At 43.2% G+C, this 281,343-nt stretch overlaps 10 protein-coding genes and 3 long non-coding RNA genes across 37 annotated transcripts in view; 5 read left to right on the forward strand and 8 right to left on the reverse strand.

Moving 5' to 3' along the window:
* PIGV (phosphatidylinositol glycan anchor biosynthesis class V) overlaps positions 1 to 7,992 on the forward strand; it is a 13,752-nt gene extending 5,760 nt beyond the window's left edge. For 3 of the 4 annotated variants that reach the window (XM_058196395.1, XM_058196392.1, XM_058196396.1), the window contains exons 4-6: positions 1,095 to 1,255; positions 4,355 to 5,515; positions 7,642 to 7,992. In XM_058196395.1, the coding sequence (XP_058052378.1) occupies positions 1,169 to 1,255; positions 4,355 to 5,515; positions 7,642 to 7,944 (1,551 nt within the window). In that variant the 5' untranslated portion in view covers positions 1,095 to 1,168 and the 3' untranslated portion in view covers positions 7,945 to 7,992. The remainder of the gene's footprint in view (positions 1 to 1,094; positions 1,256 to 4,354; positions 5,516 to 7,641) is intronic. The other variant, XM_058196397.1, reaches the window with a different exon arrangement.
* A 3,308-nt stretch (positions 7,993 to 11,300) lies between these two features.
* ZDHHC18 (zinc finger DHHC-type palmitoyltransferase 18) lies at positions 11,301 to 67,120 on the forward strand. Of its 14 annotated transcripts, none has more exons than XR_009156643.1 (10): positions 11,319 to 12,244; positions 16,557 to 16,717; positions 17,558 to 17,707; positions 22,514 to 22,651; positions 23,453 to 23,501; positions 24,291 to 24,393; positions 25,135 to 25,244; positions 27,946 to 28,045; positions 31,362 to 31,457; positions 33,257 to 33,371. XR_009156643.1 is itself a non-coding variant. In XM_058196402.1 (10 exons), exons 1-9 carry the CDS (start codon positions 11,991 to 11,993, stop codon positions 37,745 to 37,747), a joined length of 1,107 nt encoding a protein of 368 aa, XP_058052385.1. In that variant the 5' UTR covers positions 11,319 to 11,990; the 3' UTR covers positions 37,748 to 37,792; positions 66,688 to 67,120. The 14 variants fall into 14 exon arrangements, 13 of the variants coding, with proteins under 13 accessions (XP_058052391.1, XP_058052381.1, XP_058052388.1 ...); XM_058196402.1 differs by lacking the exons at positions 31,362 to 31,457; positions 33,257 to 33,371 and adding exons at positions 37,706 to 37,792; positions 66,688 to 67,120; XM_058196401.1 differs by lacking the exons at positions 31,362 to 31,457; positions 33,257 to 33,371 and adding exons at positions 37,706 to 37,792; positions 48,771 to 49,197.
* SFN (stratifin) lies at positions 45,674 to 47,124 on the forward strand. The gene has a single exon (XM_058196415.1). The coding sequence runs from the start codon at positions 45,674 to 45,676 to the stop codon at positions 46,412 to 46,414; it is 741 nt and encodes a 246-aa protein (XP_058052398.1). The 3' UTR covers positions 46,415 to 47,124.
* On the reverse strand, positions 49,364 to 66,681 carry LOC131204816 (uncharacterized). The gene is made up of 3 exons (XR_009156644.1): positions 65,602 to 66,681; positions 57,151 to 57,401; positions 49,364 to 52,075 (listed from the first exon to the last, which is right to left on the reverse strand). It is a non-coding gene; the product is annotated as an uncharacterized LOC131204816 (long non-coding RNA).
* Positions 67,121 to 71,562: 4,442 nt separating the features above from the next.
* On the reverse strand, positions 71,563 to 81,818 carry GPN2 (GPN-loop GTPase 2). 3 transcript variants are annotated; one of them, XM_058196414.1, is made up of 6 exons: positions 81,091 to 81,251; positions 80,301 to 80,738; positions 78,289 to 78,445; positions 77,143 to 77,303; positions 76,409 to 76,539; positions 71,563 to 74,723 (listed from the first exon to the last, which is right to left on the reverse strand). In XM_058196414.1, exons 2-6 carry the CDS (start codon positions 80,715 to 80,717, stop codon positions 74,627 to 74,629), a joined length of 963 nt encoding a protein of 320 aa, XP_058052397.1. In that variant the 5' UTR covers positions 80,718 to 80,738; positions 81,091 to 81,251; the 3' UTR covers positions 71,563 to 74,626. The 3 variants fall into 3 exon arrangements, with proteins under 3 accessions (XP_058052397.1, XP_058052396.1, XP_058052395.1); XM_058196413.1 differs by lacking the exon at positions 81,091 to 81,251 and adding an exon at positions 81,673 to 81,818 and having other exon boundaries at positions 72,700 to 74,723; XM_058196412.1 differs by lacking the exon at positions 81,091 to 81,251 and adding an exon at positions 81,298 to 81,559 and having other exon boundaries at positions 72,703 to 74,723.
* A 1,812-nt stretch (positions 81,819 to 83,630) lies between these two features.
* Positions 83,631 to 100,346, reverse strand: GPATCH3 (G-patch domain containing 3). Its single transcript, XM_058196391.1, has 7 exons — positions 99,815 to 100,346; positions 97,404 to 97,837; positions 96,490 to 96,667; positions 95,427 to 95,486; positions 89,779 to 89,900; positions 85,818 to 85,945; positions 83,631 to 84,021 (listed from the first exon to the last, which is right to left on the reverse strand). The coding sequence occupies exons 1-7, from the start codon at positions 100,329 to 100,331 to the stop codon at positions 83,808 to 83,810; spliced, it is 1,653 nt and encodes a 550-aa protein (XP_058052374.1). The 5' UTR covers positions 100,332 to 100,346; the 3' UTR covers positions 83,631 to 83,807.
* Positions 100,347 to 103,117: 2,771 nt separating this feature from the next.
* Positions 103,118 to 107,626, reverse strand: NR0B2 (nuclear receptor subfamily 0 group B member 2). Its single transcript, XM_058195860.1, has 2 exons — positions 106,562 to 107,626; positions 103,118 to 104,440 (listed from the first exon to the last, which is right to left on the reverse strand). Exons 1-2 carry the CDS (start codon positions 107,283 to 107,285, stop codon positions 104,199 to 104,201), a joined length of 966 nt encoding a protein of 321 aa, XP_058051843.1. The 5' UTR covers positions 107,286 to 107,626; the 3' UTR covers positions 103,118 to 104,198.
* Positions 107,627 to 108,635: 1,009 nt separating this feature from the next.
* On the reverse strand, positions 108,636 to 123,683 carry NUDC (nuclear distribution C, dynein complex regulator). The gene is made up of 9 exons (XM_058196179.1): positions 123,480 to 123,683; positions 120,804 to 120,881; positions 118,737 to 118,940; positions 118,454 to 118,540; positions 117,955 to 118,068; positions 115,149 to 115,343; positions 114,804 to 114,887; positions 112,100 to 112,218; positions 108,636 to 110,019 (listed from the first exon to the last, which is right to left on the reverse strand). Exons 1-9 carry the CDS (start codon positions 123,573 to 123,575, stop codon positions 109,968 to 109,970), a joined length of 1,029 nt encoding a protein of 342 aa, XP_058052162.1. The 5' UTR covers positions 123,576 to 123,683; the 3' UTR covers positions 108,636 to 109,967.
* Positions 123,684 to 134,089: 10,406 nt separating this feature from the next.
* On the reverse strand, positions 134,090 to 159,387 carry KDF1 (keratinocyte differentiation factor 1). 3 transcript variants are annotated; one of them, XM_058195963.1, is made up of 6 exons: positions 159,005 to 159,387; positions 149,946 to 150,012; positions 148,072 to 149,164; positions 142,323 to 142,403; positions 138,434 to 138,461; positions 134,090 to 135,112 (listed from the first exon to the last, which is right to left on the reverse strand). In XM_058195963.1, exons 3-6 carry the CDS (start codon positions 149,141 to 149,143, stop codon positions 135,097 to 135,099), a joined length of 1,197 nt encoding a protein of 398 aa, XP_058051946.1. In that variant the 5' UTR covers positions 149,144 to 149,164; positions 149,946 to 150,012; positions 159,005 to 159,387; the 3' UTR covers positions 134,090 to 135,096. The 3 variants fall into 3 exon arrangements, with proteins under 3 accessions (XP_058051946.1, XP_058051945.1, XP_058051944.1); XM_058195962.1 differs by lacking the exon at positions 138,434 to 138,461 and having other exon boundaries at positions 134,098 to 135,112; positions 149,946 to 150,017; positions 159,005 to 159,383; XM_058195961.1 differs by lacking the exon at positions 138,434 to 138,461 and having other exon boundaries at positions 134,098 to 135,112; positions 159,005 to 159,382.
* Positions 159,388 to 183,946: 24,559 nt separating this feature from the next.
* Positions 183,947 to 186,027, forward strand: TRNP1 (TMF1 regulated nuclear protein 1). Its single transcript, XM_058195047.1, has one exon. It carries the CDS (start codon positions 184,325 to 184,327, stop codon positions 184,928 to 184,930), a length of 606 nt encoding a protein of 201 aa, XP_058051030.1. The 5' UTR covers positions 183,947 to 184,324; the 3' UTR covers positions 184,931 to 186,027.
* Positions 186,028 to 189,557: 3,530 nt separating this feature from the next.
* LOC131204147 (metal transporter CNNM4-like) lies at positions 189,558 to 209,947 on the forward strand. The gene is made up of 7 exons (XM_058195048.1): positions 189,558 to 193,340; positions 196,457 to 196,588; positions 199,237 to 199,365; positions 200,774 to 200,943; positions 201,603 to 201,702; positions 206,585 to 206,757; positions 208,468 to 209,947. Exons 1-7 carry the CDS (start codon positions 191,984 to 191,986, stop codon positions 208,627 to 208,629), a joined length of 2,223 nt encoding a protein of 740 aa, XP_058051031.1. The 5' UTR covers positions 189,558 to 191,983; the 3' UTR covers positions 208,630 to 209,947.
* LOC131204149 (uncharacterized) lies at positions 196,600 to 217,092 on the reverse strand. 3 transcript variants are annotated; one of them, XR_009156544.1, is made up of 4 exons: positions 216,933 to 217,092; positions 200,466 to 200,609; positions 197,421 to 199,248; positions 196,600 to 196,837 (listed from the first exon to the last, which is right to left on the reverse strand). It is a non-coding gene; the product is annotated as an uncharacterized LOC131204149 (long non-coding RNA). The 3 variants fall into 3 exon arrangements; XR_009156543.1 differs by lacking the exon at positions 216,933 to 217,092 and adding an exon at positions 209,939 to 209,990; XR_009156542.1 differs by lacking the exon at positions 216,933 to 217,092 and having other exon boundaries at positions 200,466 to 201,223.
* A 38,653-nt stretch (positions 217,093 to 255,745) lies between these two features.
* Positions 255,746 to 276,694, reverse strand: LOC131204148 (uncharacterized). Of its 3 annotated transcripts, XR_009156541.1 has the most exons (5): positions 276,541 to 276,694; positions 267,171 to 267,224; positions 264,719 to 264,783; positions 257,060 to 257,198; positions 255,746 to 256,032 (listed from the first exon to the last, which is right to left on the reverse strand). It is a non-coding gene; the product is annotated as an uncharacterized LOC131204148 (long non-coding RNA). The 3 variants fall into 3 exon arrangements; XR_009156540.1 differs by lacking the exons at positions 264,719 to 264,783; positions 267,171 to 267,224; positions 276,541 to 276,694 and adding an exon at positions 273,679 to 274,203; XR_009156539.1 differs by lacking the exons at positions 264,719 to 264,783; positions 267,171 to 267,224 and having other exon boundaries at positions 255,748 to 256,032.
* Positions 276,695 to 281,343: the final 4,649 nt, after the last annotated feature.

Raw genomic sequence — 281,343 nt, forward strand, 5'->3', positions numbered from 1 at the left:
AAGAGAATGGAGTATTAAAGTTACATTATTGTATATGATTTTTCTGAGGTTCATTCTTGATTTAGACACATCTACCAGAAATTATTGACTTAATTAAGATTGATTTCTGAGCTTCTTGAAAGCTAGCAATGTGCTTTTATTCACTCCTATTCTGTACTTATTTTAAATATTTTAACCCTGATTTTCAATATTTTCATCATCATAGATAACAGGATAATACAAACAACACAATCTTAACTAATAGCTTTTAAAAACTGTAGTATAATCACAAACCTAAAAAAACAAGCAATTTTATCCTATACCTATACCTAAAATCCAATCAATAGAATGTCAGAATGTATAAGAGTAAGAAATAAATGGAGAAGCTTCTCTTGTAGCTAGCAATTTTGTGCTGTAGCATTTAGTATTTACATTTTGATTGTCACAGCAGTACATTGCAGTGTTTCTCAACCTTGGCAGCTTAAAGATGTGTGGACTTCAACTCCCAGAATTCCTTAGGCTCACACAACTAGGTGGGGAATTCTGGGAACATCTTCAAGTTGCCAAGATGGAGAAACACCAATATACTGTTTGGAAAACTATGAACACAGTGAGCGTTTGCTTCCCTCTGGTGGTAGCCGGTTTAAAATGCAGGGAATTTCAAACCATTTAATCTTTCCATTTTAAAGGATTATTTTTCCCACTTAGCTCCTGATAATTGGGGCAATTTATTCTTAAAATCAAGAAAGTGGCTAGAAATAAGGAGCATATTGGCCTGGCTTACCTTTGTCTAAGGTTTTTTTCCCCCTTTTTCTTTTAAAGGAAAGGTTATCTAATCGTCAGTTTTTGAGAAATGCTTGCTTTTGTACTTCAGGTCTTTAATATTTTGTAAATGAGTTTTTATACAATTCTGTGAAAAAAATATACCAATCATAACTCTAGATCAGGATTCTCAAACACAAACCAGCCAGATCTGCAACAATGAAGTCGTGCCTCACACAAAGAAGTCATGTCTCCATCGCAGCCAAAATGAAATACCAGACACAAATGCCCAATTTGTAAATGTGGCAATTAATAATAGCCTTCGTATCATCGATTTTATTTTCTGGTTTTAGGCTTTCAACATTTCTTGCTGAAATTCCCTATATGGATGTTTACCATGATCTGATGAGGGAGCTTCAAGGCCAGGATGCCACTAAGGAATTGTAGAGATACACGTTGCCAAGAGGTGGTTTGCTTTGCAGTATTGTGCAGAATTGTTACACTTCTGCTTCAGGCAAGTCCCCAAATAATCAATTTAAAAAATCAATTATAAATCTATAATCGCATAATAGGTAGTAATATTATTGTAATATTATCTGTCCATCCACAGATCAGGATGTTCTTTAGATCTGAGGTCCCCAACCCATGGAGCCATGGCTGCAGTCTGTTCGGAACTGGGCTGCGGAAATGGCGGGAGAGCAAGCGTGCACAGTTCCACTTGTGCAAGTGGCTGGTGAGCACAAGTGCCCACCACTCATGCAAATGGAACTGCGTGTGTGCTCGCTGATCCCTCACACAAATAGAGCTGCGCCAGGGGTGAAATTCACTTAACCTTCGCTACCAGTTTGCAAACGTGAGCGCGCGCTTGTGCGCGCCTCCTCCACACATGCAGAGAGCCTTCTGTGCATGCGCAGAAGGTCAGATATGGGACATGATGATGTCTGGGCAGGTGGGCAGAGCCTCCCGCCGACAGCACTACTGGAGCGTGCAATCTGAATAGATCCAGCTGATTTCCCCATCCTCCCCCCGCCAGTCCGCAAAACCTTAAAGGTTAGAGACCACTTTAGACTCTGCTTAAAATATTGAGAAAAGAATCTACATGTTGTAAATTAAGAGGGGCCATAACTATAGTATTCAGCCAGCGAGTTTCCTAAAATTCCACATTGGCCAAACCAGGAAGAGCTATCCTATTAAAAGCTAGTATAGAGAGTCCTCGATTTATGACCATAATGGAGCCCCTAAGTCACGATGGTCATAAGGCATTCGTAAGACTGACCTGATTTTATGATTATTTTTTTTGTAATTGTTTTTTTTTGTCTGGAAAAGGCTGGAAAATGGCAAAAAAATATATATATCGTAAATTGTAATTATGTGAGTGGAATTGCAACTGCAACTGACCGTAAAAGTGAACCGGTTGGCAAGTGCCTAAAATGCTGGTCATGTGACTTCAGGTGTAAAGGGTTTCTTCTGTCAGAATTCAAGAACTATGTCATAAGTATCTTTGGGGGGTGGGGGTGTCTGCCATAATTTTAAATGGTCACTAAGCAACAGATCATTAAGTGAGGACTACCTGTACAGTGTAGTAGTTAATGAGTTGAAGTAGGAGACCAGATTCAATTCTAGCTTCAGCTGCAGAAGCTGACCTGGTGACCTCAGCCCCACCCTCTGTCTCTCCAGCCCAGGCTGCCTCAACATGGTTATTGCGGTGGAAATGTTGAGGTGGGATATTAACAAAAGCTCAAGTTATAAAGATCTGCCCACGGGCTCCTCCTCCTTTGGATAGTCACTATTCATCCTTAAAGTCACCGAAGCCAATAGCCGTCATTGCATCATCTTGCACTGAACTCCACAATTCACTTGTGCAAATGAAGGCAAGAAGCGTTTTCCTTTGTCCGCTTTACCTGAGAATAAGGCATACGGAGATCTAATTTGGATGATGCTTGATGGCTGTGACTCAAGGGATTAATTATGCATGAACCTAGCAGCTGATTTCACGATAAACTTCTCACTGTGAAAAATAGACATTTACTACTTTCGATACACTCACGCATGCTGAAGTGCGAAGATTTAACACATTCAGTTGAAAATGGCCAAATGATGAGCAAGCATGTCTATGCAGCCTTATAGTCATAAGATACTGTTTTAACAGTCTCTCCGTATACAATTCAGATAAAGGTAGTCCTTGACTTACGACCACAATTGGGACCAGCCTTTCCATTGCTAAGCAAGGTGGTTGTTAAGTGATTCATCACTAAATTTACAACCTTCATTGCCACAGTTGCTGAGTGGTGCGGTGGCCTAGAAGTGGAGCTCTCGACTTACAATCAGGAGGCTGTAAGTTCGATCCTAGGTAGAGGCAGATATTTCTCTCTCTGGGCACACTGAGAATATATCTGCTGAACAAAACTCCACATTGGCGACAGGAAGGGCATCTGGCCATTAAAACACTCTGCTAGCTCCATTCAGTTGCCCAGATTCCACTCTGCAAGGGATTATGGGGGGGTCGTTAAGGGAAGATGATGATGATGATGATTCCCCCACTGACTTTACTTGTCAGAAACTGGCTGGGAAATTTGTTGCAGATGACAATCACATGATCTTGGAAGACTGCAACCATCACAAATACCTGTCAGTTGCGAAGCGCCTGAACTTTGAATGTATGTTTGTAGGATGCTGCGATGGTTGTGAGAGGACTGGTTATAGGTCACTTTTTTCAGTACTGTTGTAGCTTCGTTCGGTCACTAAACAAACGGTTGAAGTTGAGGACTACCTGTTTGGCTGGGTGCCTGCCTTATTTCAATCAAATAGGGTCTGAACGCAGTGAGATCTAAACTATGTAAAATGTCACTTTCGCACTATCTGCGATATACATCTCCGTTTATTGCTTTATTTATGGCTATGAACATCACTGAACTTAAATGGTTTGAAAAGAAAATAGAAATAGAATAGAAATAATCGCATTACTCCAACATACACACACACACACACATAAACACATTATAATATTCATTGTTCTTATCTACACATTTATGATGCAATTGTCCTACTATCCTACTATTGAGTAGTAAATAGAAATGATAGAATAGAGAACTACAAAAGCAAAATACGTATGTCGATACGGAATGCTGTAAAATTACCATTACTGTTATGTAATGTTCAATACCTTATGTCTTGACGTGTTTTGTTTTTATATGTGTGTGATTGTTTTTTGTGTTGTTTTTAAAGACAAACTAATAAAAATTATTTTTTAAAAAAGAAATAGAATAGGAATAGGAATAGGAATAGGAATAGAATAGAATAGAATAGAATAGAATAGAATAGAATAGAATAGAATAGAATAGAATAGAATAGAATAGAATAGAATACATTTGTCAAGAATCATAAGGTACCACACCTAATGTTAGTCATAGGGTAAAATAAGCAATCAAATCATACTAGGAAGCAATCAATATAAATCGTAAGGATACAGCAACAAGTTACAGTCATACAGTCGTAAGTGGGAGGAGATGGGTGATGGGAACGATGAGAATACTGTGGAACAAGAGAGATCTTTTCATGCCGCCTTTGCTTAGTTGCCATTTTCTGCTGCTGTTGTTTTTTCCCCCCCACCCAGGCCCTTTTCAATCTCCTGATTCCTGATCATGCCGCGGATGCCTTCTCTCCCCCACGCCTCTCTGACCCCGGGTTCTTGGACCAGTTGCTGGAATGGCTCCTGGGAGGCCTCTCCCGTTGGGATGCAGAGCACTTCTTGTTCATAGCCGAGCATGGTTACGTATACGAGCACAACTGCGCCTTCTTCCCCCTTTTCCCCCTGACCCTAAAAGCAGTCGCAGACATCATCTTCCGGCCGTTCCGAGGTTTTCTCTGTTTCCGGAGCTGCCTGCTTCTGTCTGCAGCTCTCCTCAATGCTCTTTTTTCTGTTTTAGCCTCTTGGACTCTGTACGAGCTCAGCTGTGCAGTCCTCCAGTGCCGGAGGAGGGCTTTCCTGTCGGCCATTCTCTTCTGCCTCACTCCAGCTAATGTCTTCATGGCAGCTGCTTACTCCGAAAGCATGTTTGCCTTCCTGGTGTTTGCTGCCTTGTGGAGGCTAGAGAAAGGGCGTCGGTGGGTTAGCCTCCTCCTCTTTTCGTTAGCCACCGGGGTACGTTCCAATGGGCTAATCAATGCAGGATTTCTCATTTACTCCCAGACAAAACTCTTTGCTTTCGGGTTTCAAGCAAGCGGAAATGCGTTGCGGAAGAAAGGCACGTTTCTAAAACTGGTGGCTGCTTTGGGGCTGATGTCTGCCTCTGTGGCTCTACCTTTTGCTTTGTTTCAGTACTACGCCTACCTTAAGTTCTGCCATCCCAGTATTGGCCTGGGATACCCTATTCCAAAGCCGCTGTTGCAGTTGGCCGAATCCAAGGGCTATCGTCTGGCAGCTGCAGAGGGTGGGATGCCCCCATGGTGCTCCTGGAACCTACCTGTGCTCTACACCTACATACAAGATACCTACTGGAATGTCGGCTTCCTCCGATACTTTGAACTCAAACAGATCCCAAACTTTCTGCTAGCTTCTCCCGTTATTGTGTTGGGCTCTTGGGCAATCTGGTGGTATGTCACTGCCAACCCCTGGCACTGCCTGACACTTGGTCTGGTGAGAAGGAAGAGCGCAGGCACACAAGACCAGGACTCATACAAGCCAGCAGGAGGTTTTGGTTCTCCTGATTTATTGGTCTACGTGGTTCATGCAGCAGCTCTGTTGGTGTTTGGGACCTTTTTCATGCATGTCCAGGTGAGTCTTGTTAAATATTGGAACACTGATCAAGTAATGGGCAATGGTATAACTCCTGAGCAGATATATTTATTCCTACTGTGATGTTGAAATTGGATGCTCCATGGCACCTTTTTTTTTGTTTTTAGCAGAATATCAGGGGACTATAGCCCTGACCAGCTGTAGATTACATTATATAATTATTTCATACACATATTAAGGTTTTTGTGTATATGTGTGAAAGCAAAAATATCTAGAGTAGGAGGATTTCTGGTAGTATCCTGAAATATAGGACATTTAGAGCATCTCCTAGATGGGAACGTGTAGGATAAGGAGGAAAATGACAAGATTCACTGCATGACAGCTCCTCAACCACTTTTGATCTTCAGTATGCAGCCACAGTTCCTGCTTTCATTCAGGCAGGACCAGTGACTTTTGCATGATGCAGATCACAGTGTTGGAATGATGGAGGGGCAAGTCCCTAGAACCATGATGGCGAACCTATGGCACGCGTGCCAGAGGTGGCACACGCTGTCCCTAGTTGCTCTTTTGGTTTCCGGCGTGCACATGCGCACCGGCCAGCTGGTTTTTGTGGGTGCCAGAGCACCAGAAAATGGCTTGAAAACGGCCTGAAAAACGGCCGAAAAACATACATGTGCACACTGATCTTCGGGTTACGGTGCTCCAGCGCACACACATGCGCATACTTTCTGGTTTTGGCACTTGCTGCCAAAAAGATTCGCCATCACTGCCCTAGAAGTAGCCATATTAATCAGTTTTGACACAAATCAAGAGAATCAAGGCATGTTAAATAGTCTGTGATAGCTTAAATGTTTGGATTTGTGCAGCTGAGGAAACTGATTAGTTCACTAAAGCTTTTCCCATAATAAATGCATTCATCTGTAAGTGTGCTACCTCGCTACTAGTTCATACATACAGCGGTGTATTGTAGAACACATCCATTGCAGTGTGCAGTTGTAAATCAATTTGGAAAGTGTTATCTGAAAGCAACAAGCTGGATTGTAGCTGTCCTGGGACTTGATACACCCAATTTTTAAAGTAAATTATAGATAATATCGGACTTGTCTGTTTTGGTTTTAACAATTAGATTATTTCTTAATCATCAGATACCACTTGGTTTTAACAATTAGGTTATTTCTTAATCATCAGATACTACTCTACATACTGGTGTTTTGGGATAAAATCATCATCGTATTTAATTTGGGAGTTTATGTTTCTGCTAAAGCCATCACATTATCTGTGTGCTTCTCCACGTTACTTGTATGCTTCTACTTAGTTACTTTCTTCCACGTGCATGTTGTATTATGTTCAGAATAACTGAACAATGCAAGTATTTACTCCATTTTATATGTTTATTGTTGTTTAAATAATTAGCATTGGTAGACATCAAAAGCGAGCAATCTTTTTAGGCTAAAAGTCACAGCCCTGAAATGACATGTCAAGTTAAGATTCTGAAAAGGAGTCAACTCCTGTGGTCTCCTTAGCCATCTTCATCACATAATTCTGGATAATGTTCTCAATGGCACGTGGTCAAATATGTTTAGGAGTCCAAAGTTCAGCCCATTAGACCAAGGGTCTGCAACCCTGGCAACTTTAAGACTTGTGGACTTCAACTCCCAGAGTTGAAAACTGGCTGAGGAACCTTGGGAGTTGAAGTCCACAAGTCTTAAAGTTGCCAAGGTTGGAGACCCCTGCATTAGACCATAATCGTTTTCAGCTACTCTAATAAGAATGGTTCGTGTTACTTTTTTAAGCCATTCAAATAATTTTATATGCATATCTCAGTCATTCTTATCCTCAGTTTCTGAAGTTAGGCTAATATTGGAGATTGGGAAGCTGACCTGGAGAATAAATCAAACCCACCCGACTGAAACAGTTCTAGGTATAGTACTGTGAGTAGGGTTAGAAACTGGCTGACGTTGACAAGGCAAGTAATTGATCAACACAAAAAAATTGTTAAATATAATAGAAATCTTATTACAGGAAAACCTGCTAACAAAGTTGCCTTTGCATTTTTTATGAAACATTTGGTAGCTGGAATGAAGGTCTGTTTCACAGAATTGTTTTGAAACGTCTTGATCACGTAGATATGGATGTAAATCTCTTCCTTTATCTTCCTTTAATAGGTACTTACCAGATTTCTGGGCTCTTCTTCTCCAGTCCTTTATTGGTTCTGTGCTCATCTGCTCTATGACAAGGAGCCTTTGCTACAGGATGGAAGGTCCCCATCCCAGCACAGAGAATCCCTTGCTGAGAAACCCTCGGTGGCTAATTTCTTTTCTACCTGCAGTGGACATGAAAACCCCGTATTGATGCTTCTGAGCAAATGGAAGCAGAACAGGATTCTCACAAAATGTATTTTGGGATATGTACTTTCGTACTGGCTGCTGGGGTTGGTCCTTCACTGTAATTTCTTTCCTTGGACGTAACCATTTTGAATCTATATAAATATACTGGCTGTACAGGCCGAAAATCTTTCAGAGATCCTACCGTCTGTAAACTTGCAAACAATTGAAGGTGCAGAATTGATTTATCTGAAAGTGGCAGTAAACTTAACCAGTGAGAATAGCAAAAAATATAATACCGGGTGGAATACTCACGTGTAACGTTGCAGTCAAAAAATATCCTTCCTCAAAATAATCTATTTCATTCAACAACAACAAAACCTTCCCCCTGCTTTTCTACATTCTACATTCTCTCCCAAGAGCCATTCTGCAACCTTCTACCAAGGGCTAAAACCCTAATCCTCTAAAACAGGGGTCCCCAGCCTTGGCAACTTTAAGCCTGGTGGACTCCAACTCCCAGAATTGGGAGTTGAAGTCCTCCAGGCTTAAAGTTGCCAAGGTAGGAGACCCCTGCTCTAAAAAGTGTACTTTTGCAAAATGTGAGTTTTCCACAAGTCGCTTTCCAATCTCCCTTTTCGGTGATGATAGGTCTGTCATTTGATACGTAGCAACAATCTGAACTGGTGTCTTGACACTGGATCAGAAATTGGCTTTGTTCTCTCTGGAGGCAGGTAATCCTCAATTTACAATCACAATTGGTACCAGAATTTTGGTTGCTAAGCAAGGCAGTTGTTAAATGAGCCATGCCCAATTTTATGATTTTTTTTTTTTTTGGCCTTGGTTGGTAAATCATTTTAACAGTTGTTAAGCAAATCCAACTTCCCACATTGAGTATGTTTTGTAGGGAGCCCAGCTCTGAAGGGAAGGTCACAGAAGACAAAACAGGTGACCTCAGGATGCTGCAATTGTCATAAATACATGCTAGTTGCCAAGTGCCCCTGATTTTGATCACGTGACCCTGAGGATGCTGCAATAATTATAAGTGTAAGGACTGGTTGTAATTTTACTTTTAAACAGTTGTAAGTTGAATGTCCGTATCATTATTTTAACCTTTATCTAATGGGTTTTTTTTCTTTTTGGGTCTAGTTCCATTGGTTCTTAGAAATCAATTTAGGTCCACTGAGATTTGTAGACTCTTCTTGCCTTAGCTAACAAACTTTCAGGCATAAATTTTCAGATCAACTTCAGTCTGGTTCCCAGCCTTGCAGCACTGATTTCTGTTTTTTGCAATTTGGTATGTTCCAACCTTCTTACCTTCTGTCACAGTTCTAAATTTCATCATTTTACTCTTGAGTGCCCTGGGGATGTTGATAAGCTGTGCTTTTGACCAGAATAGATTGATGGGAAAGCCACTTTTAAAAAAAATAAAAAATAGAGCAGGCATAATCTGCATATGTTAATGCACGCTGCAGTTAAAATCAGTATTGAGCTCAGTGTGCTGTAAAAGAGGTTGCATTTGAAAGCTATTTATACATCTGAGCCAGCCTGAAATGGAAGCTAATGCTACTGTTGATCTTGTCAAGTGAGCACATGAAACTTGCAGGAGCCTGAGGACGGCTTCAGAACCACCTCTTAAGGAATGCACACTAACTTTACATTTGTAAAGAACTTTGAGACTGTCTCCTATCTGAGACTGCCTGCTCACTAAGTGGCTTGGTGGGCGTGGCAGGGGAAGGATATTGCAAAATCTCCATTCCCATCTCACTCCAGGGGAAGGATACTGCAAAATCTCCATTCCCACCTCACTCCAGGGGAAGGATACTGCAAAATCTCCATTCCCACCCCACTCCAGGGGAAGGACACTGTAAAATCTCCATTCCCACTTCACTCCAGGGGAAGGATACTGCAAAATCTCCATTCCCTCCCCACTCCTGGGGGAAGGATATTGCAAAATCTCCATTCCCACCCCACTCGGGGGCCAGCCAGAGGTGGTATTTGCTCATTCTCTGAACTGCTCAAAATTTCCACTACTGGTTCTTCAGAACCTGCTGGATTTCATCCCTGATGTACCTTTGCTATGGAAAGTGATTGACTTCACTTCTTTCAGCAATTTTTCCCACTATTTTGTGAAGAAGTGACAGTGTCTTCTTGCCAGCAAGTATTTGATCCACTAAGCCAGGGGTGTCAAACTCAAGGCCCGCAGGCTGGATCCAGCCCACAGCTCTCTCTGCTGGCTGGAGAATTCTGGGAGTTGAAGTCCACAAGTTTTAAAGCTGCCAAGTTTGAAGACTTCTGACTTAGAATGCCCAGCTAGTTCTGACCTGTAGGGCCACCCTGGAAACAGTGAAGGACTGACCCGCGGTGCCTCTGCCAGCAAAAATGGAGCTTGGGGGCTGCGCGTGGCCCCCCAGGGCTCTGTTTTTGGCTGTGCCGGCTTCCTGCAGCCCTCTACCAATGAAAACAGTTCTGGGAGGGGTGCCCGTTTTCGCTGACAGAGCGCTGAAGGAGGCCATCCCAGCTGAAAATGGAGTGACATTGAGCTGGACACATCCACCTGGAAACGCCCCCACTCCCGGAGGTCAAACAAAACCCTGATGCGGCCCTCAAATTGAGTTTGACACCCCTGCACTAGACTAAATGTTTTATGAACAGTATGGTAGAATCAAATAGTGAAATACTGTTTATTATGTTTGGTGATTATCATTTCTTTATTACTTTTATTGCTTTAATGTTTAACCAAAACAGTCTTGAATATTCTTAAACAGAAAGATGGGGTAAGTTAGTATTTCAGCGTACATGAAAAGTAACCACAATTTGACTTTGTATATCCCTGCAAGTTGCTGTTCTTATATATCAGCAACATCATATAAAATACATAAAAACAGCATATCTCGTTACAACTTTCGTCAAAGATAAAAATGACAATAGAATTGGAAGAGTACACTTAAATTCAATCCCTGCTCATTATAGAATTTAAAATTAAAACAATCCTGACAGATTGTTGTCTAGCCTCTCCTTTTTTTCTCTTTAAAGTGCAAAGTGATAATTTTAACAAACACAAAACTTGTTTTCAATACTGCCTTATACAATAATGTGACAACTCCAAATATTGGAAATCGTTGGAGTAGTGTTTAAACAATAACAAAGGAGAACTTATACAGCACATGAACAGAACATATCTAAAAGTTTGATCATGTGACCTTGGGGACGCTGCAATGGTTGCAAGTGTGAAACACAGTCAAATGTCATTTTTTCAATGCCATTGTAACAGTCGAATAGTCACTAAAGAAACGGTTGTAAGCTGAATGCAACTGTAAGCTGCTTGGTTGTAAGCTATACAACGTACAGTGGTCTATGACAGGGCTCTCCAACCTTGACAACTTTAAGCCAGGCGGACTTCAACTCCCAGAATTCCCCAGCCAGCTCTGCTGGCTTTTGGTATTCTGGGAGTTGAAGTCCGCCAGGCTTAAAGTTGTCAAGGTTGGAGAGCCCAGGTCTATGAAACAAAGCAGTGAAATAATATGCATTAGGTGTGGTGCCTCATCTTTTTTTAATCTGGAAGCAATTTAAGAATATGGGGGGGGGATCTCCCATCTTCATGAAAAGCAACAAATTCTGCAAATGGCCCCCCGTTCCCTCCCAAGCCAATTTTTACTCTTTTATTCTCTCTTTATTTTCTCAACCAAGAGCTTAGAAAGTCCGGAAGGCCGAGAGGGCCCCGTCGGTCCTCCCGGCAAACGAGTTCCGATTATATCTCGGCGGCGTCCGCGAGGTACCTCAACGCTGGAGTCGTGGGGTGGGGGAGAGAAAAAGAAGCAGCAGCAGCCGCCTGCCAGTCGCTCTGGCCGGAGCGCGCGTGCGCGTGCATTCTCTGTGGCGCGCATCTTTCTCTCCCCTCTTTGAGGGGAATTGGCGGGAGCGGCCCGGTGAGGGTCGCGGCCCTGCAGTGCGGGCTCCCGGCCGGCTTGAGGGGGCGCTGCGCCGGGAGGCCCGCGTTGGGAAGGCGGGTGTGGGGAGCGCGTGTGCCTGGCTGCTGGTCCTCCCTCCCTCCCTCTCTCTCTCTCGAGCGGGCGGGCGCCGGAGAGGCAAAGCGGCCCGGTTTCTCCCATCCCGGCGCACCGGCAGCGCCGCCCGCGGGGGGTCCGGACGCGGGGAGGCCAGCCGCCGCGGACGCCATCACCATCACCGCCATGAAAGACTGCGAGTATCGTCAGATCCCGCCGGGTACCCCGGCTGCCCCCACCGCTTCTGGACCCCCGAGCTCCGTGGCCACCAGCACCGCCCCCGCGACTCTGGCTTCGCGGCCCCGCCGCAAGTGGGAGGTTTTCCCCGGGCGCAACCGGTTCTATTGTGGCGGGCGCCTCATGCTAGCGCGGCACAGCAGCGTCTTTCTCCTCACGGTCGGCCTCATTGTGGTCACCAGCGGCCTCTTCTTCGCCTTCGAGTGAGTCGTGGGGGGGGGCGCGCGTGAACCATCGCGTGGCTTTTATGGACGGTGATGCCTCCGTATCCCTCCCCGAGTTCGCGCCCTCCTCCTTTTTTCTGCCTTCCCCAATAAGGGGGGTCTCCAAACAGGTGGAGGGGGGGAAGGTTTGCAAGTCCCCGAAAAGGCTCCTGCGGTCGGGGATGCTGGCTGTTGTGGTCCCCACCCACCTGGAAGCCCACCAGGCCGACAAAGGGAGATGGATAGCAGCAGCAGCCGCCCACATTCTGAAATGTGTTACTGCAAGGAAAAGGTTTCCTGGCAAACCGGGTAAACTGCCTTGAATTCTCTGGGACTTCCTCCTAGGTAAACTCATACCAGAAGCGTAGTCGGATTGGCTGCAAATGTTTTACTCAGGACCCTGTTATGTCAATAGGGCTTGCTTTTTAAGTAAATGCATAGGTGCTAAGTTAGTGGAGGTTTTCAGTCAAGCTGCTTTTTTTCAAAAGGCAACTGGACTTTCTGGTTTTTCTTTTGAAGACGTTTCGCTTCTCCTCCAAGAAGTTTCTTCAGCTCTGTCTGGATGGCGGGGACGCTTTTGTGGACTAGAGCCTGTTGCTTCAAATCAGAATCTAGTCCTTGGTGATAAAACTGTTACGTTAGAATTGAATTGCAGTGGGGTTAGATTTGTTTCTTTGTTTTAGCCTTTCACCTATACCCTGTTTTCAGTCATCATAACCAATAATTTGAAGAGGAAGGAAATGCCAGTGTAGTAATTGGTACCTGCTACTGTGTAGCTGGTGTAGCTGCAAGGTGGAAAGCTGTACAGGTAGTCCTCATTTTACGACCACAATTGAGGCCAAAATTTATGTTGTTAAATGAGACATTTGTTAAGGGAGTTTTGCTTCATTTTACAACTTTTCTTGTTAAGCGAATCACTGAAGTTGTTACTAACACGGTTATTAAGTGAATCTGGCTTCCAAATTGTCTTTGCTTGTCAAAAGGTTGCAAAAGGTGATCACATGACCCCAGGACACTGCAATCTGTTGTCAAGCCTCCAAATGTAAATCACCTGACCATGGGGATGCTGCTACAATCATAAGTGAAAAATGGTCACAGGTCACTTTTTTCAGTGCCATTGTAACTTTGAACATTCACTAAATGACCTGTTGTAAGTCGAGAACTACTTGTAATATGGACTGCTTGGTCTTAGCTTACACACTTAATAAACTCAACCATTGTCTGTGGGCTGGTTTCATTTGGAGTTTCGGGGGGAGAGGGGGAGAGATGAAGCCCAATGCCATTGCAATACCCTCAGGGCTCAAGCCTCTCTTCTCCTCTCTCCTCTTTAATATTTACATGAAACCGCTGGGTGAGATCATTTGCTGGCAAGAGATGCTGCATCATCAGTACACTGATAATACCTAGTTATACATTTTCACCACTGGGCAGTTGACATCACAGCTAATCAAGTGCCTGGATGCTGTGATAGTTAGATGAGTAGGAACTAACTTCAACTACTTCAACTGGACTCTGGCAAGACAGAGTGACTTTGGGTTTTTGGTCCCCAAGGGTCCAGTTATATATCAATTGTTGATGAACTTACATTCTCCTGGACTTTTCTGGTACACAAATGGACTGATGGCTCCTGCTCAAAGAGCAGGTGGAAGTCCTGCCTAGAGGGACATTTACACAAACTTCTTTTGTATGCCAGTTGTATTCTTTACTGGACCAAAATGCCTTTGGTCACAGTCACTCACACCTTAGCAATTTCTGTTTTGTTTACTTCAATGTGCTCTACATGGCACTACCTTTGAAGACCACCCAGAATCCATAACTGAGCCAAAATGTAGAAGCATGCATAGCTTTCTATGCCCCTACATTTGCTTGCATTACTCCTCTGATGTGCAAGTTGCACTGGCTTCCAGTCTCCTTCCAGGTGCAATTCAAGGTGCAGATTATTACCTTTAAAGCCTTAAGTGGCATGGGACTAGGTTATTTGCTAGACTGTAACTGCCCTTCCCATTAGATCAGATAAGAGGCAGAATCCAGGTTCGCTCCATGAAATGCTGGCATCTATTGGTACTTAAGAACTATGCCCCTATTTTACGAAAAACTGCCCCCTCCCCAGTAATCCAGCAGGCCTCCACCCTTTTAGACTTCCTGTAAGCCATGAAAACCTGGCTCTTCAATCCAGGTAGAGTAATGGGAGTCTGTGGATGATTGCTGGGGCATCTTGTGAGGATGATTGAGGTGCTGGCTTTTTAGTTTGTTTTTTGTAATAATGTGGTTGTTGCAAGTTGTCCAGAAGTTTGCTTATAAAATGGACAGTTATACAAATTGTTTAAATAAACAAACCTGAAAGGAATATTCCTCCAATTAAGGATAATTTAATAGGAAAGTAGCTACTCTGTTCAGACAAAATAAGGCATCTTATCCTATTATATAGTTGTTTATGTGAAACAGTTGGAAGTGGACATGGTTAATCAAGAGGATCATTAAGTTACAGCAAATTATTGGCTAACAATATAGCATTAATTGTTCCAAAACTGTAGTGATATATTTTAGACACCTTTGATGTTAAGGTCTCTAAAATCGAGAATTTTAGTCATAGGTTCAGGTTAATCTTTCAGAAACAAAACTTCAAATGTTTATTGTGCAAGTATTTAATAGACAATAAAAAATAAATACAACCATTGATGCTAGGTTTTCTTTTACTCTAAAGGGTTTAAATAATTTATAACTAATTTAAAAAACAGCATCCAATTCTGATTTGACTAACTGGTTGAAGCAAATCTTTCTTGATTTGACTAACTGGTTGAAGCAAATCTTTCTTGATTTGAAGAAATGTATTTCAAAGTTCATAATGAAAGAATGGCAGCATACAATTGGGTGTAGCTGTGATTAATTTTATAATTTGGAGGATTGAGAAAGACTAGAATTTTCAGACAATATTTTTTAATTGTAGTTTATTTTAGTTGGATACAAGACTAGCCATTCAGAGCAACATTTAGCTGGAAATAACATTTTAACTTTGACATTTCTTCTTTGGTCATATCCTATAATTAAGTGGTTGGTAGAACTACAATTCTGTCTGTAACTTTGAGAATATATGACAGATTGGTAGCATTACAATCACATAAGAAAATCTTAAAACTGCATAAATAAATATTTAGAGTTTAAATTTTAAAGCTGGCATCTTCTAGTATTGTTTGGCCTCCTTAGAGCATGTCACCAAAATACCTAATGTTTCACTTCAAACATGGACAGAAAACAAGAAACAAATATTTTTTTCCCCTCTCGGGGAAAAAGCATTTGGAGAAAGATACTGTATCTGCTGTTGAAAAACTAAATTTTACAGTTTTAGAATGTTGTATAGTGAAGACACCTTGTATTGCAAGAAGGTTTCAGGTGTGGAGTCAACAACCTTGGGTAGGAAGAATTGGCAGTTGTCATTTGACATACTTGGGAAAGTTTAAGGGGCACTGCCCCACAGAACATTAGGCGTGAGACCCCTATTGTTAAATTGGGCTCTACATTTCAGTTGAATAAGCTTGTATTGCCTGAACTCCTTTACTCGGTGGATGGGCTAGTAGTAGAGTTCCTCAGATTTATGCACAAAATTTTTACATAGCCAATTCAAATAATGATATCTCTTATTAATACAGTCAGATCTAGCTTTATTTGTAAGAACCCAGTTGAAAAACCAATAGAACCCTAAATAATAATAATAATAATAATAATAATAATAATAATAATAATAATAATAATAATAATAATAATAATAATAATAATAATAATAATAATAATAATATCAGAGTTGGAAGGGACCTTGGAGGTCTTCTAGTCCAACCCTCTGCTCAGGCAGGAAACCCTACACCATTTCAGACAAATGGCTATCCAACATTTTCTTAAAAATTTCCAGTGTTGGAGCATTCACAACTTCTGCAGGCAAGTTGTTCCACTGATTAATTGTTCTTAATTAATTAATTGACTATGTGAACTGAAATTAAACTAGAAAGTGGGAGATTCTAGTTTAGGCACAGTCTTAAGGAGAAAAGTGCTATCTATAGTATTGCTTTTGAGAAAGACTTACATCATTGAACAAGTATATACTGAAAGCATTTGACAAGTTTCATCCCAGGAATATGCTATAAATCCTAGGTATCTTTGTATCTTTTCCCTAAAAGTTTTAAGAGAGCTAGGCAAGTTATGATACAATATTTGTTAGTTGAAGGAAGCAGCTTGGCTAGGAAAAGAAACCAAGCAATGACTGGAAAATTAGTGTGATGAATGGAAATTCAGTTTAAATAATGTTTTCTTTACTTTTCAGCTGTCCATTCCTGGCTCATAAATTGACCATGGCCATTCCTATCATTGCTGGCATCCTGTTCTTTTTTGTCATCAGCTGTTTGCTACAAACCAGCTTCAGAGATCCCGGTATTTTGCCCAGAGCCACCCCTAGTGAAGCTGCAGATCTGGAGAAATGGATTGGTGAGGCTTATTACATTTTTTAATGGAAAAATATATAAGGGATGCTATTAATGGTATTTATCCAGAATTGTCATTTTGGCATTTTCATTGAAATTATCTATAGAAAGTGCACATGTAGTGTCAGATCAGGGCCATTTTATCCTTTAGTCTTTGACTAATTCCAATAATTAGTCTTTGACCAGTTGATAGGAATCCATAATCTAATAGTTACACGTTTTACTTTTGAAATTTTTGTATATCCTGGTTCTTTCTTTCGCTTGAACTTTACAGCAGGTTTATATCACCATAGTATGTAGAACCTAGTGATATCATATTCACAAAATGACATATGATCAATCAACTTTTTCATATTTTTAAAGTGGTAGCTGTAGAAATATTAACAGAAACAATGAAGGAAAGTCTGTTTGGATTGTCCTTTTAATTTTTGAGGTAATGTAGTTTTTAAACATCCTTTTTCCTGGGCCTTTTTAAAATTGATTTACACCAACTTTAAGGGAATGATTCTGAATATGGATTGTTTGAAACATCCCACTATAGTGCATCTCAAAAATTATAATGACAGTGCTTAGATATGAGGATTAACATATTTTTATATATTAGTCACTGAAAGAATTACTTCAGGAGTGAATTCTATTTTTCATTTGTGGCCTGCTACTGTTCAGATAACATGCTATCATTTCAGAAAGACAGCAATGAATGATGTGGATCGGTTGTTTGGATCTTAGTTTAGATGGAGACTTGGTAGAAGATTATCAATATGCATTCAGTCTGGTATTGCTTTAGTTTGGTATTAGTCAAATCTTGGATGAGTCTAAGAGGTGAATATTTTTGATTTCACAGACAACCTCGGCACTTCCACTTATCGGCCACCTGCCCGAACCATGGAAGTTGTAATAAACAAGTATATGGTGAAATTGAAATATTGCTACACGTGTAAAATGTTCCGTCCACCCAGGACTTCCCATTGCAGTGTCTGTGACAACTGTGTTGGTAAGATCAGAGTGAGACTTTTATCCTGTGAACAATCAGGATTATCATTTCCATTAAAGTTATTTTTCTGCTTTTGTTGAATGCAGAAACATTTGAGTTCACATTTTATGTTGTATGTTATTTGTTTAAATTTGATTGTTCCTCAGAGGATAATTCTGAGTGTAATAGAGAGGGTTTCTTATTCTGCTTGTGTTTAGGTAGAAACTTCCCAAACTCACATACAGTGATTCAAAAAGAGGATTATCAAGGTTTTTTGTGATACTATCCAAAGGTGCCTGCTGTTCAAAAATATACCTGGATGCATGTGTGTAAAGTTGTAAAGTTTGAATCTTGCCTTCTTTGAGCTGCAAGAGAATATTTTAGAAAAGTCTGAGCAATGAAGAATAAAGGGCACTGAGTATGATTTTGCTTCAAGATCAACAAGATTCCAGACCTTGTTAATTCTTTTTTTTTCTTTCCCAATCATCATTCTTTCTACTTGCCTGTCAAACAAATTGCCACCCCAGTAAACATCCCTCTGAAAAAGAGTACCTACTTCAGATTGGAAAGCCTATGTTTCTCTGCTGAGGTGCTGTAACAGTGAAAGTACATGATGTAAGGTATATCTGGCCTTTCTATATGGTCACAATATGAATATATTATATTGATTAAAGAGCATCCGCTGGGAAGAAAAGGTGAATGGATGAATGAATGGCACTGATAACTGACTTTTTCAATATGCTAAGGTCTATTTGGTGGCTGCAAGCAAGGATAAGTGACAGGCAGGTATTAAGAATGATGAGAATTACTGAAAACTTAAAGAGCAAAGAAGTAGCAAGCCATTTCTATTTTAAGGAGATGTTGGCTCTTCATTTCTTTCATTCTTGAGGCATTTGTAGTACTGAAATATTCCTGTAGCACATGTTAGTTGGGAAAAATAGTTACAGGCATATCAAGACATGAACCAAAGCGTGGTCACACCCAAAAACCTAAACCTTGCCAGGATGTATCACTCTTTAGGGCAAGGGGAAGGTGTGGGTGAGGCAGTCTACTTTTGAAGTAGATCATTGCATTCTTGAATTGACATTTTTCCCTCTTTTTGAGGGCAGTGAGTTATCTTTAATGAATCCAATCTGAATACAAATCTACTTTATCAGCCAATTTCATGTATAGCCATGGTTTTAAACAATGGAGCGAACACGGTTACTGACTCAAGAGCTATATGACTACACCTATGTTAGATTAAATTGCATAGCAAGAGAAGACAGGCATATCTGACAAAGCCAACAAAAGGGTTTTGCTATGAGAAATGATAAAGTGTTTAGGCACTTGTATAATATCTTTCTTCAATGTACCTGAAGCAGATCGTGAAAAGGAAGAGATAGTATCCAAGGGAGCACACAATAAGTTGCAAATCGAGCGGATAAAATTAGAGTTTGGATGGCATTGGCATACAATTTGAATGGCATTGACATTTCTTGAATAAGTAAGATAGCTAATGTTTGTCTTTGAAACTTAATTTGCCTGGCTGTAATAAATGCTATATAATGAGGAATACACATTTTAACAGACTTGATAATACACAAATGTTGACTGATTTGAGATCAAGTTCCTAATAATATACCTGTTAAAAGGTGAAATTGTGGGAAGGAAATAGGACTTTGAATAATTATCTATGAGTTCATACTGGCTCTGCATATGCAAGTTACCATATTTTTCGGTGTATAAAATGCGCTCCCCCCCCCCAAAAAAATGGGTGGAAATGTCTGTGCGTCTTATAGAGTGAATGTTGCCAAAGTCCCGCCCACCCGCTGGCTCCTATCCTTTGACCTCTGCCTCCCAGCAATTTGCCTCCTTGCAGCAAACAGCCTGGTCAGCTTCAGCACAGCCTGATTTAGCATGAGCAGCTGATTGGTGGTTGGATTAGCCTCCTGGAATACCACCTAACAGCTGTTCCACGTTGCGGGGATCGCCACCGCCCATCGCAGCCTCTGCACGGCCCATTTTTGGCCTCCATGCAGCCCATTTTTGGCCCATTCCAGACAGCAGGGATAGGCAGTGCTAGGCAGTGCTGGCAATCCACGCTGCCTGGAATGGACCAAAAATGGGGCACATGGAGGCTAAAAATAGGGCACGTGGAGGTGGCAATGGGCAGCAGTGGCAATGGGCGGTGGTGATTGCTACAGTCTGGAACAACTGATAGGTGGTATTCCGGGAAGCCGATCCAACTGCCAATCAGCTGCTCACGCTAAATCAGGCCATGCTGAAGCTGGCCTGGCTATTTGCTGTTTGCTGCAAGGAGGCAAATTGTTCGGAGGCAGAGGTAGATTTTTTTTCTTGTTTTTCTCCCCAAAAGCTAGGTGCATCTTATAGTCCTGGGCATCTTATTAGTCTGAAAAACATGGTAATTGTTTTAATCCTTCATACGGGTCCATGATACCTGAGGAACTGTTTCACCCTGTTGGGACTAGCCATCCCACTCATTCCAGAAGAAAGGACTTACTTTGGATCACTTCAGCCAAAGAATTTTAGCTGGCAGAGTCCAGGCAATAAGCCTTTTCTGCTGTGACCCCCACCCTCTGGACTATTCTCCCACCTTGGGTAGGGTCTACTCCCATATTCCTGGCCTTCTGGAAGAGCCTAAAAATGTGACTCTGCTACTTGGCCTGGGGCCCTGATAGGGGCCTGCTGCATTGGGGTTGCTGATCAGGCAGAGAAGATCAGCTCCAGGCCACCTATCATCTTTTTAGTTTTTTTATTCCATTTTTCTAATTGTAATTGTTTTCTAGATTTTTTTTTCATTTATTATATTGTAAGCCTCCCCCCCATCCCAGTATCAATAAGATAGGTGGCAATAAATAAATAAATGTAATAAATGAATTAATATTCCCATCAAAATGTTGGCAGTTGTCAAGCAGATTGAAATTTCTAATGGTTTTATCACAGCATTTTGATTTTTCTAAATATGTGGATAGGAGTGTCAAGGGAAAGGGGATCTGTCAGGGACCTAAAAAAATCTATTTTTAAAAGTAGAATAATAACTGAGGTATAAATATATATCCTTTTCTTGATATTCATGAATTACTTTTCTTTGCTGTATCCCAGCATTGGATTGATTTGGATGTGTTCAAAATTGTTCTTTTCTGCATTTTTTCCAAAGTGATCCTCTGGGAAAAATTTCACTGTAATCCAAAGAACCACAATGCTTTTCTAGTTCCTAGTTTATTTACCTTTAGTTGCCAACTCATTCTTGACACTGTCATTTCACTATTTAGTGAAAAGAATTATTTCACTTTATAGTTTCAGCATCCTGAATGCTTCCATTTTACTAAAATGCTTAGTCCTTTTTTACTCCTAAGCCCCAAAGGTTTGCCAATGTATAGCTTTGTAAGCTGCAAATAATTAGTTTCCTACTTGTTTGCTACTTCAGCAAATCTGATGTACGTATCTGCGAATTGGGTTTCTGGAGAAACGCATATTAGAACTGATCCTCCTGCCTATTATCTTGTCTGTCCCCAGTGTCCTCTACAGTCTATTTCTGGCAGTTCAGTACTGGGGGGAAGCTAGTATTATGTGCATTACAAGTAAATCTGGCATCCTAATTTCTGAACAAACACGTTAACTCTGGTTGAACGACTTGTGTGAATGAACTTTTCATTCTCTTTTCATTCAGTTATGTGTCTCTCATTCTAATACAATGGTAACCAGTTCCCTAAAGCTAGTAGTCAGATCTCAATTCAGTAAACTTGCTGTTGATATTTCAGCAGAAAAGCTAATGTTGATTGCTTTCAGAGAAAAGAAAATTTAAAAGCCACAGGCTATTTCATATTTCTTTCTTTTTGTGTCTTTGAATGAGTGTTGACTTCTGGTGAATCCCTGGGCATGTCCCTTCAGTTTTCTTGGCAAGATTTTGGAAATGGTTTACCGTTGCCTACTTCTTAGGGCTAAAAGAGAATGATTGGCCCAAGGTCATCCAGCTAATTTTGTACCTAAGGTGGGCCTAGAACTTACAGTATCCCAGTTTCTAGCAAATTGGCTCATTTAATATTTTAGAACTCTCATTACATACACATTAGCAAAAGAGAGCCTGATCTTAATGTATTGTTTGTTTACAGTGCTTATATTTCATTTTTTCTAAGAATTCAAAAAAACATATACTAATTTTCCCCCTCCAATTTTATTTTAATAACAACTTTATGAACTAAGTAAGACAACAAGAGACTGTAACTGACTCTAAGTCCCCCAGTGAGTTTCATGACCGACTGACCGTAGACCTGATTGGGGTCTTTTGGAATCCATCACTAACCATAGGTTACACTCATCCTCTAAAATTGTTTTCTGCATCACTTGTAAGATACATGAGGGATGTGTACAAAGAGTGTCAATCTGGGAAAATATCACTTTGGGAATTCCAAAAGGTTTCATTTCGTTCCAGACCACAGTGAGAACCTCCTTTAGACCACACTGTTGCATTGGCAGTTGTATAATGCTTAAAATAAATTCTCTGGAGCAGAAGTGGTTCTCGATGTTCTGAATATAATTTTCTAAATAAAATTGGACCAAATAAAAGTGAGCCAAACTATCCTTGGCACATCTCAAACTATTACTGATCCAGAAAAGTTGCTTTCAGAGATTAACATACTATAAACCTGCAGTGCCATGATCTGGAGTGAATGAAGATGGAAATAAAACAGTCAAAGAGTTCTGAGTTCCTAGAACAATTTGTTCCCAGATTGGCATATTATGTACAGTCCACGTATATATCCTCTTTGAGCATGTGAAATGTCATTCCCTTTAATACTGTGTTTTTGTTCCTTTTCTCCTCAGAACGATTTGATCACCATTGCCCCTGGGTAGGCAACTGTGTGGGGAAGCGGAACTATCGATTCTTCTATGCCTTCATCCTCTCTCTCTCCTTCCTAACAGCCTTCATCTTTGCTTGTGTCATCACCCACCTTGCTCTGCGTAAGTATAGCCTGTTGTCAAAGTTGAATGTCACAGAGCTCTAGGAAAGCGTGAGGAAGTTCACTGTGTCTTAAGTCACAACTGAAGAAAGAATTATTTAGAATAGATGTGCATGAACTCTCATTCCAAATCTACATTGGCCCCTTCTAACCCTCAGATACAAACCCAGGAATCTCTTGAAAAACTGTCAAATAGTATTTTTAATGAGGGCATTTATTAAATATGTGGAAAGTAATAAATAATACCTATAATAAATAAATAAATTGAAAAATGAATGTGGGCCATACAGTAGCCAAACAAAGATGTTAATATAAACATCTGTAACAAAAATAACATTTGTTAATGATTTGTTAATGTACTAAAGTTGACCAGTCCTACCCTGTTTCCCCCAAAATAAGACATCCCCGGATAATAAGCCCCGGGTTTTGGAGCGCATGGCAGTAAGGCCAAGCGCTTATTTCAGGGTTCAAAAAAATATAAGATAGGGTCTTATTTTTGGGGAAACACAATATATATTAACCCTTTCCCAATCTAAGTATGTTGGATTACAACATCTTTAGTTCACAAAATCAGTTTCAAGAGGGAAACTGCATGGCTCAAAACCTCTTTTCTATCTGAGATGCTGGGAATCAGCACTGTTAAATCTTCTATATGTTTTTGTGGTTAGAGAAGGAAAATAGGAAAAGGAAGGAGTATCATATGATTCACTGCCTTGAGTTATTTATAACAATAATAAAGGCAAGATGAAAAAAAATCCAAAAAAAATTCCTTCCTTTATCTCAATGTCTGTTTGCTTTGCAGGCTCCCAGGGAAACGATTTCCTCACGGTTTTGAAAACCACACCAGCAAGATATCCTTTCAATATCTGTTTCTTTCCTCTCCCACTTAAAATCTTTGATAGTGTTTTTTGAATGTATTCAACAAGACTTGATCATAAATGGGAATTTGAGCAGTTCATGGGACTCACAGCCCTAACACATGTACAGAAGGTAAAGTGGGAGTTGGCTGACCTTGGGGAATGAAGAAGACTTTCTTCCAGACCTTTTGTCCCCCTTCTCTTTTGGCAGGTATTTCTATCTAACCTAAAATCTGGCATTCATTTGGTCCATGCAACTTGGTGACTCAAAAACTGTAAAAATAAAAATCCAGTGCCCTCTGTAGAGGTCATCCTTTGGTGATGATTAGCTGAGGCAGGCCTGTCTCAAATTTAATATCTCAAAGCCAGATGGGGACTTTTTGATTTCCCCAAAGGTTTTTTTCAATCTGTGTTTTGACTTGACTGTGTAGCTGTGCTATTTTGCGCTGTTTTCACTCTGTGGCTATCGTTTGCTTTATTGCTCATGGTTTAGCTTTGTCTGTAAATCCGTTTTGAAAATCTTTTAAATAGGATTAAATAGCAAAGTATTAAAACAGCTGGGGACTCTTCATCCTGAAGTGCAGAATACATTTTCCCCTGATGAATTTATTGTATCATTAATTATATCTTTGGGTTTATTTGTATATCATCTTTCCTTAAAAAATTATGCTGAAATGGCTCCGATGCATTTGGTGGATGGGGACTATCGGTAAAACTTTGGCAGAACTTCAGCAAAATGAATGCTCCTCAGTCACAAGTATTATTCCTTAATTCCTAATTTACTCTGTTGGAATTGGTGATTTGTTTTTTTTCAGTCTGGTCTATTTTTGGCCTCTCAGGGTTTCACACTTACTTAATTGCCTCCAATTTGACAACCAATGAGGATGTGAGTAAAAATACTGTTTTCATTGAATAGAAGTTTAACATTCCAAATAGTCACCATGACAGCTTTAAATCAATTTCTTGAAAGGCATAAGATTGTTTAAAATATTTTTCTTTTGTTTTGTTCTGAAGCACAGTGACTATAACATTTATCGTTCCAAATTAAGGAAAAGGGGCCTTTATTTCTAGTGAAAAATGTTCTAATTTTTAGATCAGCCAACTCATAGCGTCCCATAATGTCTAGATCAGGGGTCTCCAACCTTGGCAACTTTGAGACTTGTGGACTTCAACTCCCAGAATCCCTCAGCCAGCAAAGCTGGCTGAGGAATTCTGGGAGTTGAAGTCCACAAGTCTTAAAGTTGCCAAGATTGGAGACCCCCGGTCTAGATGGTACAGCCAATGATTTGGAACACTGGCCTTTAGTTAAATTAATAAATGTTTCAAGATATCTGCAGTCGGAAGGGGCAAGTGATACCACAACCCAGTCATTTGCGTGCCTGTATCTGATACCAGGATACAAATATGAGTTTGCATGTTTTGTCTTTCTTTTGGGAGGGGGGACCTTATAGCAGACACCTATGGCATCAGTTCTGTAACCTGAATTCCTACACATGCATGTGCAAATATATCATGGGGACTAGTTTTATCTGTTGCATAGTTAACTGTGACTCTCATCTAAATAAAGACAAACCAGCAAAAGATTTTCTGGATTTTTCCTAACCGATTAATCTCTTTTGGATTGTAGCTCAAGGGGGCCTGGTCAAATAAGAGAGGTTCTGAATTTGCCAACCCCTATAGCCATAAAAGTGTCCTAACCAACTGCTGTGCAGTGCTCTGTGGGCCGTTTTACCCCAGGTAAGGAAACATGTTCCTAGATGGGGTCTGTATTCAAATGCCTGAAGGATGATCCTGCAGCTGCCTCTTGTTCCTGTTCTGTGCAGCCATTCATGCAGGTAGAAAAAAAGAGAACAGCAGCCAGTGCTTCATGATCATGAGAACGATCCATCACTCACACAGTGAGAAATATATATGTATAGTTAAAAAAATGAAAGTTAAGTGGGGGAATTTGGTGTCTTGACTGTTACCATGGTAGTTCCCTTTGTGTAAAACATTAATGCAATGTATAGCTTTATGTAAATTATGGACTTAGAAAACAAAAACAGAAAGAAATGAAAAAGGGAGAAAGAAGAGAGCTAAGGAAGTGGAAACAGCAGAGCTAGAAATTAAGTTTTAAAACATACATAATACTGGGTGAAAGTGTTTTTCTGCCAGAAATAAAAGTTCTAAATTCACTCTCTTTTCCTTAACTAAAAAATATAATTTTCTACAGTTTAATGCCTGCTCGTGAGGCAACTATCTTTGTCAGCTTAATGGTTGTCCTAATCATTGAAATTGGTTAGGATACAATGTAATGATGTCAGTCTTCATTGGAAAACCTCATTCTGGCAAATGGCTTACATAGACTTTATAAAATCAAGCCATTTCTGCCTGTGAAGCTACAATTTAGACCGTAAGAAAGAAAAGGGATGAAGAGATACAACAAAAGCATCAGATCTTACAATAAAAGCAGGTGTGAAAAATGTTCTGTTTGGGATATAGAATATTCTGTTTTTCTCCAGACCGCTTTGATCTGGCTGTTCCTGGAGTTGTTTGGCCATTTCCCAAAGTTTATAATCCCCAGAATGGCAAAGGGATCTAGAATATTCCAGTACAATCTACCTCTGAAACAAAATATTTTCAGCACTCTTATAAAATAGCACAGGTAGTCCAACCACAATTGAGCCCAAAATTTATGTTGCTAAGCAAGACAGTTAAGTGAATCACTGCAGTTGTTAAGTTAGCAGCCCAGTTGTTACATGAATCTAGCTTCCCCATTGAGCTTGCTTGTCAGAAGTCACAAAAGGTGCGTTTACATGACCCCAGGACACTACAACCTTCATAAATACATGTTAGTTGCCAAGCATCCAAATTTTGATCATGTGAGCATAGGGATGCTGCAATGATCAGAATAGTGAAAAATGATCATAAATCACTTTTTTTTAGTGTCTTCAAACAATAACTTCAAACAATAACTAAACAAATGATTGTAAGGCAAGGACTACCTGTACTACCTGCTGGAATGGAGACAGTTCAGAAAGATCAGCTGTTTGGAACTAATCTTTGAATAGAGCTGAGGGAATATCCTATTTCCATCTTGTTCAGCTATAGCTTTTTAAATAAAATTGATATTTGACAATTTCAGTGAGGAATTTTCATTTAGGATACAATTTCCTTTAGATCAGATGCAGCATTAAACATAAATATTCTAGGATTTGATTGTGAATATCACCACAGCAGCTAGGATTGTATTTGCAAAAAATTGGAAAAGTGAAAAGTTACCTTTGCAAGATGAAATAATTAGAAAAATATTGGAATGTGCAGAGATGAGTAAATTAAGATTTGAAATTAGAGAACAAGAAGATAAACAATATTATAAAATATGGGATTTATTCTATAATTGGTTAAATGGAAAGATATGTTAGGAAAAATGAGTATAAGATATATGTATGGAAGAGATGATTATTTTGTGAATGCACAGGAACATATGTTAACACCCTTACAGCATGTTGTAATGGAATTGATTTGATGAGGTTTTTTTATTTTATGTTTAAAAATAAATAAATTTTTTCAAAAAAAACAACCCCATAAATATTCTAGATGATCCCATCATAAATCCTTGTTTAATGGCAAGGAGCAGAATTAGGCAAAACAAATGATTATTATTTCCACACTTATTTTGAGATAATACTAAAAATTATATGGAGAATATGTACAAAAAATCGTTGAGCAAGAGATTACCCATTTTATATTTTGGAATGAATATAATAGTTCGAATATTATAGTTTGAATGAGGTCTTACATTTCTGTCTGAATTTTTTTCTTGGTTGACCTTAATATATCATTTATTTCTAGAATTGTAATGGAGAATAAGTTATAATATTCTGATGGAACCCTGACTTTGCAAAATGTGTTCAGTATTTAGCAATTTTAAAGTAATTTCAGTAGCATTCTGTACTGTATAAATCAAGTGGGGCAGAGTTGAACCATATTCAATTTTTTTTTGCCTCTTAAATAAGGGATTGAAGGTATTTTATTAATTTTTTCACACGTTGGCTATTTATTTATTTATATGGCTACCCAGCTCACAATTTATCATTTTTTTCTGAAAAATGCCATGGGCATATGACAAGTTGAGTTTATTTGATAGCTTGTCTACTATAGTGTTTACTTTTAAAAGTTCAGATCAACAACCAGCTCAATCCGTACATGGACTACTGGTACTTGCCTTTGTACTTCTATGTAATTCCTTACTAAATTACATCAAATTTCTTGTTTGTGATTGAAAGCCCAGTTAGAATTCTCAACCGAGCCCTAATAATGAATATGAGTATTACTAAAGGTAAATGAGAGAAAGGTTGTTGCTTAATTGTTTTAGCATTATTTCTTATTTGCATAATTAATTAGTAATCTAACCTTTTCTCTCCTTTTTCTTTCCCTCCTTGTCTGAATTGTCTAGTTTAATAGATAGAAGAGGATTTGTCCAGGCAGATGCTGGGACTCCCTCTACTCCAAAGGGTGAAATCCCTTCCTTTGGAACAAAATCTGATGCCAGCATGGTATGAGCCAACACTTTAGCAACGCTGACATACATATTTTATGCCTACCTCCAGCTGGTGCCTCTCCTACCTTTTACCATTATCTGGGCTCAGGCAGACAGCCTCGTGGAGCAGAGTCTCCAGAATTCTTATTCAAACCACCTTCTCTTGCATTGATTTTCAATTGGTTTGATTTTTTAATATATATTTTGGAACTTAACCGGCCATTTTTCACTGCTGCAGTTAAGCTCTAGGTAGGACCTGCTGTCACCTTGAGGGTTAAAATACTTAGAGCAGAGGATGCAGCTGGTTGGGAGATTCCAGCTTCATGAGAAATATATTTTATCGGGGTTTTGTTGAAAAGATTGGTAGAAAAAGGCATAGTTACTTTGCATATGGAGCTGTTGTAACAGAATCGTCTCCTAAAGTATTCTGCGTGTTCGGACAATATTAATGTTACAGTGTTTGTCCTGCCATTCTGCCTGAATATTGCAAAGAAGAACTGATGAACTTTAACATGAATCATTTGAAGACCCAGCACTACCTTGCTTCACCAGCAAATATTGCTTGGTGAGGAAGTTAGTCTAAGTTGATCTTTTGGGTAGAGAGTAGAAGTTCCCTAGAAATGATCATAATCAGAAAATTGTTTCTCAGTCTGGGAATTGACTCAGGATTGTCCTTGTCTATTTCATCTGAATCAGGATCAGAACACTAAGGTTCTAGAGGTTATTTATTTAATAGTTGGAATGAAATTAAAGAGATCAGTTGGAAATCCTTAAATTATATCATTCCAGATGAGTTGTATTTACCTGGTGCCTCAGGACAGCTGAGCCACTTTTGTATTGGGTATGGAGATTTGTATAAGTAAGGCATGTGGACTAAAGGCCATTTCAGAAAAACCTTTATGTATACAAGCAGTATCCAAAACAGAGTTATTGTAAGAAGTCCATTCACTTGGATCTCTGATCATTTCTTTAAAGAAGAAGGGATCCTGCTTCCTCATGCTGAATTTTCTTACTGTCCCACAGTTCCCATCCCATGGCATGAGAGAGCCCTTGCCTGTAAATGGGGAAACTAGATACTTGAAATGTGTTTATTAAAGCTGCTGGGAATTTTTGCACAAATTTTATGGTTGTTTTTTTTTCTAGCAATGTTATTTTGTCTTCTAAAAAGATCATTTTTACTGTCTGTAAACCTGTGCCCAGAAGGTGTTTTTCTTTAAGTGTTCTATCTTATTTCTTGGATTTTACCAGCCAGTAGGAGGAAATGGGGAACCTGTAGAACTTGCCCATCCAAGGTGTTAGATTTCATTTCTTGTACTGTATTCGAAAACATCTAGAAACTACCTGGATGGGTTAATCAGCTATGCAACAGTAATATTCTCCCTGCTGACCTTTGACAACTGGGGTTTATGAGAAATTGAATAGGATTTTGTATTTCCAAGAAAACAAGAACAAGCACGTAAGTGTATTATCCATCCTACTTCTGCAGAGGAACTGAGAAGCACCCTTTTTGTGTAAAGAAAAAAAATGCAGTCGCTGTGGTCAGGAGTTTCCCATCATTCTCACTTTTCTGCCAATATATTCCCTTGACTGTTGTGGGCTGTGTTTTGAGTAGCTCCATCATATTCAGCAATGGTAACCACTGCTCTGGGCATCTGGCTGACTTTGATAGGAAGATCGAGTTGAGAAGCAAGTTGTCCAAATCCTTTAAGCTGAATCATGGCAACTGATCTGAAGTGAGGTCGCTCATCTGTAGGTATATTTTTGCACCCTTCCTAAAATGTTTGACATTACTAGAAGGAATAATGCTCTGCCTTCAGCATGTCTGTCCTGAGTTGGAGCACTTAATGAAGAACAAAGCCAATAACTGTTATGGCATTTCTTTGCCCATTTTATATTTTGGCTAGTTTTTCTGGACAAATTAAAGTTGCAAGAATGGATAATATATATATCACTGGTGCTCCCTTTCTGAAGTTTGAGTCTGATTTTAAAATCAGCTGAGGCATTAGGCAAGAGCCATTTAGATGTTCTGATGAGGTGCAGAAGCTTCCATAGCAGCTTCCAGCTGCTAAATGTGGCTGCTGTGATATGTGATATAATTGTATTTATATTCCGATGCATGCCACACCTAGGAAAGCCTCTGTATAACTCTCAGAATCTCTAGTATTGCTGATCTTAGCAATCCATTTTCTGATCACTGTAGAGAAGGGGTCTCCAACCTTCGCAACTTTAAGCCTGGTGGACTGCAACTCCCAGAATTCCTCCAAAATTGCCAAGGTTAGAGACCCCTGCTGTAGAGCATACTTCTCATTCTGGGACAGTTACAAAGGCTTTTCCAATGGTATGATGTATGGGAGAGTATTTTTATTCTGTGCCATTTAGATAAGTGCCAAGGCTGGGGTATTTTAATAATAGTAGGCTTAAACCTAAAGGTTGAGTCTGCTACATCATCGGTTCTGTCCTGTAAGATCCCTGGACTCAGTGGAGAAAATATCTGTCTCTACACTCCTGGTTTCCATCACCTTGCATGTCTCTGAACAGCTGAACTGCTCTTGTTCCCAGAGCAGCCACTTCCATGCCTCTCAACTGGTTGGTGCTTTTTTGGAGGTAGCCTTACCTGTAATCACTTATATGTGAGAAGTTGGCTAATGGAACCCAAATGGATCTTGGAGCTACAGTAGGTGCTCAAAATAATGTGGTTTTGATCTCAGAAGGCGGTTCATAACTTATTTCTTTCAGAAATTTAAATCAGAAGGGAGGGTGAGAAGATAATTCTGGAAGAGTTTTTCTTATTAGGAAAGAGAAGAGTTGTTCTTATTGAAGAAAAGTTTGTGTTGCTCTCTAAGGCATTACTTTATAACTTGGCGGGGAAAGAATCTGTAAGCAGTGTTCCATTTGTGTGGGAAACACTCTTACAATGACTAAATCTTTTGTAATAAAAATGTTTTTTTAAAGAGCTAATTGTTTTCATTTTTATGTTTCCATTTTCCTTATCTGCCAAATTAAGACAATTAGTGTTGGAATATCTTCTAGACCAAGAAGCTGAATTTGGGAAATTTCAGGGTTGCTGATCTTGCAACCCAGCAGGGATAGAAACAGATGCTAAACATATCCCTTATAATGAAAGGTGTAGATTGGAGAAAGAGGAATTGAAGTTTTGTTTTAGTGTATTGCTTCAGAGTTGCTGTAACTAAAGCTAGTCAGAAAGAATGCATTTAACTGCTCTCACACAGCAGCTGTGTGCTATGTCTGTCTTTTCTCACTTCCTTATCATCCTCAACCTGTTCCCCAAACCCAAGCCTGCCACAATACATAATCTCTGGTATCTTCTTCAGGAGGATGCCTGCCAGGACTTTGCGATATCTTGCACTGCCTGATGGGATAGTCCCTCCCCACAGGATGGGTTAGTACTGCTCCCTGAAGGTTAGCTGGTAAGAATTTTTTTCTTCCTCGCCATCACCCAGTGATTCATCTCATTCTCACCACATGAGTGTTCCAAGTCTCTGGTGTCCATGTAGCCCTCAAGTCTGAATTGTTCCCCATTGTTATGGGTCAATCATCCATCCATAGCTTAAGCTGCAAGCAGGGTACCGAGGTTTATAAAGCGCCAAAAAGGACTTGAGGGATAGACAAGGAACCTGTGGCGCAAGGCAGATAAAACACTATATAAGTAACTACACACCTGGATGAAGAGGTGGACATTGTGAAAGGCTGCACTCAACATTGGGAAGGCTTGAGCTAGGGTGAAAACATTAACTTTTAGCACAAGAGACATTTGTTGCATTTTGTCATTGGTGAGCCATGGCATATATTTGGCGATGGCTGTGCTGTTACTGTCTCCAAGAGATGAATTCCTGTAAGTTATTATCATTGGTGAGGAAGTACATGTCATCAGATCTGCCGCCTCTACTTTCCCCCCTTAAGAAAGAACAAAACTGGAGAATCTTTTTAGTTACTTTACTCATTAATCATCTTTCCTTGCCTTACATCCCTTATACCAGGGGTGAAATCCAGCAGGTTCTGACAGGTTCTAGAGAACTAGTAGTGGAAATTTTGAGTAGTTCGGAGAACCAGCAAATACCACCTCTGGCTGGCCCCAGAGTGGGGTGGAAATGGGGATTTTGCAGTATCTTTCCCCTGGAGTGGGGTGGGAAGGGAGTTTTTGCAGTTTCCTTCCCCTGCCATGCCCACCAAGCCACACCCACCAAGCCACACCATGCCCACCAAGCCACGCCCACATAACTGGTAGAAAAAAAAATTGGATTTCACCACAGCATTATACTCTTGCATAGAAAAAGCAATTGTTGCCTACTGGTATTTAAGTGAAGGCATCTAAAGGAGAAACAACTGGGATAACAAGCAATCTGCTGGACTGTGAAGCTAATTCTTTCTTTTTGGTGTCGTAAACAGATTTGCATAGGGCAAAGCAAAGGAAGAATTCTTGACCTTTAGCCATCAGCCTATATTCCCAGCTTGGGGGGGGGACCCCAGAAACACAGTAGAGGCTTCATTCCAAACATACAGAACTTGGTGCTATATGTTTTCATGTAACCTCAATGTACAACCAGTCCAGCATGTTTAAATATGTCATTGTGTGATTGGAGTAGTCTAAAGGGGGCTGTCATTTATAACTTCTTGCATGTCTAATGAAAGTTGACTATATGCATATCAAATCCCATTAGATCATCCACATATATAATTTAAGAGCCCCCCCCCATCAACTTCTGGGCATGATTTCTCATTTCTAATGTAGTAATAGAATTTATTGTTACAATGGATGCTATGGGTGGTCATGAAAAGGTTTGGGAGTATGTGTCGTATTTGGCATATATCTGAATTTTACTTTTTCATCACAGGGGAAGGTATTTTTTTTTTGTCTTTCATTCTCTTATATGTCCATGTAACATTCTTCAGGAACCTTTTATTTTGTTTTCTTCATCCTCCTTTTTTTTTTTGTGGGATGTATCTAATATTTCCCCTCCCAAGAGTTTTCTTCATCCAAGTGTTTTGGAGCAAAAGCTCCCTTTTTAAAAAGACATTTTCCAGATTTACCTATATTGTACTAACTTTCCTTTTCCTGTGCCTTCCTTTTCTCTAGCTTGCCTGTCAATGCTAGGCCTATGATGATCCTTCTTTTCACTGCTGCTTTCATTTACTAATCCTCTCTTTTCTTCTTCCTTTTCCCTCTCCCAATCTCCCCACCCCCACCCCACTTCTTGGGAACATCCAGTATATCCAGGGCACAAAAGATCTTTTGAGGACACTCTGCGCCTCGTGGCAAAACTCAAGGCGAACCCAAGAGGCCCCTGTCAAATATCTGAAAATACAGCCGTTGCCACCACCTGTGCCTCTCAACCCTCCAGGGCTATCTAATTTTTCTATTGCTGCATCACTTTCTTTGTCCCAGCAAAAATAGGGAGATGCCACCGTGCACAAGGAAAAAGCTATGCCAAGCCCTCAAGGCTGGAGTGGAGGTGCTCCTGCTACCCCTGGGGTTTGAAGCTTAAAGCCATACAAATCAGTTCATCTGCTGTGAGTGCAGTTAGAGGAAGTTCTTTTGGCTCCTGCATTTCAGACCTGGGACAGGGATGTCCCAAGCCTTCAGAATTCTCGGGCGATTTATACAGTTATCTAGGTTGGTACCTTGTACTAATCAATGACACCGATCCCAATCCAGTTCTGTTGTCTAGAATCAGTGTTTCCAAAGCACACTATGCTTGCGCCAAACGTGAGGCAGTTGGTCAACGTTAGCAACTTTTCAAAAACAACGCAATGCACTGTGAGCCAGTATTCAGGACTGTGTATGCGTGTGTTTGTGTGTCCGTACGTGTGTGGCTTGCATGATTCTATAGAAACGTAGACAAAATACGGGACAAGGGATCTAGAACTTTCCGGGAACTGTATGCTTTTTATTTTGCTTTTTCCCCCCCTCCAAGCGAATTCTAAACATTATTATTTGGAAGGTACGCTTACAAGTGTCTATGCAGTTTCTGCTGAAATCTCAGAAGTAAGATGAATCTAGATTTCCGGTGATTCAAGTGGAGATCTAGCACTCGCCATCTTTACAAAATGAGAATTATGCAACTTTATAAACTTATGTACAACTTGCCTCCTTTCTATTCTGCAAAATCTAGATGCAAAATTGTATGTGTGTGTTTGTGTGACATGTGTTTCCTTCTGTATTAAGCACAGTACGATTCACAGCTCTGCTACGTAAGTGTTTGGGTCTGTGGTGCCCTAAACTATCACGAGAGGATAGTTTGGGCTGGATCACATCAGTTATATCGATCTATCCTGCTGAAATTCAAGCTGCTATAGCCAGCAGGGCAAGATTGTGCAGAGTCTGGATTGAAAACTTTTTTAAAAACTCTACTATAGAGATGAGAAAGGGGTATGCGTACTCCTCTGAATATAGTTAATTTAGTGTTTATACTGGTAACTGAACTTGAGTTTTAGAAGTGGTTTAGATTTTTCTCTACCTTTTTCTTCTCTTCTGCTTCTCCCCTCCCCCAATCTATTGACAGTAGTGTTTTGTAGTATTAGGTAACAGTTTCTGATCAGAATTCTTTTCTTGCTTCACCTATTGCACATAATTTCTAGGACGGATAAGACGTAAATCAGAACAGGGGTTTATAGGAAAGCTTATTCCAGTCTTTCCTAACTTGAAATCCTCTGCAAAGTTGTTGGACTTCAGCTCTCATCATTCCATTCCTCATGTTGCTTGGGAAATAAGAGTTGAAACTCTAGCACCTTTGCGTAGGGCACAAACTTCCCCAGGTTAATTCCCTCTAGACAACAGAACCAAACTTGTTTGACCTCTTTGACCGTATTTTTCTGGAATTTGAAATCCATTTATGCCTTTCACTTTTGTAACAATAAAACTTCTCCTATCTTACTCCCTGACTCTCTGGTTTCTGTATCAAATCCATCGAAACATATTCTCCATATCCATCTACGCATGTCGTTTATTAGTTCCCCTTTTCATGCTGACATTGAAATGTAATAGTGTAATAGATGATTGCATGCCTGTCTCTATGTGATTTTTGCAGGTGCCAGTTTCCTGTGCATCATTCTAAAAATGAAATTGCTATGCACAAGGAGAAAGTATGGAGGTAGATGCATATTCTACTTATTCCTCTACGGGTATAATCTCATTGTTTTAACAAATAGAGTCTAGCCATCTAAAGTAGGAAATCTCTTTCATCTGTGTAAATCCTATGCAATTTAGAACTGAATTTGTCCTTTAGAAAGTTAGTGCTCACATTTGCAGGACAGGTTTGAGCTCTATAGTTTTACTTGTCATGTTGCCCAAATCTCAAAACTTTGTGAATAGCTATAAATTTAATTTAGATTATTTTATGATTGAGCAGCCCAGGCCTACAATGAGAGGCAAACTGGAACCACTCCTGTAGTGCTGTTCTACTTTTCTTTTTCATCCTTTGTGTCTACATTTGAAAGTAAAGGCCCTGGGGAAGGACTAAGTTTATTCATCCCTTATTCATCCCATGTACTGTATTTTTCAGAGTATAAGACATTCCGGATTATAAGACGCACCTACCTTTTTTGGTGAGGAAAACAAGAAAAAGAAATCTGCCTCTGCCTCCCAGTAATTTTGCCGGCAAATAGCCTGCTTTACTTTCATTTTCGTTTTCAGCATAGCTTGCTTAGGACAAGAAAAAAAAATCTGCTCCCAGCAATTTACCTCCTTGCAGCAAGCAGCAGACGCCCATGCAGCAACAGGCCATGGCAATCCCTGCAGCCTGAAACAGCTGAGAGTCGGGAGGCTGGCCCAAAGGACAGTCAACTTATGCTAATTAGGCTGTGCTGAAGCTGAAATCAGCTGTTTCTTCTTGCTGCTTGCTGCAAGGAGGTAAATTGCTGGGAGGCAGAGGCCATAATGTGAGGGGCAGTGGATGGGCAGAGCTACATTCGATGTATAAGACGCACCTAAATTTTCACCCACTTTTAGGGAGGGTAAAAGGTGTGTCTTATACTCCAAAAAATATGATACATCATCTCTAAATATGGATTTTTGTGGGCTTTGTGTGTATTTGCAAAGAAAAATGGAAAATCGGCAAATACATATAGTTCTTATAATCATCCATTTAATGACCATTTGAAGCTAAAATGGCACTTAAAAAGTAACTTATAACTATTTTTCACACAACCATTGTAGCAACCCCATGATTGCATGATCAGAATTCAGACGCTTGGCAACTGGCATGTGTTTATGATGGTTACAATATCCCTAGGCCAGTTAATCACTTTTTGTGACCACCTGACAAAGCAAAGTCAATGGAAAAGCTAGATTTACTTACTAATTGCGCTACTAACTTAACAACTTCATCGATTCACTTAACAATCGTGACAAGAAACAATGGAGCACAACTCACTTAACAACTGCTTTGCCTAGCAACAGAAACATTGGCCTCAATTGTGGTTGTGAGTCAAGAACTACTTGTAGTGGCTGTCATCAAAATGGAACAGTCAACAATAGTTCAAACCTATTATGGTATAAGATATGTGTGTTCTGGATGGCTGCTTCAACTATGATTAATTACAATTCACACTATGTCATGGAAATGTATAGTGGCCATCTGGAGAGGGATTGCTCATAAAGCAGCATTCATGCATTGGTTCCGGTTTAATGTTAACAGTTGTAAATTGAGAACTACCTGTATATCAATATGTTCCAATATATTCTATCAATATATTAACCACTAGGTGGCAGCAAATAATTTGTCATTTTTATACATAAAGGTATACATAAATGTATGCATAAAAGTTGTTACACAAGTGTTCTTGGAGCTGGAATTCAGGAAAAGGGCTTGCGTGCTGATAGAGAAATAGTCAGCTATGGAGTAGTCTCAGTACAACCACATAAATTTTCCAGAATTATTGTTGATCTGCTGACCAGTCAACTTACAGTAGTTCATCTTTAGGTGTCAACCAAGTTTTTCTTTTCTTTCTTGGCGTACAAGCTAATGAATTTGTATAACTAATTTGCAACTAATAGAAGAGAAAATTTGAAACTCAGGATTGACCCGTGAGGTCCTTGGTGCTCTCTGAGCTTGGTGGTTTTCTTTCAGATGTTTCATAACCCAGCTCGGTAGCATCATCAGTGCTTGCAAGTAGTAGATAAATGTTGAAGAGGTAGCTTTTGAGAAAACCCTTTGCTGAACTTATATACTGATTTGATTATTCAAATGATAGAAGAAGGAAAAAAGGTGGCTGTGTCTTGAAGCCTTATTTATACCAAGTCATATTCTACTGTACAATAAGAGACACTTTTAAAAAATATGTGAAGAGCCCATAGTGATTTTTCCAAAATAGTGGCCATTGCTGCACTGCTACAAATGTATAAGAGCCAAGTCCATTTGTATACATTGAGCCATAATTGTAATCCATTTCAATGCTACACATTTTATGGTTGGTCAATCCACTTAAAACAAAAAGGAACTACTATCGAAGCCAGTGTCCTGGTGTCTCTCACAGCCCAAACTGGAAGCAGGTGCTGGCTTAGAGCCCAAATGGCAGTGAGCTGTCTCACAGCACAGCTGCTAGGCCAGTTATAGCCAAGCAGATCATCACTTCCAAGCCAAGGCTATTATGTTCCACAGGTTGTTGAGATGGGAGGTTATCTTCTATTTTTCTCAGGAAAACACTGCTTTTTTGCTAGAAGAGCTTGGCTTGGCTCCACCCTGCCTCAGTAGATGCCTGACTCCAAGATAGAAGACCCATTGGGAGAACCTATCCTCAGCAAATGGTAAGTGGGACATTTTAGCACTGTAGTAAGTAGACTAGAAGGTTGACCTCACAAACAGAATTTCCAAAAGGCTCTGTACACATCATGCCAATGACCAGGCTATCATCTTAGTCAGGGGTCTCCAACCTTGGCAACTTTAAGACTTGTGGACTTCAACTCCCAGAGTTCCTCAGCCAGCTTTGTCCACAAGTCTTAAAACTTTGCTGGCTGAGGAACTCTGGGAGTTGAAGTCCACAAGTCTTAAAGTTGCCAAGGTTGGAGACCCCTGATCTTAAGTCACCTCTCTCTACTGGCTAGCAGCATAAAACTGGGAATAGCTGGGTTCATGTTTAGTGCTACTTTTAAAGTCTGCCTGGCCCAGCCCTAAAAGGAGGCTGTTACTTCCTGACTCGCTTTTTTTTTCCTTCCTTTTTTTTTTTTTAACTCCAAGCTAGAGAAAAAACTGTACGAAAAAAACCCTGAAGTATTCCAATTGCGAATTGTTGGGGTTTTTCTTGGGGGTGGGGAAAGGACAGATCCTGTCCAGCTTCCAGTCTCTTCTGCCCCTTTCTTTAGCTGCAGAAGGGAGAAACCAAACTAGCCAAGGAAACGGAGTACCTAAAGGCTTCACTTTAACAGCACATCGAGAGCCTCGCCTTGATCTCAGGAACGAAGATTAGATGGTACACTGGGCAGCAATTCCCATGTAGAGGTTGACTTGGGGGGGAACGTAAACAGGTAATTCTTGATTTACAATTCCAATTGGGCCAGAATTTCTAAGCAAGGCAGTTGTTAAGTGAGCCGCACCCGATAATATTTTTTGGCACTGCACTTGTCAAATGAAATGTCATTAAGTGAATCCTGCCTTGCCCACTGTGAGTTGCGGACTGCCCATATGCAAGCTTGACTGCTAGATGTTGTCATTTAGCAATATCTGGTGAGCCTCAGGATTCCCAGTGCTGTTGGTCCTCACAACCATATTAGGAAGCAACATTATAGGCCCTACTGTATTTATTTATTTATTTATTTATTTAATCATATTTATATACCGCCCTATCTCCCAAGGGACTCAGGGCGGTTTACAGGCACTAAAAACAGATAAATAGAATATAAATACAATATAAAACATTTAAAAAACTTATTCTAAAGCCCGTCCAATTAAAAATAGAAATAAAACCCAATTTAAAACCCAAAATTTAAAATCTAGCTCAGTCCTGCACAATTAAATAAGTATGTTTTAAGCCCGCGGCGGAAGGTCCGAAGGTCTGAAAGCTGACGAAGTCCGGGGGGTAGATCGTTCCAGAGGGTGGGAGCCCCCACAGAGAAGGCCCTTCCCCTGGGCGTCGCCAGACGACATTGCCTCGCTGACGGCACCCTGAGGAGACCCTCTCTGTGAGAGCGCACGGGACGGTGGGAGGTATTCGGTCGCAGTAGGCGGTCCCGTAAATAACCCGGCCCAATGCCATGGAGCGCTTTAAAGGTGGTCACCAAAACCTTGAAGCGCACCCGGAAGGCCACAGGAAGCCAGTGCAGTCTGCGCAGGATAGGTGTCATATGGGAGCCATGAGGGGCTCCATCTATCACCCGCGCAGCTGCATTCTGGACTAACTGTAGCCTCCGGATGCCCCTCAAGGGGAGCCCCATGTAGAGAGCATTGCAGTAATCCAGGCGAGACGTCACGAGTGCGTGAGTACTGTGCAGGGTGGTTGTTGTTTTCTTGCCAAGTTGCTGATGTTTCTGGATCACAGGCATAGCTTCATATAAACAATATTAAATATTTTTTTCCCAAATTGTAATTCGGGCACCAACAATTGGGCCTGCAATATTTTCAGGTGTTCCCCAGGACCAGAATGAAAATGCTGATGGGCTAAAACACGACTTTCCAGTGAAACCTATTTTTTCCACCATGTTGCTGAACCTGATAGGTTTGATGCAGATAAGGTGTTTTTTGTTTTTTTGTTTTTTTGGGTGGCTGCCATCAAGGACAAATAGCTGAGTGTCACCTTGAAATTTTATAAGCATCTTCCTGCATGATACAGATGAGAAAAGAGAGGGTATCATCAGCAGAGAAAATCAAGTTAGCGGTTCTAATACTGCAAAACTCTATGGCTTGCTTTGGAAAGCTGCTGTTGGGTTTTACTTGTCCCAAGATTTTTGCTGTCAGAAGAAAAGACTCAGCAGTATTAATACACATCCCTTGCAAGGTTGATAGCTGACAAAACAGCAGTTGACTCTTATTTTGGGACTAGTGATAGGACCATAACTTTAATGCACTTGATAGTAACTGGCTGATCTAGTGATCTCTGCCTGTATAGTCCTGTCCCCTCTCCTTCTCATCAATTGTTGCCTAGCTCTGCAGCCTTAACTGACTGCAATCATAGCTGTGGCTAGGCTACATAGCTGCTGCATCAACTCCAACTGAAAGCCAGCATTGTATGTCACACGTTGCCACAAAGGCTTTTAGTGAGTGTTGTGTTATAATATTGCTAATAGTAACACAACACCTATGTTGACAATATAGAAAGCTGACCATAATCACAATATAGGGACCATGTTGTTGTTAGTTGCAAAGTCGTGTCTGACCCATCGTGAACCCATGGACTACATTCCTCCAGGCCTTCCTGTCCTCTACCATCCTCTGAAGTCCATGTAAGCTCATGCCGACTGCTTCAGTGACTCCAACCAGCCACCTCGTTCTCTGTCGTTCCATTCTTCTTTTGCCCTCAATCTTTCCCAGCATTTGGCTCTTCTCCAGTGAGTCCTTTCTTGTTAGGTGGCCAAAGTATTTGAGTTTCATCTTCAGGATCTGGCCTTTTAAACAGCAGTCAGGGTTGATCTCCTCTAGGACTGACCGGTTGGATCGTCTTGCAGTCCAAGGGAATTTCAGGAATCTTCTCCAGCATCCTAGTTCAAAGGCCTCAGATCTTTGGCGCTCAACCTTTCTTATAGTCCAACTTTTACAGCCATACATTGCAACTGGGAAAACCATAGCCTTGACTATAGGCACTTTTGTTGTCAGGGTGATATCTCTGCTTTTTAGTAAGCTATCTAGATTTGCCATAGCTTTCCTCCCCAGGACCAAGTGTCTTTTAATTTCTTGGCTGCAGTCCCCACCTGCAGTGATCTTGGAGCCCAGGAAAATAAAATCTGTCACTACCTCCATTTCTTCCCCATCTGTTTGACATGAATTGAGAGGGCCGGACCATGAGTTGTCCATTTTATGGGCTTTGTCCTTCTGGAAATCTTTAACAGAAGGTATATAGCCATCCATGGGACGCTTACAGTTCAGATTTTTCAAGTTAAGCTGGAGAACCATTGTCTCACGGTCCCTCCGTTTCCATCCATCTGTGAATTTGGTCATTCCTTATAGAAAAGATGTTGGAAGTGGCCAGTTATATTAGAAGCCTTCAGCTCTTTCCTTCCAAAGGCCTTCTTCGTCCTCTGTCTCCTGATGCTCTGGTGGGAAAACTCATCAGAGCGCAGATCTCAATCACTTACTTAAGACACTAAGAATTACGATGCTGGGACCAGGTTTGCTCATCTTCCGGGTGTAGATCTGCCATGAGTCATTCTGATGGAACACTTTCCTCTCAAACTGGATCAGCTGAGTTATCGGCCTCGCCCATCCCTTGCACATAGAGATTTCACCTAAGGCTGTGCTTGGAAGCAGTTTGTCATAGTGTTACATTCTTCCCCAACCTCCTATCCCTTCCTTTATGGAAATCTCGGTAGAAATGAGAAGGAATTTTCCTTAGAAAGCAGCTTGAATTCTGAGCCCAAACTATTTTATTTTATTTTTTCCTTTCAAAGAAGGTGTTGAAAACATGGGTTAAAATATTTTGTACTGAAATGTCCATATAGGTATAGATAGATATGTCTATTATTTAAAAGCAGTGAATGCAAATAGTGGCCAATAGTTTAGCTTTGGACATTTGAGGGAAGAATGTTTGTTGTTAGTGGGGCATGAAGTGAAAAAAACATATTTCTTTGAGTAGCTGAGTAGTTAGGTAATTTAAACTCTGCCCCTTCTTATGGGGAGGCTTTTTAAGGGCCAAGACCTATTTATCTTGAAACTGAATACATTTTTTCATTCAGGTTTCTGTCCCACTTTAATTGCAATCAACTATACTAAGCCAACGCTGAATTTTTTGGAGGCCTTTTCATTTTTATTTCTTCTTGGGTGGTACCTTAGGCTTCTATCCCAAAGACACTACATCAGGGTATCAAATTCAAGGCCTGGGGACTGGATCCAGCCCATGGGGTGCTTAGATCTGCCCCGGGGGCTGCCCTAGAAACAACAACGGACCAGCCCTCAGTGTCTCTGCCAGTGAAAATGGAGCTCGGGAGGGCCACATGTTCACTGGCAGAGGGTTGCAGGAGGCCGTCACAGCTGAAAACAGAGCTCGGGTACCTGTTTTCGCTGGCAGAGTGCTTGAGCCACCACAGGTGCCCCCAACACGAGTGACATCACAACCACCCCAACCATGCCCCCCCGGTTCCCCCCACCCACCCGAGGTCAAACACAACCCTGATGCGGCCCTCAATGAAATCCAGTTTGACACCCCTACATAAAGGCCCTACTCTACGAATGATTAACCTCATTATGAATTAAACATCTTTGCTATTTTAAGATAGCACCCTTTGCCATCAGATCACTGATCTGTTTAGCTTCACATTGTTTTTTCCTGATGTAATGGAATGCTCAACAGACCTGAGGAATGTGGGCAGTTGGACACTTAAGGGAAGAAACAATTTCTGAATCCAGAGGTGAAAGGAGGTGTAAGAAGGAATCTCTCCAGCTTGATTACACCAGGTTTAAATTGTATAGGAGAATCACTTTGGTAAGCTTTCAAAATTCTGCTACGTCACCTTATTAGTGTTCTTTCTAGAAATCCAGGGGGTTCTTTTTTCTTCAACTTGCCAGCTTCATGATACATGATACTTGAGTGGTAGGGAATATCTCACTTTGTCCTACTGCTTCTTGAATTATGCGTGTATCCTTCCTGCTAAACTGAATATTCACAGAGGGAGGAAGGGACAGTCATGACTGCATAACAAAACCACTGTATTACAAGATAAGACCTTCAGGGCTGGAAATCCCTCCCTTTCAGATCTGGAAAATAGACCAATGTTTGCTAACCAGGCACCTTTCAGATGAGTTGGGGAATGCAGCTCCCAAAAATCCAGGCCACAGCCATTGTTGTCTGGACACATCTGGATGGTGCTGGGTTGGGGAAAGCATGAGAGTGAGTTATTGAACAAATAGCATGGCTTGGTGTGACTCACATTTTAACATTCAAATCCTTTAAATTGAGAAATAAGCTGCTGTTGAGTCAGGAAGGGCCGCAGTTCAATTCTGGAGCACATAGTTTGCACAGTCATCCCTTCTAATTGTTTTATTTAAACAATATCAGTGGTACCAATGTAATTCACTACTTACATATTTCAGTCTAAACCAGGGGTCTCCAACCTTGGCAACTTTAAGACTTGTAGACTTCAACTCCCAGAATCCCTCAGCCAGCAAGTCTTAAAGTTGCCAAGGTTGGAGACCCCTGGTCTAAGCTATTTAAACAAGCTACCTCCTAGAACAGGGTCTAGGTCTAGGTCAGGTTCTAGAACAGGGTTGCGGTGGCTCACTGACTAAGATGCTGAGCTTGTCGATCAAAAGGTTGCCAGTTCAGTGGTTCAAATCCCTAGTGCCGCGTAATAGGGTGAGTTCCCATTACTTGTCCCAGCTTTTGCCAACCTAGCAGTTTGAAAGCAAGTAAAAAATGCAAGTAGAAAAATAGGGACCACCTTTGGTGGGAAGGTAACAGCGTCCAATGCACCTTTGGCATTTAGTCATGCCAGCCACATGATCACGGAGACGTCTTCAGACAGCGCTGGCTCTTCGGCTTTGAAACGGAGTTGAGCACCGCCCCCTAGAGTCGGGAATGACTAGCACATATGTGCAAGGGGAACCTTTACCGTTACCTCCTAGAATACCAAAATGTAAAATTGGGGAAAAAAAGGAAAAGAGAAACAAACGGGAAAAACACACACACCAAAGAACAACAGCAATATTATTGGTATAGGACAATAAGCATTTCTTCCCTTATCAAATATACCAACATACGATTTTATATATGCAACTTATGGGTTTTTGAACAACAAATTAAACAGAGACTATACTGAATTGTATTTTTTGATCTTATCACTCCAAATCTCCAAAGTCAAAGGATCAGATAACAAATAATGTGAAAATGAGAGATTGCTGCAACCTAATTAGACTTGTGGAGTGGAAAGAGGCCACAAGAATCATCCCATCTAACTCTCTGTATTTTATGGGGAAATCAGTCCTTTCTTGAGAGGTATATTTAAACTTACGGTAGCTGCAACTTTGAGCATTTATTCATGACCCTAACTTCTGTGATAATAGAAATTAGTTCTTGACCATCTTACTGTGATACTCTAATATACTGGAATGATGACTTAATGTCGCCCCTTGAAGAGGACCAGCTATTTACAGTCGTCTGATGTTGTGTAAGATGATTTTCTATTAAATGAGATTTGCTCCATTTTATGACCTTTTACCACAGTTGTTAAGCAAATCACAGTGGCTGTTAAATGAATGTGGTTTCATTGACTTTGCTTGTCAGAAGCCACCTGGGAAGTTACAAATGGCAATCACATGACCCCAGGACAGTCATAAAGCAGTGGTCTCCAACCTTGGTCCCTTTAAGACTTGTGGACTTCAACTTCCAGAGTCCCTCAGCCAGCAAAGCTAGCTGAGGAACTCTGGAAGTTGAAGTCCACAAATCTTAAAGGGACCAAGGTTGGAGACCCCTGTCATAAGTAGTTGCTAGTTGCAAAGCCCCCGGAGTTTTGATCATATGGCCATGTGTGACTGATGTTGCAATGGTCATACGTATTCTTCACTTTTTTCGGTGTTATTATAACTTCAAATGGTCATTAAATGAAGGTGTGTAAATCAAGAAGTACCTATAAGTAGGAGAGATTTTGTATGTGATAAATTTGATCTGGATCTAGTTTTTCATATATATAGATCATCATTTGAGACTGCAAAGTGAGCAGGTACAGATGTTCATGCAACACAGAATATTCAAAAAAGTCCACTTCAAAGGATATTGTCTTCATTCTGGTGAAGTAATTGTTAGATATAGCACTGGGTGTTTGTTTTTTTTACATACTATTTTTCTGTTTTAAATTTGAGCCAATAATTTGAATTCATCCTTGAGGTTAAAAAATACTTGAGGTCTTTAATTGAACATCCCATTAACTGTATTTCTCTGAACTTTATGGTCTCTCATATTCCATTATATACATGGTTCCTTACGTTTTAGAAAGACAGCAGTTTCACAAGCAATATAATTTAAGATGAGTAATTTAATTAAGTTTGAGATTCCTTAGAATACTGGCACACACAAGGTGGAGGAGATGCAGAGACAGAAAAGAATCAGGACCACAGGTAGCTCAGGTTGAAGAAATACTGTATATGTGTGCTGCCCCCTGGAGGGGAAAAATAGTCCCATCATACTCTGATTCGTCACTCTGCCAAAGCTGCTACCTAGACAAGCAACCTCTTGCTCAAGACATTCCCAAAAGGCTGCATTTCCACATCCTAGGCAGGTATGCATTCACTCACTCACTCACTCATGCTCTGGCTCCAAGGTGAATCACTGCAACTCCTTTTAAGGAGAGGCTTCATGAAAGGAAGTGGGGGAAGGGTTCATGGAGAGCTTCTTCACCACGCCTTGTTCTTCCTTCAGGCTGAGACGCCAAGCCAAAAGCTGATCCCAGCAGCTAAACTCAGCAGAGATTCCGACAGCTTTGCTAGCAGCTGCCTGATTCCTCTCCAAGTCAGCCTCCTTGCCCAGCGCTCCCTATCACTGCCTATTCACAATGGCCAGGAACCACCTAGTACAGAAAGCCAAGCTAGCTGAACAGGCTGAGCGTTATGAGGATATGGCTGATTTCATGAAGGCTGTAGTAGAGGATGGAGCCGAACTTTCTAACGAAGAGCGCAATCTGCTCTCGGTTGCCTACAAAAATGTCGTTGGCTGTCAGAGATCGGCATGGCGGGTCGTCTCCAGCATTGAGCACAAGACGGAGGAAGGGGATGACAAAGCTCAGCTGGTCAATGAATATCGGGAGACGATTGAGAAAGAGCTGAAGAAGGTCTGCAATGTGGTCTTGGGGCTCTTAGACAAGCATCTCATTGAGAAAGCGGGCGACTCGGAAAGCAAAGTGTTCTATTTAAAAATGAAAGGCGATTACTTCCGTTACCTGGCTGAGGTGGCCATTGGGGATGACCGAAAGCAGATAATTGACAATGCCCGAAAAGCTTACCAAGAGGCAATGGACATCAGCAAGAAGGAGATGCAACCTACAAATCCTATCCGCCTGGGCCTTGCTCTCAACTTCTCCGTGTTCCATTATGAAATTGCCAATGCTCCAGAAGAGGCAATCAAGCTGGCCAAGACCACCTTCGATGAAGCCATGGGTGACCTCCACACGCTCAGTGAAGACTCCTACAAAGACAGCACTCTCATCATGCAGCTTCTCAGGGACAATCTCACATTATGGACAGCAGAGTGCTCAGGAGAAGAAGGCGGAGAAGCGGGCGAAGAGCCAAAGAACTGAACTTTTTAGACAATAGAATGATGGTAACATCTCCCTTCCTCCTGTTCTTTTTCCAACACGTATTTTTTTATAAGACGCATCTCCAGTTCCTGAAAGTTTCAACAGGATTTTGACAGCAAAAGGGGATGGATTCATAAAGGACTTAAGCATTTTATCTGCTCGTCCTCAATGTGAGAGCTTTGGGATTACCTTGGTCCTTGGGCCCCGTTCTTCCTGGTATGTGACATCTGCTAGACTCACTGCAGCCTGGAACTCCCTTGCTTGGTTTTTTTTTTTTTTCCTTCATAAACTCTTGTGTTTGGTACAGCATCTGGTTAATACAAGTGTTCTCCTGGTATGGGATGGATATATATATATATATATATATATATATATACATATATATAATTTGTATGTTTAACTGTGAACAAAACTAAAACCCAAAAGCTTAAACGTTATTTTGCATGGCAAAGGTACCAAAACAGTAGCTGAACCAAGTTAAAACAAGAATACCTGTCTTTGCTTTCTTCAGTGCTTTCGTTCTGTGGGGTTTTCTCACTCCGGGCCAGAAGTTGGAAACGGGGCCTTTTGTGTGAATGTGGGAGGGAGGATTTCTTCTAAGGGGTTAAAGCTAGCAATCTCAAGAGAGCCTCTTGTTACTGTGGTGTTTACTGTGGTGGTTTTGCTGCAATACTCTTCCCCAATAAATAAAAATTCACGTTTATGCCTGCCTTCTGTAGTTCTGGTCTTCAGTTCCACGTCTGGTTGTTTTCCAGGTAAGAGGGAGAACGTGGCCCTCTTAAGAGTCACTTCAGAGGTAGGAACACAAGTTCTAAGCAAAAGGTAACAATGGGCAGGTTGACGCCTGTTAGACATTTCCCTCTTCTTCCGAAAACCAAGTTTTCCTGCAGGCTTTGTGGGTGGAGGTTGGGAAAATGGCATGTCTAAAGCAAGGGCGGCATTGTGTAGGTTTCATCAATGAATGGAAAGGAGGCGGGCGGAGTTGCGTAGCAGCCTTGAGGAATGGCTTGAAGGGTGGGAATATTTTGATCTGAGCTGAAAAGGATGCATTCCCCCCTTCTCCAAGAGAACAGCAGCCCATGCTTGTATTTTCCAGGACAACAAATGCCGCTCCTTTATTTAGGAAGCGCCATGCATCAAATCCCACTCGTGGATGCTTTCTTTTACTATTTTTTTTTTTTTTTGGACTGGATGTGATTAGGTGGGTTGTTGTTTTTTTTACATCTTACACTGATGCAGATCGGCCCTTTGCACTAGAGAATATTGGGGTGCTACATGACGATGTGTGCTCTTTTGGCTCACATTGAGTCTATTTTAATAGGCACCAGGAAAGCGTATTGATCTTCCTAAAAACAAAAAACAAAGAACAACCTGTGACTAAGAATGTAATTAGTTTTCTTCTTGATTGTTCAGGAACTAGAACGTGTCAGAAAAGTCTATATAAAGGTAAAGGTTCTCCTCACACATACGTGCTAGTCGTTCCTGACTCTAGGGACGGTGCTCATCTCCGTTTCAAAGCCGAAGAGTCAGCGCTGTCCGAAGATGCCTCCATGGTCATGTGGCCGGCATGACTCAACGCCAAAGGTGCACGGAACGCTGTTACCTTCCCACCAAAGATGGTCCCTTTTTTTCTACTTGCATTTTTTACGTGCTACAAAGTCTATATGTCTCTTGCTTAATTTCCTTAGCACTTCCAGGTGGATTTCAAGATCTATTTGGGGCCTTGAAGAGCATCTACCTTTCATGCCAGAGAAAGGTGAACCACTGGCCTTCTTTGTTCCTAACTGGTGGGCTCTGGGAGGACACCTGTTTGCCATGCAAGACGTCCCATGTTCTGTCCTTCAACTTCTAGGTAGAGCTGGGAATAACTCCTCTATCAGTCCCTGGTGAATCAGCCAATGAAGCCAATCAGCCAATTAACCAGAAATCAAACAAGGATAAAGATCTAACAAGCAAGATAATATATATATAAAGCATAATAAAAATGCCCTCATCCCCAGGTGTCAATAGATCTAGATGGAGCAAACAGTCAGTTTCCAGTCTTTAAGATTATGGACTAACTCCTCTTAAGAAAAACTTTAGAATAGAATTAGATTAGATTAGATTAGATTAGAATAGAATAGAATAGAATAGAATAGAATAGAATAGAATAGAATAGAATAGAATAGAATAGAATAGAATAGAATTTTTTATTGGCCAAGTATGATTGGACACATAAGGAAATTGTCTTGGTGCAGATGCTCTCAGTGTACATAAAAGAAATTTGAGAATATTATTCCCCAACATCCGTACGGATGATCAAGGCTAGTTTTAATTTCACTGCTTTAAAAAAACACAGTTTTCACTTCATTCTTAGAAATCTTCCATTGGCACCTTCCGTTTTTGAACATCCACTCTCAGAACTACATGATGAAATCAGGCAAGTGTCTTTTTACTTCTGCTGCCCATACAAAGGCTAGGACTTTCTCTAGCAGACCAAGTGAAGAAAGCAGGTATTTCACCTGTCCTTGATGTCTCCATACTGCGTTTATTTTTGACGTCAAGAAAAATAAAAGACCGACCCAACTACCATGTGGTGAAGTACCAAAGTAGCCTCACATATTTATTTGGGAACTGGAACTCGGCTAGAAGTTAATTAGCTCAGGTGCTGAAGACCTTTCAGATGCTCGTGAACCTATGAGAAGAAAGCCCAATCCCAGATCAGTATCATGACCTAAGACAAGCTTGAAGAAACTTCACCGCTTCTATCCTAGGGCAAGGGATTTCCTCCCCCCACTCAGTTTGCAAGAGAAACTTCTGGAATGTTAATGTTCTCAATCTTTATTTCCTTTCTTTACACCAGGGGTCTCCAACTTTGAAACTTTAAGACTTGTGGACTTCAACTCCCAGAATTCCTACAGAATTCTGGGAGTTGAAGTCCACAAATCTTAAAGTTGCCAAGGTTGGAGACCAGATGTGGGTTTCAGCAGGTTCTGACCAGTTCTAGAGAACTGGTAGTGGAAATTTTGAGTAGTTCGGAGAACCGGTAGTAACAATTCTGACTGGCCCCGCCCCCATCTATTCTCTGCCTCTGGAGTCCCAGTTTATCGGGAGGGAATGGGGATTTTGCAGTAGCCTTCTGGAGTGGGGAGGGAATGGAGATTTGATAGTATCCTTCCCCTGCCATGCCCACCAAGCCACGCCCACCAAGCCTTGCCATGCCCACCAAGCCACACCCGCAGAACTGGTAGTAAAAATTTTTGAAACCCATCACTGTTGGAGACCCTTGCTTTACATGTTTGCTTTATAAAGCATACACACACACAGACAATAATGTTGGCAGCTTTGGCTTGTGTGAAACTGAAAAGGGTGTGCCTCACTTCAGGCAGTTAAGAACTGGGACATTTCATCTTGATGGCTCAGGATTACATGCATAAGCTCCCAAGTCTACTCCCTAACGTCTCCAGGCAGCCTGGGAGATTTCTTTTCCCCTTAAAAGCCTGCAAATGGTTTTGAATTGAGATCAGGGGGTCTCCAAACTTGGCAACTTTTAAGACTTGCAAACTCCAACTCCCAGAATTCCTCCGCCAACCTGGATTAGATGAGCCAATGGCCTGGCTCGATAGAAGAAAGCAGTCGATGTTCTGGTATTCTTCAGGCAGGCTGGAGAAGATGTCCGCCTGCTACTCTATTAAGAACAACCATAAAGGCAGGACAGGTGCTTGAGGATACGAGAAAGGAGATGGGGTGAGTTCTAGCAAGGTGCCCAGATGGGATAACGTGTTGCACATGTTTGTCTGGAAGCAACATACACATATATCAATTTATATAATCCTTGTAGCTGAAAAGATGGCTTACTTTTATGCTAGAACTTGGGGAAGCTGGTGTTTAATGGGTGCATATGTGCCAGGGAGGTCTTCTGCACAGAGGTGAAATTTACTTACCTTCCCTACCGGTTCGCCAATGTGTGCACGCCATCATCTGCACATGCGCAAAGCCTGTACATGCGCAGAGGCTTAAAATGTCGCAAAGCAACATGACATCCGCATGGGTGGACGGAGCCTTCTACAGCCACCGCTACCTGTTTGCCCGAGCCGGATAGAACCGGCTGGATTTCATCCCTGCTTCTGCTTAAACCTTACCAAAAAATGAAATGGGGGCTAGAAAACAGCATGACATTCTCAAATGATCCTTCCCTTATTTCATCTCTTACTCCCCTAACCTCTGTAGAACCACACAGTCACTGGCCATCTTCTCTCTACCTCTGAATTTCTGAAATTCACTATCATGCATGGGCTAACTATTCACTTTTCGGAAGTATCCGAATATCCAAAGATCTTGCAACTATCTTATATATTATTTTTTTCAAAAGAAGCTGTTGGAGAAGCTGATGCAATAGTCTCCTCACCCTACCTCCCAACCATCTCGTGGCCGATTGAAAAAAAATGCCTTTACTCACTAAAGATTCTTCACTGCAAAAGGGGAAAATTGGTAGGGGAAGTTTCACAAGGACGCAACTGCTGACTCAGTGCAGTAACTGTCCTTTATGCGGGCCTGTTATTCTATTGCAAAGGCTCCTGTTGGGCTGAACACAAAACATACGGACAAGATGAATGATCATCTTCGGTGTCGCAACCGAATCAGTAATAGCTCACAGGTGCAGGAGAGGAAGGAATCTACAAACTGTTGGTGTGTAGGATGATAAGCCAGCCGCTTATTCATTTAACTATAATCCTTAAGGTTCTGGGTGGTGCCCTGCTTAGTTCTCCCGGAGTCAACCTCTTCTCAAGTTAATTGAATGAAGTGGGTCTTGAGTTTATTCATAAACCAGGTGAGAAGAGGATAAAAAGACGCAGGGATTGCCGAAGGGCTCCCCTGGAGATACAGATCGAAATTTCAAGATTTCTCGGCTACATGTGTATTGCTGGACTGGGAAAATCGTGTTCTTATCTGCTTCGCAACCTGCGCAATTACCTAGATTAAAGCAATGTGTGTCCCCCACCTCTCCCATGGCGTTTTTAGATACGATAAGCTCCATCCAGTATCATCATCTTTTATTTCTCTGCCTGCGTCAGCTGGTTTACATACTGTTCTAAGCCAGCACATGGGCACATCTTGATGGGCAGGAATTAACGCTATTTGTGGCATGGGAAGGGCAACCCGTTGGCAAGTACGGAAGCCCAGTGGGCAGGGCCCAGAACGCACGGGAACAGGATGAGTTTTGCCATTTCTCGCTCCTGACTTTTGAGAGCAATTTGGTTTCATCCCAGGGATATATCTTCACGGTATGGTGCACGGTAAAGCCGAGGGCAGCTGCTGGGGTGGTCAAGGTCAGGAGGCAGCTGTTGGGGTGATCAACGCTCGGCTTGTTTTTCTACATGTAGCGAATGCTCACAAAGCAAGGAGAACTTCAACTGAGAGGTCCTTAGCTCTCTGGGCTGGGTGATTTTCTTGCAGACGTTTCATGGCCCAAAACTAGGTAAATAAATATATATAAATCCTGCTAGTCCTGATGATGTGACCTAGTTTGGGCCATGAAATATCTGCAAGAAAGCAGCCAAGCTCAGAGAGCACCAAGGACCCCTCGTGTCAACCCTCAGCTACGAATATGTCTCCGAGTTTCAATTAGCTGTTGAGGCCACCACCATCCTGAATTTTCGAACCACACCCCTGAGGATGTCCCTGGGAATTGGAGAGAGAAGAAGCAAACAGGTTAGACTCCTTTCAGTCAGGTTAGCCATGAGAAACTGCTTGGAGTGATGCTTGCAGCGTTATATTTCCAGAGAGGGATAGTGGTTAAGATCAGGGGTGAAATGTAAAATTTGTTACTACCGGTTCTGTGTGCGTGGCTTGGTGGGGAGGGGGTAATGTGACTGAGTGGGCGTGGCCAACTTTTTTTTTTTTCCTTTTAAAAGCATTTTTTCTACAACCTCTTCGGCTGAAGAGGTTGTAGAAAAAATGCTTTTATAAAAGGCTCTGACGATCAGAGGTTTTTTTTTACTTTTAAAAGCATTTTTTCGGCTGACGAAAAAATGCTTTTAAAAGTAAAAAAAAACCACCTCTGATGATTGCGCAACTCAGGCATGCGGGGTGGGGGGGCAGGGATTTTTGCTACCGGTTCTCTGAACCACCCGCTGCCATCGCTACTGGATCGCGTGATCCGGTCCGAACCGGGAGCATTTCACCCCTGGTTAAGATGGTACACTAGGACTGGGCCACAACCCATGGGCCCAGTCTCTTCTCAACCACAGACGCTTTCTTGGTGACTTTGGGCCAGCTCTGCTCTGTGGAGCCAATGTGGCGTGTATAAAATGGACATCCTCCTTATTAGCTACGTTGAGCTCTCAGAGAAAAGGGGAGATTAAAATCTAACAAATCCATTTAAAAATAATAATACCTGCTTTGGGGGGAATTGCTAATGAAAAGGACAATTTCTTAAAACTTTCAATTAAATAAGTTTCTTCCTACTGGTAGCCCTGAGCCAATGCTTTTAACAGCAATCTGTGAAGAAGATATTTAGCAGGCAAATTCTACTCCTTCCTTTACCATCTACTTCTATAAAAGGAAACATTTTAGCTACTAAAATTAAATGGAGAATGGGGGGAAGGTACGCTGGTATCACTGCAGAACACAGGCAGGTTTATCCTTATATTTCTTACGGTTATACTCTGTTGTAGGTTGTGTTGTGTATACTTTTTGTATTTGCTACCTAGTGAAGTGTTAGAAATCATGTAAATTGGTTTGGGATGGGTTTGACTGTCTTCATCAACAGAATAGCTCTTCAGAAACTGGAGAGGAAGGGATCCAGTTTGCACTAGAGGGAGAAATTGGTGAAAAAGCCATCCAGTTCAGAAATGGGTTGGCAGCAGTAGTGGGTTGCAAATCCCGTTGCTACCAGTTTGCTCGTGGGCGCTTGCTCATGCGCGCAATGCGTCTGTACATGCACAGAAGCGTCTGGGTGGGTGGGTAGAGCCTCCTGCCGCTACCGGTTCACCTGATCCGGGGCGAACCGGTAGCAAGCCATCACTGGTTGGCAGCTCTAGAGAAAAAAAAATCCAGAAAAATCTGCCCCCATCAGTGCTTCCTTTAGGGAAAGACAGTTGGGCAACAGCTTGTAACTTGCTGTCGTCTCCATTGTAATGGATCCTCCTTTCTGGTCGCATGACCCAGAGCAAAGGGGTTATTACCAATGGGAGAGGGGGGAGAAACACCCACAAAATTACTGACCTTATTTGGAATTCTTTCCCATCATTTCTCTTAGGGAACAGTTGGGTAGAGCATGATCTGCACACTTCAATATATTCTCCATATTAAGTGCGATAGAGGTCCATGGTTTATTCTTGCCATTTCAAAGAAATGTGTGGATTGAGAGATTGTACAAAACTGGACTATTTTGAAATAGCCCAACTGGGGTCATTAGGCTGGAGGAATTCTAGCTAGATATGTGGGCCAGCCAGGAGTGGGATTTGGGGGTTCTCCAAACTGCACAGAATCTTAGCTAGAGGTTCTCCCGAACCCCTGTGAAACCCCAGCAAGCCCACCCCTTCTACACATGCTTTTTAAAGGTTCTTCGCCGGTGAAAGACCGAACGGTCCTAAAATAGCTGAACCCAATTGGCTGGTTGAATTGTAGATACAGATCCATAGCCAACGCTATGAGCTCCACACTTCCTGTACGTGGGCTAAAGAGGCGCATCATATTGTCCTTTGATTCAGGCGATGAAAGCGCTACGAGCCTTTGAAGGCACAGGCGCTTCAGTTCGGAATTAAGAAATGACATCTATGCAAAGCAGCTGGCCTTTAACAGACTCCAAGATGCATCCCAAACAGGGGGAATGGAACAAAAACCAGGTTGATTAATGCAGTTCCAAGCAATAGCTAAAGCCTTGCGGCTCAGGGGGGGGAAAAAAAAACTTGAATCAAAATTTTTTAGCACATACCAAAAGGGCTCCACACCCACTTTCTGCTGTTTCTCTGGGAAATGGGATTGCTGAACACTTTCTGAACTGGCCCGTTTCCCATTTAATTTGTCTTAAAACCTGGGTGGAGCTCAACAGTTTCAACTGCGTTGGGATTTCTCACGAGTTTCAACTTGACCACTTAATTGGAGCAAAAATCCAGTCATCCACCTGCGGCTACAAACTCGTCTCAGCCAGCAAGAGAGGGAGGTGTGTCTGGCTACAGAGAGAGGCTTGAGGTTGCAGCGAAAAAATTAGGTGGGGGATTATGGAAAAGTTTCTCTGGCTTTAAATTAGTCCATCGCTTTCCTCTCAGACTTCCATCCGGCTCTGCCAATTCTCTAAAATTCATTCAGATGGCACAATTTTTCAGTGTTCAAGATGGATTTTGGGCACCTGGTGTCAAAAGTACCACACCCATAATTCTTCACTAAATTAGCCCCAGTTCTGTGCCAATGAAAATATTAATGCTGCAGCCTGTTTAGAATATTAATATTTTACAGGCTTTTGAAAAATGTTGCAGAATCTGTAATGCAAACATTAATATTAAACAATTATTTAACTTACTGTTGAACTGCTGCTACTTGTAGCAATAGAAGAACTAGTAGTTTAGCTTAGTTTAACTTACTTTTTAATACATTTTCAAGTTGGATTCTTGCAGTTGTGAAGGTTTACTGGGAGAACCAATATTGTGAACGTAGACAGTCCTAAGTTTAATTTGTAAAACACTCGCAGTTTTAATTTAATGAAGGATTTATCAACAGTAATATCAAAATACAAACGGCTAACCACAAATCCGCACCAGGCCCAGATGCAGTGATAGCTTAATCTGATAAAGGCAGCTTTACAAGTCTTTCCCATATTTTGGAGCAGAGTGTAAACCTGAGCTTTGTAGGGGGTAAGCACCAGCATCTATTTAGAGACTCTCCAAAGCCCCATTTGGATAATATTTGTATTTGTAGGAGCTTAGGAGATTTTAAGGACAAGGTAAGATATACTAAGCCTTGCAGAGATTTTACTTGATTCTTTATATCAGAAATCAAAAAAGAACGATCCATTTTTTTTTTTTACTAGCAAAATAGTAAATTAGATTCTTTTGCCCAATACAGGGGTGAAATGCTCCCGGTTCGGACCGGATCGCCCAATCTGGTAGCGATGGCAGCGGGTGGTTCGGACAATCGGTAGCAAAAATCCCTGCCCCCCCCAAGCCTAGTTGAGCCGCATGATCATCAGAAGGTGTTTTTTTTTACTTTTAAAAGCATTTTTTTCCCCTTGGCTGAAAAAATGCTTTTAAAAGTTAAAAAAAAAAAGCCTCTGACGATCGCACGGCTCAGCTTCGGCCAAAGAGGTTGTAAAAAAATGCTTTTAAAAGGCTCCTCTGACGATCCCAGCTGAGTTGCCTGATCGTCAGAGGCTTTTTTTTTCTTTTAAAGGTAAAAATAATGCTTTTAAAAGAAAACAAACACCTCTGACGATCAGGCAACTCAGCTGGGATCGTCAGAGCCTTTTAAAAGCATTTTTTAACAACCTCTTCGGTCGAAGAGGTTGTAGAAAAAATGCTCTTAAAAGTTAACCAAAAAAAAGTTGCCCACGCCCATCAAGTCACATTACCCCCCCAAGCCACACCCACAGAACCGGTAGTAACAAATTTTACATTTCACCCCTGGCCCAATATTTTTGTTTTCATTACAACCTGACAGACTGTTGCCTCTTTCATGTTATTGGGGAAATGCCTTCTCATATGCGAGCTTTCACAGCAATGCAGATGCTTTTTGGTTCCCTGGCACTACCCCAGCACTCAATTTTCTTTTCTCTTGGAAAATTCCAGTGTCCACAACAGATGTGCATAAGAATAACTGTCACATTATTACATATCTTCCCTAGCCTATGAAAAGACACCTGTAACACATTGTCACCAAGCTCAAGGACCCCGCAGCTCAACCCTGAGCTGCAAATAGTCTCTCCTATTGTTACGTCATCACTTGGTCCATCCTTGATTAGGAATTATGGGAGCTGAATTCCCAGACCTGGGAAGGTGTAAGAATGAGGAAAGCTAGACTAGACTCACTTATTTCTCTCTGAGCTCTTTTCTTGCTTCAGAATCAGTCTGCGAGATAGGAAGGGATGTGGCAACTGATGCAGATATGGTGATGCAGATAGATCAAGATCTCAATCACTGTAGTTTACTCAGGGTGACTGTATAGGCACAAGAGAGCCTGAGTAATGTGGTGGGGGGGAAGGTGGGGCTGATGCAATCTGGGCCAAAGATTGGCACAAATGAATTGCAACTGAATACTGGACAAGAAAGAACTGTTTTCAGCGCAGCGGGCTTCAAGTTGCTGCATCAAACACTTTTCCATTGTAAAAAATGTGCCAAATGTTCTTACCAGGAGTGAAATGCTCCCAGTTCGGACCAGATCACTCGATCTGGTAGCTATGGCGGTGGGTGGTTCGGAGAACCGGTAGCAAAAATCCCTGCCCCCACCCATGTCCAGCTGAGCCCCGCGATCTTCAGAGGTTTTATTTTTTTTTTACTTTTAAAAGCATTTTTTCTTCGGCCAAAAAATGTTTTTAAAAGTAAAAAAAAAAAAGCCTCTGATGATCGCGCGGCTCAGCTGGGATCGTCAGAGGAGCCTTTTAAAAGCATTTTTTCTACAACCTCTTTGGCTTTTAGAAGAAAAAATGCTTTTAAAAGTTAAAAAAAAAAAGTTGGCCACGCCCACCCAGTCACATTACACCTCCCAAGCCACGCCCACAGAACCGGTAGTAATAAATTTTACATTTCACCGCTGGTTCTTACCCCAGAGAATGTCCTTAATTCCAAAGTCTCAACAGGAGTAAAATTGGTTAGATTTGGCACCTGTGATCCAGGAAGGATATCCAAGCACCGGCTAGAAGTGAGATAAGGATAGGCAATGCCAAGAGCCAATGTTGGTGTCATTTACTACTAATTCAAGGAGAGGTATACAGAAGAGCAGGGTTTCTTGGCCATTTTCAAACACGTAGACGTCAGTTCTCAGAATTTTCCAGCCAACATGGGAAACCCCAACCCTGCAATAGAAAAAAAAGGAATTTAGAGTTGACCTTCAGGATAAGGAAGGGTGAGCTTGAAGAAAATATTATTTACTCTTGAGAAAAAGGAGAGTAGGACAAAACCTGTCAGAAGAATAATCTGAGATTCCAACTCAAGATGAGGTTGTGCAGGAACAAATAAAAATGATATCCAGGCAGCTGTGGGGAAAGAAGAAATGTTTATTCCTAAAAGCAACGAGTTTGCCTTTACGGGCATCTGCAGAGAAAGGGTGAAAGAAGAGAAAGACCACAGTTAATAGGGGAGCTTGTCCTGGATGTCTATTCGGTGATTCTAGGGTCACACTTGAGGGGTGTGTGCAGTGGGTATGTTTATTCTTGTGAACATGCAGTTTTGGTGGGAGACCTAATTTAATTCACTCTTGTGTTTACAAACCTTATCCTTTGATATGTGGATTAGGTCAGAGTAACTTATTTGGGGGGTTTTGAAGAAGTTTGAAAGTGAAAAACTTTCCCCCCCTCATTTCCTATTTTCACTTGATTAACTTAGTTTCAGCTTGACTGTCAGTTATCCAGCACAGGGGTCTCCAACCTTGGCAACTTTAAAACTTGTGGACTTCAACTCCCAGAGCTTTGCTGGCTGAGGACCTCTGGGAGTTGAAATCCACAAGTCTTAAAGTTGCCAAGGTTGGAGACCCCTAATCTAGCGGAGACACTGATTTTCAGTCCATTATGGAATCTGTTTGGGTTTTAAGGGAAGATGGAAACAGTATAAAGAATAAAATACATTTTGATATAAAACTCAGGACAACTTGATTGGCCTAAGATGGGTCATAGGAAAAATATATATCAAAAAAGCTTTCAAGACTCTGTTATTACACCACCCTACAAGAAAGACCACCCCTAGCGAGAGAAGATTGATAAATGTATTGACAGTAAAGCAAGAAATGTGGGAGAAATGTTACCATAAATGAAATGATGATATTATGAAATGATTAACATTAGAGGAACAAGAAGAAGACACAAAAGATGCATTCAGATGATACACTGAATGATTGATTGTGTATTGTATGTTTGTTTGTCTAGAAAATAACAAAAATATTTTTTTTCTTTTAAAAAAAGGAAAGACTATCCTAGAATCCCTTCCATGCCTGTTTCCTGATCTGGCCTATCTCGAAGGACTAGCAAACAGAACCTCAAGACCAATCTTTTTTTAATCTAGAAACAGGGCAGAAATTATTCAGCAGGCTATTGTTTGGCTTGGCCCTGGTGTCCCCTGGAACTCTTCAAAGCGTCCCACGGGAGCATCCCCTACACTAGGGGTCTCCAACCTTGGCAACTTTAAGATTCGTGGACTTCAACTCCCAGAGTTCCTCAGCCAGCAAAGCTGGCTGAGAAACTCTGGGAGTTGAAGTCCACGAATCTTAAAGTTGCCAAGGTTGGAGACCCCTGCCCTACACTCTCTGTGGGACATAACTGCAAGCCGTGCAAGAAGACGATATACATTCGTCGGAAGAGAGCAAACAAGTGCAGGCTTGCGTTCTCCTTCCAACCAAGCAAGGAGGCATCCTGCCACTCTGAGACCTTGGGAAAGCAACCAAACCCGGCCCAGACAATTAGGTTGCATGGCTGCAGGCAGCGGTGATGGGAGTGGAGGGTGGGGACCTCACACTAGCTTTCCGTCCGGTCGACAATCTTGTGGACAATCAGAAAGGCAATATAACTGAAGCTTCAGGAGGCCATCCTTATTTCCACCCAGACATTCATTTGGCTGCCAGGCAACGGATGCTGTTCCCCCCCCCACCACCACCACCACATGCTTCAGTATGGGCCAGGTGTGCCACAGCCTTTTTTCCTTGGCAAACATTTCAAAGCGCAGTGCAGCCCTCATCCTGACTTTTGACTTCCCCCCCCACCCCAATGGAGGAGGGTTCCCATTATGCTTTTCCAGCCTGAGCAACCAGTGGTACTTGTTCCAGCCCTTAGTATCTGCTTTACAACAGCTCTTTGAAATTGCTCTGGCCAAGAGATTCACCCGAAAAGCCCGCATAAGAGCCAGCGGCGGGAACAAGGTGTGCTTGGGGCCTAATTTGCAGGTTCCTGGCAGAGGAACAGACGGGAGACAGCAGCCCCCCTGGGGGGGATTTTGAACAAGGAACAGAGCCTGCCCGAGATGAAGATGGCTCCCTTTCCTTCTCGATTTCTTCCGAATAGATTTTTCTGCTGTGACAACAAAATGAAAGAACCGACTTCCAGGCCATCTTTTAACTGCTTCCAGCTGCAGGTCTAAAGGAGCAACTGCAGAGTCATGGGCGTTTATGTCTAATCCCTGAGTTCTCATTTTGGCAAAATCCTGGTGGTAGAACCAGTGTGGCTAATCAGCTAGCTGGAATTGCTATCTCTTGGGAAAATCAGGAGCTGCCTTAACGCTGGTTTGAGCTGAGCTGTTTCACTGGTCCCAGGCAAGGGAGGATGTTTCCCGTCTGTTAGAGCAGGGGTCTACAAGTCTTAAAGGGACCAAGGTTGGAGACCCCTGTGTTAGAGGCACCAAGGATCCAAGCCTTGATCTTTCAGATGTCTGTGGTGGAGCTGGAGCTAGTAAATCTGGCAACAATTTTTTTCCACATAGTGGGACCAGGGACCGGGAACCTTTTCCTGCTGTGTAACTGAGCAAGGCCCTTTCCTGCAGTAGATTTAGTTAGTTAGTTAGTTTATCCTAATGTAAGCCGCCCTGAGTCTTCGGAGAAGGGCGGGATATAAATTCAAATAAAAAAAAAAAAATCAAACATGTTAAAGATAACCGGTATAAGTATAAACATAAATATGAACATAAAAAATGTTTACAAATAAATGGGGGCAGTAGGACAGGGACAGTAGGCACGCTGGTGCGCTTTTGCACGCCCCTTACAGCTCTCTTAGGAACGGGGTGAGATCAATAGTAGATAGTCTTTGGTTAAAGCTTTGGGGGTTTGGAGAAGAAACCACAAAGTCAGGTAGTGCATTCCAGGCATTGACCACTCTGTTACTGAAGTCGTATTTTCTGCAATCGAGTATGGAGCGGTTTACCTTGACTTTGCATCTATTGTGTGCTCGTATATTATTGTGGTTGAAGCTGAAGTTGTCGTTGACAGGTAGGATGTTGTAGCAGATAATTTTGTGTATTACACTTAGGTCAGACCATAGGCGGCGTAGTTCTAGGTTGTCCAAGCCTAAAATTTCAAGCCTGGTGGCATAAGGGATTCTGTTGCGAGTAGAGGAGTGGAGGACTCTTCTTGTGAAATACCTCTGGACTCGTTCAATTGTATTAATATCCGATATACAGTGCGGATTCCAGGCAGACAAGCTGTATTCGAGAATTGGTCCAGCAAAGGTTTTGTATGCCCTAGTTTGCAGTACAATGTTACCGGAGAAGAAGCTTCGCAAGATTAGGTTGACAACTCTTAATACCTTTTTGGCAATGCTGTTACAGTGAGCCTTTTATTTGTGAACAATGCATGAATCGTGGTAGGACCCCCACAGCACGTATTCATGTCTGTTAGAAGGGCTCAGAAAATAAAGGCCATTTATGGCACAGCTTTGGAGATCCCTAACGAATACCCATATCTAGCATGTGGTTAATAGAAACAAAACATGGATTTAAGAGTAGGGCTAGAAGATTTCCTATAAATCAGACACATCTGATTGTCGGTGCAGACAAAGACCTTCCTCAGGAACACAGGGCAGGAGACTTTCTGGATCTGTCCAGGGTTCGAGATCCATCATCCTTAACTGATGTGCCAAAAAACACAGTCCTCTTTGCTCCGGCATCCCTGAAGATGCTCCCATTTGTTCCTTCTTTCTTGCCAGGACCTCCCAGCCACAATCACACCCTAACTGGAAAAAATGACCTCAGTGCTTGCTCCAGATTGCTGAGGTGTCTCTTGAGTGATGTAAGTGCGGGGAGACTCTTGCCATTTTTCTGAAACTCTCTCTCCTGGGAGTACACCCTGGTCTCCCTTTGTCTGATGTAATGTCGTGGGAGGCAGGGCTGCTCAAGCCGAAACCTGTTCACCCTGTTTGCAACACTCGAGGCACGGCGCATCCTAGTCTCCATCCCGGCGGTTGTCAGTGTTGACCTCGAAGCTTAATCACCACGTAAGCCGTTAGGTCCTCTGCTTTCAGAGGGAGTTCCAACCCTCCTGGTGGAATCTGGTGGGCAAGTGAAGCAGGCGATTTTTTTTACTACCGGTTCTGTGGGTGTGGCGTGGCTTGGTGGGTGTGGCTTGATGGGCGTGGCAGGGGAAGGATACTGTAAAATCTCCGTTCCCACCCCACTCCAGGGGAAGGATACTGCAAAATCCCCATTTCCTCCCAATCAGCTGGGACTTGGCAGGCAGAGAATAGAAGGAGGCTGGGCCAGTCAGAATTTTTACTACCGGTTCTCCGAACTACTCAAAATTTCCGCTACCGGTTCTCCAGAACTGGTCAGAACCTGCTGAAACCCACCTCTGAAGCAGGGGTGGGATTGAAAATTTTTTGCAACTGTTTCTCGGCCTGGTTGCTGGGTGGGTGTGGCCATGGGGGCGTGGCCTACTTGGCCTCCTGCACCACGGGGGGGGGGCTTTCCTGGAGACTCCAGGAGGGTGAAAATGGCCTCCTACAGGCTCCGGAGGCCAGAAACAGGCCAATTTCCGGACTTCCGGGAGGTCCGTTTTTCGTCCTCCCAGAGTTTCCGCGCGCACCCTGCACTTACCTGGCATCCGAAACGGGCCATGTGGAGACTCCTGGGAGGGGAGGGTCAGGGTGGGGGTGGGGGTCAGCCAGTCCTTGCAACTACCGGTTCAGCGAGCTGGATGTAAAATGAATATCCGGTTCTTCCGAACCGGCTGTATCCCACCTCTGAAGTGAAGCCATTTTGACAACTTTCACTCATCTGTATCTGATCTGATCACGCTGGTTCGGAACTATCCAATTGCTAGGCAAGTGTTCCGTCTTCTCAGCCAAGGTAAAACTTCCCCTATAGACCAGGGGTCTCCAACCTTGGCAACTTTGAGCCTGGAGGACTTCAACTCCCAGAATTCCCCAGGCAGCTTTGCTGCCTGGGGAATTCTGGGAGTTGAAGTCCTCTAGGCTTAAAGTTGCCAAGGTTGGAGACCCCTGCTATAGACAATGCAGTTGTGAGCTAAGACATTGAAGGTAGGACTATGGATGGGGTGTTCGAATTATGCCCTACGCTAGAGAGTAGTTCTCGCAGAGGGTCTGCAAAGGTTTGAAGAAATGTGATGATTTCAAATCTCGAGTTAAGTCTTGGTGTTCCCTGGCCGTGACCCATGGCCACAAAAAGTTCGTGGTGAAGAACAGGTAGAGAATTACTGTCCTACAAAGCACTTTGAAATGACTTAAGGCAGTGGCCCCCAACCTTTTGAGCCACTGAACCACGGTGGCACAGTGATTAGAGTGCAGTACTTGCAGGCTCCTTCTGCTGACTGCCGTCTGCCTGCAATCTGGCAGTCCAAATCTCAACAGGCTCAAGGTTGACTCTGCCTTCCATCCTTCCGAGGTTTGTAAAATGAGGACCCAGATTGTTGGGGCCAAGAGGCTGACTCTGTAAACCGCTTAGAGAGGGCTGTAAAGCACTGTAAAGCGGTATATAAATCTAAGTGCTATTGCTATTTTGGGCACCAGGGACCGGTTCCATGGAGAAAAGTTTTCCCGTGGACTGGAATGGGCGTGGTTTTGCATGCTGCCTGCATACCACGGATGGGGCGGTTGCTGTCATGCCACGGATTGGCGCTGGTTCACGGATCAGGGGTTGAGAACCCTTAAGATACTCAAGTTAATTTTGCTTCATGAAACTTCTGCACTTCCACTCCAAGACCTGCTGTAATGACACTTATAAGAAAATGTAAAAACTATTCCATTCTTAATTCACAAATTGTGACGGCATTTCTCCTGATCAGGAGACCAGGGGTGCTATTCAGCAAGTTCTGACCAGTTCTGGAGAACTGGTAGCAGAAATTTTGAGTAGTTCGGAGAACCAGTAAATACCACCTCTGACTGGCCACACCCCCATCTATTCTCTGCCTCCCGAGTCCCAGCTGATTGGGAGGAAATGGAGATTTTACAGTATCCTTCTCCTGCCATGCCCACCAAGCCACGTCCACCAAGCCATGCCCACAGAACTGATAGTAAAAATTTTTAAAGGAGATACTGAAAAACAGGGATAGAAGATTAAATCAATTAGTCACTTAAGCTAATTATGACCCATGCTTGGTATCTGCACTCATAATGGCAGGTAAAGCAGAGCATTTTGGAAACAGGGCTGATATTTCAAAGAGGATTGAGGATTTAGATTAATCAATTATATTAATCTCATACTTTCAGGTTACTATTATTTTATCCATATATCATTTGGTTTGGCGTGATTAATTTTTGATAAACCAATAGCTACTAGGAATGGGCAAAGCTAGATCTATATTGTGAAGAGGAAGGGTTATTCCCCTACTGTACTGCTAATAGTCATTCTATCCCATGTGCTATTTGCCCTTTTTGGCCCTTGCACTATGACTGTGTTTGTTAAATCACAGTGCATTTATGCTACGCTGAATATGTTTGAGTTTGTGATTTCTGTGATTTCTCAGTGTTGTCCACACCGATGTTATTTGCCCTAAACAATTCAACTGTCTCAAAATGGCCCTTGACATTTTCAGTAACAAAAAAGCCCCAGACTCCTTCACCAGCCTCTCTATTCTGATATACTGCCTTCTTTTCAAAACAGGAGTGACCACTTTAAGTAAAAGTGCACTTTCCCCCCACAAAAAAAAGCCAAAAAAAAAAAAAAGCCACTATGTACATCAAATTGAAGTGTACAGATGAAGTATAATAGATGGGCTCAGAAATGCATTTGAAAACGCGCCCAAAATCAGAGATGAAATCCAATTTTTTTTTACTACTGATTCTGTGGGCGTGGCTTGATGGGCATGGCTTAGTGGGCGTGGCAGGGGAAAGATCCTGCAAAATCTCCATTCCCTCCGCACTCCAGGGGAAGGATACTGCAAAATCCCCATTCCCTCCCCACTCCTGGGGGAAGGATATTGCAAGATCTCCATTTCCCACCCCACTCTGGGGCCAGCCAGAGGTGGTATTTGCCGGTTCTCTGAACTACTCCAAATTTCTGCTGCCGGTTCTCCAGAACCTGTCAGAATCTGCTGAATAGCACCCCTGCCCAAAATAGAAGTACTGTAAAGAAAATTAACCAGAATTCCTAGCTGTCATGATTGTCGGGGTTTAAGAAACATCAAGAGTGTCTACCAAGGTTTGTTTGTGTCAAAAAAAAATCACCCACCCAGAAATGCTCTTGGTCCAGTAGAGCCTTTTGAAGACTGAAATCTTTTGGAGAGTCTTTGAGGAATTAGTGGCCATCAGCGTTCCAATTCTTTTCTAGTTGTTTTGTGTTCTTTTGGTTTTGGTGGTTCACCACTTTAAATGCGGATGACACCTATAGCCACAACATGCAGATCAGAAGGTGGCATCTTTGATTTATTGAATGTAGGCATAGAAGCCTTTCTAGCTGGGGAATTTGTAAGCTGAGATTCCCAAAGATGCTTTTTTCAGGAGGCAACTGGACTTTCTGGTTTTTCTTTGAAAAGTTTCACTTCTCCCCCAAGAAGCTTCTTCAGTTCTGACTGGCTGATGACTGAATCCTTCCATTCCCCATCATCCAGTCAGAGCTGAAGAAGCTTCTTGGATGAGAAGCGAAACGTCTTCAAAGTAAAACCAGAAAGTCCAGTTGCCTCTTGAAAAAAAAATACCTTTGGGACAACCATGACCTGGATGACCGAGAATCTCCATAGACACTTGTAAGCCTTTTTTAAAAGAAGCAATATACAGATAGTCCTCGACTTACAACATTTCATTTAGTGACCATTCAAAATTACGACGACATTGAAAAAGTGACTTTATGACCGTTTTTTCACAATTACTTTTCCAGCATCCCCGTGATCGTGTGATCAAAATTCAGATGCTTGGCAACTGGTTCATATTTATGACCGTTGCTGTGTCCCAAAAGTCACGTGACCCTCTTTTGCGACCTTCTGACAAGCAAAGTCCATGGGGAAGCCAGATTCACTTAACAACCGGGTGACTAACTTATCAACTGCAGAGATTCACTTAACAACTGAGGCAAGAAATGTCGTAACATGGGGCAAAACTCACTTAAGAAGCATTTCCCTTAACGTCATACCTTTTGGGCTCAACTGCGGTCGTACATCGAGGGGTACCTGTATACATTTACACAGCTGCAAAGCTAAGAGGCGTTGAAGAGTTAGCAGGGAGTAGTGTGGGGTTGACTTGCCAAATTTTGAAAAAGAAAGAGGGCGGGGGGGGGAAACCCACAGCAGCTCATCAAGATTGTCAGTCCAAGAAGCTCAAAGCGAGCTCCCCGGCTGCTTGGTTTTTCTCGAGACGACGGAAGAGGGACTTGGCCACAATGGGAAAAGCCATTGCTCAGCAATTTGGGCAGGGTGGAGGAACAAGGGTGGGGATTCTTGTCCCACAAGCCACCGAGCAGCTGCAGCTTTGCTAACACAGCTGTTTGTGCCAAGAGCTGCCTGCGTGGATTGGGTGGAGAAGGAGGGCCGGGGAAGAGAAGATTTGAGCAGGTGTGTCTGGATGGTGGGAGCTCCACCTTGTCTGAGAAAACTTCCCATCAGGGTTAACAGCCATGGGTGCCTTTGAATGTCTCACCAACACCCAGATCCCATTCCCAAGACATTCTAGGTGTGTTTCTGATCCACCCAGGAAGAGGTGAACTGGCAGATCCCATCAGGCCGGCCAAGGCTAATATTTGGGGAGGGTTTCTTAAGGCAATAGTCATTTTCCCTGCAGTTTTCGGTTCAGAGCAGTCTTACGTGGCCTTATTTGGAATTGTTTCTCAGCACTTTCGTGTGAGAATGGTTGTGGAACTCAACACTTTCTCGCCCCAGAGCCACTAATTACACATCATGCGACACACATGACTAACCGTGACGTGGCGAAGAGATGAGAGGCATCAAAAGGCATTGAACGAGTCCTTTGTGCAGCGATAGGCTTCCCGATTAGTAATGGCTGGTCTTGCGCTTGCTAAAAGCTAAAAAATGAATAGCAGAAAAAGCAAAGCTAGGAGGAACCCCTGAAAGGGTGGAACTGTAAGAGATTAAGAGCTTCCAGTGCCAAGATAAGCATTACAATTCATCTGTTTCTGGGTGTTGGATCTCAGAAACCTGTTCCGTGCATCTAAATTGTCCAATATCTAAATCTCCCGTATTCAGCATCCTTTCATTATCTGCAGGTTGGCTAGCAAAGAGAGAAGCGCAGGGGATTTCCCCCACTCTCCGTAGCCCCAGAAGTCATAGCCGGCTTCCCTCGAGATGACCCAGGAAACGTCTGCCTTCAGAAATCCTTTTCACCCAACCTAAGTCATCCCTTCTCTTTGCTGTTGAGCGGAACGTGCCTTGACAGTAGCCTGCTGATGCCTTGCCCGCCCCAGCTGCGGCTGAACTCAGTGCCTGCCCCGCAGGCTGCAACAGAACCTGATGGGTGTGAAAAAGAAAGAAAGAAAGAAAAGAACGATAAAGCAGCCCAGAGCCTGAGGCCTACTAGGGCTCAGCCCTGCCCCACCTCACTGCTGAAGCGGCGCTGAAGTTGCTGAGGCTGGCAAGAGCGGCAGCTGTGAGACGGGCCGGCCTACTGGTGCTTTGCAAGGAAACAGATGTGTCACCCGAGACCAGGGGTCCACAAACTTGGCTCTTTTAAGACTTGTGGACTTCAACTCCCAGAGTTCCTCAGCCAGCTTTGCTGGCTGAGGGACTCTGGGAGTTGAAGTCCACAAGTCTTAAAAGAGCCAAGTTTGCAGACCCCTGCCCTAGACGAAGGTGCAAAGCTCTCCCAACAATGGAAGGGGGGGCAGGCAAGGGGAGGCAATCGATGGCAAACATTTTCAGGAGCCAAAGAACAGACTCTCCTGTCCCTTCTAGGCAGCATCTAATCCTCCAGGATTAGGGACCATCGTTCTGCTAAGGATGCCTCAGGTATTCAAGGGCTGCCACACTTCAAGAGTAGGGGCCCGTTAAGTAGACTTTTACAATCATGGCCATGCCAATAACCTGGATTGTCTTAAAGGAAGACTTGGGCTTTGGGATGAGCACACTGTCATGCCAGAAACTATGCAAGGTATAGTTCGGTTCAGCCAGTAGGCCCAGAACATCAGCGCTGCTGGGTAAGTGCTGAGAAGAGAAAAATCCCACACTGAAGACAACTTCTTCTTGTCTTGATTCTCTTTCTCTCTCTCCCTCCCTCCCTCTCCCGTCTTCCTCTGTCCCTCCCTTTCTGCCTCTCCCCTCCCCCACTCTGCCTCCCACTCTTTCTCTCTCCCTCTTTTTCTTTCTCCCTCCCTCTCCTTCCGTCTCTCCCTCTCCCGGTCTCCGGCCCTCCCTCCCCTTTCTCTTTTCTCTCTCTCCTCCCTCCTCTCCCTCTGTCTCTCCATCTGCCTCCCTCTCCCTCCCTTTCTGCCTCTCCCCTCCCCCACTCTGCCTCCCACTCTTTCTCTCTCCCTCTTTTTCTTTCTCCCTCCCTCTCCTTCCGTCTCTCCCTCTCCCGGTCTCCGGCCCTCCCTCCCCTTTCTCTCTTTCTCCCTCCCTCTGTCTCTCCTTCTTCCTGTCTTTCTCCCCTTTCTCTCTTTTTCTCCCTCCCCTTCCCTGTCTCTCCATCTGCCTCCCCTCTCCCTCTCCCCGTCTCCCTCCCTCCTTCTCTCCCTCTTTCTTTCTCCTCCTCCCTCCTCTCTCCTCTCCATCTGCCTCCCCCTTTCCCTCTCTCCGTCTCCCTTCCTCCCTCCTTCCCTTTTTCTCCCTCCCACTCCCTCTCTTCCCCTCCATCTGCCTCCCCGCTCTCCCTTTCTCCCTGCCTCCTTCCCTTTCTCTCTCCCTCCATCTCCCTGTTTTTCTGTCTCTCCCTCGCCCCATCTCCCTCTCTTTCTCTTTCTGTCTCTCCACCTCTCCCTCTGTCTCCTTCTCTCTTTCTTCCCCCCCCCTTCCTCTCTCTCTTTCTCCTTCAGTTATCCTGAATAGGGATTCAGGATAACTCCCAATAACACTGAGACTGTGGGAACAAGCTTAAGGCCATCTTTGTCCACCGTCAAAGAAGATCCACCCAGTAACATTTTGCCTCTTTCTTGCATTAAGAGCCACCCCTTGTGGCTCCGATGGAATCGTTCTTAATGGGAAAATATAGTGCGGAAGAACTGTTTTTAGCTGCCCTGCTGATGTATTAGCAGCACCTCATGGTGGCAACTGGAAAAAAAAAAACCCGATCAGGTCTACTTTCCCTTTGCCAGGTGGCCAATTTTAGCCATCCTCTTAAGCCCCAGATTCCTGGTACAGATCTCAGAGATCTTCCAGATACACAGCGGACACAAGAGCAGACAGCCTCAGTTAGCGAAGCTGTTCAAGCCAGAATGCAAAGCAACTATTTTAGTGGATCACAGTCACGTTCCTTAGCAACACCAAGCAAGAACACTGGGATTGACCTGTGGAAAGAACATACCGTAATTTCATCTATTTCTTTGCATTCAGTAACATTCCTCCCACACTTCTTTCCGGTGAAATGCAAAACTTTCTTTCTCCGCATATGTAAGTCATGTTCCAGTCTTCCCAACCTAGTACACTCAGTGTCTAGATTCTAGGCATTAAAGCCTGCGCAAAACCCGATTGAGAAAGGTTGCTGTATGTGCTAGAACGGGGGTCTCCAACCTTGGCAACTTTAAGACAAGTCTTAACTCCCAGAATTCCTTTTTGCTTTGCTGGCTGAGGAATTCTGGGAACTGAAGTCCACAAATCTTAAAGCTGCCAAGATTGGAGACCCCTCTGCTAGAATATTCTTGCTGTTTTAATGGGACACCTGCAGGAACCAAGTTCCCACCAGAGGCGTGCCATCCTATAAATCTAAATGTAACTCAGGTCATGAACGCCTGCAAGTTTATTGCATTTCATCATAGATTGATCTGATTCCATCTTTGTTTTCCTGCTTGGTGACCATACCTTTCAGGATGGAGAACTGCATTGTGTGCAGGTAAAATTCTAGGGCGGGGTGGGTGGGGGAAAATCGGTTTTCCTTATGGAGCATCTTTGCTCGCGAGCATATACAAAAAACTGCCATCATCTTTGTCATAAAATGCACCTTGCATTGCTGAGCTGGTAAATATATCTCCTCACCAAGACATTTCTTTCTTTTTTCTTTTTGGAAATTTTAAAAAAATTTTTTAAAGACATACAAACATAAAAACCATCTTTCATTCAAATTTCAATCACCGAGACATTTCTATCCTTCCTGAAATGTTTCGCTATTTCTTGCCAGCCGAATAGGTTTCTTCCTAGTGATTATCCCTCCATCTTCCAAATGGTGCATCTTCCTGGTGGGCCAGTGACTTGGACTACAGATCCATAACTTTTAGCTGGTATTGGGGCCCTCAGTCAGTGCTGCTGATCCCTACCTTAAGGGCTGGGATTTTAGACACTTTCACTACCTACCTACCCTCCTTTGAACTTCTTTCAAAAGAGATAATGAAACATGGAGAGAAGAATTTTATTAAGCAACTCAGTGAGGTTTGCATGGTTAAAAAGAAATCCATCATAAAAATACCTGTAGATTTATTATCCAGTATACAAGCAATTTAAATTCCCTTTCATGATAAAATGCCAAGAGCTGTGCACCAATTTTCATAAGTTATAGTTACACAAACAAAACACCAGAAGGTGTTTCTTCCTTCTATCAATTTGGTATAAATTACATGCAGTTCTATCCTTTAATCTTCTTCGCTGCAATGATAGAATGCTTGTTTCATTATTTAAAAGCATGATATTTCTATTGCATTCTTTCTTTTATAACTCTATTTGAACTTGATATTTGTAATTTTCCTCTCCACATCTGTTAGCATACCGGTCTCCTTAGATGGCACTTCATATATGTACAGGTGCGTAATAATTACCCAGTTTGTGCTTTAATAACACTTGTTAACCTTTAAAGAATGACATACTGTAGGAGTTTAGTACCCTACCAAGAAAAGTTACAAATGTTTTAGAGCTATTTTATTTAGAAATAAATGGCAAGAGAAGGAGGGACATGGTGATACACAGAGAATGTTTCATGGGAAGAAAGTAATTCAAATTACGGTATTTTCATTTTCTTACAAAATGAGAACCTAGCGATATTTAGTGGCAGTGAAAGATTTGAGATGTATTAAAGAAATGCTTCTCCACATCTGTGCATAAAATCAGTGGGCCTAACAATGGCAGGTTTTAAACAAATTATACAAATCCAGCAGAGTGAAAGCTTCAAACTCTACTGCAGGAAGAGGTTACATACAATGCGGACTTTTTAAAGCAAGGTTTTTCAAACTTGGACACTTCGATGTGTTGACTTCAACTCAACTATTGGTATGGCACTATCTTGAAAAGTTAATGCCTTGACTTTGCCAGTAGCTGTTGACTTCCAAGTTTCCACCAACTTGGAAAACACAGCAATAACCATGTGTATTTGATGTTTTTGGCCTGATTCAGTCTCGTTGTTTTACACTGAAGTCTTAAAACATCTGCAAATATTTTCTCTTCTACTCCATATACTGCAGAGGGGCAAAGTCACACTGCTCCAAGCTTGTCTGTCTGTATAAAGCAGGGGTCTCCAGCCTTGGCAACTTTAAGTCTTGTGGACTTCAACTCCCAGAGTTCCTCAGCCAGCAAAGCTGGCAGAGGAATTCTGGGAGTTGAAGTCCACAAGACTTAAAGTTGCCAAGGTTGGAGACCCCTGGTATAAAGTATCACACAAACGCACCAAAGTTGGACAAAGAAAGTTCAAAAGCTTCTTTATTTAGCATTCCTCTCTCCAAAATCCAAAATCTTTGGCAACACTAAAAAAACAACAACAACCCTCAAAAGATACCCTTCTCAACAATATCCAGACTCCATGCTTTTCCTCAGTATCACAACTCAAAGCGGCCAGAAGCAGGTCACACCACCAAACAGATCACAAAAAGAAATGAATAAATAATTTGAAATGAAATCGGGGCTGCTCAGCTGCCATTTCAGAAGGGAATGGAAAGGGAGAGGAGAGAGTGAAGGAAGAAAGTAGGTAGGAAAGAGAGAGGTAGAAAAGGGGAAAGGAGAGAAGAATTTTATTAAGCAACTCAGTGAGGTTTGCATGGTTAAAAAGAAATCCATCATAAAAATACCTGTAGATTTATTATCCAGTATACAAGCAATTTAAATTCCCTTTCATGATAAAATGCCAAGAGCTGTGCACCAATTTTCATAAGTTATAGTTACACAAACAAAACACCAGAAGGTGTTTCTTCCTTCTATCAATTTGGTATAAATTACATGCAGTTCTATCCTTTAATCTTCGCTGCAATGATAGAATGCTTGTTTCATTATTTAAAAGCATGATATTTCTATTGCATTCTTTCTTTTATAATTCTATTTGAACTTGATATTTGTAATTTTCCTCTCCACATCTGTTAGCATACCGGTCTCCTTAGATGGCACTTCATATATGTACAGGTGCGTAATAATTACCCAGTTTGTGCTTTAATAACACTTGTTAACCTTTAAAGAATGACATACTGTAGGAGTTTAGTACCCTACCAAGAAAAGTTACAAATGTTTTAGAGCTATTTTATTTAGAAATAAATGGCAAGAAAAGGAGGGACATGGTGATACACAGACAATGTTTCATGGGAAGAAAGTAATTCAAATTACGGTATTTTCATTTTCTTGCAAAATGAGAACCTAGCGATGTTCAGTGGCAGTGAAAGATTTGAGATGTATTAAAGAAATGCTTCTCCACATCTGTACATAAAATCAGTGGGCCTAACAATGGCAGGTTTTAAACAAATTATACAAACCCAGCAGAGTGAAAGCTTCAAACTCTACTGCAGGAAGAGCTTACATACAATGCGGACTTTTTAAAGCAAGGTTTTTCAAACTTGGACACTTCGATGTGTTGACTTCAACTCACTATTGGTATGGCACTATCTTGAAAAGTTAATGCCTTGACTTTGCCAGTAGCTGTTGACTTCCAAGTTTCCACCAACTTGGAAAACACAGCAATAACCATGTGTATTTGATGTTTTTGGCCTGATTCAGTCTCGCTGTTTTACACTGAAGTCTTAAAACATCTGCAAATATTTTCTCTTCTACTTGATATACTGCAGAGGGGCAAAGTCACACTGCTCCAAGCTTGTCTGTCTGTATAAAGCAGGGGTCTCCAACCTTGGCAACTTTAAGTCTTGTGGACTTCAACTCTCAGAGTTCCTCAGCCAGCAAAGCTGGCTGAGGAATTCTGGGAGTTGAAGTCCACAAGACTTAAAGTTGCCAAGGTTGGAGACCCCTGGTATAAAGTATCACACAAACGCACCAAAGTTGGACAAAGAAAGTTCAAAAGCTTCTTTATTTAGCATTCCTCTCTCCAAAATCCAAAATCTTTGGCAACACTAAAAAAAAAAAAAAAACCCTCAAAAGATACCCTTCTCAACAATATCCAGACTCCATGCTTTTCCTCAGTAACACAACTCAAAGCGGCCAGAAGCAGGTCACACCACCAAACAGATCACAAAAAGAAGTGAATAAAAATTTGAAATGAAATCGGGGCTGCTCAGCTGCCATTTCAGAAGGGAATGGAAAGGGTGAGGAGAGAGTGAAGGAAGAAAGTAGGTAGGAAAGAGAGAGGTAGAAAAGGGGGAAAGGAGAGGAAGAAGAAAGGGGAAAGAGAGAGGGTTAGAAAGGGTGGAAGAGAAGAGTAGGGAAGGAGGAGAGGATGTAGAAAAGCGAAGGAGAGGAAGGATGAAGAAAGTAGAAGAAAGTAGAGAAGGGAGGAGGAAAGGTTTGTTAAGGAAGGAAGTGGTAGCTGGGCAGGTCCGAATAAGTAACAAATGAAAGTTAATGACTAATGTTGATTAAGAGACTGTATATTGAATAGGTTGTTGGAAAATGGAAATAAAACTTTTTTACTAAAAAAAAAAAAGAAATGATCTGTGAGGACAAAAGCAGCTTTTCCCGCCAATACCCTTTGAGATGATGGCCCAGACATATCATTGGCAAGAGCCCCCCACCCCCCCCACAAAAAAAAACACCATTTGGAAGGCATCCAAATTGTGGAATGGTAGCAGAAACAATTCTCAAAAGCTTCTCAGCGAAATAAAGCAGGATAACGCTCTGAACCAAGGCGTTAAAAGAAAAAGAAGAGTCGGACTATTACATAAAAGTAAAGGTTCCCCTCGCACATACGTGCTAGTCGTTCCCAACTCTAGGGGGCGGTGCTCATCTCCGTTTCAAAGCCGAAGAGCCAGCGCTGTCCAAAGACGTCTCCGTAGTCATGTGGCCGGCATGACTGAACTCCAAAGGCGCACGGAACGCTGTTACCTTCCCACCAAAGGTGGTCCCTATTTTTTCTACTTGCATTTTTACATGCTTTCGAAACTGCTAGGTTGGCAGAAGCTGTAAGTAATGGGAGCTCACCCTGTTACACGGCAGCACTAAGGATTCAAACCGCTGAGCTGCCGACCTTTCGATCGACAAGCTCAACGTCCTAGCCCCTCAGCCACCGCGGCCCCTACTATTACATAGCATGGAACAAATTGTATAATTGGCTAGAGACTAGAAATACTAAGATGACGAAAAAAGATGAAAAGCTTATATATACATGTATATAAAATGGCAATGCATGAAAGAAAATGAATAGCTAGAAGGATAGAAGATAAAAAAAAATAAGAGAGAACGGGACAAAGAAGAAAAGTATAATTAAACGAAACGAGAGAGGGACTAAGGATGTAAATATGAGAAGAATAAGGAAACGAAGCTGATGTAAAGAAGGAATATATGTTTTATGTCAATGTATGTTATGTATTGTTCCTTTTTGTTAAAAAAAACAACACCAGGGTAACGCCCTGAAGGAGACACATTAGGCGACAACTTTGCTAGCACTAAACGGTCATCTCTGACAGCTAACAGGTGCCAGATCGTAACACTTTGCCAACTGCTCTTTGGTCATCAACTGTACCAGTTTCTTAACAGAAACATTTGGCTCCTTATTCCACCACAAATAGAAGGAACTCAGTGATGGTGACCTGTTTGTTCCTGCGCCAAGCCCGGGAATACCTCGGAGGGAGCAGGCGCAAGCCCCCTCCCCTCCCCCCCCGCTGCTCTTCCTGAGAGACCATTTTGGGCAGGCCGATCTACCCTCCTTCAGTGACTGCTGTAACTGGCATGTTCCATGTCTAAAGTTTCCTCTTCCACCGTTTTCTCCTGTGGCTGCACATACTTCTCCTGGACTGCCAGGGTGCTGATGAGTGAGAGTTAAGGAGAAAGGAAGCCCAACAGCATGAAAGAGAGCCAGGCTAGACTCGCTTAAATTTTAAATTATCAAATTGATTTTATGGGTTTTAAATGTTTTGTAAATTTTAGAGGGTAATATTTTATCTATAAGTAGCCATATCGAATAGGTTTTTTAAGGGTTGTTTTTAGTTTTGTATTGTTGTTTTCTTGTATTTTATTCCTGGCTGTACACCGCCCTGAGTCCTTCGGGAGAAGGGCGGTCTATAAATAAAAATATTCTATTCTATCTGCTTCTGTTGACTGGCAGGAGAAACATCTGCATATACAGGGAGTCCTCAATTTACGGCCATTCATTTAGTGACCGTTACGACCATTCATTTAGTGACAGTGGTGCTGAAAAAAAGTGACTTATGACCATTTTTCACACTGATGACCACTGCCGCATCTCCAGGGTCACCTGACCTTGGCAATTGAGTCCTATTTAATGACGGTTGCACAGTGTCCTGGGGTTTGCATGATCATCTTTTTGTGACTTTCTGACAAGAGTCAATGGGGAAGCCAGATTCACTTAACAACCGTGTTACTAACTTAACAACTGCAGTGATTCTCTTTTAACAACTGGATCAAGAAAGGTCATAAAATGGGGCAGATTCACTTAACAAATATCTCACTTAGCAGCATAAACCTGGGCCTCAATTGTGCTCGTAAATCGAGGACTACTTGCGCTATCCAAAATGGTGGGTGGGATAAAAAGGAATCATTTATTCCATGGAGCAAAAGTGGGAAAAAGTAATCGGGCAACTTGGTAGGGTAGGGCTAGGTGCGCAGCACATAAGATACCATATTTTTCGGAGTATAAGACGCAACTTTTTCCCCCAAAAAAGAGGGTGAAAATCTGGCTGTGTCTTATACTCTGAATGTAGCCCCGCCCAGCTTCTCAAAGGGAGGTTTCAGAGGCTGAAAAAAGTATCAAAAACGAAGCTTCAGAAAAGAAGCCCCCAAACAGAGCTTCAGAGGCTTTTTTTCTGAAGCAGTTTTGGAGGCTTTCAGAGGCAGAATTTTTTTTTTTTTCTGAAACACAAAGCCAAAAAAACCAAGGCACAGAGCTCACAACCAAGGAACCTGTTGCTAAAATTCACCTCTGGGAACAGCAAATTGGGGGTATTATGGCAGGCCGATCCACCTGTCAATCAGCTTTTTTCTTATTTTCCTCCCCAAAAACTAAGGTGCGTCTTATACTCTGGTGCACTTTATATTCTGAAAAATACACTAATCCTCCCACTGCTACCACTGGTCTAAAATGCTCTTTAAATGACATCATCATGATAAGCAGATTTCCCAAACCTCAGCATTTCCTAAGGTCGCGATGGCGAACCTATGGCACGCATGCCCAAAGTGGCACACGAAGCCATTTGCCCAGCACCCGTGACCTTGCCTGTTTATCTTCTGGGTTTCTGGCATGCATGCGCGCGCGACGATCAGCTGTGCCAAAAACTGGCCTGCACTTGCATGCCAGCAGCTGATCATCAGGTGCGCATGTGCGCTAGAACCCGGAAGTTTGGCTTTTCCAGAGCACGGCCCCGACGAGCCCGCTTTTCCACACAACCTTTTTGGCACTCGGTACCGAAAAGGTTCGCCATCAATCCCAAGGCACAGAAGTACCAATGAGGAAGGAGAGAGCAGAAAGGATACGATGTGAATTGAAAATCAGCTCCCATCGCTGCAGACATCAAGACGTTGAGGTTTCTGTGTTCAGAGTCCCCAAAACAGTAACCATTGGCTTTGTCCACTGCCTGCATCACACACCGCATACTTTCCTTGTCCTGAAACAAGGAACCATTAGAAACATGTCACGCCCAAAATTGATTTCTCTGCCTTATTTCATCCTGTTACTCACTGTCCTGATTACTGGCAGGGAAGTCCCAGCAACAGATTAACCTTTTTTTTTTAATAAAATGAATCCTCTGAGCAATCTTACTTTCAAATCTGAAAGTTTTCTTTAGGAAGAACAGATTGCAAAAGTGTCCATACACACAATCACATTGCCATAGGATTAGAGTTATCAAACGCTAGAATAAACAAATAATCAGCCAGTTTATATTCTCATTCTGTTAACTTCAAACTATTCTCCATTCCTTAATCATTCTGTTCCATAACAGCATTTATTTAGTCAGATGCACAGCCACTGGGCACAGGGCCTTTCAACTCTGTTTTGACCAGTTGTGAGCTACTGTCCTGGCAACTGGACAGTTTCAGAATTAGTTATTTGCATTTGTGAATCGGTTTACCTCTTAATTTCATTCGCCCTGCACTAACAAATGCATGCCACACTTGTCTCAAGCATAGTAATTTGCAGTTCAAGCGTAGGTAAAAATCGTGGAAGGAAATTGATGGGCTTCATCTATTCCACTCCTTGACTGTCTTACCTGGACATTGAGGGGAACAAAAGAGACCAAACTGTAGTCTTCAATCACTCCCACCAGCTTCTTGTTCAGGCGTTGGTAGTTCTTGAAGAATGGATCTAAGGCCAAATGGTCCACTAAGTAGGACAGATCAAGAACTTCTGTGTAATAATCTAGATTAAATGCTGTAAGGCAAGTGAAAGAGGGAAAGAAAGCTTCAGTAAATCCATAGAATAAGGAACAAGCTAATCTGTAATATTTCTTGTTCGATAGCAGTCTTTTTTCTGGAATGCAAAATGCTCCAATGATTGAATTGTTGCAATTAAAAGATGGAGAGACAGTTTGGTGTAGTGGTTATGGCTAGTTCCTGACTTGGGTATAAAGACAACTGGAGGATTTTGGACCAGTCAATTTTCTTTTAGCTCCAGGAAGGAGAAAATGGCAAAGTACTTCTGAAAAACTTTGCCAAGAAAATTTCAGGGATTGTCCAACAGTCTCTGAGAATAGTAGTCCTGCTTTCAAAACAAGTATAATTCTGCTATAAAGGCTTGACTTAGACTGTGGTAGTAATTTATCTAGGCAGTTGTATGACTGACAAGATCTTGGATAAACTTCTCTGGCAACCACCCAACTACAAATGAACTATGGCTACCTTCAGCTGACCCAAGTGGATTACATACACCCAGAGGTGGGTTTCAGCAGGTTCTGACCAGTTCTGGAGAACTGGTAGCAGAAATTTTGAGTAGTTTGGAGCACCGGTAGTAAAAATTCTGACTGGCCCCCCATATCTTCTCTGTCTCCCGAGTTCCAGCTGATCAGGAGGAAATGGGGATTTTGCAGTAACCTTCCCCTGGATTTGGGAGGGAATGGAGATTTTACAGTGTCCTTCTCCTGGAGTGAGGTGGGAATGGAGATTTTACAGTATCCTTCCCCTGCCATGCCCACCAAGCCACACCCACAGAACCGGTAGTAAAAATTTTTGAAACCCACCACTGCATACACCGATGTGTAATGGGCCCTTAGTAGTTACTTTAATCAGTCCCACAGTTCTCTAAGGTAAGGGTCTCCAATCCTGGCAACTTTTAAGACTTGTGGACTTCAACTCCCACAATTCCTCAGCCAGCAAAGCCAAGATTGGAGACCCCTGCTCTAAGGATTGCCTGCTCTCACCTAACTTCCCATACTGCTCAATGAGGTCCATTTTGGAGAGGATGTTGACGTGGGGCAACTCCACATGCAGCATTGTGGCGAGGGAAGTGCAGAGGACAGAGATGAATTTGCCAGGATCTGTGCAGTAATGAGAATCTACCAGATGAACAGCAGCCAACTACAAAGAACAAACAAAAGGATAGAGAAATTAGCATGTTGCCTGAGGAATTCTGGGACTTGAAGTCCACACATGTTAAAAGTTGCTAAGGTTGAGAAATCCTGGTTTAATATATGCAGAGAAGTCATCTATACAATAAACGAGACTCCTGTCAGGAATGGGAATAGAAATTTGTAGTCCTTCAGGTGACCCTGAACTAAAAGCACTCCTTTTATACTGTTCACACCATGGTTAAGCAATAATTAGAGAGCACAAACTCTACGTTACACCTCTTACTAAAAGAGATGTAAGTTTCTAGTAGCATTTTAACAATATTTTGATGTGAAGTGGAAATAAAGTTAATGAAAGATTTTCAAATTCAAACTGAGGTGTAGAACCCCAAAGCCTCCTGGACTCTGGTGATAACACAAATTAACACATTAAATTAGACATATCAATAGCATCAGCGATGGATGATAGAGACCGACAGTTAAATACAGGCTAGCAAATCGGCCTTCAGGTTTCTCTTTCTTTTTGCTGCCATCTAGTGGTTGTTTAAGGGTGGCTCAGGGGCTAGGACGTTGAGCTTGTAGAATCGAAAGGTCAGCAGCTCGACGGTTCAAATCCCTAGTGCTGCTGTGTAACGGGGTGAGCTCCCATTATTAGTCCCAGCTTCTGCCAACCTAGCAGTTTCGAAAGCATGTAAAAATGCAAGTAGAAAAACTAGGGACCACCTTTGGTGGGAAGGTAACAGCATTCCGTGCGCCTTTGGCATTGAGTCATGCTGGCCACATGACCACGGAGACGTCTTTGGACAGCACTGGCTCTTCGGCTTTGAAATGGAGATGAGCACCGCCCCCCAGAGTCGGCAACGACTAGCACGTATGTGCGAGGGGAAACTTTACCTTTATCTTTAGTGGTTGTTTGGATTTTTAAAGATCAGATCAGCTCTCTAGTTGAATACATCTTCTTTTCAAGCTCAGGCAATTTCTACCAAACATTAAAAGGTAAAGGTTCCCCTCACACAGAGGGGAAATCCAGCAGGTTCTGACCGGTACTGGAGAACCGGTAGCGGAAATTTTGAGCAGTTCGGAGAACTGGCAAATACCACCTCTGGCTGGCCCCAGAGTGGGGTGGGAATGAGGATTTTGCAATATCCTTCCTCCAGGAGTGGGGAGGGATTGGAGCTTTTGCAGTATCCTTCCCCTGCCACGCCCACCAAGCCACAGCATGCCCACCAAGCCATACCCACAGAACCAGTAGTAAAAAATTTTGGATTTTACCACTGCCCTCTCACATATGTGCTAGTCGTTCCCGACTCTAGGGGGCACTACTCCTCTCCGTTTCAAATCCAAAGAGCCAGCGCTGTCCAAAGACGTCTCCGTGGTCATGTGGCCGGCATGACTAAACACCAAGGCGCACAGAAAGCTGTTACCTTCCCACCAAAGGTGGTCCCTATTTTTCTATTTGCATTTTTTACGTGCTTTCGAACTGCTAGGTTGGCAGAAGCTGGGACAAGTATTGGGAGCTCACCCCGTTACGCGGCACTAGGGATTCGAACCGCTGAACTGCCGACCTTTCGATCGACAAGCTCAGCATCTTAGTCACTGAGCCACCATATCCCTCTTTACCAAACATTACAAACACATAAAATGCACCATATTTTACAACAGCTTCATGGTTTTGTCACTGGGAACTAGTTTGAAAAGGCAGCTGTTCTCACATACAGTCACTGTGAATTGGGACAGACTGAGGTTGAGGTTTGGCCTTCAGGAATGCCCTCGTTTCCTCTGGACCAGTAGTCTCCAACCTTGGCAACTTTAAGTATGGCTTAAAGCCGCCAAGGTTGGAGACCCTTGTTCTGGACCAAACATACCCTGAAATTCCACTTAGCAAGTTGAGCGAAGATGTTTCTCAATGAACTATGATGGGTGCAGAGCTCCACTTGTCCGGGACAATCAAACAAAAAGTAATGTCCTTTCAGGTGGTCCAGTTTCTCCTGCAGCCAGTCAAAATTTGCCTCTAGGTACTCCATGCAGTAGATTAAGCCACCGTTGGGGCCAAGTTTCAAATTCTCCATCACATCAGCCAAGGTGATCAGTTCAGAGATATCCACCGCACACTGGAACGGAATCCTTTCGTTGGCTGGGTCCAAATTCACCACAGCTACCTTGCGCCCGATTGCAGAGAGGAATTCCTGCATGCCATGACAATAGGTGGTCTTCCCGGAGCCCGGAGGCCCAATCACTACCTGGCCAAAGGCAAGCGACGGCAGCTTGTCGTTTCTCGACATGCTGCGAAAGGTTTCTCGCTCCTAAAAAACAGACATGAGAAAGAATAAGGCCTTTATTATACTTAACAGAGTTGTTAATGCTTGGAATAAACTACCTGACTCTGTGATCTCTTCCCAAAATCCCAAAAGCTTCAACCAAAAACTTCTACTATTGACCTCACCCATTCCTAAGAGGTCTGTAAGGGGTGTGCATAAGAGCACAAACGTGCCTACCGTTCCTGTCCTATTGTTTCCTTTCGTTATATCCAATTAATATAGTTATTACATACTCATATATATGCTTATATATTGTATAATTATTTCATGCTTATGCTTATACATACTATGTGACAAAATAAATAAATAAATAAAATAAATACTTAATAATACCTACATAATTGCTACCCACATAAAAACAATTCACACCATGCACAACAAGCACGCTTGTAGGATAAGCTCGTATAACATTCCCACATTACAAAACCTTTTTGCAAAAAAAAAGAGTGGATTGGAGGGAGCCGGGAAGGGCAAGAACCCGAGTCGCCCCCCCCCCTTTTTTTTCCTTTTCTTTCAAGAGGGAAGAAATCGCCTTCTAGGTTACCCTTCGGCTCAATGCGCCGCGCCGGGCTTGAAAGGAGAAAAGCGGGACTGGCTGCAACCGCCACGCCGTGCAAATTGGAGGCGGACGGTGCAAAAGAACCTCTCGGCCCCTTCGATAGACGAGCGGAGCAAACGACGGAGCCGGCGTGGCCTCCGATAGTCCTCCTACGTCAGCAGATCCTCCCGACGACCCTTTGGGATCCGCGAATCCTAAAGCCCCATAAAGCAGGGGTCTCCAACCATGGCAACTTTAAGACTGGTGAACTTCAACTCCCAGAATCCCTCAGCCAGCTTTGCTGGCTGAGGGATTCTGGGAGTTGAAGTCCACCAGTCTTAAAGTTGCCATGGTTGGAGACCCCTGCTATAAAGGATTCACCTGAGATTTCGCTACTGGTTCCTTCTACGCTGGGAGATGCATCACCTCCGGGCGTGAAAGAGGGCTTGTCTACACTTTCTTTCTTCTACAGTCCAAACGCAAAACCTGCCGCTCTATCTCGATGGTCAGTGGCGTCTAACCAAGCAGGACGCCGGAAGGCGTGATGTAGTCATTTGTAGAACTAGAAGCGAACGACCGGCGCCCCCTGCAGGATGGGATGTGCTGAGAGCGATGGCCTAAGGAATTGGAGACTATCGTTTTGTTGTTGTTCGCTAAGCGCCCTCCAGGGGTAGCCAAGGGCATAGCAACGAGCAGACAAGAAGAAATACAGTAATAAAAAACGAAGGAAGGACAAGTTGAAGATACTGCAGCAGCAGGAGTCTCTCTCTCTCTTTGCAAGTCACGAAAGAAAGGTGTGTGTTGGTAGTTTGCCACAGCCAATAATGGTTTAAAACAGTGTTTGTTTCTCAACTTGGGTGACTTTTAAGATGAGAAGATCAATTGGTTGGAGAATTCTGGGAACTGATGTCCGCTCATTGTAAAGTCACCCAAGTCAAAAAACACTGGGCTAAACAATTATTATAGTGCAATTCTGGTAATCATTTCCTATCAGTTTTGTTTCTGATTAGGTTGTTGGTTTTCTATGATTGATTGATTGATTGATTGATTGATTTATATTATAAAACAATACAATATACAAATTAAAACAGAGACTTAAAATAACATATTCCATAAATGACCGAAAATTTAAAACCATCAAATTTAAAACCCATAAAATTCATAAATAATACCCCAATTAAAATTATTTAGAATTTTAAAAAGTTTAAAAGATTTAGGCCCGTCCCGCTTGAATAAATAAATGCGTTTTCAATTCACGGCGAAATGTTAAACAATGTTTAATGTTATGTAATTAGCTATTGCTAATTAACTGTAAAGCAGTCAGGTCCTTTGACTGTCCCTGCTCTGCCCATAGGTCATCAATCAAAAATCAGAAATCCAATGTAAATAAGCGCACGCCATGTATCTAATATAATTGTCTTGCTTTTATTTTGAAGGCAATTTTTATTTCAATTTATGTATATGCAGCATGGGACGCGGTGGCTCAGTGGCTAAGACGGTGAACTTGTCGATCGAAAGGTCGGCAGTTCAGCAGTTTGAATCCCTAGTGCCGTATAACGGGGTGAGCTCCTGTTACTTGTCCCAGCTTCTGCCAACCTAGCAGTTCAAAAACACATAAAAAATTCAAGTAGAAAAATAGGATCCACCTTTGGTGGGAAGGGAAGAGTGTTCTGTGCGCCTTTGGCATTTAGTCATGCCGGCCACATGACCACGGAGACATCTTCAGACAGCGCTGGCTCTTTGGCTTTGAAACCAAGATGAGCACCGCCCCCTAGACTTGGGAACGACTAGCACGTATGTGCGAGGGGAACCTTTACCTTTACCTTATGTATATGCATGGGTGCATGCCTATGCACCTTCAAAGCCCTACTGATTTGGCCCTCGACAACAGCTCGACAAGTCTCATGTGGCCTCAAGTGTGGCCTCTTGGGAAAATTAACTGCCCACCCCTGGGCTAGAGAGACAGAATGTAAGAGCAGCATTGCAAAGCAAAAACATAGAAACCACCTGTATCCATTTGATTTTACTTCTGTGTTGTCTCTTTTAAAATTTTGCTGGTCATTGACCAAATAAACATTGCTGTTAATGTATAACTGCTGGAGTTCAATCTTGTTGGTCAAGTTTACTCCTCTTTTAGTCAGAGTATAACCATTGCTCTTTAATTACACCATACGCTGGGCCAAACACCCTTCACTGCAAAAAAAAAGGTGTATGCAGGACACACCTTAAATCAAGGATGAAAATGCCAGCTTTCATACAGACTGATTACAGGGCAGTTATGTGAACTGTAGACATGCAGAGGTGGGATCAGCAATTACCCTTCAATTAATTTTATAGTAAAGAATCAAGAAGCAGAACCAGGTAGTTTTTCTTTTAATATAAATAATTAAAACCTGCTCTGGCTTGGCTATAATACATGTTTTGTTCAATAACAAACGGTAATAATTGTATATTTAAAAAATTGACCATTGAAAAAGCTGACACGATCTGAAAGTCCTCCCTTCCTGGCCAGTCCTTCATGGAGAACTGGAATTCTTCTGTATGCCGTGCTTGGCATGGACAAAAGACACATCTTGCCGGTACTTCATACTGATTGGCAGCTGACGCCGAAGTAGCTGATCTTCTGAGTCCACAGGATGAGGGTCATCGTAGATGGTAGAAATGAAGCCATAGCCGTCCCTACGTGGATTCTTGGCTTTGGTGAAAGTCTGGAGTTTTTCACCATGATACCTAAAGAAGAGCAGAGAATGAGTCGGTCTTCAGAGACAAATCAGAGATATTCTGTTTTCAGCTCTGTACAATATAAAAAGTATATTAAGTGGGAGGGGAATCCCAAATCTAGCAAATAACAAAGAATACAACTGATGCAATCCTTCTGTGAGCCTCATGAATATTTTATAAGGCTGCTGTTCTGAAATCTGGCAGAAACGTTTTTGCTTATTAGCATGCATATATCATATTTTTTGGAGTATGAGACGCACCTTTTCCCCCAAAAAAGAGGGTGAAAATCTGGGTGCGTCTTATACTCCAAATGTAGCCTCGTCCAGAGCTTAAGAGGCTTTTTTTCTGAAGTTCTGTTTTGGAGGCTTTCAGAGGCAGAAAAAAGATTTTTCTGAAATGGAGTTTCAGAGGCAGAAAAAAAAAAGCATTAAAAAGCAAGGCACAGAGCTCACAACCAAGGAACGTTGCTAAAATTCACCTCTGGGAACAGCTGATTGGGGGTATTCCAGGAGGAATCAGCTTTTTTCTTATTTTCCTCCCCAAAAACTAAGGTTATACTTAGTTATACTCTGGTGTGTATTATACTCCGAAAAATACGGTATGTTTAGTGTGTGAATATTTTCAGAAAATGACATGAAGTGACAAGGATACTTGTTGTATGTTTTGGTTAGGTTTATTTGGGAGAGAAGAAAAAATATTTGTTGCATTTAATGACTCAAACAAACTCTATTTAGAACCACTACAAGAATGATTAAAAGGTCCATGGAAATAAGGCATTCCAAATATTACAAGCATCTTTGGTGCCAATAGTTAAAACATCCACACACACACAAAAGCCAATAATAAGACATTCACAGTATAAAGACTTTCATCCTAACAGCCTGTACCAAACTATGATATCTAAATCACACGGACAACAATCACAGCCAAAGGGATAGTCATCCATCAAAAGTCCTATAGAATAGTTTGGGATTAACAATCTTCCAAAAAGCCTGCAGTGTGCCGGCCAATCTAATATCATGAATTATTCCACATTGTTGGGATCCTAATGGAGAAACAGCATCTTCAGCTTCCTTCACTTACGGTAGTCAGGAGTCTCTCCTTGGAAGCTTTCCTTCTTGGCCAGTCCTTCATGGGGCTGGAGGAGGAGGATCTGAAGATATCTTATGCCAAGCCATCCAGGATTTTATAGGTCAACTTTTTAATTCATCTTTTAGTTTGTATTAGTTTTCATATTTACTGAAATTATTTTCAGTAAAATCTCTCTACATAAAAAAAGCTGTGTGTGTGTGCTTGTGCATGTACCAGCATAACTCTGGAATGCCTAGAGCAATTTCAACCAAACTTGGTACACAGATGATTTTCTCTCTGGAAAAAAAATAGTGTGGGGGTAAGACACCTGTAACACCTCTCGGAGTGTGTGTTCTGTTGAGATGCAGCCTGTTGTGCCTTAAAATGGCTTCTATGTACTGCCTTAAAATGGCTTCTACTGTGCAGCACAGTGGAGTTGCCATGGTAACAGCTTCACAATACTCCACAAGGGGGCTCCCTCTGGTAAGGGGGAAAGTCCAACATTAGAAATTACGTTTGGTCCGGACATTTTCAACAAGGCTTTGATTATTCCTGAGAACAAATGTATGGCCATGATCAATAAAACTTTACTGCAACCTGGCCTGCCTGTACCGCTACTAGACCGAGACGACGTACTTCACGCAGATTACATACGAGAAAAGAACTACGTCAAACAGCTTAGTGCATATACCGCACTAGCTGCACTTACTCAGAAAGAGACCCGTATCACTCACCCCAAACCTCTCTTGCATCGGGGATTCCGTCCCTCATTGTCCAAGGCTTCAGCCATTCCTGAACTGCTGCTTCCCAAGCCAAGACCTTCGCTCCAGCCCTGTTTCTCCATCACTTTTCGGCCAATGCCCTGGGGCACAGAAAGAAAATCATTCTAAAGCAACAAAGCACTGAAGCCAGAATAAAGTGAGGAACCAGGTTTTTAATTAAAGAAACAGTGTCCTCATCATCAGAAGCATACAGGAAGTTCTCAACTTACCACAATTGAGCCCAAAATTTCCATTGCTAAGCAAGGCAGTTTAGTAAGTTTTGCTCCATTTTATGGAGACGCTTGTTAAGCAAATCACTGTGGTTGTTAAGTGAGCAATGTGGGTCATTAAGCATATCTGGCTTTTCCCATTGAGTTTGCTTGTCAGAAACCAGCTTGGAAAGGCTACAAATCAGAGGTCTCCAACCTTGGTCCCTTTAAGACTTGTGGACTTCAACTCCCAGAGTCCCTCAGCCAGCAAAGCTGGTTGAGGAACTCTGGGAGTTGAAGTCCACGAGTCTTAAAGGGACCAAGATTGGAGACCCCTGCTACAAATGGTAATCTGATGACCCTGGGACAGTGCAACTCCAGTAATGGATTTCAATTTAGTTTGCTACCAGTTCACTCGTGCGTGCGTGACGCTTCTGCATATGCACAGAAGCATCCAGGCAGGTGGGCGGAGCCTCCCTCCGCCACCGCTACTGGTTCGCCCAATCCGGTGCCCAAATTCTGATTGTGTGACCACAGGGATGCTGCAGTGGTTGTAAGTGTGAAAACCAATCACAAATCACTTTTTTTCATTGCTGTTTTAATTTCAAATGGTCACCAAACTAATGGTTCTATGTTGAACCATTAGTTTGGTTCAACATAGTTGGGGTGTCAGTTTTGGAAGGCAATTTTCTTTTTTTGCTTCTTAACTGCCACATATTTTAGCTGGGGAAGTTGGGAGGGGGTTGTTGTTGGAGCAGTAGAAAGTTAGTCATAACAACATTCTGTATTCAAAGACTTTTGCCTGCGTCTGATGGAGACTGCCTGAAGACTATCCAATTGAGTGTGAAGAGTTGATTGGACAATGTGACGAACTTGTGGGTGTGGGGCAGGGCTGTGAACTGTCAAGTGGGTGTGGAAAACCTGGAAGCTTTTAGGTTTTCCCTGCTGTGCCAACATGACATCTCTAATAAATTGGAACTTTGAGGAACCTCAAGCCTCGGAGCTTTATTTTGTTGGGAGTGTTCCTTGGAACCCTGACATGGGGGAATTTAGCATCACACAACAGCCGTCATTCTCCTTGCCTCTTGTGCTATAACCATACATTTCATTAACATCTGCAGCAAAATTCTTATCTCAACTAATGGCTTTTCAATATCTGATCTATTTTATTTCAGACAAGTAGTATGAGACAGTGGTGGGTTTCTACAGTTTCACCCCAGTTCGGGCAAACCAGTACTGGCAGCAACAGACTCCTCCCATTGGTCTGGACATCATCACGGATGCTCTGTGCATGCACAGAAATTCCACATGCGAGCAAAGCAAGTGTGCACATGCACTCACGGTTCCAAACCCTTCATTTAAACCCTGAGCTACCAGTATTCTCCTTTATTGGTCACAAGTAGTCTGTTGTGTCTTGTCCGCTCTCACCGCAGCCGGGGTCTGCTTATCTGCTCCCGAACACGGAGGAATGTATGCCTCCCGGCCCCAGTTCTGGCTCCATGCCCAGACAAACTGCAGAGGAGGGGGCACCTCCCGGTCCCAGCCCTGGCTCCATGCCCAAGCAGGCTGCAGAGGAGGGAGCACCCCCCGGCCCCAGCCCTGGCTCCATGCCCCGGCAAGCGAGCAGCTCCACCCCTCCCCTTCCTCCACAGCATGTGAGCCTGAGGAAAGTTTACTTCCAACAGCTGCTGATTGGAGTGACCCTCGCATCAGAAGATTGGATAGGCGGAGGCAACAGAAGGAAGGGACGGGCAGGCCTTAATGAGTGCTGAGTCATGGAGCCACACCCCATGGCCTATATAGTAAGTTTTTTAGATGAATGTTTTACTTTGTATATTTATGTGTTATTATATGGCTGTACACCGCCCTGAGTCCCTAGGGAGATAGGGCGGTATAAAAGTATGAATAAATAAATAAATAAATAAATAAATAAATAAATAAATAAATAAATGTAGTGCCCCCGATTCCAGTTGCTTGATTCGAGAATCCTGACTAGAGATAAGGATGCCATCTTTCCTCCAGAGTCTTAAAGGGACCAAGGTTGGAGACCCCTGCTACAAATGGTAATCTGATGACCCTGGGACAGTGCAACTCCAGTAGTGGATTTCAATTTAGTTTGCTACCAGTTCACTCGTGCGTGCGTGACGCTTCTGCATATGCACAGAAGCATCCAGGCAGGTGGGCGAAGCCTCCCTCCGCCACCACTACTGGTTCGCCCAATCCGGTATCCAAATTCTGATTGTGTGACCACAGGGATGCTGCAGTGGTTGTAAGTGTGAAAACCAATCACAAATCACTTTTTTTCATTGCTGTTTTAATTTCAAATGGTCACCAAACTAATGGTTCTATGTTGAACCATTAGTTTGGTTCAACATAGTTGGGGTGTCAGTTTTGGAAGGCAATTTTCTTTTTTTTGCTTCTTAACTGCCACATATTTTAGCTGGGGAAGTTGGGAGGGGGTTGTTGTTGGAGCAGTAGAAAGTTAGTCATAATAACATTCTGTATTCAAAGACTTTTGCCTGCGTCTGATGGAGACTGCCTGAAGACTGTATCCAGTTGAGTGTGAAGAGTTGATTGGACAATGTGATGAACTTGTGGGTGTGAGGCAGGGCTGTGAACTGCCAAGTGGGTGTGGAAAACCTGGAAGCTTTTAGGTTTTCCCAGCTGTGCCAACATGACATCTCTAATAAATTGGAACTTTGAGGAACCTCAAGCCTCGGAGCTTTATTTTGTTGGGAGTGTTCCTTGGAACCCTGACGTGGGGGAATTTAGCATCACACAACAGCCGTCATTCTCCTTGCCTCTTGTGCTATAACCATACATTTCATTAACATCTGCAGCAAAATTCTTATCTCAACTAATGGCTTTTCAATCTCTGACCTATTTTATTTCAGACAAGTAGTATGAGACAGTGGTGGGTTTCTACAGTTTCAACCCAGTTCGGGCAAACCAGTAGTGGCAGCGGCAGACTCCTCCCATTGGTCCGGACATCATCACGGATGCTCTGTGCATGCGCAGAAGTGCCACACGCGAGCAAAGCAAGTGTGCACATGCGCTCACGGTTCCAAACCCTTCATTTAAACCCTGAGCTACCAGTATTCTCCTTTATTGGTCACAAGTAGTCTGTTGTGTCTTGTCCGCTCTCACCGCAGCCGGGGTCTGCTTATCTGCTCCCGAACACGGAGGAATGTATGCCTCCCGGCCCCAGTTCTGGCTCCATGCCCAGACAAACTGCAGAGGAGGGGGCACCTCCCGGTCCCAGCCCTGGCTCCATGCCCAAGCAGGCTGCAGAGGAGGGAGCACCCCCCGGCCCCAGCCCTGGCTCCATGCCCAGGCAAACGGAGCAGCTACACCCCTCCCCTTCCTCCACAGCATGTGAGCCTGAGGAAAGTTTACTTCCAACAGCTGCTGATTGGAGTGACCCTCGCATCAGAAGATTGGATAGGCGGAGGCAACAGAAGGAAGGGACGGGCAGGCCTTAATGAGTGCTGAGTCATGGAGCCACACCCCATGGCCTATATAAAGGATCTGCTTTCTGGCAGTCTCTGAGTCAGGCAAAGTCGAACTTATCTTGCTGAAGTCACTTACTGGTCTCCTGCCTGCTCTGAGGACTTTGCTAGGACTTTGGGCAGAGCTGCAGAGGCAAGCCTGATTCGGATTTCCCTGACCCGGCCGTCAGCGGAGGAGTGGGACACGACATAGTCTATTCCAACTTCAGTTCTTACCTTGGTATATTTTTCAAAGTTCCCAATTCGTTGACCCAGGATAGACCCATCTTCTAAACCATCCCGAAGTCTCTGTTCAAACCGCATCTGTACCAAATCTTTAGCATCTTTGTCACCGCCATCTAGAACAAATGGAAATCCCATATAAATTTTCTGCCACAAGAAAAGAGAAAGATCCAATAGGATTTACAGGAGGGAGGCTTTGTCTACATACGGGGCATATGAATATAGAAGGCCCGGGTGCTGCTTCTGGTGAAATGAGACCAGGCAGAAAAATGGGGGAAAATGTCCACCAAGACTTTGGACAGTTAGTGAAGGAGGTAGGTAAAGGCAGCTTTAGATGGTCAGCACTTGAGTTCAAAGGATGGCTTTCCAAAAACATCCAATAAGTGTCAGATCCCTAACATGATGCTGCCAATCTTCAAGGGAAAGGGGGGACCCCTGGATATATTATTTAGTTTATTACTTTCTTCCATTTATCTTTCACAGTCTGTACCCTACTGATTTACAACCTTTATCCTGGCGCCCATGCGCCCTGAGATTTTCTCACCTTTTGGGGAATGTAAGGGGAGGGACGGCCATGTGGGTTGAATCACACTGAAAGCTGGCAGAGGATGACCCTGAGAAAGTTCCTTTATCAAGTTCTCAGGAGCATGAGTTACAACTGCACACCTGTGGATTGGCTGAATCTACATTGGAACTGTAGGGAGGGGTTTCTAATTCCTTTATCCTAACTGTATTGCCCGAGGGAATTCAGAGTCTGCTTTTCTTTCATCTTGCTATCACTCCAGCTCAATAAAAGGTTCCTTTTGAAATGCCAAAGTTTCAAAAGTCTTTACTTTCTTGAACAAGGAGGAGAGGCTGGACCTTACATAAAGCTCTTTTCACCAATCCTGTTTTGCTGGCTGAAGTGGCTTCAATTTAATTAGGGCTGATTTTACATTCAATGCCTTAAGAAATGGATTGACAGCAAAAACTGCCTTTAATTAACCGATTAGATCTTCAAACATTCTGTTTGTTTGTTCCATTGAACAATATATATATATAAGGAAGTATCTCACTTATTTAAGGGAGAAGAATCATTCTAGTGAGGAATTTATCAGCAGCAGCAGCAGCAGCAGTTAGGGATGAACTCATTTTTGTGCCAAGTTCTGCCCGATACGAGATATGAGATATTCTTCGTTGGAACTCCGTCGCCTGCGAGGTTCCTCCGCCTCGCAGGAATGGCCCTCTACGTTATCGGGGGCCTATCTCAATGATGGGTTTTGGGACCCAGAGAGATGGCATGCGTCAAGAAAGAACCTTTGGGGATTTTTAGATAAAAGGTTTTTAAGGGGAGGGAGGGTAAAGTCGGGTAACGGGGGAAACCCATCGGGGAGGGAGCCAGTCCTTGCGAGTGCTCGTGGCGATATTTTATTAGGTTCGGAGGTGAAGGGGGAGGCTCATTTTTCTACTCTAGAGGGTTGTTCCATCAGCACGGTAAGTGGGAGGGGCAGATATGGCAGGAGCGGGGGGCCCCATCATGTTCAGGGGGTGCGCACTCGCTGTTTAAGAGCGATTGCGCGCTCCGGCCCCTCAGACTCTTCCCGTTCCCCGAGTGGTCAGCATCCCCAGGGCTTGGACCTTCGGCTGATGTTATGCAATGCAAGGTCCGTAGTGAACAAAGCCCCCCTGATTTATGATCTTATACGGGGGGGAGCTGCGGACCTTATGGGCATTTCGGAGACTTGGTTGGGCACTGAAGGGGGGGTTCCCCTTGTAGATATGTGCCCACCGGGTTTCCGAGCATTTCATCAGCCGAGGGCCCAAGGTAGGGGTGGGGGGGTGGCGGTTGTTATTAAGGAGAGTCTGGAGCCAAGGGAGGCCACTGTACCTCAGATAGCCGGGTGTGAATCCCTTTACGTGAAGTGGGGGCGTAGGATGCAGGTGGGCTTCTTGATCACGTACCTGGCTCCTTGCTACGTGTCAACAGCCCTGCCCGAGCTGCTTGAGGTGATAGTCGGGATGGCAGTTGATACCTCTAGGCTTATAGTCATGGGGGACTTCAACTTGCCGTTGGCCGGCGTAGCATCAATGGCAGCCCGGGAGTTCATGGCCTCCATGACGGCCATGGACCTGACCCAATTAGTTGATGGCCCCACCCACATTGGGGGAAGCACACTGGACCTGATTTTTGTCTCTGGACAGTGGCTGAATGATCTGGAATTAGGAGAATTAGTCATTGAACCTTTGTCATGGTCAGATCATTCTCACCTTCGCCTGGACTTTCGGACCGCCACTCAACACCGCAAGGAGATGGGACCAATGCGTTGGTTTCGTTCCAGGCGACTGATGGACCTGGAGAGGTTCCTGACGGAGCTTGGGCCGTTCCCTGGTGATCTGGCCCACGGCTCGGCCGAGGAGCTCGTCACGACCTGGGAACGGGCCGCGGCGGGCGCTTTGGACCATGTCGTGCCTTTGCGGCCTCTGATCCGGCGTAGGTCTCAACCGACTTCCTGGTTTTCCGAGGAGCTGAGGGAGATGAAACGCCGGAAAAGATGCCTAGAGAGTGTCTGGAGGTCCAGCCATTCGGAAGCTGACCGAACACTAGTTAGGTCCTATATTCAGACCTACCTAGTGGCATTGAGGGAGGCCAAGCGTGCCTACGTTTCCACCCTCATTGCGTCGGCAGATAACCGCCCAGCCTCCCAGTTTAGGGTGACTCGCTCTCTCCTTCATCAGGAGGTGCGCGATGATCCCTTACAGGGGTGTGCCGAGGATTTTAGTAAGTATCTGTACGATAAAATCGCTCAGCTTCGGGACGGTTTGGACCAAAATTGGGTAGATTCAGGCGAGATGACGGAGGCTAGTCTTGTCGAGACCATCTGGGAGGAGTTTGACCCTGTGGCTCCTGAGGACATGGACAGGCTGCTGGGACGACTGAATGCCACCACATGTTTATTGGACCCGTGTCCCTCCTGGTTGGTACTGGCCACTCAGGAGGTTACACGAGGCTGGCTCCAGGGAATTGTTAACACTTCTCTGAGGGAGGGTGTTGTTCCCACCATCTTGAAAGAGGCGGTGGTGAGGCCCCTCCTCAAGAAGCCCTCCCTGGACCCAGCTGTTTTGGGAAACTATCGTCCAGTCTCCAACCTTCGCTTTGTGGCGAAGGTTGTTGAGAGTGTGGTGGCATATCAGTTACCCCAGTACCTGGATGAATCTGTCTATCTAGACCCGTTCCAGTCCGGTTTTCGGCCCGGGTACAGCACGGAGACAGCTTTGGTCACGTTGGTAGATGATCTCTGGAGGGCTCGGGACAGGGGTTATTCCTCTGCCCTGGTCTTCTTAGATCTCTCAGCTGCTTTTGATACCATCGACCACGGTATCCTGCTGTGACGGTTGGGGAGTTTGGGAGTGGGGGGCACCGTTTTTCGGTGGTTCTCATCCTACCTCTCCAACCGATCGCAGACAGTGTTGGCAGGGGGGCAGAGATCGACCGCAAGGCGCCTCATGTGTGGGGTGCCGCAGGGGTCGGTTCTCTCGCCTCTCCTGTTCAATATCTATATGAAGCCGCTGGGTGAGGTCATCAGTGGTTTTGGGGTGAGATACCAACTGTACGCTGATGATACTCAGCTGTACATTTCCAACCCGGACCACCCCAATGAAGCTGTCGAAGTGTTGTCTCGGTGTCTGGAGGCCGTGCGGGTCTGGATGGGGAGAAACAGGCTCAAGCTCAACCCCTCCAAGACTGAGTGGCTGTGGATGCCGGCATCCTGGTACAGTCAGCTGCAACCGCTGCTGACTGTTGGGGGCGAATCATTGGCCCCAATGAAGAGGGTGCGCAATCTAGGCGTTCTCCTGGATGGACGGTTGTCTTTTGAGGAACATCTGGCGACCGTCTCCAGGAGGGCTTTTTACCAGGTCTGCCTGGTCCGCCAGTTACGCCCCTTTCTAGATCGGGATTCCCTATGCACAGTCACTCATGCCCTCGTCACTTCTCGCCTGGACTACTGCAATGCTCTCTACATGGGGCTTCCCTTGAAGAGCACCCGGAGGCTCCAGTTGGTCCAGAATGGAGCTACGCGGGTGATAGAGGGAGCCCCTCGGGGCTCCCATATAACACCTATCCTGCGCAGGCTGCACTGGCTTCCTGTGGTCTTCCGAGTGTACTTCAAGGTGTTGATTACCACCTTTAAAGCGCTCCATGGCTTAGGACCGGGATATTTACGGGACTGCCTTCTGCTACCAGTTGTCTCCCATCGACCAGTGCGCTCCCATAGAGAGGGTCTCCTCAGGGTGCCGTCAGTCAAACAATGTCGGCTGGTGACCCCCAGGGGGAGAGCCTTCTCTGTGGGAGCACCTACCCTCTGGAATGAGCTTCCTCCAGGACTTCGTCAACTCCCTGACCTCCGGACCGTTCGCCGCGAGCTGAAGACGTATTTATTTTTTCACGCAGGACTGGCATAAAAATGGGTTTTTAATAGGATTTTTAAATGGGATTTTAAATTGGGTTTTATTTTATGTATTGTATTTTAAATTATTGCCTAAATTTAATAAGTTTTTTAATTTCGGTTTTATTGTATTGTATGTTATTGTTATTTTATCTGGCTGTTAACCTCCCTGAGTCCTTCGGGAGAAGGGCGGTATAAAAATTAAATAATAATAATAATAATAATAATAATAATAATAATAATAATAATAATAATAATAATAATAATAATAATAATAATAATTTGCTGCCTTTGGGATTCTATATACAAATGTAACTCTATACTTAGTAATGAGACAGGATAGTTTAAGAAGAGATGAGATGGAACAAACTAGTTCTGTTTATATTGACAATCAGGAATAGATAAACCAAAACAGATAGAATTTTAAAGCTACATGCTACTGCAAGTGCAGATGCCACCAGGAAGATACAATAGAAGGGCACCTAGACTTGCAATCCTTTGAAATTTAGCCATATAGGTAGTCCTCAGTTACCCCAATTGGAACCAGCAACTCCATTGCTAATGGACACAGTCATTAAACGAGATATCAAGGGATTACAATTCATAATTTCACTGCTGGCTTCGCAACTGACTCTACTTGTTGAAAGCCAGCAGTGAAGTGTGCAAACAGCAATAGCACCTAGACTTATATACCGCTTTAAAGTGCTTTCCAGCCCTCTCTAGTTTACAGTTTACAGAGTCAGCCTATTGCCCCCAACAATCTGGGTCCATATTTTACTGACCTCAGAAGGATGGAGGACTGAGTCAACCTTGAGCTGGTCAGGATTGAACTGCTGGCAGTCAGCAGAATTAACCTGCAATACTGCATTCTAACCACTGTGCCACCATGTCTCTGGGATCGTGTGACTGCAAGATGCTGCAACAGTTATAAGTGTGAGGACTGGTCATAAAGTTACTTTTTCTGCACCATTGTAACTTCAAACGGTTGCTAAATAGGGCAGTCTTTAAGCAAGGATTTCCTGTAGCTTTGCATTGAAGAACAAAGTAACTTTCATATTTTCAATTTTGAATTGTGTTTGGACAGAACGTCAGGGCAAGATGAATGTACAGTAGTAGCTCACCCTGCCAGGAGAGAGCAAGTCCGATACTTGCTAAACTGAAGCTTCCAGTTACACTGGAATGCAGATTCTATTTACTCCTGTCAACATAGATCAATACCTTTGTCATAGTAGATACTCATGTCGACATCCCAATCGTCAGCTGTCTCTTCATCAAAATCTGCCAAAAGAAAAGTTCTGTGTGAAGAAAGCATATGCAACTCATTGCCACCACTCTTCCTGTGTTACTGTCCCCCTGCTTTACAAGATCCAAGTGCTTGATAAACGCTGCATGTATTGAAGCAAAGCCAGATTTTATATCCTGTCTTGTTCCTAGCCTTTTATAAAATGGGAACATAAAAAGGATATCCTCTCCACTATGAACTTGCCCTGTGCCAATAATATTTATTGAGTCCTTTGCTCTAATTGCCCTAATTCTACCCTAATCTTTGGGGAGGGGGCAAGGAAGAGGAGGAAGAGGAGGACAGAACTAAATTTAGAATAACTTTATTGTCACTTTGTACATTAATCGGCATACATTAAAATGAAATTTTGTTGCATACAGCTCTCAAAGGGTCACCACCTCCAATACACACTACATAAACACGACAAAATAAATAAATATCAAATTTTACATATACCCACATATATGATACAGAAAAACAACACAGTCTAGTTCGGATGTATACATGTACATGGCGAGAAAAACAAATCTTGCGAGTTTACCAGACGGATGCCATAGAGAACAAAGCTGTTACAGAATCTGGTAGTCCTGTTAGAAATATTTTGAAACCTCCTCCCAGAGGGGAGAAACAGAAACAGACCGTAAAATGAGTGTGTGGGGGTCTCTAACAATGCTTTGAGCTCTAAACACATAGTGCTTATAAGCAGCATCCTGAATAACAGGAAGCAAACGTTCTATCTCAGGCACTGCTGCCACCAAACCGAACAGTGATGCAGTTTGCTAAAATGCTGTCAACTGTGAAATAAAGGAAGATGTATGAATGCATGCCAGCAACTAACCCTGCTTGTGATATTTCTACGTACCTCAGGCATCAGCATTTCTATATGCTTCATTCATGAGAAAGGGCCAAGTATTTACAAAGAGGGTACAAAAGTGATCATTGAAAAAAAAGCATCCAGACTTTAGTAGCAACACAGAATTAAGACCTCTGTTAATTTACCTGCTCCCTCTTCTTGCCAATATTGTGCATCTGTGTAGAAGACCAACCCGGAGCCTCCTTTCTCCCACTTTAGCTCAATTTCCTCCTCATACAAACGTTCCTTTGTGCGTTCCTGGCTGGTGACATCTTCATGCAAGGCCTCATGTCGTTCCCACTCTTCACATCTATCATCATCCTCCTATAGCAGCAAGTCAGATGATCAGGAACAGAAGAATAATGCAGCTAAAATTTGGCCTTTTTTTTTTTAGCTGTGTATTTTGTGAAAAGAAAGGATCTTTCTATTAAAGTACACAGCTTCGAATGCATACCATTAAATTATCACAGGCAGTCCTGAGAATGCAAAAGCTAAAAAATATCAGGCCAAACACCAGAAAAGCAACTCCAGTTGCTTCGGCTAATCAGTTCTGACTTCAGATTCACAAGAACCTTTTCTAGCTTGTAAAAAGGTAAAAGTTTCCCTCGCACATATGTGCTAGTCATTCCCGACTCTAGGGGGCGGTGCTCATCTCCGTTTCAAAGCCGAAGAGCCAGCAATGTCCAAAGACGTCTCCGTAGTCATGTGGCCGGCATGACTAAACACCAAAGGCGCACGGAATGCTGTTCCCTTCCCACCAAAGGTGGTCCCTATTTTTCTACTTGCGTTTTTTATTGCTTTCGAACTGCTAGATTGGCAGAAGCTGGGACAAGGCACAGAAGCTCACTCCATTACGCGGCACTCGGGATTCAAACCACTGAACTGCCAACCTTTCGATCAATAAGCTCAGCGTCTTAGCCACTGCGCCCCTTTCTAGCTTGTACACATTAATAAATAATGTTCTTTTCCCCCTCAAAGAAATAAAGTAGCAACTTTAACTAGATACCAGTAATAACATATATAATAGCTCTGTGTTTGACAATTAGAAGAACCTACTTACGCAATCCGGTTCAGAGTCATCGGTTTCCTTCTTTTCTGGATCTTCGTGGTCTTCCTCTTCTGCATCACCATCTTGATTTCCTAACTCTACACTTGGCAAGTAATCGCCTTCTGTTATTTCTTCTCCTGTAGCTGTGTAAACTCGCTCTTCTTCTACAACAATATTAGTCCCCTCATATGAAAATGGTACATTCCCATACCTGCGAGATGAGCCAGATTTAGGGAACTGTAACTGCAGTTTTTTAATGACACGGCTGGGCATTCGGCAAGTTCTGATAAGCTCTAAGAAGACTTGCAACGGAGTTCCCACATTTCCATAAGGCATTACAGCGGGAGGATTCAGTTCAGGGAGTCGTTCAAAATCATCCTGAGTGAAAGTTTCTCTTGATATAGTATGATACTCCTTTTTGGTTTTATAACAAAATAAACCGGTCTCTGTGAATATACACATAAATGTATAGGTAAGAAAGAAAGCTAGTACAATAACAGTTTGCATTATTTTGGGCTACTGGATATGGGCTGCAAAAAAACACCAGATGATAATTGTCTTCTAGCTTTTTCAGCCCATATTTAGCAGCACTAGTATTTACTATGTTTGCACAGTGGTCTCACACTCTGCTTAACTTCTATCTGTTCAACTTCTATAGCTGCCCATCTCACATATATGACTTTGGACAACTCACAAAGTTAACAGAAAAATAACAACAGACACCCCACTCCCTAATCAAACATACAGAAACCATTACGAACACTAACATTATTATTAGAACCATAAAATAATCTGCATGGGTGTAATCCAATTTACGAACAATGTAGTCATTTAGCAGGTTCCACGTCACCGTTGCCAGATCCCCAACTATGACAGCAAAGTCAAGCTTTCAGGCTCTTTGTGAAGGTCAGAAGAGTCAGGCCAATTTAAGTTCTAGGTAACGATGCCCCAAAAGGGCAAGTGCCTGCCAGAGCAGGAAAGATTCTCTTCCTGGGTACTATCAGGTGACATCCCTTAATAGATGGTAGCCATAACAAGCCTATCCCAAGATGTGATGTCATAGCAGATATAAACAAAGAGAGACAATTCCTCCAATCCTTAAATCCTCTTCCTGCTCCTTTCTTCTAGACCATTGGTTCCTAAACATTGTCATCACACCTCCCTTTAGTGTAACAATGTACACAGCTCTCACCAAAACCCAATCCCAAACTGACACAAACGAACAATGAAAACAATACAGTGACAGTGTGCGAAAAGTGGGTTATTAACTCGCAGTTTGGGGATCCCTGTTCTAGATGCAAAGCGGAGAAACGATGACATGAAACCCGCTTCTGATGTGACGTTTGTCACAGAACCCAGGAAGGGCACCCCTTCTGTCTCTTTTAGAATAGAATTTTAGAATAGAATAGAATAGAATAGAACTCACAGTATCATCTATTGTAATGTCCTTCCTGTCAAAGACTACTTCAGCTTTAATTGCAATAATACTAGAGCAACTAATAGATTTAAACTTAATGTCAACCGCTTTAATCTAGATTGCAGAAAATATGACTTCTGTAACAGAATCATCAGTGCTTGGAATATTTTACCTGACTCTGTGGTCTCTTCTCATAATCCTAAAAGCTTTAAACAAAAACTTTCTACTAGTGACCTCACCCCATTCCTAAGAGGACCATAATGGGCGTGCATAAGAGCACAAACGTGCCTACCGTTCCTGTCCTATTGTTTTTCTTTTCTTCTTCCTATATATATATATGCTTATACCTCCTTATATTTACTCATATAAATGTTTATATACTATATAATCTTTTTGCATGATACCTACATATATTGTTGTGACAAAATAAATAAATAAATAAATAAATAAATAAATAAATAAATAAATAAATAAGTGTGATTGGACACACAAGGAATTTGTCTTTGGTGCATAAATTTGTATTTAAAAGTTTTAAGGCATCAACTGAATTTAATTGTCTATTCTTTTTGCTGTTTTATATGTATTATATGTTTTCTGTTGTTTTATTGGCTGTGAACCGCCCTGAGTCCTTCGGGAGATGGGCGGTATACAAATATAATAATTAATAATAATAATAATAATAATAATAATAATAATAATAATAATAATAATAATAATATGCTCTCAGTGTGGATAAAAGATATGTTCATCAAGAATCATTAGGTACAACACTTAATGATAATGAATAGAATAGAATAGAATAGAATAGAATAGAATAGAATAGAATAGATTCTTTTATTGGCCAAGCGTGATTGGACACACAAGGAAGTTGTCTTGGTGCAGATGCTCCCAGTGTACATAAAAGAAAAGATACCTTCATCAAGGTACAACACTTACAACACTTAATGATAGTCGTAGGGTACAAATTTAACACTTAATGATACGACACTTGCTAGTCATTTAATACCTCTGTCCGGGGAAATCCGGACTCTTCGTATGACGCACCGCTCAGGCAGCGTCTCCCCCTGCGCGTCGATCCACCGTTTGCCCGAATACATGCGAACCAAGCGGAGAGACCACCCGGGCTTCACCGCCACCAGGCAGCAGCAGGTCCGCCCTCCTGGCCTCGAAGGGCCGCCCATTTGCTCCTCCCGCTCAGGGCGATGCCGGTAATGGAAGCAAAGGAAGCCGCCGGCTTCGATGAACTGGCTGGAGGAGGGGCGGAGATCGGCAGAGCGCGGCTGGGCTGGAACGCAGCTCATCAGGCAGCAGCAGGTCCGCCCTCCTGGCCTCGAAGGGCCGCCCATTTGCTCCTCCCGCTCAGGGCGATGCCGGTAATGGAAGCAAAGGAAGCCGCCGGCTTCGATGAACTGGCTGAAGTAGGAGCGGAGATCGGCAGAGCGAAGCTGGGCTGGAACGCAGCTCACCAGGCAGTAGCGGTCGCCGCGTTCCGGGGAGGAAGAAGCCAGAGCTACCTCCGCCATCTTGCAACGCCTGGGATGCGTCACGTGACCTCGCGCGGGACCGGCTGCGCGACGCGGATTGATGGCGTCACTACTGAACGGAAACGGCCCCTATATCATGGCCATAGAGATAAGTTGAAGGCCAACTCGCAGAAAAGCCCATAGGCAAAAAAACCCACAGCAATGTTATGTTAAGTGTTTGTTTGGTTGCGAACATACTTCTGACTTACAGAAAACTCAAGCTTTAGAATAGATCCTCTTCGGTTGTGACGCTCAATAAATCAAGCTTTGCATACAGAAATGTCAGAAGGTGGAATTCAGAGTTGGGGGAAATATTCACTTAGCGACTGAATTTAGACTAGTGTTATTCAACTTCAGCAACCCTTACTCGCTGGGAGTTCTGAAGAGTTGAATCTATCTTAAATTTGCTGAATTGGGAAACACTGATTTAGACCAGGGGTCTCCAACCTTGGCATCTTTAAGACTTGTGGACTTCAACTCCCAGAGTTCTACAAAGTTGCCAAGGTTGGAGACCCCTCATTTAGACAACATGCTATACCTGGTTTCCTTGAATAATTAGGTATACCTATTATACCAGGGGTCTCCAACCTTGGTCCCTTTAAGACTTGTGGACTTCTACTCCCAGAGTTCCTCAGCCAGCTTTGCTGGCTGAGGGACTCTGGGAGTTGAAGTCCACAAGTCTTAAAGGAACCAAAGTTGGAGACCCCTGTATTATACCTTTGAATAATAATTGAATATTGAATAATAATATATTGAATGCACTTGCAGTCTCTTGTAGGAAGTTAGCACTCACCCTTCTTCCTTGGAAAATAAGATACTGGTATTTTAGGAAATATTAAGAGGGCAGAATATTTCCCCTAAAAGGGAGGCAGAAACTCAGCCCTCCACCTTTGTCAATGGGCCATTGAGGCCTGGGCCAGTCTATTCTACCTTAACGAAGATCTACCTCCTTCAAACAGAGACATAATAGAAATTGCCTAAAGCCCTTTCATTACATCATCACCCAGCAAGGCTCAACCAAGCTTGGGACTCATGAACACAACTTACAAAGTTGTCCTTGTATGGCTCCATGGGAGTCTGACAACCAACCAGAATACAAGCTCAAATTCAAAAGCCCAGAGACGGCATAAAAGCCGGCACTCTCAGCATCTCTTCCCTTTTTTCTCTTCATCCAAGATCTTCAAGGCAGGTGAGCCTGCCCACCATTAAAACCATCTTTCCAAGCAGCCACCATGTTTCCCGTGTCTTTCTCCCCCACTTGGAACTGAACCCAGATGGACATTTCTTCCAACACTCTGAACTGAGATGCATTACTTAGCCATTAAGATGCACCTGCCCGTCCAACAAATCCACTTGGGAATTGGTGAGGTGGGGGAACATAAATGTACTATGCTATTATTCCTCTTATCAGTAGGAATACCTCCTCTGGAGTAGGTAAGGAAACTGACAAAACTCTTGTCAGTTTCACCTGGCTTAAATAAATAGTCCATTGTGGAGGGGGGGAAATCCAATCCTTCATTACAGGTAGCCCTCAATTTATAGCAGTTCATTTAGTAACCATTTGAAGTTACTACCGGTATGGCACTGCAAAAAGTGACTTATGACCACTTTTCACATGACCACTGCAGCATCCTCAGTCATATGATGTTTAACAACTGACTTTTATGATGGTTGCAGTATCCTGGGGTCATGTGATCACTATTTGCAACCTTCTGATAAGCAAAGTTAATTGGGAAGCCAGGTTCATCTAACAATCATATTGTTATCATGTTACTATCTTTTAACAGCTGCAGTGATTCAGTTAACAGCTGTGGCAAGAAAGGTCATAAAATGGGGCAAAATTCACTTAATACATATCTCACTTACTAACAGAAATGTTGGGCTCCATTTGGTTGTAAGTCAAGGACTATCTTTATTCCTCTCTATCGCTTGCCCGGATAATTTAAGACCCATATGGTGAGTAGCTGATTTGCAGAAATGTGTATCCAAGATAAAGTCCAGCCAGGTGCACCTCCTTCAGTCCAGATGCAGCCCCCAGTTTTGCACAATAACCAGTAAGAATGCAGACTTTGCCACTGATTCCTGCCCTTTGAGAAAGCAGAGAAGAAATCTTGGCCTTCTTCTGAGAGGTCAAGTATCCCAAGATGATTTTTATGTTCCCATCAACCTTTTCTTCTCTCCTTCAGAATGGGCATCATCTCACTCTCGGACCTTTCATCATAGAACCTGTCTGCTGTACCACTGGTCTCTCTTTCAAAAACTACTGAAACAATGCCTGTTGATACCCAGAACTAGACACTTCATGTACATCTTGATCAGGGGTGAAATGTTCCCAGTTTGGACCGGATCACCCGATCCGGTAGCGATGGTGATGGGTGGTTTGGAGAACCGGTAGCAACAATCCCTGCCCCCTCCCCTATGCCCAGCTGAGCCGTGTAATCATCAGAGGTTTTTTTTTTTTACTTTTACTTTTAAAAGCATTTTTTTCTTTGGCTGAAAAAATGCTTTTAAAAGTAAAAAAAAAAAGTTGGCCATACTCACCCAGTCACATTACCCCCCCACCAAGCCACACCCACAGACCTGGCAGTAACAAATTTTACATTTCACCACTGGTCTTGATCCTGGCTTAGGGCAACCTTTGAATGAAGACATTGTGTGAAATTGGAGATAAGATAGATATATCTTTTCAGCGTTCATTAATAAATAGTCACGGAACAACCTGTGAATGCTTTTATTTCTTTTTTTTTCTTTAAAAAACAATAACTTAACTTTCTCGCCACGTACAAATCACAAGAAGCAACTGCTCACAAAATAACTAACATTGGAAATTTGTGCAAAGAGGGCAGAAACCAGCACCGAACAGAACAGCACAGCACTACAAACTGGAGAGGAGAAAAGCAGCTGCTTTAGGCAACCTATGGGAAGCAAGCTGGAGGGAAGAGAAACCCCAGTCAAGCAGAAAAATGATGAATAATGGAAACTGACATTTTCTGACCTTAGCTTTCCTCAATGCACAAAGCTATACAAAAGCCAGGATACCTTAAAGCAAAGTGTTTGCACTTGAAGGTTGCAATGTATGATCATGCAGGTCAATATTCTTATTTTAAAAATTGTTTAGAAAAATGAGTTGCATTTATATGCATGTCCTTTTTTTTTTTTTAAGGAACTGGGAGAGGGTTGGTTGCATTCTGAAAGACCTCCTGGCTCTTTTTTTAACTAGGAATCCTGGGGTTATATTTTGGAAGGGAGGCTGTGGTGGGATTTAAGTAATTTAACAACCGGTTCTCTGCCCTAATGATTTCTTCCAACAACCAGTTTGCCAAACTGCTCAGAAAGTTAACAACCGGTTCTCCCGAAGTGGTGCGAACTGGCTGAATCCCACCACTGGGCAAGACATCCCTATAGAAATTGAACTTTGAAACTGAAGCCAATATAAATGAAGCTTTTTTTAAAAAAAATCAATACTGTATGCCTCACTTTGGAGTTGCAGGCATGTTTGAACAAGTTTGGTTCAGGCAGGGCTTTTATTCCATAACTACAAATGATGACACTGAGCACCGAGGACTCGGCACGGTTTTGTGGTGCCAATTCATTTGCTACGAATGCTGCTATGCTAGCACAGGAATTACTTACTCTAAACACCTTGTTACAAGCACAATACTTCACAGGGCTTGGGTGCACGTTGCATTCTTGCATTGTTCAGGAAAAAAATACGAGTTCACCCCCTAGCACCTTCTTTGTCTGCAAAGATGTTATGCTTTGTCCATTGTGCATTCCCAAATTAACTGTGCATTCTCCTGGGATCGAATACCAAGCAAAGTATGGCTTGCCTGACCCAACAGCACGAGGATGTTACGGTTACTTCAACTATTTCATCATCAGCATTTCTATTAGAAGCTCAAGAATGTCTGTCTTCCCGATGATGGGTTCGAAGAAGAGATCTGTAATGAGACTTGGGGGAATGGATCTCAAGGAGGAGGAACTCAGCAGGACTCGGGCAAATCGACCTTGATCTTCCAAGTGGAGAACCCCTAGGACTTGTTGGAGTGCTTGCTGAGCTTCTCGCTGGAGGCTCTCAATGTACGAGGAAGCCCGGAGACCTGGAATGTCTGGAGGAGGGGGAGGAAGGGAGGGGGAGAGAGAGAAGAGAATCTGAAATCAATCACAGAATCCTTGAAAAGCTAACATTTCCTTCATTTGCCTGTGACAGAAGATTAAATTATGCAAAGTTAACCCATTAGATTTTGAGTGTGTTCAATTGCATTATTTATTCCTCATTATTTATTCTTGAACCTCTTCTATGAGGGGTACAGCTGATATTATCCTCCAGCTTATCATTCTTTTCAATTTCTCTGTCGTTTCCTTTGTTCCTCCCAGAAAAGAAAAATCTATTCAGGAAGAAACAGTGTCCTGCAAACATATATTTGATAGGGACAGTTTGAAAGAAGGGGCCCCACAAAATAGAAGTTTTTATATTAAACCTATCACAGTGCTGTCATGGTCCGCTTGCTGTTTTAACATCATTTTATGAAGCCATTGCACACTGATTAATTGTTAACAGGTAATTGTGTGACTCCATTTAATATTTCCATGTAGCAGTTTAAGGTCCTCCTAAAAAATGCCTGTATGTGGATCAACAATGAAGGATAAACTAAATAAATCAAAGCTGAATTCAAATGAAAGAGAAGTGCTTATAATTCTAGGAATGATTGATCTTCCAGAGTTGAAGGGAAGTTAGAGTCCAGAACAGGGGTCTCCAACTTTGGTAACTTTAAGCCTGGAGGACTTCCTCCCAGAATTCCCCAGCCAGCTGGCTGGGGAATTCTGGGTGTTGATGTCCTCCAGGCTTAAAGTTGCCAAGGTTGGAGACCCCTGGTCCAGAAGGATCAGGGGCCCATCTGAGAGAGGTTCTAGCATCTCTAATTTTAGTCAGGAAGTTCATGAGAGACGGTATTGCCTGCTCATACTCTGTCTCAGGGTAACCAATCTCCAAGGGATATTGTGAAGCAACTGAGCTTGAAGACAAGAGAAGAATGCTATTTGCCACCTCAGTCTGTTTTTGATTAGAGGTGCAGAATATTACAGCAATAAATACAAATGTCCACTAATGAAATTGCTTGATTGGGGGATACCTGGATCCAAGCTGAAAGAGCAAATGACTAAGATTTGCCATTCAGTGGGTGGACAGAATGAAAAGTTTGTTCCTAAAATAAATGGAAAAGTCCTCCAGATTTTTGAAGCCGACAGCTAAAAGGGTTGGGAGGCTGCATTTTTTTTGGGGGGGTGGTAGATACTGTGAACTGTTGCGTTCTGTATCTTTCTTTCTATATCTCCTTGAAAAATGCTCACAGATTTTCATATCCAAGATCTAATGCAGTACTTGGTTTCTCAGAAGAGAAAACTGATTCTAAAAGGCTGCCTCGGAATTTCCACCATACTATGAAAAGGAAACTACTGTATGGAACTTCCTAGGTAAAGGGGGTTTATTTGGGCTGCTCCTCAAAAACAAAAACAAAAAAAAACTTTTAAATGAGATCAAGAAATCTGCAGCTTTATTAATTTTATTTTTAAAAAATTCTAATCCTATAAAAAGATGTTCCTGATGTAATCAAGTGTTATAGTAATACTATCCCCGCTGAACACAGAATTAATAAGCAATTTCCTTTAGCAAGAAAAATGTCTTCTCCTAAGTTTGCTGTAAGTTTGCACATATTTTAATAAAAGCATAGAGTGCTTTTGTCCAGGAAAGCTCCCCTTCCTCAAAGCTCCAACACCACAAATTCATTAATTTAGAAATCGGTGAACGTACTCTTCTCCCGTTGGGCACTTTCAAGAGACTTCGTAGTTTTTCTCTGTGTTTTCAAAATGCGTAACGCTATGTATCTTTGTAGCAGAGAATGTATTAAATGTAAACTTCCCATCTCACTATCCAAAGCGACTCCGAATAGCAAAACAGCCTCAGCAGATGGATTAGGGTTCTAATGGCAATAGTTGATGCTGCTTTGGTTAGATAAAAAGTTTATAATCTTTGGATTAAAAAAAAACTCTAGCAGTATAATTTATGATGCCCTTCCCTTAAGTTTTTGTTTGACTCACTAAAAGGAATGAAACTAGCTAAGGCTGAGAATCTATAGAATATTGCTTGTTTTCCCGTCAGTTATGAGGAAAAAAACAATTGCACAGAGTGTGGCCCTCCGATGACCTTCCATGCAGGGGGACAAGGCACTTACCCGGGTTGAACAGAATTGCGCCTTTCAGATAAGCGTATTCTTTAGGACTCAAGTCTAGGCTCCAGAAAGAGTTTAAGCAGCACTGGAGGCGCTGCACGCTGGCCAAGGTGGGCTGCACCCGCTGCAACTCCTGTCTCTTGCACTGGCCGTCAAGAAGGATCCTCTCCAGCATGCTGGGTACAGGGGTCTCCGTAACCTCAAAGGTCACCATCTCCTGCACCAAGCCCAGAAGGAAAAGGGGAGCCCAGCAGCTGTCCAGCAGCAAGAGCTGGTCTTCCCAAGGCAGGAGCTGGAAAGAAGGCAGGTTTTTCATGAAGCTGATGGTCTTCACCAAGACGTCAGAAGCTGCCTGGCAGGTAGCTTGCGGGGTCTGAAGGCAAACGGTACGGCGCTTGTGGCACAAGCAGCGTTGTTGGGAAGAGCCCCGGCTGCCCTTGTGGTGAGTCAAGTTCTCACTCAGCAGGGTGTAGAGAATGGCATTCCCACTGTCGTGATGGCAAGGACACTTCTCACACTCCATATTCATGCGAGACAGCCACGCTGACTCACTCAGCACAATCAAAAGTAAGTGCTTTCCTCCCGCCTGCCTGCCTGCCTGCCTGCCTGCCTGCTGCTTCGGCAAGCGTCCAACCCCTTCAGCTACAGCTCTCGTTACTCTGTGGCTTCTTTCGCCGTCTCCTTGGCCGCTATCATCTCTGCTTATAAGGCTCCTGAACAGGCGCATAAATCCACCCACTTCAGCAGCCTTGACCTCCCGTTGATGAGCCGCAGCAGTTCATTGAAAAACAAGGGCTGCCCTGGGCTGATTGGTTAGAATGAAGTGAGGTCTCCACGTGGCTCAGAGGACCATTTTCTCAATGAAGGTGCCAGAAGACTTGGACCTGAACGGGATCACTGGTATCAGTGTAAACAAAGTCATTAACCCAGCCTGTACCATGGCACCAAGGCTGCAGTCTGTAATCAGGTTTCAGGAAATGATAGGGGTCACTGCCAAGGAGTTCACATAAAACACACACACACACCAAGTCCAACAAAGAGAGTCCTATGCAAACAGTTCATAAAGGTTTAGCCTTGGAATAAGCAACCTGGAAGTCATGTAATCTGAAGATTGTTTAACTCAGACAGCTGCTCTTGGTTAATAATGAAGAGGCAAGGGACAAAAAAAGAACTAACGGCCTCACCATGTCTAAAAGTGTGGTGTAGTTGTCTTATTCGGAGATACTGGAAGCACACTAGTTTTCTATTTAATACGAATTCAGGCTGAACCAGATGCGCCAGTAAGTCCAGAGCAGTAGTTGCCAAATTGTTTAAGCCTTACTTATGCTTTCTCAATGACGGCATTTCTAAACTTAATTGGGTGGAGTGGGGGGGGGGCAAAGTTACAGGCAGGGTTTCCCTTTCCCCACCTTTTTTTTTTGTTGGCTCCCTTGCAAGGCATGGAACAAGTGGCCAATGCTTCCATAGGAGAATCTAATGCTCCACAATCTTATTTTTCTACATGTAGCATTTGTACACATGACCATGTTGGGGAAAGCTGGCTAGGGTGGTCTAAAAAGCTGAGCAGATGAGAAGAATACAAGTGTGCAGAGGCAATTTAACACCATTGCCCCATGGTAGAAAATAAGGTGGTGTAGCAATCCAGATTCAAGAGAAAATGGGGATTTGGAGCATGCACACCATCAATAGATATGCCAATGAATCAAGCACATCCCCCCCCCCTCTGGTCATTGGTCTCCACAGCCTGAGAAGAAAGGAATGTGTAGTTTCTAGCAGGAAAGAAACACTGAAGTGTTTAAAACATCTGATGGTCTAGAGCTGATGGAAATTGACTATTTTTTCCAGATGTTTTCAATCTTCCAGATGTGGTATAACTGCAAGGTTCAGAGTTCCCAGCTTGAAATACTGGACTCTCTACTCCCAAAACTTCCAAAAGACATTACTATGGGAAACCCAAAGTATACTCCCCTTTTCCAGTTTATACATTGCTGGAGGCTATCTAGCATTCTGGAAGTAGCCTTGTATTCCGTTATTGTTCATTTTCTTCAGTCGAGTCAAACAACAACTGACAAACGTATTAAGAGAGCAGAAAGATACAGAAGTTTATTTAGAGCTGCTACTCATCTTGGATAGCTTGCTCCTGGGTCCCCCGATAATCATGAGTTTGACAATGCATGAAAGCATCACCTTTTTAATCGTGCATGCACAATACGAGCTATTTGTAGGCAACAAAACAGAACAAAATGTTCTTGACCGACATGTCCAATTCTGGGAAAAAAACAGATCTGACAAGGTGGGCAGCTCATTTTCAGCAAGCCAGAGACCTCCTGCTTCTTCTTCATTTCGTTCCCTTTAAGAGGGGAAGAGCCTCAGTTATTGTTGACATCTCATTTTCTCATGTCAACACAATTCGTGAGATTGACTTAAGATGAGCATAACTCCTTAGATTCCTTGGTGGAATCCAGTGATATAATAACCGTAATTTTCCTTGGATGTGGACCGGATTTGAAATTCCCCAACTTCAAGATTGCAACAGAAATAATGTGTCAATGTGCTGCCCAGTGAAGCATTTTGTAGCTTCCTAAACCTTGGAGTCTATTCCCATCGAAGCTCTGAGATAAGTTACAAAACAGCTTGGGGAAAACAGTGGAGGACAATAACATTGACAGGAATTAAAATAAGAACAAGGTATCACGTTAAAGAGCATAGCATTCTTGCAATCTATCCCAAATCCTGGACAAACGTACTCCAGGTTTCACTACTCATGATTGCCATGTTAATTCTGAAAATAATAAATAGTAATGAGTGTCAGATACATGGATCTGTGATGAAGCTGCTCCTCGCTGTAACCTCTATATAGCAGCCTGTATCTATCCATTCTTGCACTGCTACACCTTGGAGTGATCGCTCAAAGGGAACATGCCAAAGATATTTAAAGATGGTCAGCGCTTTGACTGATTCTGAAGCCGTTCCCAGTTATACAGAGTTATAAGTGTATAGTGGTTGCTTGGTTTTTGAAACAAAAGAGTGATGTTATTTTGAAGGTAGGACTTCCAGCTCTTTATTTAGGAGCAAAACTATAAAAAAATTTTTAAATGATATCTTCCCAGATTTTCCAAAACTAAGAGAAGCCCAAGGGAAAGCAATTATTGTGTAATACAGCTCCCATTTATTTCAATCCTTCGTCTCCCTAAAATATTTCCTTACAAAGATGAAGGACAGACTTCTGATAACTGATGCGGCTGTTGAAAATCCAGAAGTCTAAGCAGTATTCTATATGGAGTTACTAGTACAATTACTTTTTAACCCTAAAATGGAGTGAGTATATGCATTGTCCGAAAGGTATTTCTTGCTCTTCAAATTTTGAATGTTTGTCAGGATAGGAGAAAAAAAAATAGGGGAAACTGTATTAATTGAATTTTGCTTTTGAAAAATCCATTTCTGGATGCTGTTCCATGAACCTGCAAAAGGAGAGAAAGGAATATTAGTTGACAGGGTTAAAGAGTATCAGCATCTACGTCTCTCAGCCCCAGTTCCCTCTCCCAGCACTAAAGTGGAAAGAAACAGTTTCTAATTGTTGATAATAGGTAGTTTGACTGCTGCATATAAAACAAGGTCTCAGAAAAGATACCTTAGACCAGGGGTGTCTAACTCACGTTGTCACGGTGGTGTCACATGATATATCGGGACTTTTCACCCCTTCGCTAAACTGGACGTGGCCAGCATGTATCCAGCCCATGGGCCGGGAGTTTGACAGCCCTGCCTTAGAAGAATAATGCCCAAAACATCATTAGGTAGTAAGGGAAATCCAGTTTCAGACACAACTCTTTTTCTTTTTTTTAAATCAAAAAACACTAGTCTCTGGAAGGAATGTACCTTTCCAAAAAAGGGGAAGTGACCAGTCCAGGCAAAAGCAATAATAAATAATTTAATTATTATTTATAGTAATATATTATAGAAAAATAAAATACAGAAATTGCCATTTTGTAAGGTAACAAATTTCTAAGCTATCACTGTGGCATTACTGGCCATGACTTATGTAGAATCACATCAGCTCTGTCCTTCACACTATCAGTAAAACTGTCCTATTATGGAACCCAGTAGTTGTAAACCAGCAATGACAAATTAATCAGATATTGACCTTAGGAACAATTAGCTCCAATTAAATACAAATTTTCCAATGCAAGCAAATATTGTTTGTGCATCACTTGAACGGAACATTTTTTATTAGAGGTTTTGAAAATCATACTGTTCAGAAATAGCACTTTTGACATCCTTTTCCCATTACAATTGTCTCAGCAAATGCCAGTTAGCAGTGTTAGCTCATGTTTAGTACTTAGTATTATTTTCAAGCTTTAAACGCTTTTACATTCTTGAAGTCTATGTAGTTGGTGGAGTTCATACAATTACATTTATGTAAGACCAGGATAAAGCTCCCATTTTATAGAAGGAAGGCTTCTGCCCCCTAACTGTCCCACTGAAATACATAGGAACAGAGGCACGGAGTTACTTACAAACTCTTACAAAACTTACTGACTCTAACTTACTAAGCTCAGAGCACACACCGATCACCTGAAAGTGCACCATTCCCAACTCCCCTTAATTGTTTTATTTACTGATACGTTATTTATCCAACCTACTGGGAGAGGACACCTGTGACTATTTCATGGGGTCACTTTTTTCCACACTATCTGAAAACGTTACCCAGCAGAAGGGCAAAGGGTAAAGTTTTAGAGCTAACAGACAAATTAAGAATATCGTTGGGGCCGAATGGCACTTTTCCAAGACTTCTTAATGAGCCAATCTGTAAAACAGCTGAATTATTAACTAAGAACACCCTTAATGATCTCACACACAGTGGAAGAACTAAGACCCAAAGAAGAGACACAGTGGAGAGCTTGGAAGGAGGAGGAGGAGGAGGAGGAGGAAGGCAAACAGCTCGTAACTCGGTGGAGTGACAGGGCTAAACTGCAGTGCAACATCCAAAACAAAAATTATATATTTTCTGAAAAGCATTGCTTGTTTGAATACGCCACTACTGATACTAGAAAAAGGCCTCATATCCAAGCCGTGACACTGTGCCTATGGAGATTAGCCAGGGAAAGAGTCAGAAATTGCCCCCACTTCTGGCTTTATCCCTTTTCTCTGCTTGAGCTATTTAGAATGACTGATGAAAAATGTTTGACCTTTAGTTACCCAGCTTGCAACTTGATGCCATCACCCTATCTGGCCTTAAAAGGGGAATTACTCACAGAAGCTTCTACTGAGATCTCTGACAAGCAGGGCAATAAAACAATAAAACGCATGATTGTCTAGTGAGCGGTGTGTTATCTGATTTGGAGGCACATGGAGATTAGAGGCAGAGACACCACGTCATAGTTCAGGCCGAGATGGTACTGCCTGGCTTCGTAGTCTCTACATCGCACTTACTTGCTGGGCTGTCCTTATAAATGCTGCAGGGCCTTCTCCCCCTATTAGGAGGCAAGCCTGGAAAACAAGTTGTTGCTCCCTTCTTCACAGTGGGAAACTGGCCTTACTCACTTTTTCAGTATGTCCTGCTTCTTTTGCTCGTCCGATGTGGGAAGCCCCATTGATTTCTGCCGCTGATCATACATCATTTTCTCAACCATGCTGCGTGTTTCGCTATCCAAGTCTGATAACTTGGAAATTGAGAGAAATGTATTACAGAAATTCATGTTAATTCTTCACATTTGTGGCTCACTTTCTAGATACCACTTAATAAATTCACATTAATAATACTTGTATACATAGCAAGGAAAGACTGTTTCCCCCTCCCCCCCCTTTGGTTCCACAACCACCAAAACTGTCTTCTATTCTATTCCTTGGTTTTCACTGCTGTATATTTAGCAGCAGCAGCAGCAGCCCCTCGTCAAGGCCACTGAACAAGAACTCCAAAGAGACAGCCCTTGAAACTTATCTAAACGTTTGAAGGAGGAATTCTTTGCTTGCCAGGAACAGCATATAAAAAAGAAACTAAGACTTGCTTAGGAAAACACACATTAGATTGTACAGTAGTTTTTTTGTTGTTTTTTTAAAACCAGTTTGCCGCTCCTTTCTTCTTGGATGTTTGGAAACTATGCCCTGGAAAGGTTTCCCATCCAAGTACTAACTGTAAAGGAATTAAGAGCTGACCTTGAAAAAGATATGAGCAAGCTGTTAAGCTGCTATATTGGCTTTCAAACTGTTAATAAACCTTACAATAGCATAAAATTCCTGGAACCTCCCCAGTGTTTTTTTTCTTGCCCTGACCTACTTCAAAGGGCTAACAAAAAGGAATCCTGAAGATCGAGATGGTGTTAAACCAGAGAATTATAGGCCAATATCGCTTTTAAATACTGATTATAAGATATTTGCTAAGATATTAGCGAATAGATTGATGCCACCGATGACTCAAATAATACAAGATGATCAAACAGGATTTATTAAGGGAAGGCAGATGAGATATAATATGAGACAAATTGTAAATTTACTTGAATATTTGGAAAGAAACATTTTGAAAAAGAAGATCAAGTTTATTCCACAGTTCTTTTTATTAGGAATAATTCCAGATTGTACTGTTATAGAGACAAAACTGATTTTGAATTTAATAACTGCTGCAAGATTATTGATTGCACAATATTGGAAGAAAGAAGACTTACCTACAATTGGAGAATGGATTAGTAAAGTATCAAATTTAGCAGAAATGACAAAAATTTCTGCCTACTTGAAAGACTATACACAAGAAAAATATATTTTGGAATGGAGAAAGTGGATCGATTATATTCAAAATATAGTATCAGATTAAAAAATACCAATTAGTTTTTGAGTGAAGTTAGGAATTCCTATGTATTAGAGTTTAAGAAAGAAGGGAATTGATAATGTGATGGTGTGAAGTGGAATATGTTTTATGTTATATTTTAGATTATGTTTGTTAGTTACTATGCCCTGTATTCTGTTCTGGAAAGTTTCGGGGAGTGGGGAATTGGGAGGGGGAAGATTATAAATTGATGGATTGCCATTGTACAGGAATAATGGTAGAATTAAATAAGTTGGAATGGTGTAAGTCAGGGCTGCTCGGTAACCACTCCAGAAGGGAAAGGGTAAGGAAAGAGGAGTAAAGAAGGAAGAAAGTAGGTGGGCAGGTAGGTAGGTAGGAAAGAAGGGAGGGGGAAGAAAGGATAGGACGAGAAGAAGGAGGGGAAGATAGAGGGTTAGAAAGGATGGAAGTGAGAAGTGGGAAGGAGGAGGGGAAGTAGGAAAGTGAGGAGGAGGATGGTGGGGAAAGTAGAAGAAGGATGAGAAGGGTAGAAAAGATTAAGGAAGGGAGTGGTGACTGAGCAGGCCCGATTGAGCATAATTTGAGTATAGGACCGATTGTTGGATAAGTGATTGTACTGTACACTGGTCAAATTGTGGGAATTATTATGGAAAATAAAAAACTTTTTTAAAAAAAGGAATCCTGCCTGGGACTGTCAGTCAGATGCTGCCATTTGTTGAATCAGACTGTGGTTACAATTCAATAAAGTAACGGATTCCATCCTGCTGCTAACAATTAAATATTTCAACTGTGAAATGCAGTGACCCTGATCTTTCTCTATCACAGGAGGCTAAAGACAGTGTATGGCTGCCTACTCTCTGAATTGTATTTATTTATTTATTTATCAAATTTTTATACCGCCCTTCTCCCGAAGGACTCAGGGCGGTGTACAGCCTAAATAAAACACAATATATATACAATTAAAATCAAAATTTAAAATAAAACATATTACAAAAAGGCCAATGTTTAAAAATTTAAATTTTAAATTTTAAAAAATTTTAAACCCCACAATAATAAAACCCAATTAAGATGTTAAAAAACCATTATGCCAGTCCAGCTTGAATAAATATGTATGTTTTTAGCTCACGGCGAAAGGTCCGAAGATCAGGCACTTGGCGTAGGCCAATTGTGGGTGCATTTTAACCCATACCAGGTGAGCAGCAGGGATCTGCTCTGCCCTTATTCACGTTAGCAGTTAGGATAACTCCTACTTCCAGTAGCAATCACAGGAAGTGGGGGTGGGGGGTTTGGAGGAGATGGCAGAGTTAAAATTCTTTGCCATGCAATGATCCCTGTGTGTATGTGAAGAGTGTCCTGCCTGGGCCACATCCACATCCACTAATCCATTCCAGAAGTGAAATATGGGCCACAAACGGTCCAGCAAGACTCTTTTGAGCTAAAACAAAACCTGACCAAAGAATCACTTACTTTTGAATTCTCAGGGTTAATTTTCTTGGTGTTAATCTCTGGGTCCGTTTGGACTAACTTGTTCCACCATTCCATCTTGTTGATCTGCAGGGAAAAGAGAAATATTATTATGTAGAATATATCAGTTTTTTTGGATGTGGGATATGCCATAAGAATGTAACTTTTGTTATCTGTGGATCCTGAGGCATCTTATTCCTCTGTCTCATCACAATATTATTGCATACATCTTATTTGGGGTGTTAGCTATGCTAAACAGGTATTAAATATAAAACAATCAGCATATAATTTGCAAGAACTCTTGCAAAATCATCCTTTCACCAAAACCCAGAAACATTTGCTTTGTACCTTTTCCAAGTGCACTGTGACTATTTTTCCATCCTCAATCAGCCATGAGCTCTCCTCCACCTTCACCTCATTGTATAGGTCTCCATCAATCATGGGGGGATGGCCCTTTAAGCCCACCTTCAGGTGACGCCTCTGTATATCAACCACCATATCTTTTCCCTTCAGTTTGAAGCTCACATTGAATGGGATGGCCAACTAGAGAAAACAGGAAAAGAGAACAGTGAATTCTTCACGAAAACCTCAAGCAAGGAAAACATACAGATCGCTATTAATAGAATCCTAGGATTGCAAGGGACCTTGGAAGTCTTCTATCTATCCTCCTGCCCAGACCAGGAATCCTCAAACCAATGCAGATAAATGGCTTTATAGAATAGAATAGAATAGAATAGAATAGAATAGAATAGAATAGAATAGAATAGAATAGAATAGAATAGAATAGAATAGAATAGAATAGAATTTATTGGCCAAGTGTGATTGGACACACAAGGAATTTGTTTTGGTCCATATGCTCTCAGTGTACATATCTGAATACTTCCATCAATGAAGCACCCATGATTCACAAGACAAACTGTTCCACTGTTAATTACTTCTTGTGTTCAGGGAATTCTTCCTTATTTCAAGTTTCAATATTACTCTGTAAAGCTGCCATCCCCTGGTTCTTGTCCTACCTTCAAGCATCAGAGGATCTTTCCCTATAACAGCCCTTTAAGCACTAGAAAACTACTACAGTAGAATTTCTGGTCACTGATGCATCTGACCACGACCAAATCGGGTTACGACCAAAAAATACACAACATTTTTGAATCTGGTCACGAACACATACTCGGGTGGTGATCAAACATGGCCGCAGCCGATTTTCCCTGGATGCGCTTACTCTGCCCCACTGTCTGTTTTGGCTTGCGGTTGCAGAGCAAATTGTCGCTGGTCATCTTCTCCTCAGCCCACTCGCAGGTTTTACCCTTGGCCTGCATGTGGAGCGTGTTCCCTTCGCGTACCCGACTGCAGCGGCGGGTGCACAAGAGAGGCCAGCAGTCACTGCAGGAAGCAGGGATGCAGCATTTCCCTGTCCTCTACAAGACACGACATGTGGCGCCTGGCCGGGCTTCCCCAAAGCGGGGCGTGGAGCAGAATAGGAAGCAGCGCCTGTCCCAAGGCTGGAGGAAGAGGACTTTTGAGCCCCAGGCACTGGTTCGCTGTACTTTTCTCAGCGCAGTGAGCAACCCCAGCTTGGAAAAAAGTAAGCCTGCCAGCAAGTACCAGCTACAGCTTTGGGGTGCGGTGGGGGTAATAGACCCAGAGCCCCAGACTCTCCAAGGCTTGAAAACAGCAGCATTGGTCTCACTGGTGGTGGCAGGAATGCCGGCACCCTTTCCTTTTGTCCATGTGAATTGAGAGTGGCTCTGTTTGGGCTCTGGGGACCAAAGCAACCCTTGGGCAGATGATGTGAGTGCCAGAGGGAAGGGCGGCTTGCGAAGGGCGTTGTTCTGCTTAGAGCCGAGGAGAAAGCCGGTGCGGAGTGCTTGTTGCACCTGCCCATTCCAGATTCGGCTACATGGGGCAGATACTAATGCATGCCCGAGACAGAGATGCCCACAAGTATGCAGGAGAGAAAGGGAGGGGCTGGTGGCAGGCATCTCCAGGAACAGGAGGCACAGAGAGAGAGAGAGAGAGAGAGAGAGAGAGAGAGAGAGAGAGAGAGAGAGAGAGAGAGAGAATTAAATCTCTTGGAAACAGGATAGGAAGTGGTACCCATCCCAAGGCTGGAGGAAGAGGGCCTTTGAGCCCCAGGCGCTGCCCGAACCAGTCTCGTCTGCTCGCGTGGGGGGAAGCCCCGCTACTCCCAAGTTGCTCCTTTTGGGGAATTTGGCTCCAATCCTCAGCTTGGAACGGAGATGCAACCGGAGGGGGGGCCCTGCAAGTCAGAAGGCTGCCTTCAGTCCAGGGAAGGGACTGCAGCCTTGGGGGCTCCATCTGAAGGAGCTGCATTGGTCAGGCAGCGCTCCGAAATTAGGTTCGGGGTCACAACCAATTTGGGTTGCAACCAAAGTTATGGAACGAATTATGGTCGTGACCAGAGGTTCTACTGTACCTGTCAGGGTTCCAAGGAACACCCCCAACAAAATAAAGCTCTGAGGCTTGAGGTTCCTCAGAGTTCCAATTTATTAGACATGTCATGTTGGCACAGCTAGGAAAACCCGAATCTGAAAGCTTCCAGGTTTTCCACACCCAGTTGACAGTTCACAGCCCTGCCCCACATCCACAAGTTCATCACATTGTCCAACTCTTCACACTCAACTGGATACAATCTTCAGGCAGTCTCCATCAGACGCAGGCAAAAGTCCTTGAATACGGAATGTTATGACTAACTTTCTACCATTCCAACAACATCCCCCTCCCAACTTCCCCAGCTAAAATATGTGGCAGTTAAGAAGCAAAAAAGAAAATTGTCTTCCAAAACTGACAGTACCATGTCTTTCCTTAGCCTTCTCTTCTTTAGCCTAAACATACTCAGTTATTTAACTTTTTCACTGAAGGTAAACTCCTCACCATCTTTGTTGTTCTTCTCTACACTTATAACACTCTATTTCACTACAGTTCTGCTTACTGTAATATTCCTGACATAGAATAACATTCTGTGACCAATTCTAAAAGAAAGTGAAACAGCTATTCATTAATTTGTGGATTCTCATAGTCAGATTTAAGAGACTTATGAATCACAATTAAATATTTCTCAGATTCATTTTCCTCATAAGAAGCAGAGACTATTACGTAAAACATAGCATGTACTTCAAAATCTACAACTTACATCCAGTTCAGAAAGAGTTTGCGTCCACCTGTAATTTGGCAGGTCTGCTCCATTTCCAGAGTTTGGCTTAAGTTTGCCTTTGTCCTTCTCATCTTCCTCTTCTTCATCAGTATCCTTATATAATATAGGAATGTACATAAAATACATTTCAGAACTTTTTAACGACGGATATTTTCTGTTTACTGCATTATTTGTAGAGATGGCAATTCAGCTATTCTACATATATGGTTCAACTTTCTTAAAAGTCTTCTCTGCTTAAGCCAGGTTTTAAAAATACACTGCAAAGGTCCTTTTGCACAAAGTCAATCTGGAGATAGGGAGGGGATGGGGTGTCCTCTGGCATGTACCAGTACTTGAATAAATGCTAGAATTTCATGTTGTAGTTATAGTATTATGCCTAACATCTTCCTTATTTTCAACCATCTTAAAACAATGAAATAGCAAACAGATCAGCAACTGTCTTTTCTGCCAGCAGTTAAAATCTTGAAAAATGCATTACTTGCTTGCTGGATTCAGGAGATTCCACTTGATTTTCAGCAGACTTGACTGGTATGTTCGTTGCATCATTTTCTTTCTTCTCTTTGTTCTGTTTCAAAAGAGTAGCCTATTTTATTTGTGATATGCACATTTAAGCAGTTTAGCAATAGCAGTAATCCCACATCATCATGCATATCCAATACAAATGGTAGCACTGAATGGGCCATGTAAAAATTAAAAAGGGGATTTTCCAAATATATCGCAGTTGTATTATGCCCCACCAATAGAAGGAAGCAGATTCACACCTGGTCTATTTCCAGTTGCAATCTTTCTGCCTCCTCATCGGTCAGCTCCTTAATCCTTGGCTCACTGTCTTCTTGTTTAGTTTCTTTGGCACGTTTGGCGGCTTGTTCCGCTTTTTCCCGCTGTTCTGCTTCTTGTCGAGCTTTCTTCTCTTTCTGGGCTTTCAGAGCAAGTTTGTTGTGGCGACTGAAAGTCTCTGTGATTAACTGAGGTGAGAGAATAGAAAAGTAATATAATGGGCACGATCCTTCTCAATTACACAAGCACTAAAAATTATCTCAATTTAAGCTCCATAGCTGATGACTGCCTCCATGTGGTTTACTTGGCAGAGATAAAAAACAAATGGGGGAATCTCTTTCAAAAGATAGAATGTTCAGGACTGCTCCCGCCCCTCGCCCCCCAAATTTCTCCAATGAGGGAAATCAGGACTGAGACTTAAAAAATTAAAACTGTAGCCCACATTGTAAAACTATTCTTTCTCCTCTCCATTTGTTTTTACAGGGAGATAAGGGTGTCACACCTGTAAAGTTTATTTAAGGCAAAGATTCACAGTCACTACTCATTAAAATTTTGTTTTTCCTCCAAAAAGGAATGTAACAGGAAACTTATAGTTGTTGAAAGCTTTTTAGAATAATAAAACTGATCTGCTCCTTTCCAAAGAGTGTGCAGTAGGAAAGAACAGGGGCCACCTTTGTCCACAGTTTAGAGAAGTCCTGAGGGTCAGGGCTACAGTGTGTTTGCTCCAAGTGGTGACACAATCATTTGACTGCACAACCGGCTTAATTTCAAGGGTTCCCAGTGATGGGTGACCTTCACAGCTACTGCAACAGCCAAGGGTCGTGAACAGAAGTGCACTATAATCTATTTTGCCCTTTGGATGGTGACATGTTGGAGACGCATGCCAACTTCTGACCTTGTCTACTGCTAATTTGAAAAAAAAAGGGACAGAAGAAGCATTCTCTTTAAGTGGTGAACAACTGAACATTTTAGCCTTTATATAAGAGCTTAGTAATTGCTGGCTTCCTCATTTAACAAAATCTGAGTTTAGATTCTAATGGTTTTATTACTTTAATGGAATACTCATTTTACTAATTTAAGGAGCAAACAGTTTTAAACAGTACTGTTCTAGATACTTCTTCTATTGCAGCACAATAGAAAAGTATCCTCTATTCCCTAACTTCTGCTGTACTAAGGTACCTATATGTTTACTTAACTCCACAAGATTTAAATACTATATACATGTACACCTGTAAGAATTACTTTCCAATTTCCTATACTGTACCACCATTAAAAACAGACTTTGATTGATTTTTGAAGACAAAAGGTATGAGCCAACACTGTACATCTTTCAGGGAATGTGACAGCCACTTTTGAAAGGCTGTGTAAGTAGTTATAATATTTAGAAGAAATATATAAAATGGCGTGAGCATATTTTTAAAATCTAAATAGTTTCATAAATTAAATATTCTATTTAAACTGTTCACTCATACTGAATGGATTACAAATTATAAAAGTTCACAAAACATTGTTTGGAACACTTACAGAAGAGTTGTTAAAATAAAATTTAAAAAATGATGTCTCATACTGCCCCATCACTCTATCAGTGAAACAAAGAGTGATTTGGCATAAGAGTGGATCATGTAGAACATTTCACAAAATCAGGTTAGAGAAACTCTGCTCTTTGGGAACAAACCACTGTTGAAGAAGTGGACTTAGTACTTTCCAGGAGAGAACAAATAAAGTAAAATTGTATTATTGTTCCTCAGGTGTCTGAGTCAGACCAATACATTTTTGACATGCTAGCTTTTCAACCAGCCTTTGGTCAAAGCTTAATCAAACAAAATAACCCAAAACATCTATTATTGTCATACTCTGAAATAAACCTGCTCAATTAAGGTCAGACATAACATAATGTGGCCTCTCTAGTTTCTTTCCAGAGCCAGCAACTGAATGGGATGGAATCGCAATACAACAAAATCAAGCAAAAATGGGAGATTTAAAAGCACACTGTGGGAAATATTTCAATCTTCCTTAAACAGAAAAATATCTTTATAATCCAAATCATATACCTTCTCAGCAGCGCCTTCTTCTCCCCCCACAAAGAAATCAGTTTTGCGTCTCAGGAAACTGAAAAAGGTATTCACAAGCTGTAAGGAACAAAAGTACCATAATCAAGGATAAGTAGTTCACATTTCAACCTACATGATGAATATATTTTGTACATAAAAACATATAGAAGTGACCCACCTACCCAGGTTGCTTGTGGAGAGCCTGTTTAGTGTACTGGTTAAGGTGTTGGAATCAAAACTGAGTTTTTTGACAGTGAGTTTTAGTCCTCCCTTAGGCAGGAAAACTGACTAGTGACTTTGGACTAGCTAACCATTCTTTCTCAGCTCAGCTCACCTCACAGGGTTGTGCTGGAAAAAAAAATAGGAGGTAGGAGCATTATATATCCTGCCTCTCATGCATGCACTGCCCCCTGCACATGTGTGCGCAACCCCCCCTCCCCATGCTGCCCTGCGCATGCGACTCCCCCACCCATCCTGCGCAGGTGCGTGTGATACCACCACCCCATGCATTATATTTGTTAAATTTGTATTTTGCCTTTCACTCAGGAGGTGTACTTCATCTAATCCCATCCTCCCAAATGGTTAGGTTCAATAAGCCACCATTAAGCAAGCCATGGCCTAGCTTGATTCATAAATTCCATCTCTGGACTATACAGAGATCCAGTTCATTCATTTTCAACCAACAGCTCTGAATAGCAGTATTGTACAACTATGAGCCACTACACAATATGCCCATTTGGGCTATAACTGGTCCAGAATCAAAAAGAGCTGGAGATTACTGGTAGCCAGGATACAGACCCTCAAAGAGATCATTCATCAGGGGATATTTTCTGGAATGCATTAGAAATTACAGTGGCAACCAATCACAGAAGAAACAGTGCCAGTCTTAAAATGCCATAGAAGCCACTAAATCACAACAAAACATCCAGTAGCACAACTAAAAACCTTTGCTGGCTTAGGAATTCTGGGAGTTGAAGTCCACAAGTCTTAAAGTTGCCAAGGTTGGAGACCCCTGCTTTAGTGCCACCGTTCAACGTGGGAATCTTCACCTCATAAAGACTCAGATACAGGCTTACCTTCCTTGGCTTTCCCCGAAACAGATACAAGTTCCACATTTTAAAACCATTTTGGGGATTTTGTACAGATTTTTTCTTCGAGAATTGGGGGTGTGGTGTATTTATTGAATAGAATAAAATAACAGAGTTGGAAGGGACCTTGGAGGTCTTCTAGTCCAACCCCCTGCTTAGGCAGGAAACCCTGCACCACTTCAGACAAATGGTTATCCAATCTCCTCTTTAAAAACTTCCAGTGTTGGATAATTTCTGGAGGCAAGTTGTTCCACTGATTAATTGTTTTGTCAGGAAATTTCTCCTTATTTCTAGGTTGCTTCTCTCCTTGATTAGTTTCCGCCCATTCTTCTTGTCCTGCCCTCAGGTGCTTTGGAGAATAGCTTGACTCCCTCTTCTTTGTGGCAGCCCCTGAGATATTGGAACACAGCTATCATGTCTCCCCTGGTCCTTCTTTTCATTAAACTAGACCAGGTGTCAGCAACCTGCGGCTCCGGAGCCGCATGTGGCTCTTTAAGCCCTCTGCTGTGGCTCCCTGCCGGGTGATCCCATAACTGGCTGGCCCCTCCCCTCCCCTTCCAGTCACTCCTTACCTGGCCTGAGAAAGTAAGAGCTACAGTGGGGGCTGGGGAAGTGGCCAGGACAGAGACAGAGAAACAGAGAGGTGGTGGAAAGAGGGAGAGAGATGTCAAAAGGGTTTTGTGGTTCCTGGTGTTTTTTAACAACTGGTTCTCTGCCCTAATGACCAGCTAGGAAGATGTGACTAGGGGAAGTCATGTGACTAGTAGAAGTGAGTGACATTGAGCTGGCTACGCCCACCCAGGTTTTGTGGCTCCCGGTGTTTTCTTTTCTGTGGGAAACGGCTCTTCGAGTGTTTAAAGTTGCAGACCTCTGAACTAGACATACCCAGTTCCTGCAACCATTCTTCATATGTTTTAGCCTCCAGTGCCCTAATCATCTTTGTTGCTCTTCTCTGCACTCTTTCTAGAGTCTCAACATCTTTTTTATATCGTGGCGACCAAAATTGAATGCAATATTCCAAGTGTGGCCTTACCAAGGCATTATAAAGTGGTATTAACACTTCACGTGATCTTGATTCTATCCCTCTGTTTATGCAGCCCAGAACTGTGTTGGCTTTTTTGGCAGCTGCAGCACACTGCTGGCTCATATCTAAATGGTTGTCCACTAGGACTCCAAGATCCCTCTCACAGTTACTACTATTGAGCAAGGTACCACATATACGGTACCTGTGCAGTTTGGTTTTCTGGCCTAAATGTAGAACCTTCCTTTTTTCACCATTGAATTTCATTTTGTTAGATAGCGCCCAATGTTCAAGTCTGTCAAGGGCTCGTCTGGACTTTAACTTTGCCGGGCCTCTTTGCCGAAGAGAAGGACAGGCCTGCAATTGATGCCGGCTCAGACCAACCTTCTCCCTCTCCTCACGTGAAATGCTTCGGGGGGATGGGTTTCCCAAGTGGGACAACCGCCCCTCTCCCCCCCGCTGTGATTCCGTGAGGGAAGAAAACGCCTCGGAGGCGAAGGGGCTCCAAAATAAGGAAGGCCGTTAGGTAGAAAAGAAAGGACCGCCCGCTCCTGCCCTCCATTTTACCTCACGCACGCCACCCTGGTGCTGCTGGGCCATGGCGAGCAACATGCCGTCGAATCGCTCCTCGTTGTCGGCAGCCTCTTCCCCGCTGGCCCCCATGACGCCGGGATCGCTTGACTGAAGACGCTCCCTTTTCCCTCTTCAAGGGCCGCTCGGCTCACCTCAGCACACACACCGCGACGACGGTGACCGGAAACGGAAAAGAAAGCGCATTCTGCCCAACCCCTTCCGGAAAGCTTTTGGCCAACCGTCGAACTCGTCCGCCTTGATTGGCAGCCGGCTCTTTCAATCCGCGACGAGAAGAAGTCAAAGACGGCCCGTTAGCCCCGCCTCCTCGTGCTTGGCGTCGGTTGCTACGGTTACCGCTTCTGATGGGGGGGGTGGGATGGGAAATTCCATAATACAAGTTCGCGGCCGGCGTGGAGTGGCGCGCTGGTAGCTTCGCGGATGCTTTTCTCGTTTGCAATAAAATGTATTTGCAATAAAATGTGTGAAAATACCTGACTGAAGCTTTGAATTTATCACTTTTATTCCCCGCTTCTTTCCCCCATGTTAGGCCACCAACATCTCTGTAAAGTGATTAGAACTAGGGGTCTCCAGCCTTGGCAATTGTAAGACCTGTGGACTTCAATTCCCAATTCAATTCTGGGAATTGAAGTCCACAGGTCTTAAAGTTGCCAAGGATGGAGACCCCTAGATTAGAGGATGAGAGTCCATTGTTTGAAACTTCTAATGTTCTCACTTTGCATTTTAATCAGTGGTGAAATTCATTTTTTTTTTACTATTGGTTCTGTGGGCGTGGCTTGGTAGGTGTGGCAGGGAAGGATACTGCAAAATCTCCATTCCCACCCCACTCCTGGGGGAAGGATATTGCAAAATCTCCATTCTCACCCCCACTCTGGGGCCAGCCAGAGGTGGTATTTGCCGGTTCTCCGAAGTACTTAAAATTTCCGCTACTGCTTCGCTGGAACCTGTCAGAACCTGCTGGATTTCGCCCCTGGTTTTAATAATATTTAAAGAAATGTTCAATGCTTTTTATTGTAGAGCAATCCTTCGATGTTTATTTCTGTGGGTGGATGAACATGCAATTAAAAACAATGAAATTATTTCTTTGATATACCTTTTTTATATCCTTGTAAACCGCCTTGAGTAACCATGTGTGCATAGATGGCAATATTTATTTATTTATTTATTTATTTATTTATTTATTTTATTTATTTTTCGTATTTTTATACCGCCCTATCTCCCTAGGGACTCAGGGCGGTTCACAGCCAGATAAAATACATATAAATACAGGATAAAACATACATTAAAAAACTTATTCTAAATGGCCGAATAATTAAAATAGCAATACACATAATAAAATCCCCAATTAAAACCAATTCAAAATTTAAAAATCTAGTCCAGTTTCTAAATAAATAAATTGTCATAAAGATGAATCTGTGCAACAAATCCAGGAGGACCCCCCATTATGCACCATGTCTGTCTTGGTACCAGTGATGGGCTTCAAATTTTTTTGCTACCAGTTCTGTGGCTTGGTGGGCGTAGCATGCCTTGGTGGGCGTGGCTTGGTGGGCGTGGCAGTGGAAGGATCAGTTAAAAAAGGGCCGCGGTGTGGCTCAGGCTGTAAGATAGCCTGTTATTAAACACAGCTGCCTGCAATTACTGCAGGTTCAAGTCCCACCAGGCCCAAGGTTGACTCAGCCTTCCATCCTTTCTTTATAAGGCAGGTAAAATGAGGACCCGGAATGTTGGGGGCAATAAAATCTGTATATAATATACAAATGGATGAGACTATTGCTTAACACAATGTAAGCCACCCTGAGTCTTCGGAGAAGGGCGGGATATAAATTCAAATTAAAAAAAAATGTAAAATTTGTTACTACCGGTTCTGTGGGCATGGCTTGGTGGGGGGGGGGTAATGTGACTGGGTGGGCGTGACCACCTTTTTTTTTTTTACTTTTAAAAGCATTTTTTCTACGGAAGAGGTTGTAGAAAAAATGCTTTTAAAGGCCTCTGATGATCCCAGCTTTTAAACTTTTAAACTTTAACTTTTAAAAGCATTTTTTTGGTCCAAAAAAAAAAACTTCTGATGATCACACGGTTCAGCTGGGCATGTGGAGGCAGGGATTTTTGCTACCGCTTCTCCGAACCACCCATCATCGCTACCGGATTGGGCAATCCGGTGAGAATTGAGAACATTTCACCTCTGGGAAGGATACTGTAAAATCTCCATTCCCACCCCACTCCAGGGGAAGGTTACTGCAAAATCCCCATTCCCTCCCGATCAGCTGGGACTTGGGAGGCAGAGAATAGATGCGGGCAGGGCCAGTCAGAATTCTTACTACCGGTTCTCCGAACTACTCAAAATTTCCGCTACCGGTTCTTCAGAACTGGTCAGAACCTGCTGAAACCCACCTCTGAACTGTACCCAACTTTTAATATCCATAAACCAACATTTTAAAAAACTGAAGAAAGTAGTAATTCCTATCTCTTCAATTGTAATGTAGTGTAGTCAAGTTATTCATGGCAATACTTTATTTTTTAATAATGATAATAATTATTTATTAAATTTATAGGCTCCTTGACTCTCAGTAAGTCTGGGAAGTTTTAAAACATTTAAGAATGTTAACAAAGAAAGGGGGAAGAATATTTACAAACTCTCCAGAATTCTCCAGAACTGGTCAGAACCTGCTGAAACCCACCTCTGCTTGGTACCTCATCCAGAGTCAGAGGAGAACAATTGATGAATTGTCTTGCACATCCATAGGCTGCAGCACCTATACTTTGGAGACAACCGACTGCTGATGGAAAGATATGGCCAAGACAAAGTTTCCAATAAAGGGCATTAGGATCCATAAATCACAACCTTTGCCATAAACAAACAAAGTGCAAACTCATCAAAAAACCCTTTTCAGTTCAGTGGTGTTTATTGCCAGAGTAATTAGGCAAAGGAGTCCTTTATAACTTCACTTTTTCCTTAGCGCATATTGACAGAAGCTATAAGTGTCTCTTTGCAATTTGCGGTAGTTTTGTTCTGTCCATTCTGTTATTAGTACAATTTCCGAAAAATCCCCAAGAGCATAACAGTAAATATACAAGTAAGAGTTTTCCAGTGATTTTTTTTTAAAATGAAATAGTCCTCACCAGAGGAAGAGTTGTACAAGGCAAGGTCATTGGGGAGAAACATCTGGTCTTGTGACTTCATGAGATTAAAGTCCATGGTTTAAAACAAAACGGCAGCAGTGGTTTATAAGTGGTTATTCCCGCTGGTAAATCAGAATAGTATAGTAAGGAATGAAGAAGCAAAAAGTTGTTTTTCACGCTTTAATTGTACCAGTGGTGGGTTTCAAATTTTTTTACTACCGGTTCTGTGGGTGTGGCTTGGTAGGCTGGCAGGGGAAGGATACTGTAAAATCTCCATTCCGTCCCCAATCCAGGGGAAGGTTGCTACAAAATCCCCATTTCCTCCCAATCAGCTGGGACTCAGGAGGCAGAGAATAGATGGGGGCAGGGCCAGTCAGAATTTTTACTACCGGCTCTCCGAACTACTCAAAATTTCCGCTACTGGTTCTCCAGAACTGGTCAGAACCTGCTGAAACCCCCCTCTGAACTGTGACCAACTTTTAATATCCATAAACCAACATTTTAAAAAACTGAAGAAAGTAGTAATTCCTATCTCTTCAATTGTAATGTAGTGTAGTCAAGTATTCATGGCAATACTTTATTTTTTAATAATGATAATAATTATTTATTAAATTTATAGGCTCCCTGACTCTCAGTAAGTCTGGGAAGTTTTAAAACATATTTAAGAATGTAAACAAAGAAAGGGGGAAGAATATTTACAAACTATAAAATTATAATACAGTAATTTACTACATATATAAAAAAGGGAAAACATTCCTTATTCTAGCAGAAAAACTTTCTGTGAATAACATAAAATTTGAAGGGAACATAATCATAAATGAGTTTGGCACTTTTAAAAGTGTTCATAGTTTCTGACTGACAAAGACAGTCAGAATAATAATTAACAGTCAAAATAATTATAAGAATTTCTAACCTTTCTAAAGCAGACTATCCATAACTGTATGATCAATTAGACAAAACCTGTTGTTTTAAGACTCTTAAAGAGAAATCCAGATTTCAGATGTCTACATGCAGTATTATAGTCCACAAAGTTTTAAATTAAATTAAAATTTATTTAATTGGACCTACCACAAACCCAATGGTATTAAACAGCAGAAATATCTCTACCCTGCCACCTTGTGGCTATAGGCCATCATTGCCTTTTTTGTCTCTATCAAAAACCACAGTTAAGAATCCACAAGGCTTGCATCCAAACAATGTTAAGTTACCTTATCAGTAGTGGGTTTCAAAACCTGTCACTACTGGTTTGCTCGTGGGCGCATGCATACTCATGCACATGTGCAATGCTTCTGCGAATGCGCACGCCCAACACTTCTGCGCATGCACAGAAGCATCCAGGTGGGTGGGTGGAGCCTCCCACCGCTGCCACTATTGGTTCGCCTGATCGGGGCGAACCGGTAGCAACCCACCACTGTACCTTATCTTTTAACATGATTGCCTGGTTCACATAATACACAAAACATGAGGTGCTTTGTTTTGATTTAGCCACAATGGTGTGTAATTTAATTTAATTTAATTCTACAGAGGAATTATTGAGTCTGTCATTTGCACCTCTATAACTGTCTGGTTCGGTTCTGCAACCCAACAAGAAAAACACAGACTTCAGAGGATAATTAGAACTGCAGAAAAAATAATTGCTACCAACCTGCCTTCCATTGAGGACCTGTATACTGCACGAATCAAGAAGAGGGCCGTGAAAATATTTACAGACCCCTCGCATCCTGGACATAAACTGTTTCAACTCCTACCCTCAAAACGACGCTATAGAGCACTGCACACCAGAACAACTAGATACAAGAACAGTTTTTTCCCGAAGGCCATCACTCTGCTAAACAAATAATTCCATCAACACTGTCAGACTATTTACTGAATCTGCACTACTATTAATCTTCTCATAGTTCCCATCACCAATCTCTTTCCACTTATGACTGTATGACTATAACTTGTTGCTGGCAATCTTTATGATTTATATTGATATATTGACCATCAATTGTGTTGTAAATGTTGTACCTTGATGAACGTATCTTTTCTTTTATGTACACTGAGAGCATATGCACCAAGACAAATTCCTTGAGTGTCCAATCACACTTGGCCAATAAAATTCTATTCTATTCTATTCTATTCTAAAGTATGACTGTGAGATCAAGCTACAGATGAAAGACATTAGAAAGTATTAAAGTTCGTTACACTCTTCCCTTTAACAACCAATTAAATCCAGTGATGATCAGAAACATTGTCTCTTTCTGATGATTGGGAAATATTCACGAACCAAAAGAGTACTTCCTCAAAGGATATCCATGCTGAATCCATCTCTCCATGAAATGAGAAATTTTTTAAAAAAGAGGAACATTTTTTTAAAAAAGAGGAATTTCCTAGCCGGGGAACAATAATTTGAATGCAATTTTAAAAGGAACTCTAAGACACCCTCCAATAAATAGACCTTTAATGCATAAAGGCAAGAGCAGTAGCTGTTTTGAGCTATGCTACCTGGGAATTCTGGAAGTTATAGGTCTCAACAGATCTGGAGGAGGTTGGCTAATAGAGCTCACATCCTGGACATAAATTGTTTCAACTTCTACTCTCAAAACGATGCTATAGGGCAGTGATGGCTAACCTTTTTGCCATTGTGTGCCAAAAATCGGGGGAGCGCAGAGGGGTCGTGTGTGTGTGCCCACACCCATAATTCTATGCATCCTGCCCCCCTGCACATGCATGCACGACCTCCCCCTACTTTTGGCACACGATGGCGCAGTGGGCCCAGTAGCTCCGTTTTTTTGTCCTCCCCAGGCTCCAGAGCCTTTCTAGGAGCCTGGGGAGGGCAAAAACGGCCTTCCCCACTTCCCTGGAGGCCGGAGACGGCCAGTTTGCCGACTTTTTGTGAGAGTGGAAGGCCTGAAAATTAGCTGGCCAGCACGCACATGCGTGCCGGAGCCAAGCTCACATGCCCATCGATATGGGTTGCGTGCTACAGGTGGCATGCGTGCTATAGGTTCGCCATCATGGCTATAGGGCATGGCACACCAGAACAATACACACAGACAGTTTTTTCCCCGAATGCCATCACTCTGCTAAACAACTAATTCCTACAACGCTGTCAAATTAATTACTATCACTATTCTTCTTCTTCTCATCCTTACTAGTACCTATCTCTTCCCACTTATGACTATATCCACATTGCCTGTATCTTTACAAGCAATTTTTTATTGTTTTTATTGTTTCCTAGTATGATTTGATTGCTTATTATTATCCTATGACTACCCCTAAGTATTGTATCTTATGATTCTTGACAAATATATTTTATTTTTGCTTTATGTACACTGAGAGCATATGCACTAAAGACAAATTCCTTGTGTGTCCAATCACAGTTGGCCAATAAAAGAATTCTATCTATTCTATCTATAAATACTTTGCTTTGACTACCTGTACATATAAGGGGTGGTTCCACTTACCCGTAGGACATTTTTTGTCCTACTTTTTTGCTTACTTCGCTTGCACACATGTGCAGAGCGTCCGTAATGACATCCTGGCGGGTGGGTAGAGCCCCCCCTCGCCGTTACTACTAGTTCGCAAAATCTGGACCAAACCGGTAGCAACCCATCACTGATACAGATTCAGAAGAAAGATCTTCTGAACAAAATTATAGAATTATATTCAAACAGACACTGATCTTTACCGCCCGAAGACTCAACAAGGTTTTGAGTGACCCAGGGTGAAATATTTACTTCTCTAGTTTTTGTTAAAGGTAAAGGTTCCCCACGCACATACATGCTAGTCATTCCCGACTCTATGGGGCGGTGCTCATCTCCGTTTCAAAGCTGAAGAGCCAGTGCTGTCCGAAGACATCTCCGTGGTCATGTGGCCGGCATGACTCAAGACCAAAGGCGCACGGAACACTGTTACCTTCCCACCAAAGGTGGTCCCTATTTTTCTACTTGCATTTTTTACGTGCTTTCAAACTGCTAGGCTGACAGAAGCTGGGACAAGTAATGGGAGTTCACCCCATTACATGGCACTAGGGATTCGAACCGCTGAACTGCTGACCTTTCAATCAACAAACTCAGCGTCTTACCCACTAAGCCACCGCGTCCCTATAGTTTTTGTTATGACGTCCTATTAATTTGTTTCTCCAGTTTGGGAAGGGGAGATGTCAAACTGGCTCTTATGTCTCAGATCTACAGTGTCATTCATGGATTTGCATGTGATGTTGGTGCTCCTGCCTGGAACTTAAAACCTTTCTCCTAGACTAGGGCAGAGGTAGAATGGATTTCACAAAATAAAACATTTTGTTCCCAGAGCATCAAGAAGGCAGAACAGTCCACTCTTTTGGTGAACTTTATAAAGAGTCCGTGGGAATCAAAGTCCAGCTTGTGTATTTTTGACCTGTTATTGACCAAAAAGAAAAAAGTCCTACGGGACAGTGTCCTCTTGATGTGATTAGGACACAGAAGAAGCGTCTATCACTCACCCCACCTCCAATTTGGACATTCTCCAGGGACAATTGTCTACCTGAAGGAGATGTTTACGTCAAAATCGCCTCCCTTTCGTTCTTCAGAGCCTGAAGATGAAAAAAAAAAATCAGTGCTGTCACTCCACCCATTTTGGCAGCTGAGAGCCACGACAAATACACAATGCTGGACTTAAGGTTGAAGTCCATTTTCATAGGAAGTGTTTGTTTTTATGGTAGTGGAACAGAGAGAGAGCGGGTTGTTTGCATGGAGTCCAGCCAAGGCCTTGGTGCCTGAACATTTTGCTCTCTGGATGCATCATTACCCTGCAACCTTGAAAAGGAAAAGAAGTAGGGCTACTACGAAGACTCAGCAGTTTGTTGTAATTCCTCCAGTTTTATACCCATGTAGCCTTGGACAAGGGTCTCCAACCTTGGCAACTTTAAGCCTGGCCGACTTCAACTCCCAGAATTCCCCAGCCAGCAAATCAAAACTGCCGGGGGGAATTCTGGGAGTTGAAGTCCGCCAGGCTTAAAGTTGCCAAGATTGGAGACATGTGCCCTAGGAGATCAGTTAGACTCAGGACTTGGGAGGGGAGCACAATCACACTGGCCTCCACACTATTCTATCCAAAAGATAATTCAATATTTGCAATGATCAGAGGGATCTAGACCGGTGCTTTTCTCGTTAGACAAGAGAGTGGCAGTCGTGGAAAGAACTTTGATAAGACTCCTTTTTGCATAGACATTAGTAATAGAGATAGCGATAGCGGTGGTCATTTTGTGTGTGTGATTAGCAATAGAGAGGGAGAAAACTGGTTCTTCAAGTCCGTGGCACTATGAGCTTTGAATTCCCCTAAAGCATGTTTTGCCTGCACTGTAGTCAATGCCTCTTTCTTTTTGCTAAAACTTAAATTGCCGTCCAAAATGCTTCCATTTTTTTTTCAGAACAAACTTTCAGAGAAAAGTCCTGTTAACTTCATGAGAAGTAGCTCCCACTGACTGCTAGTCACCACTTCAGGCCACTGTTGCTAAAAACATATTATATAATTACATTTTAATACTTTATTCATCCTAGATTTGATAGTGGAGCTGTAGTAGTTTGACTTTCTCTGGAGCAGTGTAGGGTCCGGCATCATTCCTTGCAAATTATTGACGCTGGTCGCTTCCAAATCTTCAAACCAAAATAGCAATCTCTCCACCAATCCAGAAACAGCAGACAATCTCATATGATTGTCTGTGTTTGATACTAGAATCAGATCATTTCTAGCTCAGCTACACTACAGAGCCAGTTTGTTGTAGTAGCATCAGGCTACAAACCAGGAGATTGTGAATTCTAGTCCCGCTTTAGGTATGAAGCTACAGTGTATCTTAAATAACACCCCCCCCCCACAAGTAATGTTTTTGCTTGCAACAATGAATCTTTGCAGGGTTTCTGAGTGGGCTGCTTTCCCACTGGTGAAAACTTACTCATCTGCTTCCTCTGTTCATGTTAGTTCTGACCCTTTCCTGAAAGAGTCAGGCAAAATAGGTCCTCCAAATGCCAAGAAGTATAGCAGCTTTGTTATTTTGCATCTCCCTCTCACAGTAACCATTCAGCTTTCAGCTTTTTCAAGAGGCAACTGGACTTCCTTGTTTTTCTTTGAAGACATTTTGCTTCTCAACCAAGAAGCTTCTTCAGCTCATGAAGATGGATGACTGAGAATCTCCATAGACATTTAGCTAACCATTCAGCTGTTTTAAGATTACTAAGCAATAATACAACATGAGTTAAACCTAATGGATGAAGAGAAATAGCAACTGAATGCCATTCTTTGCTATTGATTAGTTGGAACGACTGCTGACTCTCTTATGGTATTTTCTAATGTGTTAAGAATTGACGGGAATTATTTCTACTCTATGACTATCATTAAGTGTTGTACCCTAGATTCTTGATGAATGTATTTTTTCTTTTATGTACACTGAGAGCATATGCACCAAAACAAATTCCTTGTGTGTCCAATTACACTTGGTCAATAAAAATTCTATTCTATTCTATTCTATTCTATTCTATTCTATTCTATTCTATTCTATTCTATTCTATTCTATTCTATTCTATTCAATGAAGATGTTCACAGGCCAAATTCCTTTCAAGGCAGGAGTAGAAATAGTAGCAATTGTGTAATATTACCAATACATTATTTTAGTAGCTTTTCATTATAGTGAACAAGTATTATGTCTGCTTTTCCAAGAATTTGAGATGATCTACCTCTAAATAACAACAAGTAGGAAGCAAGAAGGAAGTCAGCTAGTCGTGGGCTTCCTACGTTCGGGAAACCACGTGTTAGACCCGAGATAGTGAACTTCTGGCGCGCAGAACCCTCTCTGATGGTACGCGAGCCGTCGCCCCAGTTCAGTTCCCCTGCGCATGCACGGCAGAGATCTGAAGACTAGCTGGCCGGCGGGAGGCATGCGCGCATGTGCAAGGGAGCTGAACTGGGGCAACGGCGCGCGTGGGGGTGGGTTGCATGCATAGGGGCCAAGTGTGCATGCACATGGGGTGAGGCGCATATGTGAGGACCACACACGCATTGCATCTTGAGGGTTTAGGCATGCACATGTGCGCTTTGGGCACTCAATCCGGAAAAGGTTAGCCATCACTGTGTTAGACTATTTAGGGTTCATTTGCTCCTGTAAGACACATTTTATGGGCTGCATCATTCTGCTAGAAAAAGGAACCAGGCAACATTTCTTAAACAACGTTCAAGTAAGAACACATTAATGATACCTCACTTCTTTACAGCAATACCGTTGAAGCCAAATGACATTTTTATATACATGAGCCACATTTGATTTCCCAATGGAGCCAGAAGCAACCACCAGAGCGCTGTGCAAAATCTTTATTTACTAAAAAAAAGGGAGAGCATTCTATTCCTTCCTCAGATGCCAGCCTTTAAATCAGGGGTCTCCAACCTTGGCAACTTTAAGACTTGTGGATTTCAACTTCCAGAATTCCTCAGCCAGCTGGGAGTTGAAGTCCACAAGTCTTAAAGTTGCCAAGGTTCGAGACCCCTGATTTAAATTATCCTTCTCCGACCTGGTGTGTTCTCTAGTTTTGCTGTGTTCTCCAGCTTTGTTGGAATTACAACTCTCCCAATGTCTAGCCATTAAATTAGTCCCTTTGTATGTGACAAAGGGGGTGACTTTTCAACATTCATTGTTTAAATATGATTTTATTTGCTTTTTTTTAAAAAAAAAAAACCCGCACCACCAAAGCACAGTAGGAATCAAAATACCCTAAGATGCAGTAACAGCTCGCCCCCTGCCCCCAAACTTTGCACTTCCAATTTAGGCATCCCCTAAGAAATAAAGAATAAAATTAAACTACAGGAAAGGCAGCAAGAGTTTCTGAAGATTTCAACGGAGGAATAGGTCATATTCCTAAATCAACGAAGTCTCACCCTCAGAGATCCGGCGAGCTATTTACAATGAAGAGTGCACGTTTTAAGGCCCTAGGCCTTAAATCGCACGAGAACAATCAAGTCTGAATCCCGAGCGAGGAAATGAATGGCAAGTCAGTAACAGATAAGTCTGTTGGATGAATAAGCCTGACGGGCAAGAAGATCTCTTTTATTCTGGAAAGGAAAAATGCAGAGGCCAGTCCTTATCTGACAAGGGTAAGGGGAGAGCAGGAGGGTTAAAGGACAGGATATGTGCAAAAAGCTGTAACTGCTACATCATTTCTGTTCACTTCTGAAGCAGAGATCAACATCGCCTAGGAAATTGTCAAAAAGCACCAATAGGTCACCTTAAAAGCAAGTCTACAGCAGGATCAACCTTGGAAAATGGCAAGAGAAATCAAGTAATTCCTTGGAAGGCCCAGTTGTGGATGGCTTGCATCAGAATCCATCGTCCATCGCTTCTGAACCGGTGTCTAGTGAGGGTGACTTAAAAGGCCTCACTGCTTCTGGGGTCCACATTTCTCAGCAGTACACCTTAAGCAAAGGGGCTCCGGAGGAGTCTGTCTCTGTTTCTTGGAAAGAAGAACCTCTACTTAATGGGGGTCCTGCAGGGGGACGGGAGGAAACAGGAAGAGAAGAGTTATATACACACAAGAAATAAACGCTAGGATAAAGCATACTGAAAGGGTAAAATAGAACAATATTTTGTAACCATGGCTGCATAATAACAGTGGTGGGATTCAATTTTTTTTTACCAGTGGTTCTGTGGGTGTGGCTTGGTGGGTGTGGCTTGGTGGGGGTGACAAGGGAAGGATACTGCAAAATCCCCATTCCCACCCCACTCCAGGGGAAGGATATTGCAAAATCTCCATTCCCTCCCTAATCTGGGGCCAGCCAGAGGTGGTATTTGCTGGTTCTCTGAACTACTCAAAATTTCCGCTACTGGTTCTCCAGAACCTGCTGAATAGCACCCCTGCTGCATATATAATTTCCCCCCTAATAAAAATGTCTCAATTTTGTGAATCATTTGAAAACTGTATTGATTTCTATAAAACTCTTTTACAATCTAGAATGTGAAGACGACTGTTGTAGAATGGGCATGTGACATTGCTATAATTTTTAGCTGTTCCCCCTCCAAAATAGGACAGGAAGCACTGGAAATGGATAAATATGAACTATTGGTTTTGGGATTCACTGATTAAAATGGGTTGCTTATGGGATGGCGGGAACTAAGATACAGAGTTTGTGAGGGTGCAAATCAGAGGTGATGTTCAGCAGGTTCTGACCAGTTCTGGAGAACCAGTAGCGGAAATTTTGAGTAGTTTGGAGAACCGGTAAATACCACCTCTGGCTGGCCCCGCCCCCATCTATTCTCTGCCTCCCGAGTCCCAGTTGATCAGGAGGAAATGGGGATTTGCAGTAACCTTCCCCTGGAGTGGGGAGGGAATGGAGATTTTACAGTATCCTTCCCCTGCCATGCCCACCAAGCCATGCCATGCCCACCATGCCACACCCACCAAGCCATGCCATGCCATGCCCACCAAACCACGCCCACAGAACCGGTAGTAAAAAAAATTGAATCCCACCACTGGACTACAAATGGTAACTTGAGGTTTATAAGTGCTAAAAAGAAGGTCAGAAATGGCTTCCTTAAAAATCTTTTCTTTCTTTTTTGCTTTGCTTTTTGCTTTTGGCTGACTTTCACTTTTTCCCATTCTTTTAATTGGTTTTCTTTTTTCTATGTTTTTGTAACTTTTTAAATCTTACGTAAAATTATTTTTCAATAATCCTCACACGCATGCACACACAATAGGACAGGAAGCCACTCGTGCGAGTGAAGGGGGAAAAAAAAGACGAACGGTGCAAATTCCAACAAATGTAAACAGTTGAAATAATGGACAAGAAAAATACATAGGGCCTTCCTCAGTTTCTGTTTTTTTAGCCATGTAATCCAGGCGCTGCGTTCAAGAACTGGGATGCTGAGAAAAATGGTCCTGCTTGTTTTTGTGTAAAAGAAAAACCCTCCTCAGCATTTTCAAAATCCCATTTCTGCTTGTCGAGAGAAAGAACACTAAAGCCTTAGAAACTCCAAGACCTTGAACCACATTCCATCAACCACCCATTGCCCATTTGTAAGAGACTCTCTGTAGCCAAGAGAGAGTGGGATGTATGCTTTAAAACCAGAAAGATGAATAGCTCACATTCTCAGCCAGCTTTAACCACACTGCAGTTATGGATACCCAGCCCTGTTTATACCTGTCCCAAGATCCCATGTTAAACCAAAGAAATTCACCCAGCCATTCCCACGTCCATCTGAGAGGGTATAGCTTCAGGGATGGGCTTCAAAAATCTCAGCAACGGGTTGTCTGCCTGGTTGCTGGGTAGGTGTGGCTATGGTGGGTGTGACATAGTTGGTCTCCTGCACCCTGGCGGTGGTGGTGGGGCATTTTTCGCCCTTCCCAGGCTCCGGAGGCTTTCCTGGAGCCTCCAGGAGGGTGAAAAGGGCCTCCCCCGGGCTCCGGAGACCCTCCGGAGGCCGGAAATGGCTCATTTCCAGCTTTCTGGAACTTCCGGGAGGCCCGTTTTTTGCCCTCCCAGAGCCTCCACACGAGCCCTGTACTTAACTGGCATCGAAAATGGGCCACGTGGAGACTCCTGGGAGGGGCGGGGAGGGGTGGGCAGGGCAGGGCCAGCCAGGCATGGGGTTTGGGGGTTTGCTGAACTGGGCAGAATCCTAGCTAGAGGATCGCCCGAACCCCAAACAGCCCACCCTTGTGTAGCTCAACCAAGCCATCATAGAAATAGTGGGGATGTGTTTTGAGTTGATCTCAACTCCTGGGGGGTACATGAAGACATCCCTGTGATTCCCTTGGGAACGACGAGGAAATGTTTCGTCCCCTTTAGCATGATTAAGTGTCCTTCAAACTTAGCTAAGGTGCACTGTTGATGTAGCATCAGGTGCTTCAACTCTCCAGGTAAAGAGTAAAACAGCCACCTGGCTTCTTTTCAAAACAGGACTGGGCAAAATGTTTACTGCTAGATAAAACACAGTTAAAAATGACTGCTTCAATAAGAACTAGAATCTTTTCCTCTTGTTATATTTTGGCCTTTATCAAGGGGCACTAGTAAAAAAAAGATTCATTTTTTTAAATTCATTTTTTCCTTATTGATTTTTTTAATCTCTATTTTTTAAAAAAATAAAACCTACTCCTTATCTTCTGACTGCATTAGATTGTAGTTAAAAGTGAACGACAAGATCGTTTTTCCAGTTTTCTTGGAATGAAGGAACTTGGGGTGTGGTAAAAGTAGGGTTTGGATGAAGACTGTGACCTGACTTCAATGTGAGTGCCCAAAGAGAATTCGGAAGTTTAGAATTAGCTAATTGGCTGATCACCTATATGTTTTACCCAGGTTCGAACCCTGTTTCTCACTTGACTTCATTGGGGTGGCTTCAGGACTATAGTAACAGCTAAAGAAGATCCTGCGCTATTGAGGCATTCTCTCAATTATTTTTAAAAGGGGAAAATATATTTATGAAAAGGAATACAGTAACATGGAAACCCTTCAGAGTCCCAGGCAAGCAATGAGACCTCTTAGAAATAAGCAGCCATGAGGGCTAGATTCTTCCTTTTAGTAAAATATGAAGGATTATTTACTTCCCAGTTGACATGATAGAGTCTCCATTAAAGGCCAGAGTTTATAGTGCGTAATTATATTTGTTTATTCTTGCAACCACCCTCCCCCTTCCCTTGAATTTTTTGGTTACCAGGCACTGGAAAACGGAATTCAGAAATTGGAGAATTTCAGATGGCATTAAAAAACCTTGACAAGTTCCTAGCCCTTAAGGCTGATGCCTTAAGAAACCTCAGAAGCCAGCAGAACCTGAAGCACCTCATTACAGCAAGCCAAGGACAAAATGTTCATACCTTGAATACCATTTGCCTCTCTCCATGGCTATCAGGAAAAGAATAATATTACATTTTATGTATGTATATATATCTATCTATCAAACTATGTTATGTTTATTTATTTGTGACCCAGTATTAGAATTGTTCAAATGGATTTACTGTATTTTTCAGATATAAGATGCACCCTTTTCCCCCAAAAAAGAGGGTGAAAATATACTCTGAATGTAGCCCCGCCCAGCTTCTCAGAGGTTTCAGAGGCTGAAAAAAGTATCAGAATCGAAGCTTCAGAAAATAAGCCCCCAAACAGAGCTTCAGAGGCTTTTTTTCTGAAGCTGTTTCAGAGGCTTTCAGAGGCATTAAAAAATAGTTTTTTCTGAAACGGAGTTTCAGAAGTTTCAGAGGCAGAAAAAAAAGCAAAAAAAAAAAAAAGCAAGGTACAGAGCTGACAACCAAGGAACCTGTTGCTAAAATTCACCTCTGGGAACAGCTGACTGGGGGTATTCGGGGAGGCCAATCTACCTGCCAATCATCTTTTTTCTTATTTTCCTCCCCAAAAACTAAGGTGTGTCTTATACTCCGAAAAATACGGTGATTTAATTCTTGAGTGGTTTATTTTGCTTCGAGTGAACAGGCAAAAATCCCAGTCAACCATGATTTCAAAACTAGTATTTTTGCATGTCATGATAGCTACCGGTAGTCCTTAACTTATGACTGTTTGTCTAGTAACTGTTCAAATTTATGACGATGCTGAAAAAAGTAATTTACAACCAATCCTCACACTTATGCCCATCGCATTGTCCCTATGGTCACATGATAAAAATTCAGGTGCTTGGCAACTAGCATGTATTTAAGATGGTTCCAGCATCCTTTGATCCTGTGATTATTATTTATGAGCTTCCCAGGGGGCTTCCGACAAGCGAAGTCAGTGAGGAAAGCGGGATTTGTTTAATGACCCCATGATTCACTTAACAACCAGAGCAAAAAGGGATATCAAATTCTTTTTTTTAAAAAAATACACTTTATTGGGATATTGGATTCTTGAGATGGCGCCATTGCTGATCAAATGTATGTGTGTGTTTCAATATGACTGGGTTTGACATGTTAGATTTTTTCCTTCATTTACTGTACACTGCCTAGAATAATTTCAAAATTATCAAATGTATATTGATAAATAAATAAGCTAGTAAAGAACTAATCCAGAGCATTCTTCCTTAGAAGAATTTCCATAGTCGTCTATCCTATCTGTATTGTTTAAATTACATCACTTGCCTACATGGGTGCTTTATTCTCAGTTACTATATATTTTAACGTTTGTATTATTTTAACTCTTTTCATTTTTTAAATTTTGTTCACTGCAGAGTCACTTGGCGAGGTTGGGTGGCCAATGCAGAAATAAATAGATACCCGTTATGTCCGTGCTGTTTCAGAACGTTAAGGTAAAGGTAAAGGTTCCCCTCGCACATACATGCTAGTCATTCCTGACTCTAGGGGGCGGTGCTCATCTCCGTTTCAAAGCCAAAGAGCCAGCGCTGTCCGAAGACGTCTCCGTGGTCATGTGGCCGGCATGACTCAACGCCAAAGGCGCACGGAATGCTGTTACCTTCCCACCAAAGATGGTCCCTATTTTTTCTACTTGCATTTTTACGTGCTTTCGAAACTGCTAGGTTGGCAGAAGCTGGGACAAGTAACAGGAGCTCATCCTGTTACACAGCAGCACTAGGGATTCGAACCGCTGAGCTGCCGACCTTTCGATCTACAAGCTCAACGTCCTAGCCCCTCAGCCACCGTGTCAGAACGTTATGAGGGCTTAAATTAAAAAGTAGCTCAAAAATATTCTTGGCACATAGTTATGTGATTTTTTGATACCCCAAAGCAGTAAATCCCAGCGCATGCAATACAGCCAAAGCAATGTTCAGAATAACATCAATGGGACATCATTCATAAGCACTCTGTGGCTAAGGCAGCCTTAAAAAAACCGCACTTTGGATGGCTCTCCTAAAAATCAACAGGTTGGGGGGGTCATATAATTTTTCAGGGTCTCTATGCGCTATTCCAAAGGGGATTGTAAACCAGTGGTGAAATGCAATTTTTTTTACTACCGGTTCTGTGGGCGTGGCTTGGTGGGAGGGGGTCATGTGACTGGGTGGGTGTGGCCAACGTACCCCTCCCACTTTTTAAAGCACTTTTACTACCTATTCGCCTGAACCACTAGTAAAAAAAAATGCTTTAAAAAAGTTAAAAAAAGGTTCCGACAATCACAGCTGTGCTGCGTGATCGTGGGAACCTTATTTTGCTTTTTAAAAGGATTTTTTACTACCGTTAATAGGTAGTAAAAATGCTTTAAAAAAGTAAAAAAAAAGGTTCCGACAATCGCACGGCACAGCTGATTGACAATCGGCTGTGGAGTGCGATCGTCGGAACCTTTTTTAAACTTTTTTAAAGCATTTTTTTTTACTAATGGTTTGTCCGAACCGGTAGTTTTTATCACTACCAGTTTTCCCAAACCGGAGTGAACCGGTAGCATTTCACCCCTGCTGTAGACCCTGTGTAGATTCTCCCACTTTCCCAAATCTTATTCAACAGGCAGATGCCACTGAAAGAAAGAGAGACATTCAAATCTTAAACTTTGAAAGGCTTTAGAGGGGACAAGTCAGAGGTGAAATGTAAAATTTGTTACTACTGGTTCTGTGGGCGATGTGGTGATGGTGGGGTAATGTGACTGGCTGGGCATGGCCAACTTTTTTTTTAAAAACTTTTAAGAGCATTTTTTTACAACCTCTTCAGTCTCCAAACTACCAGCCAAGATCGCTACCGCATTGCACGATCTGGTCTGAACCCGGAGCATTTCACCCCTGGGTTAATGTCAGAAAAGACATATTTTGATATGTGGGAAGAAAACCACCCCAGTTCAACCTTGAACTACAAATATTCTCAATTTTGGGTGGAAACCACGACACGGCTGGATCATCAAAAGGATGTTCAATTCATGATAGCCAACACCCATAGATCTGTGTGAATGCTCAGCATGGATGCTACAGTGTAAGGCTGTGCAAAGCTCTGAAGGGGAGGGAGCCTCACTTGGACAATGCTTCAATACTTCATAAAGTAACGTGGGCCTTTACATTTACAGAGCAAAACAAACTGCCCCATTGCTTTATCCTGTTCCAGCGAGCTCCAGGAAGCACAGGATTTTGTGCATATAATTCTGCATGAGCCAGAGAAAGTAACGTAAATGCATTATAAATTTGGGTAGGGGGTTACCTTCACATCTAGACTAGCTGAATGAAGGTCACCTTGTACTGGTCAGAGAAATAATTGCATGAGATAGAGAAGAGGAAGCAGCCCACCAGGGCATAGATTCTCCTCGCGAAAATGCGACAGTAAATTCTGTACGACCAAAGCCAAATGAGACTTCCTTCTAAATGCAGAAAGACGGTCTCACTCTCCCAATACACATAACTATTATTGCACTGTGTATTTTTTTAAAGAGAACTAGTATGGTGCAGTGGTTAAGGCACTGGGCTAGAAACTGGGAGACCAGGAGTTCTAATTCTGTCTTAGGCATGAAGCTAGCTGGGTGACCTTGGGCCAGTCGCTGTCTCTCAGCCCTAGGAAGAAGCAGGCAATGACAAACCACTTCCAAAAACTTGCCAAGAAAAGTCCTTTGCCAGGGACTTGTCCGGGAAGTCACCAGGAGTCAACAATTACTTGAAGGCACAATCAACCAATCCAGTATAAATCAGTGCAATAACTTGGTAGAAACCCATTAATTCTTCCTTACGGTAGGTCAAATAGCAGATGTCTGTAAGTTTTCTCACCGCCCCATTTCTTTCATGAAAGCAACCGTGACCCAACCACCATAAGCCCCCAAACCCCAATTGTCCTAAAATAGGCCAAGAAAACTCACCTGCTGTGTTATAGGTACCTTGCCTCATGTTTCTGGCTTGCATATCTGCTGTCGTTTCTACCGATATCTGAACAGGTAAATCTGAAAGGCAGTTAGCAGAGAGGTTGGCATTTGAATAGATGTCCCAACTCAGATGGGTCATGTTACATATCTTTGGATCAGTGGTGAAATCCAATTTTTGTTACTACCGGTTCTGTGGGCATGGTTTTGGTGGGCATGGCAGGGGAAGGATACTGCAAAATCCCCATTCCCTCCCTACTCCTGGGGGAAGGATATTAAAAAATCTCCATTCCCACCCCACTCTGGGGCTAGCCAGAGGTGGTATTTGCCGGATCTCCAAACCGCTCAAAATTTCTGCTACCGGTTCTCCAGAACTTGTCAGAACCTGCTGGATTTCACCCCTGCTTTGGATTCACCTGAAAGTGTCAACAAAAGTGACAAAAATGTTGGATTATGGATGTCAGACAGAGGAATGCTTTGCAAAGAGCAATAGACTTTGCTTCCTGAGCCGTTCAAGATCAGGATCCATGGAAAAAACTGTTTATCTCAGAAGCAGCCAAATGAGAAGACAGTCTCCTTGTCGTGTCCCACTCCTCTGCTGACGGCCGGGTCAGGGAAATCCGAATCAGGCTTGCCTCTGCAGCTCTGCCCAAAGTCCTAGCAAAGTCCTCAGAGCAGGCAGGAGACCAGTAAGTGACTTCAGCAAGATAAGTTCGACTTTTGCCTGACTCAGAGACTGCCAGAAAGCAGATCCTTTATATAGGCCATGGGGTGTGGCTCCATGACTCAGCACTTATCCAGGCCTGCCCCTCCCTTCCTTCTGTTGCCTCCGCCTATCCAGCCTTCTGATGCGAGGGTCACACCAATCAGCAGCTGTTGGGAATAAACCCTCCTCAGGCTCACATGCTGTGGAGGAGGGGGAGGGGTCTAGCTGCTCCGTTTGCCTGGGCATGGAGTCAGGGCTGGGGCAGGGAGGTGCTCCTTCTTCTGCAGTTTGTCTGGGCATGGAGCCAGGACTGGGGCCGGGAGGCATACATTCCTCCGTGTTCGGGAGCAGGTAAGAAGGCCCCGGCTGCTCTGAGGGCGGGCAAGACACAACACTCCTGCTGTCACAAGTTTGAGCTTTTATCAAACAGAGGTGGTTTAATTTCATAGAGAACTAAACCGTTGTAAAACGGGAATCTCAGTCTGAGACAAAGGCTGGGCACCAGATGGAACTGTAAAATATATACAGGTAGTCTTCGACTTACAACAGCTCACTTAGTGACCATTTGAAGTTACAGCAGCACTGAAAAAAGTGACTTATGACCATTTTTCACACTTACGACCATTGCTGCATTCCCCATGGTCACATGATTTACATTTGGATACTTGACAATTGACTCGCATTTATGACCGTTGCAGTGTTCTGGGATCATGTGATCAAATTTTGCAAACTTCTGAAAAGCAAAGTCAATGGGGAAACCAGATTCACTTAACAACCGTGTTACTCATTTAACAGCTGCAGAGATTCACTTAGCAACTGTGGCAAGAAAAGTTGTAAAATGGGGCAAAACTCACTTAACTTAATTTCTCATTTAACAAGATAAATTTTGGGTTCAATTGTGGCCATAAGGTGAGGACTACTGGTACACAGTCTTCATTTAGTAAGTGCCTCATTTAGGGGCCATTCACCATTACCATAGTGATAAAAAGCAATTTTGCAAGCAAACCTCACATTTACAATTTCGTAAAGCAAAGGAAAGCTGAAGTTAGATCACTAAGCACGGCTGTAGCTTCCACTCAGTGACCGCTTCGATTAGTGACTGAGTTGCCAGTCCCAATTGCGGTTGGTAAACACAGACTACTGGTAACAACAACATTAAAACAGCTGCTGGTGCAAGTTTAGTTCCCAGTTGAAGCCCAAGTATTTTTTGCAAAAGGGTATTTCTCCTCAGGGCAAAAAACACGCCTGCAGCACCAAATGCCATTCCTTCTTTTCAATTATTATGTTTTGTGGGGCCATAAACGGACCCCCCCGCCCAAATCACTGATTTGCTTTGGAGCTCAGCCCATGACCCAGGGGTGAAATCCAGCCGGTTCTGACAGGTTCTGGAGAACCGGTAGCAAAAATTTTGAGGAGTTCGTAGAACCGGTAGCAGAAATTTTGAGCAGTTCGGAGAACTGGCAAATACCATCTCTGGCTGGCCCCAGAGTGGGGTGGCAATGGAGATTTTGCAATATCCTTCCCCCAGGAGTGGGGAGGAAATGGAGATTTTGCAGTATCCTTCCCCTGGCATGCCCACCAAGCCACACCACGCCCACCAAGCCACGGGCACAGAACCGGTAGTAAAAAATATTGGAAGGAAATGATGCAGTCTGCTGTAACTCCTCTGAGAACATTCTGCGTTCTGTGTAGGAGGATCCTGAGGGAAGTGGGTGGCCTACAGTGTCCCAATTCTCCGTTGCAAAACTGCCCCCCTCCCCCACTGCAAACCTAGATGCAATGGAGTCTAGGTTTCCATAGATATTTTTGTTTGGGGTACCAGAAAGAACAGGACCTTGTTTTCCTTTGAGGGCCCTTTCAGAAGGGCCTCATGAAAGATCTTCCTCAAGATCCATCTTCCCATCTGTGCATCATCCCTCTCCCCCCACCCCACCCGCCACCATTTGCCCTACCTTTGGACCCAGTGGTGAAATGTACAATTTGTTGCTACTGGTTCTGTGGGCGTGGCTTGGTGGTGGGGGTAATGTGACTGGGTGGGTGTGGCCAACTTTTTTTTTTTTAACTTTTAAAAGCATTTTTTCTACAACCACTTCGGCCGAAGAGGTTATAGAAAAAATGCTTTTAAAAGGCTCCTCCGATGATCCCAGCTGAGTTGTCTGATTGTCAGAGGCTTTTTTTCTTTACTTTTGAAAGCATTTTTTTGACTGAAGAAAAAATCCTTTTAAAAGTAAAAAAAACCCTCTGATGATCGCACGGCTCAGCTGGGCATGGGGGGGAGGCAGGGATTTTTGCTACCGGTTCTCCAAACCACTGGCTGCCATCGCTACTGGATTGGGTGATCCGGTCCGAACCGGGAGCATTTCACCCCTGTTTGGACCCCAACATTACCTCCTCTCAATGCTGCCCTCACCACTGCTTCTCTGAACAACAATTTCTATCCATGCAGGCAGTGCCTGGTCCCAGACAGCCAAGCTGTGCCAGCTTCTGCCTGGGCACTGTAGCCTGTGGGCTGTGCCCCAGGGTTGAGAAAAGAGCAGGACGATACTTGCACCAAGGCAGCCTGGGAAATGGAAAAGCAGCGTGCCCAGACAGAAGCCGCTGTTGTTCAAAAATGTTGATGTTCTCCTAGATTGTATTTTGCATTCCAGGGAAGCAAGTGGTAATTTTGAATATATGCAAAATCTTTGTGGCAGAATAGAAGTGCCTTCTACTGAGATGAATACCCTGTAGAATTTGAGGCAGGGTGCTTTAATTACCTATGTCTATATGTAAAACTAAGCAACTCTAAGACTCATTCTGTGAATGGTTATGCGTGCAGGGCAGTGGTGAAATCCATTTTTTTTTTAACTATCGGTTCTGTGGGCGTGGCTTGGTGGGCATGGTGTGACTTGGTGGGCGTGGCTTGGTAGACGTCGCAGGGAAAAGATACTGCAAAATCTCCATTCCCACCCCACTCCTGGGGGAAGGATACTGCAAAATCCCCATTCCCTCCCCACTCCAGGGGAAGGGTACTGCAAAATCTCCATTCCTTCCCCACTCCAGGGGAAGGGTACTGCAAAATCTCCATTCCTTCCCCACTCCAGGGGAAGGATACTGCAAAATCCCCATTCCCTCCCCACTCCAGGGGAAGGGTACTGCAAAATCTCCATTTCCTCCCCACTCCTGGGGGAAGGATATTGCAAAATCTCCATTCCCTCCCCACTCCAGGGGAAGGGTACTGCAAAATCCCCATTCCCACCCCACTCTGGGACCAGCCAGAGGTGGTATTTGCCGGTTCTCCAAACTACTTCAATTTTCCGCTACTGGTTCTCCAGAACCTGTCAGAACTTGCTGGATTTCACACCTGGTGCAGGGTAACAAATGGCCCCACTGCTGACTTGATCAGTGAGAAAACAGCACCCCACTCCCAGCTACTCTGGGTGTGACATGAGAAATGTGTAGGGCCACGGGATTAGTCCCACCCCTAAAGTCATATGCTTCCTTTTTTAGCCTCTCTCAAAACTGTACCCAGCAAAAAAATGGCATCTCCAAAATGACCATCTATAGTTTCCCCATCAGCTATGCTGGTTGGGTCCAGTGGAAGTTGTACCCTGACACAACTGAAAGATGTCTATGCAGATTCTCAGTCATCCAGGCCATGGTTGTCTCAAAGGTGCTTTTTTTTTTTCAAGAAACAATTGGATTTTCTGGTTTTTCTTTGAAGAGGTTTCGCTTCTCATCCAAGAAGCTTCTTCAGTTCTGACTGGATGGTAGGGAATGGAAGGATTCAGTCATCAATCCAGTCAGAGCTGAAGAAGCTTCTTGGATGAGAAGCGAAAGGTCTTCAAAGAAAAACCAGAAAGTCCAGTTGCCTCTTGAAAAAATCAGACCTCTGGGACATCTGAAGGATGTCACTTTTAGTGAAAAGTTATGCCGGGAAGTTTTTCTATTCATATGCGTTACAGAGATTTGATTGAAGTAGAAGAGAAAGACATAGATGTGTTTTACATTATAACACCTACAGGTAGTCCTCGATTTACGACCACAATCGAGCCCAACATTTCTGTTGCTACATGGGACTGAGTGAGTTTTGCCCCATTTTATCATCTTTCTGCCCACGATTGTTAAGCGAATTCCTGCAGTTTTTCAGTTAGTAACACGGTTGTTAAGAGAAACTTGCTTCCCCATTGACTTTGTCAGAAGGTCACAAAAAATGATCACATGACCCCGGGACATTGCAACTGTCATAAATATGAGTCAATTGCTGAGTATCTGAATTTTGATTGTGTGATCGTGTGAGGTCATGCTGCAATGGTCATAAGTGTGAAAAACACTCCCAAGTCACTTTTTTCATGGCCATTGTAACCAGTAGCGGTTTTCACTTACCTTCACTACCGATTTGGAACTGCGCATGCGTGCGCGTGCACACACTCGTTTTGCTTGCACACAGCGCTTCTGCACATGTGCAGAACCTTCTGCACATGCGCAGAGCGTCCGTGATGATGTCTGGGTGGATGGGTGGAGACTCCTGTTGCTGCCGCTCAGTGGTGGGTTTCAAAATTTTTTACTACCAGTTCTGTGGGTGTGGTATGGTGGGCGTGACATGGTTTGGTGGGCATGGCTTAGTGGGTGTTGCTTGGTGGGTGTGGCAAGGGAAAGATACTGTAAAATCTCCATTCCGTCCCCAATCCAGGGGAAGGTTACTACAAATCCCCATTTCCTCCCAATCAGCTGGGACTTGGGAGTCAGAAAATAGATGGGGGCGGAGCCAGTCAGAATTTTTACTACCAGTTCTCCGAACTACTCAAAATTTCCACTACCGGTTCTCCAGAACTGGTCAGAACCTGCTGAAACCTACCTCTGCCGCCGCTACCGGTTAGCCCAAACCAGGGCGAACCGGTAGAAACCCACCACTGACTGTAATGGTCACTAAACAAACTGTTGTAAGTCGAGGATTACCTGTCCTCAATACTGCCCTATACGTGGCACTCCAAATTGTGGTGTATTTGGTTTCCCCCCCATTTGGTACCACGTCCTACCCCTAAAACTGAAATTCATGCATACCTTCTTCGCTAGTGAGGACGGATGCCAGCATAGTCTCATTGGCGCTATGAAGTGGGTTGCCTCGGCTGGTGATCTCCCCTGAACTTGGGAGATTTGGGGCAGGAACACGTGGTCGGACTCTGCTTTTCCGTGTGCTGATGCGTATGATGCCCCGAACCAGCCTACATTCGGCATCCTGCTCATCCAAATTGTAGTCCTGAGTAATGCTGTTGATGAGGTCTGAGATCTTGTTGGTCTTCTCCAGGAAGGCCGTGTCGGAGGTACACTTGGCCAACTCATCGATTTGGTGGACGCTGAAAAGCTCGGTGAGTTTCCGGAAGATGAGGCCGTCAATCTCCCTACTTGACATGGAGCTGTTCAGCTCGCCAAACTCAAGATCGGACTCATGGAAGGAATAATGTTCCTCAGAGCTTCGGTGGCTAGTCGGGGCAGGCTGCTTCTCAATGCTGTGTTGAGGGAACCTCTCGGGCAAAGGTTCCTTGTAACACGAATCAGAGTCTGTGGCAGAGCTAGGGTTCCTGTTTGGGTAAAGCGGGACTGGGACCCCTTTCAATTTCACATCAGGGTAGCTAAAACTGCTTCCCATTGTACTCTTCCCAGTTCGGCTCCCATTCTTCTCATTGGGGGAACTATTGGCCGGACTGTTAGTTGAACGTCCGTTGCACTCCTGGTTCTTCCCATCCTCTGTCAAGGTACTGTTGTAGGAGATACTGGCTCGGCAGTCCTTGAAGCAGTTCCCACAGGTGATCAGGCAGCAAAAGATGGCTTTGGAGGTGTTCCAGACCTGGGAAAGACTGGGACAGCATGGGGGCGGGGGACTCTCTGCAGGTCTAGGGATGAAGGTATTTGTCTCTCCTTCCCCTCCGTGGGAATCATTGGAATCCGTTTTGTAGGCTCTTCTATCCCGCCTGGGCTTGCGGATGTATTTAAGCTCTGGGGTAGAGCCGTTAAATACTTCCAGGTTAATATCACTTGTTTTAGGAGAACTGATCCTCCGTGGGACTGCAACATCTTGAGGGGGCTGATGGAGGTGGCTTATGTTTCGGCAATGCCCTTGTTTCTTTCCCAGCATGACTCACCACCCCTATAAGACCTGACAGAAAGAGGAAAAACACAAGAGAGAATTATTCCACATATGATCAGATCAGAGCTATCCAAATTGGGATATAATAAAGACCTTTATTGCTTCCTTGTAAGAAATAAGCCTTCCCTCTGTCATCAATCAGAATAGAGCCGGATGCCAGAAATGTCCCGTTTGCCAACTTCCTGTGGGACCAGAAGTTGGCAAATGGGCCGTTTTTGGCTTCTGGGGTGGGGTGGAGAAGCCATTTTCGCCCTCCCCAAACTCCTAGAGAGGCCCTGGAGGCTGAGGACAGCAAACAACGGGCCTTCCAGTCCCACCGGAAGTTGGCAAATGGGCCATTTTCAGCCTCCAGAGGACCTTCGGGGGTGTGAGGAAGGCCGTTTTCACCCTCCCCAGACTCCTAGAGAGGCTCTGGAGCCAGATGAGAGAAAAACGGGCCTTCCCAACCACCCCCTGGGGCCCCCCAGAGGCAGGAAACAGCCTGTTTCCCTACTTCTGGTGGGATCAGAAGGCCCGAAAATCAGCTGGCTGGCACGTACATGCGCACTGGAGCTGAGAACACATGCCCACTGATATGACCTCTGGGAGTTGAAGTCCACAAGTCTTAAAGTTGCCAAGATTGGAGATCCCTGTTTTACAGGACTCAAAGTATTTCTTCCTTTTTCCTCCTTTTCCCACTTCCCTCTCCTTCTGTGGATATGCCAGATGCCCAAAATTGGCTTTCCCTCCCAAGGCCATTCTCACATTTCATTATCCCTACATTCCCTTTCCGTTTTCTGAGTTATTTTACCTTTTGCTTTGCCTTCTTATGGAATCACTGAGGATCTATGGAGCTGCTTCCTCCATGACAGAAGATCCTGTACTTGCAGAGGGGAGCAAAAAATAAAATAAAATAAGGAGCATTAACAAAATAACAGAATTAAACCATATAATGATTTGGCAGATAGGCTGTGACTCAGCACAGTTTCTATCTGGGGACAAACCAAAGATTATTCACAGAAAAAAAAAAAGATGAGTTAGTTAAGAGAGATTCAAGAAGAAAACTGCTCCATGCAAAGCATCGAGTGAAATAATTTGTGGCTTCAAACCAGTGGTGAAATCCAAATTTTTTTACTACCAGTTATGTGGGCATGGCTTGGTGGGCGTGGCAGGGGAAGGATACTGCAAAATCCCCATTCCCTCCCCAATCCTGGGGGAAGGATACTGCAAAATCCCCATTCCCACTCCACTCTGGGGCCAGCGAGAGGTGATTTTTGCCAGTTCTCCAAACCACTCCAAATTTCTGCTACCGGTTCTCCGAACTGCTCAAAATTTCCGCTACCAGTTCTGCAGAACCTGTCAGAACCTGCTGGATTTCATCCCTGCTTCAAACTGAACAGTGTATTCTTTCCCCCCAGAGTGCATAACCTAAAATACTAGTCATTCTCACAAGGATGTCCTGCCTTCTGCCAGTAAAAAAAAAAAGAAAAAAGAAAAAGGGAATAAATTAAGTAAATGAGGTATTTGCTGTCCTTTTACGGAAGCCAAAACCATCTGCCTAAAGCAGTTGCCTCGCCCTATCAAATGGGAGAGCTCGCCACAGGGTTGAAACCATCAAAAAAGCGAAGAATGGAATTCAGTGATCGTAAAGCCAGCCAAACCCTCTCTGCTTTTCCAACCTTATCTGTATTGCTTATGTCAGAGACCCTTGCCAACAGTTGTCATTTTAGAGGTTGACACGGGGTGAAACAGCCCACTTTTGTAATGTTATATTGATTTAAAGCAGGGGTATCAAACTCGATTTCATTGAGGGCCGCATCAGGGTTGTGTTTGACCACCGGAGGGGTGGCCAGCTTGACGTCATTCGCGGCGGTGCCTGTGGTGGCCCGAGAGCTCTGCCAGAGAAAGCGGGCTCCTGAGCTCCGTTTTTGGCTGCGACAGCCTCCTGCAACCCTCTGCCAGTGAAAACGGAGCTCGGGAGGGCCACGTCCTTCACTGTTTCCAGGGTGAACCCGCGGGCCAGCTCTAAGCACCCTGCCGGCCAGATCCGGCCCGCGGGCCTTGAGTTTGACACCCCTGATTTAAAGCAATGGCCATCAGGAATTTTATATCTTGCATGAAGTGCCTTATTCGTAGATTATGTTTTCTTACGTTTGGGTTTTCTTCTTTTAAAAAAATGTGGGTGGATAAGAGAAGGTGATTAAGAAATACTGGATTGTTGAGACGCAAGGCCAATTCTTGGCTCGGGGCTACACGAACAGCTTGGTATGCTCAAGGGTTCCTTCCTCCATCCATGTGCGCAGAATCCTTCTCTTGCTTCAGAGTAGCTAGGAAACTTTAGTTTAGCGCTACTCAATTGTATATGTCAAGGAGTCAGGAAATGTGACTCAGTTTACGGCCGGAATTGAGCTCAAATTTCCATTGCTAAGTGAGACAGTTGCTGAGTTTTTGCCCCGTTTCATGACTTTTCTTGCCACTCTTGTTAAGTGGATCACTGCAGTTAGTAAAGCGGTTAAGTGAATCTGGCTCCTCCATTGGCTGTGCTGATCCGAAGATGATCACATGACCACGGGACACTGCAACTGTCATAAATACGAGCCAGTTGCCAAGCGGCTGAATTCTGACCATGTGACCATGGGGATGTTGCAAAGATCGTAAGTGTGAAAAATGGTCACACTTTACTTTTTTCAATGCTGTTGTACCTTCGAACAATCACTACATGAACTCTTGTAATGTTTTTTTTTTTAATTTACATTTATATCCTGCCCTTCTCCGAAGACTCAGGGCGGCTTACAGTGTGTAAGGCAATAGTCTCATTCTATTTGTATATTTACAAAGTCAACTTATTGCCTCCCCCCAACAATCTGGGTCCTCATTTTACCTACCTTATAAAGGATGGAAGGCTGAGTCAACCTCGGGCTGGGCTTGAACCTGCAGTAATTGCAGGCTGCTGTGTTCTAATAACAGGCTTCTAACAGCCTGAGCTATTACGGCCCATGTAATGTGAGGACTACCTGTACAAATATATGCTGAAGAACGACATATGGGATAGTTTGAAAAATGTAATATAGCTCAATACAGATAGTTAACAGTAACAGAGTTGGAAGGGACCTTGGCAAGGTTCCGTGGGTTTTTTAAAAACTACATTAAATATATTTTTGTGAACTACATTGTAGCATTCACGATTTTCAATTTCAAAAAGACTAGAAATGCGCCACCAATTTTGGCAAGGATTTCACTGAAATTCAGTAGTACTATTAGAGAGGTGGCTCAGTGGCTAAGACGCTGATCTTGTGGATCGAAAGGTCGGCAGTTCAGCGGTTCGAATCCCTAGTGCCACATAACGGGGTGCGCTCCTGTTCCTTGTCCCAGCTTCTGCCAACCTAGCAGTTTGAAAGCACGTAAAAAATGCAAGTAGAAAAAATAGGGACCACTTTCAGTGGGAAGGTAACAGTGTTCCGTGCGTCTTTGGCGTTGAGTCATGCCGGCCACATGACCACGGAGATGTCTTCAGACAGTGCTGGCTCTTTGGCTTTGAAATGGAGATGAGCACTGCCCCCTAGAGTCAGGAATGACTAGCACATATGTGTGAGGGAAACTTTACCTTTTTATTAGAGAGGAGAGTCCAAAAATTGGGTATAAAGATTTGGCCTTCTGGGGCCCCTTATTGCTCTAACCTCGACTGAAGAATGAGTACCTTTCTTGAGAGATGCTTCAAGAAGCATGTGCTCTTTTGCATATCTGGAACACTTATAGCAATAGCATTTAGACTTATATACCACTCTATAGTGCTTTATAGCACTCTCTGGGCAATTTACAATGTCAGCATATTGCCCCCAACAATCTGAATTCTCATTTTACTGGCCTTGGGAGGATGGAAGGCTGAGTCAACCTTGAGTTGGTCAGGATCGAACTCCTGGCTGTGGGCAGAGTTAGTCTGCAATACTGCATTCTAACCGCTGCTCAACCAGAGCTCGCTTTTATGATAGCAATACAATAAACAGCACATGCCAGGAACTATGCATTCTTTTTGCAATTGAGATAATGAAATATATCCTGGTTTGTCTTGCATAACATACCTTTTGGTATTTAGGGGACAGGGTAAAGGTGAGTTAGGAAAACAGACCTGGCTTGCAGGATATCCAGTCTAACTGTGATAAATGGGTGATGTTGAAACGAAAAACCAAAAGATGACATGTCTTATTTGTTAAGCAATGAGCACATTTCCCTCTATGTATCTTGGAAAGTTTATGAGACTACAAGGCAGATGCTACAATACTATTCAATCTTCCTTCCCTCCCTCCCTCCCTCTCCCTCCCTCCCAGTAATGGAATCTCTAGGAATTCTGCCTGCCATTCCCAAATAAACTGGTGGAATTTTGAAAAAATACCTTCTTAAGAGGGAGGAAAGAGCGCCATTTTTGCAAGACAGATAGGCTACGTTTGCTGTGCCACCTGGCATCTGGGAAATATCCCAAGAAGGATTAGGTAGGTCAAAGTTAACAGAACAGAATTACAGAGTTGGAAGGGACCTTGGAGATCTTCTAGTCCAACCCACTGCTCAGGCATGAAACCCTATACCACAAGTGTTAAACTCAAGGCCTGCGGGCCAGATCCAACCCGCGGGATGCTTAGATCTGGCCCAAGGGGGCTGCCCTGGAAACAGTGAAGGACCAGCCCGCAGTGCTTCTGCCAACGAAAACAGAACTCGGGTGGTGGTGAGGGTGGGGTGCATGGCATGTGCGGTTCTCCCGAGCTCTATTTTTGCTGGCAGAGGGTTGCAGGTGGCCGTTGCAGCCGGAAAGGGAGCTTGGGGGCCCGTTTTCACTGGCACGTTCAGGTCACCACAGGCACGAGTGACGTCAAGCTGGCCACGCCCCTACATACCCCTGAGGTCAAACACAACCCTGATGTGGCCCTCAATGAAATTAAGTTTGGCACCGCTGCCCTATCCCATTTCAGACAAACGGCTGTCCAACCTCTTCTTCAAAACTTCCAGTACCAACCTTTTCAACATAAATTTCAAGCTTACAGACAAATGCAGCCAGAGTTCTAGCATGGGTTAGTAACAGAGATTTTGGTGCATGAGATGCGATCCTAGGAAAATTTCGTGCAAGGTACTTTTAAAAGTTATTGCAGGAGTACAAAAATAAACCTCCTAGCACCAGCTGCCTCACGCTGGTGAATTTCAGACATGCCCAGTCTGAATTTTCCAGAATTTTTAGCTTAGAAGGATTGCAATTCTCAGCATATCTGGAGAGCACCAGATTCTGGGCAGGAGAGTGAAGATTTGATCCATTCACCTCCTTTTAATCATCTCCAACGTCTATTGCCCAAGCTACCGCCACTGCAGCTATATAGATATTTTTCTACTAAGGTCACCAACTCTTGTTCAGTTGTATTTTGTATTGCTTTTCCTGAACTATGGGCCATACCTCCAGCACTATGTGAAAGGGCAACAGAACCTGATCGGGAGGCAGGAAGGGGCGTGTAAGAGAGGTATTTTAAAATATGATTGTCACTTGGGCATCCAAGGAACTTAGCAGCCTACAAAACACATACAAACAGAGACGGCTAAAAAATAATAGTTAAACAAATACCCCTATCTTGTAAGCGCACATTCAGCAAAGATGCAGAGTTACGCAGGCATGTAGGTTTAAAGCACTATCAGACTATACTCTCAAACATTTCCTATTTTCTAAATAATCTACAAAAAACTAGTGATAGAACTGCTGTGGCTATACATTCATACAACATGCCAAACTAGGCTAAAATGGGTTAGACAGTCTGTGGATTCAGCACATTGTGACAAGACACAGGCATTATCTTAGCATGCCATGGGATCCAGGCCATCATGTTAACTACCGGCAGCCCTCAACCATAAACAACCTACAACCAGGGGTGGGATTGAAAACTTTTAGCTAAACTAAAAAAAATTAGTTCTCTGCCCGGTTGCTGGGTAGGCATGGCCATGGGGGCGTGATCTAGTCGGCTTCAGGCACCAAGCGGCGGGGGGGCGAGCGTTTTCACCCTCCACAGGCTCTGGAGGCTTTCCTTGAGCCTCCAGGAGGGTGAAAATGGTCTCCCCTGGCCTCCGGAGGTCCTCCAGAGGCCAGAAATGGGCCCATTTCCGGTACTTCTGGTAGGCCTGTTTTTTGTCCTCCCCAGGCTCCGGAGGCTCTGCTTGAGCTTCCGGGAGGGTGAAAACGACCTCCCCCAGGCTCTGGAGGACGGAAATAGGGCTGTTTATGGACTTCTGGTAGGCTCATTTTTTTTGCTCTCCCAGAGCCTCCGTGCGGTTCCTTCCCTTAACTGGCATCCAAAATGGCGGGGTGAGTGGAGCGGAGTCAGCCACTCCTTGCAACTACCAGTTCGGCGAACCAGATTAAAATTAAAATCCGGTTCACTTGAACTGGTCCGAACCGGCTGAATCCACCCCTGCCTATGACCAGTTGTTTAATGATCATTCAAAGTTATGATGGTGCTAAAAAAAGTGACTTACTTACTGGTCCACCCACTTACGATCAAAGTGTTCCTGCAGTCACATGATCAAAATGTGGCTGCTTGGTAACCAGCATGTATTTCTGGCAACCAGCATCTCAAGGGTCAGACGATCAACATTTGTGACCGTCCCAGGCAGCTCCCAACAGGCAAAGTCAGTAGGCAAAGTCACATGATTTGCTTAACAACTGTGGCAAGCAAGGTCATATAAAATCAGGCATGGTCATATGATGACTCACTTAGCAGTGGACGTTCCAGTTCCAATTGTGGTCACAAGTTGAGGATTACCTGCAAAGGGTTAGCACATTATCTGGACATACCAATTGCATGCTAATCGTGGCCATTATGCAAATCTGCTTGCATCAGGGATGAAATGCTCCCGGTTCGGACTGGAACGCCCGATCTGGTAGCAATGGCGGTGGGTGGTTTGAGAACTGGTAGCAAAAATCCCTGCCCCCCCACCCCGCCCATGCCCAGCTGAGCCACGCGATCATCAGAGGCTTTTTTTAACTTTTAAAAGCATTTTTTCAGCCAAAGAAAAAATGCTTTTAAAAGTAAAAAAAAAACCTTTGATGATCGTGCAGGTCAGCTGGGTGCTAGCCAAAAAACAGGGGGGGTGGAGTCCGTTTTTTCTCCCAGCAGGCTTCCCTGAAGTTTCCCTGAAGCCTGCTGGGAGGAAAAATGGACTCCCCCTTTTTTTGGTTTGCCTAGCAGAGCCTGCCGGGAGGAAAAACGGGGTGCGGGGGGTTTTTGAGAGAGAGAGAGAAAGGAAGGAAGGAGGGAAAGAAGGAAGGAGGGAAAGAAGGAAGGAAGGAAGGAAGGAAGGAAGGAGTCCAAACCTGGCACTAGACGCAGCTTCAGAGGATAATCCAGGGCTGGAAGGGACCTGGAGGTCATCTAGTCCAACCCTGCTCCAGCAGGACATTGCTGGTGAGTTTCTGTCTTTTGATTCCCCATTCATATAGCCACGCCCACCCAGTCACATGACACCCTCCACCAAGCCACACCTACAGAACCGGTAGCAAAAAAATGTAGATTTCACCCCTGGCATGCATAAGAGCCAAAGAAGAAAATTTTTGCACCAGAGCTGGACGCAGTGAATTAACTGTAATACTGCAATTTCACTTTAGAAACATTATTTCACTTTAGAACATTTTCATTGCTTTTCCAAGACATGAAGGACTAGCTGGTTCACTCTTTACCTTCTACACATATACAAAAACTGCTTGGCGTGCCAGCTGAATGTTACTTCTACACTAGTGGTGTGAGAGCAATCACAGCTCAATCTGAGGACACCAAACAAGTGAGGACATCCAAACAAGCTGTTTGGGCCACATCCAGCTCTTACATTCAGCCACAGGTTTTTCTTTTAATCCTGCATGTTAAATCAGTTAGTGCCCTGGTTTACACAGGCCAAATTACACACTTGCATACTACGTCAATAATTATGGTTTGGCAACCACAGTGGCTGAATTTCTGTATTATGCTACATCAGACAAAATGATGGCTTAGTGTGAAAATGGGAAACCAGTTTAATCTCCTGCAGAGGAAAATGTGGGGAAGAGGAGGGCCGTCTGATAGCCACATTCAAGTTGAGAAGGGCTTAAAGCAGGGGTCTCCAACCTTGGCAACTTTAAGACATGTGGACTTCAACTCCCAGAATTCCTCAGCCAGCTTTGCTCTGGGAGTTGAAGTCCACAAGTCTTAAAGTTGCCAAGGTTGGAGACCCCTGCACTAAACCATCATATTGTTTGGGTTAGAGCAGGGGTGTCAAACTCGCGATGACAGGTCGTCATGTGACGTATCGCAACTTTTCCCCCTTTGCTAAAACGGGGGTGGGCGTGGCCAGTGCATGTCGCATCTGGTCTGCGGGTCGCAAGTTTGACACCCTGGGTTAGAGTATTGACTGGCAATAGGTATTCATGTTTTGTAAGCTTTCACTACAGACTGGCTAAAAGTATTAAAATGTGTTAGATGGCAGCAGTACATTTATTTCCATACTTTGAACTGATAAACAAATTCATGAGTTTTTCCTTCTTGTGGACTAATCCTGCAAATATCTCATTTCTTTGTACAGAAAAGGAATGAGTAAATTAACAAGATGGAGGTAAACTGAGAATAACACTTTGTATGGTTGATATAAGGCTTAATTATGTAATATAATGCTTAATATGGTTAAAACGTTAAGTCCAAAGCATGACAGCCAAGAACAATAAACCTCTACGCTAATATTCTGCATTAGAACACAAACGGGTGACTTACGAATATTGTGTTGAACAAATCTGAGTTGGCTCACATTTGCAAACCTTTCCCAAATCACCTGAATGAACCTATTATGTGTCATTTTAACAAACTCCTTGTAGGAATTGCCCCCACCCATCAGTAATTTCCTGTTACTTCCCAATCATACTTGCGATTCCCCTACTACTCCTAATAGAGACACAACTTTTCCAATATTAAAGCCATGTTTCTCAATAATCAACCATGACCTAATACTTTAGGAAGAGATATTACTTCTTTTTGATCATGCTGTCTTTGTAAATAAAATAAGATAATATATTATCTGGACTCTTTTAATACAGGACTCTGCTGAATGGAAAGACAGGATTCAGTAGCTGGCTTTTTGATTCAGGAAGTCTCTTGTAAATATGTATGGGTGGGGGTCGCCTTACGATTCAAATCAAGTTCCAGTCACTGGTTGAAAAGAAAGTGGGTGGATACATACGGTATGTTACCTAGTATTGATAATCTGGCCTGACCTGTAGCATTTACAAAGAGCTGCGTGCAGACAGGCTTCCATCGGATTAGCAAAACTTTCAAATCAATAACATCCATTAATCAAACATGCAAATGAAACCCTTCCGAAGAAATGGCCTGAGAGGCACCTCAGCCTTGGGAAAGAAAGGCAACTGGGCAATTTCCAGATTTTTTTCGAACTATAACCCTCACATTCCCTTGCTGCTGGTTGGGGCTTCTGGGAGTTGAAGTCCAAAACATCTGGACAGGAAAGTGGTGGTGGGGGGAAGGGGCTGTTTATTTTTCCCTACCAAGACTGAACTGCCTGTCCCGGACCATTCCCCTTTTTACTTTTTTTTGTGGGGGAGGGGGGAAATCAGGCACCGTTCCCGGAATATGGGCTTTGGGAATGAAACGAAAGCAAAAAATCTTAACAGGTAAGAACGCAACCTATCCTATTCATTGGATAGAAAGCCTGCTTTGGAATCAACCGGAGCTCAGGAATCTCCACGTCGAATTTTAGGGATTTTTGGGGTGGGGGGGTGGGGGGGTGGGCGAAGGATGAAAGCAGTCCCCGAGTTGTTGTTGTTGTTGTTTTTTTACACAAGGCAAGACAAAAACGCGAGCGGTTTACCTGTTGCGCAGCGCCGGCAGCCCTCGGCGGTGCAAATGTCAAACTTTCGCTGGCCCAGCCCTTCGGAGTTGGCCTGGCCTCCGATCTCTCCTGCCCAGAGGGATCTTCGGGGTCCGGGGTGAGTGGGAAAAAAGACGGGCAGCGACAGAAGAGTCCCCCCCGCCAAAAAAAAAACCCAGCCGGGGGTGGGAACGCTGCACCAGCGGAGGAAGGGAGCGAAGCATCCGAAGGGGGAAGCGTCACCTCCAGCGCTACCTGGGCCAGGCCTGCCTCGACTTCCTGGCGGAAGGCCTCCAGCCGCTCCGGAGCCCCTTGGGGAGGGGGCGAGCTTACCTTTCCCCAACACCGAGGGTCGCCTTTCTCTCTCTCACCCCCCCGCCTGGGAAAGCGTTGCCCCCCCCCAGCCCCGCCTTGGCATTTACCTGCCCAGCCAGGTGAACGGCGTCTGGGGCCCCTCCCTCACCTGAGCCACGTGACGCGCGAGCTGCCTGGAAGGACACGCTTCTCCGGAAGGCAGGCGAGCCCTACTCGGGGGATGGGATTGGGCCGGGGGTGGGTGGGCGGCGGGGGGGAAGCGACGCCGCTGCCGACGGGCACCGCAGGCGCTCGGGTCCGCTCCTTGCCCTCGGGGCAGTTGACTTTCGCTGGCTCTCAGGGCAGCGAGAAAGGGCAGCATAGAGGTCATGCGGTTAGGGAGAGGTTCCGGAAGGAACTCTGTGCATGCTCGACGGCACGGGGAAAATCTTCTCGGATGCGTTGTCTCTCCGGTTCGGAATACTAGCGCAGACACCCCACCCCCACCCCCCAAAACTCTGTTAAGAGCTTTAACAGCGCTTGGGGGGAATTCCGAAGCTGGAGGACATGCAAACAAACAAATACTTATATGGAAAAGTTTCCAATGCAGCCTTCCAACGTCTGGAGCCCTCCAGCATATTTTAGTAGCCAGCAGGGCAAGAGATTCCAAGGAAAGAGAGAGAGATAGATAGAGAGGGGGGGGTACTAGATAGATAGATAGATAGATAGATAGATAGATAGATAGATAGATAGATAGATAGGGAGATAGGGAGATAGAAAGACAGATAGGGAGATAGATAGGGAGATAGATTTTTTTATTATTATTATTTGCATTTATATCCCGTCCTTCTCCGAAGACTCAGGGCGGATTACACTATGTCAAGCAATAGTCTTCATCCATTTGTATATTATATACAAAGTCAACTTATTGCCCCCAACAATCTGGGTCCTCATTTTACCTACCTTATAAAGGATGGAAGGCTGAGTCAACCTTGGGCCTGGTGGGGCTTGAACCTGCAGTAATTGCAAGCAACTGCTGTTAATAACAGACTGTCTTACCAGTCTGAGCCACAGAGGCCCTTAGATAGATGAGAAAGAGAGAGAGAGAGAAAGAGAGGTACTAGATAGATAGATGGGGAGGTAGATAGATAGATAGACAGATAGATACTAGATAGATAGATACTAGATAGAGAGAGATAGAGAGATAGATAGATGATAGATAGATAGATAGATAGATAGATAGATAGATAGATAAGATAGACAGATAGATACTAGATAGATAGATAGATAGATAGATAGATAGATAGATAGATATCAAGTTGTTCTTAGCCCTTAGAACCACCTAGATAAAAGTCTGTAGAGATTCTCAGTCATCCAGGTCATGATTGTCCCAATGGTGCTTTTTCAGGTGGCAACTGGACTTTCTTGGGTTTGTTTTTTTTTAAGACATTTCGCTTTTCATCCAAGAAGCTTCTTCAGCTTTGACAGGACAGTGGAGAATGGAAGGATTTATGTTCCTTGCAGACAGCTGGTCATTTGCATCCTTTTAGAGGGCCCTTGAAGCACTTGAAGGTTTATCTGTGTCCTGAGGGTCACCTGAGTGGTGCTCCTGGTTCCTGTCATCTGCAATTTTTCCTCTGGAAATCCCTTCCTACTCCTACACCATTCAAAGGAACCAAATGAAATTTGGTTCATCCCAAATTGCATAGCTAAAAGTCTACAGAGATTCTCAGTCATCCAGGTCATAGTTATCCCAAAGGTGTTTTTCAGGAGGCAACTGGATTTTCTTCTTTTGAAAACATTTCAAGGTGACCTGGAGGACACACATAAACTTCCAAGTGCTTCAATGACCCACTAAACTGGGTGTCAAACTTGTGGCCTGTGGGCCAGATGTGTCATGTACTGGCCACGTCCACACCTGGTTTAGTGAAGGTGGAAAAAGTCGTGATATGTCATGTGATGATGCGAGTTTGACATCCCTGTTCAAAAAGGATGCAAATGACCAGCTGTTTGCAAGGAATATAAATCCTTCCATTCCCTACTATCCTGTTAGAGCTGAAGAAGCTTCTTGGATGAGAAGCAAAATGTCTTCAAAAGACAAAAACAAGAAAGACCAGTTGCCTCCTCAAAAAGCACCTTTGGGACAACCACCTAGATAGATTTTCTTCAAGTTAATCCCTGGTCTTTCAACCTTCCCAACAGTGCACTCATCACTAGTTTACATCGAGATTCTTAGTTATCTAGGTCATGGTTGTCCCAAAAATGCTTTTTCCAAAGGCAACTGGGACTTTCTTTGCTTTTCCTTGAACATGTTTTGCTTCTCATCCAAGAAGCTTCTTCCGTTCTGAACTGTAGAAGCTTCTTGGATGAGAAGTGAAATGTCTTCAAGGAAAAACAAAGAGAGTCCAGTTGCCTTTGGAAAAAGCACCTTTGGGATATCGCCATAGTAACTGAGTCCACCCACTTTGCTTCTTGTGTCCTCTTTCCTTCTATTTAATACCCGCTGGACTTTTTTTTTTCAAGAGCTGGATCTTCACATAACCTGTTTGAAGTAGCATAATTTGACCCTGGTCATTTGTGCCTCAGGCAAGAACTCTGAGCTGTTTTGTTTGATGATTCATCATTTTGTTTTCTTGACTGTCCAGGATATTCTCAGGAGTCCTCTCCCAACATTCAATGCTATCAATACTTTTTCCCTACTGCTTTTCAGATAGATGCTGTACAGTAGCACAACAATTTGGAGGGTCCTCATCCACCTTGGTAGGATGGCGGAGTGGCCCAGCAGTTAATTTGCTGGGCTTATCGGATGGGAAGTTGGCAGTTTAGGTTCGAGACCCGAGCACCACGTGATGGGGTGAACACCCATTCTCGCCCCAGCTCCTGCAACTTAGACTAGAATAGAACCTTGTAGGTCATCTAATCCAACCTCCCGCCCAAGCAGGAGACTCTACACCATTTCTGACAGATGGCAGTCTAGTCTGTTCTTGAAAGCTTCCAGCGATGAAGCTCCTACAACTTCCGAAGGCAAGCTGTTCCATTGGTTGATTGTTCTTACTATCAGAAAATTTCTCTTTATTTCCAGGTTGAATCTCTCCTTGTTCCATTTCCATCCATTATTCCTTGTTTGGTCTTCAGGTGCTTTGGAAAATAGCTGGACCCCCTCTTCTCTGTGGTAGCCCCTCAAATATTGGAACACTGCTATCATGTCTCCCCTGGTCCTTCTCTTCACTAGACTAGCCATGGCCAGTTCCTGCAACTGTTCATTGGATGTTTTAGCCTCCAGTCTCGTAATCATCTTTGTTCTCTTCTCTGCACTCTTTCTAGAGTCTCAACATCTTTTTTTGTAGTGTGGTGACCAAAACTGGATGCAGTATTCTAGGCGTGGTCTTACTAAGGCTTTATAGAGTGGTATTAGTACCTCCCTTGATCTTGATTGAATCCCTCTGTTAATGCAATTTAGGATTGCAAATGCAATTAGATAAGTAAGTACCACTTCAGTGGGAAGGTACTAACGCTCTGTGATGTCATGCTGGCCACCTAACCACAGAAATGTTTTTGGGCAGAGCTGATTCCATGGCCTTGAAATGGGGATCAGCATTGCCCCTTATAGTTGGCAACAACTAGCAGAGTAAAATCCACAGGGACTATTTTTTTTACCTGTATCATCCTTCTTGGTGGAAATTATTGGGGTTATGACAACCCAGCCGGAGGGATGAGAAAGAAAGGTGATGATCAATGAGTGAATTGAAAAGATCAGCCTGAAAAGTGATATAATCAACTCATTGTTTCACAATGAATTCTCTTGAATGCCCCTCTCTCTGGGAGCCTCTTTCCATTTCGGTTCTCGGGATCCGTCCCCCCAAATTTCAGAACCACAGTTAAAAAGTACTCTTTGTATTTAACATTCTAAACAAACATCTGAGACAAAATGGTCATTTTGTAACCGGAGAAATGAGGCACGTTTGTGAAATTGCATGATTAACGGCTTCACATGTTGTGTGAGCCTTTCCAGTTGCGATTTAATCTACAAATCCCGATTAAACAATGAGGCAAGCTATTGATAACTGAGTTTGATTTCCACCATATACGCCTGTGATGGCGAACCTATGGCACGTGTGCCACAGGTGGCATGCAGAGCCCTTTCTGTAGGCACGCCAGCCGTCGCCCCAACCCAGCTCCACTGCACATGCACGTGTGCCTCCCGCCGGCCAGCTGGTTTTCGGGTCTCTGCCGCGTATGCGTGGGGGGGCGGGGCGGGGTGCATGAACGGGGGTGCAGGTTGGTGCAAAAGGCTTTCCAGGCCTAAAATGGGGTGCATGAGGCCTCCCACGTGCCCCGTTCTGCTTCCAGGTTGGTGCAGGAGGCTTTCCAGGTCCAAAACGGGGCAGAGGGGGCCTGCCCCATTTTGGGCCTGGAAAGTCTCCTGCACCAATCTGGAAGCCAAAAAAAGGCACCGGGGGGTGGGGGGAACGAGGCACATGCACGGGGAGCCTCGTGCAGGGGACGTGTGCACATGTGCGGGGATGGGGCGTATGCGCAGAGGGGTGCTCGCATTGCATTTTGGGGGTTCTGGCACACATGCATAAATTCGCGCCCGCACGCACCCGCTTTGGGCACTCGGCACCAAAAAGGTTAACCATCACTGATTTAAGCTATGTCCAACCTGATTGCGTTGGAACTAAATTCCCATAATTTCTTGGGAACAGTATTATGGTGGTTTGGGCTATTGAGAGCTCTAGTTAGTAACCTGATTCAGTTAGTAACCTGGTTGTTAAGTGAACCCATGACTTTGCTTGTCAGAAAATTGCAAAATTTCTGACAAGCAAAGTGTTGCTGTGTTCCAGGGTCATGTGACAAGGGTCACATGACCCTGGAACACAGCAACCATCTTAAATATGAGCCAGTGGCCAAGTGTCTGAATTTTTTTGCCAGAACAAAATTTTTTATTTTCCATAATAATTCCCACAGTTTGACCAGTGTACAATACAATCACTTATCCAACAATCGATCCTATACTTAAATTATACTCCATCAGGGCTGCTCGACCACCACTCCCTCCCTTAATCCTTTCTACCCTTCTCATCCTTCTTTGACTTTCCCCACCATCCTTCTCCTCGCTTTCCTACTTCCCCACCTCTTTCCCACTTCTCACTACCATCCTTTCTAACCCTCTATCTTCTCCTTCTCCTCCTCCTCCTATCCTTTCTTCTCCCTCCCTTCTTTCCTACCTACCTGCCTACCTACTTTCTTCCTTCTTTACTCCTCTTTCCTTACCCTTTCCCTTCGGGAGTGTTTACCGAGTAGTCCCGACTTTACACCATTCCAACTTGTTTAATTCTACCATTATTCCTGTACAATGGCAATCAATCAATTTATAATCTTCCCCTCCCCTCCATTTCTCCCTTCCTCCCCCCACCCCCCGAGACTTCCCAGAACAGAATACAGGGTATTGTAACTAACAAACATAATCTAAAATATAACATAAAACATATTCCATTTCACACCATCACACCATCACACTATCAATTCCCTTCTTTCTTAAACTCTAATACATAGCAATTCCTAACTTCACTCAAAAACTAATTGATATTTTTTAATCTGATACTTATTTTGAATATAATCAATCCACTTTCTCCATTCCAAAATATATTTTTCTTGTGTACAGTCTTTCAAGTAGGCAGAAATTTTTGCCATTTCTGCTAAATTTGATACTTTACTAATCCATTCTCCAATTGTAGGTAAGTCTTCTTTCTTCCAATATTGTGCAATCAATAGTCTTGCAGCCAAGTGTCTGAATTTTGATCACGTGTCCATGGGGATGCTGCAAAGCTTGTTAACTGTCATAAGTTATTTTATTCAGTGCCATTGTAACTTTGAACAATCACTAAATAAACGGTTATTAACACACAGCTGCCTGCAATTACAATTACTGCAGGCTCGAGTCCCACCAGGCCCAAGGTTGACTCAGCCTTCCATCCTTTACAAGGTAGGTAAAATGAGGACCCAGATTGTTGGGGGGGCAATAAGTTGACTTTGTATATAATTATACAAATAGAATGAGACTATTGCCTTACACAATGTAAGCTGACCTGAGTCTTCGGAGAAGGGCGGGATATAAATTCAAATAATAAAAAAAAAAAGTCGAGGACTACCTGTAGCCCAGTGGTGAAATTCAATTCTTTTTACTACCGGTTCTGTGGGCGTGGCTTGGTGGGCATAGTGTGGCTTGGTAGGCGTGGCTTGGTGGGCATGGCAGGGGAAGGATACTGCAAACTCCCCATTCCCACCCCACTCCAGGGGAAGGATACTGCAAAACCTCCATTCCCACCCCACTCTGGGGCCATCCAGAGGTGGTATTTGCCGGTTCTCCAAACTACTCAAAATTTCCGCTACCGGTTCTCCAGAACCTGTCAGAACCCGCTGGATTACACCCCAGCTGTAGCCTCTTGAGGCTTTTTTCGAAACACATTGCAATACTGACAATACCAACTCTGCCCTCTGTTCTAAAGGCAGCGGCTGCAATTCCACTGGCGCTCCATCTCTGAACCACCAGGTTGGAAAAATCTGAACCTGTAGGATTTCTCCCTGCCCAGAAAAAAAGTAGCACTAGATATCTACAGCTAGTCCTCGACCTACAACAACAGCAATGACTGGGATTGGAACTGATTAAGTGAATCATGCCTGATTTAATTACTCTTTTTGTTGTTGTTGCTGTCATTAAGCAAATGATTGTGGTCCTTAAGCAAATCCAATTCCCTTCATTGACTTTGCTTTGTTAGAAGCCCCCTGGGAAGATCACAGATAGGGATCACGTGACCCAGTGACTCAGCAACCATTGTAAATATATGCTGGTTGCCAAGTGCCCAAATCTCGATCACATGATTATCGGGATGCTGTGAAAAGTGCCAATCATATAAGGCCATTTTTTTCACTGTGGTCATGACTTCAAATCGCCTAGTTGTAAATCAAGGACTATCTGTATGTGGTTCTGCAACTATTAAAAGAAAATGATGATACTGACCTTTCGGGGAACTGGACTCGGTTAACCAAGCCAAGCAAATAAACAGCTTTGAGACATTTTGAGATAAGAGAAGCTTCAGAAAAATGATATAAAACAGGAGTCTACATTGGAAATACATTTACATCCAGTAGGTGGCAGTTTAGAACACGGTGCAGTTTAATTAATGCTGTTGTTCCTGACTTATTAAAGCCAGGGAGTTTGTATTCTTGCAAACAGTGATTTGCAAATTGATTTAAAAGTCACTAGCGCAGCCTAGTGTTTTCACAGCCTACTATTTTTCTGAGTTAAATGCTCCTTCTTTCTGGTTTCTTTTACTCATGGAAGGGTGCAAGGCAAGCCCAGCAATTTTCTTGTGGCCGTAGCTGAGCTATTGAGCTTAAGTTTTGAGGCTGAGCTTTTTTTTTTAAAATTTAATATTTTTAACACAATAGGACAACACATAACATATAATGTATAAATATATTCTCATTTTAAACAGTGTTTCTTAGTGGTCTTCTTTCCATTTTATACATTTCCCCCCCATCTTTTTTACTGTTTTATTTTCTTCATTGTCTCTTTTTTTGGTTACATTGTATTTTCTAACACTAATAACCTTATATACATTTCTATATATTTTTTATGTACATATTTTACATTTCTAGTTTCTTCCCTTTATATTTTATTCTTTATTTCTAGTCTCAAGCCATTGATATCATTTGTTCCAAATTATATAATAAAATCAGCAGATGAAAAAGTGAGAGGAAAAGTTTTAGAATGTGCTGAGATGGACAAATTAACAAAAGAAATTAAAGAAAAAGAAGACACACAAATTATTATATACAAATTATATAATGAGGCTGAGCTTTTAAGGGGCAACATGAGTGCCTTCAGCCTTACAGAGGCTTATTTCACCCGTTCGTATGCCAGAGATCCCCTGTCAAATGGTCCTCTCATGGCCCTCAAAACTAATGAAAGTTGCAGACCTCTGCTGTTCATCCTCCCAACACAGGACAAATTATGCACCTTTCATAGGTGGTCCTGCAATAGGCAACATGTGGCATTCCAGATGTGGCTGCTGCACAACACTTACAGCATCACTTTTGAATGGGGAGTGGGAGTGACGGGTTTTATGTTGGGGATTTTTAGTGCTGTAAGCTACCTGGAACCACTTTGTGAGTTGAGTGACCACATAAATTTGTTGATACACGATAGATAGATAGATAGATAGATAGATAGATAGATAGATAGATAGATAGATAGATGATATAGAGATAGATATAAATAGAGATAGAGATAGATAGATAGATAGATAGATAGATAGATAGATAGATAGATAGATAGATAGATAGATAGAAATAGAGATAGAGAGAGATAAATAGGTAGAAATTCAGAGAGATATAAATAGAGATAAATAGGCATAGATAGAGATAGTTAAAGAGATAGATAGATATGGATAGATATATAGATAGATAGATATAGAGAGATAAATAGAGATAGGTAGGGTAGGGTAGGGTAGGTAGATAGATAGATAGATAGATAGATAGATAGATAGATAGATAGATAGATAGATAATCACATACCACTGGGGTGCCTGGACAACCCAACTTAAGGCCTTGGGCTCTGAAGAACAAAGCTGCATACGTGGTCCTCGACTTCATTTAGTGACCATTCAAAGTTACAACGACATTGAAAAAAGTGACTTAACGACCGTTTTTCACACAACCGTTGCAACATCTCCATGATCATGTGATCAAAATTCAAAAGACTTGCCAACTGACTTATCGCTGGCTGCAAGCAGTGCCTCCTTTGGACAGAGACAGCTGAAGATGCTATTGGCACCTATGTGATGCTCTGCAGAGAGAGAGAAAGGCTGCATTATTAGTCAGCAGAGCCGCAGAGCCAGCTACGCCTGACAGCAGCAATCACTGATGTCAAAACTTCTATTAGTAGCTGAGCTTTTAGGTGGATAACACTCTGGCAGAAGACTTGAAAGCACTTCCTGTAAGATTGGTAGATTGGCAACTGAAGAACTTTTCAGCTCAGTGAAGCAAAGTCTCGGCAAATTTAGAAGCCGGTGCCAGATTTTGATAGAAATCTTAAAACCATTATTTTTATTTTTAATAGAATCGGAGACGACTGCAAACAAACAGCTTCATACAGGATTAAATGAAAAATTGCTTCTGTTTCTGGATTGTTTTTTTAAAAAAACAAACAAACAAAGGCAGGGAGAAGGAAGAACTTTATTATGGACAGCAATGCACAGATCTTAGAGAACAAACACACAGAGATCTTGGAGACTTATAAAGGAACTGTTAGAAATCTTTTCTTGCTGTTACTGGTTCTGTACCGTGGTGGTGCAGTGGTTAGAATGCAGTATGGCAGGCTACTTCTGCTGACTGCCGGCTGCCAGCAGTTCCTCGGTTCAATTCTCACTGGCAGAAGGTTGACTCACCTTCCATCCTTCCAAGGTCAGTCAAATGAGGACCGAGATTGTTGGGGACAAGATGCTGACTCTGTAAACTGCTTAGAGGGAGTGCTGTAAAAGCGGTATGAAGCGGTCTAAGTGCTATTGCTGGTGCTATTTTTCTAGGATAGCCTTCTTTAACCTGATGCTTATCAAATGTACTAGAGGGCAATTTCCATTATCTCACTGGCCATTTGGTGGTAGATGGTGGGATCTGGTGTCCAAATGCATCGGAAGCCCAGCAGATCAGGGGATCTTCTCTAGGATAGAGAAATGCGTTCTCAGATAAGTTTTAAAATTGCCATCTGTAGCTACTGAAAATGACTGAAAATGGTAGGGCCACCAGAACTGGTCTGCACAAATACAGATAGCCACTAGATGGCAGCAAAAAGGGGTTTTCAGTATATTTTTCTGCCATCTACCCCTAATATTGAAGTCTTGCAGCTCAGACCTATTTCGCAGCTGTCTCTGTGTGTGTGTGTGTGGGGAAGTGGTGGAAGCTGGAGGTGAGGGGAACAGAGGTGGGTTTCAGCAGGTTCTGACCAGTTCTGGAGAACCAGTAGCAGAAATTTTGAGTAGTTTGGAGAACTGGTAGTAAAAATTCTGACTGGCCCCGCCTCCCATCTATTCTCTGCCTCCTGAGTCCCAGCTGATCGGGAGGAAATGGGGATTTTGCAGTAACCTTACCCTGCCACGCCCACCAAGCCACATCCACAGAACCGGTAGTAAAAAAATTTGAAACCCATTGGAGGGGGACATTTAATTATGTTAATTACCTTACAGGTTGTCCTCAATTTACGACTATGATTAAGCCCAACATTTTTGTTCTTAAGTGAGACATTTGTTAAGTGAGCTTTGCCCCATTTTATGACTTCCCTTGCCACAGTTCTTAAGTGAATCATTGCAGTTAGTAACCAGCTTTCCAGATGCCAAGCTCAGTGTCTTTAACCACCATGGCAGTATATAGTGAAACGCTTTGTGCCAAACGGTTCCCCAGGAAGATTCCTCAGTGACTATATCCACATTTATTGCCTGCTTGTCTATGATTTATTGCACCCAGGCTGAAAATTCCGTTCCAGAGATGCCTGGCCAAACAAACAAACAAGGTGCTAATTAAATCTCAGAATTGCAGAGAAGGACAGCTACTCAGGAGTTAGATGGAAATCAACCCCATCAGCTTGCATTGGTGTTTATATCTGGGCATCGCACCTGGAGTTTTAACCAATTTAGTTTCCATTTTAAAGTATATTTCTTTTTTTAAAAAAATGATATTTATTGAATTTCCAAAAGTTAAAATACACAATACAAAAAAACAGCACAATACACAAAAACAAAATATATATATAAAACACACAAAGACAAACGCATCAAAATTACATTACTCATAACAGCTTTTCCTACATTGGTATCTCTTATCCTATTTAACCTCTATATACAGATTCTACTTCTAGGTATCTCTATAAACCGACATTCTTATTTAAATTATCTTAACCTCTATTCAGAATTCAGTCTCATGATAAAAATCTCCCTTAAGTTTTATGCTTACTCTCCAACCAGGAATATCATCTATTCCATATTCGATAGTGCTCAGTATCTTCCCTCTCCTTCATTTCCATCGGTAATCTATCCATTTCTGCACATTCATATATTTTTTTAATTATAATTTGATCCGGTGGGATATCCGGATGTTTCCAATTCTTTTTCTTTTTTAATTTGAATTTATATCCCGCCCTTCTCCGAAGACTCAGGGCGGCTTACACTGTGTTAAGCAATAGTCTTCATCTATTTGTATACTATATACAAAGTCAACTTTTATTGCCCCCAATAATCTGGGTCCTCATTTTACCTACCTTATAAAGGATGGAAGGCTGAGTCAACCTTGGGCCTGGGTGGGACTTGAACTTGCAGTAATTGCAAGCAGCTGTGTTAATAACAGACAGACTTAGTCTGCTGAGCCACCAGGATAGAATTGTGCTATCACAATTCTACATGCCATCAATATGTGTAATATGATATATTGTATATTTTTTTCCACTTTCCCTTCCGGAATGCCCAATAGGAATAGTTCTGTTTTTTTTTTTTTATTTTCTGCCCTGTTATTTCATCCAGCCAGTTTTTTATCTTCCCTGCAAATTTCTTAATCTTAAAGTATATTTCAAAAGGCAGAGCAATGATGTCTTATCACGTGAAGCCCGACTAGCAGGTCGAAAGGAAAGGGAAAATACACATACTTGTCACTGGAGTTACTCATGAAATATTGAGTGCGGCATATTTTCTTTCTGTTAAGGGTTCTATTTTTAGAATTGCTCTTCCAAGCCTAGCCTGACAGCTTTCAAATGAATCAGGTGATAATTTTCAGTATCTTGTTGACCATGAAGGCACGACGGTGGGAATTATTTTCCAAACATTTCCACGGTCCATCATGTCTGGGATGGCATCTCCATAATAAGGGGAAAAACGGTAGTCATGAAGCATCTTTCACGACTGCTAAAAAATTGTTGGTGGTAAAAGGCTGAAGAAAAATAGAGTGTCACCATTTCAGTACAAAATAAAATTTCCTATTGAAGAGAAGGGAACGGCAGCCTCATTATTATTTTCCCATTTTCAGCCAAAAACGACCACCACAAAAATGTTAAAAAAAAAGGACCTGGTCATGTAGATATCTCAAAATGCGATCGCGATGACTTATAACTGAATTTCCAGGCCCAACGCTGGTTCTAAATTGAGGACTACCTGCAATATTTTCCACATTTCTCTGACTTTCTGTCATCCACACTAACTGAAGCTTGAAAACTGTATTATTTTCTCGTTCAGGTGCCAGAACAAGATTCTATCATTTACCTGACACCGTAGAACAGGGGTCTCCAACCTTGGCAACTTTAAGCCTGGAGGACTTTAATTCCCAGAATTCCCCAGCCAGCTTTGCTCTGGGAGTTGAAGTCCTCCAGGCTTAAAGTTGCTAAGGTTGGAGACCCCTGCTGTAGAAAGTAACATAATAACTATAGGGGGGGGAATACTTTAGAGCAGTAGTTCTCCCCCTCTGTGAAATCAAAGCCACAGTGAATTTGTATGGCAAATATAAGGCGACTCTAAATTTTGTGACCCATTTTCTAGCGTCTTTAGACAAAACTGCTCGCAGAGAATGCAACACTGATTCATCCATCTGTCTTGCACCTCTCAGGACTTCAGGTGGATGGCTTGGTCCCCTCTAAGATAACAGTTCACTGCTGGAGCATCTGCTGTCTCGGACGAGCGTCCAAAGTTCAACCCCCAGGATGCTGCTAAAAGTGAGCCCAGCCTGGATCTCTGGAAAGCCGCTAGAGATAATTCTGAACTATGGAGACCAGGTGCTTTGCTTGATATACAAATGCTTGCTGGGTTTCTGTAAGCTTTTGTTTGATTAGCAACACAATCCAAGGCCTATCAATGCAGAGTAATCTTGCTGATAAAGATTTATACTTAGGAGGTGAGTACAGGCTATAATTCAGGGGTGAAATCCAGCAGGTTCTGACAGGTTCTGGAGAAGTGGTAGCGGAAATTTTGAGTAGTTTGGAGAACTGGCAAATACCACCTCTGGCTGGTCCCGGAGTGGGGTGGGAATGGGGATTTTGCAGTATCCTTCCCCTGGAGTGAGGAGGGAATGGAGATATTGCAGAATCCTTCCCCTGGAGTGAGGAGGGAATGGAGATTTGGCAGTATCCTTCCCCCAGAGTGGGGTGAAATGGAGATTTTGCAGCATCCTTCCCCTGCCATGTCGACCAAGCCGAAATTCAAAAATTGAATTTCACCACTGCTATACTTAATGTACTTATGCCCACTACTCCGCCATTGAAAACAACAATTGATTCGTTTAAACTTCAAAGGGTTTTCTGGGAAGTATGTTTAACAAAGAGGGTATGGGGTCACTAACACCCGCCAATGATTGCTGAGCATTTTTGACCTCCAGGGGTGGGTCTGCTGGGGGTTTGCAGAGGTTCGGGAGAACCTCTAGCTAAGATTCTTTGCCGTTCAGAGAACCCCCAAATCCCACTCCTGGCTGGCCCCGCCCACCCATCCCCTCCCAGGAGTCCCCACGCGGCCTGTTTTGGATGCAGGTAAGTGCAGGGTGTGCACAGAGGCTCGGGGAGGCTGAAAAATGGGCCTACTGGAAGTTCAGGAAGGCCTCCAGAGGGATCTCCGGAGCCTGGGGAGGCCGTTTTCGCCCTCAGGGAGGGCAACCCCCCTCCCGCTATGGTGCAGGAGGCTGACTAGGCTATGCCCACCTTGGCCATGCAGCAACCGGGCAGAGAATCCCTTGCTAAAATTTTTGAAGCCCACCCCTGCTGACCTCCATTCCAGACTTCCCCAGCTGTTCCTTTCCATGCCAGTGCTGGAGTCTGGATTCTATTGGGAGTATATACACTGGTTCCTTAAGATGAATTATGCACATACTGTAACAATGGAGAACCGGTGCATTTCTTTCTGCTGCTTTGAGATATTTATCCTCACCCCCCCTGTAAATTGGAATCATCCCCTGCTCCAAAGACAAAAGGAACAATAATCAGCAAAAGCCAGCTCCTTTTGCAGCCTGATTTAGCTTCACTGGGTCACCTTGTCTGGAAGGTCTCCAGCCTCACCTTGCTTGCCTGGACTGAAGAGTTGGCTGTGAATGTTGACTAGCCTGCTGGGATGCAGAATCTGCTCAAGCCAGAATATTGAAAAGCATAGGAAGCTGAAAGCAGTAGATTGCTTAGGGTGGACTCAGTCTATGCAAAGCAGCTATCATGGTATAGAATAGAATAGAATTTTTTTATTGGTCAAGTGTGATTGGACACACAAGGAATTTGTCTTGGTGCAGATGCTCTTAGTGTACATAAAAGGAAAGATATGTTCATCAAGAATCATAAGGTACAACACTTAATGATAGTCAGAATAGAATAGAATAGAATGGAACGGAACGGAACGGAACGGAACAGAACAGAATAGAACACAACAGAACAGAACAGAATAGAATAGAATTTTTTATTGGCCAAGTGTGATTGGACACCCAAGAAATTTGTCTTGGTGCATACACTCTCAGTGTACGTAAAAGAAAAGATACCTTCATCAAGGTACAACACTTACAACACTTAATGATAGCCATAGGGTACAATTAAGCAATCAGGAAACAATATCAGTATAAATCGTAAGCAACAAAGTTACAGTCATAAGTGGAAGGAGATGGGTGATGGGAACGATGAGAAAATTAATAGTAGTGCAGATTTAGTAAATAGTTTGAGTGTTGAGGGAATTATTTGTTTAGCAGAGTGATGGTATCAGATGGATGGATTGCAGGGAAAAATCAGGCGAAAGAAGGAAAGGAAGTTGCATGGAGGCAGAGAGAAAAGGTCCGAGAAGATGGTAGAGAATCTCTTGCATCAACAGTAAAGGCAACAGAATATTTTTTTGTTTTGTTTTCAGAATAGATGGGGAAACATAAAGACTCCACCATGGCATATCCACTGAGCATGGATACACAACTTAGTCTCGACTTAGAGCCACAATTGAGCCCAAGATTTCCATTCCTAAGTGAGACTGTTATTAAGTGAATGTTTCCCCATTTTATGACCTTTCTTCCCAGAGGTGTTAAGTAAATCACTGCAGTTCTTAGGTTAGTGACATGACAGTAAAGTGAATCTGGCTTCCCCATTGACTTTGCTGGTGAGAAGGTAGTCTAGTGAAGAGAAGGACCAGGGGAGTCTTCTAATATTTGAGGGGCTGCCACAGAGAGGAAGGGGGTCAACCTGTTCTCCAAAGCACCAGAAGGCCAGACAAGGAACAATGGATGGAAACTGAACAAGGAGCAGTTCAACCTGGAAATAAGGAGAAATTTCCTGACAGTGAGAATATTCAACCAATGGAGCTGAAGTTGCCTTCAGAAGTTGTGGGAGCGTCATCACTGGAAGCTTTCAAGAAGAGACTGAACTGCCCTCTGTCAGAAATGGTATGGGGTCTCCTGCTTGGGCAGGGGGTTGGACTAGATGACCTACAAGGTCTCTTCCAACTCTGTTAATCTGTTAAAGGTCACAAAAGGTGATCCCATGACTGTAGGACACTGAAACCATCAAGCACCTGAATTTTGATCACATGACCATGGTCGTAAGTGTAAATGGTCATAGGCGGTAGTGGGTTTCAAATCCCTGCACTAGCGGTTTGCTATTGGGAATGAGCGTGCGGCACTCCTGCGCATGCGCAGAAGGTTCTGCACATATGCAGAGCGTTTTTGTTGACCTCTGGGCAGGTGGGCGGAGCCTCCCGCCGCGGCTGCTACCAGTTCACCCCAACTGGGGCAAACCGGTAGCAACCCACCACTGGTCATAGGTCACTTTTTTCAGTGCTGTTGTAACTTCGAATGGTCACTAAACGAGTGGTTCTCAATAAAGGACTCTCTCTGTCGAGCAGAAGGCTGACATTTGCTTCGGTAAACAAAACCGCTGAGCGAATTTATTGGCAGTATGTAGTAGTTGGCGGTGGAAAAAAAATAATCAACTGTATTTGCTAAAGATTATTGTAGAATGCAGGGATTTGTTCTAAACGAAACGTTGAATCAGCCCACTTCCCAATCTCCTGGAGAGAGCCTGGCATTATGTAAAAGGCCTTTATCATCCATTTCTTTGGATTGAATAAACAGATGTATCTGGCAGTCCAGATATGAATAGAACACGGGGGGAGACAAGCTGCTTGAAAGGCTTAAAGCTTTTAGTCATAACATGCAGCACAGAAATGAGCTGGTATTTAATTTTCTCTAACCTCCAGATGATCACTGTTATTCATCCATGTGGTGAGCATGCTATTATTTTAATCAATTGGCAGAAAGAATGGGACCAGGATAAAGCTAAGCCAGGAAACCAGCTACCTAAATTGAAGGAGATCACACAGATACCATAATGCTTTGCAAAAAGACCCCCTCCCTGGAAACTTAGTTCAATAGTGGCACTAGAACCCTTCATTGTACCAGGTAACAGCTTAGGAGAGGTTGAACAGGTCAAAACAGGCTTTCTTAGGTAGGGTAAGTCCCATTGAGGACCTTCTTCCTAGGAAAATGGATCAAAGGCTTCAGGATCTCATATTTGACGTGGGCTGGAGAGGGGAGAAATTACAAATAATTTTAGGAAAGGAAGCACAGAAAATGACTGTGTGGTCCTTGGTGCTCTCTGAGCTTGATGGTTTTCTTGCTGGCTACAACTAACAGCAAACAACAGCCTAATCAAGGAACCACCCAGACTACTCCCATCAGTAGAATAGAGTAGAGTAGAGTAGAGTAGAGTAGGGTAGGGTAGGGTAGGGTAGAATAGAATAGAATAGAATAGAATAGAATAGAATTCTTTATTGGCCAAGTATGATTGGAGACACAAGGAATTTTTCTTTGGTGCATATGCTCTCAGTGTACATAAAAGAAAAGATGCATTCATCAAGAATCATAAGGTGAAACACTTAATGATAGTCATAGGGTACAAATAAGCAATCAAATCATACTAGGAAACAATCAATATAAATTGTAAGGATACAAGCAACAAGTTGCTGTCCTACAGTCATAAGTGGGAGGAGATGGGTGATAGGAACGATGAGAAGATTAATAGTAGTGCAGACTTAGTAAATAGTTTGACAGTGTTGAGGGAATTATTCATTAGCTGAGTATGGCATTTGGGAAAAAACTGTTCTTGTGTCTAGTTGTTCTGGTGTGCAGTGCCCTGTAGCGTCATTTTGAGTGTAGGAATTGAAACAATTTATGTCCAGGATGTGGGGGGTCTGTAAATATCGTCACAGCCCTCTTTTTGACTCGTGCAGTATCCCCAATGGAAGGCAGGTTGGTAGCCATTGTTTTTTCTGCAGTTCTAATTATCCTCTGAAATCTGTGTCTGTTTTGTTGGGTTGCAGAACCAAACCAGACAGTTATAGAGGTGCAGATGACAGACTCAATCATTCCTCAACAGACAGGGCAAGCCACTAGTATATATAAATAAGAGTAAACCCACTCCTTTCTAGCACTGATGAAGTTACATCATTTGGTAACGAAATGTCTGCAACAAAATGCAGACGCTTATCCACCGCCAGGATAAAACACCCAGACAGAAACAGAGCAACATGTTAAATGCAGTACAATGCAGTGAGCCATGTACAAATCTGTACATTGGGGAAACGAAACAACCACTTCATAAGCGCATGGCACAACATAGGAGAACAAACACATCAGAGTCAGCACTCCATCTGCATTTAAAAGACACAGGCCACTCTTTTGAAGACAACAAAGTCCATATTTTGAACAGAGAGGATCGCTGGTTCGAAAGAGGGGTTAAAGAAGCCATCTATGTCAAAACTGAGCAGCCCTGTCTCAATAGAGGGGGAGGGATACGACATCATCTATCTTCAATCTACAACACAATTTGGTCTTGCCCTTCGTTTGGCAATTAGTTCTCTGGCAGCATTCCAAGGGAGATAAGATGGGTGTTTATAAACATCCCCCTGAAAGACTGTTTGTGAAGCCTTTCAGACTGTGAATGATAATAATTCAGAGCCATATGAATTAAAGAGGTTTTAAAGCTTTATGCCTTCTAAGGAAGCCTAGGTCAGAACATATAAACCCAGTTGAGATTACTTGCTAATCCCATTCTTCAGTCTGCAAATCATATACAGATAGTCCTCGATTAACAATCATTCATTTAGTGTATTGGCCAAAGATACAGCGGCACTGGAAAAAGTAACTTATGACTGATCCTTGCACTTACAACTGTTACAGCATCCAAACAATCAAGTAATCAAAATTGGGACGCTTGGCAACTGGTGTGTATTTATGACAGCTGCAGCCTCCCAGGTTGATATGATTATTATTCCAATCAACTTCTGACAAAGTCGGGGCGGGGGGTGGGGGGAAGCTGGATTTTTTTAACCGATTGTGTGATTCAGTTAACAACTGCAGTGATTCACTTATTAAGCATGGCAAAAAACGTTGTAAAAAGGGCCACAATTTACATAGCAAAGAGCCGTGATGGCACCGTGGTTAGAATGCAGTATTGCAGGCTAATTCTGCCAACTGCCAGCAGTTCGATCCTGACTGGCTTAAGGTAGATCTCCACCTTCCATCCTTCCAAGGTCAGTAAAATGAGGACCCAGATTGTTGGGGGGCAATAGGTTGACTCTGTAAACTGCTTAGAGAGGGCTGTAAATTACTGTGAAGCGGAATATAAGTCTATGTGCTATTGCTAACTGCCCTTCTGAGCAACAGAAATTACGGTTTCAATTATAGTTGGAAGCCAAGGACTAATTATACAGGCTTCCCCCCCCCCCCAATTTAAATTTAAAACAATCTGGTAAGAAAGCCAAAACCAAAAGCGGATCTTTAAAGGGTTAGCGAATGAGGCTCCCTTCTGCTTGGTTAAATCTAGACAGACGTGACAATGACATTTGAGTGTCACAGGACTTGTTAGCCGGCTCTGATTTCTTGCCAAATCAGCCCACTTCAGCTTTATTAATAAATCATTATGTAACGTGCTATTGGCAGACAGGCTGCAATATCAGGTTTTTGAAACATTTTTTGAAAGGATGCTATAATTCAAAAAATGCACAGATTTCCCCCAGCTTCATTTTCTTTCTGAACTTGAACCATTGTTTGGGGAATTGGAGGGAGCATAAAATATTGGGGTTTCTATTCTGAAATGAAAAAGGGAGGTGGTGGCTCATTGATTAAGACATTGAGCTTGTCGATCTAAAGGTCAGCAGTTCAGCGGTTTGAATCCCTAGTGCCGTAATGGGGTGAGCTCCCGTTACTTGTCCCAGCTTCTGCCAACCTAGCAGTTTGAAAGCATGTAAAAAATGCCAGTAGAAAAATAGGGACCACCTTTAGTGGGAAGGGAACAGTGTTCCGTGCACCTGTGGCATTTAGTCATGTCGGCCATATGACTGCAGAGACGTCTTCAGACAGAGCTGGCTCTTCAGCTTTGAAACAGAGATGAGCACCGCCTCCTAGAGTCAGGAACAACTAGCACATATGTGCGAGGGGAACCTTTACCTTTACCTTATTCTGAAATGAATTGGGATTAGGATCAAAGCATCACTTGTCAGGTTAAGAAACTCTAGATTAGTGCTATCCAACTTGAAGAGAATGGCCGGCTGGGCAATTCTGGGAGTTGAAGTCCATACATCTTTTAAGTCCACAAGTTTGGGAAATGCTGATCTAGATGTTATCTGATACTTCTCTACAAATAACAGCATTTAATATAAGTGCAAATGTGGCACACTGAAAGTGCTTCCCCACCATTGCAAATATTCTTAGTTCATGTAATCTCTTATCACCGCAAATTAAAATACACTGAAATCGGTGAATTTGGGTTAGGATGGAAGACAGTGGTGGGATTCAAGTAATTTAACAACCGGTTCTCTGCCCTAATGATTTCTTCCAACAACCAGTTCGCCAAACTGCTCAGAAAGTGAACAACCGGTTCTCCCGAAATGGTGCAAACTGGCTGAATCCCACCACTGATAGAAGACCTATTGACCAAACCTGTAGGTTAGACCAGTCGTCCTCAACTTTTATGGTGGCCTGGTGGGGGGCAGACAGGGGAACCAGTCTGTGGAAGGGGTGGGCCAGCCCGCCGCTTGCACAGGTTGAGCTGCACACATGTCGTGGGGCCCAGTTCTGAACAGGCCACAGTCTGGTAGTGGGCCTCAATCCGGGGGTTGGGGACTAACTTAAACAAAATGGAGAAGATAGCTGTCAGCCTCTGCTTCTATATTGCTTGCTTGCTACGGCTGCCATTGTAACGGGGATGGGGGAGCTGTGTTGGTTGTTGGGAAGGGGGAAGCGAGCTGGTGGAGATGTCTTGTAACAGGGAGTGAATTGGAGGAATTTTTCCTCAGTGTTTTCTCTGCAGCTGGGAGGTCAACCGTCTGGGCATACCAGAAGGATGGGGCCATCTGAAGCTGCACCCCACAAGACCACCTGGGGGGATTGTGGATTGGATAATCCTGGCTGGACCCTTGAGGGGGAGGGTTTTGGGGACGTTTCCTATATGTGATTTTCGCGCCTATTGCCTCAGACCTGGCTTTTCTTTGATTGCATTCAGTTCATACTCAGTAAAAGTACCTTTCTCTATGAAAATGGAGTTGGGGTTTTTCTTTCTTGAGTACTGAAAGGAGGCATATCTGACAATAGCAGTTGAATAAATAGCAGTTGAATAAATCACAAACAAATAAATAAACCACTTTCATGTTGGGGTCAAAAAAAGTTTACATAGCCATGAAGTCACTTGGGCTACATTATCTGGTGGCAAAAATCCAGATATCCACTCGTGATTATTGAGATTTTAGCTAGCTAGCCTTTCGAGACTTTTTACTCGCTCTGTCAATAAAATTTTCTTTCCAACAGCTCTTCCTCTGGGAACATACCTACTCGTGGATCGTTATAGAGCAACTAATAGATTTAAACTTAATGTCAACCGCTTTAATCTAGATTGCAGAAAATATGACTTCTGTAACAGAATCATCAGTGCTTGGAATACTTTACCTGACTCTGTGGTCTCTTCCCATAATCCTAAAAGCTTTATCCAAAAACTTTCTACTATTGACCTCACCCCATTCCTAAGAGGACCATAAGGGGCGTGCATAAGAGCACAAACGTGCCTACCGTTCCTGTCCTACTGTTCTTCTTTTCTTCTTCCTATATATATATATGCTTATACCTCCTTATATTTACCCATATATGTTTATATACTATATAATCTTTTGTATGATTCCTACATATATTGTTGTGACAAAATAAATAAATAAATAAAATAAAAACTCCTCCTGGAAGTTACGAGGTTGTTCTAACCCATCTGTTTGTTTTTTTCCCCCTGAAGTCAAGGTGAGTCATAGCAGAAGCAAATGGAATTGATTCAGACCTGCAATAGCTGCCTTTTATGTGAAACAGAGCAAAGAGAGAGAGAGGACAGAGTTAAGACCTAAAACTGCCTTTTAGGCAGCTTTCAGATGTGAGGAGTAACAGAATAACAGAGTTGGAAGGGACCTTGGAGGTCTTCTAGTCCAACCCTCTGCTGAAGCAGGAGATGCTGTACCACTTCGGACAAGTGGCTGTCTGATCTCTTCTCAAAAGCCTGAGGTGATGTCACAACTTCTGAAGGCAAACTATTTCACTGATTAATTGTTCTCACTATCAGAATTCAGTGAAATCATTAGTCCTTTCAAACTTAACATTTTTTTTTAGTTCCAAACAGGAATGAGTAAAACTTACAGGTAGTCCTCAATTTACGACCCAACATTTCTGTTAAGTGAGACATTTGTTAAGTGAGTTTTGCCTCATTTCTTGCCAGAGTTGATAAGTGAATCCCTGCAGTTGATAAGTGAGCAAGTGAATCTCGCTTCCCCACTGATTTTGCTTGTGAGAATGTCACAAAAGGAGATCGCATGACCTTGGGACACAGCAAAGGTCGTAAGTATGAACCCGTCGCCAAACATCTGAATTTTGATCACATTGCAAAGGTCATAACTGTGAAAAACGGTCACATTTTTCAGTGCCGTTGTAACTTTGAATGGTCACTAAATGAATTGGTGTAAGTTGAGGACTACCTGTATTCTAACCATAGTGATTCACTACAAGGTGTTGTGACCCAGGCCCAAGTAGGTAGTAGGAAACTCAGTTAGTGTAAAAACAAACAGACTTTATTCAAACAGCTGAGAATTACTTCATTCTCAGCGTAGTTCAACTAAATTAAAGCAAATTCCTCCCAACACAAATTCCTCAGTCCTATCGCAAACCTTGGTCCAATTAGGCAAACTGCCAAAGGCTTTTCTTGGCAAAAATTCAGAAGACACCGATACAAAATAAATGCAAGAAGACAAAACTATCAACGTTGTTGTCCGGCAAAGCCCAAATGGTGTTGCTGGTCTTTTAAGCCTTATGGGAGGGGCCAGTCATCTCTTGGCCTACTCCCGAGTCGTCCTCTTTGCTTGAGCTGCTCTGCCTTCTGGCAGCTCTTCTCATGTGAGCATTAGGAACAGGCTCCTCCTGTTCCTCTGCCTCACTACTGTCAGTCTCTAGAGGCTCTGGAGTCTGCACGTCACTCCCCGATGGCCCTGGCCCCACCTCAGCCTCCGACGCAGAGCCCTCATCTGGGCCTTCCCCAGCCTGCAGGACTGGCCCATGCTCTTCCTCAGCCTCATCACTGTCCGACTCCGTTGCCAGCTCCACAGGCTTCTGGCAGACCACAACACAAGGACGCTAGTAAATAGTTTACTGAGATGTAGTTTTCTGAAAAAGAAATGTGGTTAGCTGGGCTCATATGCATTAATCTTCAGTTTAATGTTTCTCTACCTTGCCAATTTTAATGCTGGCTGGAGGAATTCTTCCCCGATTTCAATTTCTATTGCAATGTACATGAGGTCCTCAACTTAAAGCTATTTGTTTAACGACCGTTCAAAATTACAAGGGTACTGAAAATACCTTAATTACAACCAGTCCTCACACTAATGACAGTCGCAGCATCTCTGGTCATGTGATCAAAATTCAGACGCTCAGCAATATTGAATTTATGATGGTTGCAGAGTCCTGTCCGACCTAACAAGCAAATTTAAATGGGGGAAGCCGGATTTGCTTAAGGACCACATGACTCACTTAGCAACGGTAGTGATTCGCTTAACAACCTTGGCAAAAAAAAGATTGTAAAATTGAAACTGACTTAACGATTGCTTTCTTTAGCAATGAAAATTCCAGTCCCAACTGTGCTTGCAAGCCAAGGACTATCCCTACTGTGAAGGTTCAGCCAATGACTTATTTATAACAGACTCTGAAAAAATAAACACCGGTTAAAACTGCCTTTTGGCCATTGGATGCCCTTCAAATGGTTGCAAATGATTCATCCTGGCATTTCTTGTCATTCTGGCCAGAGGGAGTTGAAGAGTTCTCATTTAGAATAGAATACATTAATAGAGTTGGAAGGGATCTTGTAGGTCATCTAGTCCAGCCCCCTGCCCAAGCAGGAGAGACTACACCATTTCTGACAGAGGGCAGTCAAGCCTCTTCTTGAAAGCCTCCAGTGATGAAACTCCCACAACTTCTGAAGGCAACTTCTGTTCCATTGGTTGATTCTCATCATCAGAAAATTTCTCCTTATTTCTTATCAAAGGTCTGGAGACTAAACCATATGAAGAATAGCTGCAGATTTTGGGTTTGGCTAGTCTAAAGAAAAGAATTAGGGAGGACATAATATCAGTATTCCAGTATTTGAGGGGCTGCCACAAAGAAGAGGAGGTCAAATTCAGTGGTGAAATCCATTTTTTTTACTACCAGTTCTGTGGACGTGGCTTGGTGGGCATGGTGTGGCTTGGTGGGCATGGCAAGAGAAGGATACTGCAAAATCTCCATTCCCACCCCACTCCTGGGGGGAAGGATGTTGCTAAATCTCCATTCTCATCCCACTCTGGGGCCAGACAGAGGTGGTATTTTCCAGTTCTCCGAACTACTCACAATTTCCACTACCGATTCTCCAGAACCTGTTAGAACTTGCTGGATTTCACCCCTGGTCAAATTATTCTCCAAAGCACCAGAGGGCAGAAATAATGATTGGAAACTAATCAAAGGGAGAAGCAACCTGGAATTAAGGAGAAACTTCCTGACAGTGACGACAATTAATCAGTGGAACAGCTTTGCCTTCAGAAATCATGGTACTTCATCACTGGAGGTTTTTAAGAAGAGATTTGACAGTCACTTGTCTGAGATGGTATAGGATAGGTTCCCTTGCTTGAGCAAGGGGCTGGACTAGAAGACCTCCAAGGTCCCTTCCAGCTCCGTTCTCTTCACTTTTGTTATCTTCTGTTCTAGGTTGAATTTCTCCTTGTTCAGTTTCCATCCTCTTTTGGAGGACACCAGCTCGGGGAATTAGGTTTCCTGCCGGTTGCCCCAGCAATTTGTGCCACATCAGAAGGAACAACGTGCCCGATCACCCATAATCTTCCTAGCAATTTTCGGAGATGAAAGTATGTGTGTGTGTGTGTGTGTGTGGAGGGGGGAGAGATGAAAAAAGAGCCTCCCCCTTCCCAGTCCTGTATTTGCAAAGCTCTGTTAAGACCACGTTAGAAAAGAAAACAGTCTGGCGAGCCGGGCGGAGCCGAGATGAGCTCCGGAAAGCTGCAGAACAGATTGCCAGGCGGGGGATTCAAGAGACGGGCGAAGCTCCGGCAGCTTCCGTGATTGGCTGAGCGAAACATCTCTCAACTCTCCCGCCCCCTCACGTCCCTCCCCCCTACGTCTCCTGTGCCTTATAAGCGCGCTCGGGAGCCCCGTTGGCCAGACATGAATTGAGCTCGGTTTGGGGCTGCGAATCAAAGCTCGCGAACGTGGCTGCTGCGACCCGAGTCCTCCCACCCGCCCGGCTTGGACCAGCGGGGCGGGGAGCGGCGCGCCTGCCGCTACCTTCTCCCGCAAGCCGTTTGGCGGAGCGTCGGTGGGAAGGAACGGGATCTGAGGCGCCTCACGCCCCTAGGGCGCGCATCTCCATCGGGGCTCCAAAGCACCGGCGCGCTCCCCTTCCCTTCCTTTCCCTGCTAAGCCTTAATGCCCGGCTGCGGGATTGCGCCTCCTGCCACCCGAGCCCTGAAGCCGCCTAGAGGAGCCGAGGAGGCTGCCAAGCCGGCGAAAGTGGCGGCGGCTCCTCCTGCAGCGCCCAGCCGGGACTTGGAAATGCGCGCCGCCGCCTCTTCGTCGCTGCCCGCGGCGGTGCGGGGCGCGCTGGAGCTGGCGGAAGCCCGGCGGCGGCTGCTGGAGGCGGAGGGCCGGCGGCACCTGGTCTCGGAGCTGGAGAGCCGCGTCCAGCACCTGCACCGCGTCTTCCTCGAGGCCGAGCTGCGCATGGCCACCCGAGCCGAGACGCTCGGCCGCCTGGGCAGCGGCGTGGCTCAAACCGAGCTTCACCTCACTGCGCACGGGCAGCGCCTGAAGAAGACCGCCAGGCGTTACAAAAAGGCCCGCCCGCCCGCCTTGCTGGCCTCGGCGCTGGCTCTCAGCAGCTGCGTGCCTTGGGCTGCCTGCCGGATGAGGCGAGGGGGCGGCCCGGAGCCGCCGGAATCCCCGTTCCGCAGGAGTTTGCCGGCCGCCGCGGCTTTGAGCCCGCCGGAACGGAGCGAGACGGAGCCGAGGAAGAGCAACGGCGCCGCTTCGTGAGCCCCAGCCGGCAGGGAAAGACTAGAAGACCTCCGAGGTCCCTTTCCAGCTCTCTTCTGATTGATTGATTGATTGATTGATTGATTGACGTGTAGCGCGCAAAACCTGGGACGGTCCCGATCCTGAAGGGGAAAAGGGAAACTGCTGGAAATGGGGACCGTGAGGCGGCGGCTGGTCCTCCCTTCGATGCTCGTGACTCTCGCCGCATTAACCGGTGGCCGCTAGACTGCCGCATCTCCCTCGGACTGGCTTCTGCCCAGCCTGTGAGACTTTGCTAAACTCGAGTTTGATAGATTGGGGGGAGGGGCTGTTTCAATCACAGCTTTGGTTTATGCTACACATCAAGCCAACATATTAAGCCAGCATCTAGTGATTTGGCCATGGCACCTTCTATGAATACCACAGTTGCGTTTTGTTGACTCACGGTTAAGCGTCCTTGTGTGAATTCAGCAAACTTGATAGGGTTGGAGAGAAATGTTTTATAACCTACAGGGACATCAGTAATTTTCATATTATCCATAAATTATGGAATTAATAATCGGGTGTATTTGGAATGAAGGTCCTGAAATGAAATGCAGAGCATATATTTTAGGGGGGGAAAAAACCCCCTTCCAATTATTTTTCAATATAATTCTTTTAAAATAATATTGCGATTGAAATTCCTGTTGTATCTAAATTTTCTACCTAGAGGAGATGCTTGCCAGCTGACATGAATGCCAAGGTTCATCTGCCCAGCTTGACATGTTAAAATTATTTTAACCATTTTTGCAATATTCTGCACTTGAGTTAACATTTTTAATGCAGAGGATTGATGATGTCCAAAAAAGCAGTAATCATTCTCTCTTTTTTTAAAAAAAAAAAAAAGCTAGGTCAGTTCATGTCCATACAATTGTCAACCTTATCTTGTAATTCTGTCAACAAAACTTAAAAGGAACATATGCCCTAAAGTTAGTTCAGGCATAAACAAAATATTTTAGTAAATTGATATGTTCTCTCTCTCTCTCTCTCTCTCTCTCTCTCTCTCTCTCTCTCTCTCTCTCTCTCTCTCTCACACACACACACACACACACACACACACACACACACACACACACACACATCAGCTTTGCAGTTATCCAGCTGAAGTGTCTGAGATTCAGAGGTTGGAAACAGCCAGGAGAACATGGATTGTGCACTGACTTGATTTGATAAGGTTGCCCTCATTTCTAGTCAGAAGGCAACAGTTTGCCTTGATCGTTGTGTTTCAGAACGCTTTTTAGTCCACCCTTCTCTGACAGCATCAGTTCTCTGAATCATTCATCATCATGGCCACTGGCGAAGGTTGCTTGACTCAGTGGGAATTTAGGGAGAAGGAATATTAATGGACTTCTAGCTAGCCTGGAAGACCAGAAAGAGCTGTGTGTTCCTGCCAGCTTTTTAAAGCAAGGAATATCTAAAATGATGCCTTCAGGCCCTTATGTGCTGCTAGACATTCATAGGTTTCTTCTGGTCATAAATGAAAAATATATATGCATGGACAGAATTACGTGATTAGGACTCCTTTTTTTTGCACTTTCAATACAAGTTTCTTGGTCTTTTGGATTCATGCGGTGTGTTAATCTGAAACACAATATGCAGATCTTTTCATTCAGCAGGCCTGGGATGGGGGTGTGTGGTGTGTACACACGCACACGCACTCTACACTTACACTGCTTCTTTGAAGCTGAACACTGAAATGTTTTTCAAAACACAAATAGCCCATCCTAAAAATGCTTTTGGAGAAAAGCCTCACCAAGTTTTGGTTGGGTAGCTCCATCACTTTAGAACTGATATTTGTACAGCCTAAGCAGCAGAAGAGCCAGGTTGGGAAGGTGGTTTGTAGCCCCCCCTCCAGGCTACAAACTGGGAGACGGTGAGTTCTAGTGCTACCTTAGGCACAGAGGCAAATGGACCAGTCCCTCTCTGTCAGCCCCGGGAAAGAGACAATGGCAAACCACTTCTGAAACCTTGCCAAGAAAACTGCAGGGACTCATCTAGGCAGTTGCTAGGAATCGGCACTGATTTGAAGGCACATAAGAGCAACAACAGTTGTAATTGCATCATATTACCAATTCCCAAAGCACAAGCGTTTAAAATTTGGCTCATTTTTGCATTCAAGACAGTCGTGCTAGTTTAGACAGCAATCAAAACTATACAGATGTATAATGTTTTACTGTTCGCTGTATTCCTTCCCCACATGTGGGGTGAGTGGGGAAGCAGGGAGAGCTGATTGAGGGGAAAGAAAGGCCCTGCAAAAGTTTAATTGGCAATTCCCTGAAAAATATTGTTTCCCATCTAGAAAATTACTGGTATTACATAAATTGCTGTATTGTGACCAGTGTTCAAAAAGTTTAAACTTCTGATTATTACCTAACTGAAGAATGCTAACTTTAGGAAAAGTTCATGTAGACTTTGGTGATGTTCTCCATGGAGTAAAGGTAAAGGTTCCCCTCGCACTTACGTGCTAGTCGTTGCCGACTCTAGGGGGCAGTGCTCATCTCCGTTTCAAAGCCGAAGACCCAGCGCTGTCCGAAGACATCTCCGTGGTCATGTGGCCGGCATGACTCAACGCCAAAGCCACAAGGAACGCTGTTACCTTCCCACCAAAGGTGGTCCCTATTTTTTCTACTTGCATTTTTACGTGCTTTCAACACTACTATTACACGGCAGCACTAGGGATTTGAACTGCTGACCTTTCGATCGACAAGCTTAGCTGTCTTAGCCCCTGAGCCACTGTATCCCTCCTCCTCCTCCTCCTCCTCCTCCTCCTCCTCCTCCTCCTCCTCCTCCTCCTCCTCCTCCTCCTCCTCCTCCTCCTCCTCCTCCTCTTCTTCTTCTTCTTCTTCTTCTTCTTCTTCTTCTTCTTCTTCTTCTTCTTCTTCTTCTTCTTCTTCTTCTTCTTCTTCTTCTTCTTCTTCTTCATCATCATCCATGGATTAGCACGCGCAAATAACCCATGTCATTTAAAAAAACCAACCTCTTAATGGTTGCATGTCAGGTTTTTATTAAAGGTAGAAGAATAGGACTGAGAGATGGTGATGAAAGGTGAAAATCCTGGATAGGAATTAATTATAATTAAATGCTGCCCTGATTGAAAATTATATATGCTAGGATGATACCAAAAACACATTCCCTGATTCAGTTAGGCTTTCCGTGCAGTATGTCTGTTACCTGAGCATATAATACTTTCTTCTCGGAAATATATAATGCAGGAGCTTAACAGTAGATAGGCTTACCACCATAATTAATTTGGTTATTGGATTTATCTTTTTGGGGGGTTGATGTACATTGAATCATTTAACTGGCTGGGTTCATACAACACACTGAAAATGAATTAAAAACTAAGCTATCCAAACTTAACATGCAATGTAAATACAGCTGCTGCTAGATATTTAGCTGACCGTGCTAAGTATGCTCTCCCAAGCAGTCAATGCAACACTAAAATGTATGCGCAGAAATAAATCCTGTAGAATTTGACATTTTGTAATCCCGGCTAAGTGGGCATAGAATGGCAAGCCTAAAAAAGCCCAGTCTTTTCGCCCAGCAGATGGGTTGTTAACAGCTTTTATTTATAGAGTAAAAAAGTAGGCTGGATAAAGAAAAGTGGCACAGGTTTCAGATGTACTTTGAGGGAGGATTAACATCTGTTCTGATCTAGCTGCTTGAAATATTCCGATGTCAAAAAAGATAGAAAAACTTGATTTTATTTTACTATATTTCATCAGGAACACCTTCTGTTGCCTACAACGGTATCTCTGTGGGTGGGAAAAAACCTTGAAGTTATTTGAGCAGCTTTGATGCATATTTAAAAAAAAAATAGAGAAAAAAAGGCCCCTTACAAAAATTGCTTGTTGGGATCACTAGGGAGAGCTGAGCTCCAGTTGCATCAGGGATGTCCAACCTGGGCAACTTTAAAGACCTGTGGAATTCAACTCCCAGAATTCCACAGCCAACCTATGCTGGGTAGGGAATTCTGGGAATTGAAGCCCACAAGTCTTAAAATGGTTGCGGGTGGACATCCCTGATTTAGAGAAAGTGGTTTGTTGTATAATTTTAGGGCCTCATCGTTTCTGATGGATAATAACTCCTGCAATGAATGTATGGGTTTTTTTTATAGCATAGGCATCCACTGGAAAGAAACATATCATTTGTACCTAAATAAATATATTTTTCACTGTATATTGCCTGTGATATTGCATCAGAAGTGGGAAGAAAAAGGTGAGATGCTAAGGAGAGCAAGTCTTACACAGGGTGATCAGGGGTGGCTTCAAAAATTTCAGCAACGGGTTCTCTGGCTGGTTGCTGGGTGGGCGTGGCCATGGTGGGCATGGCCTAGTCAGCCTCCTGCACCATGGCGGCCAGCCTCCAGAGCCTGGGGGAGGCAGTTTTCGCCCTTCCAGAGGCTCGAGGAAAGCCTCCAGAGCCTGGGGAAGGTGAAAATGCCCCCCTAGCTCTGGAGTCTTTCCTCGAGCCTCTGGGAGGGCGAAATCTGCCTCCCCCAGTCTCTGGAGGCCCTCTGGAGGTCAGAAACGGGCCTGTTTTTGGACTTCTGGAACTTCTGGGCGGCCCTGAGCCTCCACGCGGGTCCTGCACTTACATCCAAAACGGGCCACATGGAGACTCCTGGGAGGTGAGGGTTGGCCGGGGCCATGGTAGCTCAGGCTGTAAGAAGCCTGTTATTAAAAAACACAGCAGCCTGCAATTACTGCAGGTTCAAGCCCGGCCCAAGGTTGACTCAGCCTTCCATCCTTTATAAGGTAGGTAAAATGAGGACCCAGATTGTTGGGGGGGCAATAAGTTGACTTTGTAAATATACAAATAGAATGAGACTATTGCCTTATACACTGTAAGCCGCCCTGAGTCTTCGGAGAAGGGCGGGATATAAATGTAAATAAAATAAAATAAAACAAACCAGGGGTGGGATTTGGAGGTTCTCTGAACTGGCCATAACATTAGCTACTGATTTTCCTGAACCCGTATAGCAGCCCACCCCTGAGGGTGATACCTTGGCAGAAGAACTTGGGTTATGAGCAAGGTCTCCTGCAGACCATCTGAACATCCATGGAGCCTGAAGTACCTCCTTGAACTCAAAAGAAGCCTTTAGCAGAATAATACCGGAGTTTGCATTTCATACCTTTGATCGACACATGAGAGATGCGAAGTAGCCTCCTTCCAAATTGGAGTGCTTTTTAGTGAGATTCGTGGAAATTGGAGGGAGGGAAAACACTTAGCACCACCACCACTACAGACTAAATTGTAGGCAAAGGCATTGTTGGGTGCTTGGAAAAAAAAAAGTTGCAACATTGGTGTGTAAATGGAAATAAAAATCCGGTATCTTGCTTTGATGGGATGGCACCCACGAATGGTAGGCAGGGATGAAAAAATAAGAATGCAACGTACAGAACAAGAGACATTTTCTCCATTCCATCTTAATTAAGATTTAGCCGCAGACTCAATGCTGACTATCCTTTTAGAGATAAATGGAGCAGTTTGTGAGCTGAGGTTGAGAATCAAAGAGGGCTGAGAATCAAAGAGACCACAGAAAAGGATCCATTTCAGCTGCATTTTTTTTTCACCTGGCCTGGAAAAACGTGGATTTAACTGCCAGGATTTTAAAGAGATTACAAAGAGAGGTGAAGGTCCCATGCCTTGGGTGTTAAAAAAGTCCTTGAATCAAAATCTTAAGATCTCCAGATAGATCTGGAAAATATATCTTATCTGGTATCGGGGAAATTGAGATAAATCCAGAAATTCAGATCAGTGCTCTGAATGATTACAAGTTAGGATTCTAGGATTTTTATATATTGGAAGAAAGGGAGATCAGCTCTATACCAGCACAGACCCACTGTCGACAGCAGCATTTCTCAACCTTTGTAACTTTTAAGATGGGTGGACTTCAATTTCCAGAATTCTAGGAGTGGAAGTCAACCTGTTGTGATCCAGGCCTAAGCACGTAGTAGGAAACTCAGTCAGTGAAAAAACAACAACACTTTATTCGAACAGCTGAGAATTACTTCATTCTCAGCTTAGTCCAACTAAATTAAAGCAAATGCCTCCCAACACAAATTCCTCAATCCTATCGCAAACCTTGGTCCAATTAGGCAAACTGCCAAAGGCCTTTCTTGGCAAATGTTCAGAAGTCACAAAAATAAATGCAAGACATAGACGAAGCAGAAGATGAAGCTACCAACGTTGTTTTCTGGCAAAGCCCAAACACTCTTGCTGGTCTGTTTTAAACCTTATGGGAGGGGCCAATCATCTCTTGGCCTTACTCCCGAGTCGTCCTCTTTGCTTGCCTTCTGGCAGCTCTTCTCATGCATGCATTAAGAACAGGCTCCTCCTGTTCCCCTGCCTCTCTACTATCAGTCTCTGGAGGCTCTGGAGTCCGCACTTCACTCCCTGATGACCCTGGTCCCATCTGAGCCTCATTGCTATCCGACTCCATTGCCAGTTCAGCAGGCTGCTGGCGGACCACAACGCAACCCATCTTAAAGATGCCAAGGTTGAGAAATATTGTCTCACAGTTTTTGGCAGTAACATCTCATATCCCATCTAGCAAAGTAAGGGAAGGAAGTAGAGGAATGTTCATGGGGCATCGCAAAGGCAGAAGTCCATCTCTATGAGAGTGGCGTTAACTGTGGGTATAACACATACTACACCAGCTTATGGGAGATGGTCTATGTTGGTCCTCATAAAACTAGCTTCCTTCTGTAAAATACAATGTTCACATGTTCAGAACACAGAGGTTTCTGGTGCCTTCAAATCAGTTGCAAATCAATCTACTCCAAGAAGCTTTGATGATGGTGGTGAGATTCAAAGTTGCCAGGTAAGAATGTAGAATGCAAATGAGGTGGGCGGGTCCGCATAAAAGATAGGTTTGTGACATATACAGCTCCAGTTCAGTGCATGGTTTAATGAGTCACTGGAGGGAATCCATGGATACATTAAATAAAGGTAATCCTTCATGGACTTGATCCATTGAGGTGTTTTGGTGGGTGATAGAAAGGAAGCGATTACATCACAGATCTGGTACTGATGCTTCCAAAAGTCCTTATGCTTCTTTTCGTCTTCCTGTGGCAAGCCAGTGCTGAGAAGGAAGCACCATCCCTTAATGACACCGTAATTATAGGCATGAGGCTGGAGAATAGTAGCAAGGCCCAGACAGCCATTTTGGGAAATGGCATAATCCAAGTGATGGAAGGAAGCCTGATTTACCTTCGGATCTATGGTAATGGCATCCACAAATTCAGCTGGCAGAGGATCCGGTTTGTGGAGATGACTTCCTTGAGTACTTTAATCAGGAACTTTTTAGACTGCCCTCAAAGAACAAGCGATCTATTGATACAGCCGTACAGCGGCGACGTGCAAAATACTTCTGCCATACTCTCTGTGAAGATCCAGATCCTGCGGAAGAATATCCACTTCAAGGACTACATGATGTGCCTTGAGGATCATCGTGGGAAATCACGCCAGCTGCTCAAGGATAATCACCTGACCCTCCGAGTGGTAGAGGACAAAAGTTTGCAGCTACCCCGCTGGCTTGAAATTACATTAGTCGTTATCCTCTTGGCGCTCTCGGGAGTGTTTAGTGGTCTCACCCTAGGCCTAATAGCCCTTGACCCTATGGGATTGCGCATTGTGAAAAATTGTGGCACGCCCAAGGAGAGGGAATATGCCACCAAGATCGAACCCCTCCGAAGGAAAGGGAATTACTTGCTCTGTTCTTTGCTGCTCGGTAACGTTTTAGTTAATTCTTCTCTCACCATATTGTTGGACACAGTTATTGGGGAAAACGTTTGGTCTATTGTGATCTCTACTATTGCCATCGTCCTCTTTGGGGAGATCCTTCCACAGGCCATCTGCTCCCGTCATGGTTTAGCAATAGGTGCCAACACTGTCTTCATCACCAGGTTGGTTATGTTAATCACGTTCCCGGTCGCTTACCCTATCAGTAAACTCTTGGACTACCTCCTTGGGAAAGAAATGGGCACTGTCTACAACCGAGAGAAGCTGATGGAGATGATTCGATTGACTCAACCTTACAACGACTTGATGAAAGAAGAGCTGAATATCATCGAAGGAGCCCTGGAGTTGAGGTCTAAGACGGTGGAAAGTGTCATGACCCCGTTAAAAGACTGCTTCCTGCTCAGCAGCAATGCCATCCTGGACTTTGACACAATGACTGAGATCCTACAGAGTGGCTACACCCGGATCCCAATTTACACGAAGGAAAAGGCGAACATTGTTGACATGTTGTATGTCAAAGACCTTGCATTTGTCGATCCAGATGATTGCACCCCAATCAAGACAATCACCAAGTTTTACAACCACCCAATCCATTATGTCTGCAACACTACCAAACTGGATGCTGTGCTCGAAGAATTCAAAAAAGGTAATGACATAGTGTGGATTTCATGCCGGCTTCGGGATGGTTGATAAAATAGAACAGGCAAAAGCAGCTGTCCTATTCTTTTTAAAAAGTGTTGTGACCCAGGCCCAAGTAGGAAACTCAGTCAGTGAAAAAACAAACTTTATTCGAACAGCTGAGAATTACTTCATTCCCAGCGTTGTTCAACTAAATTAAAGCAAAGTCCTCCCAACACAAATTCCTCAGTCCTATCACAAACCTTGGTCCAATTAGGCAAACTGCCAAAAGGCCTTTCTTGGCAAACGTTCAGAAGACACCGATACAAAAATAAATGCAAGAAGATAAAGGTACCAACGTTGTTTTCTGGCAAAGCCCAAATGCCATTGCTGGTCTGTTTTAAGCCTTATGGGAGGGGCCAAACATCTCTTGGCCCTACTCCTGAGTCGTCCTCTTTGCTTGAGCTGCTCTTGCCTTCTGGCAGCTCTTTTCATGCGTGCATTCTCTGCCTCACTACTCTCAGTCTCTGGAGGCTCTGGAGTCCCCACCTCACTCCCTGCTGGCCCTGGCCCCACCTCAGCCTCCGACGCAGAGCCCTTATCTGGGCCTTCCCCAGCCTTATCGCTCTCCGACTCCGTTGCCAGCTCCACAGGCTGCTGGTGGATCACAACAAAAAGGGAGTTGTGGTCAGTCACACAACTACCATGTTTCCCTGAAAATAAGACCCTGTCTTATATATTTTTTTTTAGTCACGAAAAAAGGCGCCAGGTCTTATTTTCAGGGGGGATGTCATCCACTGACTCATCTCACTTGAGTGCATCACCCCCAGCCTCCTTTTCGCTGTCAGAGGCCTTCATGAACTTCTTTGGCCAGCAAGGCTTTTTTGAAGGCCTCTGCAGCCAATAACACAGCTCCTGATTGATCCGAAGCTCTGTTATCGGTTAAACAGGCCCTCAGGAAAGCCTTACTGGCTGCAGAAGAAATGGGCCAAAGTGCGAGGCCTGGCTGCAACTATAGGGCAGCTCCACCCCCATCCCCACCCTAGGTTAATTTTTACCTGTGCACCCTGGAGTGGATGGGGTCTGAATTAGGGCTTATTTTGGGAGTGGGAGGGCTTATAGTGGGCGCACATGTAAAAAATCAAGCTAGGACTTACTTTCTGAGTAGGTTGTATTTTCGGGGAAACACAGTACACCATGTAGGTAGCAAAATCAACTTTTCTGTAGGTTTGCACCATTCCTGCTCACATGAACACACTTCTCCACCTCCTAAAAGTTTGGTAAAGATCCAATAGTTCGGTTTTATGTTTGAATAAGGAGAAAAACATGTATAGTAATAAAAGCCGATAAGAAAATAAATTAAAAGGAGCAATTTTTTTTGTAAAATGTATATTTGCAGTAGAATTTTTTCATCATTTTGATGCTATAGTTATTGAACAGGACTAGGGAGATATGTCTAAAACAGGCCACTCAAACTGGCAGCTCACAGGCCAAATGTGTCGCACGTAGGCCACACCCACCCCATCTCCGCAAAGGCAAAAAAAAAGTCACGCTAAGTCACGCTACGTCACGTAATGTGATTGAGTTTGACACCCGTGGTCTAAAATCTCGATCCAAAGTGCCTTCTATGTTCAAGAAAGAGGCAGGGGTTTAGATAAAGTGTTCTAAGACAATATGTAAGGCAATAAGCATCATTCCTGCTCTGAACCAGAAAGGTAAAGTTAAAGGTTTCCCTTGTCCAGTCATGTCCGATTCCAAGGCATGATGCTCATCTCCGTTTCTTAGCCGAGGGAGCCAGTATTGTCCGAAGACGTTTCCATGTTAGTGTGGCCAGTATGACTATATGCTGAGATGCACAGAACACAGGTATCCACTCGCAGTTGAATGCTTTCGAACTGTTAGGTAGGCAGGAGCTGAGGCAAGCAATGGGGGCAAGGGTGAAATGCTCCCGGTTCAGACTGGATCAGGTGATCTGGTAGCGATGGGGGCGGGTAATTTGGAGAACCGGTAGCAAAAATCCCTGGCCCCTTGCCCATGCCCACCCAATCGCCCGGTCCCTACTTGCCTACTTGGCAGCTTGCTGCTTCATTCGGGCTTGTCTTGCTTCGGCTGCTGCAATCCATTGCATCAGCTAGCAACTCAGTCTGCCTGCCTGTAATCCATCTCATCGGTGAGCAACTCAATCTGCCTGCCTTGTGCCTTCAATTGGGTAAGTAACTGGGGGTGGTGGGGAGCTTTCAAAAAAAATGATTAATTGGGGGTTTTTTACGAGTTTTTTTTAAAGTTTTTTAAGGGTTGTTTTAATTATGGTGTATGTTTCTGTTTGTATTTTATTTGCCTGTTCACCGCCCTGAGTCCTTCGGGAGAAGGGCAGTATACAAATTAAAACATTATTATTATTATTATTATTATTTAGACATAGCAATTTAAAGTTAAGGAAGTTTTCAATTTAGCTGCTTTTATCTAAAAATATAAATAAAATAAAATAATAAAATAAAATATTTGCTTCGCTGTAACTACACAAACACATAAAATCTCACAAAGCTGTATATGGCATTTTGTGTGTGTGTGTGTGAGTCAGTTGTGTTGTGTTTGTTGTGTGTGTGTGTAAATTGTGAAAGTTGGTTTTTGTGGCTGTGTGAGGTTCCTGCTTGTTGCAGAGGCCATTTTGGGTGAAGTGCAGCTGCTTTTACATTGTGTGTGAGTCAGTTGTGTTGTGTGTGTGTAAAGTGTGAAAGTTGGTTTTTAGTACCTCTTATTGTTTTGTGTACTTTGTTTATTATTGTTATTATTTATTGTTATTGGCCACCCCCACCCGGTCACCTGACCACCAAGCCACCCCCACCAATTAAGCCACGCCCACAGAACCGGTAGGGAAAAAATTTAGATTTCACCCCTGAACGGAGGCGCCCCCTATCATGCAGTGCCCAAATCTTCAACCTGGGCTGTCAAGTTTTCCACCTGACCAGCTCAGCGTCTTTAACCACTGAGCTTTCACGCCCCCTAGCTCTGAACCAAAGTGACATGAAATAGGTTATTTATCAGACATAACCTTTACTGGATTTTACAAAGCCGAATTCTATTTTTAAAGGACTATTTTGATGTGACTCCGATCACAGCAAAATAACTTGATCTGTCCCACAGGTAAGTCTCACCTGGCCCTTGTCCAAAAGGTTAACCATGAACAAGTCTTAGAAGTGGTGGGCTTAGTAACCTTGGAGGATGTCATTGAAGAAATCATCAAGTCTGAAATCGTGGATGAATCAGATATTTACGGTTAGTTTTATTCTTAAGTATTTGTAGAGAATAGTTGCATCCATATGTGTGAGGGAAACAACAACAGAATCTCACTCTATATGAACAGTCGCACATTTTGTGGGACCTTAAAGATGAGTGTGTTTATTGTTGCATAAAGATTCAGGTAATTGTCATAACAAACGTTATTAGTCTTTGAAGATCCAACAACATCCTTCTTGTTTCTGATGCTACTGGTTTCTCTCCTGCAAATAGTTTTGATTAGTGGTGCTATTCTGTTGTGTCTCGTCCGATCTCACCACCAAAGCCGGGGTCTGCTTATCTGCTTCCGAACGCTGAAGAATGTCCTAGCATGCCTCCCGGCCCCAGCCCTGGCTCCATGCCCAGACAGGCTGAGGAGGGGGCATCTCCCGGCCCCAGCCCTGGCTCCATGCCCAGACAGGCTGAAGAGGAGCGAGTATCTCCAGCCCCCAGCTCTGGCTCCATGCCCAGGCAAACGGAGCAACTAGACCCCTCCCCCTCCTCCACAGCATGTGAGCCTGAGGAAGGTCTATTACCAACAGCTGCCGATTGGAGTGACCCTCGCTTCAGAAGAATTGATAGGCATCGTCAGAAGGAAGGGAGGGGCAGGCCTGGATAAGTGCTGAGTCATGGAGCCACACCCCATGGCCTATATAAAGGATCTGCTTTCTGGCAGTCTCTGAGTCAGGCGAAGTCTAAACATATCTTGCTGAAGTCACTTTCTGGTCTCCTGCCTGCCCTGAGGACTTTGCTAGGACTTTGGCAGAGCTGCAGAGGCACACCTGATTCGGATTTCCCTGACCCGGCCATCAGCGGAGGAGTGGGACACGACATATTCAGCCAGTTCTATCCGGTTCATGTGAACTGGTAGTGGAAGCTGCGAGAGGCTCTGCCCACCAGCCCGGATGTCATCATGTCCCGTTTTTGATGCTCTGCACATGCGCGGAAGGCTCTGCGCATGTGTGGAGGTGGCACGTGTGAGAGCTCACATTTGTGAACCGGTCGTGAAGGTGAATACCACCTCTGGTTTTGATAGAAACTCTGTATATATCTGAACCTCCTTTTGAAGGGAGAGGAGTTATAGAAAGGTTGAAATTTACCCCAGATTCAGCTTCTTTAAATGAAGCTGCTGTAGGAAATAGTTTCTTTATGTAATATAGATGGTATATGTGCCACTTCAGAAGGCACGATGAAGGAAAAAGATGCAAAATTAAGCAAAACGGAGGGAAGAGAACTGCCAGGAGCAAGCAAGCAACCAGAACCACTTGCGAATAGAAGCTTTTATGGCTAGGCTGCTATGTTACAAGAATCTCGCCAGACTTACTGCATTCCCTTGGGAACGGTCAGACTTCAAGGATTCTGTGGGAGGTCAGACTTCTGCTGCTTTTTGCACCACAAGGATTCTAAACTAGGCCCTCTCTTAACACCACTCTCCAGTCTAGCTAGAATTCTTGATGAATGTATTTTTTATATACACTGAGACCGTATGCACCAAGACAAATTCCTTGTGTGTCCAATCACACTTGGCCAATAAAAAAATTCAATTCAATTCAATTCAATTCAATTCTATTCTATGCTATGCTATGCTATGCTATGCTATGCTATGCTATGCTATGCTATGCTATGCTATGCTATTCAATGTTATACTATTCAATGCTATTCTGTTCTGTTCTATTCTATTCTATTCTATTCTATTCTATTCTATTCTATTCTATCTTCTTGAAATTGAACACTATCAAGAATGGGGATAGGATGCAAAGGGGTGGGAAATATCTGGGTTTCTCCTCCTGTCCACATGAAGCGTTATCATCTGTAAATAACTCTCATTCCTTTCCATAGGCTCCTGGGTTCACATCAAGACATTCTATAAAAATAATATTTGTGACTGCAGAATGCAGTTCCCTGCATTTCCTATTTTAATGCATTTATATCTCACTTTTTCTTTTAGATTCTTGTTTGGCCGTATGTTTTCTCTTTTCAATCCTTACATCTTTAAAACATCTTCTCGCTTTTTATAATTTTTAAAATATTTTTTTCTGTGATGTATTCTCTACCTCCCCTCTGCCCCCTTATAGCACTAGCAATAGCACTTATATACTGCTTCATAGTGCTTTTACAGCCCTCCCTGAGCAGTTTACAGAGTCAATCTATTGCCTCCAACAATCTGGGTCCTCATTTTACTCAACTCAGAAGGATGGGAGGCTGGGTCAACCTGGAGCCTGTTGAGATTTGAACTGCCAAATTGCAGGCAGCTGGCAGTCGGCAGAAGTAGAGTGCAGTACCACTGTGCCACCTCGGCTCTTATACTGGTCTATGACTATAATAGAATAGAAGAATAGAATAGAATAGAATTTTATTGGCCAAGTGTGATTGGACACACAAGGAATTTGTCTTGGTGCATATGCTCTCATATGCACCAATAAAGATTTGACTTGATGGGATCTGAAGCTGGTGGATTAGGCTGAGAGAGCAGCTGGCCCAAAGTCACCCATGGTTGAGTGGAGATTTGAATCCGGTTCACTCCATTTCAAGTCCATCTCCTTGACAACATCCATCCTGGTGGTGCTCAGTGAAACAGAGGGAGTGGCTAGCATGGCTGTCCAGCATGAATGTGTAGGTGACCTTTTCTTTGCTTTTCACCTTTGCAGTTGACAATCGATCTAAAAGAAAAGTCACAGGGCTAAGGAAGTGGGATTTCTCTGCTTTCAGGGATTATGAAGTCGAAACAAAGATCTCCAAGCAGCTACTCTTGGCTGCCCATCGCTTCCTCTCCACAGGTAGGATGTCAGGCACAAGCCCAAAGCTGACACATCAAACCCAATCGAGTCTAATCCTCTATTTGTGTAACCCAGATGGACAGAATCTTGCCGAACTAAAGTTATAACCTTCTTACCTACTTGATGTATCCTCAGAACATCTAGGGCATTTTACGCAGGGGTGCTATTCAGTAGGTTCTGACCGATTCTGGAGAAACGGTAGCGGAAATTTTGAATAGTTTGGAGAACCGGCAAGTACCACCTCTGGCTGGCCCCAGAGTGGGGGTGGGAATGGAAATTTTGCAATATCCTTCCCCCTGGAGTGGGGTGGGAATGTGGATTTTGCAATATCCTTCCCCCAGGAGTGGGGAGGGAATGTGGATTTTGCAGTATCCTTCCCCTGCTACGCCCACCAAGCCTTGCCCACCAAGCCTCTCCCGCAGAACTAGTAGTAAAAAAATTTGAATTCCATCACTGATTTTACGGCCCCCGGGCCACTTCCGGTCCTTTGAATTTTTTTTAAAAATTTTATTTTGTCACAACAGTATATATAAGCATAAGCATGAAACAACTATACAACATATAAGCGTATATATAATAACATATAAGCATATATATAATTTCCTTGCCCGGCCTGTGTAAGATCAATCAGACATTAGAAATCAAAAGTAAATTGGTGTATGCCATTCACACAATGCAGCTGCATTGCTTTTACTTTTGAAAGTGACTGTAATTTCTGCCCCCCAATTTACCTATCTGCATGCATGTATGCCTATCCACTTTGACAGTAACACCTTGGTCCGATTGGTTTGGTCCTCCGTAACAACTGTCACCGGCTCAAGGTTGACTCAGCCTTCCATCCTTCCGAGGTCAGTAAGATGAGGACCCAGATTGTTGTTGGGGGCAACATGCTGACTCTGTAAACTACTTAGAGAGGGCTATAAAAGGACTACGAGGCGGTATATAAGTCTAAGTGCTATTGCTATCTGAATTGGCAGGAAGACTTTATTGTTTCAGCAGCTGAAATAAAGTGTTTTATTTCAACACTGGAGATTTTTTAAGAAGAGACTGGATAGCCATCGATCAGAAATAGCATAGGACTAGGGGTGAAATTCACTTACCGTCGCTACCAGTCCGCAAATGTGCAGAGGGTCAAAAACAGGACGTGATGATGTCTAGGAGGGTGGGCGGAGCCTTCCGCCACCGCCGCTACCGGTTCCCCAAACCGGATAGAATTGGCTGAATTTCTCCATTGCATAGGACTCCTATGAGAACAGGGGGTTGGATTAGATGACCTCCAAGGTCCCTTCCAACTCTGTTACTATTACTGTCTAGTACAGCTTTGGAGGAATATTTATGCCCTGTGATTTTAGTTTTGGGGAAATGTCCTTGGGAACATTCATGCCTCTGCCCCTTTCCCATCATACAGAGATCCTGCAATTTTGCCCCAGCCTCATCTCTGAAAAATACCTGCTGCGTTTACTGAAGCACCATGATGTCATTTGTGAGCTGAAATTTGATGAGAACTTCAAGGAATCTCCCCACCATTACTTGTACCAACGGAATAAGATGGCAGATTACTTCATCCTCATCTTGCAGGTACCATGCAGTCTTCTCTTCTCCCTTCGGCCCCAGGAATGGGCCTTTTCCATTAATACAGCTGGGTGGGACAGGAGCCCCACCTGCACCAGAGGTGAAATGCTACCGGTTCGCACTGGTTCAGGCGAACCAATAATAATAAAAGCTACAGGTTCGGGTGAACCGGTAGTAAAAAAATGCTACCAGTTCATCCGAACCAGTATTTCCGTCGATAAGCTGTGTCGCGCGATTTATATTCGCTAGAAAGCAGGAAATCCTGCTTTCTAGCTAATCTAAATCACTCGGCACAGCTGTTTTCCCCCTCGCTGTTCTACTTACTTTTTTAAGTCTCCTTTTTCTGTGCTGGGCGGTAGCGTCTGCGGTTGTTGCGCACTGTTGTGCACTGTGCATGTGCGTGCAGCATGCGTTTGGCACGCACTGCACATGCACGCACCGTGCATGTTTGGCGCACACTATGCATCCACATGCGCACATGCAGCACCTGTTTGTCGTGAAACCCCACATGCTCGCACAGCAAACCAGTGGCAAACCTCAGAGGATTTCACCACTGACCTGCACGGTTCAGGAAAAGTGCTGTGACATGCCAGGTGAAGCCCAGTTTAATTCTTCACCACCAGGACATAAAGAGTTTTCCAACTATAACCTTTTCTCTGTTCCAGGGGAAGGTGGAGGTAGAAGCATGTAAAGAAAACATGAAGTTTGAGAATGGACCCTTCTCCTACTATGGGTTCATGGCTCTTGGGCCATCTACCCCAGCAGGTAATTTGCCACTCGGCGCTCTTTGCTCATCAAGACGCATTTATTCATTTGTGCAGGACTGGCTTAGATTTTAAATTTAGATTTTAAATTTATAGATTTTTAAATTCACAGGGGTTTAAATTTGGTTTTAAGATTTATATTTATATTTTTAATATTTGGCATTAGAATAAGTTTTTTAATAGTTATTTTAATTGTATATAAATGTTTTATGTGCCTGTGAACCGTCCTGAGTCCTTCGGGAGATAGGGCGGTATACAAATTTGAATAAATAAATAAATAAATAAATCTGTGTGCTTTGTCTAATGCAGATGTGTCCCACCCTGGCAACTTTAAGGCTTATGGGCTTCAACTCACAATCTTTCCGCTTTCTAGCTTGGTATCTTAACCACAAACTGGCTCTTCTCTCATTAGACCAAACTCTCTTTTGAGTTGGTTTGGTTAGACCAGGGGTCTGCAAACTTGGCTCTTTTAAGACTTGTGGACTTCAACTCCCAGAGTTACTCAGCCAGCTTTGCTGCATGATTCACTTAACAACTGTGGACAAAAATTGTAAACTGGGGCATGACTCACTTAACAACTGCCTTGCTTAACAAGAGAAATTCTGGTCCCAATTTGGTTGTAAATTGATGACAATCTGCAGAGATGGGATTGACTTTACCTTCCCTACCGGTTTGCAAATGTGAGCACGCGCTCACCTTTTAAATTTGTATTTTTTTTTTTTAAAAAAAGATCTCTATAGCATGAGATTTGAAGCTCCATCCAAATTATAAGGTTTAATTGCTCCCCTTGGCCTAAGAGTCTATTGGTATCATATCATAACTTTGATGTAATTTAAGATTTTTTGCTGACTGATCAATGACACTAGTAAGTCTAATGCTATCTAGCGCCATCTGCTGGTTTGAATCGTAGCACCGTTTGCATATTAATCCTCTGCCTTTAAAAAGGGAATAACAATCATAGAATCCTAGGGCTGGAAGTTTTGGAGGTCTTCTAGTCTAACTTCCTGCCTAAGACAGGAGATCTTATTTCATCTCAGACCAACGGCTGTCCAATCTTTTCTGGAAAAATGCTAGGCAAAGGCAGCGTTTTCACAACCCTCTTATGCTAGTGATTGAATTAACTCATGTTTAATTAATCATGTTTAATTTCATGTAACTTTGTTGCTGGCAATCCTTATGATCATCAATTGTGTTGTAAATGTTGTACATTGATGAACGTATCTTTTCTTTTATATACACTGAGAGCATATGCACCAAGACAAATTCCTTGTGTGTCCAATCACACTTGGCCAATAAAAAATTCTATTCTATTCTGTTCTATTCTATTTACACAATGCATCGAGTTGTTGGAAGGAAAATCCATCTGGTTCAGTTCCAAGCTGGGAGAAAGACACTGGAAACAACATGGAGGCTGATTGGAAAGAAAGATTTATTGATGAACACAACCACCAGGGTTTGTGGTTCTGGTGCAGCTGATAAAATGGAGTTTAGAGTGGGTGGATTTTTATACCTTCTGGATTCCTATGCAGGTCATGTAGGGGTCATAGCTGGCTCTATAGGCAAAAGAGGAAATGCAGATCCTAGGTGTTTGTTGAGCTAATTTTGTCGACCTCGTTTGTTGCTTACCTGAATTTCTGTCTTGACCCAGTCCAGAGGTCGTATTCAGCAGGTTCTGACCAGTTCTGGAGAACCGTTAGTGGAAATTTTGAGTAGTTTGGAGAACCGGGAAATACCTCCTCTGACTGGCTCCGCCCCCATCTATTCTCTGCCTCCCGAGTCCCAGCTGATCAGAAGGAAATGGGGATTTTGCAGTAACCTTCCCCTGCAGTGGAGCGGGAATGGAGATTTTACAGTATCCTTTCCCTGCCACGCCCACCAAGACACACCCACAGAACTGGTAGTAAAAATTTTTGAAACCCACCACTGACTCAGTCTTTCTGAATGGATTACTAAATCTGCATTTCTAAAAGCTAGCCTCTTCAGTTTCTGCTTGGGGCAGGGAACCTGGGGCTGCTTCTGCCTCTCTTAAAATATTTCCCTTTTTTTCTTTAGGGGAAATATTCTATCCTGCCTTTTTAATATTTCCCAAAATATTTCATTCTTCTAGGAAGGGGTGGGGGGCTTCCTACAGTATCATCATCAAAAGATGCAGGTTGGATTTTATTCAGCATGCGAAACCCCTCCAAAAATAACCTGGATGAACCTTAAGCAAGTATCTGGTCAATTGGAACCAATTAACATGGTTGCAAAAACAGCTGTGAGCTTAAATGTCAATCTGTTGTGCAAATGCAGCCTCTGGGTTTGTAACTGAGTTTTAACAACCAAAGTAAAACTAGAATAGAATTTTTTATTGGCCAAGTGTGATTGGACACACAAGGGATTTGTTTTGGTGCATAAGCTGTCAGTGTACATAAAAGAAAAGATACGTTCATCAAGAATCATAAAGTACAACACTTACTGATAGTCATAGGGTACAAATAAGCAATCGGGAAACAATATCAACATAAATCATAAGGATGCAAGCAACAAACTTACAGTCATACAGTCATAAGTGGAAGGAGATGAGTAATGGGGAATGATGAGAAGATTAATAGAAGTGCAGATTTAAAAAATAGTTTGACAGTGTTGAGGGAATTATTTGTTTAGCAGTGTGATGGCATTTGGGAAAAAACTGTCCTTGTATCTAGTTGTTCTGGTGTGCAGTGCTCTATAGTGTCGTTTTGAGGGTAGGAGTTGAAATAGTTTATGTCCAGGATGTGAGGGGTCTATAAATATTTTCACAGCCCTCTTTTTGACTTGTGCAGTATACAGGTCCTCAATGGAAGGCAGGTTGGTAGCCATTGTTTTTTCTGCAGTTCTAATTATCCTCTGAAGTCTGTGTCTGTCTTGTTGGACAAGAAGTGTTGCACGTTTTACTTTGTCTTCTTCATGAAAGCCACCTTGAAATATAGCTAAGGGGGAAAAGGGCGAACTTGTGGCAGCTAGAAAATCTGGCTGCCCCTGCATTTGCTCAAAGAGGCTATGATTTAGTTAATTATTACATTTATTTACTGCCCATCTCATTTCAAAGCGACTCTCTGTGGCTCCGGGTGATTCAAGAGTGTTTATCCATGGCAGAGCTGGAGAAGCTCTTCCTGAAACCCTGAGGAGACCAACTACTCAATGACTGCATTCACCACCCTGCTCAGTCCCCAAATGGTTGTTCTGTTTTTTTTGTTTTTTTTTTACATTTATATCCCGCCCTTCTCCGAAGACTCAGGGCGGCTTACATTGTGTAAGGCAATAGTCTCATTCTATTTGTATATTTATATACAAAGTCAACTTATTGCCCCCAACAATCTGGGTCCTCATTTTACCTACCTTATAAAGGATGGAAGGCTGAGTCAACCTTGGGCCTGGTGGGACTAGAACCTGCAGTAATTGCAGGCAGCTGTGTTTAATAACAGGCTATCTTACAGCCTGAGCCACACCGCGGCCCTTTTTTAACGTGTTGTGTGAATCCAGTTGTAGGAAGCAATATCCATCTGGTTCAGTTCCAAGCTGGGAGAAAGACCCTGGAAAGATGGAGGCTGACTGGAAAAACGGTTTATTGATGAAGCAGAACCACATTGGGTTTGTGGTTCTGGGCAGCTGACAAAACGGAGTTGAGAGTGGAGGGTTTTTTTAATACCTTCTCTTGGGCTTTGCACTTGAGCTTCCTGTTCCTGTGCAAGAACATGTATTTGATTGGTTTTTGTCAGATTCCTATGGGGTCATGTAGGGGTTGTGTAGGGGTCATAGCTGGCTCTCTAGGCCAAAGAGGAAATGCAAATCCTAGGTGTTTGTCTGAGTTCCCAAGTTTGATTGAAGTTTGGACTGCTCTGAGATGATGCAATGAAGGGACTTGTGTTCTGAAAAGGTGTTGGGCAATTCCTATTGTGGCTTAATGGCTTTGTCCTGTGTTGGATCTTGAGTGAGGGCTAATCCTACCATTCTGCCTTTGTTCAGACTTTGGTATAGGGAGTATCAAAATATTCTGTTTTGAATGGATTTCTGTCTGCAGTATTTGCTTTGCCTATGAACAGAGCTATCTAGATACTCATTTTTCTCTTCCAATAAGCTCTTCAAGTGCTGGCATCTGCTGTGGGCTATTAAGGAAAGTGGGGGCTGCTTCCTGCCTCTAAAAAAACATGTTTCTCCATTTCTCTTTTAGGAAATAAAATATTCTGCCTTTTTAAAAAAAATATTCCTCAAAATATTTCATTCTTCTAGGAGGGGGGTAGGTGTTGACTTTCAACAATGTCATTATAGTTTATAAACCTGGTGACTGGGACCATGCCCTCTTCAGTGAAGGAAGCTTAAATAAACCATACTTTAAGGTAAAGGTAAAGGTTCCCCTCACACATTCGTGCTATCGTTGCCGACTCTGGGGGGCGGTGCTCATCTCCGTTTCAAAGCCAAAGAGCCAGCGCTGTCTGAAGACATCCTTGTGGTCATGTGGCTGGCATGACTCAACACCAAAGGCGCACGGAACGCTGTTACCTTCCCACCAAAGGTGGTCCCTATTTTTTCTACTTGCATTTTTACGTGCTTTCGAAACTGGTAGATTGGCAGAAGCTGGGACAAGTAACGGGAGCTCACCCAGTTACACAACAGCACTAGGGATTCAAACCGCTGCGCTGCTGACCTTTCGATCGACAAGCTCAACGTCCTAGCCCCTGAGCCACCGCGTCCCTCTTAAAACCATACTTCCCTTTTAAAACCATACTTTAGCACACAGTAAATGCCCCAATTGAAAAGGCTAAGTCTGGAAAGATGGATAGGAAAATACAATGATGAACAAGTTGGAGAGCGAATTGAACCAGAGAGGGTACCATTCTTGTCTTCTTGTTTACAATGTCTAGGGCTTGATGCCAGCTCTGTGGCTCGTTTGAACAGTATCAGCCGGAAGAGCTACGAACAGATGAGTTCTGCCTACATCAGCAGCATCAGCACCAACCAGGTTCTCCCCAGCACCAGCCTGCAATTTATGGCTGACTTTACTGTCCGAGCCCTTACTGACCTCCTGTATATCAAGGTGAGCCAGTTCTGGGAGACTCAGAAATCTATTCTAAGCTGTAAATAACCCAGTAATTGTAGATCGGATTAAGATCTTGCAGATGTTGCTCAACTGTGTCAACAGAAACATCTGGAGAACCCATGGTTACTTGCTTCTATCAATGGTTGCCTTCTATCCAATTCTAAGGAACATAATTATCATTCTATTCTATTCTATTCTATTCTATTCTATTCTACTCTACTCTACTCTACTCTACTCTACCGTACTCTACTCTACTCTATTCTAATTATATTATATCTAATTCTAAGGAACATAATTATTATTCAGTTAATTTACCTGTACTAATTTCCCCCCTTCTTTAGGGACAGGCAAAATATTACTGTATTTTTTGGAGTATAAGACGTGCCTTAGTTTTTGGGGAGGAAAATAAGAAAAAAGATGATTGGCAGGTGGATTGGCCTCCCAGAATAACCCCAATCAGCTGTTCCCAGAGGTGAATTTTAGCAACAGTTTCCTTGGTTGTGAGCTCTGTGCCTTGCTTTTTTTTGCTTTTTTTTTCTGCCTCTGAAACTTCTGAAACTCTGTTTCAGAAAAAACTTTTTCCTGCCTCTGAAAGCCTCCGAAACAGCTTCAGAAAAAAAAGCCTCTGAAGCTCTGTTTGGGGGCTTCTTTTCTGAAGCTTCCTTTCTGATGCTTTTTTCAGCCTCTGAAATCTCCCTTTGAGAAATTGGGCGGGTCTGCATTCGGAGTATAAGACACACCCAGATTTTCACCCTCTTTTTGGGGGGAAAAAGGTGTATCTCATACTCCAAAAAATACGATATAGTGGCAGATTTGTATGAAGGCTGAATCTCCAGTTCTAGCACACTTCTACAAAGAAACTTTCCTCAACCTGATGCCCTCCCTTTGTGTACAAGTTCCATAACTCTAGAGATGGTTCCGTAACTCTGGAAATCTGGCAATCTATTTGTCCAGTTTGGTGTGGCAGCTTTGCTGTCCGGTCCACCTTTCCAGTCTATATGTGACTTAGTGGTTACCCTTGTATCACATGAAGCATGTTATTGATTTAGATTGGGCTTCATCTGATGTGTGACTCCAGCTGAATCTTTATTCTTTATTATGAGCCGCAGTGGTGCAGTGGTTAGAGTGCAATCCTGCAGACTACTTCTGCTGACTGCCGGCTGCCAGCAGTTTGGCAGTTCGAATCTCACCAGGCTCAGGGTTGACTCAGCCTTCCATCCTTCCGAGGTGGGTAGAATGAGAACCTCAAATTATCGGGGGCAAGAGGCTGACTCTGTAAACCGCTTAGAGAGGGCAGTGAAAGCACTGTGAAGCGGTATATAAGTCTAAGTGCTTTTGCTATTCTACAAATCATAGCTAAATTAATGATGGTAAGCCAACCCAATCTCCTTGAGTCCATTTGCCTCCAAGCCTCTTCTCAACTTTCTCACCACTTTCTGATCCTGTCTGGTTTTTGGCCTGCTTAATACATGTCCATCTGGTTCCTCCACAAAATAGCTGGGAGAAACGTTTGGAGCAGAGATCTCCAACCTTGGTCCCTCAGCAAAGCTGGCTGAGGAACTCTGGGAGTTGAAGTCCACAAGTCTTAAAGGGACCAAGGTTGGAGACCCCTGGCCTGGAGCACCTTCCCCTCCCCACCAAATTATCCCATGCCTTTGATTGACTGATGGTAAGTTACTGAATAGTTGCTTTCTCTTCCTAATCCAGATCACACAGGAGCAATACCAGAACTGTTTAATGGCCTCCTTAATAGACAGCAATAACTCTGGCGAAGCTACTGTTAAGACACCTGACCTCTTGAACCCTCTCCCAAACAGTTCTCCACCCACTATGAAAGTGGTCAAAGAAGAAACATCTGTATCAGAATAAGGGGGGGGGGCTGCACATCATTCAAACAGATCACAAGGACCTGATTCTAGAAAGCCTTCTGCTCTAACCCCAACATTTGCCTTCCAGTTGTCATCTGAAGTCCTTTTATCTCACAAGATAATCCCTCTATCATCTTCAGGATGGCAAACTCTGCATTTGGGAAGTGAGGAAGCTCTTGTCTACCTATGGTTTTCCCTCCCAAAAATGCACTCTACATCTTTCTTTATTTTTGGTTGTTTAGGGACTGCCACTAATACAAGCTGTTTTATTTTCTATATATCAATGGGTGAGGAGAAAGATTTTCATTGATCCTGTGGCTCAAAAGGGAAAGGGGTGAGAGACCCCTCTCCTCACATGTTTGCAATGAGATTTGCCTGCCTGCCCTTCTTACTGAATTAACAAAACAAAGCATTATTAATGCTTATTAATAAAACAAACTCAAGCATGTCTTGAGCCTCAGGAATGTTTTGCATAAACTCTGTTGAAGTGAGTACAGCTTGGCAGCCATTCCTTCACTGCAGAAGTTTCTAGAATATATTTTTATAGGCTTGATTCTGCTTAAAAGGAGTACTTTGGAAGGTTCCAGAATATAATTCTGCAGCAAAAACATGCTTATTTCTATGAGACAGCAAATACTTAGGGGATTATACTTGGAGAAGTAGATGACATCTCCCATTTCAAAAAGCTACCGATTTAACAAGTGGATTGTAATTATTTTCGTCTGCTTTTCGGTCTGTACTTTTTCTTATCATAAATCAGCTCACTAATTTATTTGAGTTTGCCATCGGCCACTTTGATAGAAATGTGTGTTGTTGTTTTTTCTTTTTAAATGTGGAATTTCCTTACGTATGAAATTATGCTACCTGCTCATATGTAAAATGGGGTTTCTACTTTTGAGTTGATAATAAAATGCACATTTATTTCTACCCTTTTTTTGTCCTTTGGATGCATTGTGTCAGGATTTGATATTTAAAAATGGACATCCAGAGTATGGTTTTAAAAAAAAATATCAATATGATGTGATGCCTAAAAATGGACAGAGATTCAATTGTACTTTTATTGGTGCCGTCTTCATTTTTTGACCATACTTGAAAATATCTATGTTCTATGAATATTAAAGGTCACGCTCATGTCATGAGGCCCTATGTAATTATCTATTCTCTTGGCTAGTCCATAATATTCGAAATAAAAGGCAAAGCACAGCTCTCAAACACCAAGAAAAGCAAATCAATTGATGCCAGAGGCAGACCATCTTTAAGCTCAGATGCCACTACAAACTTGCTTTCATCCAGGGGTAAAACCCACTTACCTTCGCTACCGGTTCTCAAATGTGAGCGTGCGCGCCTCCTCCACACATGCACAGAGCCCTCTGCGCATGCGCAGAGGTTCAAAAATGGGACATGTTGATGTCTGGGTGGGTGGGTGGAGCCTCCTGCTGCCAACGCTATTGGTTCACCCGAGCTGGATAGAACCGGCTGAATTTCACCACTGCTTTCATCCAACTATTCTTGAATAGAATTACTATTCAAAGTAAATTCAGCAATTTCAACTAGAAGGAATGAATTTTTTTAGTTTCCTTCCAAGAAAATAATAATAGCCTAAAATTGCTTTTTTTAAAAAAAATAAAAGCACAAGGTTCCTTTTCTAAACCTATGAAAATATTAAAAGATCCGGGCTAAACCAAGCTTTCTCCTTGGACCGTCATGCCAACTATTACCGTCCTTGTTATCCTTGATGGATAGATTTCCCCTCAATCTACAAGGACATTTTAAAAAGCTTGCAAAATGTAGTTTGCCATTCTGAGGGGCTCAACTGGGTTAATTCTGTACCTTGGCATCAATGGAGATTCTTAGTCATCTAGATCAGGGGTCTGCAAACTTGGCTCTTTTAAGACTTGTGGACTTCAACTCCCAGAGTTCCTCAGCCAACAAACTATTATTATTCTACCCACTTTATCAAAAGCTAAATCATAGTGTCTCAGCCATTGCCCTGCTCCAGCCAATGGCTGTGAACTCAAGGGAAAACAACAACCCAGTTCAGTTGCCTTTTGAAAAAGCATCGTTGATACCTTTGGATCTCAGGTTTGTTAAAGATTTATCTAGGTAGTTTCCTGGGTCCTTCTTTGCAGACAAGGTGTCCTTTATCTGAAGTGCTGCCTTGAGTAAATTCAGTTGAGAGGGGGAAAAAATTATGAAGCACAGACCTGCAATTCATCCATCATCCCAGTAACAGATTAAGCAGAATATGGGTCACCCATCAGAAGTCTTCTCCATCATGATAATGGCTTGGTGGCATTCGCACTATATATTCAGTGGCGTGATGCAAATTTTTTTACTACCGGTTCTGTGGGCGTGGCTTGGTGGGTGTAGCAGGGGAAGGATACTGTAAAATCCCCATTCCCACCCCACTCCAGGGGAAAGATACTGCAAAATTCCCATTCCCTCCCGGATTTCAACTCCAAGAATTCCACAGCCAGCCAGTTCTTTGCAGGTAACTTGTTCTCTTTGTTCTTGTAGTCTGAATTGAATTATCCACGTAAATATTTTACTAATCCCATGGTAGTTCTTGCACGGCTGTCTGCTTGGTTCTGTACAAAACAAAACAATATCCCAGGGACTCTGAAGACTTACTACTTGTTCTGATATCCATAGCAAGTGAATTAGTAAGAGTGAGCGTCAGAGCAAAAGGTCACTTTATAACTTCGGTGCTTCTGTGGTGACCTCATTATGTCCAACCGGTTTCAAGTCATCTTGCTGTACTCACGCGATTGCGTACTATTCAGATGGTCCCTAGTCTGTGTGTACCAACAGAAGCAATCTTGGGCGAAGCACACGCCCTACGCAGCCCCGTTGGGGAAAAAAAAAATCTTGTGCGTCAATCCTGAGAAAAACACGCTTGCTGTCAGGGAAGAGGAAGGAGGTTGCTTAAGCTAGATATGGCTTTGAAGGGTTGCCAGTTATCCCCAGGGCACAGCGGGTAAGACAAGATTCTGTTTTCTCAGCTTGAAGAAGCATGTTTTTGAAAGTCTGAACAAAGAGGCTGGTTCACTGTATTCTGATTGAAGATAAAAGGTCTACATCCAGCTCAAGGATCTGCTCTTTTGATCCAGACTTTGGAAGATTCACTGGTAAAAGATCAATTTCAGCGCCACCTTCTTTCCATTTCCCTTACACGGGGACTGAGATTACCACATTTTCTCTTCCCTTATTATTTATTTAGCGTATGGCTTCCTTTAATTGGCTTGGGTCCAAGAGTGGCTTCAAAAATTTTAGCAAGGGGTTCTCTGCCTGGGTGGGCGTGGCCATGGTGGGTGTGGCCTAGTCAGCCGCCTGCACCACAGCGGGGGGTTGGGGAGAAGCTTTTTGCCCTCCCTGGGCTCTGGAGGTATTTCTCGAGCCTCTGGGAGAGCAAAAACGGCCTCCCCAGACTCCAGAGGCTCTCTCTTCCCAAACTTCCGGTAGGCCCGTTTTTCGCCCTCTCTGAGACTCCCTGCATCCAAAATCGGCCCTGTGGGGATGCCTGGGAGGGGCAGGGTGGGGTGGGTAGGGCCAGCCAGGAGTGGGATATGGGGGTTCTCTGAACTGCACAGAATCTTAGCTAGAGGTTCTCCCGAACCCCTGCAAATACCCAGCAGCCTATCCCTGCTTGGGTCCCTTGAAGTTTGTGGCCTTGGAGTGTGCAGGAAAATTCTGGAGGGTTGGTGAAAGTGTGGAACTAGCAGTAGGGGGATACAGGCTCAGATTCTCTCCGAGTTTCACAATCACTACATGACCTTCAGACTCTCCCATCCCAAATGCAGCTGACAAAGTTGTTGCAGGATTATGCAACAACTAATGGAGGGAGATCTCTGTGTGGGTCAGCCTTTTTGAGGTATGTTAATGAGTGGAACGACTTGCCTCCAGAAGTTGTGGGTGCTCCAACACTGGAGGTTTTAAAGAAGAGTTTGGACAACCATTTGTTGGAAACGGTGTAGGGTTTCCTGCTTGAGCAGATGGTTGGACTAGAAGGCTTCCAAGATCCCTTCCAACTCTGTTATTCTGTTGTGACCCAGGCCCCAGTAGGTAGTAGGAAACTCAGTCAGTGTAAAAGTTTATTCGAACAGCTGAGAATTACTTCATTCTCAGCGTAGTTCAACTACATTAAAGCAAATTCCTCTCAACACGAATTCCTCAGTCCTATCACCAACCTTGGTCCAATTAGGCAAACTGCCAAAGGTCTTTCTTGGCAAAAGTTCAGAAGACACCGATACAAAATAAATGCAAGAAGACGAAGCTATCAACGTTGTTTTCCGGAAAAGCCCAAACACTGTTGCTGGTCTTTTAAGCCTTATGGGAGGGGCCAATCATCTCTTGGCCCTACTCCCGAGTCATCCTCTTTGCTTTAGCTGCTCTTGCCTGCTGGCAGCTCTTCTCATGCGTGCATTAGGAACAGGCTCTTCCTGTTCCTCTGCCTCACTATTGTCAGTCTCTGGAGATTCTGGAGTCTGAACGTCACTCCCCGATGGCCCTGGCCCCATCTCTGCCTCTGACGCAGAGCCCTCATCTGGGCCTACCCCAGCCTCCAAGACTGGCCCATGCTCTTCCTCAGCCTCATCGCTGTCTGACTCCATTGCCAGCTCTGCAGGCTGCTGGCGGACCACAACATATTCTGGCAAGATCAAGGGATAGGCATGGGAAGGTTTCCAGCTTTGTTCTTCATTGAGGAAGGTGGACTAGCAGAACCTTGAAAGCCTATCCAAGTTGATAACAGAATTATAACAGTAACAGAGTTGGAAGGGAGACCTATTTTAAATGAAATCAAGATGGGATTTTTTGGAGGCTTTTGTCTCAGGGCTGTGTGAGCTTTTCTGCAAGACCACTCCTTAACAGCTGCCTCCATTCTTCCCTGCCCCCCAAATCAGCTCCACTGTCTAAGGAAGCCACTGCATGCTCTAGCAGTAAGGTGACCAACTTTTTTACAATGAGAAGGAGGACACAAATACATTGAAGAAAAAAAAATATCGTAATAATTTCATATTTGGAAATTATTAAATAGATAATGAATTAATAAAATGTGAATTATTGTGCTCACCTGTGTATGGTTAAATATTCACTGAGAAAGAAGTGAGTCTAATGCGTGCATGCGTGCCGTGTTGTGTTTCGGTAAGAAGTAAACAAAGCCACTTGCGTGCGGCGCACTCTCTCAAACCAATTCTCCTGTGTGGAGCGCATGCATCTCATAATCGCGTCTCGCTGCACTGTACCGAGCCTTGACGAATCGTGATGTCAAATACAAATAGTCACATCATATGCAACGGATCGACTTGGCATCGATCGAATTTTACAGATTAGTCTTCAAATATTGAAAAAGAGAACAGGTAGGAGGAGACTTTTTGAGAGAGGACAGAAGAACTCTGGTGGCGCAACAGGCTAATGCAGCCTATTATTAACAGCAACTGCTTGCAATATTGCAGGTTCAAGTCCCACCAGGCCCAAGGTTGACTCAGCCTTCCATCCTTTATAAGGTAGGTAAAATGAGGACCCAGATTGTTGGGGGGCAATAAGTTGACTTTGTATATAGTATACAAATGGATGAAGACTATTGCTTAACATAGTGTAAGCTGCCCTGAGTCTTCGGAGAAGGGCGGGATATAAATGCAAAAAAAAAAAAAAAAAGGACAAAAGAAGGACTGACTAAAGGAGGACGATTGGTCACCTTACTAGCAGGAAACATAAGGTAAAAATTCAGTGAACAAATGGATGGATTATATTTGTTTACTTCTGTTGCTTTAAATGAGTATTATTATTCTACCCACTTTATCGAAAGCTAAATCATATTGTCTCAGCCGTTGCCCTGCTCCACCCAATGGCTGTGAACTCAGCAGTTGGCTTAAACCAGATTCTGGTTTAGTAGCTGGCACTGTGACATTATATCATAGTTGGGCAAAGTTGAGTTGAGTAGCTACACCTAACAAGTGGGAGGGAAAGGTCGAGGCATAATGCAAAATGAGCAAGGTCTTGCCATGTTTCTACAGACACGACTGGTACATCTAGGTTTTTTCCCCCCCCTAGGTATGTGATGGATTTTTGTAAAAAAAAAACAAAAAAACCCCAAACCTTTTAAAAACATATTCAATTTTGTGAAGAGATTACTCTGCAGTTTTCAAGAAAGAGCTCCAACAATTATAGGGCTCCTGGATGAATAGGTGAGTGGGTGCAGTGGTGGGTTTCAATTTTTTTTACTACCGGTTCTGTGGGTGTGGCTTGGTGGGTGTGGTGTGGCTTGGTGGGCATGGCTTGGTAGGCGTGGCAGTGGAAGGATACTGCAAAATCTCCATTCCCTCCCCGATCCAGGAGAAGGATATTGCAAAATCCCCATTTCCTCCTGATCAGCTGGAACTCGGGAGGCAGAGAATAGATGGGGGTGGGGCCAGCCGGAATTTTTACTACCGGTTCTCTGAACTACTCAAAATTTCGGCTACCGGTTCTCCAGAATTGGTCAGAACCTGCTGAAACCCACCTCTGGGTGGGTGGCTTTATTTAATAATACAGAACAAAGAGGAAAATAATCAAGAAAAAGAAAAGAAAGCAGTGCAACAATAGTACAAATTACAGGCACTCCTTGGGATAGGATGGCAATTGGGACTTGCTGTTGCTAAGTGACACAGTTGTGAAACATGATGTCAAGTGCCCACATCACTTAGTATCTGCAGTTCAACCATCCCAGTTGCCATCATCAAGCAAATCACCATGGATCATAAAGACCTCACAGAAACTCCACTTCTGATTTCCTGCTGGCTTCCCCATTGACTTTGCTTGTGGGAAGCCAGCAAGGAATGTTGAAAATTGTGATCATGTAACCATAAATGTGAGCTGATTGCCAAGCTCCCGAATTGTGATCAGGTGACTGGGTGGATGCTGGAATGGCCAGAACTTGGAGAACTGGTTGTAAGTATTATTTGTTCATTTGTATCATTTGTATCATTTGTATTCATTTGTATCATTTGCACGTAAAAATGCAAGTAGAAAAAATAGGGACCACCTTGTATCTTGTATACCTTGTATATCTTGTATACTTTGTATACCTTGTGATACCTTGTATCACCTTGTATCACCTTGTGATACCTTGTATCACCTTGTATTTATATCATTTGTATCATTTGTATTCATTTGTATCATTTGCACGTAAAAGTGCAAGTAGAAAAAATAGGGACCACCTTGGTGGGAAGGTAACAGTGTTCCGTGCACCTTTGGCGTTGAGTCATGCCGGCCACATGACCACGGAGACGTCTTCGGACAACGTAGGCTCTTCGGCTTTGAAACGGAGATGAGCACTGCCCCCTAGAGTCGGCAACAACTAGCACGTATGTGAGAGGGGAACCTTTACCTTTACCTTTACTATCATTTGTTCACATAGTTGTAAGTTGGAATTTACCTGAATGAGTAGTCATAATCCACGAATTGCCTGGATATATCTGATGGCTTCTCTTACGTATATAATTTTGTATGTGTGATTTTACACAACAAAATCAATAAAGGATGACCCTATTTCATTGCAACACTCTATACATAGCCTACTTCTATAAGCAAGTCATTTATAAATTGGAAGTAACACTGAACAATTTTTAGCCGTTTGTTACCGAAAAGGGACTGTTGAGCTGCCAAAACATGATTTTGGGGTGCAAATAGCCTCTACGGCCCACACTCTGCATGCCTTGATTGCTTTGGGAATATCATTTGCCCTTTCCCCAGGAGGAACAGTGATATCATTTTCCTCAAATAGCAAATTACAGGCTCTGGAATTTAAGCCACAAGGCAGCTTAAAAGCAGTACAGTATCTGTAATGTTAGACCAGGGGTGAAATGCTCCTGGTTTGGATCGGATCGGTTGATCCGGTAGCAATGGCGGTGGGTGGTTCGGAGAACTGATAGCAAAAATCTCTGCTTCCCCCGCCCATGCCCACCCAATCACCCGGACACCCGCTTGCCCGCTTGCCAGTTCTTTTAAAAATTGCTTTTAAAAGGTTAAAAAAAAGGCTCTGACGATCACAGCTGAGCCATGCGATCATCAGAGCCTTTTTTTTTACTTTTAAAAGCATTTTTTTAACTATCTATTCAGCCCAATAGGTTGTAAAAAATGCTTTAAAAAGGTTAAAAAAAGGCTCTGTGGATCAAAGATGAGCTGCACAAGCCTTTGTTTTACTTTTAAAAGCATTTTTTACAACCTATTTGGCCAAATAGGTTGTAAAAAAATGCTTTTAAAAGTAAAAAAAAATCATTTGCCACAGCTGAACACCCCCCCCCCCCCGTGCGCTGTTCTACTTACCCATGCCTCCTTTTTGGCTTGCACTGCACTGCACGCACACCTCGCATTTGGTGCATGGTGTGCACACCGCATGCATAGTGTGCATGTGCAGCCAGCGAACCAGTAATAAACCGGTTCAGATTTCACCACTGGGCTAGACTTAGCTAAATGAACTTCACAATGAAAAAATAATAATAATTAAGGAATGACAAACTGTAAACAGATTGGACTAGAGTTCACTTGGAGATGGTGACTAAGATCTGAAATCTAAACATCTGGAGGATATTAAGTTGTCCTAAATGCTAGAAAAGGCAATAAATAGACTTCTGTTTCGTTTCAATGTGCCCTGCCTTGTCTGAGGACGCTCTCGACTCGTCCACTAGAGGGTGCCCTTGTCTTCCTTGACACACAGCTGGGGACTGGTGGAATCATTTTGGTAGCTGCTAATATTTTTTTAAAAAGTGAATTCAAAGTGAATTCTAGCCTCCTTCACAGCAACCCACTAATATTTTAATTTATTCATTATATTGTTCAGATGTGGTCTGCCTATCCATTCTTAACTGCTTATCTACAGTGAACCAGGCAGGTTTACGATTAAGGGGCGTGCATAAGAGCACAAGCGTGCCTACTGTTCCTGTCCTATTGTTTCCTTTCATTATATCCAATTAATATAGTTATTACATACTTATGCTTATATATATGCTTATATATAGTATAGTTATTTCGTGCTTATGCTTATATATACTGTTGTGACAAAATAAGTGAATCAAATAAATGATAGATTGTTTCAGAATGATTACTTTAACATGTCCTAGATCAAGGATCTCCAACCTTGGCAACTTTAAGACTTGTGGACTTCAGCTCCCAGAATTCCTCAGCCAGCAAAGCTGAGTTGAAGTCCACAAGTCTTAAAGTTGCCAAGGTTGGAGACCCCTGTCCTAGATCAACTCTCTCCTTTTTGATCTCAAGCAAATAAAGCACAATCCAGTTTCCACCAAGGAAGAGGCTCAGTGGTGGGTTTCACAAAATTATACTACCGGTTCTGTGGGTATGGCTTGGTGGGAGTGGCAGGGGAAGGATACTGTAAAATCTCCATTCCCACCCCACTCCAGGGGAAGGTTACTGCAAAATCCCCATTTCCTCCCAATCAGCTGGGACTCGGGAGGCAGATAATATATGGGGGCGGGGCCAGTCAGAATTTTTACTACCAGTTCTCCGAACTACTCAAAATTTCCACTACCGGTTCTCCAGAACTGGTCAGAACCTGCTGAAACCCACCTCTGAAGAGGCTTTTGAGCATAAGTGACTATCATGGCTAAGCAGGAATGGTTTAAAAAAAGCCCTTGTTTATGATAATTTTGGGGGCAATTTCTTGGCAATTCAATGCAGGTGATTTGACAATTGCCTGTTTTTTCTGGCATGTTTGGTCTAGTGGCTAAGTCACCAGGCTTGAAAGTGGGAGACCAGGAGTTCAAATCCCTGTTTAACCATGAAACCCAGCTGAGTGACTTTGGGCCACAGTTCGTCTCTCTTTCTCAACCCAACCAAACCCACCTCATAGGGTTATTGTAGTAGGGAAAATAGGAAGGCGCCTTGGATATCATTTATAAAAATAATAAAGGTGGTATAATAAATAAATACATTTTCCTTTTCCTTTTTAAAATGTCTTAATGAATTGAAAGAGGGGAAAAAAGGAAGGAAAACAAAATACCACACAAATAGATATTTATAAACTGTAAAAATTTGGCAAGTGCAAAATGTTAAGGGAAAAAAACCCTTTATTATTCAATCCAAACCTTAAATGAAGACCGTATATAAAGATGGGTGGGGTGGGATGCAATGGCTCACTGGTTAAAGAAGCTGGGTTTGTCAGCAAGCTCAGGGGTCTCCAATCTTGGCAACTTTAAGACTGGCAAAGCTGACTGAGGAACTCTGGGATTTGAAATCCACAAGTCTTAAAGTTGCCAAGGTTGGAGACCCCTGAGCTAGATAGCTGACAGTCTGTTCGAGATCCCAGTGCAGTGTGACGGGGTGAGCTCCTAGTATTTACCTCAGCTCCTGCCAACCTAGCAGTTCAAAAGCATGCAAATGTGAGTAGATAAATAGGTAACAGCATTCTGTGCACCTTTGGCATACAGCCATGCTGGCCACTTGACCACAGAAGCATTTTTAGATAATGCTAGCTCCCTCGGCCAAGAAACAGAAATGAGTAGCATCCCCTAAAGTTGGACATGACTCAACAGGAGAAACTTTTACCTTTACCTTTGATATATATATATATAAGCAGTATATATATAATTTCTCGCTTTTATCCAAGCTAGAAATACTTTATATAAAGATAACCATACATCAATTGGGTACTCTAAAAACCATTATTAGATCTATGATGAACAAATATAACCAACTAATAAAAATCATCAGTAGGAATTGACCAGAATTTCTAGCTTGGATGAAACAACCTATCTTTACCTTTTTGAACTATCAGTCCAAATTAGCAAGAGCTTTTTGTAAGTTTACATAACAGCTCTGAATCCAGGGTACCCTGCACGTTATTTATTTCTCATACAGCTATCCTAGTGAAATGTCCTTTTCCTGCTCCTCAGTAGACTTCAAGTTGGTGCATGAAATCTTCATGTTCCATGTGTTGGCATCCACCCATGGAAACTATGTTCCCATCACCAGATTACATAAAGTGTGTTGAAACTGGATCCAAGATTTGATAGCTGATACAAGTTGGCTGGAATCACTCGTATTAATCAATAATAAGTTTGTTTGGTTTACGTTCAGTGTAACAAATATACTCAGCCACCATGACTAACAAATCATGGTTTATGGTTTGATTTGTGCTACACACTATCACTGTAGCTTATTTTGGGAGCCATAGTTCAAGCAGTCATAAGTTAGCTGAATGTGAGAATCCCACCAATAAGGTGGAGTTTGGGTTAGTCATATTGAGAATCGACTGGTTGAAAGGCTATGGTGACTAATTTCATTTCCATCTACAGGTGAATAGTGGGTTTCAAATTTTTTTACTACCGGTTCTGTGGGTGTGGCTTGGTGGGCGTAGCATGGCTTGGTGGGCATGGCAGGGGAAGGATACTGTAAAATCTCCATTCCCTCCCCACTCCAGGGAAAGGATACTGCAAAATCTCCATTCCCACCCCACTCCTAGGGGAAGGATACTGCAAAATCCCCATTCCCTCCCCACTCCTGGGGAAGGATATTGCAAAATCCCCATTCCCTCCCCACTCCTGGGAGAAGGATACTGCAAAATCCCCATTCTCTCCCCACTCCAGGGAAAGGATACTGCAAAATCCCCATTCCCTCCCCACTCCTGGGGGAAGGATATTGCAAAATCTCCATTCCCTCCCCACTCCAGGGAAAGGATACTGCACAATCCCCATTCCCTCCCCACTCCAGGGAAAGGATACTGCAAAATCTCCATTCCCTCCCCAATCCTGGAGAAAGGATACTGCAAAATCCCCATTCCCTCACCACTCTGGGGCCAGCCAGAGGTGGTATTTTCCAGTTCTCCGAACTGCTCAACATTTCCGCTGCCAGTTCTCCAGAACCTGTCAGAATCTGCTGGATTTCACCCCCGTTTATCATCCATGCTCTATAATTTAATATGTGTGAGAGAGGTCTGAGTTGTTTATGGCTTCTTTCTCAAATTATGGTTAAATAAATCGATGTAGCCATGATGTGTGAAATGTCACAGTTCTGTAGGTGGCTATTGATGGGAAAATTGGTGAGTGGGTTAACATCAGGTGTTAACTGTGTATTTATTTCTGCAAGTATCTTGTTTTAGGCACAGGTAAACTATGATGCTTGTCAACTTTTATCTTAAAAGAAACCTGAACTCAACCTCCTGTTTATCTGCAGGCTAGAGAATAAATTAATTGGCCAATTTTCAGCTATTCATCCATCTATTCAACTTCTGCGTAGGTCCTCAACTTTTAAAAATTACAGAAATAAATGTGAATGTTCATACAGAGAACTTCTAAAGTGGATTTTTTGGGGGCGGGTGGGCAACACAACATTCCTTCAATTGCAATTCTGATCGCACCTTTTTAGCAATACCACCAGGAGCCCAGAAAATAAACAAATGGATCATCAAACAAATCAATCCAGAATTTTTTCTTGTGGCATAAATGACATAAACCAGACTCAAATTATTCTACTTTATGTGAAGACCTTCCCTACTGGAGAAGTCTATAATGGCAAAAGGAAGTTGAAGGGGATGATTGACAGCAGGATAGTTAGACTCAAATACAGCAACAGTGCAGGCATAGTTGAAAGACTGTTTGGGGACAAATCACAACGATCAAATTCAATGTCAATTTCCCAACCATGTAGATAGTTTTTCTCCAAAATGATTTATCTGTGGGTTGCTAAAAGTCCGTACCAATTTGATGGCACATAATAAATCAACCAGTCTACTATCTATCAAATAAGTTACATCTATCCTTTGGTTGCGGGATCAGAACCAGGAAGAATTTTGAGCACCAATTATCAAAAGGGAGAAATAGATAGAATTAAGCCATTGTTTAATTCAATTCAATGTATGGCTGTGAAGGTTGGACCATAAGAAAGGCTGAGCGCCAAAGAATTGAGGCCTTTGAACTCTGGTGCTGGAGAAGACTCCTGCGAGTCCCATGGACTGCAAGACGAACAAACAAGTCAGTTCTAGAGGAGATCAACCCTGACTGTTCTTTAGAAGGCCAGATCTTGAAGATGAAACTCAAATACTTCGGCCACTTAATGAGAAGGAAGGACTCACTGGAGAAGAGTCTAATGCTGGGAAAGATTGAGGGCAAAAGAAGAAAGGGACGACAGAGAACGAGGTGGCTGGATGGAGTCACTGAAGCAGTCGGCATGAGTTTAAATGGACTCCAGAGGATGGTAGAGGACAGGAAGGCCTGGAGGAATGTTGTCCATGGGGTCGCGATGGGTCAGACACGACTTCGCAACTAACAACAACAACAAGCCATTGTTAATTAATCCCTCACCCCAATTGCAGACAATCTATGTCAGGGGTGTCAAATTCAAGGATGCTTAAATCTGGCCTGTGGGGCTGGCCTAGAAATATCAAAGGAATGGCTCATGGTGCCTCTGTCACCCAAAATGGGCTGCAGGGTGGGTGCATGTGCCCCCCCCCGCAGCACTCTGCTGGCCAAAAATGGGCTGTGCAGCCCCGCTCGTGGCCCGTTTTTGCCAGCAGAACAGTGGTGGGTTTAAATTTTTTTTACTGCCGGTTCTGTGGGTGTGGCTTGGTGGAAGTGGCTTGGCTTGGTGGGCATGGCTTGGTGGGCATAGCAGGGGAAGGATACTGTAAAATCTCCTTCAGTAAAATCTTACTGCAAAATCCCCATTTCCTCCCGATCAGCTGGGACTCGGGAGGCAGAGAATAGACGCGGGTGGGGCCAGTCAGAATTTTTACTACCGGTTCTCCGAACTACTCAAAATTTCCGCTACCGGTTCTTCAGAACTGGTCAGAACCTGCTAAAACCCACCTCTGCAGCAGAGTGTTGCAGAAGGCCATGGAGGCTGAAAGGGGCTGCGCAGGGGTCTTGCAGGGCCTCTACGCCCACTGTTTTGGCTGGCAGGGTGCTGCAGGAGGCGTCCGTCCTGTCTCCCCCCCAATTTCCCCCCTCGCCATTCCTTGGAGAACTACAATGCTGATCCAGTCCTCGAAGAAATCCACTTTGACACCCCTGGTCCAGGGGTGAAATCCAGCAGGTTCTGACCGGTTCTGGAGAACCAGTAGCGGAAATTTTTTTTTTTTATTGAAAGAGTTTTAAAAAACAAAAACATTTTCCCCCCTTTTCCCCTCCTCCCAAAACCCCCTCCCACCCCTCCCCGGCTTCCCGGGTCAATCACAAGGTATTGTTATACATAAACCAAACATAGAATAAAATTTTCCCTTCCAATCCAAATAACCACATCCACAGCTTTTCATCTCCCAACCCCCTCCCCATTACATAAAATAACTTTCTAATTATTCAAAGGCAATCTGATATTTCTTAATCTGATATCTGTTTTGTAGATAATCAATCCATTTTTCCCATTCAATTAAATATCTTTCCTGCGTATTGTCTTTTAAAAAAGCTGAGATTTTAGCCATCTCAGCCAAATTAGTAACTTTCAGTATCCATTCTTCTATTGTAGGTATCTCTTCCTTCTTCCAGTATTGTCCAATCAACAATCTTGCTGCTGTTATTAAATTCAGAATCAATTTAGTCTCAATCCCTGTACAATCCGTTATAATTCCCAAAAGGAAAAATTGTGGCAGGAACTGGTCCAGGGGTGAAATCCAGCAGGTTCTGACCGGTTCTGGAGAACCAGTAGCGGAAATTTTGAGTAGTTTGGAGAACCGGCAAATACTACCTCTGGCTGACCCTAGAATGGGGTGGGAATGGAGATTTTGCAATATCCTTTCTCCAGGAGTGGGGAGAGAATGGGAATTTTGTAGTATCCTTCCCCTGCCACACCCACCAAGCCACACCACGCACACCAAGCCACGCCCACAGAACCAGTAGTAAAAAAATTTGGATTTCACCACTGCCCTGGTTTATGGTATGTTGCTGAAGAACAGCTCCAAGCATCCATGTTCTTTGCTAGGTCAGCTGGAAGCTGTAGTTCAGCAAGATTTGGGAGTTCCTTATTTCTGCCCAAACCATCACATTTTCTAGTTTAATTTCCCTTTAATTCCAGCTTGCAAACTAGAGAAAAGGAGCTGAACAACCATGTTTGTCTTTTAAGGAGACACCTAGGGAAACTGCCCACAGGCCTAGTAGCTTAAACTAAGAGGATAGCCTGGCCCAGCCCTGCAGTTTACGTTTGAAGTCAGTTCTCTATGTTTAGATTAATCCGGAAACCTTTTTTACTGGGATGACAAATGAAATGGCTATGCCAGCAGCAATTTTTGGCCTTTCTAATCTTAGTACTTTAAAGTACTAAAGCATGTATATGTTGTTTAAAAATAATGAATGACAACCTTTTTTTAGATTACATACTTGGTGTCTCCTGTGATGATCTATAGCTTGCCTTTTTGGTGACTCACTTACGGGTGACAACCTCACTGTTGGATGATAACTAGTGATGGAATGTTTAGTCCTAGGACAAGGGATGGATGTGTTTTGGTCTGTTAGCAGCCTACGGAGCTGGCAACGGAGTCCGACAGCGATAAGGCTGAGGTGAGGCCAGGGCCATCGGGAAATGAGATGCGGATTCCAGAGCCTCCAGAGACTGACAATAGTGAGGCAGAGGAACAGGAGGAGTCTGTTCCTAATGCATGCATGAGAAAAGCTCCCATAAGGCAGAGCAGCTCAAGCACAAAGGACAACTCGGGAGTAGGGCCAAGAGATGATTGGCCCTTCCCATAAGGCTTAAAACAGACCAGCACCGGCATTTGAGCTTTGCCGGAAAACAGTGTTGTAGCTGTGTCTTCTGCTTCATCTATGTCTTTGTTTTTGTGGCTTCTGGATGTTTGCCAGGAAGTGCCTTTGGCAGTTTGCCTAATTGGACTAAGGTTTGTGAGATAACTGAGGAACTTGTGTTGGGAGGCATTTGTTTTAGTTTGAGTTGAACGACGCTGGGAATGAAGTAATTCCCAGCTTTTTGAATAAAGTTTGTTTGTTTATTACTACCTACTTGGGCCTGGGTCACAACGGGATGGATGGATGGATGCTGCCTGTCAGTTGCTCTTAAATCCAACCCCTATCAACTGCTGCCATCACAGCCTATGATAAGTTCATGATGGCAGCTGGTCCCATCACAGCTGACACATCAGATGTTCTTAATGTGACAGCAGGGAGAAATTTGGAAACGTAAGGCAGAGGACAGAGGTGAAATGCTCCTGGTTCAGACCGGATCACCCGATCCGGTAGCAATGGCCACGGGTAGTTCGGAAAACTGGTAGGAAAAATCTCTGCCCCACCCCCCCATGCCCAGCTGAGCTGCATGATCATCAGAGTTTTTTTTTTTTACTTTTAAAAGTGTTTTTTCTTCGGCTGAAAAAATGCTTTTAAAAGTCAAAAAAAAAGCCTCTGATGATCGCATGGCTCAGCTGGGATTGTCATAGCCTTTCAAAAGCATTTTTTCTAGAACCTCTTTGGCTGAAGAGGTTGTTGAAAAAATGCTTTTAAAAGACTCCTCTGGCGATCCCAGCTGAGTTGCATGATCGTCAAGAAGCTTTTTTTTCTTTTAAAGGCAAAAAAAAGTGCTTTTAAAAGAAAACAAAAGCCTCTGACAATCAAGCAACTCAGCTGGGATCGCCAGAGCCTTTTAAAAGCATTTTTTTTACAACCTCTTCAGCTCTTTGCTTTTTGAAGTACAAAAAAAAAAGTTGATCATGCCCACCCAGTCACATTAACCCCACAAGCCACACCCACAGAACCGGTAGTAACAAATTTTACATTTCACCACTGACAGAGGAGTATTCATGTTGATTGTATGTAATTTAATTTAGGGGTCTCCAACTTTGGTCCCTTGAAGACTTGTGAACTTCAACTCCCAGAGTCCCTCAGCCAGCAAAGCTGGCTGAAGAATTCTGGGTGTTGAAGTCCACAAGTCTTCAAGGGACCAAGGTTGGAGACCCCTGTCCTAAAGGATCCTCTTAAATCCAATTTAATTTCAAAAAATAGCTTGCATCTTGTGCATTCATGAAGCTGATTGCCTAAGTCTCCTTCTTGTTTTTGCTGTGGTTGCTATTGTCTCCTTGTTCATACAACATGCTTAATGTTACCTACACTGCTCTCGACAGGATCTCATAAGCTGATCCCATGTGGAGAAGCTTGTACAGAGGGCGAGTCAAGATTTTCTGGTTTTGCCCAAAGTACAATTCCCATTATAATACAGGTAGAACTGGTAAAAACCAGAGTACATTTTTGTAAGGCCATGAAAAGTCAATGAGTTTAGCTCTTAGATAATTCCTCATTTGCTGGCTAGAACCAGGATGTCCCAGGTAGAACATTGACCCTGATTGGATAAAACACTAATTAATTTTAGAACTGTAAATGGCTCAGAATCACTTGGTTGAGGTGGGCAGTTATAGAAATGGAATGAATGAGTGAATGAATGAATGAATTGGTGGGATTCAAATTTTTTTACTACCAGTTCTGTGGCTTGGTGGATGTGGCATGGCAAGGCTTGGTGGGCGTGGCAGGGGATGGAAACTGTAAAATCTTCATTCCCACCCCACTCCAGGGGAAAAATACTGCAAAATCCCCATTTCCTCCCAGCTGGGACTCGGGAGGCAGAGAATGGATGGGGGCGCGGTCAGTCAGAATTTTTACTACTGGTTCTCGAACTACTCAAAATTTCTACTACTGGTTCTCCAGAACTGGTCAGAACCTGCTGAAACCCACCTCTGGAATGAACGAATGAATCAATGAATGAATTCCCCACAGATTCTGGCTTTGACTTCAGTCCCACATTCTGTGAAAGAAAAGCTAAGTGTAACTCTATTTCAAAGTCAATAGATCCACTGATGGAAGACCTGAAAGACTAGGTCAGGGACCGATCATCATGCAGAAAATCTGTCTATGTGAGTTTTAAGAGCTGACATTGACTTGAAGGTTTGTAAACAATCAATCAATCAATCAATCAATCAATCAAATCAATCAATCAATGGTAAGAACACATGAGTAAAGAGGAAGAAACAAGAACCAACAAGAAGGTCTGCCTGTGAACATCCAAGCAGGAGGGTCAGCCATTCTAAAAACCAAGAGTTTGGCCAAGGAAGTAATATGCAACTAATTGAACTACAGACTTTATTGAGCTTATATAGAATTCTTTATATATAATGATTGCATTTCCTGAGTTTTCCATTCCTATCAAGGTCTTACTGGACTTGGGGTAGGAAGATCCAAACCAGCTTAATTTCTGATTTTTTTTTAAGAGCTGGGCTGAAGTCATGGGTAAAAGACCCAGGACTCCCCATCTGGACATACTAAGGCAGGTATGTCCAAACTTGGCAGCTTTAAGATTTGTGGACTTCAACTCCCAGAATTCCTCAGCCAGCAAAGCTTGAAGTCCACAAGTCTTAAAGTTGCCAAGTTTGGACACCCCTATACTAAGGGGTATGTCTTTTTTTTTTTTTTACAGGAAAAATATCTGAACTACTGAATAAACCTATTTTTAGTTTTGTGCAATAATATATTGAATTATACACTTGCTTAATACCAAATGTCCACTCAGATTTGACATGGAGCCAGTGGCTGCATTTGCACAACATCCAAGCCTTAGTTATTTTTAACCTTGGGTCATTCTTCCTTTGGTTGTGACAATTCAGAAATTGTCCTAGTCTGGCAATTTAGAAAACAGGTTTATGTAGAAAACAGGTTGTTAAACCCCTATTTTTAATAATAGACTAATAGTTCTTAATATTAGTGTGTTTTGATATTCTTGTTATAATTTTGGTTGTTTTTGAACTGTTTTCTCTGGGCGCTGCCCAGAGTCATGTGTATGAAATAGGTGGCTACATAATTCAAATGAATAAATAAAAATATAGCACAAAGAAGAAAACAAGATTCTCCCAGTCTCCTTATTTAGGTTTAATATTGGGAAAAGGGGGTTAGAGTACAAAATCCTGGAAACAAATGATGGGAAATGATGATCCTCATGATCAGTGTGCGTTATTTGAATTTCTTTCACACAAATTTCCTAACTGATGGACTGAAACCTTGCTTAAGAGGTAAGGTTAAAACATCCACCTACAACTTATTTTCCATGCTTTTACAATTTACATATTTTACATCTTACCTAAACTAGTTAAATGGCCTGGCTTCACCCCCACATCAGTGATTCTCAACCTTGGTATCTTTATTTTTTAACAATTAACAGAATTGGGAAGGGACCTTACAGGCCATCTAGTCCAACCTCCCACTCAAGAAGGAGAACCTACACCATTTCTGACAAATGGCAGGCCAATCTTTTATTGAAAGTCTCAAGTGAACTGAAGGCAAAAGCTGTTCCATTGGTTGATTGTTCTCACTGTCAGAAAGTTCCTCCTCATTTCTAGGTTGAATCTTTCCTTGTTCAGTTTCCATCCATTATTCCTTGTCTGGCCCTCAGGGTGCTTTGGAAAATAGCTTCACCCCCTCTGCTCTGTGGCAGCCCCTCAAATATTGGAAGACTGCTACCATGTCTACCCTGGTCCTTCTCTTCACTAGACTAGCCATGCTCAGTTCCTGTAATCGTTCTTTATATGTTTTAGTCTCCAGTCCCCTAATCATACCGATTGCTCTTCTCGGCACTCTCTCCAAAGTCTCAACATCTTTTTTATAGTGTGGTGACCAAAACTGGATGCAGTATTCTAGGTGTGGTTTAAGACCGGGGTCTCCAACCTTGGCCACTTGAAGACTTGTGGACTTCAACTCCCAGAATATCTCAGCCAGCAAAGCAAAGCTGGCTGAGGAACTCTGGGAGTTGAAATCCACAAGTCTTCAAGTTGCCAAGGTTGGAGACCCCTGGTTTAGAACTTGGGGTAGTTAAGATTGGAAGAATTCCTATCTATTTTATTTTATTTGTTTGCTTGTTTGTTTGCCAACAAATACAAGAAAACAAGTAACATAATAGACACAGACATGGACACATGAAAAAATTTTGGGCCAAAAAAAAAAAAAAGGATATAAATAGGCAAAACATAGCCATAAACACATAGAATGATTACTTACAATTGGGGACAGTAGGACAGGGACGGTAGGCATGCTGATGCACTTATGCACGCCTCCTTAGGGACCTCTTAAGAAACACGAAAGGTCCACAGTGGACAGTTTAAGGTGAAAGGTATGGGGGTTAGAGAGACTAACAACAGGATCAGGTAGAGTGTTCCAGACATTTACAACCCTATTGCAGAAGTCATATTTCCTACAATTAAGATTAGAGCGAATTCCATTGAGTTTAAATCTATTGATGGTCCTTGTGTTATTATGGTTGAAATTAAACTACTCATTTACAGGTAGAACATTTTGGTAAATAATCATATGAACTAAGCATAGGTTGAAATGTAGATGACGTAGTTCGAGGCTTTCTAGACCTAAGATTTCAAGCCTGGTGGTATAGGCATTGGTGGGATTCAGCCACTTCGCACCACTTCGGGAGAACCGGTTGTTAACTTTCTTTGCAGTTTGGCACACTGGTTGTTGGAAGAAATCATTAGGGCAGAGAACCGGTTGTTAAATTACTTGAATCCCACCACTGGGTATAGGGAATTTTATTTCAAGCAGAAGATTTGAGAACTGTCCTAGTAAAATATCTCTGGACCCTCTCTAATGTAATGATGTCTGAAATACAGGGAGGGCTCCAGGCAGGTGAACAGTAATCAAGTATAGGTCTGGCAAAGGTTTTATACCCCCTAGTTTGGAGTATAGCGTTACCAGAGAGAAAACTTCATAAAATAAGATTTACAACTCTTAAAGCCTTTTTTGCAATGATGTTACACTGAGCTCTGGGACTTAGATCTTTAGAAATGAGTACTCCTAGGTCCTTGACAGAGTGTGGGTCAATTTTTAGCTCATTACTAGCCAGTAAATATTTGAAGTTCCTATTTCTACTGCCAATGTGCAGGACTGAACATTTGTTAGCAGAGATTTGGAGTTGCCAATCTTTATGTTAAAGACTGTAAACTTTATGTTACGAAAATGGAGAAAAGTTTGTATTACATAATACTGCACATACTAGCGGCAGCCAGAACCATCTTTGCACAATAGTGGAAACAGATTAATATCTGAAGAAACAGTGATTAAAAAGATCCTTGAATGTGCAGAAATGGTTAAAATGACAATGGAGATTAAAGAGAGAGATGATTCAGACTAGTATAAAGTGTGAGATAGATTCTATATGTGGCTAGAAAATCAAAAATCAAAATAAGAAATAAAATTCTGAATTGAGTTTTGATTAACTGAAAACCAAAGTATTGCATATCGGCAAGGGTAAAATACTGACTTTGTAAATAAATAGAATGCAAACATATATAATAGGTTACAAGAGTTGTTAAGATGGTTATATAAGACTAAAGGATTATATAGAAGAATTGAATTTAAAAACAAAGATGACTGTCCATGCAGAAAGTTGTAAAATATTATATAATGCTGTTACTTACGTTTTGTATTTTAACGTTTGGTGTATGTTTTCTTTCTTTTTTTCTTCTTCTTTTTCATTTTTGTCTTTTTCTGTTACGTCTTTGGTTTTAAAAGTGTAAAATAGTCAATAAAAATTATTTTAAAAAAAAGATTGGAAGAATTCCTAGCAAAGTTACTGTATACAGAGTTTTCCTTGGAGAAATACTTATAAGCAGAGGACATTGAATATATAAATATATAAATCTTTTCACAAGTGCAGTTATAATTTCTTTTGACTAGAAAGCTGGGACTATAGCCTTTCTGTCAACATGGATGGGTAAACAATACGAGGACTTCATTAACTTCATGCTGCATGCTGGACAGAGTGAAAGCCAAGCAAAACAGTTATTGTTTGTGTATATTCTGTGTGTCATCTTTAACCTTTAAGTAAGTGGACAATAAATGTTGACAAGTACTCAGTGTTCCAGCCAGAAACTCATGCTCTTTTCCAATCCTCGGTATCTTCCTATCAGTGTAAGGACTGTAACAGCCACTATGCAGGATAAACAGAAGACTAGCAGAGTGCATCCATGAACTACAACTAGGAGTCAGAAGACATGAAGGAAACTCCTTAATTGCACAATGCATGGACAGATTCAACCATAGTACCAATTGTGGAACTGTGAGCATTTGTGAGTGGCGCAGTGGTTAGAATGCAATAGTGCAGGCTACTTAGAATAGAATAGAACAGAACAGAACGGAACAGAACAGAATAGAATAGTGGAACAGCTTTGCCTTCAGAAACCGTGGGCGGGCCGTCGCTGGAGGTTCTTGATTGGACAGTCACTTGTCTGAGATTATATAGGTTCACCTGCTTGAGCAGGGGGCTGGAGTAGAAGACCTCCAAGGTCCCTTCCAGCTTCTATTCTATTCTATTCTATTATTCTATTCTATTCTATTCTATTCTATTCTATTCTATTCTACTCTACGCTATTTATCCACGTTTTCTAAGCTGCACACATGCGTGCAAGCCACATGCACAAGCAAAGGGCATGCGCGGAAGGCCGGGGCATTCACGGAAGACACGCGCACACATTTTCAGTGCACAGTGAACTAGTGGTAAAATTATGTGAAATCCACCTCTGGAACTAATGGATGTTTGGCTCAGTCCTTCTTGGTGCAGGGCAGGGGTGAAATGTAAAATTTGTTACTACTGGTTCTGTGCGCGTGGCCTGGTGGTGGTGGGATAATGTGACTGGGTGGACGTGGCCAACCTTTTTTTTTTAACTTTTAAAAGCATTTTTTCTACAACCTCTTCGGCTGAAGAGGTTGTAAAAAAATGCTTTTAAAAGGTTCTGATGATCAGGCAACTCAGCTGGGATCGCCAGAGGAGCCTTTTAAAAGCTTTTTTTAAAACCTCTTTGGCCAAAGGGGTTGTAGAAAAAATGCTTTTAAAGGGTTCTGACGATCCCAGCTGAGCCGTGCGATCATCAGAGGCTTTTTTTTTTACTTTTAAAAGCATTTTTTCGGCATTTGCTTTTAAAGGTTAAAAAAAACACCTCTGATGATCGCACAGTTCAGCTGGGGCGGGGAGGGGGGCAGGGATTTTTACTACCAGTTCTCTGAACCACCCGCTGCCATCGCTACCAGATTGGGCGATCTGGTCCGAACTGGGAGCATTTCACCCCTGGTGCAAGGTAGCAAATTTCTCCATCTCTAGCCACTGCAATGAAGAAAGGTGTGTTATATATCCTACATGAACCAGTACAGCATAGTGCTGAAGGCTTTGGACTAAGCATGGGGAGATCAGATTCTAGTCCCCACTCAGCCACAGACTTTCTCCTGAGGGATTTTGGCCAATCTCTGCCTCTCAGCCCAATAACCAGTGTGGTTCCATGGAGAAGGTACTGGATTAGGAGCAGGGAGATGACTTTCATCAGCCATGGATGCTTTGTAGATGAGAGAGTCCCTCTTTCTCAACCCAAGAAACAGTTATTGTGTTGGCATCAAGGAGACTTGTTCTAGATCAGGGGTCTCCAATCTTGGTCCCATTAAGACTTGTGGACTTCAACTCCCAGAGTTCCTCAGCCAGCTTTGCTGGCTGAGGGATTCTGGGAGTTGAAGTCCACAAGTCTTAAAGGGACCAAGGTTGGAGACCCCTGTTCTAGATCACCCTTAGCCATGGAAACTCTTGGGGGCCTTTGGACCAATCCCTCCCACTGAACCCAGCCTCCCTTACTGGGATATTTCTGTGGGGAAAAATCTAGAGAGAACACTCTAAACTTTTATTTATTTTGTCAGGCGTATATAAGATTACAGATAAAAGTATAAACATGATTGTGAATACATGAAAGGTATAAACATGGTTATGAATACATGAGATGGTTACGAATAAAAGGGACAGGGACGGTAGGCACGCTTGGTGCTCTTATGCACGCCCCTTACAGACTTCTTAAGAATGGGGTGAGGTCAACAGTAGACAGTTTAAGCTTAAAGTTTTGGGGCTTTGGAGAAGAAACCACAGAGTCAGGTAGTGCATTCCAGGCCTTGACCGCTCTGTTGCTGAAGTCGTATTTCCTGCAATCGAGTTTGGAGCGGTTTACCTTAAGTTTGTATCTATTGTGTGCTTCTGTGTTGCTGTGGTTGAAGCTGAAGTAGGATGACAGGTAGGATTTTGTAGCAGATAATTTTGTGTACTACGCTTAGATCAGACTGAAGTCTGCGTAGTTCTAAGTTGTCTAAACCCAAAATTTCAAGCCTGGTGGCATAAGGGATTCTGTTGCGAGTAGAGGAGTGGAGGACTCTTCTCGTAAAATACCTCTGGACCCTCTCAATTGTATCAATGTTTGATATGCAATGTGAGTTCCAGACAGATGAGCTGTATTCAAGGATTGGTCTAGCAAATGGGCATACAAAACATTTTCTAGACCAATCCTCGAATACAGCTCATCTGTTAGTTAGTAGTACAATATTACAATATGTACAATATTAGTAGTACAATAATATAAATTTAAAAGGGACGCGGTGGCTCAGGGGCTAGGACATTGAGCTTGTCGATTGAAAGGTTGGCAGCTCAGCGATTCAAATCCCTACTGCTGCCGTGTAACGGGGTGAGCTCCCATTATTTGTCCCAGCTTCTGCCAACCTAGCAGTTTTGAAAGCACGTAAAAATGCAAGTAGAAAAAATAGGGACCGCCTTAGTGGGAGGTAACAGCGTTCCATGCGCCTTTGGCATTGAGTTATGCCGGCCACATGACCACGGAGACGTCTTTGGACAGTGCTGGCTCTTCGGCTTTGAAACGGAGATGAGCACCGCCCCCTAGAGTCAGCAACGACTAGCACGTATGTGCGAGGGGAACCTTTACCTTTATAATATAAATTTAATGAGCATAATTCTCTTACACTGGAAATAGCTTGTTAAGCCCATTATTAAGCTTTTAAGGCTATTAAGCAGTGGTTTCTGAAAGTTCATCAACAACTTTGGGACAACTGAGGTGTGACAGATGAAAAGAAAGTCATTACGGCATCACAAACATCTTTGGGTTCCTCCAAACAGGCGCTGCATTTTTTCTGCAAAAGAAGGTTCACAAACTCCACCAGACTGCTCAAAGCATTTGTTCTGACACAGCCACCTTCTTTTCCTCTGGCCAAGAAAGAAAACATCTCTATCCCCAATCAAAGCATAGCATCTTTATGGGGCTGCCAAGCCAATGAGCCTATCTGAGATGCAGTAATCTCAATGCTCTCACACAAAATGGCTTTGGCGATGGACATGTCCAATTCCCTGGTGTCTAGAAAAGGCAAGGCAAGGCAAGGCTGCCTGGTTTGTCATCCCAAGGCAAAGCAGAATTCCAACAGGACACTGAGATGAGCGGAAGACATAACGGTAAAGGTAAAGGTTCCCCTCGCACATTCGTGCTAGTCGTTCCCGACTCTAGGGGGCGGTGCTCATCTCCGTTTCAAAGCCGAAGAGCCAGCGCTGTCCGAAGATGTCTCCGTGGTCATGTGGCCGGCATGACTCAACGCCAAAGGCGCACGGAACGCTGTTACCTTCCCACTAAGGCGGTCCCTATTTTTTCTACTTGCATTTTTACATGCTTTCGAAACTGATAGATTGGCAGAAGCTGGGACAAGTAACGGGAGCTCACCCCGTTACACGGCAGCACTAGGGATTCGAACCGCTGAGCTGCCAACCTTTCGATCGACAAGCTCAATGTCCTAGCCCCTGAGCCACCGCGTCCCTTTTAGACATAAAGGTACAAAGAGTAATTTGGCCATCTAGTACATTCAACCATTGCTTCTATTGCACAATGGATTCAGTGCCACCTGATCCAGGGTGAAGGGATAGAGTTACCCCATCCCAGAAGCCGCATTGAGGTCAAAGTCTTGAGCAGGTGCTTTCAACACAAGCCTGATCCCTTGGCTGAGCCTTGTTGGAGTGAAGCGATGGGCTATATTGGTCCATGAGTGAGCACAATGGAATGCACCAGGCTGCCAAGGAAGGACGTAGCTGTTCTTTTTGGCTTGTCCACCTCGCCTCTTATGGAGAAGAACACCAGGAGGGAGGAAAGGGAAAATCTGCAGGCCTTTACACAGCACACCGACGGCTGAAACACCTCCTCTTATGGAGAGAGCCCATGGGGGAAGCCCTTGATGTCAGAGGGAAGACGCAAGAAATAACTCCTGGCCTCCCCATCGCATCATCCAAGCCAGAGCACCGGGCAATGGAATTACAACGCCTCCGTTTTTCTTTCTGTCTGGAGCTCACCACCCAGTTTTAATCGGCACCTTTTCCAGAAAGCAACCTTTCAACTTGAAATGGTCATCTAGGGCTCTAAATTAAGACTCCTTTGGTATCCGAACAAATGGGAACATTAATGGTCATTACATCTAGAAGTGGACATCATAGCCTCTGTGTGTGTGTGTGTGTGTGTGTTTGTGTGTGTTTGAAAATAAAATCTTAATCTTTAACATGGGATTTAAAGAATAAAGATTTCCCACTTCTTTTTGATATGGGGGTCGGGGTGAGTGTGAGTGGGGGAAGCAGCAAGGCCTGCATGCCAACTTCCCTGCCCATCCATTCTTCAAGAAGTGGGCATTTCCCCAGGGGTGGAGCTGCTGGGGGTTCGCAGGGGTTCGGGAGAACCTCTAGCTAAGATTCTGTGCAGTTCGGAGAACCCCCAAATCCCATTCCTGGCTGGCCCCGCCCACCCAGCCCCGCCCCTTCCAGGAGTCCCCATGCAGCCCGTTTGGATGCATTTAAGTGCGTGTGCAGAGGCTCGGAGAGTGCAAAAAAACAGGCCTACTGGAAGTTCGGGAAAGCCAAAAACAGTCTGGCCTCCAGAGGGCCTCCGGAGCCTGGGGAGACCAGTTTCGCCCTCCCGGATGCTCCAGGAAAACCTCTGGAGGCCGGGGAGGGCAAAAACAGTTCTCCTGCCTTGGTGCAGGAGGCCGACTAGGCCACACCCACCGTGGCCGCACCCACCCAGCAACTGGGCAGAGAACCCCTTGCTAAAATTTTTGAAGCCCACCCCTGCATTTCCACCCGCAAACCAGGCAAAACCAGACACTGATTTGAATTGCTTGCAAGCACAGAGTGGAGCAAACTTAAGAGTGATTTAAATAGAAATGCATTATTTCATGCAGACAACCTTCCAACTCAGCCAACTGGCTCTGAGTTAGAACATTGTCAAGACTTCTAGTTCCCCTTCTTGCTGATTTTTTTAAAAAAAATTTAAAGCAGATTTCAGATAAGGAACCCTTTAAAAGAGCGAGCTGTCTTTTTTTGAAATAAGATGCATGTTGTCTCTAAATGCCTCATTCCCTCTGATAGTTTCTCTCCTTTTTATCTCTGTACTTTTATGTATTTATCTCAGTTTGCATTGTTTTAAGTGGAAAGTCCATTCAAATGTTCCTTCTGACTAGAAGGAAGAGAAGTCTAGTAAATAGATAATTGTCAGAACTTCCCTGGTTTGTATTCTCTTTCTCTTAGAACTGCAGAAAAAACAATTGCTACCAACCTGCCTTCTGAGGATCTGTATACTGCACGAGTCAAAAAGAGGGCTGTGAAAATATTTACAGATCCCTCACATCCTGGACATAAACTGTTTCAATTCCTACCCACAAAACGACACTATAGAGCACTGCACACCAGAATAACTAGACACAAGAACAGTTTTTTCCCAAACACCATCACTTTGCTAAACAAATAATTCCCTCAACACTGTCAAACTATTCACTAAATCTGCACTACTATTAATCTTCTCATTGTTCCCATCACCCATCTCCTTCCACTTACGACTGTAACTTTGTTGCTTGTATCCTTACGATTTATACTGATATTGATTGTTTCCTGATTGCTTGTTTGTAGCCTATGACTATCATTAAGTGTTGTATCATTAAGTGTTAAATTTGTACCCTATGCTATCATTAAGTGTTGTAAGTGTTGTACCTTGATGAAGATATTTTTTCTTTTATGTACACTGAGAGCATATGTACCAGGACAAATTCCTTGTGTGTCCAATCACCCTTGGCCAATAAAAAAATTCTATTCTATTCTATTCTATTCTATTCTATTCTATTCTATTCTATTCTATTCTATTCTATTCTACTGTATTCTTCTTTTCTCCTTTTCTTTTCAAGAGTCAGAGAAAAGCAACCCTCGCCAGTTGGATTTGGGCTTCTCTCACAGCTGTTTGAAAGCAGAAATCTGAGCGCTTCTAGAAGCTCCAATTCCATCAGGGCAGAAAAATAGGGGGGCTTTGGGGAAGGATTTTTTGGGGAAGCATCGGGAACATCTTGAATCGCTTCCTTTCTGTGTGCTAAACGTGCAAAATGGAATGTTCCGATTCCTGCTTGTCTGGTCTCGTTATAATTCTGCTGCTTTCACGACTCCCGATTTTGGATTTGCACAGCAGTAGGAAGATGAGTACGGACCAGGATCCAGATGTTATGTTAGGGGAAAAAAAGAATCATTAGTTACTAGATCCTAAGTGAAGGGAAGCTTCACGGTTAAAGATCCTTGCAAGAAAACTTCGTGGGATAGGAACATAAGAGGACAGGCAATGGTGCAACACTCCCAAGGGTATGGAAAGTTAACCAGAATTCTATTGAAAATTTGTAATAGACGTGCAAAGATCTGTAGAACTACAAGTCACCCAGCTGGAATCATTCTGGTTTTTAAGGAGGAATGAATATGGTTTTAAATTTAAATTAGGACTACTCTACCTATGCATCATTCTACAGATCATTCCAAAGAGCCAGATTAGGGTAATGGTTAAGACACTGTGCTAGAAACCAGGAAACTGTGAGTTCTAGCATGAAAGCTGGCTGAGTGACTCTGGGGCAGTCCTTTTCTCTCAGCCCAACCCACCTCACAGGGTTGTTGTTGTGGGGAAAATAGGAGGAGGAAGGAGCATTAAGTATGTTCGCCACCTTGATTTATTTATAACAATTATAAACGTAGGATAACGTTTGAGTCGCAATGGTGCAGTGGTTAGAGTGCAGTACTGCAGGCTACTTCTGCTGATCACCGGCTTCCAGCAGTTCGGCAGTTCAAATCTCACCAGGCTCAAGGTTGACTCAGCCTTCCATCCTTCCAAGGTTGGTAAAATGAGGACCCAAATTGTTGGGGTGGGGGAGATGCTGACTCTGTAAACCGCTTAGAGAGGGCTGTAAAGCACTATGAAGCAGTATATAAGTCTAAGTGCTATTGCTGTAACACAACACAAAAAACATAGCATAGAAAAGCAAAGCAAAGCATAGCATAGCATAGCATAGCGTTAGCAACCCTAACCCTAACCCTAACCCTAAACATAACGTAACGTAACGTAACATAACATAACATCTGGGAATTTTTCCCACCCTGAATTTTACCCTGGAAGTCCAAGTTTAGCCAATGATTGAAAGGATGTTTGTTTATTTGTTTTGCTGTGTGTTTGTGTGTGTTCGTTTGTGTCCCTGGGTAGAAGTGGACTGGCTGACCAATTTGGCCTTTTAGCTTTTCCCATGCCTGGGAAACCTACTGAGGACAGAGCACAAAGCACAGAGCGCATCAGTGCAAGCTGAGCTTTCAGACACAAACAATCAATTAGTCAGGGGTGGGAAACGATTCCTGTAGGATCAGGAATTCTGGGAGTTGAAATCCACAGGTCATAAAGGAGCCGTAGCTGCCCTCCCCTGAATTAGAGCATTGGAGCAAGGGTTGGCATGGCAATGTTTCTTATTCAATGACATGACTGTGATAAGGCAGCAGCTGCTTTGCCAGATAAGATGAGTAGTTGGCAATTGTACATGTGCAAGAAAAGCCTAGATATTCAATGGGACTACATTGAGGTTTCCTTGCCTAGCCTCATGTACTCTGTGATAACTTTGCCTTTTCAGCCCCAGGCAAGACTGACTTTGGAAAAACAAGAATTTGGAATCAGAAATAGTTTGGAACAGGGGTCTCCAACCTTTCGGACCTCAGGCACCACTAAATTCATAATTTTAAATCCCACGGACCACTAATATGATCTGCCTAATGACCGGCTGGGTGGGTGTGGCTAGGTGGTCATGTGACTGGGTGGGCATGGTCAGTTCAATGTCACTCACATCGAGGGGCACCTCGACGGCCTCTACTTGCCCCTCCCCTCCCAGCCGCTCCTTCCCTCCCCACCTGGGTTCCTTAGGGCCCCAACAGGAAGCAGTTGCTAGAGCTGAGCAGCCACCATGAGAAAGAGTTGGCAAAACAGCTCAGTTCAAATTGGATCTGACTGAGAAGGAGGCTCAGCCGAAGTACCTCACTGAGGACTAAGAGCATAGGCTTTCCAAGCAGAGCAGAGACCTGTGGGAATGAATGCAAGGCCAGGTACCGGAGCCTGGAGGCTCAGCAGGCTGAGATGGTCAGCCAGTTCCAGGCCATGATGCCATCCCATTGGAACAAGGCCCTCCGGCTCTTCGCCACCAGCAGCACTTCCCTCCAGCCTTCACCCAAAGCCAGGAGGCTGAAGCAGACCCCAAGTCGGAATTTCTGCCCCCCCTCTGCCACACTCAAAAAGACCTTGAAGAGGGAGACTCTCTGCAGCAACACAAACGTTCATTGCACGTATCCAGTCCAGGGGCCGTAGTTTGAGGACTCCTGATTTAGTGCAATATAAAAAATGCAAATAATTTTTCTGAGGACCACCAAAACTTTCCTGTGGACCACCAGTGGTCCATGGACCATCAGTTGGTGACTGCTGGTTTGGAATCCTTTTAGAACTTTTCAGCCCCAGCATTAAAAAAAAAAAAAAATCCAGTGAACACAGGCTAAGGTGGGCATCACATCAGTGGTGGGTTTCAGAATTTTCTACTACCGGTTCTGTGGGTGTGGCTTGGTGGGCGTGGCTTGGTGGGCATGGCAGGGGAAGGTTACTGCAAAATCCCCATTCCCTCCCAATCAGCTGGGACTTGGCAGGCAGAGAATAGATGGGGGCGGGGCCAGTCAGAATTTTTACTACCAGTTCTCCAGAACTGGTCAGAACCTGCTGAAACCCACCTCTGCATCACATACTATAACAACCGGTTCTCCCGGAACTGAAAATGTGAGCTCGTGTGCTTGTGCTATAGCAATGGTTCTCAACCTTTATAGTGCTGCGACCCCTTTAATACAATTCCCCACGATGTGGTGACCCCAACCGTAAAATTATTATTTTTTAGGCAGCGTTCTCAGCACGCCTCAGCAGCCGCAGAAGGAGAAAAAATGCGGCAAACTGTTTTTTTGAATTTATCGCGCCTGAAGCCGTATTGGCTAGCGATCTGACCTGCTTGCGATTGCCTTGGGGATGGAGGCATTAAAGCGGAGACTCATCCCCTATTAAGTTTATCGTGCCTGAAGCCAGATTAGGCTAGCGATTGGGAGTGATTGCAGCTGGCTTGAGAGGGAGACATCAGAGCAAAGATTTCTCTCTTTTTTAATTCATCGTGCCTGAAGCCGAATTCGCAATTCTTCGACTCGCAAGTATACTTCCCATATTTCCGATGGTCTTAGGTGACCCCTGGCAAATCGTCATTCGACTCCCAACAGGGTCGCGACGCACAGGTTGAGAACCGCTGTGCTATAGCTTCGCTTGCACGCGCCCTAGCTTCACTCGCACACGTGCCTTCTGCACATCTGTTAAGGGTAATCTGGGTTTACAACCAAGGTTGTGGACTGTTGAGCAAGCACCCTACACATGAAAACGACTAGTTGTATACAATAACAATCACTTGTAGACAAACTGGGGTTTGATATTCCTTTACTTTTAGGGAAAAGGCAAAGTCATAGTCCAAAAACAATCCCAGGTCATACACATATAAAATCAGTCAGTCAGTCTTCTTACCAATGTAGACTTATAAAACAAACAAGGTCTTTCAATTCAGCAAAACACAGTTCAATACACAACAGTCAGTATCTTGAGGAATCAGTAACTAGCCATGATCAAGCAACAATCATAAAGCTCAAATATACAGTTGCAGCATGTCATTAGGTTACAATGCTGTAGCGTCTCTGTAGATTCCCCACAAGCCATAATTTAGGAGTCCTTTTATACATTGGCTACAGAGTTCAACCAATCAGGATGCCTGCATGATGCAGCACAGCCTTAAAGCAATATCATGCCTTTCTACAAACATACATAGTTAGTTTATATATTGCCTGGCCAACTAGTTAGGCAAATAACAATTTCCTGATAACATCGAAAAACCACCAATTATATAGGACGTGATAGCGCCAGGGTGGGCGGGTGAGCCCGGCCGCTGGTCAGAATGACTGGCCTGAACTGGCAGCAGCCCATTAGTGAACACAGGGTGGAATTTTCTGTGCAATGCAAAGACAAAATTCATCAAGCTGCAAAGTAATATTGTTAATTTATAAACCTCTTATGGCTGTTTGCAAGGATGTGGAGGACCCCAGTGGGTGAGCCCAGATGTAGGGTTGGCCTCCAGTCAAATCATAATCTTCCTTTTTAGGGAAGCATGGATTGGAAAATATGTGGTCCATTTCACCATCTCAAATATGCAGCGATTCTTCAAGTTGTCAATTTAGTTTTTTGTCAAAATAATCACATCTGCTTTGTTCATAAATGTCCAATTTGTTTTTTTTTTTTTGCATGCAATTTCCCCTCATGTAAGTAATTAACATTTCTGAGGATTATTCTTAAACAAAAACTTTCCCCATGATCCCTGTTATGTAAACCTTCGTGATACTGACATTTTTAATGTAGATTTTCCTGATGTAACCCTTTAAGTTTAATAATCTCACTTTAATCTCTAGCTTTCAGAAATCATCATTTTTCCCCGAAAGCCATCATGCTGCTAAACAAATAATTCCCTCAACACTGTCAAACTATTCATTAAGGCTACACTACTATTAATCTTCTCATTGTTCCCACCACCCATCTCCTCCCACTTATGATTGTATGACTATAACTGATGATTTATATTGATATTGTTTCCTGATTGCTTATTTGTACCCTATGACTATCATTAAGTGTTGTATCTAATGATTCTTGACGAACGTATCTTTTCTTTTATGTACACTGAGAGCATATGCACCAAAGACAAATTCCTTGTGTGTCCAATCACACTTGGCCAAATAAAAAATTCTATTCTATTCTACATGTTGAAGGACATCATATGCACCGTAGCCTATGATCTGGCAAGATCTGATTTTGCCTGTTTTCCTTTTTCTCCACCTTTCCAACCTATATAACTGGGCAGATAAGCAAGTCTATTGCAAAGGCCTGGATCTCTCCAAGGCCTCAGAAATTCTGAAGTTAGGAGTGGTGAGAGATGAGGAGTTCATCCGTAGATATGAAACCTGGCAGGCGGTCACATTTTTAAAGGCCAGGAATCATCCCTCTCTAATCTCTTCAATTTGAATGGCTGTGTGGAACAGCTACTGCCAGGTGGAAGGTTGCCCCTTTCCCCCATCCTCATCCTCATCCAGTTCTGTGGGCCAGATGTTACTTTGACAGGTTCGTGCAACAACCACACAGGTTTTATTTGCGTAATTAACTGCTCGATAAGCCATGTGTTAACAGTGTAGCGCATAATTGTTGGCAGACAAATATATTCTTTTTGACTTCCATATCCTACAGGCCTGGCAAGAAAAGACACAGAACTTCTATCCAGAACAATCCAAAAAGATACGTTGTTTGAACATACTCTATTTTGCTGCCCTAATTCTTCGCTGTGCACATCTGGGTGAACTGTTCCATTTCATGCTTATCCAGCCTTTGGTAGAGAAAGCTACACTTACTTAAAAACAGCTTTGATGGGTTGGGAATGATAATGATAATAATATCTTGACTCCCAGTGAGGCACTATCTCGATGTGGTTGTGGGTTTTGTGTGCTCTGAGGAGTTGTGTGCTCTGAAGAGTTATGCCAGAGGTTTAACCATAATAGGCAGCTGTTAAGCATGAAGAAATCAGGAAATCCAGACTGTTGAAATGAATATAAAAGTTTATTGCAAGTTTAAGCTCTTTACAAGAATCTGAACTACTAAGCAAATTGGTGGCAGAATCAAGCTAAAATACTTTGGCCACCTAATGAGAAAGAAGGACTAACTGGAGAAGTGAGAATGCTGGGAAAGATTGAGGTAAAAGAAGAAGGAGACGACAGAGAATGAGATGGCTGGATGGAGTCACTGAAGCAATAGGTGTGAGCTTAAACGGACTCCAGAGGATGGTAGAGGACAGAAAGGCCTGGAGGAACATTGTCCATGGGATTGTGATGCGTTGGACATGACTTCACAACTAACAACAACAAAAGAATCAATGGAATTCAAGATGGATTGGACTTAGATCTCTTGTGGCCCTGAAGGGACTCGAGACTGATGATGTGTTTGACCCCCTCCCTTGGGACTCAGCCTGGTCATCTCCTACATCAGGTCTCCTCCAAGGAGCCAGATCAAGAGTCTCTCCCATAAACAATATGGTCGGATATAATTTACAGAAAACCATACCAGTTTGGTCATTGCCTGGATCAACACAGACTGCATTGTGTCAGAATTCCTCAACATCTGGTTACAAATGGGCTATAGCAGGGGTCTCCAATCTTGGCAACTTTAAGACTTGTGGACTTCAACTCCCAGAGTTCCTCAGTCAGCAAAGTTATAGGACTCGGGACTCTTGGCTGAGCAACCAGGGCCAGTAGCGAGAAGACAACTACCCTGTTTCCCCGAAAATAAGACCCTGTCTTATATTTTTCTGAACCCTGAAATAAGCACTTGGCCTTATTGCCATGCACTCAAAAGCCTGATTGGGCTTATTATCAGGGGATGTCTTATTTTGGGGAAGAAAAGTTGTTTACCCATTACAAACGTACAAGATTCAGAATTCAGAATGAAGAAATAATGATGACTCTGGCGAAAGAAAGCAAAGATAGTGCCAACAGTAATATGCACCAAGGTTGGAAAGCACGGCAACAGAGGGAAAAAGTGTCCCAAATGGAAGGGACTACTTACCAGGAAGGCCTGCCATCTCACTTCCTCGGGGAAATTCCTCAACAGGAATTTACTAAAGTTCTGGACCAGACAGATTTAGTTCTAGTTTGGTGCCTTAATCATGCACACCCATAAGATGGGCTCAGAATAACTAGCCAGAGTGTGCAGCTTACTCTCTTTTAATATCTCAAAACCAAGAACCATACAGAATTCTGTTGTGATCCAGGCCCAAGTAGGTAGTAATAAACTTAGTCCGTGGAAAAACAAACAAACTTTATTCGAACAGCTGGGAATTACTTCATTCCCAGCGTCGTTCAACTCAAAGTAAAACAAATGCCTCCCAACACAAATTCCTCAGTTATCTCGCAAACCTTGGTCCAATTAGGCAAACCGCCAAACTTCCTGGCAAACGTCCAGAAGCCACAAAAACAAAGACATACACGAAGCAGAAGACGAAGCAGAAGACACAGCTACAACGTTGTTTTCCGGCAAAGCTCAAATGCCGGTGCTGGTTTGTTTTAAGCCTTATGGGAGGGGCCAATCATCTCTTGGCCCTACTCCCGAGTTGTCCTTTTTGCTTGAGCTGCTCTTGCCTTCTAGCAGCTCTTCTCATGCGTGCATTAGGAACAGGCTCCTCCTGTTCCTCTGCCTCACTACTATCAGTCTCTGGAGGCTCTGGAGTCCGCACCTCACTTCCCGATGGCCCTGGCCTCATCTCAGCCTCATCGCTGTCTGACTCCGTTGCCAGCTCTTTAGGCTGCTGACAGACCACAACAAGTTCATTTTCACCAGTTGAAACCTTAATTGGCCCATCTTGCTGCTTTTTAAGAAGATCACAAAGATGGATTTACTACCGCTTTCATTAGGATCACAAGAATATGAGAAGAATCTGCCAGAATCAAGTCCTGGATTCTGAACCCCAAGGGACACATACAGGGAACTGAGGGACATGGAAAAAGAACGAGTCATATTGTCACTCCTGAGCAACAAGGATTTGAGGGATGTTGACTGTAGTTCTAGGGATAAAGAGCCATCAGAACTAATAGCCGCTGCTTGCTTGATTCCCCCAATCCTCTTTTCAAAGTGTGGCCATCAGCACATCTGATAGCAGTGGGTGTGTGCAACAGTTTAGCTATGCATTCCATGAAGGATTATGGTACTTCCTTTCATAGATCTTCCCACATTTAATTTTAATGGATGCCTCTCAAAGTCTAGCATTGTGATGGAGAATGAAAGAGAAACCAGGCTGAAAGCATTGCCCGCATTTTCCATGCCGTGCATAGTTTTATGTATTTCTGTCATAGCTCCTTTGCACACTAAAACGTTGCTACTCTAGCAAAACATGAAATAAACACATTTCTTTCCAAAATTAGATGAGGGACTGCAGACAAACAATAGAGAAAAATGTAGTCTACACCCATGACGTAGTATTGGGGAACTATTACCATCCCCAAAAGTCATGTCTGGTTTGTCAGGCGCAGGTGTCACACCTGTGAGAGATAAGGAGAGATAAACAAGATGCTGTCTTTGACTTGGCTACCAGCTGGATTCTCACACTTCGAATGTTTGTTTCTGTAGTTAAGCAGGACTGCTGTTTTATGAGCAAGCGGCACACCTTTGTGCCTGATTTCTATAGAGCCTCACCCCAGTGTTTGTTTTCCTCTGTGACATAACCTTTGAAATTACCAGTTTAAAAGGTGTAGCCCACTAAATGGCTGCCATTATCGGCCAGTTCCAGTAATGTAGGTGGCATTTTGCCTACAGTCATCAAAATGTACCAATATGGCTGTTCTGAGTACTAGTTTTCTTAGGTCAACCAAATGTAGGCAGGAAACATCTGGACAACCACTGGATGCTCACAAAATATTGCAGGAAGCTTTGTTGGCCATCTGCAGCCAAAATGGGTGGTTCCGCTTACTGTAGCATCAATAGTGTTTTGGGGCTTTCAGTAAATATGATTTAAACCAACTTTCCTGAATGAAATGCCCCCCCTGATGAGTTTGGCCAGCATGGGAGATGGTCCAACCAGGGATGGGCTGCTGGGGGTTCACAGGGGTTCGGGAGAACCTCTAGCTAAGATTCTCTGCAGTTCAAAGAACCCCCCAAATCACATTCCTGGCTGGCCCCACCCACCCCACTCCGTCCCTCCCAAGAGTTTTGGATGCAGTTAAGTGCAGGGTATGTGTGGAGGCTTGGGGAAGGCTAAAAACGGGCCTACTGGAAGTTTGGGAAGGTCAGAAATGGGCCAATTTCCCACCTCTAGAGGCCCTCCGGAGCCTGGGAAGGTCATTTTCACCCTTCTGGAGGCTCGCCATGGTGCAGGAGACTGACTAGGCCACGCCTACCATGACCACGCCCACCCAGCAACCAGGCAGAAAACCCCTTGCTAAAATTTTTGAAGCCCACTCCTGGGTCCAACCCACCTGGAGTATACCATGTTGGTGAAGGTTGATTAAAAGGATATGTATCTATTCTTAAGTCATGCACATGGATAAAAATAACCTCCTTGTTTGAACAAAATGTTCACTCAAACTCTTCACACTATTGCTGCCCCAGAATTGGCTTTTAGAAGTTGAATTTTCCGTTGGTCTGTCCCAGATGGACCTGCATCCAATGACTGCAATGATTCCTCCTTTTAGAATTATTGCAAAATTGACACAACACATCAAAGCCTCAGAGGTGTGATCCAATGTTTTGTTTCACGCTGTAGGCTTATCTTTTTAAAGATCCTGACTTCTCCTGCAATACTTCTGGCTCTGTAATGTTTCCAGATAAACAAGACTATTCATAGAGCATGGTCAAAACAACCAAGGTTGTGGGTCTGTTTTTTAAATAAAAATCAGTCAGAACATCAATTATGGCATCATAGCCCTATCTTGGGCTATCGTTATGGCCCCATCTTGAGGGTTTTTTGACCTTTGTTCCTCAGGCATTTTCCAAGAAGTGGAACTCATAAAATGTCCATTAAATGTGAATCTGTACTACTGTCTCTTCAGCTGATATCTATCTCAGGAAAAGATACTTAGCCACCAAGGATTATGTGCAGCTGTGTCATGGCTTCATGGCTTGGGAAAATGATGGTTTATGTTATGTCCTGCACCGGCAGTGGCGGCCCCTAGTGGTGGAGATGGTTTCTTGTTCTGTTCTGATTGGCTCCCGCTTTGACAGCCGAGTATAAAAGGGCTGTCAAAGCAGGCGCGCTGTTCTTGTGTTGTTGCTGGTCTCTGTGAGTTAAAAATAAACGTTATGTGTGAACATCTGTGGAGCCTCAATTATTACGGAACCCACAGAATATAATAGTTTATTTGATTTATTTTCTAGAAAGATATTAGCTATTTTTCATCCATCTGAACTTGAGAGAATCCCATCCCAACGGTCTTTCCAGACCACCCTGAAGTGCTTGTTGCCATGTCAAAGGAGTCACAACATGAGTCACATCACGTAGGAGAAGAGCAGGCAGAGCTGGGGGTGGGTAGGGTTAAATATGTCATCAGTTTAGAGCAGGGGTCAGCAACCTTAAACATTCAAAGAGCCATTTGGACCTGTTTCCCACCGAAAAGAAAACACCGGGAGCCACAAAACCCTTCCCGTGGCTGATTATTTCTTGAGCGGCCACAAAACAAGCATATGTAGTTGAATTAAATGTTCTGTTTTCTTCTGAAATTTTTCTTTTCTTGAATTTATCCGTGGTTGGCCTACCGAGGGTTGAAAAGCTCAATAAATCACGTGCTGGCAGGTGTCGCACGTTGGCGGTTGTGACGCATACTTTGCTGACCCCTGGTTTAGAGTCATTGTGTCCCTATAAGTGTTCCAAGCCCATCCCTCCTGAATTCTGTTGCCCCTTATCTAGTGGTAATTTAGTGTTGCACTTCAATTGACCAGATTCTTGGCTTGAATAAATCTCCTGTGTTGCAACCTTACGAACGATCCTGATTCTTTGCGCCTGACACATCATCAGCAAGCAACGTCAGTTCGGGATCAGTAGGTAGCACACTTGGGATTCGCTATCAAAGATATAAAAGCCAGAAATTTCTTTTTTTTAAATTAAGTTTTATTGAATGTTAACAATTAAACAATTTTCATTCAACTCTTGTGCATGACTGTGACCATTTACATATCATCCCATTAGTGTACTCCTATACCAGTGATGGCTAACCTTTTTGCCATCGCATGTCAGGATGGGTGGGGGTGGGGGTGGAGGGAAGATTCGCGCACACAGGTGCCGCACCCATAATTCTATGCGCCCCACCCTGCGCATGCCACGCAACCCCCCTCCCCTCTGCTCCTGGCACGCGATGGCCCGGTAGGCCCATTTTTCTTTCTCACCTGGCTCCAGGTCCTCTCTATGCATCTGGGAAGGGTGAAAACAGCCTTCCCCATCCCCTCGGAGGCCCTCCATGGGCCCGAAACGGCCCATTTCCCAACTTCCGGCTGGACAAGAAGTGACATTTTTTGCTGTCCCCAGCCTCCAGAGGAATATCTGGAGGCTGGGGGACAGCAAAAAACCTTGCTTTTGTCCACATTTCCAACAATTGGGGTTTAAATTCGGGTATATTTTTGCCAACCTAGAAGGTGCCAAATACCAACGGTAAATCATTTTATATTGATTTTCTTTGTATTTTGCCAATCTGGTTAGTTTATAAATTTTGTTCCAAATTGTTTCCCAATCCTCTAATTTGATATTATGCCCAATATTTCTAGCCCAGGCTATCATAACTCCTTTTACTATATCTTCTGCTCTGTCAAATTCTAAGCCAGAAATTTCTAAATCGCTCTCCAGCCACCTAGTTTATTCTGCAAATGATTATAGTCATGGTAGGCCTAAATAAACCCAATAGATTTGCAGGCATCTATTTACACACACACACACACACACACACACATTTCTAACATGTGGGAAATGAATACTTTTGTTCTCTGGAATTAGTTCCTTGGCTGCCAATAGAAACTTCCCGCAACTGTAACTCTGAGAAATAAGGGAAGTTTATTGAATTACCTGAATTGGCAACGTTAAGAAGGGTGGGGTGGAAGAGGGTTTAGTTAGAAATGGGAAAGAGATTGTCAAGGCACACCTGTTTGTTTGGGGGGCAAAAGATTTTACACTGCAGGAAAGATGATTGGATGTCAAGCTCTTAAAAATGAATGCAAATATCTAACAGATTATTTGGCAAGAATGTGCATGCCTTAGGGTGCCTCGGTTTTCCTTTCATCCTAGTTCAATCAAGAAAAAAACCACCCGAGAGCTGTGAATTTGATGCCTCCATTTTAATTAAGGTATATGGAAACCTGCGACAGAGTGTTATAGTTTAATGTCTTTCACTTATTTTATTTTTATTTATTTTATTTATTAATCATTTTATTATTATTTTTTTAAATAAAAAGCCGATACAGGTAGTCCTCGACTTATGACCACAACTGAGCCCCAAATTTCTGTTCCTAAGTGAGAAAGCTGTTAAGTGAATTTTGGCACATTTAATTTTTTTTTCAAGCGACAGTTGTTAAGTTAGTAACACAGATATTAAATGAATCTGGCTTCTCCATTGCCTTGCTTGTTGAAAGGTTGCAAAAGGTGATGACATGACCCCAGGACACTGTCATAAATATGAGTCAGTTGCCAAGTGTCAGAATTTTGATCATATGACCATGGGGATACCACACACGGGGGGAGGCACACTAGACTTGATTTTTATCTCGGGACAGTGGATTAATGATCTGGAATTAGGAGATTTAGTGACAGAACCGGTGTCATGGTCAGATCATTTTCTCCTTTGCCTAGACTTTCGGACCGCCGCTCACCACCGCAGGGAGACGGAGCCAATGCGTTGGTTCCGTCCCAGGCGCCTGATGGACCCGGAGAGGTTCCAGACGGAGCTTGGGCCGTTTCCTGAGGATCTTGCCCACGGCACGACTGAAGAACTAGTTGCGGCCTGGGAACGGGCCGCGGCTGGGGCTTTGGACCGTGTCGTGCCTTTGCGGCCTCTGACCCGGCGTAGATCTCACTTGGCTCCATGGTTCTCTGAGGAGCTGAGGGAGATGAAACGCCGGAGAAGACGCCTAGAGAGCACCTGGAGGTCTAGCTGTTCCGAGGCTGATCGGACACTAGTGAGGTCTTTTACTAAGACCTATCTAGTGGCAATGAGGGAGACGAAGCGTTCCTACGTTTCCTCCCTCATTGCATCGGCAGATAACCGCCCAGCCGCCCTGTTCCGGGTGACCCGTTCCCTCCTTCGCCAGGAGGGGCGGGATGACCCCCTGCAGGGACGGGCTGAGGAGTTTAACGGTTATCTATACGATAAAATCGTTCAGCTTCGGGATAGTTTAGACCAAAATTGCGATGATCCAGATGGGATGGAGGAGGCACGTCTTGTTGAGGTAGTTTGGGATGAGTTTGAGTCTGTGGCTCTCGAGGACGTGGACAGGTTGCTGGGAAGGTTACATGCAACCACATGTTTACTGGACCCGTGTCCTTCCTGGCTGGTGCTGGCTACTCAGGAAGTGACACGAGGCTGGCTCCAGGGAATTATAAATGCTTCATTGTCGGAAGGGGTTTTCCCCGCCGCCTTGAAAGAGGCGGTGGTGAGACCCCTCCTCAAGAAGCCTTCCCTGGACCCAGCTATTTTGGGTAACTATCGTCCAGTCTCCAACCTTCGCTTTGTGGCGAAGGTTGTAGAGAGTGTGGTTGCATGGCAGCTTCCCCAGTACCTGGATGAAGCCGTCTATCTAGACCCATTCCAGTCCGGCTTCCGGTCCAGTCACAGCATGGAGACAGCTTTGGTCGTGTTGGTGGATGACCTCTGGAGGGACAGGGACAGGGGGTGTTCCTCTGCCCTGGTCCTATTAGATATCTCAGCGGCTTTCGATACCATCGATCATGGTATCCTGCTGCACTGGTTGGAGGGATTGGGAGTGGGAGGCACCATTTATCGGTGGTTCTCCTCCTATCTCTCCGACCGGTCGCAGACGGTGTTGACAGGGGGGCAGAGGTCGACCGCGAGGCGCCTCACTTGTGGGGTGCCTCAGGGGTCGATTCTATCGCCCCTCCTGTTCAACATCTACATGAAGCCGCTGGGCGAGGTCATCAGTGGTTTTGGGGTGAGTTATCATCTGTACGCTGACGATACGCAGCTGTACTTTTCCACCCCGGACCACCCCAACGAAGCTGTCGAAGTGCTGTCCCGGTGCCTGGAAGCCGTACGGGCCTGGATGGGGAGAAACAGACTCAAGCTCAATCCAAGACGGAGTGGCTATGGATGCCGGCACCCCGGTTCAGCCAGCTGCAGCCGCAGCTGGCTGTGGGGGGCGAGTTATTGGCCCCAACGGAGAGGGTGCGCAACTTGGGTGTCCTCTTGGATGGGCGGCTGTCGTTTGACGATCATTTGGCGGCCGTCTCCAAGAGGGCCTTCCACCAAGTACGCTTGGTGCGCCAGTTGCGCCCCTTCCTTGACCGGGATGCCTTATGCACGGTCACTCATGCCCTCGTAACTTCCCGCCTGGATTATTGCAATGCTCTCTACATGGGGCTGCCCTTGAAGTGCACCCGGAGGCTGCAGTTAGTCCAGAATGCAGCTGCGCGGGTAATAGTGGGAGCAACTCGTTGCTCCCATGTAACACCACTCCTGCGCAGTCTGCACTGGCTTCCTGTGGTCTTCCGGGTGCGCTTTAAGATCTTGGTCACCACCTTTAAAGCGCTCCATGGCTTAGGACCCGGGTACTTACGGGACCGCCTGCTGTTACCGTTTGCCTCCCACCGACCAGACGCTCTCACAGAGGGCCTTCTCAGGGTGCCGTCCGCCAAACAATGTCGGCTGGCGGCCCCCAGAGGCAGGGCCTTCTCTGTGGGAGCTCCCACGCTCTGGAACGAGCTTCCCCCTGGTTTACGTCAAGTACCTGATCTTCGGACCTTTCGCCGTGAGCTGAAAACGCACTTATTTATTCAAGCGGGACTGGCCTAAAATTTTATTGGGTTAAAATTTTATTGGGTTATTTATATTTTAATATTTTAATTTGTTTTAAATCTGGCCACTTTATAATATGTTTGTTTTAATTTCTTTTAATGTTGATATTGTGACTTTTAACTTGGCTGTACACCGCCCTGAGTCCTTCGGGAGAAGGGCGGTATAAAAATTGAATAAAATAAATAAATAAATAAATAAGGTCCTTAAGTCATCTTTTGCTCATAAGTCCCTTTTTTTTGAACAGTCATTAAAGGAACAGTTGTAAGTTGGGGACTATGGGTATACTCCTGCGCTGCATCAACAGAGGGATGGCATCAAGATGACGAGACGCGATCATACCGCTATATACTGCATTAGTGACGTTACACTTGGACTAGTGTCCAGCTCTAGTCACTATGACACAAAAAAACATGCCGAGACCCTAGACCAGTGATGGCGAACCTTTTCAGCACTGATTGCCTGAACCGGAATGTGCGTGCGCACATGTACACACGCAATGGAGCCCAGAAAACTCGAAGACCAGCTGGCCGGTGTGCATGCACACACGGCCACTTGGTCTTGTGGTTTTTGGTGGACACATGCATGCCGGCCAGCTGGTCTTCGCGCATGACGGAGCCCCGGAAACCCAAAAGAAACAGCTGGTTTTGGTTTTCTGGGACTCCGGCACGCACAAAGATCAGCTGGCTGGCGCGCATGCATGTGCTGGAAACCAGAAGAGCAGCTGGCGACAGCGCGCGTGCCCACAGAGAGGGCTCTGCGTGCCACCTCTGGCATGCGTGCCATTGGTTCGCCATCACAGCCCTAGAAAGTACTCAAAGAAGATAAACAAAGATGATGAAGGGTTTGGAAGGTAAATCATATGATGAACAGTTGAGGAAGCTAGGTATCAGAGGCGAGTTTCAGCAGGTTCTGACCGGTTCTGGAGAACTGGTAGTGGAAATTTTGAGTAGTTTGGAGAACCAGTAGTAAAAATTCTGACTGGCCCCGCCCCCATCAATTCTCTGCCTCCCAATTCCCAGCTGATCGGGAGGAAATGGGGATTTTGCAGTAACCTTCCTCTGGAGTGGGGTGGGAATGGAGACCTTTCAGTATCCTTCCCCTGCCATGCCCACCAAGCCACACCCACCAAGCCTTGCGACGCCCACAGAACTGGTAGTAAAAATTTTTGAAACCTACCACTGCTAGGTATGTCGGGCCTATTGAAGAGACAGATTAGGAGGGAACATGATAACTGTCTTCTAGTACTTGAGGGGCTGTCCCAGAGAAGAGGGAATTGACTTATTCTCCAAAGTACCAGAGGGCGGGACAAGAAGTACAGGTAGTCCTCAATTTACAACAGTTCATTTAGTGACCGTTCGAAGTTACAACGGCATTGAAAAAAGTGTGTTTTCCTCCTATGGGACTGGGGTTTTCAAACTACCTGATAACATCTTAGTTATCTTTCAGCATGAACACAGAATTAATTCACTTTTACTTTTAATGGATTCCTCTTAAGTGGAAAGGGCAAATTTTATACAGGTTTGATCTTGTTCAGTTCTTCATTCATTTATTCCTATGCTTATCTCATTTCCAGTTAGAGAATTTGTAGAAAACAAAATGCGGGCTAATTTTGTGGGGATTTTTCTCCAGAGCCTTTCCACTAATTCCAAGCTATTTCTCAGACACGTTTAATATCTATGTGAATATCGTGATTTTTTTTTCATACTTTCCCCATGTAGTCACGTAGTCATGTAGTTGTATGCATTTTTCTGAGCTTCAAAATGATGAAAAAGGAGGAATTAAATTGATTCCTGTCCATAGAATAAAATATGCCTAGGACTTAATTTGCTTTCATTTTTTTGGGATAAAAAACGTACCACATTTCTTCTTCTTCTAACTGGTATGGAAGATGACCAAGCTTTCTTTCTTTCTTTCTTTCTTTCTTTCTTTCTTTCTTTCTTTCTTTCTTTCTTTCTTTCTTTCTTTCTTTCTTTCTTTCTTTCTCCCTCCCTTCCTTCCTTCCTTCCTTCCTTCCTTCCTTCCTTCCTTCCTTCCTTCCTTCCTCCTCCCTCCCTCCCTCCCTCCCTCTCTCTCTTTCTTTCTGAAAAATGAGAAACGGTTTTGTCTGGACAGATCATTTTAGCTCTTAAGAATGTGGGTTTGGGTTTCTGTTTTCATCTGTTTTCATCATATAGCTCTGAGGATGCTACCTAATGTTTCCACCAGCCCCGATATTTTGATGGCACAAAGATTGAGCCAAGTCAACTAGAAGAGCTATGATGACTGAATTATGAATGGCACGGTTAAATGAGGACAACCAGTTTTGTCTAGTGCAGGGGCATCAAACTCGATTCCACACATCAGGGCTGTGTTTGATCTCTGGGGGCTGGGGTGGGCGTGGCCAGGCTGGGCGTGGCCAGCTCGATATCATTTATGTTGGAGGTGCCTGTGGTGGCCTGAGCGCTCTGCCAGTGAAAACGGGCTCCCGAGCTCTGTTTTCGGCTGTGCCAGTCTCTTGCAACCCTCTGTGAACGAAAATGGAGCTTGGGAGAGCTGGTAGAGGCACTGTGGGCTGGTCCTTTGATGTTTTCAGGGTGGTCCCACAGGCCAGCTCTAAGCACCTCATGGGCTGGATCTGGCCCCCAGGCCTTGAGTTTGACACTCTTTGTCTAAAGACTTAGTTTAGGAATGGAAAAAGCACTTTAATCACTTTAAATTATATGTGTGTGTGTGTGTGTCTGTGTGTACACTATTTCTACCACTACTGTTCCACAAACATTTTTTTACTTCCCCCCCCCTTTCTATTTCAACCTTGCCTGGTTGAGTTCACCACAGATTAAAACCATCCTCCTTCTGGGTCATCATCAACATGACTGGCTATTTTTTAAATGGAGGAAACCAGTTATAACTACAGCAATCCGATATCCTTTATTATTAGGTTTATTTCATTTCATTTTCACTACCTTGGTTTCGCCCTTGAATTTTCCTTTGCAAAGCAAAATTGCAAACATAAACAATTATTATTTTCTTTTATCCTTATGAGCCTCTTTCAGATTTGCTCCTTTCTCAGGCTTGTCCTTTATTTATTTTTTTCTGCGAAAAGATGGTCATGATAATTATAACACAACTTTTAAGTCAGGGACCTGGTTCCCACACTGTATTAAGCCCTAATACGATTTGTTTGGCCTGGATTTAACATAAGGATGAACCCGACTAAATTGATTCTGAACTTAATAACAGCAGCAAGACTGTTGATTGGACAATACTGGAAGAAAGAAGAGATACCTACAATAGAAGAATGGATATTGAAAGTTATTAATTTGGCTGAGATGGCTAAAATCTCAGCGTTTTTAAAAGACAATACGCAGGAAAGATATTTAATTGAATGGAAAAAATGGATTGATTATCTACAAAACAGATATCAGATTAAGAAATATCAGATTGCCTTTGAATAATTAGAAAGTTATTTTATGTAATGGGGAGGGGGTTGGGAGACGAAAAGCTTTGGATGTGGTTATTTGGATTGGAAAGGAAAATTTTATTCTATGTTTGGATTATGTATAACTTTACCTTGTGATTGACCCGGGAAGCCGGGGGGTGGGGGAGGGAGGGGGGTGTTTTGTTTTTTGTTTTTTTTTTGGGAGGGAGGGGGAAAAAAGGGGGAAAAATGTTTTTGTTTTTTTAAAACTCTTTCAATTAAAAAAAAAAACAAAAAACATAAGGATGAACCCAACAATAGGTAGTTCTCGGCTTATGATCATAACTGAGCCCAAAATTTATGTTGATAAGTAAGACATTTGTTAAGTGAGTTTTGTCCCGTTTTACGATCTTTCACAGTTGTTAAGTGAATCACTGCGGTTGTTAAGTTAGTAACAAAGTTGTAAAGTGAATCTGGCTTCCACATTGACTTTGCTTGTCAGAAGGGTCACAAAAGGGAATCACACAACCCCGGGACAGCTGCAACCGTCATAAATATGAGTCAGTTGCCAAGTGTCTGAATGTTGATCAGGTGACCACGGCAGCGGTGGGTTGGCCCCGGTTCACACCGGTTCTATAGAACCGGTAGTAAAACCGGCGGGAGGCTCCGCCCACTGACCCGAACGTCATCAAAAGCGATCTGCGCACGCACAGAAGCTTCTGCGCATGCGCAGAAGAGCACACGTGTGCGCGAGTGGAGCAAGTGCGCGCGTGCAGGCACAGTGCGAACCAGTAGTAAAGATAAGTAGAATCCACACCTGGACCACGGGGATGCTGTAATGTTCTTAAGTGTGCAAAAAACAGTCATAAGTCACTTTTTCCACAGCTGTTGTAACTTTGAACAGTCCCTAAACAAATCATTGTAAGTCGAAGGTGGTCTGTAACTGCAGCTGATTCTAACAAATGGGGATGGAGAAACCATGGTTTAGTAGAAGATGAAACTGTCAGCATTCCAGTAAAACCCCCAACTCCAAGTAAAAACTCTGAAGCAAGCATTTTTCAAAGTTCTGTTTACTAGCATAGGTAAACTGGCACATCTGGGAAAACCTGATTCTGAGAGGTCTGGGTTTTCCCTCAGTAAAACAAAAATCCCCAGACCATCCCCTCACTCTTCAGTCGATCACATGTTCCAATCACCATCCGTCCCAATCTCGAGACAGCACTCCGACCACTCTTTCTCCAGATGCAGGATCAGCCTGACCTTGACCAACAGGAAGAATGTTATTTATGTCTAAAGCAGGGGTCTCCAACCTTGTTCACTTTAAGATTTGTGGACTTCAACTCCCAGAATTCCTCAGCCACCAAAGCTGGCTGAGGAACTCTGGGAGTTGAAGTCCACAAGTCTTAAAGTGGCCAAGGTTGGAGAGCCCTGGTCTAAAGACAACCCTTTTACTAAATCCCCTCTCCTACTTTCCCACACATGAGAAAGTGGCAGCATGGAAGCTTCTGGACTAATATGGCTTCCAAAGCTGACAGAAACTCTATGGAGATTCTCTGACTTCCAGGTCAGGGGTCTCCAACTTTGGTCCCTTTAAAACTTTTTTTAAAATTTCATTTTGTCACAACAGTATACACAAACATTGTCATAAAAAAAACATATCATGAAGAAAAATATATATATATAAGTAAAGAATATGCATCAGCTATATTAATTTGATATAATGAAGGGATAGAACAGGAACGCACTTTTGTGCTCTTATGCACGCCCCTTATAGTCCTCTTAGGAATGGGGTGAGGTCAATGGTAGACAGTTTTTGGTTAAAGATTTTGGGATTTTGAGTAGAGACTATGGAGTCAGGTAATGAGTTCCAAGCATTAACAACTCTGTTACAGAAGTCATATTTTCTGCAATCAAGCTTTGCTGGCTGAGGGACTCTGGGAGTTGAAGTCCACAAGTCTTAAAGGGACCAAGGTTGGAGACCCCTGATCCAGGTCATGGTTGTCCCAAAGGTGCTTGTTTAGGAGGCAACTGGACGAGTCTTGTTTTTTCTTTGATGACGTTTAGCTTCTCATCCAAGAAGCTTCATCAGCTTCTCGGATGAGAAGTTGAAACCTGAGTCTGAGGACCCACCTCCTTTGAGATGGAAGCTGGGAACGCTCACCTTATCCTTTCCCAGATGTTATCCCTCCAAGGAGTCAACCTAAGTGTATGTTAAATGCATAGATCAACGTAACGCCTCTGTTTTCCATTCACTCATCCCCAGCAAGGAGCAACGGACACGGCCTACCTCAGGAGCGTTATGAACATCATCAATCCAGCTTAGCCTCATAGCAAGGGCCGCATCCCAGCCACCTCGTCTGCCACTCCCTCAGCTGCAGTTGCTAACACAGAGTTGTTTCTCTTGGCACGCGGCTCAGGACATTTCTCTAGATTGTGAGAGAGGGAATAATAAAAAAAAAAAGTCTGGCTTGGCTGGAAGCAGCTGTTAGGAATGGCTGAGGACCAACTACTGAGCAGTGGAAAATACCAAGCACTTTGAGGACGACAAGTATGGAGTCAGAGTCTGAGATTTTGGCAAAGGGGCAAGCAAGACAAGACTGAGTGGGCACATATCTCCTGGATCTTCTGCCTTATGATGGCCGAGGGGTCGTTGTAGGGACTTTTTTCCTCCATGCAATTAAGCAGCAAGTGAAGCTGTCGCAGAACATCTAACAAAGAAGAGTACTTTTCCAGGGCCTGTAAACAACCAAGTCAAAAAACCCCAATAAAGGTAGTCCTTGACTTACGACCAAAACTGGGACCAGAATTTCCATTTCTAAGCAAGGGGGTTGTTAAATGAGTTAAGTGACTGATTTTACCAATGGTTTTGTCAAAAAAACCACTGCAGTCTTAAGTAAAACCACATGGTTGTTAAGCAGCGGTGGGCTTCAAAAAATTTAGCAAGGGTTTCTCTGCCTAGTTGCTGGGTGGGTATGGCCATGGTGGGCGTGGCCTAGTCAGCCTCCTGCACCACAGGGAGGGGGCGTTTTTGCCCTCCCCAGGCTCCGGAGGCTTTCCTTGAGCCTCCAGGAGGGCGAAAATAACATCCCCAGGCTCTGGAGGCCCTCTGGAGGCTGGAAATGGGCCTGTTTTCAGGCTTCCCAAACTTCTGGTAGCCCCGTTTTTCGCCCTCCCTGAGCCTCCGTGCACGCCCTGCACTTACCTGCACCCCAAATGGGCTGCGTGGGGACTCCTGGGAGGGGCAGGGCAATATGGGCGGGGCCAGCCAGTGGTGGGATTTTGGGGGGGTTCTCCGAACTGCACAGAATCTTAGCTAGAGGTTCTCCCGAACCCCTGCGAACCGCCAGCAGCCCACCCCTGTTGTTAAGCAAATCTGGCTTCCCCCATTGACTTTGCTTGTCAGAAGCCAGCCGTAAAGGTTGCAAATGACATTCACAGGACCCTGGGACACTGCAGCCATCATAAATACATGCTTGTAGCCAAACACCTGCATTTTGAACATGTAACCATGGGCAGGGGTGAAATGCTCCCGGTTTGGAGAACCAGTAGCAAAAATCCCTGCCCCAGCTCCCGCCCATGCCCAGCTGAGCCGTGCGATCATCAGAGGTTTTTTTCGTTTTACTTTTAAAAGCATTTTTTCTTTGGCCGAAAAAAATGCTTTTAAAAGTTAAAAAAAAAAGGCTCTGAAAATCGCATGGCTCAGCTGGGATCGTCAGAACCCTTTAAAAGCATCTACAAGAGGTTGTAGAAAAAATGCTTTTAGAAGTTTTTTTAAAAAAAGTTGGCCACGCCCAGCCAATCACATTAACCCCCCCAGCCACGCCCACAGAACTGGTAGTATCTGACCATGGGGATACTGCAACACAACAGTCGTAAGGGCGAGAACCATTTGCAAGTCACCTTTTTCAGCACGGTTGTAACCTGAAACGGTTGTTGAATAAATGATTGTTAAGTTGAAGACAACTTGTATTGCCCCAAGCAGTTCAACAGGAGCTGCCTAATTGGAGAACTTCCTTGAAGAGGATCTCCAAAAGCCTTAAAAAGTTGTCACCTCCACTTGTTTTTAATAGAGTGGAAGGGGAGAATATTAGAAATATGGGAGCAATTGTATTTATTGTATTTAATTAATGAACAGGACTCCATCTGTTGATTCTCTCGCAGGGCACCTTCAAAGGTCAAATGTGTTTCTTGGTTCCAAAATAGGAACACGTCTCTGGTTTAAACTAGGAGAGCAGAACATTACTGCAGATTTGCATAGCAGGTTGCCATCAATGGTATAAAAAGCCTAACAAAAGAAATGAAATCCTTATAAAATGTTGTGCTTATAGGCATTGTGTCTCTCCTTCCTGTGCAAGAACAGAAGATAATTAAGGAAACTATATCTGCAAGATAGGAATGGGAAGCCAAATGGACCATAAATACGTTTCCTTCGTTTAGTCTACAGCAATGGTAGTTAACCTGGTCCCTAACGTCCCTAGTGGGCGTTCCAGCTTTCATGGTGGGCGGTAGGGGTTTTGTCCAATACTGAAGAACTTTCCTTTTTTTTAATTTAATTGACTTTTTAAAAAAAATTCATAGCATTATTTAAAAACATTTTCATTGGGTTTTTATAAAATTCCCCGTGACAATTTAAATTTCTGAAAATATACTATTTGTATCGCTTGCACATAAGTTTAGTTCATGTTACGTAAGTGAAACTAAATGGCACTATAGTGCAACTGCAAACAAAAGAGCCTCGCCCCAGAATAGCTCGCGCATCTCCCCCCAAACCAGTGGGCGGTTAGAAAATTTTACTACTAACAGAGATTCAAAAGTGGGCGGTAGGTATAAAAAGGTTGACTACCCCTGGTTTACAGTATCTGAGAGTATTGTAAGAACTCTCCCAATTGAGTTTAATTTAGTGCTTTTTCCGTGTTCCAAACAGAACGCAGTTTAGCTATAGCAGATCAATGGTTAAGGACCAATGAACTTCTAGCAAACATATCAGTCTTCTGATTGCAGGCAACGTTAGGCTTTGGAGCAGAACCTTCACTGTCAACGGCTAGCTTTCAGAAAGTTAGCCAGCATGTCACACCCTTCATATTGAAAAGAAGTAATTGAACTCCAGTCAGTAGCATTCAGTGGTGGATTTCAAAATTTTTTACTACCAGTTCTGTGGGTATGGCTTGGTGGGCGTGGCATGGCTTGATGGGTGTGGCTTGGTGGGTGCGGCAGGGGAAGGATACTGTAAAATGTCCATTCCCTCCCCAATCCAGGGGAAGGTTACTGCAAAATCCCCATTTCCTCCCGATCAGCTGGGACTTGGGAGGCAGAGAATAGATGGGGGTGGAGCCAGACAGAATTTTTACTACCGGTTCTCCGAACTACCCAAAATTTCCGCTACTGGTCAGTGGTGGGTTGCTACCGGTTTTCCCTGGTTCAGGAGAGCCAGTAGTGGAAATCTTGATATGAAAGCTAACCGGTTCACTCCTAACATCAGCTGGGCCCTCCTGCCCGCCGCCGCGCTATACCTACCTTTATTCCTTTGTTTTTAGCTCAGCTGTAAGGCGCGGCAGAGTGGATTGCCATGCCTCAGCTGTTTTTTTTACTCAATGCGCTTGTGCAAAACATAAATTTGGCGCACGTGCGAGCGAAGCGAACATGCGCATGGCGATCACGCGCAAAGCATGTGCGCGATGCAAACCTGTGGTAAAACTGGTTAGAACCCACTACTGGTACCGGTTCTCCAGAACTGGTCAGAACCTGCTGAAACCCACCTCTGGTAGCATTTGTAATTGTCGAATACGAAGGGAACTAGAATGCCATGTTACCTGCTTCAAGACAATCCCTGTTACAAGCTGCAAACATTCCTGGGCTGAACCTCCTTATTAAAATAGGTAGCCAGAAAAACTAGGATAAAACTGGAACCGATCAGCTGTTTGCAAAGGATAGCCACGATATTCTAAGCATCTTGCTAACATCAGAATGGAAATCAGATCTGTGCAACGTCATTGAAGGATGGGAAAGAGCGCAGTGATTTTTACCAAGGCGGAAGGGTGTATCTGCTGGTTATCACCAGGTCTCTCTTTTGGGCTTGCTTGGGCTTTCCCCTCCCTCTGACTAATTGGTTACCGGTTCCTAGAGACAGAGATAGACAACAAATACAAAAAAAAACCCTAAAAAAAACACACCCCACACTACCTTCCACCCAGCCCTGCAGCGGTGAGTCCCCGTGCAGAATGCATGGGACAGCTCTCATGGGTGGATCCCTCGGTCTTTGTGGAGTGGAAAAAGTGAGTCAAATGTAGTTCTTTCCAGTCACATCACTCAGATGACAATGAGAATTGAGTAGCAAGCTCATATGTAGGCATGGAAGAAGGAGCTGAGAGGGAAGTATGCATCTGAGAGGTTACCGAAGAAAGTTGCAACAACAAAAAACCTTATTCTTTGTGCCGAACAACCAACCAGTCAGGCAGCCATTTATTTTCCTTATTTTTTTAATTATTGATCGATTTGTATCCCACCTTTATTATTTTTTACAAATAACCCAAACTGGCAAACGTACCCTTCCTCCTTCTATTTTCCCCACAAGAGCAATCCTGAGAGGTAAGTGGTGGGATTCAAATAATTTAACAACCGGTTCTCTGCCCTAATGATTTCTTCCAACAACCAATTTACCAAACTGCTCAGAAAGTTAACAACCGGTTCTCCCGAAGTGGTGCGAACTGGCTGAATCCCACCACTGTGCGAGGTGTGTTGGGCTGAGAGAGAGTGACTGGCCCAAAAGTCATCAGATGGCTTTCATCAGTGGTGGGTTTCAAATTTTGCCCTCCCCAGGCCCTGGAGGTTTTCCTCGAGCTTCTAGGAGGGCGAAAACTGCTTCCCCTGGGGTCCGGAGGCCCTCCGGAGGTCCATTTTCTGGACTTCCGGAACCTCTGGTAGGCCTGTTTTTTGCCCTCCCAGACCCTCCGCATGGTCCCTGCACTTACCTGGAATGATGAACGGGCTGTGTGGAGACTCCTGGAAGGGGCGGAAAGGGGCAGGGCGGGAAGGGTCAGCCAGGGGTGGCATTTGGGGGTTTGCTGAACCCCAGCAATCCATGGCTAGAAGATCGCCTGAACCCTGCCGAACCCAGTGGTGGGATTCAGCCAGTTCGCACCACTTCGGGAGAACCGGTTTTTAACTTTCTGAGCAGTTTGGTAAACTGGTTGTTGGAAGAAATCATTAGGGCAGAGAACCGGTTGTTAAATTACTTGAATCCCACCACTGGTCACGACCAGCTGTGAGCTGGGGGATACAGGCATTCCTCGGCTTACAACCACAATTGGGACTGGAATTTTAGTCGTTCATTGTTAAGGTCATAAATCGAGGCACCACATCAATGGACCTGATTTTTCGAACAGCTGTTCAGCCAGGGGCGGGTTTTAAAACATGTCGCTACCGGTTTGCTCATAGGCATGCGTGTGCTCATGTGCGCGTGTGATGCTTCTGCGCATGCGCAGAAGTGTCCGGGCAGGTGGGTGGAGTCTGCCATGCCGCTACCAGTTTACCCAATCTGGGGCAAACCGGTAGCAACCCACCACTGTGTTCAGCCAATCTCCTGATTGTAAGTCTAAATCCACTTTCCCGAATGAGCATTTTTTGCTTCTAAGCAACTGGTCGTAAATTGAGGACTGCCTATATACCAGTCCAGTACAGGTAATCCTAGACTTCGCTTAGTGACCATTCAAAGTTACAACGGCACTGAAAAAAGTGACTTATGGCCACATTTCACACTTATGACTGTTGCAGCGTCCCCATGGTCAGATGCTTGATCACTGTCTCACATTTACGACCGTTGCAGTGGGTTCGGGTCATGTAATCAGCCTTTGCAACCTTCTGACAAGCAAAGTCAATGAGGAAAGCAGATTCACTTAACAACCGTGTTACTAATTTAACAACAAAAGTGGTTCACTTAACAAATGTGGCAAGAAAAGTCATAAAATGGGGCAAAACTCCCTTAAGGAATTACTCACTTAGCAACATAAATTTTGGGCTCAATTGTGACCGTAAGTTGAGAATTACCTGTACCTGAATATAGAACTTTTTAACATTCAGATTTCACTGTGTTTTTTTTTTAAATCTAGGCAGAATGTTAATACATACTGCAAGTCCATATATGACATGCCATGCACTAAATAAATACATAAGGCCAATGCATTATTTTAGATCTTTCATAAATAATTTTTTGAAAGTTATGCAATGACCTCCTAATCCTATTAACTTTTTTTCCTGGGCAAATTGCAGCATTTTCCCCTGGCTTGCTCAAGCGCTAAAGAAGGCTGGGAATGCCTCCCTGAAATGGAACGAGAGAGAGCGCGGAGGTCGGAATTCTTGGAATAGCAACCAGCTGAGTTAACAGATCTACTTTCTTTCTCGAAACAAAGCCCAGACATTGGTCGCTTCTCCAACTCCCAGCTGGCAGCCGGTGAGGGGGCCAGAGGGAGGGAAAAGCTGGTGTGACTGGAAAACTCCAAGTGAAGCTGCTTTATTAGAAACGCTACCAGGATCTCACCAAAAATCTACTCATCCCCAACACTGCGGCTACCGTCAACTTACAGCCCTATGAAAATCGTAATTAATCCATTTGTCCCCCAGACCTTTTCAAAATCATGTTCAAAGTCAGCTCAGTCTGCTAAATCTGAGGGGCCTCTGTGGCTCAGACTGCTAATGCAGTCTGTTATTAACAGCAGCTGCTTACAGTTACTGCAGGTTCTAGTCCCACCAGGCCCAAGGTTGACTCAGCCTTCTATCCTTTATAAGGTAGGTAAAATGAGGACCCAGATTGTTGGGGGCAATAAATATACAAATAGGATGAAGACTATTGCTAACATAGTGTAAGCCGCCCTGAGTCTTTGGAGAAGGGCGGGATATAAATGCAAATAAAAAAAATAAATCAGACGCTTTCTTTTCAGATGCAAATTTTTTTTTCCCAGGCTGACAATTTCCTTCGTGCTCCGTGTGCACAACTTCAGAAATCATGTTGCCTAAAGCAAGTAGTGTAAGAGGAGAGCTGTGTTAGTAAAAAGCCATATGCTTTCAGGAACTCCCCCTTGTTTTACACCAGGGGTATCCAACGAGCTGGGGAATTCTGGGATTGGAAGTCCACAGATCTTAAAGTTGCCAGAGTTGGGCACCCCTGTTTTGCGCCTTTGAACGCAATGTGTTCAAGGGGAAAAGTGCTACCAGATCCCTCCGATTATTGTCCAGAATAGCAGATGATCTCAGTGCAAAACTCTGTTTTCACCAATATTGAACCGGGGTGAAATGTAAAATTTATTACTAGCAGTTCTGTGGGCGTGGCTTGGTGGGTGGGTGGGGTAATGTGACTGGGTGGACGTGGCCAACTTTTTTTTTTTTTTACTTTTAAAAGCATTTAAAATTCAGCCGAAGAGGCTGTAAAAATGCTTTGAAAGGGTTCTGGTGATTAGGCAACTCAGCTGGGATTGTCAGAACCCTTTCAAAGCCTCTTTGGCTGAAGAGCCAAAGAAAAAATGCTTTGAAAGGGTTCTGACAATCCCAGCTGAACCGTGCGATCATCAGAGTTTGTTTGGTTTTTTACTTTTAAAAGCATTTTTTCAGCAGAAGATAAAAATGCTTTTAAAAGTAAAAAAAACCTCTGATGATCATGTGGCTCAGCTGGGCATGAGAGGGGAAGGCGGGGCCAGGGATTTTTGCTACCAGTTCTCCAAACCACCTGCTGCCATTGCTACCGGATCGGAGGATCCGGTCCAAACTGGGAGCATTTCACCCCTGCTGCAACCTTCATAAATACATGTTGGTTGCCAAGCTCCCAAATTTTGATCTTGATTATGACTGTGAGAATGCTGGTGCCATGATAAGCGTGTGGAAGGATTGGAATCACCTTTTTCAATGCCACTGTGATTTTAAATTGCCACTAAATGAAAATTTATTAATTGAGGACTACCTGCAGAGGAGAGCTCTTCTCTTGAAAGCTCCCTTGTTCAATCCAAGCTTCTTAAACATAAGTTCCTTGAGAAGGGAAAGAGAAGGATTATCTATCAATAACAGCATTTGGGAAACAAGCCCACAACTCATCTGTCTTCTCACCTTAATGCGGTGAGGTTTTTTTTCTTTAATCTCATTGAATTAATAATAAGCTTATTCATTTCTTACAACATTTCTCTACCATCCTCAATCATTAGACTTTGGATCGTTCACTAGAAACGCCTTAAAATAACTGACCCCATAACATTCCAAAGGACGGTCCAACGATTCTGAAAATGTAATAACGAAGACCCTGAACAATATTAAAAGGAAAAAAAAGCTAGTTGTTGAATTCTGACCCAAGCCATAAATTTTTCACTAAACAGAGCTGTCTATCTGGAAAACAATAGCGCAGAGGAGAAATAATTTCTGAGGGTGCATTTTCAGATCTGAGAATTTGGAAATCTTGCTGCATCTGCGTCTCCTTTTCTCAGTTTAGTTTGCTAAATACCTCTCTGGAATGTATGAGTGGCCACTTTATGAAAAGATGATCTTAACTATGTGATTGTCTTCTTGTTTACCTCCTAGGCCCAATCAATACTCAAGTTAAATTATGTAAGAAGACTAAAATTTAGTATAAGCAAAATTTATGACCCTATGACTATCATTAAGTGTTGTACCTTATGATTCTTGATGAATGTATTTTTTCTTTTATGTACACTGAGAGCATATGCACCAAAACAAATTCCTTGTTTGTCCAATCACACTTGGCCAATAAAGAATTCTATTCTATTCTATTCTATTCTATTCTATTCTATTCTATTCTATTCTATTCTATTCTATTCTATTCTATTCTACTCTACTCTACTCTACTCTACTCTACTCTATTCTATTCTATTCTATTCTATTCTATGACTATCATTAAGTGTTGTACCTTATGATTCTTGATGAACGTATCTTTTCATTTATGCAAGCTGAGAGCATATGCACCAAGACAAATTCCTTGGGTGTCCAATCACACCTGGCCAATAAAATATGCTATTCTATTCTATTCTATTCTATTCTATTCTATTCTATTCTATTCTATTCTATTCTATTCTATTCTATTCAGTATAAGCAAGAGTTAGGGTCATATCTTATTACAATGCAAAATTTAAAACGAATGTAGAATGTATGCTTTCTTAGAGATGGCATTAGGTATTTGCCCAGTCTCAAGGACAGGGATTTTATCATTTGGATGCAACCATTCGGAAGGCTTCTTTCCTGCCCTCACCAATTGTCTCTCCCTGCCTCATTTGGGACACTGTGAGAAAATCCTCTCCATAAAATATTCAAATGAGCCCAGGCTGCTGTGGGAAAATGCGGTCCCTATGGAGGAACTCAGTGTTTCATATACGCAGTTTGTCAGACATGTGAAAATTGGAGCAGTCCCAAATGGGGGCGGAATTTGGGGTGGGGTGGGGAGAATGCCAGCTCTTCACCAGTAGATTGATGGTTGTTTAAATGTCACTCCAAAAATATTCATACATTCTCATCCCAAGGCTTCATATTACCCCAGTTATCTTGGCCATTAAACGGGCAAATGTATTCCTGCTGTTCAATTATTTGCAGAGAAATTACATGGCAAGGCTGCTGTTTTGTAATCGCATCAAATGCATGCATCTCATTTACTTGTGGCCTGAGTGGCAACGCGCCAAGCATTTTAACAATGTGTATGCTGATTTGTTGGACGGCACCAAAAAAAAAAAAAGGAGTGGGCAGATTCTTCACCTGGGTCTTAGCCAGTTTAGTTTCCTACGCAAAGTATGTCTGGTGCCTACAATCACAAGGATAAAAATAAGTTCCTTCGTCACAGCCGCAATCCCTCTGTCTCTTGCACTCTCTGAGGTAATTTAGAACGATTCTTCAAAAGGTCTCGGTCAAAATCTCTTTCCTTTGAATGTGAGAATCTTCCCTAGAGATGAGAGGGGTTGAATCAGGGACGAGTTGATCGCAACCAGAAACAAAATGGATTTTCTACGTTTTTAATAGCTGGACATGTGAGAGAGGAGACTTGGTAAAGAGCAGCATTAGAGAGAGGCTAGCGAGTAAAGAAAGCTGCTAATAAAGTTTGGTCAGTGTGGAAAAAGAAAAAAAAAAGAGAGAGAAAAAAAAAAAAGAAACTAGGAAATGTTGCATAAGCTCCTTGGAATTTGCTTTTGTTCCAATTACGGAAGAGTAAATCTATCCGTTTTGGGTTCTCTTAGGTTCTTCATTTCTGCAACTCTGTCAATTAGTTCCTCCTCGCTCAGCTTTTCATTCTTGACAAATCTGTCAAACTTTGGTGGCTTTGCTCAACTTTTGAGAAACCGAGCACTGAACTCTTTTATTTTTATCAATTAATATATCATGGTGATTGAGCAGCATGGTAGCCTGGCGGTGAAGATGCTCACCTGCCACTTGAAAGGTTGAGAGTTCAGTCCTAGGTAACGGCAGGTGTTTCTCTCCTAGGGCGCAAAGAAAAAAAATATCTGCTGTGAACTCTGTGGGGCATCAGGAAGGGCATCCAGTCTGTAAATGCTCTGACTCTACCCCAATTTAAGGGATTACAGGGTGATAAAAAGGGAGTTTTATTAATATAATGATGATTAGGAAGAAGCCTGTATAAACATCTACGGATTTGGGAAAATACAAGTGCATACCTCCAAACATGTTTTTTGCCTGCAATGGGGAATTAGGTAATTCTGAAGGTACCCAAATCCTAAACCATAAAGTACATTAAAAGAGAAAAGCAACACTTGAATTATAGATGGAAGCAAACTGATAACCAGCGCAGCTCCTGAAGTGTTAAAAGTTGAACCCAGTCTGGATCTGTAATTTCCTGTTGATGCTGCATTCTGGATAATTAGAAGCTTCTGAGTAATCTTCAAGGGATGCTCCCAATGCTGGTGTGATCCGTCCCGGGTTGTCAGGCCTTGGGCCTTGCTTGAGTCCTGCTTTTCAGCTGTTCTTTGTCATAAGCTTGAAAGATTCAGCAAGTAACATGGAATTGTTGGGTTCTGGTGTGCTCCCATAACAGATCTGACTGGGTAGAATTACTTTATGGAAGATAAGATCTTATCTTCCATAAGGTTACATCTGTTGGAACCTAAAAATATTCTCCAGTAGGTTTTTAATATTGTGGCAGCATATGAGAAACGCACCACTGACCGGGGGGGTGGGGCTGCTGGGGGTTTGTAAGGGTTCAGTAGAACCTCTAGCTAAGGTTCTATGCAGTTCGGAGAACCCCCAAATCAGAGGTGGGTTTCAGCAGGTTCTGACCAGTTCTGGAGAACCGGTAGCAGAAATTTTGAGTAGTTTGAAGAACCGGTAGTAAAAATTCTGACTGGCCCCGCCTCCATCTATTCTCTGCCTCCCAAGTCCCAGCTGATTGGGAGGAAATGGGGATTTTGGAGTAACCTTCCTCTGGAGTGGGGTAGGAATGGAGATTTTACAGTATCCTTCCCCTGCCACGCCCACCAAGCCACGCCCAGCAAGCCACGCCCAGCAAGCCACAGTCACAGAACCGGTAGTAAAAAAATTTGAAACCCACCACTGCCTCAAATCCCACTCCTGGCTGGCCCCGCTTACCCCTCCCTACCCAGGAGTCCCCAGGCGGCCCGTTTTGGATGCAGGTAAATGCAGGACACATGTGGAGGCTCTGAGAGGGCGAAAAACGGGCCTACTGAAAGTTCGGGAAGACCTCCAGAGGACCTCCGGAGCCTAGGGAGGCTGTTTTCGCCCTCCTGGAGGCTCAAGGAAAGCCTCCGGAGCCCAGGGAGGGCAAAAACGCTCCTCCCTCCATGGTGCAGGAGGCTGACTAAGCCATGCCTATCATGGCCATGCCCATGCAGCAACCGGGCAGAGAGCCCCTTGCCAAAAATTTTGAAGCCCACCCCTGCCACTGATCAGTAAATGTGCTGTGGAAATAGAGCCAACATGCTGCCTGCAAAGATAAATAATTGTGACATTGCTGATTATTTCAGTGACAGCAAAACCTTGGGGGAAAGGAGGTAGATAGGAATAGTGACCTCAGAGCAAGCCAGCTATGAAGATCAATGCAAGAATACTATATAGTCTTGGTTTTTTTTTTTTTTCCCTTTTAAAAACCCTCTAGTTTTCAGCGATCTGGAATTTGTCTTTATCTCTTGATAAGAAAAGCAAATGGAAATTCTCTCCAGCCTTGTACGTCCTGATAAAGGTTCACTGTTTCTTTAGTGTCATATCAAATGGAAAAACCAGCAGCTAACCAAGGTAAGGAAACCTGATATTAACAATCAGGGCTATTAATATCTGGGATAGCAATGCCTTTCCTACCTTGCTGATAAAGTCAGGTATGGAATAGTAGCCAACCTTGCATTACGAAATCCCAACAGCTCTTGTTGGTTTACACAGAACTTTCCTTGTACGTGAAAGAAAAGGCAAGAATAAAAGAAAAATGTAGCCTTGTGAGGACGGACAGGTGGTCATGATTGATGTATTGACTCTATTGCCTATGTTTTTACTTTACATGCAATCCTCGACTTATGATCACAGTTGGGATTGGAATTTCCATCATACAGTACGTGTGAGGATCAATCAAAAGTATAACAGGACCCCTTCCTCACAGCCCCCTCCCCCAAGGCCACAAACCAAACCCCCTCCCCCAAAGCTTCAACCAAAAACTTCTACTATTGACCTCCCCCATTCCTAAGAGGTCTGTAAGGGGCGTGCCTAAGAGCACAAGCGTGCCTACCGTTCCTGTCGTATTGTTTCCTTTCGTTACATCCAATTAATATAGTTATTACATACTCATACTTATATATATGCTTATATATTGTATAGTTATTTCATGCTTATGCTTATATATATTGTGTGACAAAATAAATAAATAAATAAAAAATAAATAAATAAAAACAGTGTTTTTTCTTGTTGGCATAAGACCACAGAGACCCCTATTTGAATCCCTTTGAGCTATCAGAGTTGAGATGAGATCTAGATACAATTGTGGTGGAATGTAGTCTGGATTCCCAGAAAGGAGGGGCTACATTCCAGATGTTGTGGTCCTCCGCCGCCTGGCGGAGCTGGCAGCAAAGTCAGACAGTGAGAACATGGGCCAATCCTGGAGTCTGGGGAAGGCTCAGACGAGGGCTCTGCATCAGAGGCAGAGAGGGGGCCAGGGCCATCTTGGAGTTACATGCGGACTCCGGAGCCTCCAGAGTCACACATCAGCGAGGCAGAGGAACAAGGGGAGCCTGTTCCCAGTGCGCGCATGCACAGAGCTGCCAGAAGGCAAAAACAGTTAAAACAAAAGGGAAGACTCGGGAGTAGGGCTTGGAGATGATTGGCCCCTCCCATAAGGCATAAAGGAGGAGCAAAGGCACGTGGGCCTTTGCAGGAAGCAACTGTTGTTTGTGCTGGCCAGTTTCAAGACTGCAGCTCTGTGTTGACTCTGTGTTCCATGTGGCCTTGCAAAGTTAATTGCCAAATAGGTCTTGGCAGCGTGTCAAGGGAGATAAAGGTGGGTGTTTATCAGCCTTATCCCGAAGGATTGTGGCAGACTTCTGTCGGACTCTTTACAACTATTTGGGACTCATCTGTGAATGAACAGATTGAGAATGAGCAGACTCTGAATGAGCAGAATTCACAGCCGTTGAAATAAAAAGAAGGTTTTGGGGGCTAATTGTGTGCTTTTTACTGTATCAGGAAGCCTAGATCAGAACACCAGAGGAACAAGAGGCAGTGAAGTTTAGATAATTTGGCTGGGAGGAAGAGGGTCAAAACAACTCCTCCCTAGAAGTTCTCAGAGTATATCTTTAATGGGGTAAGTAGTTTGCTTTAGTTTGACAAGATTTCTGTCAATGGGTGAGGAATAGAAAAGGGAAGTGCTAGCCGAAAACATAGTAAAAGAAGCTATGATAGCTTGGGCAAAAAATGTTGGTCACAATATTGAATTAGAAACAATTTGGAATAGAAATTGCAAACTAACCAGATCAACAAAATATAAAGAGAATCAATATAAAATGTTTTATTGTTGGTATTTGGCACCTTCTAGATTGACAAAAATATACCCAATTTAAACCCCAATTGTTGGAAATGTGCACAAAACAAGGTACCTTCTTTCATACATGGTGGTGATGCTCCGAAACAAAAAAATATTGGATGAAAATACATAGTTGGATACAGGAAGTAACAGGCTTCCAGTTAGAATGCACAGAATTGTTTTCTCTAGGAATAATGAAAAGGAAATATGAAAAAAAACCCAACATATATTATTCTACACATGACAACTGGGGCAAGATTGGCCTTCGCGCAATGTTGGAGAAGCTCAAATATATTCTCTGAAGATATAATAATTAGAAAAGTATTGGATTGCCCTGAGATGGACAAAATGACACTTGAATTGAAAGAATTGACGGACTCGGATTTTTACGTAATATGGGAGAAATCGTACAATTGGATTAAAAATAGAAAAAAGGGAAAATAATAGATTGTAGATTTAGAAAAAAATGTATAGAGTATAGGTGAATACTAGTGTGATGATATATAAATGGTCACAGTCATGCACAAGAGTTGAATAAGAATTGTTTAATTGTATAAACTCAATAAAACAAATTTAAAAAACAGAAAAGGGAAGTGCTTAGAATAAACTCTACATGTCCTCCTTGGTCTTTGAACCTGACAGCAACCAACCAACCAACTAACCAACCAACCAACCAACTAACCAACCAACCAACTAACTAACTAACCAACCAACTAACTAACCAACCAACCAACCAACTAACCATCCATCCATCCAACCAACCAACCAACCATCCAACCAAACTATCCATAACTGAAACACAATACATCATTACATAGTAAAATAGATAATATTTTCAAAAAACTGCCTTGAATCTAAGGCAGTTTGACCAATATAATAGCTCCTGCTAAAGATCAGGTACCTACTGTATTTTCCATGATATGAAGGGAGCAATCTAAGTTATTGCCCTTTTATTCATTTAACATACAAATTTTATGTTGGTTTTGAAATGAGTGATAAATAAACATATATTCTTTTCCTATATAAAGAATGCCTGGACTGTCTGATACTCAAAGAATAAATTCTTGATGTTGGACTAACATTCATTCTCTTCTCTGCTCAAGCTTTTGCAGGCTCAGCTCCTCTGCCACAGGACAAAAGCTGGATCCATCCATTCACTCAAAGCTCTTTTGTGCTATGAACAACTGCAAAACTAGTTGCCTTTCCCTGGGGGAAGGTTTTCTTCTGCCCTGACAAAGTCATAGGAAATGCATCATCAGTTAAATATTTATGCCTAAGCAAATATCAATGCTGGCTCTCCCATTAGGGCAGCCCCAGGAAGTTGATTGGGGGGTGCCATGAATGGACAGCAAGCCCTTAGCAATTTAATTTGTTTTTATTGTATTTTAACCAGCAGTGAACGGAGGAGGTGTTTGTGAGGTGCCTCACGTGCCAAAACAACTTTAGGATAGTCTTTGAGTCATGTGTAATTTTGATGACCTCATAGTCACGTCCATGCCATTGACTGGCAAAAATTAGGTCAAGATAAAGGTTCCCCTTGCACATATGCGCTAGTCGTTCCCGACTCTCGGGGGGAAGCTGAAGAGCCAGTGCTGTCCGAAGACATCTCCGTGGTCATGTGGCCGGCATGACCCAACGCCAAAGGCGTACGGAACGCTGTTCCCTTCCCACCAAAGGTGGTCCCTATTTTGCTACTTGCATTTTTTACGTGTTTTCGAACTGCTAGGTTGGCAGAAGTTGGGACAAGTAACGGGAGCTCACCCTGTCACATGGCACTAGGGATTTGAACCGCTGAACTGCCGACCTTTCGATCGACAAGTTCAGCGTCTTAGCCACTGAGCCACCACATTGCTAGACACAGTGATTTTATAGATTTTATATAGATTTATAGAGATTTTATAGAGATGTGATTTTCTATCACCCTCTTCTGTGATACAGATAGTCTTCAATGTACAACAACCACAACTGAGCCCAAAATGTATGTTGCTAAGTGAGACATTTGTTAGATGAGGAACCCCCTGGGTAGGGGGTTGGACTAGAAGGCCTCCAAGGTCCCTTCCAACTCTGATGTTATGTTATGTTATGTTATGAGGAGTTTTGCCCCGTTTTACAACTTTGCTCGTCACATTTGTTAAGTGAATCACTGCAGTTCTTAAATGAATAACCCGGTTGTTAAGGGAATCCGCTTTCCCCATTGACTTTGCTTGTCAGAAGGTTGAAAAAGCGGATCACGTGACCGCAGGACACTGCAACCGTCATAAGTATGAGCCAGTTGTCAAGCATCCAAATATAAATCACATGACCATGGCGATGCCACAATGGTCATAAGTGTGAAAAACGGTCGTAAGTACCATTGTAACTTTGAACGGTCACTAAGTGAACTTCTTGCTGGGTTCTCTGTATGGGGAGAACCCCCATACATCTCAACGCATTCTATTCCCTACAGGGGTGTCAAACTCAAGGTCTGGGGTCCAGATCTGGCCTGCAAGGTGCTTAGATCTGGCCTGCAGGGCCACCCAGGAAACAGTAAAGGATTGGCCCACAGTGCTTCTGCCAGCGAAAATGGAGCTCCCTGAGCTCCGTTTTCATTGGCAGAGGCTTGCAGGAGGCCATTCCAGTCGAAAACGGAGCTTGGGACCCTGTTTTCGCTGGCAGAGTGCACAGGCGCCCCCCGACACAAGTGACTTCGAGCTGGCCATGCTCACCCTGGCCACACCCACCCGATCCCCCCAAGATCAAACAGAACCCTGATGCGGCCCTCAATGAAACCGAGTTTGACGTCCCTGCCCTACGGCATTCCTGCTGAGATCATTGCTCCCATAACCACCCCACCTGCAGAAAAAACACACCTCTTTGGAACAAAGCATACAACATCAGTCTTCATCTTGTAGTAGACCTACCTGTGTGTGTGTGTGTGTCTCAGTAGGAAAGGAATGTTGAAGCAGGATACTATGTGAAGCACTCTAGCCTGAAAGCAACATGAGAAATAGCCTTGGCATCTGCTTAGATCAAGGCCATGGAGTCCTGGGGTTTTCCATTCCTTCACACTTCATCAGAGCTCACCCTTCAAGAAGTTGTCACGGGGCCACCTCATTTGGCATACCTTTGAATGTTGTCTTCGTCGCTCTGTTGTTTGTCAAAGAGCAGATTGCACCTGCCTTCCTCTCACCAAATAAACCTTTCTGTCAAAGAGGACCTCCCTGAACCCAACGATATTTAAATGGAGATCTCAGTTAAATGGTGACTATCTCTTCAAGCAGCTCCTCAAAGCCAGCTCTGAAGTCACCTAGAATTGCAAACTAAACAATACGAATCATATCAGGTGTATAGCCACCCAATTTGTGCATTTTATGCAAATAGCAAAGGTGAGAGATTCTGCAAACAATTAAGGGTTGAATTGTTCAGTCATAGCCCTCATACACACCTGACACTTGATATATCTCGACTATTGACTTCTAATGAGAAGAAGAAGTAGAAGAAGAAGAAGAGGAAGAAAATGGGAAGAGGAAGAGGAAGAGGAAGGAGGAGGAGGAGGAGGAGGAGAATCAGTGAAATTCAAACATTTATCAGAACATATTATGCAAAGACCCCACACTTTCTGGGAAATTTATGCGGAGAAAGGTAGACAAAAAGACAAGAAGGGGATAACGAATAGCAAAAAAAGATAAACTCAGTCACAAAGGAGATGAGTACCCTATTAAGAACAGATTAGGGATAGATTACTGTGGAGAAAATCCTTCCATTTTCTTTCTTTCTTTTAATCTACATTATTATATCACTATAGTACAATAACACATTATAATAATACATAATGTCTGTATTATTTTTTACTCTTGTAATTATAATTTTCAAAAAAATTACACTACTTGGAAAAAAAGTCTTGCCTTAGGGCTGCTGTGTTCTCTGAACATCTGTGGTTTCACAATCTGAAAGGGAACCTTATTTTAAATTTATAATAAACTGATTATTCTCTATTTTCTTTTAGAGCCCACCAGATTAGCCCACTATCATCTTTATTATGGAAAATGTCTCCATAGACATTCTTAAAAAAACAAATTTGCAGTGGGACTGATTGCATTCCAAGTGTTTTATCAGAAGTGCACCAGTGGTGAAATCCTCCGCGGGTTGCTACCGGTTCACTGCCCATGCATACGTGGTCCGTGCCAAATGCTTGCTGTGTGAGTGCATGCACAGCGCGCACCAAATGCATGCTTTGCACATAAAAAGGAGCCTTTTGAAGGTAAGTAGAACAGCGATGGGGGGGGAACAGCTGTGCCGCGTGATTTAGATTTAGATTTGCTAGAGAGCAGGATTTCCTGCTTTCTAGCGAATATAAATCACACGGCACAGCTGATCGTTGGAAATACCAGTTCAGACAAACTGGTAGCCTTTTTTTTACTACCAGTTCACTCGAATCGGTAACTTTTATATTACCAGTTTGCCTGAACCGGTGTGAACCGGTAGCAATTCACCTCTGAAGTGCTCAGGAGAGAAAGGTAAGCAGAGATTGGTAAGAGGGGCTAAATTTAGTACATTCGACTTCTGAGAAATTGTGTGTTGTTGTTTTTTTTTTACTTTCTGGGATATCCATCATGACTGGTGAATTTGCAAGTCCTGTATGTCCCCCATTTTTTGTGGAAATACAAAAAGCCCTTACTGTTATTTCAGAATTCCAGATAAGTCAACCAACCCAGAAAAGTTCCCTGCATTTAATGGAAGAACAAAATAAAACTCGCAGCTAATGATGAGGGAAGACTAAGAAAGACACAGAAGAGCTTTTCCCACTTGGATGATGGATTGACTTATTTATTCATTGGTTAGTCTTATGACCACATCCAAAAACTAAAACAAAAATATATTAATAAAATACATTTTACTCTGGATTTAATTCCTTGTCTGGCCTTCAGATACTTTGGAAAATAGCTTGACCCCTTCCTCTCTGAGGCAGCCCCTCAAATATTGGAACTCTGCTATCCTGTCTCCCCTGGTCCTTCTCTTCACTAGACTAGTCATGCCCAGTTCCTTTAACTGTTCACAATATGTTTTAGCCTCCAGTCCTCTAATCAGGGGTGAAATCCAGCAGGTTCTGACAGGTTCTGGAGAACCGGCAGCTGAAATTTTGAGTAGTTCAGAGAACCAGCAAATACCACCTCTGGCTGGCCCGAGTGGGGTTGGAATGGAGATTTTGCAGAAGTGGGGAGGGAATGGGGATTTTACAGTATTCTTCCCCTGGAGTGGGGTGGGAATGGAGATTTTGCAGTATCCTTTCCCTGGAGTGGGGTAGAAATGGAGATTTTGCAGTATCCTTCCCCTACCATGTCCGCCATGCCCGCCATACCACGCCACGCCACGCCACGCCAGCCACGCCACGCCACGCCACGCCACGCCTACAGAACCGGTAGTGAAAAAATTTGGATTTCCCTACTGAGCTGATCTATAAACTTAGCAGTTCTGCTCATAACGTAGGTAGCCCAGGACAAATCTGCACTTCAGATCCTAGTGTGCTGTTCTTTCATATAGGATGTTAAATATCTATGCCTAACGAGGCCATACAGTTGACTGACAAGCAAACTTGAGCAATATCTTCAATGACTACGAGTCGTCTCATGATATGGCAGATGATGGAAGTTCCCCTGTTTGCCCATGATGGACTTTACTGTTCTCCAGGAATTTGGGCTACAAGCTACTAATTAGCATGACTGTTCATGCTAAAACCAGCCTTCATTTTTTAAAGAACAGATCTTGATTATTTGTCAACTCACCACTTCCTCTCAGGTGTCAAAGTGGCTAAGTCGGGTGAAAAACCAACGAACCCTTCTTCTTAGCAAGCCACGAGAAGGGTGCGGTCAACACTGACTTGCGGTGGTAGACATGTGGTTTCCCTACTCACAGGTTGCAACGATTTGCCTGGTTGTTTGGTGCTGGGTTGGGCCTGGAACCAAGTGATTTTTTTCTTTCTGTTCTAGGAATTTATCATGCGGTAACTAAGAGCTGTAATTGTGAAATATTAAACCAGGCAAGGTTGGCAATGATTTCTGAAAGCAAACAAGATGTTTACCAAAAAAAAAAAAAAGACCAATAGGAGGAGAATCTCAGAGGGCATCTCATTATGCATTATTTTACACTGGGCATGACCTTTCTCTTGAGGCTTGTTGCCCTAAAGAGACGGGTGTCCAATGTTCTTGTCAGAAAAGAACAAGAAGAAATTACAGCTGACCTCTCCTGGATCCAGTTCACCAAATAAACCCAAAGGGTTTAATCATGTCAGCACAAGAGCTGAGTAGGAGACAGGACTCCTTCCGCTTACTATATTTGACAGCCTTTAAACAGGCTCAGGTACTCCACTGTTGCAACTTTGGAAAGAGCCCGAGTTACCTGATAGTTTTCTATAAATAAATGTATTGCGGGATCCAATCTGAATCAGCCACCGAGACCAGAGATTTAGTCTTCCAAAGCTTTCGGATTCGTGGTGGAGCCCATCCCCAGGGAACTTCTCTCTCTCTCTCTCTCTCTAAATGTGCAGCTGGCTGTTCTGTGTATAATATTTATGCGGTGCCTGCTTGTGTGTGGCTTTTAGTTGTTAATTGGAGGGTTGATGTCCGGCTATTAAATCGGTAGTCCTCACCTTACAACCACAACTGAGCTCAACATTTGTGTGGTTAAGTGAAACATTTGTGAAGGGAGTTTTGCCCTGTTTTACGACTTTTCTTGCCACAGTTGTTAAATGGACCACAGCAGCTGTTAACTTAGTAACATGGTTGCTAAGTGAATCTGGTTTCCCCATTGACTTTGCTTGTCAGAAGGTCACAAAAGGGGAAATCACATGACCCCGGGACACTGCAACGGTCATAAACATGAACCAGTGGCCAAGCATCTGAATTTTGATCACGTGACTACAGGGATGCTACAAAGTGTGAAAAATGGTCGTAAGTCCCTTTTTTTCAGCACTGTTGTAACTTTGAATGGTCTCTAAATGAACAGTTGTAAGCCGGGGACTATCTGTATAGGTTATACTATTTATCCTGTATTTATTTCTGTTGCAGTACCTCTATTGCTTTTCCATTAACTGGTTCCCAAAGTGATAAGTGATCATGCATTTTTATTCATTTACCGTGTTTCCCCGAAAGTAAGACCCTGTCTTATATTTTTTGAACCCTGAAATAAGCGCTTGGCGTTATTTTTTGGGGGGGTCTTATTATTTTGGGGCACATGGAGCAAGACGGGACTCCTCTTGTCCCTAACTCTAACCAGAGGAAATGGCAGGGACCGGCTGTGTATGCGTTTAAATATTTGTTTTTATTTTAATTTTTTTATTTGTAAAATAACATAATATGACAAAGACAAAACATATATTTCCTTTTTACAACAGTTTCGTAACGGTAGTCTTCTATTATTTACATTTTCCCTTAACTCTCCTTTGTTTAAATATTTTTGGGGAGGGCTTATTTTTGGGGAGGGCTTATTTTTGGGGAGGGCTTATTTTTAGCGCATGCATTCAAAAGCCCGATTGGGCTGATTATCCGGGGAAGTCTTATTTTGGGGGAAACAGGGTAGTTCATGCAGTTTAACCGATGTTTGAAAATAAAATTAACCCACCCACCTCACCTACAACACAATAAAATAAAGATCACATCATAAGTTTTCATACTTTAGTTGGGCACCACTGATATTAGCTGAGTGAATGCTTTTCAAAGCTTTCAGCCTTTCCTCGTCTATGGAGAGTCTCAATCATCCAGGTCCCGGCTGACTCAACGCTGCTTTTTCAAAAGACAACTGGTCTATATTTTTTCCTTGAGGAAGAAGATGTTACGATTCTCATCCAAGAAGCTTCATTAGTTCTGACTGATGGTCTTTCCTTCCTTTCTCATTCATACAAAAGAACAAAGAAACATGCTAATTGTAACGGACTTGCATCTTTCAATTAACATCTGGAAGAGCGGCTGCTTAGAGAAACCAATTCTTCCTAGGGATTCTTGCAAGCTGTGAGATAACTAACTTCCAGCTCTAACCCCAATCAGATAACTATTTTCTTCTTTTGTCATAGCAAATTTCCAGTGCTTGCTAGACACTTAATCCTCATTAATATCTAACCTTCTTTTGTTGAAGCCTAAATTGAGCAGTTCTAGAGGTAGGAAGAGAGGTTGCAAAACTATACACCTTGTCCAATTCAAGGGGGAAATGCTCTGAAGTCAGCTATCTGTTTGCTTTGCGCGCATGTGCACCAAACTCACGCTTTGTGCGCATGCACAAGGCAGGCGCTAAGAAGCTTTTCTGAGTCTGCAAAGTTAAGTAGAAGGGGGGCACAGCTGTGCTGTGTGATTTAGATTTGCTAGAAAGCATCATGCGGCACAGCTGATTGTTGCACAGCTGATCTTCGGAACTTTTTAAAAACTTTTTAAAAACTAAAAAAAAATGCTAAAAACAGTTTTAAAAAACTTCCAGAGATCAGCTGTGCTGTGCAATTATGAGAACATTTTTTTTTTACTTTTTAAAGCATTTTTTTACTACTGGTTCCATAAACCGGTAGCATTTTTTACTTCCGGTTCAAGCGAACCGGCCTGAACTGGTAGCATTTCACCCCTGGTCCAATCCCTTATGACTATGATTATGCTGTAGAAATCTTCCCTGCCATTTGGGCTCCCCCAGCTAAAGTTTGGGAGATCGTATCTTTCTGATGCTGTTTAAGGCAAATTCCCTAATAAACCTTTTTCAAGATTTATTACCATCCTGGTGTCTCTCTTAGTGTCCTCATATCTGTCCTGTAAATTCTAAATTAAGCATCAGGCCTTATCACTGACAACTAAAAGCAACTAAGCCTGTTACTCTCTCCCAGCATTTGTTGCAAATTCTGATTTTCTGATTCTATTTGAGGAAAGATGAGTTGGGAGTTGAATCCACAGTGGATTCTTCAGAAAGATTACAGAATGACCTCTCTAACTTTACAATGAGTGATGTTGAGCAACTCTCACCCTATCAGCCTGGCAGTTAGCTGGCCGCTGACTACGCAAACTTTTAACTGTTGGCCGCTGCCCATTTCTCATTTTTGGCAATGAGCAAGGAAGAAACTGAGCAATACCGTAAGGCGTAAATTTGTAACTGAAGCGTGAAGGTGAAGGCTTTCTTTGCCAGTTCCCAACTCATAGATTTGCTTGCTGGGAGATTTAGAGAAGAAACCAGAGTCCTAAACATGAGCTATTTGGAATGATCATGTATCCTATCATGAATCATTTATCTAAGAGATCTAACATGTCCCCAGCATAGCATGATTTCCCATGTTTTAGGGGTTTCAGTTACCTGCTGTAGGTTGGAGCGTCCCACCTTGGGAATTTGAAGACTCGTGGACTTCAGCTCCCCAGAATTCACCAACCAAGCGTGACTCGATGACTAATTAATTCAAGATTCATAGCAGTCTTAGAAAGGCATATAATTTTATAGTTAGTAAGAGGATGGATTAGTTAGTTGGTTTAAAGGGCATGCTGAACAACAGTCTTAAATGTCATCCTCCAGATAACCTCTTTTGACTCTCACTTTCCTTTCTTCCTTTATCCAGCAGAAAAACTCTGCAGGGAACTTGTCAGCTTGATAGATCCAGGCTGTTTATTATTATTATTTTTTTACACTAAATGTCAAGCAATGAGTCCTAAACAGGGAAGAGAATTAAACTTGTCCATCAAGTTATCATTTCATAGAGGCACTATTTTCAAGGGCATGTTACACAATCTATAGCTACTAAGGCAACATTCCACTAAATATGGGTAGTCCTCAACAGTGGTGGGATTCAAATAATTTAACAACCGGTTCTCTGCCCTAATGACCAGCTGGGTAGGTGTGGCTCGGTGGTCATGTGACTGTGTGGGCATGGCCTCACATCGATGTACTCTTTGCCTTAGCTGTTACAATGTAATAAGGATTAACCAGAGGGGCAGTTTCTGTAAGCAGGACAGTAAAGATTAGGCTAGAAAGACCACCAGAATGTTCCTTCCTGCCTTCCTTACAGGATTAGCCCTGTAAAGTGGAAAAAAACAAAATAAGATTTCTTCCAACAACCGGTTCTCCAAACTGCTTAGAAAGTTAACAATTGGTTCTCCCGAATAGGTGCGAACTGGCTGAATCCCACCACTGGTCCTCGACTTGTGACCACAATTGAACCCAACATTTTTGTTGCTAAGCAAGACAGTTGTTAAGTGAGTTTTTGCCTCATTTTATGACCTTTCTTGCCACAGTTGTTAAATGAATCACTATAACTCTGGGCGGCTTACAATCTTAAAACCCTACCCCTCAACATGATTAAATCTGTGGTGGGATTCAAGTAATTTAACAACTGGCTCTCTGCCCTTATGATTTCTTCCAAAACTACTTTGCCAAACAGCTCAGAAAGTTAACAACCGGTTCTCCCAAAGTGGTGCGAACTGGCTAAATCCTATCACTGGATTAAATGCACCTATAAATATGTATTTCTCAGCAGATTTAATCAGAAAATGCATGACTAAATGTATTTCATCTCAAAATAAGGATTTGAAACTTTTTTTTTTCAGTTGATCCATGTTTTACCTGATTCAGAGAAG

Source organism: Ahaetulla prasina, chromosome 10 (genome assembly GCF_028640845.1).
Source record: "Ahaetulla prasina isolate Xishuangbanna chromosome 10, ASM2864084v1, whole genome shotgun sequence".
Taxonomy (NCBI): domain Eukaryota; kingdom Metazoa; phylum Chordata; class Lepidosauria; order Squamata; family Colubridae; genus Ahaetulla; species Ahaetulla prasina.

What these genes read in the sequence shown, in the direction of transcription:
- ZDHHC18 (XM_058196398.1), top strand. Translation starts at nt 11,991, where the DNA reads ATGAAAGACTGCGAGTATCGTCAGATCCCGCCGGGTACCCCGGCTGCC. An exon ending in TTGAAAACCACACCAGCAAG is followed by an intron (nt 23,502 to 24,290) that starts ATATCCTTTCAA and finishes TTCCTAATTTAC; the next exon opens with TCTGTTGGAATTGGTGATTT. An exon ending in CAAAATCTGATGCCAGCATG is followed by an intron (nt 28,046 to 33,256) that starts GTATGAGCCAAC and finishes GGGAACATCCAG; the next exon opens with TATATCCAGGGCACAAAAGA.
- SFN (XM_058196415.1), top strand. Translation starts at nt 45,674, where the DNA reads ATGGCCAGGAACCACCTAGTACAGAAAGCCAAGCTAGCTGAACAGGCT.
- GPN2 (XM_058196414.1), bottom strand. Translation starts at nt 80,717, where the DNA reads ATGTCGAGAAACGACAAGCTGCCGTCGCTTGCCTTTGGCCAGGTAGTG. An exon ending in TTGCTAAGTGGAATTTCAGG is followed by an intron (nt 78,446 to 80,300) that starts GTATGTTTGGTC and finishes TGTTCTTTGTAG; the next exon opens with TTGGCTGCTGTTCATCTGGT. An exon ending in TGAGCAGTATGGGAAGTTAG is followed by an intron (nt 77,304 to 78,288) that starts GTGAGAGCAGGC and finishes CTTGCCTTACAG; the next exon opens with CATTTAATCTAGATTATTAC.
- GPATCH3 (XM_058196391.1), bottom strand. Translation starts at nt 100,331, where the DNA reads ATGGCGGAGGTAGCTCTGGCTTCTTCCTCCCCGGAACGCGGCGACCGC. An exon ending in GAGTATCTACTATGACAAAG is followed by an intron (nt 89,901 to 95,426) that starts GTATTGATCTAT and finishes CATTTGTTCTAG; the next exon opens with ATGGCGGTGACAAAGATGCT. An exon ending in CGATGCAAGAGAGGTTTGGG is followed by an intron (nt 84,022 to 85,817) that starts GTGAGTGATACG and finishes GCTCTTCTTTAG; the next exon opens with GTATCATGGTGAAAAACTCC.
- NR0B2 (XM_058195860.1), bottom strand. Translation starts at nt 107,285, where the DNA reads ATGCGCCTGTTCAGGAGCCTTATAAGCAGAGATGATAGCGGCCAAGGA. An exon ending in CGCAATTCTGTTCAACCCGG is followed by an intron (nt 104,441 to 106,561) that starts GTAAGTGCCTTG and finishes CCCCTCCTCCAG; the next exon opens with ACATTCCAGGTCTCCGGGCT.
- NUDC (XM_058196179.1), bottom strand. Translation starts at nt 123,575, where the DNA reads ATGGGGGCCAGCGGGGAAGAGGCTGCCGACAACGAGGAGCGATTCGAC. An exon ending in AAGAAGGCGCTGCTGAGAAG is followed by an intron (nt 118,941 to 120,803) that starts GTATATGATTTG and finishes CTCTCACCTCAG; the next exon opens with TTAATCACAGAGACTTTCAG. An exon ending in AAGCAGGACATACTGAAAAA is followed by an intron (nt 110,020 to 112,099) that starts GTGAGTAAGGCC and finishes CTCCTTTTGCAG; the next exon opens with GTTCATGGAACAGCATCCAG.
- KDF1 (XM_058195962.1), bottom strand. Translation starts at nt 149,143, where the DNA reads ATGCTGGGAAAGAAACAAGGGCATTGCCGAAACATAAGCCACCTCCAT. An exon ending in CGTCCTCACTAGCGAAGAAG is followed by an intron (nt 142,404 to 148,071) that starts GTATGCATGAAT and finishes ACTGCCTTTCAG; the next exon opens with ATTTACCTGTTCAGATATCG. An exon ending in AGGTACCTATAACACAGCAG is followed by an intron (nt 135,113 to 142,322) that starts GTGAGTTTTCTT and finishes GTCCCCCTGCAG; the next exon opens with GACCCCCATTAAGTAGAGGT.
- TRNP1 (XM_058195047.1), top strand. Translation starts at nt 184,325, where the DNA reads ATGCCCGGCTGCGGGATTGCGCCTCCTGCCACCCGAGCCCTGAAGCCG.
- LOC131204147 (XM_058195048.1), top strand. Translation starts at nt 191,984, where the DNA reads ATGCTTCCAAAAGTCCTTATGCTTCTTTTCGTCTTCCTGTGGCAAGCC. An exon ending in CCATCGCTTCCTCTCCACAG is followed by an intron (nt 199,366 to 200,773) that starts GTAGGATGTCAG and finishes CCCATCATACAG; the next exon opens with AGATCCTGCAATTTTGCCCC. An exon ending in TGGGCCATCTACCCCAGCAG is followed by an intron (nt 201,703 to 206,584) that starts GTAATTTGCCAC and finishes TACAATGTCTAG; the next exon opens with GGCTTGATGCCAGCTCTGTG.